Source organism: Serinus canaria, chromosome 4, assembly GCF_022539315.1.
Source record: "Serinus canaria isolate serCan28SL12 chromosome 4, serCan2020, whole genome shotgun sequence".
NCBI lineage: Eukaryota > Metazoa > Chordata > Aves > Passeriformes > Fringillidae > Serinus > Serinus canaria.
Genome location: NC_066317.1, coordinates 21,984,333 through 22,198,075, shown reverse-complemented (window position 1 = coordinate 22,198,075; position 213,743 = coordinate 21,984,333). Strand labels below are relative to the sequence as shown.

Sequence of the window (213,743 nt, the reverse complement as noted above, 5' to 3'; positions counted from 1 at the left end):
TGTGATAACTGATTAAAGTGAGTTTAGTCACTGGCAGTGAAGCTTCAGTTGCATCTGCCTGATGAAGGCACTGAAATATCTGTGTGCTGAAATAGACTTGAACACTTTTCTTGCACATTTGTTCAGAAATGTGTCATAAGGAGCATATCAGACTGTGCCAGAAATGTCTGGATCATTATTACGGTTGTTTAATAGAAACACTTTGAGTAGACATCTCTATCTAAAGATGCTATTCCTTCAGTATTGGTCATCAACCAGGATATCTGTGAACATGGAGAGAGCTGCCTATGCTGTTTGTGTGCTGGTTTCTGTGGATTCCCGTGTAACTGGTTGCCTGTCCTGATTCAGCAGGTGTGAGAACAAGTCAGGTTTGTTTAATAGGTCCATTGATGGTAGAATAGAGCAGTCCATGCCTGTTTCCCAGCTTCAGCTAATCATCAGGAATGCTTGCATGCATGGGAATGTGAAGATGAATCAGCCTCCCGAGTGCTGACTGTGTGCATGTAATTTGGGAGCATGGCAGCCAGGCTCCCTCAGAGGAGTGTCACTGGAAGCAGTGCTAGTGCTGCCCTTTTGTAAAGAGCATTGACATTAACCTGAGTGCTGTTTTGAGAACTACATAGTATTGGGTTTGTTCATTGCACTCCAAGACTGACCAGAGTATTATTTAGGGTAGCAGCATTTTGTTCACCTCGAAAAGCAATTGATAGGTTTTATTAGTATGGCCTCAGGTTTTTGAGCCTGACCCTATTGAAGCAGCCAGCTAACTTGCACTGTAGTATGAAAACTGCAGGCAGGTTGATTTGAGGCTCTTTGCTGCTCACATAACAATTGCAGTATTTTTAGAAGACTTGAGAGGAAATTAGGTGGCATGGTTGCTTTATCAAACATACAGCCTATGTCTTTAGTTCATTTTTAGAGGAAGCAAATGACCACAAAACTTGTTTTCTCCAGCTTGCAAATCACTTTGTGCTGCATACTAATGTTCTTCTTATTATAATGGTATGGTTTGTGTTTGTGTGCTGAGGGAAAAAGCTGAGAGCTCTCCATTCTGCATATTCCGGTAACAGCCACAGGCTCAGGAGAGGACAAAGAGTAAATGTTGAAGTATCTCCTATTGCTGCAGAATATTCTGTGTCATTAAACTCCCAGATAAAGGGGAGGCTTTTGTCAGTGTGTGGTTTTGGTAAGCCTGGGAAGACTACAGAGTAAATGTATAAAGCATCTTTTTGGAAGTGGGGTTATGTGGTACAAAACCAGAGCAAGGAAAGACAGCAGAAATTGCTGTGCTAGAAGAGGTGTAAGAATGTGCCAAAATTCAGCCTGTGAAGATGGGGCAGCAGATGGGAATATGTGTGAATTGTCAGCTTCTGGGTATAATGTTAAGTCTTGGACTGTGCAGTGCTTTTCATTGTCACTTCTGTTTGTCCTGCTGCACTCTTTTGTCTATCAAGTTGTCTCTAGCTCAGGAAACTTAACTTCAATGTTACCCAAATTCTGGAAACTTGGAGCAGTGGCTTTTAGCCAAGCTTGGAGTGAACTCAAAGCTTCCATCCTACCTAATGGAACCCTTTCTTACTAAATTGCTTGGAGAAAGTAGTCTGGACTCCATTCTGGGACTCTTACTAAATGCAAAAACAAAAAAAAACCCAAAAAAACTAAAACTTTGCATTTTAGTCTCCGGAGGTGTCATGGATCTTCCCTTTGATATGTGACCTCCCATGTTTCCAAGAAGCTTAATTTTTGAGTCTTGGCCTGATGGTTTTAAAACTAGATTTTAAGAACATCCTGTACTCAAGTACTCTGCCAGACAGTAAGGCTTGATAGTTAAAACTGTAGAGCTTTCAGGCTGCCTGGCACTTAACTTTTAGATGACTTTGCCCTCTTGAAAACAGTCAGTGGTTTCCGCAAAATTTGTTTGTGAATAGGTTTTACTTAGGTCTTAAAATAACTTTTTTTTACTGTAGACTTGGTGCCTTTTCCCATTGGGCAAGAAACAGATAAATGGAAATGACATGACCAGGAGGAAAATAGGTATAACTATTTCATTTTGAGGCATTTCATACCAGTCCATCTAAATTCTTTGGAGGGTGGAAGTGCAGAGTGCATTAGCAAGCAGTGTGGAACCAGCCCTGTGGAAGGCACCTGCTGCACTCTCCATCATCGCTGCAGAGCTCCAGGAGCTGTTCAGTCCCAAACGGTTGAACAAATGGCTTGGCCATTTTCAATGGCTTTGTGGGACACCCATTTGCTGCAACTGCTTGAATAGATTTTCTGTCTTTTAGCTCTTAGAAGTTTTGTGTTCTGCCAGAATTTGTTTTCAGGTGTCTGGCTCTGGCACTGCATCAAAGCCTTTAATAAGCACTTAAATTCCTTCCCCTGTGATAAGAACCACGGTCACTCTTCCTCTTGCCTGGTGGCTGTCTGGCACTTTCCCAAAAGACTATGGGATTCCCTTCTAGCCTTTCTGTTTTGAAATAAAGCAGGTTCTGATGTCCAGAGCTAAATGTGAATTATGGCTGTGCACATGATGGTTGTTATGCTTCCCAGCATTAACTTATTTTGTGTGATGCCTTAAATGTAAAAACATCCTAGCTGAAGTCTGCCTGTTGGTATCAGTTTGCCTGCTAACCAAACAACTCAGATTTTTTTTTTTTTTTAAATTCCCTGCTAGTACTGAGCGTGTGACAAGCTTAGCTGTGAATTTGTGGGGTTTATGACTGTGTGGGGTTTATGACTGCCTATGCTTTTCTTGTCTCCATTTTTCTAAATCCTGATGCTTTTCAAGCCTTACTAAAACATGTTTAATAAAGGGAAAAATTACACTGAGTCTAGTCACTGCTTTTTAGTCACTGTGATACCATGGAGAATTCCAGGTGTTGCTAAACCCAGATAAAGACCGTGTGTGACTTTGGCATAATAATCTGCTTATGGGATTTCATTTTTTTATCTCTAGCCATGTAAGTATGATAATAGTGAAAATGATACTTGAAAGTGTGTGTGAATATATCGTATATAAAGCAAAAATTACTCATCTATTTTTTCAAAGTAGAAAACTGTTTTGTTATTTCTAAAAGGTTTCTTTGACTTTCTGTAATGAATTATTGGATTTTGCTTACAATAGGTAGTTTAGATCAATCTTTTCTCCTATGTTGTGCCTATTATTGTTATCAAAGAGTTGGAGCCAGCCTCATAGGTCAGGTTTGGCATTCTTTGAAGTAAAGCTAGTTTTTGAGCCTTATCTTCCTCCATATGTACAGGGTAGTTTATCCTAGTGCATCTCACCCTGAGCCGTATAAATACGCAGAAAATATAATGGGAAATTGGAAGGTACTACTTTATTTCTGTAGTTTGAATGAAAATAAAGTTTCTGAGGAACTAATGTCTCAGCTTCTTGACTCTCTATGGGATGTAGAGAAATGCAGCTCAAACATACCTGAGTGTGGAACTACTTTGAAACCTGTGTTCTCTCTTCAGTTTGCGGCTTGTGTGTTGCTGGGGCTCTTCTGCTCACCCACACATCAGGCTGGTTCTAAACAGAGCTGGTGGTAGCAGCAGTGATTGCAACACTGTAACACTGTGATTGCAAAATCACTGCTCTTCCCTTGTTTACCAGAGTTTCTCCAGTAGGAAGGAATAGTGTAAATATGGTGTAGTGGATCAACCAGCCGGAAAGTGCAACTGAACGCTTCGTAGGAGCTCCTGTTGTGCCACTGCAGTGACATCAAAGAGCTGGAGACAGCACCAGGAAGTCGCAGGAGGGCTCTGGTCTGTCTGGGCTGTCCACTGGGGGCTTCAGTGCCAGAAAAAAACTGCACGTGTTACCACTGCACAGCTATGCATTTGAATGCCAGAGAGGTTTTCTGATACAAGAGTAGATGTTTGACTTGGCTGTAAATTGACCTCACTACATGTTCATTTCATGTGTTTGAAGTGGGAATGCTCCTGCACAGGGAGGAAATAGTGACTACCAAAGTCCAGAGGTGGAGATGCTACTTCAAAGTTTCCCTGGACCTGGAAATTTCATCCTTCAGTAGATTCCCTAAAAGTGAGGGAGAAATTTGCAGGCTGACATGTGGGGACAGATGCATCCCAGATTGTTTGGGTAAAAAAAGAAAAAAACTTAAAAATGTCCCTTAAATATTTATTGCTTCTTTGGTAGAGGTGTCTTCCCTGTACCCACCAGCTATAGGGGCAGGGGGAGGTGGGTATCAAGGGCAGAACTGAGGTTTGATTTTTTTTTTTTTTTTTTTCTGCCTCAGGCCATGAGGGTTTTTCAAAGGTCATTTGGGGAGAAAAAAATGGGCAACTACATTCAGGCACTGACAGTTTTATGGAATTTTAAGGTAAATTCTCCCTTCAAGGTTCTGGCATTCCTTTAATTATGGCTACAGTACCCCTAACCCTCAGTGTTATTTAAAGTTTGTGAGGGTGACAAGGCCACACGAATGTCTCTTTTTGCCTTCATTAAACTGCTGCTTTGCCAGAGTTTTGTGGGGGTTGTGGGGGTTGTTAACAGCAGTGCAGAGCAGTCATAAGCTGTAACAGCAGTAACTGAGCAATGTGCTGCAAAAAAACATTTTTTGGATATGAATGACTTCTTAAGCAATAGATGATTCTTTCACATTTGAGCAAAATGTAAAAATGATACTAAGGGAAGAATGAGGTTTTGTCATGGATTTGATGATTTTCCTTGGCCCTTGTTTCTCGGTAGAGGTGGTGCTGTCCAGCTGTCCCTGCACAGCTGTGCACAGCTGTCTGATGGCAGCAGGAGCAATGACATTGCTGAGGGGACACTGAGGCAGCCCTCAGCAGCTGGGAGCTGCTTCTCTTCTCTGAGCTTGTGCTGTGGGTGCTCTCAGTCATCTCCAGTAAGCTCCAGGACTGAGAGACGAGGTTTTCCCTTCTGCTCTGCGACATGATCTCCTCCAGCTGCACTCCTGCGGTGTACAAACGTGCTCCTGGTTCTGTTGTTGTACTAACCCTGCCCCTTGTGTGGCTTTCTACATGGGTATTCATGTGAAACTTTAGGTGTTCTGCCAGAACAGGATTAATTCTGGATTGAATACAACCCAACCAAGCTTTCCTCTTCAGTGCTCTTGAGGCTACAACTTAATTGCACTAGAAGTACTATGGCTTGGGGTCATCTCTAGTTAAATTACCTTGAGGCAACTCAATTCTACTCCTTGCCTTTAATTTTGGAACTTTTCTAGGTTTGAACAGCAGAGAATCAGCTTCTTGGAAATGCTGGAGTGTAGCTATGCCTTTGTTTTAATACAGATAAGTCTGAACTATGGCTTCGGTCTGCTTTTCTGTCCCCTAAAGGAGTTTGTAGCAGAATTGGCATGTGTCAGCAAGGGAATAAAATGCCTTGGCAGTGTGAGGTGTTTGCAGTGAGATCATTTGCTGGCTGTCCTGTTGCCAAGTGCTGTCTTGCAGCACTGGGTCCAGACTTTGTAAGGAGGTTTGTACAGGTCTTAACTACATTTGAGAATGCTTCTGTCTTAAAATCCTGGTTTCTTCCATGTGTTGTGTCAATTTTCAGAGGTTTTTACCATTTTAGAACAGTTTCTGAAGATTTCCCCAGCATTGCTGAGCTCTGCTCAGTGGTAACTGTTATTATACTATTAACTATTCTTTATATATATATAACTCTTATTGGAGTACTTACATTTTCCAGCAGTTCTGGAGCACCATGCTGGTTAATGCACCTGCATGCTGGCTGCAGATGGGTTGGATTGTTTGGAGTAGAAGAGAGAAGAGATTCCTAGCTGCCTCCTGCATTTATTGAGGGTTGGTTTGAGGAGTTTTTTCCCCAAGCTGAGCCATAACCTTAAAATGGAGACTGCAGATAGTAAAGGCATTCTTTCAGTTTATCAGTGGAGAGGGGGTGGCCAGCAGCAGATAGAGGAGCATCCTCACAGGAATGTGCTAGAGGACAGTGAAACAATTACTCAAAGGCAACTGAACTCCTGGGGCACTGAAACAACTTCTCCTTGATCTGAAGTGGTCAACCCAGAATGCTCTTCAAATCTGTAGGGTTTGTCCTAAACATTCTAATTCCTCCTTTGCAGCTGCTCTATGAGGTGACTGCTGTGCATGGATCAGTTCTCTTGGTTGCTTTTCTTAATGCAACGGTTTTGGTCTTCCCAGTTCACCCTGTGCTGCTCCCTTACTACAGCGGGCAGAAATCAGAGTTTCTAGAATGGTTCAGTTGGACAGGGCAGTTCCTATTTTCCAGTTTGTAGTCTGGAATTTGTTCCCTTGGGACAATTGACTGTAAAGGCTTTTTAACTGCAGAAGACAAAAAGGGGAAGAAAATAAGCTTGCAGCTCTGTGCAGCAAAGTCCCGGTGTAAACATCAACCAGACAAGAAAAGAAAGCCTTCTGCTCTCTGGATGGAGTTTGCTGTTCAGCTCAGGTGTTCTCAGAAGGCTCCAGGGTGGCATGAAAGGAAGAAAGGCAGAGAAAAGTTTCTGTCACTTCCGATAGTCTACCAAAATCCATCCTGGTCTCCATGTCTGTGTGGGGAGTGCTGGGGTAGAAAATGCAATTGCAGGTCTTCCCTACTTTTCTTCTCTCTCTGTGATATTTTACAGAAAAGTAATTCAATTGAGTTTGGGGCCTTCCTCAAACTTTCCTTTCCCTAGAAAGGAAAACAAGTCAGAGAAACTGCTACTTAAATATTTGGTTTTGGTAATCTGGTGAGACCTGGTCATCTAGGTTTTTTTTTTACAAATTTCAGTGAACACTGAGAACTGACTTCTTGTTTTCCAGTAACTTCAGCCCTGTGGCATTTTGTGCGTTCCATTCTTGCCACATTGTTACCCTTGGAGAAAACAGTCATTCACAACTTTAAAAACTTAGTTTGTTGGTTTGAGTTTTTTTCTCTTTCAGCAAAGTTTCTTTTTGCTTTATCATTAAGCAACGTGAGGACAATCTGTCATGGTCTAGATTTTGCTGCAGAGGCTTTAGGAAGAGTCAGGGAAAGCAATGTGTGGTTTAGGAATTTTGCCCTGGAAAAAGGAACTACTCAATAACACAGAACAGGCCAATATTAGGAAGATCCAGCAGAATGATGTGCTCATTTAGGGAGATGGTTTCCAGAGGCACAGGTAAGAACAGCTCCAGTCCACCCAGGCTGCACTCCCAGACTCCAGTGCCATTCCTGTCTTTTAGGCATTCTCTTTTCTCTGTTTTGTGCAAGGCTGTTCTTCTGAGGGCATGTGGCCACACATTTCCCTGCAGCAGGCTTCAGATCACACACACACAGTCTTTGGGAGCTTCACCAGGTGTGTGTTTTGTGTCCAGATAGGCTCTGGAAAGGTTTGACAGCTGGGCCTGTTCCCACTTCCTTCCTGGCTGAAATGATTGGATGTTGACTCAAATACTTGCACATTTTCCAGGTGCAGGCCTCCAGCTGCCATCTGCCCTCAAGCAGCAATAAGATGGTTCTATAAAAAACTTCAAGTGCTGAACACACATGGAAGGAGACATTTGGCAATACAGCAGTAGGCCGTGTATCCCAAATGGAGCTCCAGTAAAAAGAGACACACAAAGCAGCAGTGCCTTGCCATTCCTCAACAGCTGGGATTGTGTTTGCCATGTTTAGGATCACCTAAAAACACCTTCACTGTGTTTTCCTGTAAAGCTGTTCCTGTCTGCCCCAACAAGAAGGACTTGACACATGGAAAAATCAATGGGCTTCTGCTGCAGGGGCTTGTGGCATGGGCTGGCTTTTGCAGGGATCCCTTGAGAGAGCTTATTTCTTTTATCTAGTGGCATGAGATGTTCAAGAGGAAAATAAGTGTTGCAGAATTTATTCTTGTGCCTTGCCACAGTCCAAAGGTGGAAATGCCATAGCTAGAGCAGTTCTCTGTAGCTGCCTGGATTAGAAAGGTAACACATAAACCATGGTGGATGTTTTTGAAAATGCTGATAGTTTTTTCAGAGTGCAGTTTGATGTGACTGTTGTTCTCCCTTCAGTGTAGGAGGATGAAAATGTAACATATCTGTTAATTCTTATCTATTACTATGAGTTGTGGAACAAGTAGGAAGAATTAATTATCTGTAACTATAACACTAAACTGCGCTGATAGGAATTGTGGTCTGTAGACTCAAAATATCAGTAAAAGGGAATATGCTTTACTTGTCTCCATGTGGTAAAATCCAGGACTTGTTTATTCTCTGGAGGCAGTTTAAAACCCCCAAATTTCCCCCAAATGCAGGAGTTCTGTTATTGAATGATACCTTTTTACTTTGAGATGACTTATTACTTGGAGCATTCCATGCAGAAAACTATTTTCCCTGCTCACTTGGGAGCCAGGAGCTCTGCTGTTTGGCTTGCTTTGGCACATACTGTATTCTCAACCATGCTTATTTTAAACTTAAGGCTGACAGCAAAATTGTCCTACTGAGTTGGTTAAAATATTGACTGAACTTTGTGTCCTGTTTCCTGCAGTGGCCAGTGACAGATGATTAGGAAACAGCTTGAGGAATGAAAGATCCATAGTGTGGTTTTTCCTTTGGGACACATTGTGCACTTTTGGCAAAAAAACTGTGCACCTAAGGCTGCTGGGTTTAATAGCTCCTGATTGATCATTGATTTGGTGAGTCCCTTTCTGAATGAATTTTTAATTCTGATTTTTGAAGTTGACACAGCAGTTGAATTTGCAGCACAGCGATGCATTGTGAGAAGGCACTTCCATTTGTGTCATTGTAGCTTTCCACAAAACAATTCGGATTGAGCCTCCCCTTTCAATTCAGTCTGGTGCCAGACATGTCAGAACTACCACTTCACAAAAGAGGGTGGAGATACCTTCATTTTTTTTCCAAACTGTGGTCTCTACCAGTCCTGTTTGCAGTTTAGTTTGCATATTTTTTGTGGGTTTCCGTTGTTGAATACTGGAAGCCTGGTTAACAACTTAATATCTTCCACCTCGAGCCATGCAAACCAAAATGTAACAGCATGCAAATAAAAGTCTTGCAATTGACTCATAAGTGCCATAAAAAGAATGGAATTACAGAAGCAGAAAATCTGATTGCAAATAAAAAAAAGAGCAGCTCCTGATAATTAGCACAACTTTTCCAAAGTACTGCTGTGTGGCTCTCTCTGTGAACAAGAGGACTGATCAGGATTGTTTTAAATGCAAGCACCCTGATAACAGTTAAATCACTGAGTCCAGATGTCGCTTGGCAGAGCTGTCTGTAGGTACTGTGTGATTTTCACTTTGCCGGTGCTGTAAATCCCCTTTCAGTTGAAAGTAACCAAGTGCAAATGGTGCCTGTTCTCAAAGGAACCTTCTCTGCCCGCTCTGGCCTCGCGTGTTGCTGTTTTCAAACAGCCCCACGATGACTTCAGGACCCTCGTGACCTAATAAATGAAACAGCCATAACAAAGGCAGCCTAATCTCCTCGCTCGGGCATTTTGCCACGGAAAGTCACTGTTCGCTGGCTCAACACTGTCAAACGGGAGAGGCACTGAGAGGGAGGTGACTCATCATGGAAACTCATCCTCCTGCATTTCCCCTCCCTCTGGGCTCTGCAGAGCAGGACCCGCAGCAGCCGAGCAGCCGGCGGGACCCCAGCATTGGGGCAGAGCTGTATTTCCATGGGAGCATCTCCCCGGGGGAGTACACGCCTGTCTCTTCCTGCTCCCTTCTCCCAGAGTTCAAGCTCTCTCCTCCACTGAAAAAAAAAAAAAGAAAAAAAAAAAAGGTTTCACAGTCGTTTGAGGTAGCTACAGTAGCTCTTTCTTTCAAAGCTGACCTTCAAGGGGATAAATGCTGTCAGCCAGACCCTACTTCGTGCTGTTTGAAGAACGGCTGAAGTGAGAGAGATGTTTTGAGAAGATCTCGATTATTTTTTTCTTTATTTTCTATTCTGCTTGTTCTTTATGTCCCAATTTTAAAATCCTCTCTATCCTGGTGACAGAATGGCTGACCTGGAAATGTAAAAGTATGAATTAACAAGAGCAATACTGGGGTCTCCTTGAGAGGAAGGGTTTTGTGGGTTTTTTTCTTCCTTTGGTTATTCTAGAATGCTAAATTCATGATGAAGCTTGCAAAAAGGAAGGAACTACTGTAACTGATAAATACTAATATGTATAAAACCCTCACTCTCCTAGGTATTAACTTTACTTTTTAGGGAATTTGACCTGTTACTGCAGCCTGAATTTCAGGTTTCTAAATTTCTCAATTTTGGACTTTCCATGCTGAGAGAGTCTGTGTCTGCAAAGGAGTAAAAGCCTGACCTTGATGTAATTGCTACAACTGTTCTGTGTAGAGCTGTTGATTTTTCTCTGCCAAAGAAATGTCTTACCAGATTTGATGCATCATGTTGCCTCCTGAAAAACTTAACTCCTTTCTAGACAAATTTAGTTGAAGATAAAAATACTTTTAAAATTAATGGTGTGTTACTTGTTCACAAGTTCTAGGAGTAAAGGAAGTTTAATGAACTTCCATAAAATTAGCTTTCATGCATCTCTAATTTGCTAATTAAAAAAATCTTATTTATTAAGCTTACAAAAATATCAGCCAATCCACATAATAACTTCTTGAAGATACATTTTCTACAGTCCAAGAGTAAGGGGATACAAATCTTTCAAGAACTGATTGAAGATAAGCTCAAACAATAGAGAATTCCACCTATAACTTACTTTCCTTTGAAAAAATATGGAGGGGGAGGAGATTGTAAGATTTATAGCTACAAGAAGTTTGCATTTTTCTTCAGTCCTCAGATGTAATTGAGGTAACTGTTTTTGTTATGGACCTTGATGTGATGCATAGGCCGTGCTTGGTGCCTTTATCTCACACGAAGTTTCAGAGGAGATCTGTAATGCAGCTGTGACCTCTGCACAGGAGTGAGCAGCTCAGTGTGAGCACTGGGTACGGGTACGGTGCTGCTGCTGAGTCATGCTGACAGCTCAGCCTGGGCAGCTTTAATCAAGGTTCAAAGGGGAACAGGGCATCTCTGAGCATTGATGTAAGACCAAGGAAATCCTGCAGGCACTGCTGGTGCTCAGTTTGCTTCCTGCTGAACCTGCTGTGCCAGCCTCTGAGCTGAGAGTCAGGGAAAGAATGTGGCTGCTGATCCTCAGGTTTCTGGTACTGTAATTAGGGCTTTGGCTTTTTGACTCAGTGCAGAACATCTTCTTGAAGCAATCGGAACAGTTCCTTTGCTGTCAGATGTCACTAGGGGTGTAAAGAAATTTTCACTGACTTCAAGGATGGTGCTCAAAGTGTGACTTGATAATTTTCCTTAGATGTGATTAGGCACTCTTGCAGTGGAGGCTGCCACTGCTGCCAAGGGACTGGGAATATTTATGAAATCCTATTTACATGTGAGTTAACTGTGAATGGATGAACTTAGTTTCTTCTTCTAAACAGTAGGATTAAAACTCAGTCATGCACATGGAAAACCAATAGAAAAGGGACTTTTATCTTATGGAATCATAAGACAAAAGTGTTTTCTCCCCCAATCAGTCATTTGTGGTATCTGCCACAGGATGTCCTTTGGCAAACATATATCTGCCATAGAAAATGGCTGTATGGAAAAGTTGCATAATGACAGAAGTTCTTTGTCATCAGGTGGTTTATGCCAGGGGCAAGGATATGCTTCCTGTTCTCTGGCTTTATGGACATGCATTTGGTTGGGGGAAAAGGTGATGGTATTTGTATGTGATAGTTCATATCCTGTAATGGACAATTTGTCCTTTCAGTATGAGTCACACTGGTCTAAGCACTGCATGAGGCCAATCAGTTGTTTCATTTTGTTGGTTGTTGAAAATAAGGCTGGCTTGCTCCCTCACCTCCTTTGCACTAGTTATCACTTAGATAATATAAAGAGCACTCCTTTTCTCACAACCAAAGACAAAGCCCACTTTTAGTGACTCCTCCAGCTCTGCCAGCTCTGGTGTGCAGCTGCTGTCAGTTATTATTTTGTCAAAGTTCAGGTTTCAAACTCACCTATCTGCCTGACACTGGGAGGCTTCTCTCTGGATATATTCATTGGATCTGACTCTAGATTTATTTACCACTAGGCTTGTTTTACTGTTCCAAGTAAGGGCCTGCCTTTCCTAGAGCAGAATGTGTGGTATTTGTCAGAAGGAGACAGCTTTAAGGCTGCCAGATAACCTGACCAGCCTGCACCCCTGTAACAATTTTGTGGGCTCTGCTGATAAGGATAAAGCAACTGCACTGGAGATGATAGGAAGATGCTGGTATCTGTAGGGGAGCAGAGCAGTCCTGCTCCAGCATACTCATGAAGAAAAGCACTTTCAAGCTTATGAACATTTATAACCTCTTGTTACTGATGATGGCACCCACCTGCAGTTTTTCTGCTGTCAGTGTGTGTCATCAAGCCCCAGATGCTCATTGTTTTGTTCTCATCAAACTCCCAGGTTTACTTCACAGGCCCACAAGAAACTCTCTGTGGCTCTTTGCAGCAAACCAAACGGTTACAAACCCCTTCCAGCCCAGCCTAGGTGATGCATATCAAAGGGTTCCTCATATAGATCTTGCTTGTATAAGATGACTGCCCCTAGAATGAGACAGCTGGATCCAGGGAACTGCTGGTTAACTCTGTTCAGTCTGTATCTGAAACTGATTTTAAGCCTTGTGGGATTAATATAAACTTTTTCAGCTAGGGATTATAGACCTATGAGGACATGCAGGTGCCATTTTGCTAGTTATAAATTGTATTGTAAATTAAATTATAAGGGATTCACGTATTTTAAGAGTGCACTTATTCAGGTATTTCACTCCTGCACAGGTGAATTTATCTGGTATGCATTTGTGACGAAAACCCTAAGAAAGACGAGTGGGTTTGTTACAATGACAGCAATAGAAAAGTGATGGCTTTAGGTCAAACCTGTCAGGTTTCACCCCTGTGGGGAGGGTGGGGAGAGAAACACCTTTATCCTTCTTGTAAACCATACAAATAGAAAAGCAAAGACTATAAAGCAGAAGGTGGGGGGGAAGGGAGAATCCAGGTTTAAGGAGGAGGTGGTTCAAAAGGAAGCACTATGTCTCCTGCAAATATTTGCTGTGATGAAGCATGGGAAGGCATAAAAGCAGTCTGAAAATCAGAGTATTTGCATCTGCAGAAAGAGAGAAGGGGATTGAGAGTACAGATCTTGCTCTTTTTTCTCTGACTGTTGCCAGAGAGCCAAGACAGGTAATGGCTGCAGATGAAGCTGCTACTTTCCCCTGTCCCCAGGGCACGAGGGCAACCCAGCAGCCTTCCTGCATTGCTTTCATTTTGGTGCAGCTCTGCACCTTGCACCAAATTCTTTTAGAGATCTGTGGAGTGTTATTGCCTGCCCTTGCCTTTCCACGTGTAAATTTTGCAACAGAAATGGATCAGTTTTTCTTGATGTGACTTTGCTGTCTGCTGCCTTTAAATCAGCTTCAGCTGCTATGAGACTCAAGTGGTGGGAGCTGGGAGACAAGCTTAGCTGCAAGCATGGCTGGAGTTGCTCTGTGACCTGAAGGAAAAGGTGACTGCATTCTACACTCTGGGTGGCAAAATGCCATGCATTAAGTGTGATGGAAAATAGGTATGTGGGAGGAAGCCCTTACTCAGTTAATACACCTAAATGTGAAGAAAGAGGATTTGGTGTCAAAGTACATCTGTTGCCCGTGGTTTGATGCAGACAGCATGACATGTATTGCTAAACCTTTGTTCCAGCTGTCACAGGCACCTGAGTTTCCATGATTTTTCATTGGCTGCTGCTTGTGAAATTCGCTGCTTTTGAAGTTTACTGCTTTTGACATGGAGGAATATTTTTTTAAAAGTGTGAGTGAGCGTGCAGGATGAGGATGTTGATAGCACAGAGCTGACCACACTCTGCTGAAAGCATTAGTCCAGCAGAATTTCAACTCCTGGTTGCAATGGTAGTTAGAAAGGAAGAGAATAAAATTGGACAGCTTTCACCAAGTCCTCTGATTTGTAGTTTCTGAAGAGATTCTTGTCTTAGTCTATTCTTCTTTGCTATATAAAGGAAAACATATATTTTCCCTTTGTGTTTAGAGAGCAGGCATGGATTAGGCTTACCAAGCAATAATCAGCTTTCACTGGTTTAAAATTAACTAAAACAAAACTAGTCTTTTTTTCTTTCAGCTGATGACAGTAGGGGACAGAAGGTGTCTGGAGGAGGTGGCTCAGGCTTTTGTGGCACTGTGAAGAGAGATGTGACCTCCAGAAAGCTCTTTCTATTGCCAGGGGCATGGTGCCACGTCCACCCTGGATGGGTTTTCCTGGCCTATCTTCCCACCTGCCAGGGTGGCTGTATGGAAAGAGAGGTGAATTCTGCACTGTGGGGGGAGGAAGGGATAGGTGTTATCCTGGTGGTGATGGGACTGCATGTCCTAGGGCTGGTGGAGAGCCAGCAACAGCAGGTGTCCTATCCTACTGTCTACCACCCTCAACCTGCTCTCCTAAAGAGAATGTCCTCCCCTCCCCTATTTTGTGCTGACAGTGAAATGTTGGAGTTGTACCTAAAACAGGCATGTGGAGGATTTTAAAGCCCTGCCCCTTGCAGTGGGGAAGGACACCAAGAGGCCTTTGCTATCTTCTCTTTCTTTGCTCTCTCCGTCATGCTGAGAGCTTCAGTGTTTATGATGGAGATGCTCTACTGCAGCTACACTGAGTGTTCCTTGGTCTGTGGGCAGGGATGTCACCCACCACTTCAGGGTGGTCCCATCCAGCCTGGCCTTGAACAAGGCATTCACAGCTGTTCTGGGCAGCCTGTTCCAGTGCCTCAGCATGCCTTCAGCAAAGAACTTCTTCCTACCATCTAATTTAAATCTCTCATCCTTTAATTTAAAACTGTTCCCCATTTGCCATCATTATGTGCCTGTGTTCTTGTTACATGGCCAACCCTTTGTCGGGTGTCCTCCTAGCTCAGTGTAGCCATTTGTATCCCTGCCAAAGGGCTTCCTGTGCCAGCATAAGGAGGCTGGAGCCTCCATGTTCTCTAGCATGGCTGCTTTGTGGGGCTGGGGATGTTTGTTTTTTCTTTATCCTCTCTAATTAAGTTGCTTTATTTTGATTTTGTGTTTGGGTGTGGTTAACATGCCCACTCATCTGGAACCACACAGCGTATGTATTTTCAGTGTCTATCTTCAGGCTCACATCATGCTGGGTCATGATTTTTTTTTTGGCAGAACAGCAGCTAAAGTTTTCCCTTTCTCACTATTGAGCAATTGGGCCAATGACCTCCTCCTGCAATCACAGCTGTGACCCATTTTCTGTGCTAAAGCAGCAAAGGTGTAAGAGTTCACAGCATAGCACAGAGCTGTGCCTAGCAGGCAACAATTCCCATTTTCGGTTGTTTCTGCTGGCCAGTTCATGCTGGGAGATGTGACTTAAGGCTAAAAAAACCTCCACAGGGTGTGCAAGGCCTGTCTGTGTGTCAAGCATCTTTCCATCTCCTCTTAGACAGGACTGAATTGGAGAAGGCTGTTTTCATTCTCTAGCATTAGGGGGAGCATGGCTGTTGAGAGACAGGCTACATGGTTGGAAAAAAAAAGAAAAACTCACAAACTGAAAAAACAAGTTCTGAACCTTTTGAGTCCAGTTTAAACCCTGTCCCTACACAATGACCTGTTTATAATCTCTGTGCCACCAGTAACAAAGCTTTTGCAGGCACTGGAGATTGAAGGACCTTGCTCTCAGACATCAGGCAAAGAGGAGGAGTAGAAATGGACAGTCTGGTAATTTTGCAGTCCCCTAGGAAGAAGCAAACAAAACTGAGTGGGATTAACAATTGTTGAAACCTTGTTTGGCATTCCAGAGGCCTTGTTAACAACAGTGTTACAACAGCTATTCAGGAATGCTATTGTACCACCAGGGCTGCCTCTGAGAAGTTGCATTTTCTAAACTATAATTCCTTGGTTTAGCTTTCCAGGGGTGTCACTGCTGATTGTACATAGGACCTTGGATACAGGGGAGAATATTCTTCTCCTGTTTGAAGCCCCTGGCTCTGCAAATTAGTTTAGTTTTGCACTTTGGTAGAAATATTGCCCAATAAGCTGTGTGGTAAAACCTCTCCACCCCCAGCCAAAATCCCCAAACTCTTACTGATTTTCTAAGAGCTGGGATTTCACATGTGGGCTCAGTGTTCATAGACTTACCAAATTCCTCTGCTTCCACCTCTGCCAGCTTGTGCTTGTTTCCTCCACTCATGGAAAGGACCTTATTGATCAGTTCCCTTTAAACCCCTAAGGATACTTCCTGCCTACTCAGTGAGCAAGGCTGGCAGAATCAGTACCTGTGTGCACAAAAGGTACCAGAAAATGACATTTAGGCCGAATGTTCTATCAAGGGTATTTTACTTCATATGCTTTTCCACAATTTAGCACCTCCTTTAACCATGGCATCTCAAGCTAGTTCATTCTGCACACATTCCATTTGCTTCTTTAGGAAAAATACCAGTGTTAGTAATATTAAGAGAATCAAGGATAAAGTATTTAAGGAGAGTGATTCCTTCCAAGGGAGAAGTTTGGGATGCCCAAAGCAGGTGTGCCTGAGTGCCAGACAATGGTACTGGTAGCTGCAGGAAGACTGTGCAAGGAGGACAAAGTATAACTGGTACATGTGGATTTTTCCTCAGTAGTATTACCCAAGAGGAAGTTTTTGTGAGATCTGTGGTGTTTGCAGTGCATCCAGAAGTCAGAGAAAGAGAAGAGGGAAAGGGTTGGAAAGGGCCTAAAGAGAGAAGAATCTTTGGAAGGGCAAGGAAAAAGACCAGAAAGAAAAAAACCTTTGTAGGTTGTTCTATGAAGGGCACAAAGCAATTCACATGCCTCAGAGCGACAGTGCCAATAAAGTTACAACAGAAATCACCAATGGGAAAGGATACTCTTCTTTACCCCCTTTTTTTTTTTTCCTTCTTTAAAATTAAGTTCAAAAGGATGACAGAAGCATGAGGCAAAATGTTATTTGTGTAGCCCAAAAGAGACACATATGAGGACATCCGTTTTAAGGAGCTGCTTCAAAAATAACCACAGAGAGAAGAGTGTTTGCAGAGCACAGCAGGAGACCTGCAGAGCAGTGGAAAGTGAGAGAGCAGTGGAAAGTGAGAGAGCCGTGGTGCCCCGAGTGCAGAGAGCCCCAAATGCCTCCAGGATTGTGTACTCATTGCCAAACCACCCCAACCTGACCCCAGTGGGTGTTTTACAAATTGAAGGAGGTGCTGTTTCCATGTTTTCTGCCCAAAAACATTGATCCCTTTTCTGTTGCTCTCCTTCTTGACCCTTTTTCTTAAGTCAGCAGCTTTTAAATTCCACTTTCAAGTCTTAAAAAAAAAGAATAACCCTGTTTCAATGACTCTCCAAAATATAGGGCAGAGGAATGCAGATTTGGGTACTACACCATCCCAAAGATGAAGTCTTGTTCACCAGAAAAATAAAGGAAAAGCAGACTGTCAGATTTTGGAGCTGGATGCTCATGTCCAGTGTTGTGCCCTAGCCTATTTACTGCTGACTGCAGGAACAGACACCAAACTTGGCCACTGATTTACTGAGATGCTTTAAGAAAATCCATTTCACATTACCTCTTGCTTCAGCTTCCTGGTGGGTAAAACAGAGAAGTGAGAAGTACAACTTTTATCTTTGTTTTCTTTCTAAAGTCTGTGTTTTCAGACAGCTTTGAAAGCATTGTGGTGTAGGAGTCAATGCAAATATCAGGTGTGATCCATTAGTGAAATGGAAGTGGTAAAGCCAGATGGTGTGAGGCATCCCACTGGGGAACACAATGTTTCAGGCACCAGGCAGTTAATTTCTCCCGTTAGCCAGGTAAGAGAGCATGTTTGAAAAAGGCCAAATGAAAATTGAGCATAATTGCTCATTGGGAGATTCACCTTTTCCATGGCCAAGTACTCCTTAGAACAGAACTTTGTCAAAACATGTCTGATGAATTTGCATCTGTTTTCTAGTGTTACATTGGAAAATCAATGGCAAGAACCACTTCAAAGTAGCAACCAGATGTTTCCTCCCTGCTTTTTTTAGCTATCACTGTGAGTAACAGAAACCTTTCACAAAGAGAAGTGAGGCTTTGAGATGTAGTAGCTGATACCACTCTGGGACGACACAGCTGTATTTCTTTTCTACACTAGTGGCTGTCAGCTGACTTTGGCTATCCCCTACCTCAAGGGAAGCACTATCTTTTGTGGTCCCTCCAGTACTGTGTTCTGATAAAGAACAAATATTTCTGCTACAATCAGTTCATGTTGCAGTAACTACTTGGAACAAAGCTTTAGTTTCAGTTATAAAAATTCTCACAGCACAAAGTTAACTATTTGTAGTTTCACAGAGTTAATCCATATTCACCTGGCTATGCCTAGTATAACCATGACTGCACTTTGGCCAGTGTTTGGAAGCTTACTACAAGCTGCAATGCAGATTCATGTGTCTGCAAACCGAGAAAGAGTTGTGCTTTGGACAAAATTTGTTTCAAAAGTGTTGAGTAGCAGTCAAATGAGTTCACCAATGGCCATTTCATATCCAGACTGCTTACACCATCCCACTGGATACCTCTTTTCAGTGCCCAAGCAAGTTGCAAACTAGGCCCTGTAGGACTTGCATCTGACTGCTTTCAAGGAGGCTTGGTCTTCTAAGCATTGAGATCACTTCTGCAATGGGAGCTCTGGCATATTGGGCTGAATTCTGAGAGGCATCCAGGCATACAAATTGTTTGGTTTTAAAACTTTCCTTGAAGTATTTAATGGTTTACTGTTTTGATGTCTCTTCTGGCTTTGCCAAGGTTATGTTTTTTCTATTACTTTGTAACCACACAGAAGATATAAAACAGTTCACTCTCAGTAAATTAATGGATAAGTGTTTCATTCCAGCTCGGACTCAGCATATGGCCTTCTTCTTGTAGTTGTTTGATTGCATCATTCTCGTTTCAGATGTGAACAATTTGGTTTAAATCTTTCTTTTCCATGGGTGAAGTGGGATACTCGTGCATTGCATCATTTGGTTGTGCATATCCACTGGACATGTGTTCTCTGCTATGGGATTATGGAAAATTGCCCAAATTTTTCTCTGACTGCTGCTGTACAGATGCAGGCAGGGTAGTAAGTATAAGCTCATTAGGACAAAGATGTATTCTGAAAGAGAACAAGCACTGTAAGGAGGCACCTGTAAACAATGTTCTTTTATAGTGCAGAACTGACTGAGTGCAGGCTCTTCCTTGTCCACCCAGCCAAAGCTGCCATTGTGTTTGATGTGGTCACTGCTCCTGCCACCCTTTCTCCCAGTTTTGCTGCAGGGTCCTATGCACCTTGGCTTGCTCCCTAAATGTCTCACTGCTGCCGAGTCCTGAACTAATCAAAATCTGGACAATGTCCCTTTCTCCCTATCCAGAGCACACCAAGGCCCTGAGGTGCAGCATCCCCTGGAAGGCAGACAGCAGCAGGCTGCACAGTGGGGTCATTTACCACTAGATGGCTGGACCTCCTTTTTGTCCAGCTCTCTGTTTTGTTCCCAGCTCAGTGACCGAGCTTAGCCCACAACAGTGGACTCGTTGTAAGCTTTCTGCCCACCCACTTTGTAGCTTAATATTTTAAAAACAGCTGATGCTTTTAGCAGATTTACCTTCATGATAAATAGTTCAAACTTTTGAAACTTACTGAAAGAGCTGTGGTAGCTTTTTTGCAAGACAAAAAGGAAATGCTTACTAATCCTGTTTTTGGGTTTTTTCCATTCCATGTATGATACAATTTTTACCAAGTCTTATTTTGTAGGTCTGTGCCTAAGTGGGACACATTTAACAGTTAATCACTCAGACTGGAATACAGCATCATTGTGTCCTGAACAGTCACTACCACGTGCTTTGATCTGGTGAATTTGGTGGTATAAAATCTGTAAAACTTTTAGACACTGACATATATGTCACTGTGATTTGGGGCAGCAATGTCTTTAATTTAAGAAAATTATTTTGCCCACAGTCAACATCTTAAAAAAATTAATACCTCTGGATGAAAAATGTCAACTTTCCTGATGATTGCAGACTGATACATTATACAGAGAAAGAAGACCCACTTCAAAAGGAAGATTTCTCCTGCCTGAAAGCAGACAAGAGGAATGGGCAAAGAATCTGGTTTTTGAAGATACCACTTATCAGTCTCTTCACATTTTCAGCTCCGTTACTTGTATTTACTGGTTCACATTGTGTGTCTATAGATGTATTTGTATCCTGAGTTCAAAACAAGAGAGAGGTAGGTTTTTAAATTAAAATTATTTTAGCTGTTTTGGTGTCACAGCACTGGCATTTTACACTTGCCACTCGCAGAAACAAGGAGGAGTGAGTTATTGTCCCTGCTTTGTTATTGTCCCTGCTTCCAAGGTAATATAATCTAAAATATCAAACCTGGAAGTCTTAGGGCACTTTAACACCTTTGTGGGAGCCGGAAGATGTGCCTAAAGATGATGAGACATGAAATATAAGGTGAAGATGAATCTAGAAATAGCTTTGGGGTGGGTTTTCTTTTCTAAGTTACAGTCTCTCACAGTTCAATTTTCTTAAAGCACTATGACAGAAAAAAAAAAAAAAAAGATGGTTTAACTAGTGTGGTGGAAGAGCAGGAAATTCAGATGAACTCCACCCATCAAGACTCACAGAGAAACACAGGTACTGAAGCATACAGCAAAGGTGAGCCCCTGAATAAATAGACCTCAAAAGTAATTGTTCAACCCAACAAGAATATTAGTAGCTATTCTGTTCTCATCTGCAGAAAGGTTTCTGGTTCTGTTAATGCAACAGAAGAGAGTAAGAAAGGCTTGGAAATTTCCATTTAGTGGACTTGCAGACAAGTAAATTTTAAATTTTTTGAAGTGCTTCCTTTTTACAGTTGTCTGAAGTGTAACGCGTGCAGATTATTTATGAAGAGCAACCTCACATTTGGAAGTAGTCCAGAAACAAAGTCCTACTTGATCCTGTCACAAGCAGAATGTTGTTACTGAGCCCAGAATGTCAGATGTAGCATAATCACAGGTATTGTGTACTCCTCCTATGACACTGTGGGAAAGCAAAAGCCATGGTTTGTAATCATTCTAGCAGTGCTATTTTATGCCTTTTGGGAATGTTTAAATAAACTTATTTTATTTACCTTGTTCCTAAGCAGGTCCACTGATACAAGTTATACAGAATACTACTGTAAAATACCAGTTCACCAGTGCTGATACAAGTGCTACGTTTGCTATGGCAGCTCTGCATAACATCTGAGAAATCAGAAGTGTCAATACCAAAGGTAAAGGAAACTGGTATCTTTGATCCAGCTATGTGGTACCTGTCACTGGATGTGAATAGAGATGATGGGTTTGAAGAACCAGACACAAAACTGTGAAGAAATCAGCTTAAACGTATCACCAACCTTCCTTTGGGATTATCAGCACACTGGCACAGTCCTAATAAACTGTTAGAGGCCCTATTGTACAGTCTGACAGACAGGAGACACCAGTGTCACAGCAAAGATGACAGCATTTTGTCACTGCTCTTTCCATAGCTCAGATGAGCAAGCCTGCTCCAAACAGAGGGTGGGAGTTGGTTCCCTGCAGCCAGGCTGCACTGCATGTCTGGGCCCTCCTCCAGCAGGTGCTGACCCCCTTGTGCACCTCATTGCTCTCCCCAGAGGGTTTTGGATCAGCTCTCTGCTGTGAAGGCAAGGACATAGAGTCCCTTCAGATCACAGCATCTCTATAGCAATTTGAATCAAAAAGCTATGAAAAAAAATGTTACTTGTATTTGAAATGAGATTTTTTTTGCACAGTTGGCTTTTTCCACTCTGTTCTCAGCAAGACAATTTAAGCTCCTGCCTGCACAGAGGTCTGGGGGCTGAACTCCTGACCAAGCTGGCCAAACAGGTATTCCATGCCTTTTATTTCAATTATTGGCTAGGCCATGGTGGCAAACTCTTCTAGAAGCTGGGCTTTGAGATTAATTGCTCTTCTAGCCTCCCTTCCTACCACTCTGGCAGCAACTTGAAGCCTACAACAGCCAGATTTGCAGTCGTGCACTCTCTCATCCTACCACCTGCTTGCACTCCCTGACCTTCTGACAGGTTTGCAGATGTTCCTGGAAAGAGGTGCCAGAATGATTCCTGAGGGATTGTTCTTGCAGTAAACTCTGATCCAGGCTCCCAGGAGAAACAAAAATCTTCATGGGAGGATGGGAGAAGCTCAGGTGTTTTAGGCCTGCGCAAAGGAAACCCTTGAACGGAAACATTCTCAAAGATTACTGAAAATGGGGGATTTGCAGAAAATCTTATCACCATTAAAAACACACTCAGAGGAAATAGTCACTCTCATGAGTGGTATTACAGAGCAAACACTGTAAGTTAAACCTCTGAGTTGAGTGTGTCCTGTATTATATGATGAAGAATGACTGAAAGCATGACAGAGGGCCTTGAAAGACCTAATGGACCTAAAGAAGATCATCATCATATGGTGTTCTGTTACTGGATAAACAGGTTGTCCTTTCGGACAGAGTATCATCAAGAATTACATCTGAACCTTTAGGTATACACAAGCAATAGCCCATGCTTGGGAAATGAAAAGCTTCCAAATTTGCAGAGTTTGTCCAGTACTTTAAGCAGTACAAATGAAAAAGAAAAATTTGGCACTTACTGGAGTCTAAGTTTATATCCATTTTAACAACCATGGTCCAGTAGCACCAGTAATGGAAGGGGAGATGACTACCCACACTGATTGCAGTTATCCCTAATTTAGGGCTGCACATCTATGTCTCTTTTTGTAGAATAATGCATATGTTTTACCTCATTAAACCCTGTCACTGTCATGCCCATAAAATGGTTGTAATAACTACCTCATAATTAATGCCCTTTGAGCCATTTTGATTCTATGAATGCTTGGAACCACACCTGCAGCCACTGCATGGCAGTGAGCTATGGACCAGGTATGTCATACTATTCCTGCTTCACTGCTGTATAGACTTGTCAGGGCTTAATCCCTGATAAGAAAGGGCTGTATAAAAAGAGGGGCTTGCTGAGGCACAGCACCACTACAGAAACGGAGCTGTGTGCCAGGATTTCTGCCCCAAGCAGCACCACGTTGCTGCCGCAGCCCCGGGCGCTCCTTTGCCCCTGCCCCCCAGCCGTGGGCAGGAAGTGTGCCACCGCTCCCACCCCTTCCTCCCACAAGGAGCAGAGGCAGCAGCTCGAGGTTGACACAAAAAGAAAAAAGGGCTCAGATACACACTATCTTGAGAAAATAAAATCAGACACGATGCAACGTGCACGATGGTTATTGGTTGTTATTTGGTATGCCTTAGCTTCAGTTTCTGGCCTCTAACCCTGCAGATGTATAGACACGCTTCATGCTTTGTGAGTCATCCTAACAACATTGCTGTTATCACATTATAATGATGTTGGGTTGGTCCTGTGAGATGATATTATTATCCAGTTCTGAGAGCTAAGTTTCAGATGAAAAAGCAGCTCAATACTCACCAGTGTTACCCATAACAGTAATTAGTCAGTACTTGCACTTATTAGTCTTGAGGGAAGCTGAAATCATGTTCACATCTGGGGCAGAGCATGTACTTCCACCAAGGCCAATACAACTTGTATCACTACTTGAGTTTAGTTCTATGAAATTCTTATCTCAGAATTCCTTCTAAACCTAAACAATGTCCCCTCATCAGTGCTTGCACTTTTGCTAAGCAGAAAACAAAGGGGTTTTATGGTTGCAAAACTATAAAATGAACACAAATGGCATGATGAGCTAGGATGTTATTTAAAAATATTCTGAGGTAGATAATACCTCTGACTCTATAAATCTTGTCTGTCAGAAAGCTCTATGGTTTCCCCATGGAAAAAGACTGCTATCCTATGAATTCCCACTAAAATGGAGAATCTAGGAAGTAACTAGACTTACGGACACAGACACTGAACTTTTCTTAGACCACAGCTCTTTGTCTCAGTGCATGTGGCACGAGGTGAGATTGGCAATGGGATAACTCATGGAACTACAGCCTTCACTGTGCTGCTCTGCTATTTTTCTTCTAGAGTCGCTCCTGCTTGCATTTCTTTTTTTCCCGGAAAACGTCAAAGAATTCATAGATCAAAAAAAAACCAGGAGCTGGCACAAAGACAGAGGTACTGGATCTAAGGAATGATTGATTTCAGGAATTGGGTTGAGGACTCTTTACTTGGTGGGAAGTAAGAATTTCAGAGTCTGCAACTATACCTCTTTTAAGATATGAACTTCTCAAACTTGACACACTTCTTAACATTAGAGTTGGCCAGTCTTTAGTCAGAAGAAGTCCATTTATATCTGCATCTTAGAGATGGGAAATAGATTTAGTCATTCAGATGGGACTTTATCTCAATGTCAGTAGCAAATCAAAGCATTCCTGGTGTTATGAAGCACTGTGCTGCTAGAACCAGCTTTGTCATTGAAATACCGCCCATTAGTACTCCCTGTGCCTCAGCAGATGAATTATGAACTGATGGAATTTGAATAACTGTCTTGCCCTTCTGCAAGGAAAGGTAATATTGCTCCTGCCTAGTATCGCCTAGGGCTTTTGTGCCAAAACATCACAGCAGAATTCAGTGTTGACTGGGAACTAACAATGAATTTAAAGTGCTATCACAGCCATCCTGCTCAGCTTCCAGGCCTAGGTGGCCAAAGCATGTAAGAAGCAATCCAGAAGAGATGGCACAAAGCCGAAGGACGGGGAATTTTTTTAATCCCTGTTTGTTTAGGACAGGAGGCAAAATGTGTTTGCAGAGAGGCTGCTGCAGGTGCAGAAGGCTCTGCTACAGCTGGCATTCTGAAAGATCAATTACCTCCACCAAAGCTGTTCTGCTGCCTTTGCTATCTGCTTGCTTATTAGACACAAAGTGAATTAAAAAGAGCAGGGTTCTGTGTTCAATACCCTCTTCAAGTAAGCAATCTAACCCTTAAAACCAGAGATCCTTAAGCTGATCAGATGATGGGACAACATGAAATGCTTTTGGCTCTAAAAGGACACCTGGCAATCATAATACTATGCTCAATTGAGAAAGCAAATGAACTCATGTAAATAAGCTGCTATGAATGATGTAGGTTGCATTTCTTTTTGAGTTGTTGGGAATTAATGGATTTATAGGTAAAACATCTGATATTGTTACTGAATTTATCATAATAAATATTACTCTGCAATATTTTGCGCCTGCCTGTGAAGAATTAAAACGCTAAAGGGTGCAAACACGTGATGTTAGGAGCATGTTATGACAGTGATATTACAAATGTTTGTACAGTTTGTCACCAATATTTGAAGCCACTTGTAAAAACAGCACTTTAATATAATACATTATTACCATACCCTACTGTAAGTGGTGATGTGCCTTTATCCACTGGTACAGAAGATGTACATTTACTAATTATTCACCCTTTTCTACCCTCTTCCCATAGATGATCCTGCAAAGACAGTGTTAAAAATAGACACAGGGATAACACTCGTGATAAACTATCTCTTCGCTCTCAAAAAAGACTCACAAGGCCCCATAACTGATATGATGTGATCTTGAATTAAGACTATCTTCCGTAGTTCTATCAGTATCATGTTTCTGAAGTGTGTTACCTTGCAATCCTTTAGAGATGGGAAATGTATTTTATTATAAAGAAATCTTCCATCTATTGAATCAAAAGGTATATTTGCAGAATCACACAAACACAGAATCAATTAGGTTGGAAAAGACCTCCAAGACTGAGACCAACTTTCACCAATCCCAACCTTGTCAACCAGATCGTGGCACTGAGTGCCACATCCAGTCTTTCCTTAAACACCTCCGGGGGCGGGGCGGTGAGTCCGCCACCTCCCCGGGCAGCCCATTCCAATGTTAAACAACTCTTTTTGTGAAGGAATTCCTTCTGATGTCAAACCTAAACCTCCCCTGGCACAGCTTGAGGCCATTTCCTCTCATCCTGTCACACCTGGCGCAACCTGGTTTCTGGGAGCTGTAGAGAGTGATAAGGTCACCCCTGAGCCTCCTGCTCTCCAGCCTCTCTCTTGAGAAAGGAAACTTTGAAGGCTTGATCCATTGAATCAGGAAACTTTGAAGGCTTGATCCATTGAAAAGACGACATCCTTCAGCAAAGAAAACCTACTAATTATGCTGTAAATGCCAGACTATGTGCACTCTGAATCCCAAAGCTTATGAATACAACTAAGCCCCGTAACTTTGTGGCTGTCAGGTTCAGTATAAACTCAGGGGATGTTAAAATATAAACCCTAGCAATCATTGTAAAATGATTCTTCATGCATTCCTGCTCGTGTGGCGCATACGAGATCATGCAGGAGGCGATCTGACGGCGCCCATTGAGAACAACCTGCACGGTGCTATTACGGTTTTGCTCCTCCTCATTACCGCAGCCAGCCTCGAACCGGCACTGCCCTTCTGGCAGCTCCCCTTCTGCGGAGCGCTCTTCTCTGTGCCAGGCGAGGCCAGTACTTGTTGGCTTGGTATTCCCCAGCCTGTGATCACCGCGGGCGGCCGGACTGGAGGGCCGGGCGGCCGGAGGGACGGGAGACCAGAGGGACAGGGGGCTGGAGCCCCTCAGCCTGGCACGCCCGGCCCGGGCGGAGCCTCAGGGCCGCTCCCGCCCCGCCCCCAGCGCCGGGGGCCCTTGCGCGGTCGGATTGGCGGGGAGCGGTGCCAATCACGCCGCGGGGCGGGGCGGAACGCGCGCGGCGGCCCCTTGGCGCTGAGGGGGCGCGCGGCTCCGGCCTCTGCCCGGGCCGATCCTGCCCCGGCGGCCCCTTTCTCGGCGGCCGCCCCGCTCCTTGTCGCTCTCTCCTGCCTCCCGCCGCGAGCAGTCGGGGCCTCCTCCATGCGGGAGAAGAGGAGGAGGAGGAGGAGGTGGCAGCTGCTCGCCGGCCATCCCCGGCGCCCGGCAAGTCGGAGCCGACCCGCCGCCGCGCCGCTCCTGCAGCATCTCCCCGCGGCGCGGAGCCGGCCCTGAGCTCTGCTCGCCGCGCCGTCCCTGGACCCCTCCTCATAGTCTTGCCCCCACCCTCCTTCCAGTCTTCCCAGACCCCTCCTCCTAGTCTTTCTCCTTTTTGTTTGTTGTTCTGTTTTTTTTTTTTTTTTCAATTCTCCCCCTCCCCCTCTGGTTCTCACCCTGGCTGCGAGCAAAGCGTCTTCATGAGCGCAGAGGATGTCCGGAAAGCACTACAAGGGGCCTGAAGTCAGTTGTTGCATCAAATATTTCATCTTTGGCTTCAATGTCATTTTCTGGGTAAGTGGGGCCGGTTTCGTGTCTTCCTCTGCTTCTTCCTCCTCCTCCCCGGCCGCAGCCGCTCCCGGGCTGGGCACTGGGCACGGCCAGGAGCGGCAGGGACGTGTGACAGCCCGGCGTGAGGCCGCGGGGACATTTTAGATGAGGCGCGGGTGCAAGGCCAGGGGTGCCGCCGCCTCCGACCCGACCGCCCCGGTCAGCCCTTCCCCGGGCAAGTTGTGGTGCTGCATTCCTCCACCTCCCGAGGGTGCCGGTTCTCTTCCCTTCCGGCCCTCCTAATTGCTTTTGTTGTTAGTACGAAGCGGATTTCGTGCCTTTTTCCCACCTCCCCGTCTTTTCCTTTTTTCGTGTTCCCTCCTTCCTTCCCCCATCTCTGCTTTGTGGTGGGAGAGGAAGAGAGCAACCAGGCACCCAGGCCTGGAGAACGAATTGATCTGCATGTTTTCACGCTGCCATCCCTGTTCGATGCAAATAATAGAAAGAATCTCAGCTCAGGTTTTCTGCATAGTTCTGTTTAATGATTTCACAATGATGAAGTTGTGTATGGCTCAGGTTTATTATGATTAGCCATTAACACATAGTAGTAGCAGCAATAATAGGATGGAGGAGGGGGGAAAGGGTATTTCCACCCATACCTAAAGTGGAAGTCCGTAGGAGGCCTGTTTGGGCATTTGTTGGGATTCCTGGCTTCGCTGCTTGATCTGCCTGCACAGTATCTTGTTGCACCATTGCCCACCGGCTGTGGAGTAGGCAGAACTGCACAGTGAAATGTAACCTGCCTGTAACAGTACTTCTAGCATCTTCTCAATGTTTTGGATTTGAAAGAGAAGCAGCTGTTTATGGATGTTCATGCCAAATTTCATAACTACAGGGGGAAGGTGGGGTGAGGTGAGCATTCTCACACACGTGAGTGGTGAGATCTTCTCACTGCACAGAATGTTAAAGTCAGGTGAAGGCTCTTGCATGTACAATTCCCCCTGGAATGAGGTATTCCACAGAGCAATGAGAAACATGCACAAACCCACCTTGACAGATTCACAGAATATTCTGAATTGGAAGGACCTACCAGGATCATCGAGTCCAGCTCTGCATCAAACCCAGATAGTGTGGATGTGTTTTTGAGGGCTTTTGGAAGCAAGTTGAATGCATATTTGGTATAGTGCTTGTTTGGACTAGAAAGGAGAATTGGGTAAAAAAGCCCCAACACCACCTTGAAGGTTACAGATGAAGGTAGGGAAGAACAGAGGAGAGAAACCTTTTGGGCAGTGCTGGGCTTCTGTTTGTCCCCTTGGGGAGGGCAGAGGTCAGTGGTTGCACGGATAGCCGGTATCCATAGCTAGCCTCAGGTCTGTGTTCCCGGAAAATAAACATATCTGAAGAAGATGCTTTGAAAGGATGGGAATTTTGATTAAGTCCACTTTCATACTGTATTACTTAAACAAGGAGGTATGGTGCCAGAGTGAAGCTGACTGTGGCTTTATGTCAGTGTTTACTTGGCCCCAGACCGACCCCCGGGGATGAACGGTAGCGAGCTTTGTAGTATTTTTACCCTACAGAGCTGATGTGGTTGTACCTTGGCTCAGGTTTCGTTGGTTGAGTTTGCCATGGTTCTTTGCCCTTGTCTGTTTCTTTGGTTTGATTTTGCTGGGCATATGTTGCTGTGAACATAGATATTTTTCAGCAGGGAGCAAGTAGTGTGAGGAACATTTGTGTGCTGTGTCCTTGGATTGAGAGAGGGAGATTACGGTGGAATACATAGAACCATGTTAACTTGCTCTTTCAGACACTGTCAGTGTCTCAGAAAGTCTATATCCTGTAATTTCCTTCATTTTATTCTCTGAAGGTGAATGTGTGGATGGTGCAAGTTGGGGAAGTGGTTATGTTTGAGGTTTTTCTGTAACTAGTCTTTTTCTTGCTCTGCTGCGGCTTAGCTGCTGCATGATGGCAAGTGTGCCTGTGTTGTATACTGAATGGGCCAAAGGCTTTATACTGCTGGAATGCTGATCCGAAAGCCTGAAAAATATAACTGTATATCACCAGTCTGCCAGTTGCTTGATGTGAGACCCTTGCTTGCAGATTTCCTCTTTTGCAAAACGCTAATTATCTCATTTGTGTTCCTGGCTAAACTTCTTGAAATTCATGAAGACCAAGTACTTTGAGAATTTAGTAATTTCTTTAGAATATTGTAATCTCTTTATGAGAAAGCCTGCATTTATTACCACATCTCTCATGATTTAGAGTGAAAACATAGGCAGATATTGTTGGTGAATACGTGTTAATATTATTTTTACTGAAGTAATAGCAAGCTCTTCAATGACTGGGCCAGAAAAGCTGTAAATGAAAGTTGCAAATTCAGTTGGTTGTTTACAGAAAGTGATAATCAAAGAGAGCCACTAAGTCATTGTAGATAGACCGAAATGATGAAGAGGTCATCATCCTAACCCCATGACACTTTCCAGGATCTTGCAAACAGAGAGCACACCTTGTTAGGCTTTCTACCTGAGCATTATTATATAGTGGTTTTAACACAACCTTTTAAAATGTTGATGTAAACAAAGAAAATACCTCTATTCTGCATCATAAAAACAATGGACTAAAAATAAAGATAACTGAGTTGGAAGAGTAATGATTTTGACAAGAAAATTGTCAGTGCTTTGAATAGCAGAATATTACAGATCTGCTGAAATTATTCAGGGAATGATTGTACTTGCTACTTTACTTAAACTGAAGTTATTACAAAAATCTGAGGCTTTAAATACCACAGAATAGGGGCAAAACAAATGGCCAGACCCTTTTGTCTTTTTGATTTTCTGCTGGTCACGTATTTCAGGCCTTAAAAACCACATCAGAATTATGAGGATAATGAATGTGGAAAAATTGCACTCCAGTGCCGTGTGTGTAGTTGTGACTAAAGGTGACAGGAGGTAGTTCTCAGGCTTGCACCAGCCCAGGTAATGTATTCTTACCTAAATATGTGTTTCATACTGTTGTAGAAGACAATATTGTCTGCTGAGTCTATGCGTTATTGATGTTCTAGATATATTTGCAGGCTTAATTTCTTGTGGCAATTCAGTGTTAAAGTTGGTAAATACTCTGGAAATGTTCAGAAGAGCTTATTTTATGAGACTGCTATGCTGGTGAGGAAAAGGAAAGCTCATTGTGCAGTCACCGAAGTAATATTTAGGGACAAAGAGCTAATAGGCACAGATGCATCTCAGTCTGAAGCTGGAAGCCGGTGTAGTGTTTCCCTTTGCCGTGCTGCCGGTTGAGCACACACCTTGCTTTGGCTCCACTGCCGTTCTGCCGGTGCTAAAGCAGCACGTGCTCTGTGTGCCACCTTTCCCGGCTGGCAGCTGCTGCCATATACGCGGCTTCTTCATGAGCCTTTCTGCTCTTGCCTCCGTAAAGCATAAAGTGTAGTGTGAGGTTACAGAACACTTTCCTGTATTCAAAGCAAGCAAACAAACAATGCCTCCTTCCCCCTTCAGCTTCCACGCAGAATGATAACAAAGGTATGGTGCAAAAGGTCAAAGTAGGCCACCCGCTTCACAAAAGGCAAGAACTACTTCCCTCTCTTTCCCCCTTACTTTGGGAAGACAGTTTTAGGCTTACTTTTAGTTCCAGTAGATGTTTTTAATTGTTCTCTCTGCTTTTTTTTTATACTTGATGGAAACCGTGGATGTATACTACTGTTAAGTTCTAACTGTCAATCCACACTTGGTTCCACTGAACCTGGTCTAATTGTAAAGATATAAAAAGACTGACACCTCAGAAACTTTTACTTTAGCTGGTGATTCACTCTAAGTTATGAGCTATGCTGCAATTATGATACATCAGCATATTACGAATCATAACTTGTGTTTTAATTTGCTTGGCATCTGCTGTATTTGATGGCAACCATATGGGAATCTAGATAGTCTTCTGAATTACAGAAAGGTAGCAGAAAGAAAATAAGGTTATGTAAGTTTGCTACAGGAAAAATGTTGGACAAGTGCACTGACCTTTAAAGGACAACCAATAGATCGCTTATTAAATTCTGTACGTTGTTGGTAGTTTGTTTTTCAAAGGGGGAGAGGATAATTCTCTGATGTCAGCTGTTTTTCAGATATGCTCAAGGAAGTTTTGATTTTATAATTTTTCCCTTGCCACAGTGCTTAAAAAAAAACCCAAGCAAATCAATGTGAAGCTTGTTCTGTGCAATTTTAAAATGCATTCTGTAGCATTTGATCTTTAAAAATTTGCATTGGGAGGATGTTCTTGCAGTGGAAGTGGAAGCATTCTGTTCATTTCCCTCCCCTCCCCCTTTTATGATCAAATGACTTTTTTTATTTTACATTTCTTCATAGCACAGATGAAGCATAGATAAGCATTCCACCAGTGGTCTTGCCAGAAACAGAACAATTTTTGTTTTGGGCAAGTAAGTACTCCACTGGTTTGTAACAGTGAAAGGCGGGGGTGTATATATTGATGAAATAGATGCATTATTGTGAGGTTGGCATTCTTGAATTCCTCAGTGTCTCTTTCAGCAGATGTAGCCTCAGTCTTTCAAATGCATATAAAAATTTAGTAACTGCTGGCTTTGGGGACTTTCTTCAGATCTGTAGAGGTCATTCTTAGAATAAAAATTTTCCTTGCCATGTGTTCCCTCACAACTTGGTGGTAAGCTGTATCATTGGTAATATAAAAAGAAATAGCTGAGGAACTTGGGAGAAACAATTCTTTTCTCTTAAAGATTTGTTTTGCCAAAATTGGGTGTTTATAAATGTGCTACTGTTTCAAGTTACTTGATGTTTCTAGTTTCTAAAAGATTGAAGAAGTGTAAGGGAACTAGAACTAGAGAAAACCCATTGTGATTAATTGTGTGGCTTCTCTTGTTTGATGTCAATGTGCTTCAAGTGAATATTATGTGAACTATCGTGAAGCTTATATACTTTCCTTCTGTGTTAAAGATGAATTTGGTAAATATATTTGCCAGTCTTCCACCTTGATTGAATTGTCACAGTACATTTTCTGGTGGCGCATCTATCTCAAAGTATGAAGAGTCAATTTTGAATTTTCAATGTGTCAGTCAGAGAAGAGCCGATCCATGTGAATGGCACGCAGAGCACAGGCAGCCCCAACAGAATACTTGTGCCAGTGAAACATCTTACGGATATTTGTGTGTGTGAAAAGAAGTTAGCACTGCTCCTAATCCCACTGCCCTTGTTGCATGTGGATGATATTTCCGTAATAAAAGCAACAAATTAATGTTCTGCAACACTGAATTTGAAGGTGGATGTGCTACCTTAATTCTAATAAGGCAGCTTTTGCACTGTGAACTTTTTGGTGTATTTATTAGGTATAGACATATTCAGCTGCAGTGTAAGATGTAATAGGCATGTAGGGAAGGCATGAGCTGTTCCAGGGAAGAAAGGCTTTCTTTTTCCAGATAGGAACCCAGAAGATATGTTCTTGTAAACAAACAAACAGAAAAATTACATACTAGGTACAGTTGATGTAGGATAATTTTTAGATGGAAAATGTGGGAGAGAAAGTTTTATTTGGAGGGGGGTGGTGGAGTTCAGGTTTTTTTTTACTTGTTTGGTTTTTTTGGTTGTTGTTGTTTTTGTGTGGAGAGTAGTAAGAAGAAAAATGTGAGGAACTTCTCTATCCTCTGCAGTGGACAGGAGTTTGAAAGTATGTATGTAATTTGTTACTTAAGAATGCTTTCTTAAACCTAAATCTATAGATTACAATAATCCTGATGTACTTCTTAGTGAACTTTAATTTGTTCTTTATTCATCTAACTCTCTAAGATGCAAGTTAACGATTAGTAGAGGATGAGAAACTTGAGCTTACAGTTAGTGAAATTCATTTTTTCTTGAGTCCCATTCCAGAAACAGACATTTTGAAGTCTGTGATGAAAAAGAAATATAAACTGGTTTTGGCACCAGGGCTGCTACAAGTTATAAATTTGGAGCAAGAAGCTGATGTGTTGTTAAGTGCTCAGGCCGAATACTTCATCAGTTCATATTCCATTAACCAAAAGCAGTAACCTGTGAAGATTTGCTATGGGCATTTAGAATATAATGTTTTGCTTTCAGTTAAAACCAGAGGTGAGAGAAAATATTTTTGACCCAAAAAAAATCACTTGACCTAATTCTATCAGTTAGGAAATTCTGGTTTTTAACTATAGTTCTGTAGGGGAGCCTTGTTTTGCCCAAAATATGCAGTATGCTTCTCAAATGCATGGCTGGTAGCCTGTCAACAGGACTGTAATTGTTTTATTGATGTAGACAGGAGAGCAAGGAGCTGAACAGCTCATGAAGTAATCCAGCTCTGTTAGAGATGACCCAGAAGTCACTGTCAACATTAGCCATAAAAGTATCTTCCAGTATGGTGCTATTTTAAACTTTTTCATATTTGACTTTTCCATTAGCTTGAATTTTATAGTGACTTTGTACTCATGTACAATTTGTCTGTTCCTCATTAAAAATTAGAAAATATTGTTAAAAATGCAGTAAAGAATTAAAACAAAAAAAGCTTATCCAATTTTTAATGAATGTACTGAATTGTACTTCATGACAGTTTTACAGTGCAAAATCCAGCAATACATTAGGCCTTAAATGAGTAAAGAATGATCTGTTACTATTTCATTGTACTGTCAAATGAATTTGGAAAACATCCCTTTTTTTTTGATTGTGCTGCTGCTCCTGCCTCAGAATATTCTATCTTGTGATGCAGGGCTCCAAAGAACACTTGCTGGGTGAGACTCCTGAAAGGCTTTACAGTTTTTCACATACTTTGAGTTAGATGCACAGGAGAAATACTGACAAAATGTTGTCAAGAGGTCATAACAACAAAAATCTTCATTGGTAACTTCAGAGATATCGGAGAACTGTGGCAAAAGTTTAGAGCAGCATTCATTCAACATAAAACACTTCACGAAGCATTGACTTAGCCCATTCAACTTAGCAACTCCAAGCCATCTGATTTTAGGTTACTCAAAGCTCTGAGAAGAGAGAGTTAGAAAAAGAAAGAGGAAGAGAGAAAGACTGAAAAGATACAGAAAAGAACAAGTATGGCTCCCTCTCCTAGTTCCAGCAGTGTTCAGATGAGAGAAATTCCAAGAGAAGATAAGGTCAAGACCTGTGCTTGCCTCATGCTTCAGTTTAGTGCCCTTTGGCTTCCTGGGCCCTTCTCCCAGGTTGGACTTAAGGTCATCTGTCCCCTCTGGGGCTAGGCTGGGCTCCAGGGCTGGGGTGAGGAGCGTTGCCTGTGGTGTGGCAGGAAGTGGTGCCCACTGTGTGGCTGGGAAACAGGCCCAGAGGGGGATGTGTGTGTGCAGAGCAGGGCATCACCTCTCCAGAGCAAAGCCTGACCTACCTACTCTCCTACACGTGCACCCAAAATACTTTGAGCCAGAGTCCTTCCAGTCTCTCACATGTGGTTCTCAGTGAATACAGGTTTTCCCTGATTTCAGCAGTATTTTGTGCAGGTATAAGGGTTGGTGTGGGTGGATGTCCCTGTTGGCACAGTGCTCAGTGTAGCTGCTTCTGTAACATACACAGAGATCTAGAGCAGTTCAGCCTTCTCCGTATGCTGGCATTTAAAAATGTCACAAGCAAACTGAGGCTTGCAGTCAGGGGTGCTTGATTTGGTATCAAACTCTGACTCAGTGTGATCTCATATAACCTCCAGATGGCCTGACTTGCAGAGATGCTAAAACCAGTCAGATCCTACTTCTTTTAGCTTTATAAATGAAATGAGGCTGTAGCAGTATTTATCTTAATACACATCAGTCTCTACATCGGATTCTTCAGCTAATGTTTCAGCTTTCCAGTCACTTTCCTCTGGACAGCATTTAGAATAAGTATTTCATCACACACACAGGATCTTATGAATGAACTGTCAATTTTCCACAGAACTGGGTAAAATCAATATGCCTCTTCAAGGCCTTGAAAATCCCTCTGCTCCTAGTGAAGACTCTGTTACATCAAATCATATTGAAAACCATTTCAAGCAACGTTCCTGATGTGTGGTGACAGAAGAGCTTTTTTCCTTTTGCAGCAAAGCAAGAAAATATTATGAAAACACTTCATGTACCTATTCTGTTCCTGTTGCCTCCTGGTTTTCCCAACAGCAAAACTTCTTACAGGGAAAAACAACCAAAGAATTATAGGAACTTTTGCATAAATGGGTTCTCTTTCTCCTCAATAAGCAAGTAACATTATATCTAAAAGTGTTTAGTTCTTCTTTGTGGTATTGAATTTAAAAAAGAAGGCATTAAAAGAAGACTAGGTATCTTTAGATATGTACAATATTTTTGATTCGTAGAGGCTTCTGTTTTGCTCACTTCATCAACATGATATTGCTGAGTTATAACCTGAGTGTGTCTGCTGTCATTGCTTCTAGTAGGCTATTCTTATAGGGTACTGAGTATGAAATAAGTGATACTGCAAGGATGCTTGCAGGAACTTGGCCTGTGGGGTGTTTCCTAGTGTTAGTGGATTACCCTTGATGAGAGTCCAGCCTAATTTTTGTTGATTTAGGGGCTAATCTTACATGATGTGGAACATTAGTTTGTGTCAGGATTTTCTCTGTGTCAAGAGGGCAGGTTCTCTAGTTGAGCTCAGGTGCCCCAATCAAAGGTGCAGCAGCGCTGTGTGTGGGATGTCACCCCAAGCAGATCTACCTGGTGCCTGTCATTTTGTCCAGGCCTGCACCACAGGTTCTCCCTGTTGGATACCTTTGCTTTGCTTACGTGTGTAGGGCATATACTTACCCTTGTGAGGCTAAGTTCTGTGTGCTTCCCTCTGATTGAACTGCATCTCTTCTGCTACATTCTGTTTTGCAGTGTGCTGTGGTTTAAAAATCTTGGGATTTAAAAAGCTTGAAGGGAGTTCCCTCTATGTGCTGTAAGTGGTTTTTATGTAGGAGCAGAGACACTGAGGAAAAAGGTTCCCAGATAATGGCAACTGTTTTGTTGCTTTGTGCTGGGCTTCAGTCAACTGTGTCACCTTGTGGAAGATGTCTCTGCAATGCCATGTGATTTGAGTGTTTCAGACTGGAGCGCAGAATTTGGAAATGGTGGCATTTCAAAGCAGTGGGTCCTCCCAGGTCATAAAGAAGGGTTGCCAAGTAACCCCGGGCACCTCTCAGCTCGGAGAGGTGTTGTACTGTGCACAGAGAAAGAGTTTCAGATTTTTTAATTTTAATTTTTGACATTTAAATATAAAACCAGAAAGATTCCCTGTTCCATGTAGATATAGATAGCATTTTGTAGAAATTATCTTCGTGACTGCCAGTTCACATGGGTATATGTCTAAAGGAATATGTGTGAACTCAGTCAGTCCAACAATAATTAAATCTATAATTAAAATAATTAAAAACAAGAGGTAAGACTTGTAAAATTAAAATTCCTATTTTCCAAACAGTTATCCAATTAATTTCTAGATGGAAATTCATCCATCTGGCTTGTGAAGACTATAAAAATATAAATATAAAACATATAGGATTGCAGTTAAAAAATAACTATGGTCCAGTTTTTAATGAGTATTGCTTGATATCACAACCAATCTCTTGTTTCTTTTTTGTTCTGTGGCCATTAAGGAGGGATGTGAACTGCTGCCTAGCTCAATTTTTTTTTCATCTCTGAATGCTTAGGAGGACCTGTTTCTGTTGCAGGACCACTTCCCACTTTGGTTGTAGGAACTTTTCAGAATTGGTTTTCATCTGGGGCCTTGCAAATTCTGGTATCAAAATGAGAGCAGGAAAGAGCAGCCGGCTGAGGTTGGCACAAGGCTGCAGAGCCAAATGTATTAATGCAGCTTCAGTGGACCGACAGCAGTCAGTTACCAGATCTGGCTGAGAACTTTCACATCTGGGTCAATTTCTCTTGATTTGCTGTTTGCCTCCAAGAATGAAGTGTGGGAAGATGGTATGACCAGCTCCTCCTTTCTCTGCATAGATCAGCTTAAAGTGATTGTACAAGCGTGGCCTGTTTCAGTTCTAAGTAAAGTGGTTTTGGAGTATGGTGTGCACAGAGATGTAAGACATGGTGCTGAGGCAAGAGTTACCTCACTCCAGTGAGCACTGTTATGTAGGTGCTACCCCTCTGATGCTCTTTGATCTTCACTGTTTTTGGAAGAGTTATGGTGATTATGTGTTTACGCCTGCTTGCTCAGTGATGTCAGAAAAACAAAAAGCAGAGGTTGTCTTCCAAGGTTATTGCAATGTGAACTGAATTTGAACTTAAGTGGACGGCTGCATCATTTACCTCTGGTTTCTTTTCCTTCCCATAAATGTTATTCCAAGCACTGTGCCACTCCCTCTAATAGTGCTAAACCTTCGTTGGAGTGGCCTGCTAGATGGGAAATGAGATAGTTTGTCATGATTATCCATTCCCAAGTAGTGTCCTTTCTGGTGGCTTGTTATATACAAAAGGTTTGTATGCATTTATGCATTTATTTTATATATATATATATATATAACACTATGCATACATATATGTATATATACACACACTCATATAAATACACAATACGTACACAAAATAACACAGTACTTAAAAAATTAATTCTGATTTGCTAGAGCAGAAGTTTATTAATTTATGTACCTAAAAGCAGGACTTGAAGGGACTGGAAATCTGTCTAACTGCTGTTGCATGCAGAGAAGGACTTTTGCTTCCTCTGACTGTATTCTACTGCTCTTCTCCTGCTGGGAGCTCTGGCATGGTCACAAGTAGCATTCCCACTTCAGCTCTGTGGGGCTGGGTGTGGTTTGAAAACATTGCTTTCTTTTTGTATTCTTTGTTTTGAAGATAGACAAAACCACTGCCTGCGTAGTCCAAAGGTTTGTGGTGATATTTGAATCAATGTTTTATTCTGCAGAAACTTCTTTCATGCAGATAAGTGTGTATTTGACTCAGGAACGTGAGGCAATTAAATTTTTACATGGTTTATATCCTTGTTGGCTTCTGCTTTCCTACATTTTTCCTAAACCATGTTTATACCTGTGGGAGAAGAAGCAGCTCCTGAGTGGATGCAGCTAATAACTTTTAATATTAAAGAAAATCAGTCCAAATCCTGATGAGACTGACACTCAAGGGTTTGTGCCATGTAGCAGGTGAATGAGTTGTGACTCCCATTTGGCCATTTTAATTGCTTTGAATACTCTTCTCTGCCCCATAGATTCATGATCCTATCAGGTGTCCTGCAGTGGGGCTGACCTCTGACAGAGGGAAAAGGACGGCTGTGGGCTGCAGTAGCTTTCATCTTCAACTTCCCCATCCCAGAAATAGGGGTGTGTGTAGGATTTTTAGTGAACTCTCCATCATCCAGTATTTCATATATTGTTTTAGATGTCATGCCTTTTAAATGACCGTGGTGAAGTATTCCATTTGTGGTTTTTATGTCAATAGCAGCTCACTACTGCCTAGAGAAATCACCATGCCCTTTGTAAATATCCTATTCTTGTTGGTTTTGCCCTCCTTTCAGTTTGTGCTCTACTCCAGCTTGCAGAGGCTGTTTTCTCTGTTCCATTCTCTGAGGAAGCCCTTTCTGTGGCTCTCTGTGTATCTGTGTCTGTTCTTACCCCTGGAGTAGAAAGCTTACAGGAACCTCTGTGTAGTCACTGTGTCATGCTACGAGAGAGGCAGTTTGTGGACTCTGTTACTGGAGTCCAGCCAAATGACTGCAGGAAAGGGGGAAGAAGTAAAACCCCAACACTGGCTGGTTTTTGTACCATTTTATAAAGTACTTGTTCCTATTTGACCTTTGTTCCATAAACACGTGTGCCCCTTTCAGGGTAATGTGCAAGCATCTCCTTGTGAAACAGCAAGCCTCATGTTGGTGCAAGACCTCCCAAATAATGCTTGTGGGAGATAATCCTTCTTTAGTTAGTGTCAAACTCTTAAGTCTGGTGAATATCAAAGCTGAGCCACAGCCCTGCCTCTGATGTGAAGTATTTCACATTTCATAACAATTCATAAAAAAGTGCTGCAGGACCGAGTCATGTAGAATCAAGTGAGGTAGAATTGATGAGGCTATTTTAGAGAATGGCTTGATGATTAGAGATTTGAGGCATGTGCTGTGTCTCCTGTTTGCACCACATGGAAGGCCTGTTGCTGTTAAAGCACAGGATCTTGATGTTTTGAGACTGGAGTACAGGACTGAAATTTAAATAGGCTGGTCATGGTTGCTGCTGTATGATGAGTTAGGAACATACTGTAAAGTCCTAAGTACTTTATGCTGAGAGTTGATGGGAGTCCTTTTTTGTATCTTTGGTGATGTATCAGAAGTCCAGTGAGTATTGCTATTCAAATCTTCATAGTGTACTAGGGTCAGATTTTCACTTACGCTAAAAGGCTACCTTGTTGCTATCTGCCACTGTAACATGTCCTTAAAATGACTGTGGATGATATTTATGGAGCAGGGTGGAATACTTTTGGTGTAGCTGTGTTGTCAAAATTGTTCAAGTGAGCAGTATTAGACTCCTAGCTTGAGGAGTTTGAAGGACTTTATAATATGGAAGAACGGACTTTTGTGGGATGTGATTGGGCTTCCATATAAATGATGATGAGAAGAGAAACCTGTAATTTTTCCCAGAACAAGGAGGAATGAAATACACACATTTGTTCATAAAGCAGAAGGCGTTTAAGAATGTAAGCTTACAAAAGTGAGAGGGTCGTCATTTTTTGTCTGAAAAAATACCTGCCTTGGTTTTTTTTTCCATTTCTATCTTTCTGGGAAGATACTTTTCTGAAGTTGCTGTTATCAAAGGGCCGCTCTTGCCATTGTTTCACTTGGTTTTGTTAGTAGAACTTTAGTTCAAAAACTTTCTACCTTGGAAAAAAACAAACACGAAAGAAAACCAAAACAAACATCCATAAAGTTGTTTCAGAATTCACAGAAAACAAACTGTGGATCAATTATTCAGTGCCTTCCCTCTCCCTCCTCCACTTCCTGATGTGTTATTAATTTTGCATGAGCCCCCTGCTTAGCCCTTCATGCACTTAGAGTATAGAGCGTGAAGGCTTTCAGCGCTGTAAATGACTGGGCACTTACTACCACCCTTTGCATAAGAGCAGATCCTGTTGACTTCAGTGGGAATCACTTGTTGGCAGCTGCATAATTGTTTTTCAAACAATGTAGTTTTTTTTTTAAAAAAAAGCAAACAAAAAAAAGGAGGATGTGTGAGAAAGCCCAAAGAGGTTCCCCAAACAAAACACTGAAAAGTCATTCAAAGGAGTTGGAGCAATTACTTCAGTTGCCTAAGTAGTTAAGACCTGGCAAAAAGGGTGACAGAGTGATCTGACCAAAAACTCTGGCAGAGAACAGTGGAGCATACCAGGGAGTGTTCCTGCTCATTTGTGTTTCAGAGTAAGTGTCTTCCTGGCCGTCCATTACCTGATAACTTCCCTGCAGCAACAGGAGCTCTATGAGACTCTAATCCTTGGAGCACTGAGAGAATTGAGCTGATGAAGGATGCAGAGTTCATCCTCAGCAGGCAGTTGTGACGGTGTTCTCTCTAATTGCAGGGTAGTGGTGTGCTTGTATGAAATAGCTTTACATGTGCTAAAATATTGCAGAAAACAGTGGTTTCTGCAGGCTGTTTCTGCAGGCCTTGCTACCAATCTGGGCAACAAGTTGGTCACTACTGTCATTTTTTATAAGCAGTGATTCCCAGCACTTCATTGAGTATTGAGTCCTGCTTTTGCCAGGCATGTACATAGTAACAGCAACTTAATGATACATTGTGTCCCAGATTTATCATGTAGATTTGCTCATGCCCAGCTCTAAAGCACCACTACTGATGTGCTCTACCAGCAGCCACGTAAGAAATCTCCACATTTTATTAGTGGCATCTGAACTTTAACAACAGCTTAGGCTAAAGATAAGGACTTCTGTATTAAATATATTCTATTCCTGATAATGCTGTCTTATCAAGTAAGCTAGTGTGTTGGATAGAAGAATTTCTGTAAACAAAGCATTAAAGGTGTGTGTATATAAATCATGCCTGAAAATCAATTTACAGCTGAATGGGGTTGAACGTCTAGGTCTATTTTGTTTATGCTTTGGTGATTGATAGAGAAAAAGTAAAAACAGTGTAAGTGCAGAACTTGATGAATATTGCCTTTATTTCCTACTATTGGATTGTTTCAGCACTTTGTGGTAAAGCAATATGAGTAGGTAGTTTGTGCTAGCGCCAATGATTTCAGTACTGTTAAAAGTAAACAAGAGCCACCTTTTTTTTTTGCCCTTGAGGAGGAAGTCTTTAAAGTACTGTGAAACTGATTCTTACTGGTGGTTTAGGGACAAAAAATGGTCAAGGTTAACAATCCCTAATTTTAGATTCATCATACCACTGAGTGAGATGAAGAACTTTGAGCTATTGCACTGAACCTTTAGTCTGCTACATTGTCACATACCTTTATGTGAAACATTAACCTCCAAATTCAAAAATTGCTCCAAGGTTTTGGAAGAGAGTGCTGAGCATTCCCTTCTGACCAGATTCAGTGCAAGAGAGTGCAAGTTCCCTAGGGGAAAGAATCTTGCTGTTATTTTTCCCTGTGCTGTGTGAAGAAACAATATATCAATGCATCTACAGTTCTTATTAAACAAGTTGAAATGTTAATGATAATGAAGTGAAAAAAAAAAGTTTCTTTAAAGATCCTGTAATCTGGATTTCTGTTACCTTTATGTGGATTAACAGTTTACCTAGAGCAGGTTTGTTTGTTTGTTTGTTCGTTTGTTTGAAATTATGTTTGGCTGTGTTTTGTATGGTGTGGAAGATGCGATAAAAGGACATTTTTGAATAATCTTTAATTTCTCCCTGGGTGCCATACAATTCAAAGGTAGCTTGGAGTTTAGATGATTTTGTCCCAGAGGGCATTTGAGGATGGTGTCCTTGCCAGCTACCTCAGCTTAAAGTCTGTGTAAGGTATGGCTTCGTGGACTGACTGGGAGGCTGGTGAACAGTGATATGGAAGAGAACAAATTCCCTTGGGGAGGATGTGACTGGGACAACCATTTTGCTACTGAAACACCAGACTGGTTTCCTGCCTTGACTTAAAGCTGTTTAGGGTGTTTTTTTTTTTTTTTTTTTTTTTTTTTTTTTTTTTTTTTTTTTTTTTTTTTTGTGAATGGTGCCCCCGTCAAACACCAATTCCGCAATTAGTATTTAGCATAATTAGTAATTTCTATGGACAGACCCAATCTGAAGATCTGAAGAAAACCACCTACTGTATACACTGAGCAATGTCCCTTGGGAATATTTCATCTTAATTAGCTCAAGTTTATAGACACATTGTCATTTCCATATTGTTTTCAAAGGCTGGTACCTTTGATCAATGCCAGGCTGAGTTAGGAAAGCCTAAAGTGTGAAAGGAATGTGCAGAGCTACAGGAATGTGTTGAAATGTGCAGAGCTACAGTTACTACAAAAGTTAAGGAAACGAAACCATTAATACTGGCCTGGTATGACCCAGTAAGAGTTTGTCTGGAATGGTATTTCTACTGTACTTTGCTGAAGGGTAATAAAGGTGAGGTTTTTTTCTTGAACTTTTGGGATGAATCTGTCTAGTGAAAATTTTCTTTCTGGCTTAACCTGAGATAATGCCAGCAGTTTGTCATTCATGGTCTGTAAACTGTTACAAAATTTCAAAAGGAATTCTAGGTGTTCACAGTGAGAGTAGGGTGAGGTCTATGTGGTTGTTGTTTGTACAGTGTTCCTAACAAATTATAATCATCAGTGGAGTAACTGGAAGCAAAAGGAGTAAATCCTCCCAAGTTTCAAAGGTTAGTATTGGAAGTAATTTTGTGAGCTTATTAAAGGTAGCTCTGAAATTTTCAAGAAATTGTTACTTTCATGAAAATATATAGCATTAAAACATTGTTTTAAATCCAGACACATTCACTATTAATCAGTTCCCTTAATATAGGTATTTTGCATTTAAAATAAAAGGGAATGTTCTTGGATTTGGATAGGATTTAAGAATGAAAACTTGCACAGGGCTAGAGAAAAAGTTGTTTTGAAGCTTTTATGGGTGATACGCTGGGAGGTATTCCAGTCTTCTCTCTGACATCTAATATTATACTTGGTTGAAGAATTGCCTCATATAGAAAATAACTAAAATACTAAAAACTGCCAAGGAGGACTAAAGCTTTTTAGATATGCAACTAAGAGGCCATACCTGTGATCATGCTGGACTAGGCAATAGGTCTGTTGCAGGTAAATATCCTTAGAAAGTGGCCAGTGGTAGAGAGCTGGTGAGAAGTGTAAGAAACAAGGCAGGTGCATAGTGATAAATCTTAGGGAATATGCTATGAATCCCCAACCTTTCAAATCCAGAATTAGTATCTTTGTATTTGGTATCACTATATGATTTTTTTCTTTGTGAATTTATCCGGCTGATCATTGAATCTCTAATTTTTTGAAGTGAGTGACATCCAGTACCCTTTTTCTGTTAGTATTGGCTTACTTTGGGAGAGGTGGAGTTCCAACAGGCATCTAATAAAGCATTCTGCAGCTTGGAGTCAATTAACTTTCATGTTCATCTGCTTAGCTTCTGGGAAACCACAATGAAAATTCTGCATCTGAAGAATGTAGCTTAAAACACCTTTTATCTGCTCCCTGCTGTACCATGCCCCTGGCTTTTCCACATAATACCATTAAGAAACAAATTTTGGACACCTTCCTTTTCAGTGGTTCAGATGGTTGAATTACAAATGTAGGAGGCGTGTAAAGTCAAGTGAGTGTACCAGTCCAAGGCAACTACAGCTGGATGTCACAAATGAAAAAGCTTGCTGCTGGGAAGAGGAGATTTAAGTTTCCAGATGGTGACCTAGTTGGATCTCCTCGCAGTTCCTCCAGTAACAATGAAATAACCATTTTCAGCCCAGGCCATGTAAGACATACAGTTGGCAGTTTTTTGTGTAGGATTGCAATTCCTTGCAGTTCTGTCCTTTTTCACCCTCTCTTTCCTGTGCTTCACAAAAGGAAGAAGAATGCAAGCCTAAACTCCCAGAATCCTTGTTTAATTTTGGCATTGATTACAATGCATTCTTATTAAGTAACAAAATAGTGTAAAAAAATGAAAATTCTGACGTGGGCAGGTGAATCTGAGGGGTTCTCAGGCAGACACCAGATGATGCCTTCCTGTGATTGATATTTTTGGAAGATTCCAGTAATTGTAACATAAAAGGTCAAATGTAGCACTTACCTGTTATTTTGGAAGGAAAGGTGTAAGGTTCCTTTCTTGTCTGGGCCCCAAGAAAACTCCTAAGCAAATGTCTGGGTTATGGGCTGTGCTGCCTAGGCTGTCTGTGAAGCAGAGATCGGTGGTGTGCAGAGGGGCTGCAAAAGGTAAATCAGTGGCCAGGCAGGAGAGTGGAGTCATTGGTGCCGTATATGTGTGACATCTGGAAGGTTGTGTTGTAGCCCGAGAAAATTTGTTGATCAAGGCAAGTTTATAAGAGTCTTCTTACCTTATATGACAGCATTGGACATCTGATAAATCCAATATCTTTTCTTATTTATTTGCATAGTAGTCTTGGGAAGGAAGGAGGAATGTGTTGTGGATGACAGCTAGTATTGACTGGCTGATGAAGAGAGGCAACATAAACCCGACAGCAGGATCAGATCCTTTAAAGCAAGGTGACCATACAGAGACTGACTTCAGATTTAAAGCTAGTTTACTAGGCTTGAGAATAAGGAAAAAAAAAGCTTACAGAGTTCTAAGACTTTTTGTTTTACTTAAAAATAATAAATAAGTGCTTCTGAATGCCTTTTTAAGTTCTTTTTGCCCGGGCTTAGGTCCATGATCTGATCCCCTTAGGAACTGGATTTCCAAGTAAAGAACTTAGTCTAGTTGCTGTAGGAAAGCTAAAAAAAGAAAAAAGGAAAAGCCCTGAGAAAACAATTTGGTAGCTGTTCATCATGAGATCTGTTTTATTTGCTGCATGGGGATCTATTTTGGAAGTAGTTCAATTGAAAGTTGGACAATGGAACAAAACACTTCAAGGCTTAGCATTTAAACATGTACTACTTTGGTTGGTTGTTTTGGTTTTCTTAAGTTTTTAGGTATGTGGTTTTGTGTGGTTTTTTGGGGGGCTGGGTGGTTTTGGGGTTTTGTTTGGTTATATATATGTGAAGTACTTGGATAAATTCCTGTTCTTTTGGCAACAGCAAGGAGTTGCTCTCTCTCTGCCCCATCCTTGCTGGTCACTGTATAATGGTGTTCTGCATCGTGCCTTGATCTTGCATGTGGTAGATTCTACTGAATGAGAAATAAACCCATCTTGCAAATTGACTTTAATGCAATAGGGTAGCTCTACTTCCAAAAATGTAATTGCTAAAAAATTGTGGATTTTTCTAGCATTAATAAAATCGAGTGTGGGCAGTGTATTTCATATATATATATATATATATATATACACACACACACACACACACACACACACAGAGGTATGCTTATGTGTGTGTATATGTATATATTTTAACTCTTTTCCCTTGTTCTGTCTTTTCACTTCTGCTCCATACCAATACTGCTGAATCTCGTGTAAGAGGACAGCTTTTGCTCTTGCCAGCCAGAATCTGTTTTTGCAGTGAGGGGTCCCTGCTGGGGAAGCCTTTCTTTTCCTGCTCTTTCTTCTCTCCACAGGGTAGCAGGCATAAGGACTGCCCTCCCGTCTGCTCTGCTGACAGCCGCGCCTTCTCTGCTCCGACTGCAGCAGCTGCTGCTCCTCAGCCTGACTGAGAGAGCATAAATTAAAATACAAAGGTCTCCTGTGGCCACTCTTGGCTGGCAGTGCAATGGCAGATCAGACCTTCCTACATCATCTTCACTTGACTTTTTTCTTTTTCTCAAGAATTTCCTCTGCATTTGTCTCAGTCACAGTCTTTTGCTACTGAGCTGAATGGAAGCAGCAATCCAGTAACTCTAAATGTTTTATGTACTTGTGTCACTGGAGCAGTTCCCAGAGAAAAGAATCAGCGATGTGGGTTTCACCAAAAGCTCAAGTCTTTCTGCTTTTCATACTGCCTGGAAGAGATGGACAGTTTGTGTGCTTTTCATGGCTGCTGAAGATCCCAGGGCTAATTCCTGTTCTCATCGCCCCATGAACTCAGTGGGAGTGTTAGGAACAGCCGAACCATTGTGCTGCCATTGTGTGTGTGTGTGACTGAGGGCACAGCAGTGAGCATGAGTGTTTTCTCCAGTGGGCTTTTATTGTTTTGCAATCTGGTGTCATACAATGCTCATATTGGGGGTCTCAACCTCAGAGGGTGGAGAGGGGGCTACTTAGTGATGGGTTGGAATGCCATGCCACAAAACTGGCTATGTGGAATTCCTGACCCAACTGTGGGTTTTTTGGTTTTTTTGTGAGGAAGTTGTTTTGGGTTATTTTGTTTTTGCCCTGTGCTTGTCTGACATAGCAGATGTTTTTTGGCTCAGTGTGCTTTAATATGAGGGCCATTCCTTGTAGGTGGTAAGTGGTGAGGATGATGATTATTTTTCATTGTTTTATTAAAGTGACTTTGTCTGCTTCCCCTGCTTTTTCTTACCTTAGACCCTGCAGACTGGTTAGGTTTGTTGGGCATTTGGCTTATGCTAATGACATTGAATACTCTTTTTATAGTGCTTACATTTTTGCTAGTCCTCTTATCTCTCTTGTTTAAGTCAGAGTCTGAATTCCAGCACGTTTATGGGAAAAAAATTAAACTGCCTAATATTTTGAGTGTTTGTTTATTTTTTAACACTTCTTAAAATATCTTTTTTCTCCTTTTTTTTTTCCATTTCTTCCCTACCATGGAGTGCCATGTTAAACTTGCATCCTCTTGTGTCTTAGCTTCTGTCATGTTGGATTTGTCTACAGGGCATGTCAGGATTGGAAGGCAGCCCTAAGGAGAAGCATTTCAGTAAGTGGTTCATTTTCAGTCCCTGAAAATCATGTAGGAAATGAAAACCTGCTCTTTTTTGTTTCAATTTGTATAATTGTCAGCTAGTCCTCAATGCAAGTTTGTTAGGGTCCTCTGCTCATTTTATCCGCTGCTCTCTGGATTATGGATGTGGAGGTTCTCCATGATTTGTGCAATGACTCAGTTGTTTGGTTTTAATGTACATATGTTTTGGCTTTAAATGCAAGGCTCTGCAACAGTGAATGTTACAGCATGAATACTGTTTTGTCATATTTAGTAATATTCCACATTCTGAAGGCCTAATAACAAAACATGCCTAAGCTTAGAACCTTTTTATCTGTAGTTATGTTAAATATAAAATGTTTTTATTTCTGTAGTTGACTTTATGGGTTTGGAGGGAGGGAAGTATCAGGACTTTCTCATGCTGTTCCTTTTATCATGATGATTAGGCAAGTGAAAGCTACCATGGTGGTGGGACAAGGGGACAGCATTGTGCAAGTGAACTGTTAAATGAAAGCAAAATGCACAGGTGATGAAAAATGTATGTCCTTTTTCTTCAGGAAGTTCCATGCTAGTAGCAGGTGCAGATGAAGAGCTGGCATCCTGTATTTCTGTATTTTCATGTCACACAGAGCAGGATGTGTGGGACAGGGACAGCAAGTGGTTGTGCAACAGCCACGCAGGGGCAGAGCACTTTTGTAGCTGTTGGTAACTCTGCCCTGTAACTCCACCCCAGCTGGTACAAGCAATAGTGGGTCTGGGATGTGAACTTGCCAGCCAGGGCTTGCATTGAGTAAACTGGACTCTGTTAGCTGCTCTCCTGGAGAGCTCTGCTGTAACAGCAGACTCTTCCTTTCTTTTTTTTTTTTTTTTTCCTCCTTTTTATCTTAGGCAGTGAGCTTTTTACAGGGGGAGAATGAGAAGTACTCTGCATTGATTTGTTGTTTGTCTGTTTAATTCTGATCAGTTCAAGAGTTTGCTAAGGACCTGTGAAATTGATTGCAGGAATTTTACTGTTGCTGTCAGCTGATGGTGCTCACTTTTTTTTGGTTCTGAAATGGTGTCATCCTTGAATACGTTTTTGTGAATCACTGTCACTTGACTTGCTTGTGGGTTCAGATCAATCTTTGTGTAAAGCTCCTCCTGTCCTTTCCTGACTGATTAAATAAATAACATTTTTTCTGAACTTCTGGCATATCTTTGTGTTTGTGTTATCCTTTAAAGGGGAGGAAGAGAGCTGAGAAACATATCTACATCCTCTTCTTATTTAATCCCATAGCCAAAAAATGGACATGAAGAGTTCACAAGAGCACTTTTGATGTTAGTGCTGCTCTCTTCTGCAGGCAGGAAAATAAGCAAATGGGAGCAGTAGCTGAAGTACTAGTTAGACTGTAATTGTCTACTATTACACTGTGATTTGCAAAGATTGTAGAAGCAATATAAGTAGCATCAGTGGTGATTTCTTTTTTCAGGCATTGTTCTTTCCACCCTCAGTTATAACCAGTGCCCTTTAATTAGAGCTCCCTGTCTAATATGAGCTGAAGAAGGTCAGTGTCAGAGAGGGAGGGTGGAGCTACTGTGTGGAATTCATTGGCCTGGCACTGGTGTGATTCAGCAGACAGCTTTTATGCTTGCTGGCATGGCCCTTTCACAGCATAAGATACTTTGTTCATTTGTTAGTATTGCGCTGGTTGTTTGCAGTGCTTTCAGACAGGCTGATCGTGAGATTTTGAGTTTTTTGACACTTGGTTGGGGTTGACTGTCCTGGCCTATGTACTCCTGAGGGTGCTGTAATAGTATAAATAAGTGTGCTTCTTGTTCTGATCAAGTATATTATTGAAACGTCATTTTAAGTGTAACAGTGAAGAACACATTAGTAAGAAAGAATGAGGCATGCAGCTGTTGGGTTGTTTTCTTTTTTGACACTGACCTGCTTAATCTTCCCAGGACCTTCAATTTTTTCATGGCAGCTTGGGAAACAACTGCTGATAGATTGTTTACCTTGAGGACCTTGAAAAGTATTGTTCAAAAGGGTAGTTTGTTCTGTTCTGTTTCCTCTACTTCCTACAGCAGTGAGGCTTGGTTTGGTTTCTGTGTTAAGAAGCCAATTACTCTGAATGGGTCTCTCTTATAGGCTATAGACAAACACAGTGAAAACTCACCCAGGATTTGGTAAGGTTTAGGACTGAAGCAATAGGCTTTGGTTTGGTGTGGCTTGCTGCTGTCAGTGCTTTGGTCAGAATTGGCTAGGCTGTGCAGATAGCTGGCTAGTTACAATACACTCGCATTAAGAATATTTATTTTGGCATTAAAGCAATATGTATGTTCATGTTATAGGTAAAGTCCTTTCTTGCTAATCTTGCATTTGTTCCTAAAAATCACTGTACTTCAGCAGTGCCTGTGGAAAAAGAGATCATTCAGTTTGGAGCAGTTACTGAAAAACTAATCCTGTACTCCAGAGTATAATGAGTTGGATTCCTTGCTCCATTGAGTGAAATATGACTGGTGTGACCTACTTTATTTGCATATTTAACATACTGGATACTTTTTGTTAGTGAGGTTGGGGGTTTTTTTTTGCTTGTTTCCTAGGAAACAAATGCCCTGGTATATTAGAGAACAGCTATTGTGTGGAGACTGCTGCCTGTCTGAGCATTGTTCTCTTGTAGGTGGAAGGCTTTAAAGAGGAAAAAGCTGGAATTTTCAAAAACATCTTTATTAACCAAAATAGCACAAGGATGTGTTTCAGACTGCTGTGCAACTCTTAAATATATTTGTGTTTTTCTCAGTAGGAGTATCTGTGTTGTAATGGTTTATCTAGTAAAAGTGCAAGTGCTGTATATGTTCTTTTGCTATATGTATAGCAAAAGAAACTGAATGAGTAGCTAATAAATGGTTGTTCTTTTCATCCTTGCTGTAGATGCATATTTCTAAAAGTGTTTTATTTTGAATTATCTGGAATTGAAACAATAATGTAGAATTTGGCACAGAGTAGACTTCAGGAAGTAGTATTTTGTTACTGGAGTAGGTAAGAAGACTTAAGAAGACTTTTTAAATGTAAAAATTGTCTCAAGTTTGTTCTGCTGCTGACTATTTTTTAGCCCAGTGTTCATTGTTGCAATGTTAAAAAAATAGTTGTGGTTGTTGCAATCTTAAATTTGGAGCTTTGATGGTGGAATGGTGTTAGGTTTGGTAATACTGAATGTTACTAAGTGGTGAACAAAAATTGGCTCACTGCTTGAATTTTTTGATGAACTAACAAGTGGTTAGGAGAGTGTTGTTGAGTTTTGAGAATACTGAGCACATTGGAGGAGAAAGAATAAGGGGGCATCTGTGAGCTTTTGGTAGTGCGTGACAAATAAAGTCGAGTTCTTAGCTTTGAAAGTGCTGCACAGTTCCCCTTTGATCTTTCTATGCTGAGTTCAAAACTCAGGTAAGGACCAATGCTCAGTTGTGCAGGTAACTTAGAGCTGCATCTCTGGAACTCCGTGACTTATTCTGCTGCTTCCAGAGTGCTTGAACTGAGTGTGTAGCATGTGGTGCCAGTCTCTACACACAGCACTGGTGCCTGAGTTGTGTGCTGCAAGGGCTTGGTGCTTGTTATTCTGATGTTGAGAAGGGAATAGTGGCAGGATGCGAGAAATCCATGTAGCTCTGCAGTTCCTTGCCAGGGCTTTATTTTGGGCTGTCTTTATTCAGCCCCTTGCTGAGGAAGGACAGGTAGCTAACAGTAGCAGAGGATGATCATGAGCAATCTGGGAAGGGGAGCTTGTTTGTTTGTAAGTGCTCATGGGTTTGAGATTCAGCAGGTAATTTTGTCCAAGTTTGCGAGTAGTAGGAATATAATGCACACTTCTTGCATTATAGTAGCAGATGTAGTTCTCACCCTTCTCTAAGGATTAGAGCTTCCAAAAAGCTAAATATCCTTTAATAATGAACAGCAGTGAAGGTCCCTGCTTAAGTGTGATGGTTTGTTTGTTTTATAATTTAAAAAATTGAAGTTTTCAAAGTAAGACTTTGATGCAAGAACTGGGGTGAAAGGAGAGGGAAGCAGAGTGAAGCCATGTCCTAAGTGCCACATCTACCCTGTATTTTGTGGTTGAGTCCTACAATGGAGCATGTTTTGTAAAGAGGGAAAGAAATTATTTTTCTTACGAGAAAGCTCTTTTTGGGGTTAGGGGAAGGTTCAGATCGTGTGGTAAGTTCTGCAAATTCATCAGATGGTCATCTCCACAGGTGTTCCTCATGTAGCTTATCCAGTGGTTTTGCCTAGTGGAAAGAAGGTAGATGACTGACATCACTCTGAATGTTCAATACCAACATCAACTGCTTCATGAGTACCTGTTCCTACTTGTGCTTGATCAAAAAGATAACTGACTGCTAGTAATAAAAGATTTTACTGAGTTTTTTCAGATTTTTTTGTTACTTTTGAATGAAAGTTCAAGTCTTTGAACTCTACAAGTGCCACTTTTTCTGAGTTGAGAGTACATTATGGCACTGCACCGCTTCACTAATTACTAGTAAATTTGATCAAAGTGCACCCAAATCTGAAGACACAAGTATTGTTTATTAATCTCTCCAAGTACATTATTCATGTTCTTGTGAAAGCAGCTGTACGTGATGTGTTCTGGACCTCCTGCAAAAGCTGTGTGCCAGTGGAACTGCTGATTTTCTTATCTTTGTGTGTGTAAAATAGGACTTTATGAACAGATGGACTCAGTATTAGGCAAACAATTTCAGATTTCAACACAAAACATAAAAGAACCCTAGTTCTCACATAGTTAAGGCATCTAAAGTAAATTTTCACCTCCAAGGTCTAGAGAGAGGGAGACAAAAAAAGCAGATCTAGGTGTTGTAGACCTCTTGAAGTAGGAACTGAACTGTCCCTTTGTGTGATAAATACTCAGCATGTGAATGAGTAAATGATTTCATGAGAGGTTGCTGGTTAGCTTGCTCTGTTCCCCCAGTAATGGTGGGAGAGTCTTAGGGAGAACTCTGTGCCTGCCTATTCAGTTATTAACACTCATGGATGCAGCAACTAAAACTGCTCAAAATGAAGAGGCCAAGCTTCTAGGAGGGAAGATCTTGTAATTTCAGCTGGGATTAAAGCCTGTGAGCAGTGACCGTGGCAAATTTTGCAGCATGCCATGTTAATTTAACCGTAAGAGTCCCTGTTCTATGAGTGCATTAGTGAATGCTGTTACAAGCTATTTTCTTTGAAAATACTGGATGCCTTCCCCTCCCCAAACCCAGTGCTTACCTCTGTTGCCTTTTTCATGGTCACTTTTTGAGAGAAGGTGGAAGAAGGTTCTGGTGAACAAAGTGGCAATTGCAAATAGGACTGAAACTTCTGTCTCTGCATTAAGCATTCCCATCTGTTGGATCTTTAATACTTCTCTTGTTTCACTTAGTGTGATTTTTCTGGATAATACGTGTCATGCACATTTATTGCTGCTCTTAGAGCACTTACATGCAAGTATAAAAACTCTGAACAGTGTTGTATTTGAGATAGTTGTGTAAAGCAGTATTTGAGTGAACACAAATGCAAAGTCAAGGCACGCTCTGCTGTGGAACAATTAAATGTGCCACTTAGGCGAGATCTCAAGTGTTGTAGAAAATACATGTGGAAATGTTTTAAGAGTTCATTACATAACTAGGGCATCTGATTATTGTTATTCAAATATCTTCTCACAATAAAAGCCAAAAACTTTGTAGAGGAGTTGTCTTTGTATGTTAGCATCATCCCACTGTTCCACAGTGCAGTGTAAATTCAAAGCAACACTGATGCAGCATTAGGGTGCTTCACTCTTAGTGGAAAGATATTATTTAATTTAGTTTCACTATGCTTTTCATTTTATTTAATAATATGAGCATAGGAGGTTTTCCTTTTTTTTTTCTCCTCTTAGTAAAGAAATTCAGATTTGAAAATCTGGGGTATATGTGTAAATAAGGAAGCAGTCACTCCAAATATTCTGCCTTGTTGGTTATATTGCAGGATGATTTCCCTGGGCTTCCCCTTCTGTTTGTTACCTACTGTAGCTTGTAAGGAGAACCAAAATGGACTTCTGCAGGCTCCTTCCTTGAGCTCTGTTTGTACCCTGCAACCACAAGGACCATGAAGAAGCCAGCTGGACACTTAGAAATGTAGGAAAGGACAGTGGAACATAATCACACAGAGTTTCTTAAATCTGCTAAGATTACTCACCACTGCTAAAATTAGCTTTTGCCTAAGGTTTTGGAAACCAGGTGCTCTGAGGAAATGAAAGTGGTGACCAGCTAAAAGAGTTGTGTCAAGCAGGGGTTACAGCTGTCCCAGGTTGATGTCAGTTGGTGCTGGTGAAGTGGGAATGTATTCTCACAACAGCTGTAGTGTTACTGGGGTCCCTTGGTGTGGAGTGCGCTGCGTGTGGCAGTGCCTGCTGGGAAAGATAGCTTTCCTTACTGGGGTTCCTTCTATGGTGTTGGAGGACATAGTGATGATAGAAGAAGCCGAAGATAAAGAACTCTGCTCTTGTGTGCTGGTTCTTTTTGTTTTCTTCAGCAATGGTGACTCATATGTTGATCAAAACTTTAGTTCTGTTAAGTGCTGTGCGTGCAAAATTAATGCTTAAGGTTTACATCTGGATCATTGTCAAGTATGTTCTAGTGGCTGCAGAACAGATCAGCAAGAGAGCAGTGAGGTGCAAATGACACATCTGCTGTTTTAATTGAAAGTACTCAATCATTAGGACTCTTAAGTTCCAAATCTTTGTATAATAGTAATAATACTGCTTTTTTGTAAAGCTTCCAGTTACATTCAGTAACTTGCAGAACAAAATAGAAAATCCTGTCTGCGTTAATCATGCTTAGTTTGTTTTGAAGAGCATCCTTTCAGAAAAAATTTGGGGAGTTGTAGCTCTGTGTTATATGAAGTGACTGTCTTGGTGGCAGATTCTCCATCTGCTGGCACGCGACACTGAGAATTGTACCGGTGTCACTGTTGGTTTGACAGGTCTCTCAGCTGAAATGGTGAAATAATATAGGTTGAAAAGGTATTGTTATGTCTTATTTTGTTTCCTTTGAAAATGACATAATTCATGGTTCCAGTTTAGAGAGCAGCTAAAGAAGGTAGTGTCTTGAGGAGGAAGCAACCTCTGTGCCAGGGTGGAGGAGGAATGAGCATTGGAGGGAAGGTCTGATCGTTAAGAACTGTTGCCAATAAAAGGCTACTTGCATAGGCATAGACCAAACCCTGCCAGAAAGCACATCAGTATGTGCCCACATATTCCTGGAAAGGAAATCAGGATCAACTGTAAGAGGTTGTAGTGGAGGTTCTCTGCGATGTTGTTGGTTTTTTGATTGCAGGCTAAATGCAGTGGTGCAGTGAATTTGAAATGGGAGAACTTTAAAAGATTGCTTTTGTGTGCAGATGTCAAACATCAAGCAGTTATCACAAGTTTATTGAAGATTGTTTTTAATGGGAGTATTAAATCTGTTATGCTTTGGTTGCTTTTTAGTTACCTGTATTTCAGGCTTGTCTTCACTTTTTTTTTCCTCTCAATTTAATGCAAGTTGCTCAGTGCAGGACTAAATAATCATTTTTTACTCTCAAGTAAATTGCTGTATATTAGTAGTTATGTAGTGAGATTTATTTTATTCCTTACTTCATTCCACTGTATTATCAGTTCTTATGCCATGTAAACCCCTGCATTTCAGCATTGTTTTACAATCTGGTTTGACCTTTTTTTTTTTTGAATGCAACTAGCATTTTTAACTTGTACCTTAGAAACAGAGTTGAGTGATTAACCTGCAGAATAGCAAGTGCGGTTTGGGTCATTTAGACCCAAAATTTTTGGGGTATCTTTTTTAGGATTTCACTAGTGTGTGATTTTTCTTTTTTTTGCTTGCACAGTGGCTAGTGCATGCATACTTCATGGGATAGGATAGGAAGGTTCTCTTGCTTTTAGATCAGATTCTCCTCAGCAGAATTGCAGGCAAGAGGGAATTGGTGTTTTGAATTTGCTGCAGTGTGGATGACTTTGCTGACATGTAGCCATGATCATGAATTAAGTGCATGAGTATTTTCGAGAGAGAGCTTGTGTGGCTGTTATTTTGCCCTTTCACTTTTGTTGGCTCTTGGTGGCACCCCAGCCTACTGCTGGAGACAGGTGATCTTTGTGTTCTACCTGCACTTTTAACCCGGAGTGGTTGGTGTTCATCTGTGTTCACTCATTCTCTTCTAGTGCTTCCTTAATTAGCTGAGAACACTGCATTCCTGTCCTTCTGGGGATATGCTTTTCCTGCAAGGAAGTTAAATGAAATGTAACCCTATGCTCCTGAAGCAACAGGTGGAAAACTTTTTGTTGCAGAGGTTCTTTTGCTATTAGCTGATCCATGAATTTGAGTTTCACTTCAGATATAGTTAGGCGTACTCCTGTTGCCCTCATAAGCCACTCCTAGCTGATCATGCTTTCAGCAGAGCTCAAGGAAGGAGTCAGCACTGCTGAGAAGAGTGAAGTGTTGGAACTTGTTTTTAATATTCAAGAGCAGCAGAGTTACCTGCATATGAAAAGGGTTTTACAGTGAATGGGTTTTTCTCATCAGCTGGAGTGAGACTTTATCTTAAAATTTTCTCCCAGAAGCTCTACTTCTGAGTTTGCTAGAAGTTGCTTTATTTTGTGAGATGTATTGGCAATGATGCTATTGAAAGCCTATTTTACATGACAGTATAATAGTAAATTTAGGTGAATGCTTTTAAAACCTTTCACAAGAGCTGAGATTTAATGCTATATTTTTTTCTTGGGTTGTGTTTCAAAGTAATTATTTTCTACCTTCTTTATATAATCTGTGGGGAAACAAAGCAGTTGAAAGAACAACAAACAGGAGCTCATCAAAATACATCTGTAAGAGCTAGTGATAAATAATCTTTTTAACAATGGATTTGTTGCTGGATGTAAGTGTTGTTCCCTGGTATTCAATTACGTGAGCTGATTTTGTTCATATACTCGAAATATTGCTGTGCCCCAGTCCTGTGCTTATTGATCAAGTTGGAGTGTCTGTATCAGCCTGAGATGGAGCTTTTAATACAGAAGTCATGCAGCATCCATTTCCTTATTGTCTTGAGTGGAGTTGCCCCAAGCTGGCAGTCCTCAGACTTGCAGCTGCTTTGCTGTATTGTGCCAGCATTGGCTGGGGAGAGGCAGCAGGCAGGGAAATAGGCTTTCCCAAGGAATTTAAAATACTTCAGGAATTACACATTTCCAGAAAGGGATTAACATAGGGAAGCTTAGCAAAGGTGTTTGAAAAAAGGTGTGCCAGTTTGCAGATGATCCTGTCTCTGGGTTTTTGTGTGTGGAGTTTTTTTGCCTTGAAACTGAGCAGATCATGACAGATGGAATTATTTTAGCCCTTAGGTTACAGAACTGTAAAATATTTGAAATATCTGCTTAATAAAGTTCTTAAGATGTAACACTGTGGAGCAGTGCTGGATGTGCGGTTATTCCTGCTGTCCTGCCCCAGCTTCAATACTATTGATGGAATCATAAACACATATGATCAGTTTGGTTGATGAAACCTGCCTGGTTAATTTGCCATTAGGTATTTTAAAGAGCTCTAACCAGAGAATGCAGAAGGTTGAGGAGGACTTTAAAAACTTCTTCCACAACCTTTGCCTTTCACTTTTCTTGCTATTTGTGTGGTGAAGCCAAACACTTACAAGCTTATTTGGATCTGGAGGGACAGAAAGAATTGGAGATTTGCCAGAAACATCTTTTAACAGAGTAGATTTTCTGATAGGAAGCTGGTCAGAAAGTTGGTCCAGTCCATGCTGCCTAATGCTAGGAATAAATGGTCTCTTGGAGCCAAGTGTCCCAGCGCTGCAGCCAGGCTGGTTAAATTGGGCTGATTGTGGGGGATGGTCAACCTGCACAGCCTGGAGTCATAGAAGGGTAAAAGAGCCTCTCTGTTGGTCTGTTTGCTACCCAACTCTATATTTGGCCCTGCAGGACTTGCTGGAGTGAACAGTAAGTTTGGGGTGGGCACTGTGTGGCCTGTGCTCCAGTCACAGAATCTGTAGTGTGTTGAGTTGATCAGGCTTGGATGGAAAGCACCGCAGGTGGCTTGAGGGGGGCCTTGTTCACCCACCTGTGACAGGCTCAGGGCCCAGGCAGCTCCTGCTCTGGCCTTGGGCTGTGCCCTGCTAATTTCCTTTTGTTTCTGCTGGACAAAAATGGCCTAAGGGCTGTTGCTGCACACTGTCCTTCTTTCTCTTAGCCGGGTGGAGTGCTGCTTTTAAAAATACTTACCACCGAATTAGTGAGTTGGTAGGGACCCACAAGATTCATAGAGCCCTCCTCTCAAGTGGAGGGCCTGTGTGGGGATGGAACCCACGAGCTTATCAGCACCACCTGTGTGGCTGCACCAAGTGCTGTGTAGCTCTCAGACTTGAAGCTAGTGACTTGTGAGAGTAATTCTCCCCAGTGGTGGCTAGCATGTGTGGATCTATACAGAATACCTTTTGTAAATCTTACCTAAAAGGTCCAGTTGTTTCTGGACTGTTGTTTCTTCTAATTTTGATAATTTTGGTGCATTGCACATCTTTTGTTTAAAGCATTGTAGCCAATTTTCTGTAAGAGGCTTAAATTTGCAGGACTTGTTATCAGCTCTAACATGTAACTGGTTAGAGTATAGTGCCAAATCAACAGTTTGTTCAATTTTTAATTTTTAATTAGGATATTTTGTATGTGACAGTTTTTTTTGTAATTGCCAGTCATTCTACTGTTTTTTAAAAAGTAAAATCAGATTACTTTGGTTGTCCAGTTCCTGAGGTTATTGCTCCTTCTGTGAGCCCTTGGAAAGAGAGGCAGCCCGCTTCAGCTGATTGTGTTGTAACTGTCCTAGTGGCTATGACAAATTATATTAACCCTTCTGTACTAAAGGGAAAAAATGAAATGGAAGCATAGACTTGATGCAAAGGACTGCTTTATTTGGTAGAATGTGTTTTGGTTTAAACTTTCACTTGTTTTCAGCAGCACTGTTAGCTTGAGGTTTTGATGCAAAGTTGTTTCTGAGGGCTCTTGAGTTGAGAGCCTTTACAGGTACGGGTAAAGGATTCTGTTTCATGTTTTATATTGTATGTAATCTTGCTTCTGGAGAGCTCACCTGGCTCTTCCATGTAGTTTCTTGACTCAGCAGCTAATTTTGTTTCATCTTCTTTTGAGTTTGTTGGGTTTTATTTGTTTGGGGGTTTTTGGTATTTTTTGTTATACTGATATCTAAAAATAGCAAGGCTTATTTGTGACTAGCCAGCATAATTTGTGACTACTTGGAACTAGTTTTTGAGGGGGAGGAGGAATGGTTTGACTTTTGCAAAGTCTTGTTCCTGTAGGATGGCTTACAGTGGACTGAAAGCTGGCATTGCTATGTGACAATTCTTGTACCATCACTCTTTAAACTTTTGCTGACCTCTTGTCAAGAACACAGGGAAAATAAGGTGCTAAATGTGTTATCCCCTCCTCCTTCCTCTGTAATAATTCTAAAGCCCTTTGGCCCACATTGCAATATTTATTGGAAGGAAAATGAATATATAGCTTTGATCTTATCTATAAACCTTATGCAAAGAGATGGGGCAGGAACCTGCTGCAGAGGACCTTGTTTTATTGACAGGAGCTCTTTAAGCAGTTAAAGTTCTGAGCTGTCCTCTTCCTGAACTTGGAAGAGGAGTGAAAAATAAAAAAAAGCTAAGAATAACTGAAATATCCCTTAATATTCATGTCTTAGCTCTGTTGCCAAAGGAGAGGTGCAGCAAAGCAAGAGGCTAAGCTATGTACAATGAATTAATGCAACCCTTGAGTTACCCTCAAGTTATTAGCTGGGAGGAGGAGGCCTGGCTTTCTGAAGGAACTGCAGAGCACTACTTGATATTTGTCTCTGACATATTCCCAGTGATATGAATAGATTTCTTATGTTGCAGCACGTAAGCAGGATCAGAATGTGAGTCTACTACAGCAGTTGGTGAAAACAACATATGTTTAATTTTATGAAGACTTAAAGACAGATGGTGTCCCATAGAATAATTATATAACAGCCAAAATTCCCTTCACAAATCTTTTTATAATAGCTGTGATAATTACTCATAAATAGCCAGTCATTTAAATATTTTTCTGTTACATAAATAGTACCGGGATCTGGTTTAGCCCCTTTTAAACTCTTGGGTGAATTTGTTCTTCAGTCCAGGTTATTTTTTTTCACTTGCCATTTCTAGTCTTCCCTTGTTTGTGACAAAAGGCCCAAGTGATGTGCACTTCTGTCCAATCAAGTGAAATAAATCTGAAAATGTCACCTCTCCCTTACATCTGTCTCTTTTAGGCTTTTTTCTTTGCCTTCATGGACTCCCTGTGTTTTACTCCTTCCAGTCTGTATCCAAGGAGATTAAAGTTTCCATAAGAAATTGGTTTCTGCGTGTTCCCCTGTAGTCAGCCTTGAAGGAATGGAGTATAGAATTAAGATCTGTTTTCTGGGAACTGCTGGCTTTCATCCAAGATTTTATACCCTTTTCTTCAGCTGTTATCTTGCATGTTTCTTGCATGACTCTTGAGTAGACTGGGAAGTTGTGTAGATTGCTGGAAAAGAGTTGTTAGAAGTGGGTATGAGCTAGGCAACTTCTGAGGCATCAGCATAACAGCCTTTGGAGCACCAGTGGCCTTGATTGATCTGACATCAAGATGAACTGCCTGCTAGCAAAGGACAGTTGCCTTTTGATGGGGATTTTAAGGAACGGATTTAAAAAACAATGTCCTTTCTTACCTCTCTAAGTCTAAGCCTTTCAGTATCCAGTAGCTCATAACCCATCTGCTTTCTGCATCCAAAGGGCAATCTGCCAACTCCTTGGAAGCCACAGGTCACTCCTTGACTGGCATCATCTTTGGGGAAGGGACAGAGAAAAGCTCTTTTCTAGCTCATTGCCTGTATCGTGTTTGTGTTGATTTCTACTTTTTCTAGTGAAGCTAGTATGCAGGGCAGGGATTCAGATACAGGTCATGCTAAGTGGGCTGGCCAAGGCTAGGGAGATGTTAAACTTATGAGGGACAGAATTCTGCTGACACAACATTTTAAATAATGCCCACCAAAAGTAGAAGCATTTATTGAGCACTGGCCAGTTTGTGTGTGAAATGTGCTTCTTATTTAAAGGCCTCTTTGTGTGAAGCTATATCTCTGCTTTCCCCAAAGAAAGCCTTGCTAGCTTCCTTACTAGCCATGGGACTTTTAGCAATCAAAACAGATGAGGGTTTGAGGAAGTAATGATAGGAAATACAGCAGCAGCAGTACTTCAGTAAATGCCACCATAGTTTCTCAGCTGGGGAAGTACTAGCAGTGATTTCCTTTGGAACATCACACTTTATTCTCAGTGGTAGATGCAAGTCTGGCCCTTGGCAATTCTCCTTGAGCAAGTTACAAGAAGTTCCTCATAGCAAGAGCAATGCTGGACTGCAAAGCAGTAGAGGCTGCTTGTGTTAGCCAGGTCACTAGTGTGGAAATGTGTGTGCCTTATGCGACCCTATGCACAGCACTATTTACTGTCATGCTGTTTTACATTAGTGTCAGCCCTAAACAAATATCCTCTAGCAGTGACCTGGAAGCTGAGCAAAGGCTTCTTCTTGCTGAGGCTGTATCCAGGCAAGGATTCTGGAAACTGGGCATTCATCTGTGAAAGCACAGATGAGGGTAATATTTGGGAGTTTTGGGGTGCGGGGAAGAGGCTCTTTGCTAACCTTTGTATGTTACCAAATTAAACCATTTCCAATAATAATAAATTAAGGAAAATCTCCCTTTCTGAGGTCAACCAACTTCCTGAGAGTCTATAAATAAAGAAATACAAATTGATTAAAATATAACCAAGAGAATGTCTTAATATTTTGCTTTCATTTATTTTTAGGAGGAAGAATTTTCCTGAGTTTTTTGTTTCAATATGGACTTGTTTGTTTGGCTGGTAATGTGGTTATTTCATCCCTCTGTCTTCAGAAGATATTCAGATCGGATTCAGCCTATGGCTCAGACAAATCAAGAAATTAAATAGAACAATGTCTTTAGCAGACATTGTCTTATATTTGTCTTAAATAAACTTCCAAGCAACTAGACTCTTGATTACTCTTTGGTGATAACATTCTTGATTATCCGTCCAAGAAATCTGGTGATTTCTTGGTCTGGATGTTGTTAGAACTCTTGCAGGACAGTTAAATGTCTTATTTTCCAGGTCTAATAATGGTTTTTGCTTTAAAACTTTTAAAATGTTCTTTCACATTTTGTATTTGCGTTATACCGAACATGTCATTTGGTGTGGCATATCCCTTGGGTGAGTTGGGGTCAGCTGTCTCAGCTATTTCTTCTCCCAGCTCCTTGTGCACATCCCATGCTGGTGGGGTCAGTTGAGGAGTAAAAAAGGCCTTGACTGTGTAAGTGCTGCTCAGTGGGAATGAAGACATTGCTGTGTTATCAACACTGTTTCCAGCACAAATCCAAAATATAGTCCATACTAACTACTGTGAAGACAATTAACTCCATCCCAGCCAAAGCCATCATGCTGATGGAAATGGGACAGCATGAAAAGGAAGGGGGTTAGGGGATAAAGCAGTGAAATGTTGCAAATAAAGTTTATTGCTAATAGTGTTTCTAATGTGGTCCTTAAAAATGACTATATTCAGTTTATTCTTTTGGAGGGAATGGCTAAATAGAGTTAGAATTTGATGTTCATATTATGATGATGAATGTGACAGTTGCCAGCATTTTGCCATAGAACATTCTCTCAGATTTCTCCAATTGGTGCAGCTTCTTTGCCTCATTTTAGCAGTAGAAGTCAGATCTTTAAAAAAAAAAAAAATCTGTGCTGCTGTAAGGCAAACTGTGCCAACATTTTATCTGCTCTAGACCATGGTATTGTGTGGAAGGTACAAGGTTCATGAGAAAAAACATCTGAGCAGCAGTTGGTTTGTGTGTGATTTATGCACCATGAAACTCCATTTAACTATTTTAGGCCTTTTGTGCCCATGATTCTAAAGTGGATGTATTGTCTGTCACAGTCGGAGGACAGAGGCACTTACATGCTCAGCAAGATGCTAGTTTGGAGGAGTGAATTAGCTCCCTTTCCAACCTGGGTATAAAGAAAGGTAGGATTGTCAGATTGCTCCAAGTGATCATTTGCAGCATGTATGAAACCTTTTATAGTGACCTGTAATATATGACTTTAAACAATAACATTGAGTGTTGAGGTATAGAGGAATATTATCCTTAGTGTGTACTGCCAGATCTGGAGTCTACATTAGTCTCTTCAGTTTGCAATTTTTGTTTCACTCACAAAACCTTTCAATACGTTCAACATGTTCTTGTCCTAGAAGTAAAAGCTTTCAGCTCAAAAGCAAATAATGTATTCATTGAAGGTGTGGGACATGGCAACATATTTACAATGAGAGCTTGTAGGGAAGTCTGTACTAGCTTTAGTTACATCTTGCTTTTCCAAGTTTTTATTGTTTTTGCAGTTTTTGACTTTCTGGAAATTTTAACACAACCTTGTAACCTGTTTCTTGAATCTCAGATAAAGAAAAAGATTTGAAGCCAAATCAGCGTGTCTTACTGATACTTGACAACAGAAAACTGCTAATAGTTTGTTTTGATTGAGGTCTTTAAGGAAAGCTTATTGAGAGGTTGAGAAAAAAACATCCCAATATGCAGGGTGCCAAGAATGTCAGAAGAAGGGATGTTGAGCTAAGCAAGGAGTTTTAATGAATTCAAATGTAAAAAAAAAAGCATAGAAGAAACATGAGCAAGACAGGCAGGGGGTGTGTGCAGACATCCTTGGGCACTAGGGGTGCCACTCAGCAGGCCAAAGCCTGGTTGCAGTTCAGACTGTCTTGGGACATTACAAATTGCTAAGAAGGGCCTCTACAAGTACACCAATAGCAAAAGAAAGTTCTTTGAAAAGGCACATATGTTGTTGAATAGGGAGACAGCTTAATAATGGATTATACAGGGAAGGCTCAAATATTCAATGTTTTTGGCTCAAGAATGAAGCAGAATGGGGACTTAGGAGAGAAGCTGATGTCTTGTACTGTCCTCCTATTAGAGCTTTACTTGATATCTCATCTGACTCATCTTTGATTAAATATTAGCCTATTGCTGTTTCTGTTTTGAACAGAGTACAGGTTTCCTTTTTCCTTATGCAGTGATAAGAGTCTATTACCAGCTTGTCCTTTGTGTTGTAAATAAAGATTCTAAGCCTGTTGGGGTTTTTTAGGCTAACAGTTACTTCTTTGCTTTTTTAGGTACTATAAGCAATCTTTGTCTTTGTAAAAGTTAAGTGCCTAAAACTAGATGTAATATTCAGCTAAGCTTTACAGGGACTAAATAGAACATAAGGATTACTGTCTGTATTTTGCAGGATATATGGCTTCAATTTTAAGCTCCTATATGGAGTAGAGTTTTTGTGTAATGGCTTTTGGCTTTTTCTTGTTGACTCAATTTAGAATTTACCTTAGCTCTTTAAAACACTTACTATTTTTAATATTTAATTTTTTTAATGATGCCTACTAAATAAGGAAATAATGTGTGACTGGATTTGCCAGAGAAGCACATAGTTATTGTGGCTGAAATTACAGCAGTGCTTTGGTGTTGCTGTTGGAGAGAGGAAAAGGATGGCAAGTGGGGGATCATCCTGAGAAGTCTATATGCTATATGTTTATATGTATATATAGCTGGGATCTTGAAGTCTGGGCAGAATGTACTTGCACTGAGAGTCTTAACAAGCATCAGCCATTTGAATAATCCTGGATTGAAGGATCCTCACAGATCCTTTTCTGTGAGGAGCTGCCACACGCTGCTTTCTGCACTGCACTTCTGCACTTGGTTGTGTCAGCTTTTGGGTAGCTCATTGTGTGTTGCCTCTGATGCCTAGATCTCTGGACTTGGTTAAAATAAACATGAGGTCTCATTCTGACTGCTATAGGAAGACCTATTAAATGTGCTGTTTTCTTTTATCCTGTTGGTAAGAAAATTATTGAATGATAGAGGATAGGTACCTGGAAATTACTTGTTATGTCTTTCCATTTTGGTGGGGAGATACTGGTAATGATTTGCTTACTCAGTCTGTTCTCCCTATTCTTACTGTCTTGTCCTTGTAGACTCACTAGAACTATTTACCCAAACTTGATAATAAGAACCTTTTAATTAAAATTTCTTCAAAATGCTCAAGACTAGTTCATCCTGTTGAAGGTATTGGAGCCCAGAACAGGCACCAGAGAACTTGTGGGTGGATATTGCTGTTAAAATAAGGTTTTTACTTTGTATGTTGACATTAATCTAAATAAATTCAACAGCACAATGCATAGCTGCAGTGTCAGTGTCCCCTGGAAAACATTTTTGCTCTAAATGCAGTGGGTGTCATTAAGAGCACTTGAAGTGCACAGGGGGAAGTGCAGTCTTGTGGCATGAAATAATGATAGTCTTCCAAACACAGAATCACAGAATGGTTTGTGTTGGAAGGAACTTTAAAGATCATCTAGTTCCACACCCCTGCCATGGGCAGGGACACCATTTGTCAGGTTTTATTTTCTAAAGAATACAAAGACAATTGCCAGCCTATTTTTTTTTCTTTTGTAGCTGTTTGTCCTCCTCTGAATGGAGGAAAAGAAACTTCCATTCATTATTTGATTTGCTTCAGAGTCATTATTAATTTTGGAAATTAGTAAATATCTGAGTTAATGGTTACTCGATTGTTTTTCCAGTTGGAGCCAGGCTTGACAGAAGTTTGTCTTGGTACATGGCAAACATGACAAAGCTGGTCATAAGGAGCCTGTGTTTTCATTCTCTAAACTGTAAAGCAGCAACAGCAGCTTAAAATAATTTTCTCATAGATTCCTAAAAGTATTTTAAAGGACGCTCTCATGAGACTCTGCCTGGAGTACTGCATCCAGGTCTGGGGTCCTCAGCACAGGAAGGACATGGAGCTGTTGGAGTGACTCCAGAAGAGGCCATGAATGCGGATCAGAGGAATGGAGCTGCTGTGCAGACAGTCTGAGAATGGACTGCTCAGCCTGGGGAAGGGGCTGACTCTGGGGAGAACTTCCAGCACCTTCTGGTACCTAAACAGGGCCTAGAGGAGCAAACATTTTAGGAGGTCCTGTTGTGATAGAACAAAGGGTAAATTTTCAAACTGAAGAGGGTCAATTTGAATTAGATGTAAGGAAGAACACAGAAGAACTTTTATAAGGAAGAAGTTTTGCAAGAGTTGGGTAAAACACTTGAACTGGTTCTATGATTTAAGGAGATGCTACCTTGAGAAGCTTCCAAGCTGTTAAGAATTCTGTGTTAGTTCATGTCTCTTATATGCTGTTGTGGTTTAACCTCAGCCGCCAACTGAGCGCTGCTCACTGGCTTTCACTACTCTGCCAGTTTTGATGTGGAGTTTAGTTTGTCTTGTCATTGCTGACAGTCTGTGGGAAGAAATCAAAGTGTTTGAATGAACAGAGTCAACGTTTTGGATGAAAACATGAATCTCATAGAAATTCTTCTATTTGTAAGTGTAATTTATGTTTTTCTTACTAAATCAAACAAAAAACCCTATCCCAACAAAAACAAAAAAAAAAGCAAAAGCAGTTCAGCCTTCAACATTCTAATTTGAAATTATCCTTTAAACACCTTTGGGACTGCACAGCTAGTATTAAGTTTAAGTTGCATTAAATTAGTAGTAGTCCCTTAAAGTTGGTAATTCATATGGAAAACTAGATAGATCTGTTTTGCAGTCTTCATTGATAATAACATGGTCAGGGAACAATTAAGAATGAACATTTTGACACTGAACATTAAACTTATGTCATGTGTCAGCGCATGGGATGGGTATTATGTGGTTTGTTGTTTTTTGTTTCTCTGGAGGAGCTGATTAAAGCTGGTTGTTGCCTACAGGCATGTTGGAACAAGTTTCTGTTCTTGTTTCTTAGGGTTTCTGTTTGTTTTTAAAATAATCTAATGCGATGAATGCAATCTGCAGTGCAAATGAAATGGAAGAAATTTGCCTCGTTTCACAGGGCAATTTCTCCTCTTCTGAGAACTGGGTGGATATGCAGAACAGATGAGGAATTGTGGAACTGACAAAATAGCAGGTAGCTAGTACTGCCATAGAGAGAAATGTTACTGCAATTTTGGTTTCCTTTTCTTTTGTTTTCATGTTTTTGTTAGTATCTTTTCATTGACTTGCCTGGGATCCATCTGTGATTTTGGCCACTACCAGCTTGGTTTTTCCTGAATTCTATTTGTGATGTCCTGGAGTGGCAGAAAATATCACAAAGGACAGGTTTCAATCTGGTCAGCACTTCATATTTTTCTGGCAAGGGCAAGGACATGCAGCTTGTAGCAAACAAGCTTAGTGCCCTTGCCTCTTAGTATCCTCTGTGGCATTATTAGACTTAATTATGTTGATCCCAAATGCACTTTAATTAGGACAGGCAAGGAGAAAATGAAGTAGACAGCACAAGTTGCATGAACCCCCTCCATCCTGCTTTTTATGTTTTTTGCTTTATTTTTCTTTTCTTCCTTCTTGGCACTCAGGCTTTTAATGGAAAAAAAAAGTGTTTGGCTTTGTTGCACAAGGTAATTGCATCTTTTAAAGTATAGCTGCCTGCTGTGACTAAAAGGTACCAAAACAGCTTTTAATATCCTGGTACTGATGAAAGTTTGTCAGAACTTTCTGAATGATTGATAAAGCTGCTCTTACATTTATTTTCTACCAGCATTTAGGACAGGCCAGTAGAAAAAATGGGTCTCTGCATTTCTGTTCTGTCTCCTCAGGGATTTTCCTAGATATTTTTATCAAATGTCCATAGAGCCATTCCTTTACACCTACATTTATCTCCCTTTTCCCTCCCTTCCCTTTCTTTAGTCTTTAAATCTATCAAATAGTGGATTTGTTATCCACTGTAATAGTGTATGGCCAAAACCAGTGAGTGTTTGCAGTATTGCTAAAATGAAACCTTTGCTAAATGCTTTTTCACGTGCTGTCCTCTTTGTGTGTTCAGTATGTTAAAGTGGAAGTGAACCAGCAATAATCTGTCACAATCCCCCAGATTCAGTCTCGTTTAATTGAACAATGAGAAACCAATGTTTCATCAACACTTCACCCTTCTGAGCCTGAGAAACTAGTGGGGTTTTTTGCTTCTACAACAGGGATAGCATTGTACTCAATCGCCAACTTTGAGACAGGCCTTGTCCTGAAGAATTCAGTCTATTTGGACAAGACAAAAGATGATGGAGAAAACTGAGTCATGGAAGGGACGTGACCTGTGTAAGGTCGTGCTGCAGGTCAGTGGCAAAACCATGGTGAGAACTGGGTGCTGTAGCTGCTGTCTCATTGCTGGGTCAGCCCCTGCTCACTGTGGGCAGCCACTTCCCAGGCACTCCTGATAATCAACTTGTAACATGTGTACTGCAGGTCAAGCTGCTCATTAACTCTGGTGGTGGTGCTGTCATCTCTTCTTTCAGTTCATTGTCTGATTTATAGCTTCAGGTCTCTCACTCTGGTTTCTAAACTTCTTCATTCTAAATGTCTTCCAAGGCTAGTTTGGAATGAGAAAATGTTAATTTCTAGAAGTGTCTTATACCAGATTATAATAAGCAGGTCATTAAGCTGTCACGGTCTGTCGTGTCTGTGGGACTTGGGAGACCTTTAATCAGCAGATTATTGACACTACATGGCAAACAGTCTGGTATGTAAATACAAGTTCATGACCTTAGCAATTCCTAATAAAAGGTCCCCATTCTGGTTGCTGTTGCTAAAAAAGCAGAAAGGTCTATATATGTTCTTTAAGTCATTTTGGTTGTAAGGTTAGTGAAAGGTAAAGAGCGTAGTGCCTTGTAGAACAGGCCCAAGGCTTTTTATCAGCAACTGTAATGTTGCACTGCTGCTAATGTTCAATTTTGCTAAGCGTGCAACAGTTTCCATATGTTGTTTTGTAATCCTCTTTTTGGTGATTTTGTCTTCAAAGTTATTTCAAGTTCCTTTGGCATAATGAGGATTTAAGCAGCATGGGTGTAGTTTTAGGCATTTGTTTGTTTGTGGTAGTAAATGCTCATGTTTTTTTTAACGTACAGTATAAGTTCTGTACAGAAGTTCCCGTTTAACTCCATGTGTCTTTGCACATGTAAAACTGATTAGCTCTCAGTTTGTAATGTGCTAGATGGTCTTCAACAGAAAACAGAGAATCTTCTTCTGTACACCAAGACAAAATGAATTTTGCTTGTCAGTCCTCTCCCAATTAAAGGTGTGGGAGCTAAACCAGAGACATTTCAGAGCCCTTCTCTAAAAACAGCTGTGTGGTCACCCCTGCCCCAAGCTCAGTGCTCTAGGCCCAAGGTAGGCTGTGATAAGCCCACCAGAGCTGGAAGGAGCTTCTGGGTTCTGCGTGAAGTGTGGTAGCTTGGTGCAGAATGCAAGTACAGATGGCCACAGTTACTTTAGCTACCCTGGAATTTCCACTGCAATCTCTTGTCCTTGTACAGTTGCCCTTTTCTGTGTTTCATACCACAGTGCAAATTAAAACTAGTGTTAGAGAAAAACAGTTCTCAAAAACAAGCTGCAGCCTTAGTCCTGGGTGTCTGTAACTGACCATGTAAAGTGAATAAACCCAACAAAACTGACCATGCTCCTTTGTGCTAAATAATCTCTTACTGAGGATTTACACAAGAAATTGATAATCGCTGGAAGTTCATTCTTCTTGTATTGTTTAGACTTGCTGCAATTCCACTGCCTGTATTACTCTTATTTTGGAGGGAAATAAGTTTACAGTTAATTGGCCTAAGGCTCAGGTAGCTGAATTTGGTAGACAGATCAAATTTTAATAATGAAAAGCATTATCTATTAAAACAAATAGATAAAGCTATTGGATATTGCATAAAGCATTCTGAATATTAAATTGAACATGGGACTACAAAAAAAAGGCTTGCTTTTAGTTCGTCATTCATCCAAACATATCAATTAGATGCTATACTCTTTGTCATAGTGGTTTTGTCTTTCAAATAAGTTTTATCAGAATTTTTATTGAAAGTTTGTAAAAAGGCTTGTCAGAGTTGCCAATTTCAGTGATAGACTAAAACCTATGGTATAGAATGAAATATATATTAAAAATTAGGTGTTAGATTTCTCAGGAGAAATACTACACTTGTTAGGTGTTTTTCTATGACTTCTAAAATATGGTAGATCATAAAAGAGATCATTGCCCTAACTCAGGGCTGGTTTCTTTTTTCTTTATCTCTGCTGCAATGGTATCAGTCTCAATCTATTGCTCCCAATCATTCTTTGATTTTTAAAAAACATACTATACAATTTCACTGAAGTGTGCCCTATCTTTTGTAATTTGATATAAGAACATATAATACTCACTCAGTGATAATTCAGTGGAGAACTCACCTTGGTAATTGAATAAACACTTCTTGATCCTTTCATTGTCCAAGTTGCACCTTTGCTTTTGTGGAATAGAATTGAACAATTGATAGGAAAAGTCAATGGAAATGCAGTTATCTGTGCTGCAGCACACATGGCTTGTTCAAAGAGGACTCACTGAAAAGTAGATCAGATGTCTTGTGTAAAAACTGCTGTTCATATACATGCTTCTAGCAAAGCGCTTGCTCTTGGGTAGATGGAGAGGTGATGGGGACATGAGGTTGTTTCTGTGTAAACATTTTTTTGGCAACTCTTTTGCAGTAGAAGAATACAGGTGATGACAACTCTTAGGGTGAAAGAAATTTTACTTCCATAGGGATTTTTTTCCCTATGCAAAATCAGTAGCAATGGCCTTAAGCAATAGTGTTAAAAATAGGTGTCTGCCTACAAGTTAAAAGGATAAAAAGGATACATTTTAGATAGGGGCTCCTCAGTGCCTTTTTGTAAAGGCATAATAGGGATAGATGAAGGACTACTGGTTAGATTATATCACCTTTGATAAGATGTCAATCTTATGTTATCTTTTTACAGTGAATCAAAGAAGTTTCTAAGGTGCACATTCATGTTAAAAAATCGAAAGTGGAAGTTTTCATGTAAGGATACATTAAAAAAAAAATTCTAAATCATTAGATGGACTGTGCTGCATTGGTCACTCAGACTACTGAAGTGCACCATCTCTGAAAATGAAGCAAAGTCAAGATACTGCTTTGGGACTGGCAGATGTCATGCAGGACTCTGAGCACAGCTCACCTCCTCAGCTTTTACAAACAGATATTGTATTTTTCATGGTTTCTTTATTAAATTTTCAGTTTTGTTTTGTAAGCTATGACAGGGTGGTATGTTAATTTTCATTATGAAGTGAGGTTATGCAAATGAAGACTTACCTGGATGCTTACCATGCAGCTCAGCATACTGTGCATTGTACATGCTGAGAATAGCAGAAGTTTTGGTATAATTCCAAGGGGATTTCTTTAGATGGGCAATTTTCAGCATCATTGAACACAGGAATAAAAATCTCAGTTTGTAAGATTAACTGCAGAACAATTATTAGGAAGGACTCAGAGCCCCACACTCTAAAGAAAAGAAAGGAAAAAATGGGAAGGGTAGAAGAGTCTGAGATCCAGGTAGTACTTTTGTTAGTGTCTGATCATATTTTGTCTTTTAAAGCCAGAAAAATATTCTGATCAATATGAAAAATATTATTATTATAACCATGTATCTAAGTTCTGATTTTGCGTTTACTAGTATCTCTCATTGCCCTGGAAGACCGTGCATGGTGGCAGAGATCTTTTGTCCATAGCTCTAAGTGCTTGCATAGGGCCAGTATACATGTACATGTGTTTGGGGTGATTTTATCAGCTGTGTTGCTGCCTTCCTTGTGTGCACCTGCAGTCCTGGGGTGGCTGGATTTGTCAGAAAGCCCTCAGTGACAGATTTAGAAGAGTGAATTAAGTAGAAAGTATAAGTCGGGCTTAAGCTGAGCTCTTAATTGCACTGCTTCTGTCAGTGGAGATTGACCCACAGAGTAGCTGTCTCCTTACTTTGGTGCAAACCTCCAGGCTTTTCACTCCTGTCTTGTGGGAAGGCTGCATAGAAATATATGGGAAGTAGCCAAAGAAGTCTCTTGTGCATAGGACACAGTATCAGGCAGCTTAGGGTCTTTGGCTTTGCTCCCATTTATTGCTGATTTATGTGACAGAAATAGAAAGGATCTGTTTATGTTACATTGATTACTGAGATCTGTTGAGAAAGAAATTGATGTATTTTATAAACATGTATGAATATCGGGACTCAAACTGGATTATTTCATATTTAGTGGGAGCCAAGAATTGAGGGAATCCTTCAATTGATGCAAAGAATGGAGTCTGTATTTGTGGAACTTCTTTATTTTTTCTTCTCCAGGAAATCTGTGGTCCATATAATGCCCTAATTTTGCAAGGGGGATAACAATTTAAAAAAAAACAAACTGTGGGAGAATAGAAAAATACAGGTAGCGGTAGCTGTTCTTAAATGAAGAGGTAAATCAATTCCCTTAGTAACACTGATTGCATGCAATTTTAGGAACAGAAAGTCTGGTAAAGCAGGTGGACACTCATGAAATTTTTTCTAAAATAAAAATACATTTTAAGACGAGATGGAGCAGGTGGCTTTAAAGACAGTGATACTATTTTTAGCCTTCAAATTCTGTGATGTGAATTAATGTCAACAGAATTAAGGAGAGTTTACCGGTTTCCTATTATGCTTTTTTGGTCCACTTCTCAGTTTTAACAAGGTAATTGTAATAAATTGTTTCTCTTAAGTGAGGCACTGTGGACATTAGCAATTATTATGGAGAGGTTTTCAAAAGCTTCTAGTAGTTCTTGGCTACTGTTAAAGTCAAAAGGGAAATAGAGGGAATTGTGCCACAATTTGGTTTGTTTGTATATCCTGATTGTTGTGCATCTTTTGCCTGGAGAACTAAAACAGTGTAATTTTTTCAAACATTAAAAAAATTAGTCGTATTTCATGCCTTTAGATAGATAATAGATGCAGTGTCTTATGGGGACAGACAGTTCAGCCAACAGCCACATCTAATCTCTTTTAGTCACTGGAACGCTGTGGAGTGTGGGCTTTCTCCTTCTGCTGCTTCTTTCGCAGCTCCAGCCTCCACACAGTCTCGTGGCTGATTAAAAGCTCTTTGTGCAGAAATGTGATTATGTTGGTTGAGAGTGCAGGGGCTTGTACATGTTACAAATTAGGGCTGGTAAGTTCCTGAAGCACAGCCCCAAACATCCGTATCTTGTAGGAGTTGTGTAGGAGAGGCAGGAGTAGGAGCTCCAAGCAAGTTGGTGATAGACCAGACTGACAGCGTAGAAAACTATGGATGGATTTGTTGTCCTGCGTTGTTACATAAAAAAAATCATATATATTGACTGTAAAGGCAGGCAGGGAGGCAACCCCATTGCTTAATTTGGGATATATAATTTCAACTCATACAGGGTTTTTCCTTCTGCTCTGCCTGAGGCAAGAGCTGGTCGTGCTAATTACCGGATTAAGTGAAGGAGAGACAAAAAGCAATGCGTGGTGTCTCTCTGTCTTCACACACTCTGTTCCCCTAGCTCGCTCTTTTCAATGCCCTGAGGGTGCCTGCTGTAGAGTCTAATTGCTCGATTTGGTGCATCGAGAGAGAGGATGTGACACGCCACCCTGCACTTGTTTGTGCTCTGCCCATTTGGCAGTGACAGAAACCAAGCAGAGGTCATGTGAGGGCAGCCAGAAGAGCGCGGCCGTGCCGGGAACGCAGTTCCACTACACTGGGCTCCTTTCATGCCTTCCGTGTGAATAGGGGTCAGCGCTGTACCAAACGTCAAGGAATTAGGTGGTGATTTTATGCAGACACATCTAAATGGGGCGGACTGAGGAACCCCACCCCGCGCTGGAAACAATGTGTTGTGCTTTCAGGGGACGGGGCTAATCATGAGTGGTTGAATGAATGAGGGTGACTTTGGAGCAAAGCAATTACAGCCTGATCCTAGAAAACCCTCTCACTTGCTGTTTGTGTGACAGAAGCCTGGTGATTTACTAGGGAGACCAGGAGTTCAGCAGTCACAGATGGAGATGTTGAAAACATGTTCCTTAATAAAAAAACCCTGTCACTCTTAAGGAGTTAGGGGCTGTGATCTTGTATGCTTCTGTTTGTGTGTTTGCATTTAAGTCTACACTCTCTGGGTTGCCATATCTTCCTAGCATTGTTTAGGTTGAAGTGTAGTTAATGAAGGTGCAGTTTTATGCTGACATGCCCAACCACATATGAAGTGTTACAGGTCCACTTAAAAAAATCCTGAGAACCCAGTTTAATTGCTGGGTGTTGGTGGGGTCTGCTATGGGAGTTGTAATCCATGTGCTTTAACTTCTACAGCTGGACACTGCCAGTGGCCATGTGTCACTTGAAAGAAGAGCCCACAAACATTTAGGCTGCAGCTGTACTGGTGGTGGTTGGCCATTTTATGTTTTTGCAGAGATAGTGGAAGTGAGGGAAACCTTTAGAAAGCAGCTACATTCTTACTGAGAATGTTATATTAAATGTCAAGTATTTTCTCTTTCTGTATTCCATCAACTTGCTAGCTCACAGATTGATACATGCAATTTCAAGGCTGTCTTCTGTTGTGTTTCCAGTGAATAAATTTGCAGTTTATAGCAGTTATTTTCTTAGTCTTTAAGTATATGACACATGTTTAGATTGTTACATTTCATTCCATCTGTATGTCCCATATGTTCAGCCCTCCTGCTGTTCCATTTTGTTTGTGGTCACCTTTCTTCACTATGTGAGGGAAAGGACATGAGTAGCTGGAAAGGATTCTTGCTGATAGCTCCACAGTCATGGTTACAGCTGGTGCAGCTGTGTTGTTGAAGACGTCTTCTCTTACCCTGTCTCTGGGTAGCCCAGTGCAGGGTTAATTGCAGTGTTTGTGCAGCAGGGAAGGACCAGATTTAAGGGTCTTTGTGTTTCCTGATGTTTCAGCTCAAATAAAGAAATATCTAAATGTATATCTAAATGTATGCAAGTAGAGTTAAAGGAAAAGAATTCATGCTTTGAAAGGTTTCTAATGTCCTTGTAGTGGATGAACAACAGCACAGGTTAATGGGGAAATTTCCTAGGCTGAAGTGTTTGAAATGGAAGAGAAGCAGGCACTTTCCTGGGCGTGTTTGTTAATACACAAATAGTTTCAGTTGCTTCAAAGAGGATCAGTAAATGGAGTTATTGAAAAACAGGAAAAATGTGTTTGATACTGCTTTTTCATGCTCAGTTAAACTTTTTGTTTTGTTTGCATTTACTTCTCAAATTTAGAATCAGCTTCCTAATATACTTTCTCTTAAACAAAAGCAAGGCTGAAAACCAGGAGAAGCTTTCTTAAGAGTGGTTTCCTTTCCAAATGCTTCTCTGGGAAAACATGCCTTTCAAGTTGGATCCTTTCCTGTTGCTTGTGTTTGTAAGTTAGTGGCTGAAAAATGAAATTCTGACACTTAACTTTGGTTGAAACTTAGGCATTATTTTTCAGATAAGGGAAAAAGCCAAATAAGTTTTTTTCTGTGTAGTGTTGTGCTTGCACTTTTGTGTTGCAAAATTTTCTTTTCTCTTCTAGTATGGATTGAAGTTACAGTGTAGACAGAGAATTGCCAAGATTGGTTTGGCAGTTTGATGCAGTGCAGGTTCTCCTTTATGCTCAAGTTTTTACCTTTCCTCTACCAGGGTACCCTCTTGACATTGGTGTTTTTAGGAGGAATTCATTTTCTCCCGTTAGCAGCTGAGATACACCTTCTTTGCTGTATTAAATGCATCATTAGAATTATCTGTTAGCTAATATATAGGATTATCTGTAGTGTGGAGTTGTACTTCTTTAGAACATGAAGCCTTTTAAGCAAAGTTGAGGAAATGTCCTGGCTGGTGCTTTTGCCCTAGTTTCTATCTCAGCTTTGTTAAAACATACATTTCTTGATCTCTTTGTATCCCTGACTGTTTTATTGGTGCTGAGAAATCTTCTATCACGGTGGTCAGGAGGCTTTCTGAGCCCCTCAGTCTGACAGAGGTCTGCTTGCCTAACACATTGTTATTCCAACAAGATTCTGTGGAGTTCTTAAAGGCAGTGCTCTAGAAAATCTTATCTTCCAACTGATCAAGCCAAGTGTAATGGGTTTTGCCTGGAAGGCTGGAGTTGAGAGTGTGGATTGTGGATGTCCCTTCTGAGATCCTGTGCAGGGTGGCTGTTCCATGGGAAACAGCTGAAGTTTTAAAATGAGTTTTACTGCTAGCCCTCAATAGTAAAAAATAAATGCTTTCTTTTATTCACTTTTATAACAATGTCCATCTGGGCACAGAAACTTACCTAGTATTCATATTTTTATAGTTAAATTACTGCTTTGTGTTGCTTATGTACTTGGTGCCTTGAAACTCTTCTGGGGCTGAGCAGAAAGAAAGAAACTTTTCCTATGAGGAGTAGCAGTTCCTGGACTAGGTTGAAGCGATGGGTGAGTGCATGAAGTCAAACAAAATCCAGTCCTCTGTGCACAGTTGTTGGGGATTTTTTTGTTGGGGTGTTGTTTTGAAAAAGTGGTGTGCAAAGACTGACTGCAAGAGCACAGCTTTTGCAGCACAAGGGTCTTAGTCACTTGCTTTTTATAGCTTTTCTCTTAGGGAGCCATCTGCATGTGCTACAATTACATTTCCAGATCCCTTAAAGATGTTTTCTAGTCCTTGTTTTACTGCTAGGTGTCGGTGGAACAATCAGCTGTTAGTGTTTGTGCAAAGCAGAGAAGGTTTGTGCAAACAGTAAGTAAGCTGGTGGATTCATCAGGAGCTATAGTTTATGGAAATAATGTCATTCAAAGTGGCAATAAAATTGGGAATAAAAGTTTGCACTTGCAAGCAGATGAGCATTTTATATGATGTAGGTAATACTGCTCATACTGTTGGCTAAGCTGAAACTGTCAGAAGGAACTGGAAATCTTCCAGTGTAGTTCTGTTTTTTTCAATGCATTTATTCTTAAAGCAAGTTTAACCCTCAAATTAAAATTGAGGCCTAGTCTTCAGCACTAGTCCAGCAAAGGTGTCAGCAGCAAGGCCACCTCAGGCTGTTAAACAGTTGTGATCTGAAGGGGCATCTTAACAGAAGTGAAGACGATTTTGTCTGCTTGTTTAGTCAAGCCCCCAATACCTCGTTTGAGAATGACAAATAATAGAGATGCTTTTGGTGTTGTCTGCAAACCAGACAAAGGGTCAGCAGTCTGTTTCATTTATACAAGCAGCTGGTTTATAGCTGCCTTTTTTTTTTTTTTTTTTATTTTCTACTGCCAAACTGCAGAACTTTTGCCTGGGAACAAACCCCTCAGGTAAACAGCACTGTGACCATTTGTTGCCTCCTGTTTGTTCCATGTCATTTGTGTTTGAAAAGAAATTCAAGTCACAGTTTTGTTTACTTTACAAGGGCAAAGTGTGCTATTGCAGAAAGGCCAAATTGGTGTCAATCCCTGCATATTCTACTTTTACTGGAAATTGGAAAGATATAGTATAAATATAGATTCTAAAGCATGGGTTAATGTCAGCATAATTAAAAATATAGCTTAATTTGGTGGATAATCTTGTTTAATCTGTATTCCGTAACCTCTAGAATTAGTAAGAAGCAACACACTGCAAGACAAAATGCAGAGCTGAATTATCTTCTGGGAAAGAATTTCTGAAAGCTCTGGTCAGCAGACAACGAGTGTTTCTGGAAGCTGCACTCAGACGTTCATAGAACCATTTCTAATACATAATCTGAATTTTTTACTTCTGGGCAGTTAGTGTAACACGCAGGAAATGGCGATTTTGGCTAAAAATACTACTCTGTTTGAGACATTTCCCTCTCTTGCAATGGCTACCAAGGGCAAAGCGATGCAGAATTTGGGTCAGTATTTATGCAATATGTGTCTTGTAATTTGGCTTTGAGTCTGGATTGCTGATAGCAATTGTGCGTGGGTATTAGAAAATAATTTAGATACCTGCCTACTTAGCATTTGGCTTTATTTTTTCCCCCCTTCATCTCTCTGAAAAATGAAGTTGTGTGCGGGTTTGGCTTTTGAGGTTCTGCTTTTGTTTATGTTGACAAAGTACTGCTGGCCTCTGTACATCTTGCGGCACCTTTGTAAAGTGAAGTGTTAGTAGGCTGTCAACTCTTGATAAACCTACCACAGCCCTTCTGGTGATTGCTTCTCTCCTGCATCACCCCACACCTGGTGTAAGTTGATTTATTTCATGTATTAACATATGCCATACATTTGTGCATTTGCCATTAGAGAATTTGTAACTCTGAGTCAGATGAGAAGTGTGATAAGCTATACAAGCACATCATATCAGTGCCAGGATTTTGGACACCTGAACTCGGCTTTTGGCATGTTATTAAATTGCATTGACTCACTTTCTACCTTTTCAAGCTATGATTTCTTTATATACGTGGTACCAGGAACTTTCAAATGGTTTTGAAGATTTTATTGTGGGGGACTCTAGACAGAGAACCAGGAATGAGCATTTGGTGGAGGGAAGAGGCAATAAAGCTGTTGAGAGAGTTCCTAGGAAAAGTTGTGTGTGTATTTGCATTTTGGGTGTGTGTTCAGTGTTTGCTTGATGCTCATTCTTTCTGTGCTGGTTGTTTTTTTCTTTTTTGTAAAGTAGAAAGAGAGCAAAGTTAAATTGTTTGCCTTAAGTTTTTCTGTAAAGTTGATGGTGTTCCCTTGCCTCTCTGTCCAGACTGCTTCAGTCTTCTCATTCCTCCCTCATCCTCCACATGTGTTTGCTTCTCTGCAAAGCTAAGAGAATGAATCTCTGACATTTGAATCTCCAATGAAATCTCTGAGAAAGAATCTCCTATGAAACAACCTGGGATGTGGCAGCTTTTGTAGCTGGGATAGAAGATTTTGGGACTCCCTCTCTGCAGCCTACAAGCACAGCTAGGAGCTGAGACTGCCTTCCCAAAAGGAAATGCTGAGCATTCAGAGTATCCTGCTGTGTTGACTTGACAAGCCAACCTGTTTGTGTTTCCTGGCTCTGCACTCTTGATGTTCTCAGCTGTTCAATCAATTGTGCAGGCAGTGTAATTGCCCATTTGTTACTAGGGAAAAAGACTAGCTCAGATTGTTTCTGTTTGCTGTATCAAATGCCTGAAGTAGATGTTACAACTTTACTGCTTACAAGTGGAATAAGTGAGCACTTGTGTATTAGTTTCCTAATGATGCTGAATGTATTCTCTGGATTTTTGTGTGGTGTTACTTTTCAAAATTTTAATGGAACAGCAGCTTCAGGAAAAGAATGTGAAGACTTATGGTGGAGATGCACCTAAATAGTCTGAAGCTCAGTTTGAGGGGTTTGGGGTGAATAAAATTGGCACAGGAGCAGGAAGAAGACAGACAGAAGAGGCCTAGCTGCCCTTAGGTGCTGGAAGCTGCTAACCCTGGGTGGCAAAACAGACCTGGAAAATGACCCGTTTGCAGTTTTGCTTCCAGACCTTTTTCCTTCACCCTGGCTTGAAGCAAAACATTCTTTCTTTGCCCTTATACCTCTTCCTATACCTGACTTGTATGCCAGAATGAGAAAACTTTGCATTGTCAACCTGCCTAAAATAAATGATGGATGTAATGATAGAGGATGTCAAATTCAGGTTTAGGGTTTTTTCCCAATTATCCTTTTTTATTTTACACTTTTCTACTGTGTGTGTTTGTGTTTTAAGCCCGTACTGTTTATTTATGCTGCTACAGCACCATTTACATAATTTTTGGAAGGTTTTGCAAATAGAAAACTACTTCAGTCATGGATGTTGCAGTGGCAAGGACCGAGCTAGAGATGGGATGGTGTTGATGAGAACCAGGCTGGATAGGAAAAGCAGAAGGACATGTAGCACTTACTGTAGTTCAGAAGCAAAGGCAGGGAAGAGATCTTTGGAAAGGTGTGTACAGCAGAATTTCTCAGTCTTTCTGCAAAGTCTTTTGGGCTCAAGGAGAGCCCAAAGAGAGAGAGTGTGGTGAAACAAATTCCAGTAGAGAGTAGAAAGAAGAGAGAGGATGGAATATATGTGAGATGAGTGTACCAAAGTGACGGTGAATGGAGATGTCTTGTTACTTCAACTCTAGGCATTTTTAGTGTTTCTGTGAGGTAGTGGTGGGGTAGTTACTTCAATGGTCTTTGATTTTTGTGTGGGAAAAAAAGGCACTAGTTTTAGGAAATGAGCTAGATCTCACAGAAATGAAAATGTTAAACTCCCAAAAGCTTTTGTTGAAGAATTTTACAAAGTGACTGGTATGTTAAAATTTTTTATTCTTTAAAATAAATCTACTCCAAATGAAGTGTTTTCTTTAGGCATCAGGACCTGAGTTTGAAAAGTCTTAGTGTGCATTTGAAAAGAGTTACATTTATTTTGTCTAGGGTTGAGAGGAGTTGTTCAAAAGTTGGAGCAGGGGAAATAGGGCATAATTCATTCTCCTTTTTGTGTTTTCCAGAATATCAAATTCTGTAGACAAGAGGAGAGGGACTCTAGTCTTAAGGGAGTCTTGCTCCAAGCTGATTGGCAGTGCATACAATTGCACCACCAGAAAGCAATAAAATAAATACGTAGAGCAACAGTAACACTAAGCAGATATCTTGCTTTTACAATTCAGGAACTGGAAAAGACAGTAAGAAACTGATGGCAATTGGCTCTGCAGTGGGGGGAGTATATATATCTTGCTTTCTTGTCAGACAAAATGGAAAGCCCCATACTGGAGAAAACAAAACATACATTAACAGCCATAGTGTCTTGCTCTGAAAACTGGGGTCATGTGTGTTTAATTTTTCATTAGAAAACATCATGCAAAGGATCTTTGCAAGATGGAGCAGACAGCTTTTCTCATTGTGTTCTCAGGTCTGTTTTTCTCCTTTGGATAATCCTATAAAAATCAGTCAAGTCTCTGATCTAGCTGAGAAAAATGTGTGGAAACTGGGAAATCTTTTCTTTTTTTTTTTTTATTCCACATGTGTGGGTTTTGTGTCGGGAGGGAAAAGATTTTACCGGTGAAATATACTATAATGTTTTTTAGAGACTGCACATAAAATGGAAATAGATTTGACATGTTGTATTCTATGTCTGAATGTTGCCATGAACTAAAATGGTAATTAGTCACCTACGCAGCATCTTCATCAGCACCTTCATTCACTGACTGTAGTTCTTGGAGTTTTCTTGATGCTAATCTCAAGGCAAACAAGAAATGGGCTTTAGAAGAGAAAGCATTAGCATAGATGTGTAAATGTATAGGTGTGCTTTCAGCAGTTTGCCTCTCCTTTTTCATCAGCACGCTTTTAGCCACATGAAAATGAAATGCTTTAACAATATATGTTGAGAATAGAAAAGTCATTGAAACTGGGGCATATGGAAACAGAAATAAGAGCAGACTTCTGGTACTTCCCTTCCATGTGATAGTGGTCCAGGTGAAAGCTGTAGAGTTGAAAGGATGTCTTATCCAAGTTCTGCTTGAGAGAACGCTTAGTAACATATTTTAAGCAGAGTACTCATCAGTGACACGAAGGAGAGAAAACTATGTGCAACTTTGGTTTCTGCTTTGGTGCTCTTTCTCTGTCAGAGCTACTTAAAAGCAAACAAGGGACAAAACCAACAACTAAATCCTTTTTTGACACAGACAGAAACTGACACAGACATTAAGCTCATTTTTACCCTGGCTTAAAGCAAAAGGACTTATTTGGCATAAAATACTTCAGAGAAGCAGTGAGTATTGCAGCTAAAATAACTTTGATTGAGTCTGAGCACAGACTGCTGCAGAGGAAGTTCTGTGGGAAAAATGGTCCATTTGGGGTTTTAGAGTTCAGTTAGGAACTTGTCAGCGCTGCTTTATGTATGTGCAAAGCGCAGGAGCCGTGTGTTTTCCGGACTGTGTTTCAGGATGTGAACTGCTATACTTCATGTTGTCCTGATCACCACAGTGCTGTTGGTAAAATACTGTACCTTGTGCTCTGTGCTGTGCTGCTTGAATCACAGCAGGAAGCCTTGCTCAGTGAATAACCTACAGCATACTGGAATACTGAAGTGCCGTAGGAATCCTAGTTGTGGCACCTCAAAGGGAAGGGCAAGTGGCATTTTTTTCACACTGTCAAAATACAGGACTTAAACACCCCTCCCACTGCAATAATCCAGGAAAGTTCTGGTTCTGAACTCTGACAGCTTTGGCAGGCTTCGGCTGGTGTGTTTGTGTTGTCACAAGGAAGGTGAAATGAGGTGCCTGCACAAGGCTTCCACCTCTCACAACTAAGGTAACCACACTTAAATGTGCACTGGTTTATGCATGTGGCACATCAGCCAGTCTCTTGCTGCTTGGCCTGCTGCTGCCGTCCTTTTAGTTGAAAACTGGTGCCAAGTTATTTAAGAATGTCAGCTGAGGTGAAAAATTCCCTATGTTAAGTAATGGCTGGTCAGTCTACCTAAGTGCCTCTCAAAGGTTTTCTGGCCTTTTTGTTAGTGTTTGCCCCAATAGCCTTTAAATACAGAGCTGTGCTGTGTGGTGATGAATCCTTACCAAAAAAAGAATATTTTTCCTCCATGCAGGCAAGACTGAGAATAAAATATGTATAGCTTGAAATGGTGGTCAGTTCAGTTCAGAAAACAGCATGTGAATTTCACAAGCACACTAACAGTGCAAGTACTGCTACACCTTCTACTTTTAAATACATTTATTCTTTATAGAAAAGAAATATAAAAACATTTGGGTTTTGTTTGTGAATAGAAAACTTATGACTGGGAAAATAGTGCTATGCAAGAGTTTTTTGTAAGGCTAATGCTCCAGAGAAATTTTTTAATAGTCTCCTGAAAATTATTGTATAAAAAAGGAAAGAAAAAAAGGAAATCAAGATTTTAGATGCTCTGCAGCAGTGACCATTTATAGTTAGACCAGATGGTCTTATTTGATGTCTGTGGAGAATTGAGGCTTTTTCTCTGTAAAATGAATTGTTGATAATGAGGTAAACTTCCACCTTTATATTGCTCATTGGAATTTCTTCCTAATAATTTTAGGCTATGCAGGAGTTTTTCATAATTGTCAAGAGAATCCCAAGTTAATCCTGGTGAGAGGTGTGAGTCTTCTCATGAACATCTGTTTTCTGACAGTGGGGGTTACAGAGAGCATACCCGTGTGCTTCATCCCCATAGCAGGCTGTGTTTGTGCCAAGGTGGGCCCTTCCTAGGGCATGACTAGGGGCTTAGTTGAGTGGTCTGCCTCTGCCTCCGCCTCCCTCTGTATTTTGTCTCAAGTAGAGCAAGTAAAGTTTCTCCAAGGCAAGAGGCATTTAACCAACAAAACATGCATGCAGCAATCTTCCCCCGATTTCAATCTCCCAATGAGTGTCAGTGTAAAAACTTTCCGAGCCAGAAGGTGCATCAGAATCACATTTCAGTAGCTATGAGCCATCCATTAATTACCTATTTTTTTTTTCTGCATGCCATCAAGCTTTTGATTTCCACAGCATCCTCTGATAGAGTTCATGATTCCATTCTGAATCTTTTTTCTCCTAATGGATCTTGCTCGCTGTTCTTCATCTGCTCAGAAAAGCATTTCTGGGTTAGGATATGGAGAGGACAGAGCAGCATGTAATTCTCTATCCTTTTGAAAACTCTGAGAACTGAGTTTCCTGTGTTCTCTTGACAGAAGCTAGACAACTTTGGTTTTTAGGTGCTTCAGTTTAGCACAGTACGGTCTGATTGCCCAGTCTGTAACCGGGTATGAGCTCAGCCTGGCTTGAGACCTGTGTAGTTTACTCTAAGTCACCTTTTGCAACCCATGAGGTAATCTTACCCTTAGATCTCAAGTTCTGCTGAAGGATCAGGATACATGAGTGGATTAAATTTATATAAAGTCAGTGAAGCTGGGCCAGACCTACAGCTGATATGTAGGAATGTGAAAGTTACGTTCATATGCACTGATCAAATACTTCCATTCTAGTTTTCCGTGCTTGTTCTGTTCAAAACCATATTAACCTGTTCACAAACGTAATGTTTTGTGCCCCTTTACAAATAGCAATTTGACACTCCCAAATGTAATTAATGGGTTTTTAGAATATATAACTTCCCCCATACACCCCCTGGCCCTGTTCCTTCAGCTGTGGTGCCTTTGGCTGTGTAAGAAAGAAGGAAAGGAGCCTGTACTGCAATAAAAAGCTGCATTTGTCTGAGAGGGATTTGGAAACTTGAACAGCTTTATCTCAAGTTTCAAATAATCACTGCAGTCAGGAAGATTACACACAATCTTTTGGCAAGCTTTATAACCATAAAAAAAAAGCAGTTTTGATACAGGTACGATGACCTTTTTTAGCTTTTATGTGGTGTATTAGAAGAGGCTGTACTGACTTTCTCAAATCCATGTCTTGTACTTTATAAATAATTAAGGCTATTGAAATAAGACTTTCTTGACCAGCAGTTCTGCTTTCTATCTAAGAAAAAAATTACATTTATCTTTTGTTAAAATGCAGCCAAGCCTGCAACAGTTTCCTTTGCAGAATGCTGACTTTTAGTATTGTTCAAATTTACAGTCGTGACTCTTCAAGTCAAAAAGGAAAAGTTTTGTTCCCAGTATGCATGGTACTTTGGGTAGCTGGCACAGTACACTTGGAGGAGAAAGCTACAGAAATGCAGGGGGTGTTTGGGAACTTCAGGGTAGTGAATGTATTTCGCTTGCTAATGAGTTACAGATATCTTTGTAATACAAAGCTAAAATTGCCCCCTCAAAAAAGTGCTTGTAAGGAAGGAGTCTTTGTTTGAAACTGTTGAAATCACTTCTGGAAAAGTTTTTAAAGTTTATATTCCTCCCTCCTCCCACTTTTCAACAGAAAAGCACTTTTGTTCTGTTTGCAAAAGAGAAATCGCTAGGATTCTTCACTATTTAAACAGATCTTAAGAGAAAAGGTATTTATGTGCCAAAATAAGTCTGTACACTGCAGTGTGGAGAAATGACAAAATCAGTTTTATGTTTGAGCAACATTCTATTGCATGCCCTGAAACTACAGTGAAAATAGTTTCCTTTTTAGTTTGCACTTAAAAAATCAGATATGCAAGTTGGACAGATGGACATTTAGAGATGTGCTTATACGTCTGCTACATATTTTTTAAACATGTTACATGATTGATACTGTATTGTGCCAAATATGCACTAATGATGTTGGGAGATGGAGTGCTTATTCTGCCTGTTTTGCTTGTTTCACTGATCATTAGTGTAGCTTTTGTATGGAATCCCTGTAGATTTGGAGGGAAATGATGCATTTTAAATTATTCGGTGGAATGGAGAACATGGATTTAACAAAATCAAAGATGGTTGTTCCCTTTTTCATCATGGGGGAAAGAACATCTCTTGAGTTTGGTGCTGTTGAATCCCTTGAGGGAGAAAGGAAATGGATCTTAACTTTTCTGATACTGACTGTTTCATAAGTGATCAAATATCAGCTGCAGGGCTTTTAAAACTTCTTAGTCTTTCAGACCAGTATTATTATTTTTCCCCCCTCAGAAACAATGTTTTTTTTTTAATATGGACGACATTGCTAAAACTGATAATAAATTTAGGATTTCTTAACATCACTTTCTCACTGGGAGAGTGCTGAGAGGGCAATTACTTTGTGTAGGCAGTGGTGATGCAATAGTAAAATAGCAAACAAAAGTGTTGTTTGACTGTGGAGTATGCTTTGAGTCTTACAAGCTCAAAAAGAACCTTGTGTGCTCTGTACTGATGAAGTGACACCTATTGCACCTACTGTTCCTGTATGGGACATCCCCGAGTTCTGCAAGTTTTAAATTCTTCAACTGAAAGTAGTTGAATTGTAAAATAAACCAGATGCATATTGTAAAACTCTCACTGAGTCCCCCTCAGTTCTGATAAAATTATTATCCAACAGATAATCTTAAAAAAAAAAAAACAACAGACAAAACCCACCACTGATTTCTAATTCCTGCTCTTTTTTTTTTTTTCCATTTTCCTTTAGTTCCTTGGCATAGCATTTCTTGGGATTGGATTGTGGGCATGGAATGAAAAGGTAAGTTGAATATAGCACCAAAGTTTGTTTTTCCTCTTTATCTCTCTTTTTCTGATGAAATATTGAAACAGTAATATGCAGCATATTTTGTGTTCACACACAGTTTCTATGGGAACACAATCAAGCCTCTCTGTCAAATAAAAACCTTAGCTTGGGTCACTTAGAGGAACATAATTGCAGTATTTTCCCAGAATACCTTGGCAAGAAATGGTGGCTGACACTTGCCCATAAACTAATCATTTCAATCCTTGCACACTGACTGCAGCTCAGGTACCAGAACACCCTACTGGGACAGTATGGGCAGTGTGTTCCCAGGAAGGGAGGGGGAGCCTACATGTCTTAGAAGGCAGCTTCCTCAAAAATACCCAACTAGGCTTTGCCTTAACATAGCATCTTAATTGCTGTTCCTCTTAAAAAAACAAACCCCAAAAAATGGAAATCAAGATGAGCCCTGAAAACCAATGCAAAGCTGAGGCAGAATAACTGTTGTTTTTTCTTGTGCAAATGAAACTGGCCACTAGAACAACCTTTGTTGCAAGACTCTAAAATCAGCTTTGAAATGGGAAGTGTGTGTGTGTGTGTGTGTGTAGTGAACGGGCAGGGAAAGAGAAAACATTTCTGAACTGGAGCCTAATTTTTAGTTTGCTTGTTGCAGAAATTGGGAGAAGATAAAATGTCGAGGCATAATTTACGAAACTATTCAATATGTCTTGGGTTACTGGATGTAGAGTTTGGCTTGCTAAAAGACAAAGCTGAAATTAAAGCCTATATTTCCTTTTTTTCTTTGTTTAAGAGATTAAAAGTAATAAAACCTGGCTGTTAACAATGCTGTGTTATTCAGTTGCATAATATGTTTTTTTTCTTTTAATGGAAAACACTGAGTAGGTTATAAATTGATCTTCGCTTAAGGCATAATAACTGGTAATTGCAGTAGAACAAATAACAGATTTGGAAGCTCCAGAGTTCTGCCTCTAAAAAATTCAGGACAAATTTTGAGTTGTTAACTTGTGTGCCTTGGAAGGAGATCATCACAAACAGTATTGTGATATTAATTACTGCACACTATGTACACCTATATAGATGTATATGTACGTTTACATACACATATATATGTATATTTATATGTATGCCGTATGATACTGATGTTGGATAGCTCAGATAGGCTTAGAAAGAGGTACTGTGACTTCTTTTATTCAGCAAAGATGTAAAAACATGTTTTATTTAATACTCTAAACACACTCTCAGAGCTTGTACCTATGTCTAAGTTCCAGAGAGTGGCTTTACAGAGGAGATTTGAACATTTTTTGTATCATTTCATCAGGTAACACAAATGATTCCTCTTTAGAGTGAATGAGCAGGTAAAGGGAAAACAACTATAGTGTTTGAAATCTAAAGAATGCCAGTCTTAACAGCTAGAAGGTGTTCAGGTTTGTTAGGGTTTACATATTTTCTGTGTGGGAAAGTATGTACCCTTTCCTAGGGAAAATGCATTCATTTCTTAATTGCTAATAGCCAGAAGCCGAAGTTCTTGTTTTTATGTGAGATTTGGATATCTATTATCAAGTAATCTTAAACCATTTTTAATCAGATTCCGAAAGAGGGAGAAAATGCCGTGTTGTTTTAAGACAAGCAAATAAAACCATCACAGTTTAATATGCATTAACTCAGGTTCCATATGTGGTAGGTTTTTAAGGTTTTTTTCTAAACTAACAAGTAAAATAAAATACTGTTTATTGGTTTAAAGCATGGATTTTTCCTTTAAAAATGATCATGTTTCTCCAGCTTCTTTAACTGTTTTATTCTGAAGTGGTTGGTATGGAGTGTTTCAGTTCATAGTTGGTACAATCAAAATGCTGTATAGGTATAGCTGAACTGCAGAGCTCTTGAGCACAAATTTGAGTTTGGTAGAAGAACTATGAAAAAATTGACTTGTTTCAAACCAAATTGAGTCTTTTATTTCACTCAGCTCTTTAGAGGACAGGCAGTGGCCAAAAGCTGCTGTCAGCAGGATCAAGTTCCAGGTGTTCATAGGCCCTGTGTTATTTAGTGGGGGACAGATCAGTTAGATCCCAGAGTTTTCTTACTGCTGATGAGGAGATGAAGATGAAAGCCAAGGAGGTGAAGTCCAGGGCTTGAGAGATCTGTAACATAACTGAAAAGCATTTCTCTAGCTAGGCTGCTTGCCTGAGGCTAGGATGGATATCCCTTAAGCATTATGGGCTGTTGTAATGGTACACTGTATGACAACAAAGCAGCTTGTCAGAGAAGGACCTGGTGTACACAAAGTCAAACCGTGAGCCAGCACTGTGTCCTGGTGACAAAGAAGGTGAATGTGTCCTAGGCTGTACTAGGAATGTTGCCAACAAGTTGAGGAAGGGAATTCTTCCCCTCTATTCAGCACTGGTGAGGCTACACCTAGGCCAGTTCTGGGCTCCCCAGTCCAAGAGGGTTGCTGACACACTGGAGAACTCAGCAAAGGGCTGAATAAGTGATTAAAGTACAGGAGCTTCTCTCCTACAGGGAAAGGCTGAGAGAGCTAAGACTGTTTAGTCCAGTGAAGAGTAGGCTCGGGGAATCTTAATGTATGGAAGTACCTGAAGGAAGAATACAAAGAGACTGTTTTCAGTGGTGCCCAGTGACAAAGGCAATGGGTACAAAATAAAGCACAAGTGGTGTTTCCCTTGAACCTCAGGAGCACCTTTTTTTGTAATGTGAGGATGACCAAGTACTGGCACAGTTTGCCCAGAGAGGATTTGAATGAAGTCTCTGTCTTTGGAGATTTTTCCAAAGCAATCCGGACATGGTTCTATGCAGCCAGAGCTAGGTGGTCAGATGACTTCAGCCATTCTGTGAAGACTTGCTGCTGTCCCAATGAACTTGGCTTTATCAAACTTGAACTTGACACTGCTGTTGTGTAATGTGTAAATTTGTAAGGGGTTTTTGCAGGAGTAGGTCTTCTTCGTCTGTAGGACTCCTACTGTAAACTTCATTTGGTGGTGGGGAGGATTTTGATTAACTTCTGTTTTAAACTGTGTGGCTATATATTCATATAAATATAATATATATGTGGGTTTATAGCCTGGCCATCAACTTATATATACTTTTGTTGCTTCACAGATTCTTTTAAAGGTAAAAAGATAGTGTTCCAGGTCACATTAAAACTGCAGGGTGTAAAAAAATAATCCAGACTTCACAGGAGTCCTATTGGCTGCTGGTTAAAACAAATTTGGGACGGATTTGTGGACTTGGTGCCTAGTTTCTCTTTTTTTGCTAAGTTGGCTTGAATTCTTCTCTTTAAACTTTCTTGTGAAGAAGAAAAGCACAATATCCAGTCTTGTGGCCTTCCTTAAGGCCTTTGCAGGGAGGCAAAAGAGCTCATTTGTCAAGTAGGCAATAGAATTGGCTTGACAGCCAGTGAGCCAGCCCTAGACAAAAGCTGGGCAATTAGCATTCAGAGCCATGAACCTGAAAGAGAGCTCGGGGTGGGGTGGGGGCAATAAGCTCTGGGGATGAATAAAGGTATCTATACATGGTAGCACTGTATAGGTCACAGTCTCGCAGTGTTTTCGGGCATACCAGGCTTGGGCTTGTACCATAAAATAGTTCACCCATGGCAGCCGATTTCCACCCTCCTCCCCGCAGGAGTGACATGAACATTGTTAGCATACAGAGTCTGTGTGAAACCGCAGCAACTTACAGCACTTTTGCTCAGCAGTGGGGAAAAATGTTTATATTTAATTGTTTTTCTGAACCACTTCAAGTCATGTCTTCTGTTAAAATAAACTAGACTTGTATAAAATGTCGATTTCCCTCCTTGGTTGTATGTATTAGATCTGGCAGTCTTAAGGCTGTGGTGTGATACCAGTAGGTGCATGGGAAAGTTTCCTGGCTACCTGCAGGAGATTTGTGTTCAAGAGTAGTGAGCCTAAGTGATGAATTCCTCTTATGTCTTCTGAGACCTTATAAGATTGTCCATGGAGAGGGACTTTTTAGAAGGAAAGCACTGTGGTTTTGGGGCAAACTCTTAAGTAGGAGGTAACAAAAGTAAGATAAACTAAAAAAATCTTTGAAAAGAAAAGTAGGGAAAAAATCTTGGAAATTTTGTTGATTAAATTTCATTTGTGTGTGAAGCTGACTGAAATGAAGAGGAAGAAGTGAAGAAGCTGACAATGTACATGAGTTAGGCTTCTCAGGTTTTCCTGTTAAATCAGCTTAACAATAAGTTGCTTCAGCTCAGAAGTCAAGTTGTGTACAATTTGGAGTACCGGTATGGTATCTCTGGGTGCCAGCATAGTATTAGTGAGCAGGAGCTCTAAATCTAGGTCTGAAGTTTTAAGATAGACTTTTACTTGTCTAAGGTGATTTAGGTCTGCTGTGGTAGTCTTGGACAAGCTAAACTCTGTACATGGAAACAGTCACCATTTGTTAGATCAAACCTGTCTCTCCTTGCCCTGAAGTGAAAACTAAAGTTGTTTTCAAGAAAAAAAATCTCACTTCATATTGTCCCAGTGTGTGGCTGACAGCAGGAAGGAGTGATGCACTGGTCACTCCATAATTGTTGTGCATACATGTCTATCACACTGTTCTTCCAGAAATTATTGGCAACAAGGACGCTGCACATATCCTATGTTTCTTATAGGCTGAAGGATATCCAAAGCCTTGCCTCTGAGATAGGGCTGTATGTGGGTTTTATAGGACTGGAGACGAGAGGAGGGGATCCCCTATTACACTTCATTTAAATTTCAGTACGTAAAGATGAATAATCCAAACAGGCAGGCTCTTAGATGATTTACTAGTATTCCAACACTTTATAGTCATCAATCCTGAAAAGTCTAAAAATCTGTATCTTGTATGTATTTATGCCAGTTATTCACCTTTTGAACTCTGCTGTGTCAGCGCAAGAAACTTAGACTAGTTCTTTTCCTGCCTTAGACACTTGAAAAATAAAGTTCTGCTGCTATTACTGTTTGCTGTGGGAAATGCAAAACCAACAAAAATCAAAGAAATAAGATTTGTAAGCATTCCCCATCTATTTTCTTGCTTGCAGAGACAAAATTCTGCTGTAGAATTAATTTGACATGTTTCAATGAGTATTGTTCTGTTCCCTGTGTTCATTCAGATGTGCAGCATGGAGGAACTGCATGGAGTTTATGACTAAGCAGAGAGACATTTTTCTGTTTTAAAATTGTGCATTTGAAAATACTTTTATTTACTGTCACCTCCCAGATGTTACTGTTTGCCAGTGATAGGAAGTCCTGCAGACAAGCCTGTGAAAAGCTAAACCTCTGTTTGCAAAAATGGATGTTTCAGAAGATCTTGTATTGATGTATCTTTTTCTGATCTGCATATCTTGGTGGTTTTTCTGATCTGCATATCTTCATGTATGGTGTGGGTGTTTTTTTGTTTGTTGTTTGGTTGGTTTTGTTTGTTTTGTTTTTGTTTTGCCCTCCCAGTAATGAGATAGTGCAGCAGAGAAGGTTTTTTTTCCCCATCTTGAAGGAAATGGAAAATAAGAAATAGTGGATTTCTCCCATTCTCCTGTAGTGTTGAGTTTCCTTCTTTTACATGCATCCTGTGGGCCAAATTCCACATACACTCATTATATCACCTCTTTGGAGAATCATCAGCCTAAGAAACAAAGTTGTCTGTGACTCATTATGCCTTGAATTTTCATTATTGGGTCAGCTTTTCAAAATTGCTGCTGCCTGGAGTCCTTTCAGTTGGAGCCATTCTCCCTTGTCCTGCAGTTTGTGACTGTGCCTGTTACAGCAGTAGCTGTTCTGGAAATGTCACTGGCTTGTTAGCGCACTTGTGACTCCCTTAGGAACCCAGGAATGCATCAGATTGTGTAGGTGTGACAGCACTGCTGCAGCCAAGATGTGTGTCTGGCTTTGGGCTCAGCCTGTGAGGACTGTTACTGCTAAATGCAGGCAGTGGGGACCACTAGGAGAGGAAGTGATGCTGAAGATCCAGCTTGCACACTGCAGGTTTTGAAAAGTTTGAGTTCATTCTACCTAGTTCTAGTGTGATCTTGTGGACTGAATTCTTGCTAGTCCTTGGAGCATGAGCTGTGTTCCAGAGCCACATCCTCATTAACCCAGTCTGTGTGCTCTGAGATTGTTCCAGGTGTAAGCTGAAGCACAGCTTGTGTGTGATCACTTCAAAAGAACTGCTGGATTTGACCTGAAATATTAATATAGATGTGCCCCAAAGGCAGGAGCTGGAGTCAGGGGTCTGTCTCTGAAAAGTAATACAAGCTGTTCTGATGATTTTAAAGAGTACAAGATGGAGAAGGGATGAGGTATGCACCCTTATTGCTTTTGTATTGACCTATTGCTTCCTTATTCTTTACTGATGGGATAAAGGCAAACTATTGTGCAGCTATAACATCAGGAGGGGCATTTGCGAGCTCCTGTGTTCAAGACCAGCATTTTCCCTTTGCCTTGTTCTCCCTTGAGTATACACGAGATCCTGCTTGTAGTGTGGAGGGCTCTGGCCATGAGGAAAACATGACATGAGGACTTGTTAGGCATCTCTCAGGCTTTTTTCCTACCTGTGCTCACATACCAGGAGGAGAAGACTCCAGTTTTGCAGGAGTTTGTTCTGCCTGGCTTGGTTGTCTCACATTTCCTTGTGGGTGGAATGAACCCTAGTATTGAAGAAAAGAGCCAGGTCCTAACCATTTCATTTGATTTCTCCTGAATTGTATCCTAATGATTGAAGTACATTTCACAAATAAAGGAACTTTTCCACAACTTTACTGTTGCTTATTTTAGTTCACTATGGATGATGCTTTTGTTTCAGTACAACAAATAAATTTTGGCTTGCATTGGATTAAAATATTAAATAGCCACTCATGGACTGTAATGTACAACAGGCTATGGAGGGTGGAGGAACAGAGCAAACAGATGAACTGGAGATCAGCCAGGGAACGTGTCCTGCTGGCTCTCCTTGTGGGACTACAGCAGAGCCCTGGGTTGACACTATAGTGAGAAGTAAATTACTTGAGTATGTAGCTTTGTACAAACAAAGCATTTCCCGCCAATACAGATTACACACATGCTAAACTACCGAGGAAGTGATGTGTGTGTACCTCAGAAATAAATGTACTTCGAAACCAGAACACGCCTAGAGGAAAAAACTGCTCCTCCTTTTAGATGTTAAAGTATCAGAGTACTCGCAACAATTTAACAGTAGTGGTTGTAGTGGGCAACTGCAGCAATGTTGCTGAGGAAAAATACCTTGCATTTGTAGAAAGCCTTACTTTAAAGTATTTACACGTGGTTTGTTTAGGTCTTGCATTGATGCATGAGTGGACAGTCACCATATATTCCATGACTGACTGCTCAGCCTGAGGATTCAGAGCACGTTGTGGAGGGTGTAGTGTTAGAATATGAGGTTACTGATCCTCTGCTCAAGCACCTCTGGAAATCTTTCCTTCTACTAAAGATGGGTTGAAGACAGAATTGGTCACTACCAGATGTTTGTACATCTCTGTCAAACTTTTCCCAGGAGTAGCTGTTGCAGCCAAAACAAAAAGAAAGCTATTGTGGTAGTAGGTGTAGTAGGTATTATAGAAACTTGTAGTGGATAGGAAGAGTATGTGCTTAGAGGACTGTACATTTAGATCTTCTTAACAATGTAAAGTGAGATATTATTCCCCAGTTGTTGCCCTGCTGCTTGAAGCAAAATGTCCTTTTCTTCAGAGTATTGCACTACTGCATCTTCAGAGAGTTTATTTGTAAGAGTCCAGAGTACTAGACTGGAAAATTGTATTCAAAGCAGGAAGCAGTAATCTTCTATCAGACTACTTCTGTGTATCTTGAACTGTAATCACAGAGCATTGTCTGTGTTTCTCATTCCCACTGCTAGCTATTGTTTTATTGACAAAATCTCTCTGAAGATTGTGTATCCTGAGATGTCTCTACAGAATACTGATAACTTGAGGTTCATATGCAGAGAGCATATGGAGTAAAATGAGAATTAAGCAGTATGTGCTTTGCATTGTTAGGATGTGTTATTTGGGATATATCCAAGTTAGGCTTATGATTGCCATATGTGGACTAGCAACAGATGCACATAAAGGTGCTTTCCAAGGACAGCAAACAATGGCAGATAAAGCCTGTGTTGATCTATGCAGTTTGTGTTGGATCACAGCTACCCTGAGGAGTGGCCAGCCAACATGTGGCATTACAGGCGGCTAAGAGCCTGGCAGTTCAAGAAAAGTAAAGGGAAAAAGGGTAGGAGTGGAAAAACAGCATAAAACTCGCTCAATAAATTTTATTGCCGTTGAATTTAATGTGACTGTAACAAAATGCAAAGTGGTGTGTTTCTCACTACCACTTTTGTATTATGACTGTCTTCTCTAACAGTATTGTCCACAATTTCGAGCTGAATTTTACTTGGATTTCTTTTCGTTTGAATTTGACTACTTTCATATGGAAAGAAGTTGATTTAGCCTAGTAATTTGCTTTGAATTTTTTGGCAATTTATTTGATTCTGTTTACTTTGTTTTTAAGGAAAGACACAGTGTTTTATGAAGAGAGACTTAAATCTTCATCTTTTTTGGATTTTTAAAAAAGTAAATACAAGAAATAACAAAGGCAACATCCTTTCTGCAGTGACTAGTTTTTTCACTCTACTACACCACAGTCCATTAATTCAAAAATTGGCTAATGTTAAAAGAAAAGAGTAGTAGTGCTTCCTTTAGGGCAGAATTTATTATCATCTTATGGTAACTATGTAAGCACAGAGGAAAGGAATTGAAAACTTTGTGAAGAAATAATTTTAGCACTTGTTTTTCCCCTTGAGGCTCATGCTCATGCTTCTTGACTTGTGTAGGGACAAGGCCTTGATTTTTTCAAAGGTTTTGTGTTGTTGGATTGTCCTGTTTATATTGCTTGTCATTCTTAGCCAGAAAGGTGGCTTGGATTTCTTTTGTACAACAAATGTAATGAAACCAAAGTAGCGGAAAAGCTTTTGCACAAGTTGATGTAAGTGTTAATGTTAGGTAAGTGTTCATTGGTGTGTATAGTCTCTTCACTGAGATGGTACCAGAAAAAGGGACAGGCCAGCTGCTCCTCTTTGATAGCAGTGCTGACTCTGAGTTGTGTTGCCTTCTTCCTTACATGTTTTTTGCTTTTTTAATGAATGTCAGTAAGGCTAGTACTGTATGATGTAGGAGGAAAGTGATGAATGTGATTTTTTTTTTTTTCATCCCTATCCAGCAATAGCCTTCTTTAGTAGGAGGGAAAAGAATATACTTAGCAAATGTTATTCATGCTGTTGGATTAATGTTTGTATTTTAGAATTGGGTTGTAGTCAGATTTTTCTTTGGGTTTTGGCCTTTTCTAAGGCTCTTGATGTGTGCATTGGTGAAATTCACATGTATATTTTATTTACTCTGTCCTTTTCTGCAGAATTAAAAGCTTTGAGTACTGTCGATATTTACTGCTTGCTCAGGTTTTGCCTGGGGAACTCTATGAAAGTGGTTGCAGACTACATGAAGTAATGTGTTAGAGATATTGGTTACATGACAGTTGATATGTTTTGTGTGGTCCAAAATGAGTATGTGTGTTATATGTGTGTGTATATATATAAAATCACAGGTCTCAAGCCACAGCTGTGAACAGTCATCATTATCAATATTACTTTAAACTGCTGGAAATGAGGTTATGATAGCATCCTCTTGCTGTTTTGGGACTATTTCAAAGAAACAAAGGGGTATGAACAGGAATAAGCAAAAGGATGAATTGTGGAGTTTTGCAAATAAGGAACTGAAGATGTAGAGATCTCTGTTGCTGCTTCTCAAACCACAGCATTGTGCAGGAGTTAGAGGAAGCAATAGTCCAAAGCACTCAGCCTGAGTTCAGGCTTCTGTGAGGAAACACAGCAGTGTGCTTTTCATTGACCTACAGCACTGGGGAGGGGAATGAAGATATAGTGAAACTTCAGCATTTTTTTTAATGTTGAAAAGCCTTAGGAAACTGTAATTGTTCCTGTGCAAACTCACTGGAATAGGGTAAACTTTGTACTTGTTTCTTGATACAACCCATCTGTTCAACATCAGCCAAACTCTGCCTAAAATGTGTTCAAAAAATTTAAATAGTTCCTCAAGATTACTGGTGTTGCAACCCAAGCTTTGCTTCCAAGGCAGAAATGGCATTACAAGCAGACTGTGCTGACTGTCATATCTGAAACACAGCATATGTGGTCTAACATATGATAGGTCTATTCTAAGTTAATGTAAACCATGTCCCAAGACAAGTTCTTAAATTGTCTTTTATCCAACTAAGAGACTTTGATATTTTCAAATTCTTCCTGCTAGCTAATTAGTCAGTAGCCATACTTTATTTCTAGAATGAGGTTTTGGCACTGTAGATGACTGAAGTTGAATTGGCCAGATTATGTAGTTTGTCAAAATTTGTTGAAAAACTTTGTTGCAAGATACTGCAACCTAGGAGCTCACTTGTAATTTCTGGCTGTAAATTTGCTGTAAATACTGAGAATAAATGCTAAATTCAAGGTAAGCTTTATTGCATTTAACATTTTTTCTATATAACATGTAACTGTGTGTTTGCATAGATGGTGTATATGAAACACAAAATGTGTCTCAGCATGGGTAATAAGAGTGAGTTAAGTTTTGTTCAAATATTTGTTCTGAGTTTCTGGCAGACTACTTCTTATAGCTACATAAGCAGAAAACACCCTGTGGGTTTCTCACAGAGAATTCTTCAAGAACATTTTGGTACTCACTCACATATTGATTCAGAAATATTCCACATAATTGCACTTTTTATCTCCTTTGGGATACAAAGATTTTCTTAATTGTGTTTTCTTGCTGTACTGCAGAACATTTATTTTGCTGTAGTCTTCTTTCTTTTTAAGAAGAAAAATGCAGGCAGAATTTGTACAACAGAAAGCTGAACATACTTTTTATTCCTTGGCATTGTCTCTTTCTCAGGGAGTGCTGTCCAACATCTCCTCCATTACTGACCTGGGAGGCTTTGATCCTGTTTGGCTCTTCCTAGTGGTAGGAGGAGTTATGTTCATTTTGGGATTCGCAGGATGCATTGGAGCTTTACGAGAAAACACTTTTCTTCTCAAATTTGTAAGTAGCTTTTGCAACTTACGCTGACATTCCTCATTTATGTAGCATGCCATGTTGTCTGTTCTGTTTAACTGTGTTAAGCTTTTAAAATATATTTTGGAGAGGAAGGTGTTATCCAGTGTCAGAATACCAGGAAAGCACTTAGCTTTTAACACGTTACAGCTCTTTGGTCTCTGGTGCTTACTGTATGTGGTTTTTTTTAAGCTCAAAACTATTGGTGGTAAGAATCATAACATGGAAGTACTCAGTTTCATATGGATGTAGCCTAACATTTTGCTCCCCTGTCACAAAAAAAAGTGAAATTTCTTGTGAGAATCTCTGTGTTGGAGTCCTTAACAAGCTGCCTATGAAATATGAGGAATGTAGGTGCAGCAGCGAATGTGACCCATGTGGCTTGTGCTGTGCAAGGGCCCCTCAGGGTACAGAGGAGATAGGACTGTTAAAATATCCTCAGTCTGGCTGATACCCTCAGTCCCTGCCCTTCAGCTAACTGGAAGAGGTTTCATTGCTTTCAGTGCTGGAGCCTGAGAAAGAGAAGGGGAGGAGAATGTGTCCAGGATGCAGAAGAAAATGGAAGTTTTCTTGAATTCTGGGCTGGATTATTGTAGGGAAGGAGCTGCTGGTATACAAATGAACTTCTTCAAACAAGTAGCCAGGTCCTTTATTTTGAAAGATTTTCTCCTGTGACTTTTGAAAATGAGGGTAGCAGTATCATGTTCACTTTTAGATAAATTAAAAATTCATAATAAAGAAGATTCTTTCCTCCACTACTCTGCTTTCCAGAAGTGGGCACTGCCTGTGGACACAGTTGTGTCTTCATAACCATTAACTGTTAATATATACATGAAAAAGCTTCCAGTGAAATAACTACCTCCAAGTGACACATTTGGCTCCCACAGACATGTTGTATAAGGGGAGGAGGCAATTGAGAGTCACAGTTCTCAAGGCATTTATAAAGCAGCTTGTAACACTTTTTTTCCTTCTTTTTGCTTCTCTTAGCTTGCCTAAAATGAACCCATCTGCTGTACCAGAAATAGCTTCCCATACAGCAGCTGCAGGCGAAATTAAAAATGTATCTGAACACACATACAGAGCATATTAAAGTGAAACTCAAAGGTACAATTGCAAAGGGGATGGACTTCCAGTATACCTGGACCCCTGTGTGGTTTAAAACAGTGTAGACTCAGTGGAAATACTTAGGGAAAGCGGCAGATCATTAGTAATGCCTTTGGCATCCATTGCATTTGCATTAATCATAGCAGCCTCATTTAGTTTTAATGTGGATGTGAGTAATTTCATAGACATTCCGCTCCGACTTAGTCATTAATTAATTTCTGCTGTAACCAATTTCTGCTTTGTCTGCTTAGGTGAAGCTTTGCCAGTGAAAGGATCTAAAGCAAAAGTCACGTAGAAAGCATTTTACTGGAATATTTTATATTGGTTGTTTATGCCTTCTAAAATGTAAACGCCTATGTTAAAATTTAAGACCGGTTTTCAAGGGCCCTACATGTGGTGGTGACTAGCTGTGTCTTGAAATTTACAGTGAATTCTCTTGGATCTCTCTGAAAATCTCAGTGAAATGTCCAAGGTTTGGACATTTGTTAGTATTTTTATTATTTGTTGGAATAGAACTAAGATTTCTGTGCTGCAGCTCCAATAAAAATGGTGTGTTTTTAATTTAAAATCTCCTGCCTGCCAAAATGGCTTGAACTTGCCCTGAAACAGATAAAGCCTTATCACTAGATATAACTGTGGGCTTTGAGAAAGTTTTGGTTATAAAGGAAAATAATTTTAGCCTTTTTTATTTTCTTCATAGTTCTCTGTATTTCTTGGGATTATTTTCTTCTTGGAGCTCACTGCTGGTGTTCTAGCATTTGTTTTCAAAGACTGGATAAAGGACCAGCTGTATTTCTTTATAAACAACAACATCAGAGCGTACCGAGATGACATTGATTTACAAAACCTCATAGACTTCACACAGGAATATGTAAGTTGGACTGTTTATTTTTTTGTAAAGCTTACTTTTAAGAAATACCTGCTCTTATTTTTTACTTTCCTTCTGTTCTGTTTCTCCAAGGAGCAACAGAAATAGTCTAGCATATGCCTTTGAATATATTTATATTTGTTTTTACAGAACTGCAAACATACAGCACCTATGTAAAGTGGCTTTATTAATGTGTGACTGCATAAAACAAGATGGAGATTTGGGGTGATTTTTCTTGAAGACTTAGACATAGTGTGTCAAAGTTAAAATATTTTATTACAGAAGTTCTCACATCTGTTTAAGAAATTACTCATTTTCTAAGGTCCATTTGGTCCTAAGATAAATGTTGGTATAGTTTTAGCAACACTACAGAGTGGCAGTGGTATTTAGTTGGTCCAAATGAAACTACAATTTTATTTCTTCTGAATTAGACTTAATGGAATTAGCCTGACGAAGTGGATCACTTGTAGAGTTCTTGTAGGACACCTCTAAGTGATGCCACATCTACTCTTGGGAGAAAAGGGTGAAACCAGTGGTGCACCTGTTTGTGCAGGTTAAGCTCTGTAATTTGTCAGTGTGTGTAAAGAATTCCTGCGCTGACTTTTGCACACAAGGTCTGCCAGTACCTTCCCTCTCCAGTACCCAGTTCTGGCTGGTGTTGATGAAGTCCTCTTTCAATCTGGTACTGTGTGGCTAACATAGCTGAGTGTTGGTTGAATTAATGTTTACTAATTTTTGTACATTCTGCAATTAAGAGTTTGAATGCTTTATTTGCTTCTCTACACCTGGGGGGAAAATGGTAAGAGGATGTGGATCCTTGCACTGTTTTGAACCTTTTGCAAGAAGGTCAGAGGTCAGCACAAACTGAAAGTAGTGGTCCACTTGTACACAGCCAAAGACTACAGTCCAAATTTGCAGTCACTTCCCAAGGCTTTCTCTCCTAACTGCATTAGCACTCAGCAAGTAAGCCAGGGGCAGCATGAGATGTGAGAGCGAGTTACTTCTTCAGCCGATAGAGATAGTGCATGAAGACAACATGTCAGGTATTGCAAAGAGAACTGCTACATCTAGAAGGAGAGAATGGCTATTCCAATGCTTTTAAAAACGTGGTTGTGTTTTGTTTTGTTTTTTTCCTTTTAATTGACATAGATGGGTTCATTGGTCTAGCTCCTTATTTGCTGTACACCATCAGTATTTCACCGGTCTCCAGTCCATTCTTTTTATGTTCAGCAAAACATCAGTTCCTTATGTGTTCAACATGTTTTGCCAGACTAAGCCTGCCTTTGGCAGACTTACTCTCTGAAGGATTCACTAAAGGTGTTCATTGTGCAATGTGTGATGCTCAGGGAGCAGTGTGTTTGCACTGTCTGATGTACAGCCAGGCAAAGTTTCCCCAAACTAGCAGAAGGAGTAGCTGTACCACTGTAGCCCTTGATCTTGTTTTTTTTGAAATCCAGGGCTCATTAGACTGGACAGAATATTGTACTCTTGGCTCTGATGTCTCCTGGGCCCAAGCTTGTAGGCCTGTACAACTCTGTGGTATTGTGGTATTGAGCTTATCAGCTCACCCAGGGCTTTCTCTCCAGAGAGCAGTGTAGCAGGGTGTGAATGTAAATTTAATCACATGATAACTTTGGAACAACTTACCCATTTGGAGTGGTATTTTAAAAAAATTACAAAAATCCCCAACCAAACAAAAAAAAAAAGAGTTTCAATGAAAGCAGTGGGAGTCTCAGATTTTGTTTTGAAAGCTAGAGGGAAAACTGGCAGTAGCCATGCATGTTACTAATGCTGAGATTTTCATTCTGAAATTTAAGAAGCTCTTCTTTTTTTGTTCTAGTGGCAGTGCTGTGGGGCTTTTGGAGCTGATGACTGGAACCTTAATATTTACTTCAATTGTACAGATTCCAATGCGAGCCGAGAGCGCTGTGGCGTGCCATTCTCTTGCTGTACTAAAGACCCTGCTGTAAGTTATGGTCTAGGGTGTCAGATGGGTGTGCTGTTCCTGTCGTAAATAACGCTTCAAGATTTTCCTTTTTTGTTTCTGGAATTTTAGCCTAATAACTTCTCACCAACTTGTACTTTTTGTTCTTGTAGCTCAGCTTAATCACTAACTTTTCTGCAGTCAGCAAAACTCATAAGATAACTTAGGTCTTCATTGTTTAGAAGGAGAGAACCATGGGCTTGGCTGAACATACATATTAGTTTTAGCAAGTATAAAAAGGAGAAGCACTTACTGAGTTGAAGGATGTGAGCTTTCAATTGAAATTCATCAGAACAGTAACCCTTTAGATCAGACACTTTAAAGTAGGTATTATTCATTGTTTAATGCAGTGTCCCAAGGCTGCAGCCATTTTGACCCAGTTTGTGCCAGGTATGGTAATAAATTACAGTCTGTGCCCTGAGGAACTGACATGTTTGCATTGGAATCTTCAGTTGGGTATGGGTATCTTTACATACTCTTTTTTTGACTTTAAAATTACTGCCTGTCCTACAGTCACCTGAAATCAGACTTCAAAGGTCAGAAATTGTTTGTGGGAGCAGCTTTTAGGTAAATTTTCATGTCTTTTAAAATATTTATAGCACTGGATCATCAGGTGGAAAATGTTGGAGCCATGCGTTGCTAATATGGATATGATAAAGAAGAGTAAAGTGAAGGGAATCATTTCACTAACAGCAAAAGGCTTGTAACAGGGATGGGTGTGTGCATGGAAACTGTTACAAGCCTAGCACTGTATACATTTGACTTTATATAGCTTCAAAGAAGCTGGCTTTGAGTGCATGTATTATCTAGCAATTCAGCTGTGGCTTTGTCTTCACCTGGAATGACTTATAGTTCCTTGAATGTATTAGTCTAGCACAGACTGAAGTTAGGCAAGTTGCCAAAAGGCACCTCAGGTGCTTCCTGCCTTGCTAATAATGCAATGCAGTCGCTGGTCGTGGCATCCAGTTGCTGCTGCTCTCCCCCTCTCCTGATAAGGCACTGCCATTTGCACAAGCTGGTTCTGGTTCCTGTTCCTCTGCAGTCAATGTGACTTCACAGTAGCTTGAATTTTGCTCACAAACAGAGCTAAAAATGTTTTAATAGGATATTAAAACAAAATGTGGGTTAGGCTCAAACATTACCTTATGCTTAGGATTCCCTCTGCTGTTTGCCTATCTGCCCACCCACCCACACAGAGGTCATCACAACCCAGTTTTAAAAATATAGTTGTTATAAAACCAAACCAGTGGCAGCAGTACAAGGTAATCCTATAAATACATAATCCATCCTAAAGTTCTCTCTTTCTCTCAGTTGTGTAAATGGCTATGCAGTTTGTTAGGGTGTGATGCAGTGACCAGAAATTTAAAGATAAATCTCATTCACTGTAAGGAAACAACCTTAATGGCCTTTAAAAACTGGAAACATTAGAAGTCATGCATACAAGTAAAATAATTGCAACCAAGCTGTGATTGGTTCAATTGCAGTGATAAACACAGGTTTATTCTGTGGGAAAGCAAATTTGTCCCTTTTAGAATTAGGTCTCAGTGTTGGACGGATGCAGTTATGTGGATCCCTTATATTTTTGGTTTGACTGATGTGTTACAGTTTAGCTTGAATCAGGAAATGGTAAATTTAAGGCAGGCTAAAATAAGTTTCTTGAAAGAAATTTTGATTACCATAGTTTATTTTGATGTAGTTAAGGAGGTTGAAGTATTCCAAATTCTTGTACAGGCAAGTCTAGAAAACTTATTTCCATTGCATTTTTCAAACCTTCTTTTGGTTAACAAATTCCAAGGTTAAAGGCAGAAGACATTAGTCATGAAGCAAGTAGGCATTCAGTACAAGGAAGAAAACTTAAAATCCCTCTGTCAGAATCTTCGGTGATTTTACATCCTTGTAATCTGTGGCACTTTGGTCCTGAAACAGAAGCTTTCATCTTGTTAGGAGATGCTTGAATTTTGAAGATCCATTAAGGGAATCCAGTTTTGGCAGCTGACAGAATGCTACCTGTTGGACATCCTGCAAAGTGAGGAAACAGAGGAGCTTTCCATGCTGATAGGAGATACTTTTTTCCATATGGCTGCTTTTTAAAATCCATCCAAGACAGTGCTTGTCTTTTTCACTTCCCACAATTTGATTAAATTGTGGTGTTTGGTACACCTAGCTAAGATTGGCTGATTTTCTCACTTTCTTGAGTACTCCTCCTTCTACTCACTATCAGTATATGATAAGTCAATAACTTAATATTTTGATGCCAAAAGTTTCATGCTTCATTTTATTACCATGAAATAACGGTATACAAAGTAAAAATACAGCTTCAGCTGCCAATGGGACTCATTTGTTCACTAGGGAAAGTCTGCCAGAGCCTATTTTATTACCTGAGCTTTGGGAGTATGAAAGAAAAGGGAGTAGGAAAAACCCCTCCTTTCCCATTGGTATCAAGCTCCTATAAGAAAAACAAGGAGTAAGAACACATTACTCCATCTGTTATTTTTTCTTTCAGGTTTTTGGCAAGGAACTGTACATATTTCTAGAGACATTCTCAGAAAGAACTAGCAGCTTCTGCAACAGAACTGCCCCTTGTCACCTCTTCAGTTCTGCACAGACTGAACCCTGAAAATGACAGCAGTGCTCTCGGCATATTTTTTAGTACAGACAAAACCTTTTCAGGAGAAGGTTCTCTCACTTACCATATATGTTCCATAGTCCCTTTACCTTACTAAATGCTTGTATTTGGAACATGGAGTTCATCCAGGTGAGGGCTGGTTTTCCCAGCTTGCTGACTTGAGAGATAAATTTTTTAGACTGTATGCTCTTGTTTGCTGCAAATAATTAATAGCGCAGAGTGAAGGAGGAAGGTTTTTTTTTTAAACCAATATGCTAACCAAAATTTTGGTGATTGTCTTATTATGTACAGCACCAACTCCAGGGAGTTGGGAGAAGGTGTTTGGGAGACATCTTACTGATTGCCTCTCTTCTCTCTCTTTCTTTCTCTCTCCCCTCTAGGAAGATGTTATTAATACTCAGTGTGGCTACGATGCAAGGCAAAAACCAGTAAGCTTTTTGGTTTTTCTTCTTAATGTGGTATGTTAAGGAACTGAATCCCTATTGCAAGAGGAGATTGTTCTGCTGATGGTGTAGTTGAATGTAATTATCTCTTGTTTTCTCCCCTCTTCTCCTTGGCAGGAAGTTGATCAGCAGATTGTTATCTACACTAAAGGTTGTGTCCCTCAGTTTGAGAAATGGTTGCAGGACAACCTTACCATAGTTGCTGGTATATTCATTGGGATAGCATTGCTGCAGGTAAACATCGTGTTCCCTGGAATGAGTAGCTCAGAGGAATAATAGATAAAGTGAATATATGAGGGGGGAAGCTGTGTATGAGAATGGAAATGCAGTGCCAGTTGCCTGTTTGTGGGTTTTAGCAGTGGGAACTAAATGTATGAGGCTTTCTTTGTGTTAAGGAATATTTAATTTTTATCTACAGGGATGCATTTTTTTTCTTTTCAACTCTCAGCAGGTTGAAACTAACGCTCTGTTAGATAAATCTTATGTAGAGACTTTTTAGGCCTGTACAGACCTACTGTTTCCAGTGATGCTTAAATGAGCAGCAAAGAGCCTTTAGGGTTGCTTTGAAACAAGACTAGAGCTGTTAATTAACCAGAAACTGGTGCCACCATAAAAATACTGGGGTTACAGGAGTTCTGCAATATTCTTTCTTCTTCCAACACTTACTGTTAATTTAATTTCTACCTGTGTTGTTTCTTTCTTATCTAAGTTATGTATAACCTAAAGAGTTTGCCTCTGTAAAAAGTTGTCTAATGCTCCAAATGAATAAACTGTTGTCTCTTCCAGATATTTGGGATATGCTTAGCCCAGAATTTGGTTAGTGACATTGAGGCTGTCAGAGCCAGCTGGTAAAACTGCTGAAGTAACCACAACAAGACACTGGACAACTGAAACCCTCTGAAACCTCCAGTGTGTCACTCCGACACCAAGCTGTATGGACATGGGTGACAGGGAAGCCTTCTCTCCCAAGTAGTCTCAAGTTTAAGTTCCTGAAATTGCAGTGAACTTGTGTTTCTTTGGGGTGGGGGAGAGAAGAGTGGGCTATTGAAAATCTGCTGCTCACTGACAATTTTTTTTTTCTTTTAAACCACCACTTTGAAAGCTGTTGAGCCGTGAATCTCTACTGTATTCTTGATTTTGAGTAACAAGTGGACACTTTTTTAAATTGGTGTATTCAGTGAGACAGAGTTGCATTGTTGTAGTCTGTGGATATGCTGTTTATTCTTCATGTCATGAGCTCTTTGATAGCTGCCAAATATTCCTGAGATGGTCTATCTCCTCACCACTCTGTAAAGGAACAATCTTCTTGTTTTCACAGCTAAACATAGCTACAGGCCTAAACCCATGAAGCAGGAAGCAACTTTCTATGCATCTATTGTACAGTAAAAAAAATTGTTTTTAAAACAAGGGAAATTATTTTTATGCAAGCTTCCAACTATCTCCCTCTAGTACTTTGAGGTTGGAATCAGCAGAAGGGAGAATTGCTTAATTTTGTCAAGATCTTTCTTCCTTCTCCACTCTTGTATGAAGGGAAAGGAGTTTTTTATTTGACGAACAAGGGTTGCTGCCATACCTTTGGATATCAGTCTCTTAAGGCAAGGATGGGATATAACTGTATAAATGTATGAAAGCAGTGTGGATGTTGGGTCCAAGTGAAGAATAATATTCAAATAATGGATTATATATTAACTTAAAAAAATCAAAACTTATGTATCTGATATGGCAAAATCTTTTGTTTCTCTGAAATTTAGCGTAACCTAATGTATTTAGGGATCTCACTGATATTAATGCTTTGACATACTCATGCGAAGCTTGTTTCTATGGTCTGTTCCTAGTTGGGGCTTTGGTCTTTCTTTTTTTCTTTTTCTTTTCTTTAATTCTTTTTACTTGCATGAGCTGTGGAATAAGAATCTGTGACACTCCAGTGCTTTAAATATGTGCATATGTTTTAATACCATCTAATCCAAACTTATTTATTGATAAATGCATGTGATTATGGAAAGATCATTTCCCATTCTCTTGGAAGTTGGAGAGAACAGTTTTTGTCAGAGTAAATGCTTACCTCCAGTGAACAAATCCATACTGTGGAGATGTCTCCTCTTCTTGCTCTAAAGGCAACAAAGAGCTTTCTTGAAGCAACAAAATAAAAATCTTAAAATAGGAGCATTTATTAGGATCAGCTAAGGCAGACCCTTTTGGATTGGACACAAGAAAGCAGAATGTGGGAAAAAGCACAAACAGTGGAGAAGACTTAAATCAGGTACCATCCAGCTTAGGGTTTTTGATTTGTGCTTCTTCACTAATAATAGTGAACTTAAAGACCTGACCATGGCTTGGATAGTTTATTGCACTTTGTATAAATTTAGTGTGTTTTATGACCCTTCTCAGCATCTCCATACCAGTCCTGAAATTTGTGGTCCTGCTTTGGTCAGACAGTGGCAAAGGGTGTGTAGCACCTCCTTGTAAGGACATAACCTCTTTCTGAGTTGAGTTTCCTAAACCAGGATGTATATGGAGTAGGAGAGAGGAACACATTGCTTTCAAAGCTTCCCTGTTCTGGGGGATAGATAGAAGGCTGATCTGGTAACTTGTTAAGGCCCTTTTTGGTCCTGTGATGCTTAAACAAATGAGTATACGTACCCTTGCACATTTTGCCTTTCTGTGCTTTAGCTGGCCATGGTTTTTCTCCTTGCTGAAGGCTGGTGATGGGCATGCTGGTGCTTCACAGATGCCTCAGACAGACCCGTTGTCCTCCTGTCTTTGAGCATTACCTCATCCTCTTCTGGTTAACTCCCACTGACTGGCTCTGAATCAGGCAGCCTCCATATCCCTTGGTATCTGCTGTTAAAGGCCAGCCATGACTCAGAGTATTTTTGAAAGCCTTTCAAAACAATTATAATTAATTTTCCTTAATAAAGTTGGTTCCACCTCAGCGCAGCGTTATGTTTTTCTTAGCCACTTTTTGATTTGTGGAGTTACTGGTTGTTTTACCCTAGAGGAACATACCATTTTGCCTGATAATGGCAGGACAGAGCATTAGCACCAGTGTTGCTGCACTGAGACAAAATGATGCAGGGAGGAATCAGGGAAGTGGGGTTGAGGAAATAACCCCTCCACCAAAAAGCCTTGATTGTGATCCTGGGCTTTGGTTAGGAGGGAAGACAAAAAGCCTAATTACAGAAACATTCCTTGTTGCCACTGATCTTGAATACTACTGTTGCTGCTCTGAGTTTCTGAAGATAGCTTCATTCTTCTACTTGAATCTCTGCGGTTGTACTGTATTGGCCTTCTGTCTTGTCATGCTGTTCTCCGAGTTCCAGTCTGCTGGCTGTGCAGTTGGCAGTGTCAGACTAATAGGAGGGTAAATGCTCCAAGCTGAGCAATTCTTGTTCTTACAACTTGCATGTCCACACACAAATGTGCAGCACTTCTGCTGAATCCCAGAATGACTGACTGTTCATACAAAAACCACTAGGTAACTTACTTTTCTAGAGCTTGTCTTTATTGCTGTGGATGTTGATCCTTCTTGCTCCCTTGTTCCCAAGAGATACTTATTTACTCATTTTTGCATTGTTTGATGGATGTGCACTGTCTGTTACACATTTAAATCCCACATTTTTTTGTCTACAGATCAGGTAAGATGTCCTAGAAATGTCCCATCACCAGCTACGCAGCAGCTTAGGTGTCCAGTTGTGAAAGCTTGTGGGAGGCCTTGGAAATCAATGTATTATTGTCAGAGCCTGCCAAATACAAGCAAACTTTTTCCCAGTAAACTTTGAAAAGGTCATGTGAACTGCAACTAAAGCACAACTGCTGGCTACGTGAGCTAGGTGTCTAAAGCAATAAGATGTGGTAGACACTAGGACTCCATGGCAATTTCCTGCCTCCTATGGTGGTGGGGTCCATGTGAGTTCAGAGATCAGCCTAATTATCTTTAATGTGCAGTAGTTTTTCAGAAATTTGTTGTCAGGCTTATGGAGTGGGAAACAGCTCTGTTTGCTGAGTGATTCCTGTGGAGTAGTGGCATTGCTAACGAGGACTCTGGTAGTTCAGCAGCAGCGCTGGCTTTAAAGCTATTTCCATTTATCCCATTGAGCCCTGCCAGAGGCATCACAATCCTCTGCTTTCTAAATACCCTCTGTATTCACAGGCCTTTCTGTTGTTTGGGTTTGGGGTTTTTTTTGATTAACAGCCTAATGGACACGTTTGATTCATCTCTTTCTGTCTATTTTGGTAGCAGTAGGGTCTCTTTGCTTAAAATCCATAATTTTGATTGTGCCCCTTAGAGTTTGAAGCTGTGGGGGTGCTTGCTCAAGTGTACTCTGTCCTGAAAGCCTTCTTCTCTCCCCTTTGAGAGAGATGCTCATTGTAGTTCTGGTGTGTAAATAGTGTTTGGAATGTAAATAGTAGCATGCAGATTAAATGATTCTTGCACATGACTGCTTTTCACCTTGAAAGTGTTTATTATGGAGAGGAAAGGTGTCCACCAGGAGAGTCCCAAGTGGTTGTCTGGGCTGTCTCTCGTGCCGATGGAGCAGCAGGAGCATCTGAGCTGCCTGTGCTTGGTGGCTGCCCTGTGAGTGGGTGGTTGCCTGTGAAGAAGGTGAAATCCTGGCTAGCCCTTTGGGCCCTGGTTAGTGGCAGGGCCTCCCTTGCCTTTTCCCTTTGCTGCTTGGCATTAAACAGCATTTGGCTGTAAAGTGGAGAGTTGGTGGCAGCACCTCCTACCAGTTGTGGGAGGTTGCCATCACTTGTGGCAGGACTAAATATGGTGCTATAAGAACTGTCCTGGATGTCAATCTGTGTTTTTACTACTTTAGAGATGCCCTTGTTAAAATTGGTCTTGGTTAATATGGTTGGTGATGAGAGAAACTTTTGTCTGAATTTTTGATTCTGTTTCCCTTCTTGCTGTGTATGTCTTTTGGGTGCATTGAAATAGCAGTTCTGCAAATACCTATGTATTTGTTTTGGTTTAGGGTAAATTTGGGAGAGAACTTTTAAAGGATTTTTTTTTTAGAAAAGCAGATTTAATTGGCTTTTTAATTGGTTTGGGAGAAATTTTTTATTTTTGAGAAAAGTGGAAAAAGATTCTGCTTATTAAACAATAAAATTAAAATAACATTAAACAACAAAAGTTTTTGTTGCTTTAATAGAGGTGATAATATTTTGAAAAGGTCTTTTTTGGATTGTAGTTTGGCTTACTTAGTTTTTTATTAGTTTTTTAGGCAGAAGGAGATTAGACCTCAAAAGGTGTCAAGCACTGATGAATGTTCCTGTTCCTCCCATTTTTCTTTTTTCTTAGAATCTTTTCCAGATACATGTAAAAAGTGATGAAATTGTCTGAAACAAATGAAATAATACTACCTTGATCCATTAGCTACCAAATTTTTCCCCTTTATAAAAAAAAATAACAAATCTGTCTCCCTTAACATGCAGTATATGAAGAAGTACTACTAGTGTGCACGAGGCAGCACTGCTAGCTGTCTTTTGTGATTTGGCAATATAAGTGTGTTAATAAAAAGCTCCATCTGTATGTGCGTTCATGTTCACACTGTGTACATAGTAGAGATGGACCTTGAGCTCTGGGAAGACTGTGATGTGGTTTTTTAACTCAGATCTGTTTCTGATACATATATTCCAGATTAGTTCCAGCTGAATCTTTCTCTTGTTCATCTGAAGGTGTACAGCAAGGTGTCAGTATTTACCCTTTGTGTATCATTCCTTTTTATACGAATGTATTCTCTTGTGTTCCTTTTTTATCAGTTGTAAAATTGATTGTAAAAGCCAACTACACTTACCAATTGAAAGTATTGCTATAACAGAACTGCATGCCCAGTAGAGTTTGACTTGAGGTTTAGTTTTCTGATTTCAGACTGGTTCCCTTCAGTCTAGGAGAAAAGCATAGATCAGGTGCATAATGTATTACTTGTCATCTTTAGCATTAGACTGTGGTATTGTATCACATGCTGATCTCAATGGATGTAACTGGAGTCTACTTAGGAGGTTAATGCAACTTCCTGGTAATTCATTTTAAGCTATTGAAAATGGTCTTGGTCATGCTACTTGTGTTCTTGGGTTTTTTGTTTTTTAATAGAGGCATTTTTTAGGAATGTTTTAATACACTTATGATGGACAATACAATAGTTTTAATAGTCGTGCAGTATTCTGTATTTACTTGAAGTAAATCATTTTATATGCAATTTGTTAGATAATTACAATTTTATAAATAAAATTGTGTGAAATATGATGTTGTGAATGTGTATGCACTCTTGATGTAGCACTAAATATAAACAATAGAAAGATACATTCATGGAAAGTTCCTCCAGGAAAAGATCCCTGCCTCCTTTCCTCCAAACTAACAGGGGAAATACATCCCCATCTCTCATATGTGTTGTAGAATACTGTGTTCTGATTAAATCACAAAACATGCTCATGCCTCCAGTGGCTGCCCTAAGGTGAATAATAAGCTAAGACATGAACATGGCCCCACGTGAAGAGATCCCTTATTTGCTGTCAGCTGTTGTTGAAGTCTCTGCCTAATGAACATGCTCTGCTTCTTTCCAACAGGTTGCTGATGTTCCTCAGGCTGCAATGGCTGTGCTCTCCCCAGAATTATTCTGGTCACACTGGTGTGTTCAGAAGTTGATGCTTTGTGAGACTTAGACAAATGAAATTCCCACCTCCCTTCTCAAAAGTTTAAATAAGTGCAACATGTCCTTAAACAGAAGTAGTGAGAACTGGCTTACATTATTGTACAGGTAAAAATGGGTAATGATGTCTTGTGCTACTTTGGATAGAGGAGGAAGCAGACTTTTTTAAAAGTATTTCAAAACCTCTAGGTTTTGTACACAAATGGCACTGTGATCAATTTAAAAGCATGTCCAGATTGAAGTCTAATGGCTTTTGCAATATTTCAGGCATATGACAGTTATCTGAATGTATTGAAATGATTTGGCAAAATAAGCATCTAAATTGGGGACAGATTGACACACAAACACAGAAATTACCAAAAGTTAACAAAAAATAAGAAAAGCCAAAGACATTGCCTAATAGATGTGACAAACTTGGATAAGTGTTTTCATGATGGAGAGGGAGACTAGGAGTGGCCTAGTCCTACCTGCCATCTGTCAAACTCTTAGCTGACTTGTACACTGATTCTTGAAGTTGAGGCTGGTTACCATTTTAAAACAAATTACCTTTTCCAATGGGTGCTGTGGATGCAAGGCCAGTATTGTTGGGGTTTCTGCCTTACCCAGAGTGAAGCTTCTCCTTGTAATAAGGACACTGAAATGTAAAAACACGTGGATGTGTTCACCTTCCCAACAGTGAGAAGCTGGGCAAAAGTTTGTACAGATGCCGGCGAGCATGACACTCGAGGGAGGTGCTGCCTGCCCTGTGGTATGGCCACAGGGATTGTTCTGATTGTTCTGACTTGGCTGTGGTGGCACTAAGACAAAGACAAGGTCCCATGTCTGGCATTGCTGTCATAGAAACAGTCTGACCAGCAGATGTCAAGGTTTGCTTAGATGCCATCTAGCTAGTAAACATCCAATTGGAATTACTGGCAGCATTTTCACTTCACTTGACTTCAGTCCAGTTAGTAAAGAAATGCGTGTGTTAGTAACGTCCTTAGATCCCATTTGTTTTTTAAAGGTGCTCGGAGGATAAATTATTTACCAACTACATAAAAGTAACCTGCAGACTGCAGCATGCCTCAGGACAGCACAGCACTCGTGTGGCTAGATAGTCTCTTCAATTACCTCCTCCTACTGCGACATACACCCATCTTTGCCCTTATGTGGGCTTTCCTTCATAGGCTCAGCACAGATTTTATCTAGGAATGTAAGTCATTTGATATCCCATCCAGGGAAACTGAAAGTAGGGTATCACCATTGACCTGTGTTTATGCTTGCTGTGACAGTGGTATTCCTGATAAACATCTGGTCATGAGAATAGAGCTAATGCTTAATTACAGCTCCAGTTAGACAACCAAATGGGAAGTCTATCAACGTCACAACCAGTTTGTGTGAGCACTTACAGTTTTTATACCAATGTCAAAAGGAGTAGTCTCTTTCAAGAACCAGGTAGGTTGTTGATAACTGGCCTTTCAAATGTTATTTTGGATTCTGTTTAAGTCACTAGAGTTTCTGTGCCTGAGAGAACTTGGGCTTGTGAGGGCCTGTGAGCTGTGATTGTAAACATGCTGATTATGTTCAGCAGCAGTGCAGAGGTTCTGTGTTATTTGGAGCCTGATGTCATGAACTCCTGGTCTGCATTGACAATTTTGCACTCTGTCATGTCAGTGGCTTTATTGCACTAGTACTAGCAAATGCCTTTTTGAATGTGTTTTGTTGGTTTTTTTTGCTATTGTGCAGTTTGGTATTGGAGGATTTTTCTGCGTGTTTCTGGCCCTGGATAAATGGATGTGGAATCTCTGCAGTTTGAAAACTCCTGTAGCATCTGCTGTGTTTTGGTACAATCTGAGACCTTAAGCTGGCTATTGAAAGCAAGTTTTTCATACCCAGCTTGTGTAAAAAAATCTCTTTGCCCTCATGGCTGGCATCTTCCCATCACAGTGTCTGAGAGATAAGCAGTGTTTTCGTGGAGCTGGGAAGTGAATTTGTGAAGGTCAAAAGCAGTGGTTTGCAATTACCTGGCATGGGAACTCATAGATGCTTGGACTTAGGGTTTGCTGCCTCTGCTGGTAAGAAAAGGAACTCGAAACTTCTGAGGCTGGCACTTCAGCACTGGGAGTGCTGAATTCACTTCAAAATGTATAGAGCTTGTGACCTTCATGTATGGTGGGCTTGATCAAGCTAGGCAATGGTATCACACAATCCCAAATAACATCTGCTGGCTTGTTGGAAACTGCTATCCCAACTGGCTCCTTGTTTTGCCCAAGTGCTGTCTGCTGGTTTGCTCGCTGGCATGTTATAGACCTACAAAAGAGCAGCTGTGAGATAAGATTCTCAGACAGGCAGTTTTCCATCTCCCTTACCTAGAAAAGGAGAAAAAGGAAGTCTCTTGCATCTTCCATTTCTCACTCGATGGGCTTCTGTTGAACAGCTGCTGAAAGATATTCTTTTAAAAATCCATCTATAAAACCCCCCCAGTAAACAAAGCAGCAATCCCAAGCAAGCCCAGGAGCACTCGTATGCACATGGCTTTATAAGATAAGGATTGTATCATGCATTGCTGCTAAAATGCATGATTGTTATGCCACACAGTGCCTCTGTGTGAGCACACACAGTGAAAGTGGCTGGAATAGCTTCCTTTGTATCTGCTCAGCTGAAAGGCAGTGATCATATCGGGCCAGAGCCAGGAACAAAACGAACTCACCAGTGCATGGTGGTGCAGTCGCGGCTTCTGTGTGGGATTAGAAAAAAGGACAAACCACAGGGTAAAGTGAGAGCACTGAAATTTTTATTTGTTACCTCTAGGTACCACGAGTTTGACATTAATAGGCAAGACCAGTGAATGAGCAGCAGTACATTGCATTCAAACCTGAATCTCCAAAGCACCAAAAATTGAGCTAGATTTACTTCTTAATCCTATAGTCAGCACACTAGTCTGGAGCTGCTGCATCTCGTGTTGTCCCTAATTTAGTAGTACATTTTTATGCAGTTAGGGGGCATGAGGAAAGAGTCAGTTGTGTAGTACCACTTCTACATCATCATAGGACTACAACATGCACATTCTACTATGTGGCCCAAGCAACAAGAATACAAGTAGAACAGTTACGGGTGGAGACAGGTTCATGTTAACACCACCTATGAATTTGTAGAAACCTTTTTGGACAGGTACCTACAGCAGTTCATCAATTTGTGTGGGAACGTTACACGCATGCACAAGTGATACAGTGGAAAACATAGCAGGAGCAGCAGCAGGACGGAGGACAAAGGTGAAATCTGTGATGGGATGCATGGAAACAAGACCTTCCTCAGCTTTCTACAGCAAGTCTCTGCTCTGTTAGCGAGGCCTGCTGGGCAACAGTTTTGTTCTCATGGCTGCGGAGTTTTGATATGACTTCTAGAAACGCCATGCTCTGCACTTCCTTTTGAAGAGGTTCTGGAAAAGGAAATATTAAAAGAAACAGTGCTTTGTATGAGCTAGGCAGAAGAAAACGGTGAGAAACTTTTCTACTAAATCCTGTACACACAAGCACGCAGCTGGGAGTACGCATATGGTTATTGTTTACTTTTTTGAATTGCTTTTGATGATGGAGAGACAACTTTTCAGGACCTCCAGCACACAAACTCCATGGATTTCAGGTCATGATGAATGATGAAGCTGCTGCCTAGCAGTTAAGAATATCCACCTGGATTGCTTCCCAAAACAGATGCTTAGGAAGTATTTTAGTGAAAACACTTTTTTGGTTTATTCTTTAAACTAGCCTGACCCAGTGAGCTGGCTGTGACAGGCTCACTGCATCATTTATGTGTGTCAATTCTAACTGGTTGTGCAGGGGTGTGAGATTGGTTCTTAACGGATGTGTCACCACCTGGTCACTGCTGCCCCTTTACAGCTCAGCTCTGAAGTTAATGCAAACAACAACATGGAGAGCATGGCCCAGCGCTGTGCATATGGATGCAGTGTTTATGTTCTACTCAAAACTAGGGGACACTGTCTGATAATTCTGATTCTGGGTTGCATGTTACTAACTTTTTGTATTATTGAAGAAAGGTTGGCAGCAACTCATAAAATTGAGCAGAAATTGTAAGAAATTTGACAAGCTTTCTCAAAGCCCTGTACTCTGAACATCTCACAGTTTTGATCTAAAATGGTTGGTTTTGGTACATGCCTCTCTAGTGAAATCCCACTCAGCAACAAATACATATTATTTTGCTTTCCACATGTTGCTGGAGGCCTAATCTCTGAATTTCCCAGGAGAAAACCCAACCATCTGTTTGAGATAGCTATGCTTTATGTTGCGGTGTTTTTTTTTTTTTTAATGCAAGATTTGGCATTTGTTCCCACCCCTACCTACTTTCTTGTTCATATGTTTTTAGTTCTCATGCAGTTTAACCCCTACCATGTAAGAGCTGGCACCTCTCATGCTGCTGTGCCCCTGGGAACATGTATGTACACACTGATGTCAGTGAAGCTGTTGGGGTGTTCATGCTATGTATGCACTTCCTGCTTTCTGCTGAAATATCAACACATTTAAGCAGGTATTTCAAGCACTGTGCTTTACCATGGCTGCTAACATCCAGCTTCATGGAGACTCTTGTCTACAGAAGACTGTGCTAGCTAAGAATGCTCTGCTTTGCATGATCCATTTTCTATTGTTCTCATTTTTCTTCCTCTATCCATTCACTCAGTTGCAAGAGGAACTTCCAGATGGAAAGAATCATATAAAAATAGGTATCTGTTAACTGCTTTAACACCATCTGAAGTTCAACAAAGGCAAATGCAGAGTTCTTCACCTGGGGAAGAATAACCCCAGCACCAGCACAGGCTGGGGGCTGGTCTGGGGAAAGCATCTCTGTGGAGAAGGACATGGGTGTCCTGGTAGATGAAGAGCTGTCCATGAGCCAGCAGTGTCCTTGTGGCCAAGAAGGCCAATGGTATCCTGGGGTGCATTGGGAAGAGCATGAACAGCAGGCCAAGGGACCCTCTGCTCAGTCTTGATAAAGCACCGTCTGCAGTGCTTCTGTCCAGTTCTGGACTCCTGAGTAAAAGAGAGACATGGAGCTCCTGGAGTAGAGGGCGACAAAGATGATTAAGGGACTGAAGCACCTCTCAGAAGGAAAAGGCTGAGGGAGCTGGTTCTCTTCAGCCTTGAGAAGAGATGACAAAGAAGGAAACTTGTCAGTGTTTATGAGTATCTGAAGGGAGGGTTTGAAGAGGACAGAACTGGGCTCTGCTCAGTGATGCCAAGCAATAGGACAAGAGGCAACAGGCAGAAACTGATGCAGAGGAAGTTTCACCTGAACATGAGGAAGAACTGCTTCACTGTGCAGGTGACTGAACACCAGAACAGATTGCCCAGAGAGGTTCTGGAGTCTCCCTCACTGGAACTTTCTGTATGCAATCCTGTGCCATGTGCTCTAGGATGGCTCTGCTTGAGCAGGGAGGCTGAACCAATGTGGTCCCTTCCAACTTCATCTATTCTGTGAACACACAGATGTTGGCAACATCAGGTTAAATGTGATGCCAGATACCCCATAACAAAGCATAGTAACAACAGCAGTCACTGGAGAATAAAATGAAACCAATAATTAAACCAGTGGAACTGCTTCTGGCCTTTATTGAACTATATTGGGGTCAGTTAATTTAAAAATAACTACACAGGTCTATTCACAGTAGAATAAGGAAATGTGGCTCATGATGTGGAGATGGTAATGAAAAGAGTTTAGAGGCAACAGCTGTAAGCGATGCACGTTAGTATTTTCCCTTGTAAAGAGCAATCAGCTCCTTGATTCTCCTCTCCTTGCTTAAAATAGTAACACCCCCCACCCCCCCCACTTAGTTAATACTAGGGTTGCTCAGTTGTTATTCTTGTGTCGTCATTGTTTTCACACAGGTCAAATACTGGGCCTTAACTTCACAGCAGCATAATGCAGTGACATGCTGCTGTCTGTTGTCTGGGAGCAGGGTAAGGAGCCTTATGCCTAGGCAGAGCTTACAGTGCAGTGGCAGACTGAGCTCTGCCACTCAGATAACCCTAAAATACCCCCCCCTAAGTTAAGACTGCTGTGTACTCTGGTGGATAAGAGAGACAGGTATTAGACTTTAAATAACTCTGTCAGTCTTGCAGGTGACAAGATTCAGGAATGGAAAATGCAACTGTCAGGCAGATTTTCTGAAGATGTTATTTTGGTTGGAAGCAGTGGAAATAAAGATCAAGACAGTGAGGCTGACTGTGAACCTTTGGCAAAAGGCTTCTGCACTAAAATGTATGGATAGTCCCAAGCATGAAATGGCTCAAGAAGGTTGTGAGTTACAACTAAGTTTACATGTCTTAGCATTAAACTGAATGCCTACTGAGAGCTGAGGCTCGTTAGCAAATTTTGAGCACAATCTTTGCACACTGATATGTGTATGCTCTCTAAAACATAGTATTTGTTCCTATAAAATGGCAGGAATATAATATTTACTTGCATGGATGTACAGGTCTCCAAAATTACACTTGCAGTAGGCATGGTGAACTCCATTTAAATAAAAAAGCACCTTTGTTTACAGAGACAGCACATGTTTAACTGTGATAACTTTTAATCTATAAATTGAATTGCTGTAAACTAACCTCTAGAGAACCTTCATACGTTTCACACTTGGCAAGTTGTGCAGACAGGCTCTTGACTTTACCCCTTTCTGTAATTATTCCAGTTCTTTGTCATCTTAGTTGACTGTAAATACCTAGACCTTTATGGAATGAAATTTGTTCTCTCCCCACAGATTCAATCTTTCTTAAAGAACTGAAAGAAAGAAATGTAGCAACTGCTTGAAACCTTGAATGAAATTTCCCCATGACACCTTGCTCTTTTTTGTTTTGTGGTTTTTGTTTGTTTGCCCACACACAGATGGGTAGTTGCAATATCAAACCACAGCCTGCTCGAAGAGCCTGTAAACAGCCTGACCTTTAGCAGAGGGTGAGCTCAGAGAGATGAGAGTTTACAGTGTCCAGCACTGATGTGTGTTAGTGCACATTGTGCCTCGTGGGCTGAGCATGCGAGGGCTGTTGAGGGAAGGAGTCTTCCTAGTGACATAAATGTAAGGATCCTTCCTAAAGCACTATCACACATCAATTATAGGGAACTTGCAGCTAGAAATGAAAATGAAATTCTTGTGATCTGCATATTTGTACAGTTTTAAATGACTTAATTTCTTTCCTGTCAAAGTTTGAACTAGCTGCATCTTACAGAAGCCAGGGTCAAGTTTCTGCAGTTAATATCCAAAACTGAGTTAACAGCTTCATCCTTGACACTACAGATAGACACTACAGAGTCATAGTGAACTGAACCTTTGTGTTTATATCCATTGTGAACAGAGAACCAGTCACAGCGTGTTTGAACACATGATCTGTGTTCAGCTGTAGGAGAGAACTATATGGCATACATTAATCTTGGGAAGCAGCCTCTCCTGAATACTCACCAGATCCTATAAGAGCACAGATCAGCACCATGGAGTTATATTTTATTTCTGGAGCACTCCTGTCGTCTGAGAGCAGTCTGTGTAGAATCTGAACAAGCTGAGCATTTTCAAGATCCTTTTCAGCAGTGACTGAAATACAAGTGAAAATTTTTAAGTCTGGAAGTGCCACTTGCTTTGACACTTCCATGTGTCATCCCCTTATTGAAACATGATCTCTCACCAGAGTGAAAGGCTGTGGTGCATAACTCATTGGTATAAAACTCAAGCACATATTTGATGGTACGATGACAAGAATCACAGCTCTTGCTATAAAAATGTGAAATTGTCTAACTGCTTGAAAGGACAGTCACAGAGTTTAATGATGAAATTCAGTCTTAATGTTCAGTACGGTGATGAAAAAGCCATGAGGCTTTCTAGCCATTTAGGCCAACACCTGGAATATTTCAGCTTTCAACACTTCCATTGCCTGAATTTGCTTTTGGAAATTCTGAGTAAATAAAGATTGCGTAGTTCTCGATTCCATGGTAGAGGGAGCTCAGGGTCCATTATAAAAGCCTGTGGAAAACTTTTCATGATCTCCATTTGAGCTACTGCCTCTGTAGCTTTCTAAGATACATGTATTGAATTCGGGCTCAACCTTTAAATGCCTGAAGACAAGACAAAGAGATGATTCATGTGAATAGGAACGTCTTTCCTTTTATTTAAAACAATTCCTTGATGTATTGGCAGTGATTAAAAAGTTGAACAGAGCATTCCTGTAGTACACAATGGCAAGAGATGAAATCAAGAACAAAAATATGTAAGGTTGTTTGTTTAGTTCCTTAGTTAATAAGCAAGTAAACAGGATAAACAAAACCTCTGAGCATTTACTTTCCTGTTTCAAAAGCTGAGGTATTACAAACACAGGTCAAGACATGTAATCATGTCTGCCTACTTATGGCAATTCTTGCACTTAATCCTGGGTAATTTAATGAAGACACATTGGGGGTATTAACCACCTTCATGTATTCTCTATTTCTTACTTATTAGGTAAGCAGACTCTTCACTTTGAAACACTCTCTCAAAAGCAGATTAACGTTCCAGTGTAGGAATGTGGTCAGGTCATATAGTCTCTAGTCTAAGGTGTGTTTGCTTTCTGAGATTTACCCAAAATTGGAAAGTTAAGCTGGAAGGCTTTTCTAGATCACTCCCTCACCTACCAGCATGATGGAGTAGATCCTGTATAACCAGCGCTCTCCAGTTTCCTGCATAACATGATGGCTTACCCGTGTCTGCATGAACCACAATGGAAAAACTACAAGGCAGGTGGAAGGAGGAGGCTATTCTACACTGCATTCTCCCTCCATGGCTTCTCTTGGGCACAGACTGGAAAGAACACAGGTGGAGTGAACTCCTGGGATACTCACCTAACTCTAGAGCCGCTATCAATGCCAGTGCAACAAGAGCTTCGTTTTGCATTATTACGTGTTCGCTGGTTGCCATGGTTACTAAATGCTTGATGCCACCGCTCTGTACAATGGTCCTAATTACATCCTAAAATAAATAATGCAAAGATGACAAAATTCTGCATTGCATACAAACTGTATTAAATAAGGGAACTGTCAGGGATGCTGTGTTATCTTTGGGTAAGGGTACTCGTTGACTTTGTGCACATACAATCACTTTATACATCAATATACAGATGTGCAGGCCAACGTATTACCTGTTACTGCTCTGCAATTGTAAGGTACAGTGTGTTAAACCAAGGCAAGTAACCCCATAACTAAGTTAAGACACACATAATGAACTCTTTTCCAGGTTCTATGGTGGAACCCAAGTTCTCACACTGTGCCATCAATCATCAAACAATTAGGGGCTCAAAGTATCCAACAATATGTATACTTGGGGTAAGGAAACACACAAACATAGTTATAATAAAGTTACTAAATGCTTTATCTCTCTCCATGAATTTTCAGAGTTTCTTCAAAATGTTCAGAGAAGTCACAAATATGACACCTTACTATGTAACAGAAATGGTGTACTTGAAAAGCTGTTTAGACATAAGACAGGAAAAAAAGCAGTGGTATCTTATTATGAAATTTTTCTTCAAATACAAAGGAGATAAGGAAAAGGTATGTATGGGACACCAATGTGTTGGTTTCTGTTCTAAAGCCAGCTGTTAAAATGGACTGTTGTGCAGAACTGCTGCCCAGTATCTAGGAACTTAAAATGTCATTTAACTGTCTAAAGTAGATGAAAAATACACAGCTAGGATTCTGTTTCAAGTCCAAAATTTGTTCCAACTTATGTGACAAGAGATAAAGATTATAGTGGAATAATACTCTACAGGTATTAGTTATAATTTCACAAGTGGTTGTGCATCTCATGATTTCACCATCTTATATCCCAAAAATATTTGCAAATTGTTTGCTTGAAAAATCAGGTTACTTGGCATGCTGAAAGGAGACTGTTCAAGGAAATGTGGATTGGTTTTTTATTATTTTTTATTTGTCCTGTGAGTGCACAAAGTTTTGAAGTAGCATTATTTCTTGAAACTAGAATACGATTTAAATTTTTCATCTATATCTTAAATTTCCATTTAAAACACCATCTCCCTTTCTTACACCAGCCACAAGCCAAAATACTGAGATGTATAGTCTAACATCTAAACCTAAACACAAAATACCATCTCTGATACCTTCAATCCCAGCCTCCACAAAACCAAAAACCAACACTCCAAAGTAGTTTTCAGACTGAGATAATTTGGGAACTGCTAAGTTATATTTGATTTGGTGTGGAATTTTGGGTGTATAAGGCTTAAGAACCAATCAACATCTTTGACATCAAAATTTTTTATATTGTAGGTGAACCTCACCCTTTAAAAGGCAGTAGTACTGAAGAGATGACAGCCATCAGGTTTGGTGCTAATGAGGCTGAAATCACAGGTACCTACTCCAGTTTTGTAGAATGACTAAAACTGACTGTTGCCTTTGTAAATATTACCCCAAAGCATTTAAAATTAAAAGCCAAATTCAAACCTGATGTTAAGAGCCATACAGCTGTACTCATGTTCAAACCTAGAGGGCAGCAAAAGCTTAAAAAACCCCATCCTCTCAGCTCTGTTATCCTCTTCATGTCAAATTTCCTCTGTGAGTACATGCACCCAAAAAAAATTAATTCACCTGTGATAATGCTGTTAATTTCTGCCTTAATATCTATTTGATGTAATCAGTGTCTCCCTATTTAGAATTGAATTCTGTGTCCTATAGAGAATATTTATTAAGTCTCACATCTGTGATGGCGTTTGCCGTCCATGCATGTGTGTTGGGGACTTTGGGGAGGGGGGAAGAAGAAGTAAGAACCAGAAAAATGAACACTGATCAGTTTTAGAGGCTGAACATAAAATGGAGAAAGGGTATTAGACAGAGACAGTGAGATTAGCAATCAGCAAAGATTTAAATCCCTGTGAGGCCTGTTGATTTGTTCTTGGAGACACTCAGTACACATTGGGCCCCTGCTATATTTTTCACTTTATAAATGCCATGGATGAATGAAGAGGTCAGTGTTACAGTCCGAGCTCTCTAAATCACACTTGCTATTTAAATTCAGTAATGCAGTCTGTGTTCATATCAGTGAACATGCTAGAGGAAGTCTGAACCTGAAATAGCCTGTCTCCATAGGAGATGTGTTTGTCCTTTATAAGGCTCTTTGTCTATTACTCAGCTGAACAAGAATGATGGACTTAGACTGCTTAGGCAAAGATATTTGATTGATGTAAAGGTGATGGAAGGGGCAGATGAATTTTTCCTAATGTTATACCTTTTTCCATATACAAGCAAGCTTTTGTTAGAATAAATTATCATTTCCAATGATGCATCAGAATCTTGAAATTCTGAAATATGCTGTATGAAGAGTAGGGAGACAGATTATTTCTGGATCTCAGTTTTATATAAATATATAGCAAAATCACAACAACTGAGTTCACTGATTCTTCATATATAGCATCATTAAAACACAGAGAATACAGCATGCTGAACTTCTACAGGATACATTTAAAATAAAAATCAGTCAAGCCTTGAGCAGAGGAGATGTAACACATGAATACCCAAGCTGGCTCACTAGAAGGATTGCAAGGTGAAGGGTTGGTTACCAGCAGGAATGCACAGGTAACTCTTGGTTCTGACAAGCTGACCTTTTTCTCCACTAACTTACTTTTGATTTGCTGTGTCGTATAAGTGCAGAAAGTAGTCTGTTGGACTCTCCCATCACACCTGCATGATCCTTGGCTTCACACCACTCCACCAAGCGTTCCACCAGTTTTACGTTTTTGCCCAGCTGTTCAGCTGCTTCTGCTACATGATGCCGGAGCCAACAACACAACAAAAAGGTTGTCACTTTTTTAAAGCAAGTGCTAGAAAAACAAGCTGAAAGTTACTAACTTGAAGGAGTTAGAAGAACTTCACTAGCCTGCACTACCAGTGGGAAAAGTCTAGGTTGCATTTAAGCAAGTAAAGCCAGTCAAAATGAAACAAAATAAAAAATCCAGAAAAACATTCATAATCCAGTTTTTGAAAAAACTTAGCAGCCCAGTTAATGAAGCTTGTGCACTAATGAAGAGCAGAGAAAATACAGGTGATATCACACCCCCAGCTGAGCTGTGAGCCAGCTCATGAATTAAAAACCAGGAGGGACTGCTGCCAGAAGGGAGCACTGTGGTCAGTTAGATCAGGTTTGATAGACTGTAAGTCATGTAAGTTTCTTCAAAAAAAGTCTATTTCACATCCAATGGCTTTGCTAGAACTAGAATGGATCTTTTGAAAAAATCTCTAGGGCTGAGTCAAAAATAAATACACAGCTGATTTACCTCATGAACTATTTCTGGTTTTTAGCAGACTTCTGATTTTATGAATCCTCATTCTGGAACAAGTTGGTAACTAAAAGGTGCTTTTTCTTTTTGGAATTGCAGTCTATCAATTAATAGAGTGTTATCCTGTTCCAAGGACTGAGGTACAGCCAGGGAATACAGTAAGTGAACAGCAAAAAAGGAGTGGTAGCTCAAAACACTCACACCTCAATACACACTTGTAATGTGACAGTGTAAAGAAGTTCAAAAATAAATAAGCATTTGACACCTATTTCGAGGGTCCCTGGTAGTCAGTTTAGGAGTTCTGAAAAAAAAAAATCAACCATATTCCTCTCCTTTTGCATATGTACTAGATTGATTCTGTGACTTCAGGAATGAAAATTAGAAAAACTCTGCTTCTCTCTTTTAAGAATCTTGGCAGCGTATCACAGACTGAACCAAAGAGAATCACTTAACATAGAGAACAGTTTATTTTTACCTTGTGCATCTATTAACATTCTTAATGTTCCCAGCAGCTTGAACTGAACGGGGGGCATCTCCGATCTGAGAAATTTCAATACAGCTTCTGCAACGCCAGCTGATAGCATCTTAGCCTTATTTACAACTGCATGAATAAAGAACAGGGATTGATCTCAAAAACGTTTCTGGAAGATGCTGTTAATTTCAGAGCTGGACTGGAAGGAAATTTTCAGACGTGGCTTGAAAAAGAGGTTGTGAGCACAGACTTCAGGAATAGTGTGCGCTGGTGACACTGTGTTGTGGAAAAATGTCACGGTTCCTGTGAAATTAAGTGCTTTTTCCTAGCATGCACATCTAAATTTCTGTATTCAGCTTGAGCACTGCCAAAGGGGTAGACTCCTCCCTTTGGCGTAGGAAAGGTATCTTCTACAAAATGCATCAGGCAGGAGCCCAGGCTAATACTTGCACCCCTAAATAGGAGGAAACTTCTCTAAGTCCCAACCACACTCTTCTGTTTCTCACAGGAAAAGGAACTAAAGCATCCAATTAGCAGAATAACCTCTTACCCAGTTCCAATACTTCATACAAATAACACTCTAGCCTGACATGCCTGGAGTCTGTAGTCTTTTGTTGCCTTCTTCCCCTCTCCAACCTTTCCTTCATCCTTTCTACTAGTCCATGTTCTCCACTTTCACAGAGCTCTCTGAAATGCATTCAAGGTGCAAACCTTGCCCAGTAGCCTACTTGCAAAAAAATAGTTATTAGGTATTTGAAATAGTGTTTTGACACAGAGCTCATCACTGAGGTCAGTTATTACTTGCTCGTTTCTTTCTAACAATGTACAGGGATGGTTATGTAGGTCTCTGGCAGACACCCTTCAGCATAGGCTACAGGGAAGCTGACTGAGGGAAGTGAAAAGAATGGCTCACCTGAGAAAGTTAAGCAAATGCAATACTGCTAAACCTCAGTGGGTTTAGTTATGTATGCATGATCATTTCTAAAAGATAGGATTTGTCAAAACCAAAAATAGTAAAATAAGGTTATGTGGATGAAAGACTTATTTTTGGCTTGGCAGAAGAAACCATACACAAGTGTTACAGATTTGCTTTGTTGTTTTGTGTGCGTGCTCTACCTTATGCTTGGATAATCAAAACTCACACAAATTAAGTTATTAAAAATGACAAAATTAGCAATCAGCTTACTGCCAACAAACAGTAACTAACTGCAATAGGCTGGCTATTCTGTCGGTCTACCTCCAGCTCTAATTTGGCAACTTTCAGTGTCTTAAGTAAGATGCAGTGTTTTAAGAAAGTGGGCACTGTTCTCTGGTGGGGACCCTCAGCTGTGAGACAGATTGCAAATGAAGAAAGCAGAAAGAAAAATAAATATGCAGTGCTCTGGACAAAAAGGGTTGAGAAATCATATTTAAGGCCTCCTCAGCTCCTCACCAATTACAAGGCTGCCCTTTCTTTGGTGGGGGACACTGTGGGATCAAAGTGGCAAGGGACAGTCACTATGCCTATGATGTATTCAGAACTGCTTTTCTGAACTGCTGTGCAACAGACACAAAAGCAGTGATGGGCCAGAATGAAAAGCAGCAGTCTGACCTGCCTATAGGACTGTCAGTCAGTGCTCCCACCCACATTCCCTGGGGGGTACAGTGGGAAAAGAAAATTTCACCTTCGCGTGGTTAGCAATGCAAAGAGAGGCTTACCAGGAATAGCCAGGTTTCTGAGAGCACTCAGTGCAGCGTGCTGCACAGTTACATTTCCATCCTCCACATGTCTGTCTAGCAGATCCATCAGCTTTTGAACTATGCCATTATCCACCATATGGATGCAGTTTCCGTCTGTGCGAGATGTAACAAGTCATTTGTGAAAGGAAGATTATTACTAAGATTTTAACAATAGCTTCTTATGAATAGAAGGGTTGTTTCCTTGCTCCTTTTTAGGTTTCATTGTTGAGAACTGCAGTGCTCATGACAAACTTACAAGAGTGATAGAAGAAATCAAAAGGCAGAAATCCCCTTTACCCCACTACACATGCAAATAATATTTTTAAAGTAGGTTTAATGCTTCTGAGGATTGTAAAGTTTAAAACTAGTGATGTTGCTGTGTAACTCAACAGCAGCTTTACTGCAACATAATTCTTGTTTGCAACTCTACAGACAGAGCATGATAGAGGGGCACACATAAATTTACATAAGCTATTATGGCATGTTCTTACCATTTCTGGCAAAATTTGCAATAGCCAGTGCTCCTGCAAGCTGTAGCTGATGACTATTGGAAGGAATCCATGAAAGTACTCTTTGGAACACACTGCCTTTTCCTCCTTCAAATAACTTTTGCATGGATTCATCTGGGGTAAAAAGCACAGAGAGTCAGCCAGCCAAAGTGTTTGTTAGAGAAACCTCTCTTTATATTTGTGAGGCTCTGCTGGTTCCACTACAAATAATCCAATCCTGTAATGAGGGACAAAATCTGACCTGTTAAATGTTTGCCCGGTGTGCAGCAGGTCATCTAGGTTATTTAGAAAATTAATAAATAGTGAAATTCATCAGCCAAACAGCGTTACAAGTATCTGCTGTTGCTTTGTAGAACATAGTGACAGCCCATCCTTACCTCCAAGCAATAATAGAACCATAAGATCAGAAGCTGTTTTAAGCTCTGCAATATCATCCTCTTTGTCACTGTCCACAGTTTTCTGGACAATCTCAAGTAAGCACTCCACCAAACCAGCTTCAACCAGCTGCAGTTTAATGACATCTGGAAAATAGCATGGATAATAGGAGTCAGAATGAGGATTTTAAATGCATCTGTCCTACACACATATGCAGGACGGACTGTAAGAAACAGTGATGTCAGTGCTTTCACTGACAACTTGTGTACATAAAACCACAAGTTCTTTATTTGAAATTCTTATGGCCAACTTCTGTTATTATTCATCTAACAGGCTCTCCCTGGCTCTCTACTGTCTTTAGAGCACAGTCATAAGCTGAAGGTGTATGGAGCTCTTCACTTCTAAAAATGAGGATATTTCTCTGCAGTAAACTTCTGGCACCTCCCTCATGGCACAGCAGACTCATTGGGACTGTGCTGTGTTCATGCTTTCCAAAGACAGATAGTATATCTGCCATTTGTTGAAAGGGCTGTAGGAGGAGTGCAGAAGGTCAAATCCAAAAGGTTGGGTTGGCAGAGAAGTTTGTTCTGGAAACTGTTGAGGCAAACTAATTTTTTAGTTGTTATTCAAAACAAGGCTTGAGAAGATAATAATTTTTTTTTCAAGTGACATAGAATCTGGGAACAATATTTTTTCTCTTGTTTCTAAAATAACAAAATATTTATCAGATATTTCCCTTGGAATCTTCTTTACATGCCTAAACTCCCTTTCTGTTAAGAGGGAATGGCAGGCTGTCTTATGCTATGTTAGGTCTATTCATACATGGAAGTGATTCTGGTAGTTTTTGCAGGCCGATTTTGAAAAATAGTCACAAAGCTCTGCAGAAGTGTGCAAAAGAAGTGGATTTCTCTCAGTTTTCTACATGAAATGGTATTTTTACAAAAAGGTGTTTAACCCAAGTTAAAATATTTCTAGGCTGCAGCTTTGGAAACATTTTTTTCATACAGTTTACAAGCCACACTTGGGAGAGGAAGTGTGTTCTACCTCTGGTGAAGGATGTGTCTGACTGTCAGTTTCCTAGTGTCACTAGGCTTCTTGCCTCAGTGAAATTCATTGTTCCTTTAAGAGCAGCCGACTTTCTCATGAACTTTGTAAGGAAATGCACAATCTCCAGTTGGGATTTTTTTTAAAAAAATAGGCTCTTTTGCACTGAGGTGCTTTAAAAAATAGAGAATACCTTATCTGTAGAATACAGGGTTGCAGATGTCTTGTGATTTGAAGTTGAAATTGCTACACCAACATGATTAATCACAAGTAAATAAGAAAAAAACCTTAAAATACCCCAATCACCAAAATCCAGACTCTGCAACTACTTAATTGAGAGCTTTTTCCCTTCTGACCTATTGCTAATTATCTACAATGAAAACCACCTAAACAATACCAGCAAAGTGAACTCATTTATGTATGCCTTGAATCCACAGTGGAAATGTTTTTCTGACTATTTCTCAACATCTGAGCATCTGAGTTAGGGTCAGCAGCAGTGAATTTTTCAAATCATATTGCAACTAAAAGACATACGCTAAGAAAAATGAAGCATTTGACCTGACATATATCACACAAAAAGTTTAACCCTATTTTGTGTCATTCTGAGGATGGAACTATCTTAGAGCAGATTTTAAATTATATATAATAAATTATATATTTTGGAAAAGATGTGCATTTTTAGAGCTGAAAAAAGGAATTGATTTTCCATGCCACTTAAAATAAAAGTCAAAATACCTTTTTAAATTGAAGTGAAAGTTTATCCTGATTTATATTTTGTAAAACAGACACACACAGAGTGTGCATGCACAACAGAATAGGATGAAACATAAATCTGAGTTTGCAGTTCTATCTAACAATCTATTCAATTAAAAAAAGCTTTAATGCTGAAGTGGTTAAAACAGAGTTAGAGAACCATCAAATATTGTGATGTCTTCCCTTCACAGAACTGCTTCCCACATCAGTCCAGCTCCACCTGTTAACTCATTTCTTTATCTCCATTAAGGGCAGATGATACATTGTACAAGCAACCTTTGTCTGATCCTTTGTTCCTCTGGAGGAACATCCCGGAGGGGTGATCGGATGCACATCAATCCCTGCTCTGGCGTGAACAGTGAATCAAACTCCATGGGGCTGCCTGGGGCTATGTATGATACACCATCAAACTCCCAAATTAAATTCATATGATTTCTCAATGAACAGTAAGGGCGGAGTGTCCAGCCCTTAGCTCTGCAATTGACATGCCCCTAGCAAAAATAATGTTATAGGAAATGGAACTGCCAGTGGCTCTGCAATTCCAGGAAATGATGTCCTGGTGCTCCAATGGTCTATGAACACTTGAGCCAATGTTTGCAGACAGATGTTGTCAAGCTCTCTAAAAAGCAGCTTTTGATATTCCCACTGTGGACAAAGAGCAATAAAATATAACATATTTGTATACAGAGTAAATCAGTGATGAAATTAGCATTAACAATGTGCTGGCTCCTGTCATATGCTCAACAATTGAGACCCATTCACTTTTCATGACACTACAATCACAAGGATCAGCTGCGGTGGCTTTGGAAGGAGACAGCCCACTACTCTGCATTTAGTGCCTGAAAACCACACCAATATACTGAAATGAAAAATACACATAAGAGAATGAGTAAAAGATAGAGTAAGAAAAAGAAATTCTCACCATTTTCTGCCAGGGGGGCCAAAACTTCAAAAATCATTTCTTTTTTATCATGCTCTATTTGCTTCTTGAACAGTTTCACAAGCTCTTCAGCAATGTTTGTGTAGGCAAACTGCTCTTTACTTGACTCTGTGAAGCAAAAGGAGAAAATCAGTATAAAGTAAACAAACCACCTAAGGTAGAACTACTTTTTCTCTTTGTTACCAGGTTTATTCAGCAAGATACTTACTGCTCTTCACAGACAAGAGCAATAGACTCATGCTTGTCACGAAAAGATAAATGTCTGACACTTTAAATTTGCTGACCTGAATTACTTATGGTTAAGGCTGTTAAAAATATATAAATATATGATTCAAGCCTGTTTGGTCTGGTTTTGCCCACCAAAATATAAGCTAGCTATAGAAACAGTAATAGTACAAAAAGAAGTCTTTGATTTCCCTCATCTTAACAGAAAGAAGAGCACTAAAGAGTTATATACTTCATTTTCTATGGAAGAGATGAAGATTTGCACCAAATGCTTTAATATTTACATGGTCTCATGATGATTTCTTTTGAAATCTGTGTGTGTCTGTTGCTGGGCCATCTCATACTGCACAGATACAGCATAAAGCATTTTACAGATGGGCGAGGTTCCTACCAGATTAGCCAGCAGGTCTTCAAATGTACATTCAGCAAAAGCATCTCTTATCCCATTGCCTGTATCATATTCCTCCTCACTGGCAGTATTACAAGGGATGCAGGTGGTAGGGCTGGTGCTCTGCATTCTCCAGTTGCCACCTCCTGAGGGCCATCTGCAGCCAGAAAACCTTCCAGCACCTTTGCTATTGCTCTGACAGATGCTTAGGGATTACTTTACTGTAGAACTGACCCCAAGGACTTGGGAAAAGCATGAACTGCAGTCCTGGACACTTTTGTGCACAACTCATCATTTTCTCTCACTGTGCATGGTTGCACAGTATATTCTATGTGGATTTTTGATCTTTCCAGTATTTTAGGAGATCCATCACTGGTTTGTGCCCTGCTTTGACACAGAATTAGAGATGTATAATGCTTTTCAAGGGATTCGTGCCATGCTGTTGTCTCGTAAGTGATGAAAAATGATATCCTCACCAAAAAAATTCCCTGAAGTTACAAGGAAAATAAAATAATACAGTTACAAGGTGATTGACTATTGCTTAAGGGAGAATAAAGTATTACAAAGAAAATTAATTTTGTGCCAGTCTTAAAGAACGAGCACCTTTTCAATGTGTATGAACTGGAAGAGAAGCAGCTGCTGTAAAGCTTCTTTCCCATGGTTCTCATTACTCAACAAGAGAGAGCTGGATCTTTCCAAAGAGGGAAAGGAAATTCTCAGTGAGTCTACCGTTTATTATATTTAATATTGTTAGGATTTTGGTTGCATTTAAGCACTAGGACTTCCAGTGTATGACTCTTACACTTTCTTCTGTGAAGACACAGTACACAGTGCCCAACCTGCAGACCTTTGATTCATTAATTTCTTTAGTTCTACCTTGATGGCTTTTTCTGCTGTTGATTTGTTAAGAAGAATTGTCTTCTGTAAATAAATTTATTATGTGTATGATCAAACTTAACTAGGTAACACGATACATTCTCTGGCCTTGAAATCTATGAGCTCAGGCCACCAAGTACTGCAAACTCAGAGATATATTTTTTGAATTTTGAACTGCTGAATGTTCTTAGATTATATCGTAAGTGCTATGTATTATTTACTGCAGTGTAAAAAAATCCCAATTCATCAAACTAGAATTTCCCCAAATATGTTAGCAAAAGAACAATATAAACCACAAATGTTAATAAAACACAGGCCTTAACAACCCATTGATTTACACGTGGTTGAATTCCAATGAAAACTGATCTGCTTGGAAAGACATCAGATCAAAGCAGGGCCACAGACTTCAATTTAAATGAAGTTCTAACTAAAATTAACATCTATTCATGATTTATACATGGAGGTATTTAGATTAGAGTATATTAAAATTCTGCACCTAAAATAATACTGTATATGCAGATTAATGACTGTGCCTGCCTCAATTTCATTCAGAGATTTTCATGAGCCAAATTTAATCTCGATAAAACTTTGTGGAGCTACACCAGGATACAATATTTATATTAATAATAAATAATTCACATTTAGTAGCAGTGCTATGGAAATACTGTTTAGATGATTTAAAATGTGCTTAGTTGAACTGAAGCACAGTAACATAAAACATGAGGTTGAATTAAGTACCCAAATAAATTTCAGTTACTGAAAGGGGGAAAAAAAAGAGACAACTATATATTCTAGAGAAAATAAGCAAAAATTACTTATCTGTTTTTGCTGAATGTACCAAAAGGACTTGGATGAGCTTTTGTTAGTCTTTAACTAAGACTTAACATTATGAAAACTGTATGTAAATTTGAGATTAGTGGACTTACCGAGTTCTGCTAAATTGCCAAATGCAACAAGGCACATTTCTGTCAGAGCTGCATTTTGGCAATGAATGCCCAACAATTTCACTAACGTAGGAATAACACCCATATTGATAAGCTGTGACTGCAAGGTATCTACGTAAAAAGAGAGTACAACAGTGAATTAGCATTTCTCTTCATAGTACTGCTCTTTTAACCAAAAAAGCATTTTTCACACAAAGCAACTTCTAGGCTAAGCAGCATTAAAATGTCTGTCTCCTCTACTCTTCAGACTAGGATTTGCTTCAGATTTGAGATATGGACTCATAATTCTTGTCCCTGGCAATGGAATGTGCTTCCAGAAATACTCCTTCCTGATCTGTTCATAGGGTACAGTGAATTATGCAGCTACTGACAATTTTGTGGTTATCAGGTTCCTAATAAATGTCAGGTTTGATTCTGGGCTCACTGAGACTAGCTGACTGAAATTGATCTGAACTAGGTCAATGAAACAGTGGTTTATCTAAGAGCTTTTTCTATATACTCTTTCTAAAATTAAAGATCAAAACTGGAAAATTAAAATTAGAATGAATATAAACTGGCACTGAAATAAACATGAAAAGTTTCATAAACACAGGAAGTCACAATGTAGATTATGAAGAGCTTGAGAAAAAAGAAAGTTTAATAAAGACAAAAAATGGAAGGTTTAAGAAAAGTCCTTAGAAGCCATTCTGATAATTTCTTGCATAGGATGAAAGTTTATAGTATTTACAAGTAAGAAAAGTATTGCTCCTAGGTGTCTGCAAATAGAAAGATGCTCTGATGGTTAGGCAGAAACATGATTGGTTTAAAAGATTATTTATAACAGTATTTCCTCTTACACATTTTACCTATAACATAGCAAAGAAGAAAAACATTGTTTCACAGTTGAATAGAATGAAGCAGACATAAACACACCAGATGTTGTTTAGTAATTTTCCTAAGCATCTCTTTTTCCTTTGTTTCTAAAGCACTTCAACTATGTTTAAATGTTACAGACTCAAAAGACATGGATCCAAAGCCCAGTGACATCAAGAGAATTGTATTACTTAATTTAGCTTTTGATCAAGCCCTACTGGTGAGTTCTGGGGTGGGTTTTTTTTGTTGTTTGTTCGTTTGTTTTTTCATTTGTTTGGTTGTTGGGTTTTTTTAGTATTGTTTTCTTGTTAAGGAATTCATTCTAGGCAACTGAAATCAGTTGGAGTTCTTATATCAGTGGCATCAGAGCCATAAGAAATTGCAGATTTTTATAGGGAGATAAAAGCATATGACATCTGAAGTTTAGCAAATTTAGAATCATCTCATATTCTTGAAAAACTCCTTGAAATTTTCATATAATGAAAATTATGAAAGATTCCAGAATGTTTACCTCATTTGTATTCAGTATAAAAATACTTTGATAATAATTATGAATTTGGTATCCCAAGTAAGTAAATGGCATGGTTATTATAGGTTATTGGGGATGAGCAGGAATCCTTATGGCTTGACATCTTTATAAAACTGTATTACTTACCAGTAACTGAATTTCCTTTTTTGGGGGATGGGATTACCTCTTCCACAGATTCGTGGTCTTTAGTGAAATTTGTGAGAACACCATGTCAGACACCAAAGAGCTGTTGAAGTTGTCAAATTTCAGGTAAGTACAAATTGTACTAGCGCATGCATTGAATGCCATTTTACCTCTGGCAGATGTGTGAGTCACTACTACACCCTCCTACTTCATTCCAAACTGACTGGAAAAATCTGTCTTTCAATAGGAAACCTGGGGAGAGAGGGAGATGGAATGGTTCTACAGAGAAAATTGTTGTGTGGGAGAACTCAAGTTACTGGTAAATAATCTGTTTTTGTCCTTGGTTTGTGATTGTCCTCTGTAAACACTTAAAAATTCTGAAGGAAAACTGGTCGTCATGGAGAGTGGGAGAACAAAGACACAAACCACAAATGCCATAGAAAATGATTTGGAAAGAAATTGTTTTGTTACTAGACTATACCTTTAGTCACTCTAAAAATCTCTGTATCCAGATGTAATGGATAAAGAGACAATCTCTATGGACTTAATTCCAATATCAGAAGCATAAACTCTCCATTTTGAGCAAGCTTTTAGTTCTGCTGTCTCTTCCTTAATACAAAATATATAAAAAGCATGAGGGAAACCACATAATCTTTGAAAGGACATAGGAATCTTAAGAGTCAGATAGAAAGATATATCATTGTTCAAGAGAGCACTGACTAAAGGACCTCTAGAATTTCCAAACTAAAAAAAAAAAAGAAAAAAACCCATATCCTAAGAAAGAACAATTGTATTGGGTCAAAAGTCAATTATTATACCAGACTCCATACCAGTCTGATTTCCCCAGAGTAGAAGGATGGCACCTGAGTACAGGAAATATCTACAGTGATAAGAATGGCATTACAAGAATTGACAATAAGGTAAACATTGCCTTAACAGCAGTAAGTGTTAATTTAAAACTTATAAATTTTCTCCTTTGACAAAGACAGGGCAACCCTGTGAGTCACAAAGCTGCACAGGAAGCAAGACCTTTGAAAACAAAAGGCTGCCAGCAGCTATTTGCTATGTTTATACTTAAGCCTGGGCTTGCCATACAAATTCTGGACCTGACATTTACATTTGTCATTATCACCAAGAGGAGGCTCTTTCTCTAGCAAAGTCTATTAAGCATTTTAAGAGAAAAGTATCAGGCATCTCACTGGTATGGAGACCTACAGCACTTTTCAGTTCAGATAAATTAAAAAGATCTAAGTGGTTCAGTCTCAGCTGGAGGAACTGCCAGCAGTTCTCTCTCTGCCCTAGGAAAACCTCAGCCTGGGTAACTTGGACTAACTGTGAATCTTGGCCTTTCACTGAAGGAAGTGTAAATGCCCTACTAGAGCAGGAAACCCTTCTGGGGAAACATGCATCCATCCTACAATCAGTTGCCTGACACAGGACTAAAGTGAGCCGTGACGCCAGGCAACGTTGTGTTTCAGGATGAAACAGCACTCCTGTCCACTCCTAAGCAGAACTTTATGCACAGAGAGCAGGAGGCATGAAAAACTGAAAGCCTCTCCTGAATATATGACTTAAAACCACAGTTTACACTGCTATCATGTGCTGCACTATGTCTGTGTGTTCTTTTGGGGTGAAAAGCACTGACAGTGATGCTGTACAGATGCATATACAGGTAGATAAAAGGCAATCAATACATGCGCCAGCACAAAGAATTACCTACCTAAAACTTGAATTTCAATGGCTCCATGTCCTTCGGTGACACACATGGAAACTCCAAAGAGTAAGATCTGAGGAGAATATCCCAAATTGAGAACTTTACTGGGGGCATTTTAGTTAAAAATGCTGATTTAGGCTAATTCATGATTTTGAAAAGAATTTCAGAAAACAACTCGTCATTTGTGTCCCAACAATAACTGTGATTATAATACTGAAGGAAAACTAGTTTTGTACAAATTGATGGCAATAATTTCATACCCTAGAGAAACCTGCTTGCAATCCCCACAGCTATGTTAAATCATGACAGAACATAAAAGTGACTGTACTGATTATCTCAGTGTGGTAAGGAATATACTTTTTAGCTGCTTTTGCATACTTTAGTTACTTTGCAATTCAGTATATTTAGGTCTCGAACATGGTAGGCATCTCTAGCTGTGATGTAAATGAAACAAAATGACAAGCATGAAAATTAGCAAAGGTAAGTCTTAGAAGGAAGCATTACTGAAATATTGCTGTCAGACCATAACAATGGTGCCATAAATCTCCCTTTCATTTCTAATATATTTACATAGCTTCTGCAGATGGTCAACCGTGCACATCAGACACCAACATTCACTCCAGTTGCTAAGAGTTTTGTGAGAATAAGAAAGGCTCAGCAGTTGTATGATTTAACATCAGGATGTCACATTTTACGAAGGTGCTGAAGGAAAGACAATCTCGAGAGACTGAAGTTTGCTATGAAATGAAATGAGGCAGCAATCTATAAAGGTAATTATTTTTATCTACATATATACGCTCACATATATAAATGTACGTATACTTTCACACGTGCATACTGTATCCAGTTAACTCCTGATCTCCAATTTGACTATCTAATAAGCCAATTGGCCTAGTTCTTCCATAATTTCTGCATTTCTTTAAAAAGCCTTCCTGGTTTGTTTTAGAGATCTTGAGAGACAACTTGTTACCTTATGGACTGATCCTATTTACTTGCAAATAGTCTTGCCTCACAGGATTATGGGATCTGCAGAAAAACCATTCATATTTCTAACACTTTTTACATGAGTGTTTGCATATGATTGTTAGTTTTATTAGATTAGTTATTAGTTTTCCCCTCTTTATCCAAGCCTGCTTTGCTTCTTGCTCTCAAGCAGATTAATGGCTACACAGAAGCTAATAACTGAGAGCAGGGATGAGCTATTTGTGTCTGATTAAATTTGGGTAGTAAAATAAAATTATGACAAGAGGGTTGAGATAACCTGGGCTGAAGGCAAAGGGATGTTTTCCATCAGAAAAAAACCCCTCTAATTTCTAGCAGTGCAATTAAATATCAACACTCTTTTTTTTTAAGCTTAAAAGAACTGCAAGAAATGCCAAAGTTTGAGTTTGTTGTCTTAACAATCGTAGTCACTATTGAAATTATAAGATACCAAGGAAGCAAAGAAAGAATTGAGAGACAGTAAGCAAAAATAATTCCTGAACACAAGCAGATGACACAAGATCCTTGTAAAAGGAATCCTATTTTTAAAGCTTAGACAACACTTCTATGATTGGAGTTACAATTGCAAGCCGAGTGTCCAGAATCAGGATGAGATACAAGAATGCTCCAATAATTTGCTCTGTTTAGGAAAAGGAAGTCTTACTTGTAGCTGCTCCTTACTTGCCTTTTTTTGTAAAACTCATGTATGATAAATCCCTTAAAGTACTCCAGACTGAGTCTCTCATGTTTAAAAAATTAAGGCAGTTGATAGTTACTACTAATGAAGTAGTAGCTATTGGAAAAAGAGGGCAATTAGCTGACTGAGAATGACAAACTGTTTGGAATCAACTAAGACAATTTATATACTCTTTTGCTCATAAAATGCTGATGATTAGAAAATATTAGGGTGTTCACAGATAATTAGATGCAACTAAGAACCAACTGTGCTGTAATGGTTCTTATCTGGATAGCTAGTACAAAGTAAAAGAGTGCGAGTCATTAAGAGCAGTTAAAGAAATCTTCCAAGTCCCCACCTGTAACTTTTTAACACAGCATGCCAAGCTGGAAAATATTATAGAAACATGAAAAGAGAATGTAGAAGTGCTATTTCAAAGGCTGAAACACTTCCTCCTTACCTAATATTTTTTCTTTTATTTTTGTCCAATTGGTTTCCATAACTACGGACAAAGAAATCTGTGACTCTAGGCTGCAATCCCTTACTGCTCACCCTTCAGCAAAACCAATGCAGTGTTTTATCTTCTTTGTAAGTAGCTGGGATCAAACCTTTGCAATAAATCCAAAAAATTGTATTCACTAAGTTGTGAGTATAATTAACTGTCAGGACAATCTCAGTTTTGATGTTTAATAGGTCAGCAAAGAACTGCATTTAGTCAGAATATTATTCACCTGCTGCTGCAATGCATGGAAGTGTATAGTTGACCTAGGCTCCACAGTTGACACTGACTGTTGTCCTATCACAGTGGCCCACAGGTGATATTTTTAGACCAGCTCACAATTACGGTCCAATTGTACTCATGACTCTTCAAACTGGCAAGACAGGTCAACTACCCATTTCTCCATTCACATGCTACAGGTATGGTCACTAAATTTTCTTCCAAAAATTCAGTCCTCTAAATCACTTTCTTTTTTTTTTTTTAATAATTGATTTGTCATATTATTTGGGGTTTAATTTAATGGTTGTAAATTCACAATTGTGAGAATAAGAAAGGCTCAGCAGTTGTATGATTTAACATCAGGATGTCACATTTTATGAAGGTGCTGAAGGACACAAATCTAGAGGACACAAATCTTATGCAATCTACCCATGAATGCTGGGCCAAACATGAGCTGGGTTCCTACAAAAGGGACCCTTCCTCATGGAGACAACCAAGTGTGTGGGGTGAGGTGGAGGTTTGGTAAACTCCCAGCACTCCTCCCTGATGGTAGAACACAGGGCTGGTGAGCACCCTGATTGAAGAGCTTGGAATACTCCTGCATTTCTCACTTCTGACACTGCTTCAGTGGCTCCTGTGAATAGTGTGAGATGAAAGATATCCTTTAGCAGAGAGGAGAGCAGCTAGTGAATCCTCCTGGCTGTCACTGAACCACACAACTGCTTTATTGATTGCATCAGAATAAGCTCTCTTACTAGATGGAATGAGTCATTTATTTAATGTTCCTAACAGTTAAGCTGTTCAGAGGCTGCTTGTTTGGGAGATTTATCTCATAATTAGTTTTCCTAGAGAAGATCTGCTGGGAGCTTGGTCACTGAAGCAAAACTGATAACAGTATCTCTACACATTGCTTTTGGATTCATCTGTCTTGAACTACCAAGTCTACTGTATGCTCATTAGTCTTAATTAATACAAAGCATTCTGGTAGCTTAGAAGTGAGAATATATATTTGCTCCAAATATTGTAACAAAGAAAAGTACTGAGTTAACACGATGAAATATAATAAATGTGATACTCATGCAAAGTAGTCAAGCAAAACAGATCCTGGAAACTATATGAAATGAAGGAACTAGAAAGTTGCTATTTAGAGAAGATGGAAGAAGTACTGTAAACAAGAATTCTTAGGTAATACAAAAAAAAAAAAAAAAAGAGGAAAAAGCCCAATGTAAGAACAAGCGAAAAAGATGAGACACATACAACAGTTATATTTGGAGCTGGATGAATAACGCAAAGAGCTGAGATCTCCAGAGAGATGGCACAGAAAACACACATGGAAACTACGCTAGGAGAGATGATAAAGCAGATTAAAAATGTATACAATAAAGCCTATGGACCATCCGGAAAAGTAGAAAAGTTTTGGGGACGTAGGATTGGAAAGTGAGTTACAGCAAGTGCTATCTTTCAGGAAATGGTGAGTAACTAATAAAGAAGATACTTCTTCCTAAGATGAAACACTGCAATTTAGGAAATGTAAAACAATATAACTATTAACTGTATTTGTAATCTGTGCCATTGCAAGTCAGGACAACAGCCTCTCTGTAGCCTTCCTAATGTATTCCAATTTTCTTCGCATTTTGAAAAATTGAAAATGTATGAATGTTGTAAATATATTTTGGCACATGAAAACACTTGTCTGCAGAAGCAAGCTAGGTACTAGTTTGTACAACTAATGTAGAATGCTATTGTGTTACTCTCAATGGTCAAGGGTTTCTCATTTAATATACTCTCATGTTTTTGTCCCAGTCCCTAAACATCTCCACTTAATAGGATAATTAACATAAACTTTTAATTGTAGACATGAAACAGTGTTGAACATACCTATAAATGATTTCCCATTTATCTTAGAACAATGCAACATATGGTTTTACTTACATTTCACAAGGAGAACTGTTTGGTATACATACCCTTAAATAATTAACAACACTGAACATCTACAACAAATTAGTCTTATGATGTTGATATTATTTGACAGTGGATTTAATGTAGCCTTCTAATTAGCTCCTGTAAATCTGTGTGAAGCACCTTTATGCTTTGCTTTCAGTCAAAGAAGTAAATTCCAGACGCTGATCTTAAAACTTCACACAATTTATGTTATATAGAATTGTGTCAGAAATATATCTAGTATTTTTGAGAACATAATTTTACTGAAACGGAAAATTGCATATGTGAATTAGGTCCCTGATCTCTTCAGAATAACTTAGTGTTAGGCATCCACAATATAAACCTACAGATGATTTTAACTTTTTATCTTTTTTTGTTGGGGTTGTTTTCCTGGTAGACATAAAGCAAACTTTCGGTGTTGTTTACCATTCTCATTGCTATAGTTCATCAGCATGCCACAAAAGACAGTCAAGAGCTTCTCACTGGCTGGATCTGTTTTACTGCACAGTGACCTTAAATGGTCCACTACAATATGTGCACCACCTGCATGGTCAACTGCGTTCCTGCCCTCATCTGTAAAACAAAGAGTTACATTAAAAAAAAATGAAACCAATCCCCACCATCGAATCCCGAACGTAACAGTAATCATACAAAATGAAGCTTTTAAACAGAGTGAAGTCATTCCTCCAGTGCTGTGAAATTCATCTAGAGAGATGCCTGAGGACCAATTTTTAGTGCAACAGAGCTAGGAAAGTTAAAACACCTACAACAAAAAGGATTAACCACCTGGCACTAATACCTTTGTAGAGAAGTCCAGTGTTTGAAGCAGAGCTGGTGGAGCTGATAAATAATAGTCTAAAGATGCACTGAATTTTGCCAGAGGGAGTTTCTGAGCACTTGACACAGCTTAGTCCATATACAGGTAAATTACTCTTGCTGTTACACAGATCAAGAAATTGAAATACAGAAAATAAACTGCTTGGATTACTTAAAAACAAAAAGGGGAATAAAATGGACAAAGCAGACAGAGGTGCTAGTTCCCAGTGGCAACCTTCTGCACTAAGTCTGCCACATAGCATATTCTCTGCACTTGTGTAGTTAAAATTTAATACCACTATCAGATACTTTTTGTATGGCTAAAAGAAAAAAGTACTTTGCATCTATAAAAGACTACAATGTTCTGAAGGGTTGTAAATAACACATCATAATCTTTGTATGGAACTCTTCCTGTATAACAAATCAGATTTGACACAACAGTGTAGGAATAAAGGGAAAATAGGCCTTCTATTACAGTAATCATCAATACTGCTTCCTTCCCCAGCAGAAAGCAATAAGCAATAGACAACAGTCAATAATCTAAATTCCAGGGCTTCCAAAAGGAGAGATTTGCATGTGAGCTACCACTAGAATCAGCTGGAAAATCTGGATGAAAACAAAACCTTGGGGGGGGGGAGGAGGAGGGACTCTCTAAAGTTTTGCAATATAAAAAAAATAAAATGCCCTCTCCTCAATTTCTTCATGGCCCCAAAGCAAATCTCCTCTTCTCCTTGTTATTCACCACTCTACTATCCCTCCTCTCTCTCCCCATCATATGTGCAGGTCAAGCTACCAAGTTTTCAGCATTCTGCAACATATTCAGCATGAAACCCAAGGCTGTACACATTTATAATATGATCTTCCACTGTAAAGTGTTCCACAGCTCTGCAAAAAGAAACTTCTAAATCTTCCAGTTCTTGTTAATACCATTCATGAACTTTATATACCCCTTATACTAAATATAAAAACCAGAATTCTAAGTATTGCATATAGGGACTTCAGAAAATTTGCTGAATGGAGCTGAAGGAAGGGTAATTCTTGGCAGGTCTTAAATTACTAGCAAAGAAGTAAGAATTTTGCAGAATAAATTCGCTGCCATGACTGTTTCCACCTTGGACAGGATCAGGATGTCAAAAAACTGTGTTTTGTGGCTGGCATGTCTATTTCATTTTGAAAAAGGAGAAATTATAATCTATTAAACACTAGGAGAGAACAAAATTCAAGGTAGGACTCTGTGTCAAGGAACAACTATTTCAAAAAGGACAAACAGAAAAGAAATTTCTCAGATCCTTGATGCCATAACAAACACAGCTCTAATGCTGAAACAAAAGAAGTCCTACATCAAAATACAGTGAAACAATATAGTCAGGTGTTTAGACTCAGTGCTTACATGTACTGAATCAGCAGAGAAGAAAAAGTAATTTGGGTTGCCATATTCAAGCACTCTGCTTTATTTATCCTCTTCTGGTATTTTTTACTAGAAAATTTATGTAAATACATAATTTTGTATTTAACTCATCCGTTCTGTGAATCAAAACAGGTATGCAAAATGAAACCAAATCACTGGTTCTGGATCAGATGGACTGAACGTGGTCCTCAAATTACTATCATGCAACTTAAATCAACAAACAAAGATGATAAATTCAGGTAAGAATCACATGTCAAGCTCGACTCTGTGTCTTGATGTTGATGAACTACATGTAAAATATGTAAGCAAAGTATAATAGACAGGTAGAGTTTGGTGAGTGTTTGGAAACAAGTGTTAAAACACCAAAAAAATTAGTTACAAGCCAAGTTCCTTACCTGGGCAGAATTTGGCAGAGCACTACTGAAAATTACTGTGTGATAATATTTTACAAAAAATCTAAGTCATGTATCATTTAAATTCAAACATCTCTGGTTTGTTAAAAACTGCTGCATAGTCTCTCATTTCAAATACATGACAAAACTCTATCCACATGTTTTTGTTAAGTAAACAGATCACCAGCTTCCGCTGTACAGACAGCAAAATTAAAGCAGGAAGATTCAGAAAGAAATCTCACTCCAGGAAATGTCTGGCCTTATGGTATACACAAAAAGTTAGGTACAAATGAACCTCAGAAGGTGGCAGGCTGTAAGAGCCAGCCTTTGACAAGACTGCATATGCTGGCAGACTTGTAAAGGAGATGCCAGAATGAGTCTGTTGCTCTCCCTCTTTCCCATGCTGGAGCTCACCCTGCATGGCTGCTTCTCTGCCCCAGGCAGCTGAGTGAAGAACAGACCTGGGTGAGTGCTATAATTAGGATCTCCTGGTGCTGCCTTCTTTGCCCAAGAGGATTAACTCAGCTCATTAGTGCAGGGCCACAAAGAATCTTGTGCCAGATGTTGGAGGAAAACCCTGAAGGTCCTGCCTACCCACTGCCAGCACTGCTGTGACACTCCACTGCATCCCCAAGCAGAAAGTGTAGTCCTGACTCAGAATGCTTCGTGTGCATTTCACCAACTCACTTCTCACTACTTCTCTGTCGCTAAGGAACAGATTTTGCACACAAGAATACTCATCAAACTCCAGATCATTTACAGTCAAAACAAGCCCACAGCATGTTGCTGCATCTTGTTCTCAATCCAACTATTACCTTGCAGTTCAGCAGCTCTATGAACTCCCACATTTAATGTGCTTCCAAGCCTCCCAGAAGCTATGTTGATTTTTTTTTCCTGTGACCTTTTTAAATAAACATTTGCTGTTCCTAAGAGATCAGTGATTGAACAGTTTAATGACAGCATTCACATTTCTGCTTAAAATGCTTCTCTGCAGCTCAAAGGGCAATGCTGCTCTGTAGCTTTTTTTAAGTACATGTAAAACAGTCTAAAGATGCTTAAGAAACCACACAGATTCTTTTCCCTGTAAAATATACATTAAGATTTTTTACAGAGTGAGTTATTACTTCACAATGTTCTCTAGCCCAATTCAACACAACTGTCTCTCAGAATTAGTACAATCTCTTTTTCTATCCTGAGTTGCTCAAAGGAGTTTTATGCAAAAAAAGGGGTTTAAGTGGATTATCAAATTACTGTAACTGTTGACATTCCCTCTATGAATAGTCTAGTCAAATCTTTCTGTTGCTCAACTGTGCCCAAAGTCAACAACCAAACTTTTTTTAATGTACAGGATTGTTAAATCTTTCCAATGTAGCACTTAGAGCAGTTTCAATTTGTTTTTCCCAAGCCGTTTGCATCACTTTCCCTTGAGTTTTTTTCCCTAATTCACCAAGCCCTAAACCAAATCATTAAGTCACAAAATGTTAACAGGAAAAAAAAACCTAAGTCAGGAAAAAATAGAAAGAGATATCAGAAAATATTTAGGCTTAAAAACTACACCCATTTCTCAGATGATCAGCTAGAAAATAATTTGATGGCATTTCTTAAAAATAAGCTTTTGGGCTTTAAGAGTTATACTTTGAAATGTTCTAGTTTTGTCTTGCAACTGGATACCTGAATTATCCTTTCCCCAATTCATATTCTGCACAAGTTTATTGGTTTAAATAGTTGCATTGGTATTAATGGTGCAAATCAGGGAGGGAAAGGATCATTGGCATGATCAAGGTCCCTGATTTGCATAAACCAAATTGCCAAGACAGCAAATTTGGGTGACATGGGAAAAATATAGTATTTATATAATTTTTAAAAAATTCTTTTTACTTGTGTAATGATCAAATTCTTTAAGTGACATACTGCCATTTTACTTTGATTACTTCATCGTTACTGCTTTTGGCTACATTCCTGCATTTTTTTACCAAAATATTGCTTAGATTGGACAGTGCTTTACAGATAACTTTTCCTTGCTTTTCTTAATTAAAAAAAGACAAACTAATCTACATTAGCCCAAATTGGGGGGTGGGAGGGACTGCTCTTTCTACATGTTCTATTTCTACTTTCCCCTGTTTTTTAATTAGGTCCTCTGTGCAAGACTTTGAGGTGAGGCACTCATTTGCTCCTGCTGCTTATTCTTTCACCAGAACCCATAATGGTCTGTGATAGCAAACTGGCTGCTGCAAGGAAATTATGATGTGACAGAGTATTACGAACATGTGTAAGGAAAAAACTGCAGGAATATAACTCCAAAGGAAAAAAAAATCCTGGTCACATGAGGAAAATAAAGAAAATATTCAAAAAGTAATGGCAAACCCTGAGCTAGTGTAAATGACATTATCTATGTGGACACTAGAAAAATAATGCCACTTATATAAACTGGGACTTTACCTTTTCTTTCCCTGCCTGAACACTGTAAGATTAAAACTTTCCACACAATGCTGCCATTCAGTTTTAACACTTGACTCTACTTTTTATCCTTAGTCTGGTTTGTGTATGCTTTTTGGTCACTGCTCCTGTCAGGTCTCTGACTGCATGACTACAGACCATAACCCTGTTACACAGCACACAGAAGCATTTCATTTATTTTATTTTTCAAGGAAAGGAAGCTTTATGTGATTATACTGCATTACTGGTGTTTGCTGCTTTTTCCATGTCTTCTGTGCAATAATGTCTCCAAGGGACATTATACAGCAATACTGTATTTTGAGATTCATGTTTTAATAATTTGAAAGATAATTTTTGGGATTGCTCTGTATTGCACTGAAACTTCCCTTTCCTTTATTAATTCCTTTAGGAATTATAATGCTGATTACCAGAAGTACAGTTTTGTTTTATTTGCTTACTAGTTAAAATTAATCAATGTGGTCTTAAGTGTTTTGCTTTATAAAGAAAAAAACAATCTTGAATTAGTTATGCTTGCTTCAGATAACAGAATTGTCCTGTAGTCAGTTCATCTTAAAATGCTGGCAGCTATCCTTAGCCCTAAGGGTAAGCATTGAAGGTACTGTTTGATAAGTTATTATTTTAGAATAATTGCTAAAATAGTAAATATGTAAACAGTAAACTAGGAGAACATTATCTTTTAATACCGCCCCTTCAAGGACTGAAAACAGGCAGAGTTGATATTTTTGGATAAAACTGTTGCCAGCAATTTTTTTGGCTGATGACAACTGATGCAGCAGTGTATTGGCCCTCTTATGCAACTTGTTTGTACTAACAAACAAATACAAATTTTGAATGTATCCAAACAGAGATCTAGGGATATTTTTGGTAGCCTCTTTGATATGTTCAATGTGTGAACCACAGGATATCAATGCTCTCAAGCCCTAATCTCTTTCATGAGTTCTTTTGTCTACGGAGTCAGGAGCTTGGCAGAACATTTAAAGGGAAAGGTAAGTGTGCAGGTATTGAAATCTCCCTAATGCTCTGTTGAGGTAGCAGTCAAATGCAAGCTGGATTCAATTTAATTTCAGAATTTAATTTCAATAATATTTGCTTATTAGTCATATTCCTCTTATGCCATATTAATACAAGAAAAATAATGTGTTTCTCATTTCAGACAAAAGAACAGTGATGAATTTACTGCTCAAGACTACAATAGTTTACTTCCAGTCAAATGCAACTAGTGGATCTGATATTCTAATATAGCAGCAGAAATGTTTTTAGCAGCAACAAGCCATACAACACTACTAGACTCAGTATTGGCAAGTAATTTGTTCTGGATTCTGAAGATACTTCAGCATGTAATTAAAATGTAGTAATTACTGCTACTGAATTCTGTTTGAAATTAAAGTCAACTTAGAGAAGAAGAGAATGTTCCATGTAGATATACTAAAGGTATAGGTCCTCAAAGTTGAATGTAGCTTTGCCTGCCTTCTCATATACAATATGCTTACAGCAGACTCTTCAGTTGATTTTATAACTCTATGAAACTCCTTAGTAATTCTATTGCAGTCAAACAAATTATTCTAGGTTTATGAGAGTGTAAGTCAGACCTGAAGCCAGCTTAGTATTTCATACAGCACAAAATAAATCATGGAACCCAATTACACAGTAAAACAGCAGGCAGTTTCTCTACACTGGAAAACAGGCATTTATAGAATCTTGCTATTAACAGAATAGACCCACACACCACAATTAATTTAGAATTCCTACTCCCAGGCCTGCAGTGCAATGTTGTCTCTCAGCTTCAGACTCTCCAAGAGGAAGGGTGTGAAGTGAGCAGGGCATGGTCACAGTCTGGTGCAGAACAGGAGTGTGCTGCCGGCTGCTACTGAAAGGAGCCCAAATGAGCTGTGGGTCTCCACCAAAGCAGCCAGAGGAGCAATCCCAGAAAGTGTGAAACCCATGGGTATTTGGAATAGGTTGGGAGAAGCCCAAGAAAGGCTTTCCTTCTTTTCCAAGAAAGAAAAAGTAAAACAAAATCAAAAGAATCCACCATAAAGCATATGTGTGGATTCTACCAGGGTACTTTTCTTTCCTTGCTAGAAAAAGAAAGGCAATTATTCCAAGAATTGAAAAAGCAATAAGTGGACCTGGGATCTACAAACAGCTGAGGCAAGTCCTAGGTTTGGGGTCAGTGCTATTTGTCCAAAGTCATGAAGCCTAGGAGGAGCCTAGTCTGAGAACTCATCACCTCTTAAATGTCTTTTTTCTGATGGTCTAGAAAGATTTCCTCATCGTTCTGATTCCATTTAGGCCAGCTGTAAAATAAGAAGTTAGAATAATATTGTTTAACAGCTTCCTAAGAACATTCATGATTAACTGCAAGTAAGAACTTAGTATTACTGAGGAAGTATATGTTGGCATACATACACTCTAGTTTTTAGCTGATGCAACACTTGTGTGCAGAGCCTTGGACAAAAACCTGCACTATCAAGGACCTCTAAAGTAAAAATGCCTTGTTTTTTTAAGACTGAGGCATCTAAAGGTAAAGCACTATTACTGTACAGTCAAAACCTTGAATTTGAATTCTCTGCAAGCAAAACACTCAGTTTTCAAGCAACAATTTAAGGACTCTGGTCTTGATATCTTGGTATTTCTTGGGAAACATCTTAGTAGGTGGCATATGCATTTGGTAGGATTTAGTACAATGATAAGTGAAAAATTGTGCTAAGATGTTGCCTAGCTGCATGAATCAGGGTGACCTTCATAAAAATGATTAGCCAGTAGTGTACCATTATCTACATCAGTTGTGTTCTAGAATTCTGCTGGTTTTCCATACGGTAATGAAAAAGGTTATGCCATCTTTTGAAGAAAACTGAATTTGACTTCTTTCCAGTATGTTTTATTTTAAAGTGTCTGATTTTCTCCTGTAGACCTGAAATGAATTGTATCTCCTGAGAGAACACAACTGTACAATTGAGCTGTTTCTTATTTTTGTACTTAGCCTTTTGTACTAGATCCCCACAAGATATCTGTACATTCTTATAAAATAGGCAGCTGAGGTTACGGAATTTATAGCACATATAAGATCTTTTTAACAAGATGTGATAAAATGTTCATGTTCTGGAGTTGAGGCTGAGATGAAGAGGGATCTGGTTTTATGTGAAAGGCCACGTAGCTGAAATTCAGCTAGGAGGCTTGCCATCAATACAAGTAAGACTGCAAAGATAACAAAGAAATATACAGCTTGGGAAATGAGAAAAGGACCCAATAAATCTCCTGCTGAGAAAGGTAGATAAGCAGCTGTCAGAGGAGATATAGAACGAGCTGGCATTTTTAGCTTCTTTCCAACTCTGTAAGATGCTTACATACCAAGTATGGTTGCTAAGAGCATGTACCCAAGCTGGCGGTTTCATGAAGAAACAAGGCTGTGGTTCAAAAAGTAACTTCTGGATTACACAAGGTCTCTAAACACTACCATTAATATGTATATTATGGAAGGGCAGAATGGGAAATTTTTCATTTCCACTACAAGATATATGGAGAGCTTAATTCCCTTTGCTAGCTTTCAGAATATGTGAATGCTCTAAACAGCAAGAAGGAAATATTTTCTAATGGGTAAGAGCCTGATCTAATTGTAACTGAAGTCAATCAGAATGCCTCCCTCTAGTTTGTATGGCTTCTGAATCAGGCTCTAAATATACCAGCCTTTCACTTCCTCTCAGATTATCATTTTATAGTATAAGTATGGCAGTCTCTATCATGTGCACAGTGCTATATAAAAACAGAAAAATAGTTTGTCAATCACTTCAGAACTGAAGTACTTAACAAGTTACCTGTCCAAACATAACTGAGATTAGGATAGTATGTGCATTGCAAACTTCATGATAAAAAATATTGGGAGGCTATTATTTGCTACGAAAATACTACTAATTTAATACAGCATCATCATCCACTAAAATTCTTGATAAAATTTTTTTGATTGGTCTGATCTTTCACCTAGACAAACTGCACTGGTGTGGTGGATGTCAGAGTAGGAGAGAGACCTGGCTACAAACAGGTTTTGTCTTTCTCCCACATTGTCTTGTTGTTGGTCTTGCAAGAAAGTAGGCCCAAGTTGAAAACTGTAGTCTCAGTTTCCCTGTCCCCCTTGCACTTGATCAGCCACATGAGACCAGTCACCAGACTCTTCCCAGCCTACTGTGAAAAAAGCCACCAGAGAGAGCTGAAGAGTGTACTAATCACCGGTGTTCATTACGTGATCACAAAGTGCAATTTGGATAATGCTTTGCTTTAACTTAATACCCCAGTGGCCAGAGCTGATGGTAGCAAATAATTCTTAGGCTTTATCTAGAGCAGAATTAGCCATGCTGCACTGACCTAACACGTTGCTTTTTGCAGCAAGAACCATATTGAACATAACCTTTTCAAAAGATGGAGATGAGATCTTTACATTGCATGTGGAGCCAAGGTGCAGGGAGAACTTAGAAGAGTTTGGGAGGTATCCCTTATTTGTAACATCTGTACCTCTGTAATATACCTTAAAGGGCAAACTTCCTAAAGAAACAGCAACAGGAGGAACGACAGGAGGGGATGGAGAGACAGACACTAGAAAGGTACCTATAGTTTGACTCATGGATAAAGAGTGGTGAGGCAGCTAGGATAGGTGTTATGCTCTGACTGGACAATTCCTAAGAATTGAGCTTTGCTTATAAGCAAAACCACATAACTGATAATTAAAAGGAAAGAATGGGCTAGGAGCTTTGCACCTAATAATATAGGTCTGATAAAATTCTGCCCATGAATGAGGCCAAGGATTCTGTTGTCTGGGAATTTGGAAATACAAGCAGCTGTACTTGGTACAGGCTGTAGATATAATACGGGAGAAAGCAGGAGGGAGGAGAGATCATGTCTCCATTTCTTTACTTTGTACTTTCTCCTTTGATGAAAATTTGAGGGCTGAGGTGTATGTGGCATTTACTAGAGAAAGTGTGTAGAACAATTACAGGCTGTACAGGAACATGAAGTAATGTATCTGTTCTTAAACTGTAGGGCTGCACTGGACAATCTGCATACAGTTGCTTGTGACAGTCTGCAATTCATTATTTCTGACTTAAAATCTTTTTATCTGCCTCAATTGTTTCTTGTATCTCTGCACACATGAGGAAGGCTGGAAGACCAGAACCTCATCAGTACTAACAAAGCTTCCTTCTATCCTGCTTTGCAATTATATTTGCTTGTATTTTTGATGTTCAGAGATTCACACTACATAGATTTCTTCAAAACAAATACTTTAAAAGGGATGCTCTCAAGGCTGCTTGGTAAAAGTCTGACCTATTTTTTTCCTCTTTAACTGCTTATGTAATGCATTCAATTCTCTATATTTTCTTCCATGTTCAAGTAGGTAATTAAGTAGGGTTTTGAGGGCTAACACATGTGAGGACCAAGACAATAACAGGTCTACCCCAAACATAATAGACAAGAAAATCTATCAGTAAGTCAACAAATTTTCATATCATGTTTTCTGTGAGGAAATGAATCTTTTCAGTGAGGTCTTTGGCCAGGTGTAATTCCCCTTTAACTCATAGAAGGTACTAAATCTCTCTCAGCACTGGGACTTAGTCATGAATTACCTTTCCACAGTAGCTGTGTTCCAGGAGTAGCCACTCCTGAAATTAGGAAATAGTCTTGCCTTCATGCAGCAACTCTGGTATCTGTGAACATTGAGGAACTACTGCCATTTTCCTTTGGAAAAACAATTCAGGCAATCCTTGTCCTCTTCAAGGCCAGTTTTAAGTGGCTTTCCCTGCAGAAGGAGCTGTTTGTCCCACAACTTTAATCCTGCACCACGCCAACTTCTCTCAGAAATAGAGACCTGATTCACTCTGGCACAAGCTGTCACTAAACAAGGTGATGCATGCTTGCTGGGATGAAATACAGGACAACTGGGCTTTCAATATTAAGAAATACTGCTATGAGCCATCCAATATGGACTTTATTGCATAGGCTCAGCTTAACATTGATTTAGGACTTAGAGACATTCCTCATTGCTGCATGTTATAGTAACATGGCCAGCAGCACTGAAAAAAAAAAGTTCATGTAACTGGAAAAATCTAGTTTCTGATGTATTTCAAATTCTTCTACAAATCACAATTACCAGAAGGGTAACAGATGCTTTTGTCTCAATTGAAAAAAATTACTATCAATATGTTGCATTTTTAATTAGAACTACCATCTTCCACATCTTGTCTTTTTTATACTTTATATCTCCTTCTTAGGGAAAACCAAAAGTAAGAAAATGAGATATATTACATTTTCTAGTAATAGGTATACTGAAAGTATTTGTCCTAAAGAAGAATTTAGGATAGAGTGCATAACTATTTAATAATTACACATTAAGTTAACAGCAAATGTCAGATAGGATGGATGTGATAACTAAGCACTGTAAATAGTCTCCTCCACTGAAATCCAATATGCTAACCTTGATTTTTGTCACATTTTATTACACTTTACTCATTAATTTTATTCACATACACAGGGAAGGTAGTGACTGTCCTCCCACAGGAGCATGACAACACATGGCACACAGAACACATCACTGCCTACTGTAGATTTTATCAGTGCTAGCTTTGCTCCACAGAAGGACAACACAAGGTGAGTAATACAGTTTTCTGTATAGGATAAATTCTGCAATTCAAAAGCCAATAGCAGTCCACAAAACCTCACACTACAAATCCATTTCTAGGTGCCCTTATTGTATTTCATGAAAAAATGTGGGATGAACAATAATGACATGAACAGTTACATAGATTTTACTTATATGAAATAAACCAGTGCACCTGAGAGTGACCTTGATTTCATACATAATCCTGAAACAGAATAGAATAAATAAATTATGTTATAGGAAGCTTAACAGCTTCTTTGTGAAGTTTCCATTGGGAAGCAGCTGTTCACTTGATTGGTCACCTTAAAGAAAACCCTAAATGAAAGAATTATATACATTAACATCCTCAAGCAGTAGTTGTCTGTAACTGGAAATGCCAATATATGATTAACCTCCCTGAGGTCAAAGGCAAGGTAATTTAAAACAACATAAAATGTAAATTTTCAAACTCAGATGAAAAACATAGCAAGGAGAAAGGTTACAGCCAGTATTCATACAGCAGAACTTTTGGTAAACATCGTATGCAGAAAAATTCTCACCATATAAATTAAGTCACTAACTCTCAGGATAACAAAATGATTTTACAATTTCATCTCACTTCCCATCTGCAGACATCCATAATTCCTTCATGTGCAACATGTTCCTGGCGTCTCTGCTTCTGCACCATATTTATTGTGCACAGGCTTTTTTCAAAATTTTGAAGTAAGGGATAATGAGGCTGCATTTTCAAAACAATGCAACCGCTGGTTTGGTTTTGCAGATGACACACCCATGCATGTAATCAGCACATGCAGTCACACTTGCATTTCAAATCTCAATTGCTTCTCATCGTAAAAATTTATTGTGCCCATAAAAAGCTAAAAAGCCTAACCAATGTTCCCCCACCCCCCTTGACTACCAAAAATACAAACATGTAATCCTGGAGCAACTGATTGGCCACATAAGAATTTTGAGAATCAGCAACATAACTCAGGCATCATTTCAGCCACATATGCAGCTCTGCAGAGATTTGACTCTGCACAGATTTGAGACTAGAATATGAGTGTTCCATTCTGACTCTGTTCCATTTCAACACATTCGGTCTGAGGAAAAATTAACTGTTCAGTGTCTCTGCATATGTAGCATCTGCTTCTTAAAAACCTAGTTCATTATGTTTGAAAAAACAAAAAACCAAACCCAGGATCAGAAAACCTTTCTATTTTATATCCAGTTGTATTACAGTATTGAAAACATGTTTTAATCTTTCTGTCACAAAAGCATTATGAAGGTGCGATGTTCAATTTTCTCATCCAATCAGAAGAATCGTGGGGTAAATAATAACCAAGAAAAGAGGAAAATGACCCCGCAGCACAAAGGATACAGAACATCAAAACACTCCCCTCCCTTCCACAAGAGCAAGTACAAAATACAGCAGATTTCAACACTCACGGCTATCGTAGCATATATTGCCCAGGGCACGTCCTGTTTGAAGCAAAACTTCCTGGTCTTTGCAGTTTAAAAGCTGCACCAAGGGAGGGATCAGCCCAGCATCCACACAGGGGTTCCGCATGAATTCTGCAAATAAAGCAGAATTAATGCCAGGCCAGCTATTCCCAATCCCATCAATCCCAGCTACAATGGCCTGGCAACTGGGCCTTTTGTGTGCTCTAAACACATGCACAGACAAGCAATGTAAATTCTCATGCAAGTTTTTAGAGAATAAGCCCAAGTCAGGATTTGGGCTTAATTCTTTCAATTATTTACTAATTTAGAAGGAATTAAGGGCATTAATTGACTTCCATGGAAACTAATTTAACACAGATCAGACAATGCATATTTTTTGCATCACAAAGAAGTGCTGCAAAGAACAGTGAATTCACAACAAATTCAACATAAACTAGAATTTCTAAGTAACATAAAAGATGACTTTAAACTAGTATTCTAGAGCAGCATTTTTTACTCTCTATTGCCTTAATTAGAATTCCAGAAAAGCTTTTGCTTTAAGACAATTAAAAAAAAAAAAAAGAAAAAAGCTCAGTAACAGGCTTTTATTTAGAAGGTGAAGAAAAGAACAGAAAAAGAGGATGAGAAATACAAGACTTTACGTGAGCCCAAAGGCCTGTAGCTTTCTACAATCTAACTGATGCCCACCATGGGAGGAAAGGTAGAGGACCCATCTACTGGGAAGCTCTCTGCACTTCCTTCCTGCTATGCCACAGAGAACCAAAGAATTATTTTACATCTGTGCAAGTCATAGAGAACTATCCTGGTGTCAGAGACATAAAGGGCAGTTCTACAGAAGGAGATACAGGTAGACAGGCACTGTGCTGCACATTTTAAAAAGGTGGTTTATAGAAGGAACCACCTGATAACACCAGTGTTATTTCACAGTTTACTAAAGAGCAGCCTTTAAAGATGTAGTATTGTAAGGCAAATGGTCAATATATTTTTGATTTGTTCTGAACTGCAAATTATCACAGAATCATAGAGTGGGTAAGATTGGAAGGGACTTCAATGCCTCATCTGGTCCAACCTTCCTGCTCAAGCAGGGTCATCCCAGAGCAGAGGGCATAGGATTGCATCCAGATGGTTCTTGGATAACTGCAGTGAAAGAGACTCCACAACCCCTCTGGGCAATCTGTTGCAGTGCTTGGTCACCCATACAATAAAGAAGTTCTTCCTTGTACATTGGTAAGGTCCCCTCTCTGTCATCTCTTCTCAAGGCTGAACAGACGCAGCTCCCTCAGCCTTTCCTTGTAAGAGATGCTCCAGTTCCTTCTCACCCTTGTAGCCTCTGCTGGACCTGCTCCAGGAGCTCTACGTCTCTCTTGTACAGAGGAACCCAAAACTGGACACTAATCAGGATAAAGCCTCACCAGGGCTGAGCAGAGGGGCAAGTTATGTCTCTTCCTGATCCTAAACAATATTGGATCTTTCAGAATCAATTAATCTTTTTGTTACTGAATCATTTATGAGACAGAATGGACCAGGGTGTACAATCCCCCTAAAAACATAAGAGAAAATGTTTTTGAGTCTGGACCAACAGAATTCCTCATGCCAATAACATTGATTTCATACAATGCTTGAAGTACAAATACATCTTCTCAAATACTCCATTTGTTTCACCTATTACAATGTTCTCTGATGTTCTGGTAGCTACAAAATCTAGTCTCTTTTGTATTTAATCCTGCAATGTTATTTTAACATTGTTAGAGGTCAATGTTATTTTAAAGAATTGTTAGAGGTAAGTAATGATCATGTGATGATATGAGTCGGATACATCAACACACAGATTAAGAAGAATAAGCAACATCTGTACACTTGCACAGGTCCAAGAAAAGATAGATGTGAGCACAATTAACCCACCTTCCCAAGATACTGTAATGTTTTAGAACTGTGACTAGATGCTATAGTGTGATAAATGGTGATAGTATCCATTGTAATGAACAAAACAAATATCAGATACATCTGGTCTTTAAAATTGGTCTTGCCATGTCCTTGTAACATTTAGTAAATTTCTTTATTGCCCACTTTCAACTTCATTGCAATGTTTATTTATTAGAAGTATTTAATTTCTTCCCCTGTCTGCTCTGTCCCCTCAGCCTCTTCCTCTCAATTGCCTGCAAAAACTCTTCCCTGTTCCTCAGCTATCCCTGAATCACTTTCTTTTACACCCAGTAACTTATCATAGTCTCTACATCATCAAAGTCAGGTGCTTTTTTTTCTCCTAGTCTGTATCAGGAAATGAAACTTGCTCTCTCCTAAAAGACCTCTGTCTATTCTGCTGTTTGTTTAGGTTCTTCCTCATGCGCTGAAAAGGAATAAGAAACCCTTCCTCCACTCCCCCTCCATCTGGAGTGAGTGGTAGGTTTTACAGCAACAAAATCATCGGTCAATCGCTGAGCAAACTTGTGTTTATCAAGGTCATGTAAGAGCAAGAAGTAAAAGAAACGGTGCCATATGTATCAAAATAGATCTGTGAAACAAGAACAAAGATGTGGTAACTGCAACTACTTTTGCAGCTGATACTACACAGGAGTAATAGGAGAATGAGACAGTAATTGAGAACAGAGTCTTTAAAAGCTTTCCACTAAACTGGGAGAGAAGTGAAGCAGATCCTTTGAAGAAAACAGCAAAGAATCACTTAAGAAGTTAAGAGAAGAACCACTAAGGACAGAGTAACATAAACCAAAAGAAGGACAAGATTTTGGAAGTGAAATGTAATTGTGTTGTAGTATTACAGACTGTGAAGATGATGCTCTCTCATTGCTGCACCTGGCAAAGAAGACAAGACTAAAAACCTTGGAAGAGGGTTTAAAAGGTCTACAGTGGAGAGAGAAACTCCATGTAACAAGTTCATCTGAGCCTTCAGGATGCTCACAGTTGAAAGGCAAATAGCTGTAGCTGGAGAGATATGAGTGACTAAAGGGAGTTTTGTATGTTTGGGTGTTTAAAATAGAAGAAACAGATATGAGCTCAAGCTGGGAGGAGGAAGAGTCATGTGAGCAGAGGAGGTGAAACAGCAAGAGCATGAAGAGGTGAAGAGATGAAACACGACAAAGCTGCCAAGGCAAGTAGAGAGATTTGATGTGATCAGATGGGTGTGCATATGATCAGATGAGGGGAATGTAAGAGGAAAACAAGAAGTGGGGAAGAAAAAGATGCTGTTGTATCAGTAGCACCCAAAATTACTCCCAGTTCTGGCAGTAACTGCGTGGCATGACCACCCAAGAAATAGGTTTAATGCCTACTATACATTGAATGTTGATAACACAAATTTCTCAAAGTGCCCTAAAGTTTGTTGAAAACAGGTACAATATTTTTATGCAATAAAATGAAGAAAACAGCAGAAGTCAAATGAGGTATTCCCTCCTAACCTGCTTAAGCAACTATTTCAACAGAGTTAGAAACCAATGAGAAATACCCAGATGATCTCAGTCTTGAAAGCACTGGGACCTTAAATAATTTCTAAATATCTTCACTTTAATCTGGGCTGAGGTCCCAGTTACACCTGCTAATGACTCTCAGGAAAAGACAAAAGCTATTTTGTATGATGAACCAGGTTAAAATGCCAGCTTTTTTGAGAGTGTACATAATGCATCAGTTTAAAAGCTGTCAGGGAAAAGGACACATTAGAAACTATTCAGACATTTCACATGTGATTTCAGATACTGGTTAAAATGCTCTGCAAGGGAATCTCTGCAGAAACAATATATAGTAATCAGTTTAGCTATTGTGAACATTGATTTTATTCTTAACTTTTTCCTTCCTGGGTAGGAGCTAAAAGGACCAACTATGAGGACACATGGTTGACAGTGTTGTTCTAAAAAGACTAATTATGAATTCACTAAGTACAAAAAAAACTCCAGGATATATTTGCCTTAATATCATTCTGAAACATTTCTAAATTTAAATTTCTATGTATACATATTTTATTGCCTCTTCATCTAAATAATTTTAACACTTAAAAACTAAACATACCTCTTTTCTTTTCTCATTCATGTTTTTTCTGAATAACCATATATAACAGTCTTAAAACCAGTAAATTGGGTGGAGGTCACCATGGGGTATCAGTAAGAAGCTGTAGTCTGTGATTGGTCAGAAAAGGTGGAAATGGAATGTGAAAGTAGTCAACAAAAATGTAGCCCTTTCCCTGAAGAGGCATTGGCATGAGAGTTTACAAAGGGAGAGGGATAAAGCTTCCAGGACAGGAGTTAAGTAACATTCTACTTTTCTCTCTCTGGCCTGTGGGGAAGGAAAGTCCAAAATGGAATCTCTGCCTCTTCAGCTGTGACAACAGCAAGCCCAGGAGTGAGAAAAGTCAGCCACAAATGTCCTCTACCCTCATCACAGGGTCTGCCCATAGTATCTGCTTGCAGGTATGAGGCCACAATACGCAGGTATTGGGTGAACTTTAAGATAATTCTGTCTAAAGAAAAATTTAAATAGTTTTTTGATTCCCTCCAATGTTATATTATATAGTGTATGTATATAATACATACCAAAATGGAACTGATTCTTATTTGGGACTTTGGACTTCAACACATATAATGCTCTTTAGGTAGGACTAAATGGTTTCAATGTGGTATCAAAGACTCATAATGGTTATGAAAAATTTCAGATCAAAGAAATTACCTACTATCCCTTAACCACCTGTATAGATGCTACTGCTATAACTATGGGCCCTATGCATAACTGGCTGCACACATTGTGCATGTCTCTTTTTCTACATGCTTTTCATACAGAAATGCATTTCATCAGTGGTCAGCTATTTCTGTCCAATAAATTACATTACTGTCTCAAAAACTAAACAGAATGAAAGTAAGAGAAATTCCAGCAGCCAACTGCTATTCTGATTGTATTAAAAAGTACAGAAAAAAAATTAGACAAAATAAAAAGAGTGAAAGGGAGGGAGATGAAAGGTGTCTAATCTATAAAATGAAAACATAAATGAAGTAAAACATACTGACAAGTGAGGTGAAAAACTGAAGATGTTCCAGCAGAAAAGTTCTTGTAGAAAACCTCACCATTTCTGGCTACTTCTGCTATGATGTTAGCTACTTTTGCTGTGCAGGAAGATTGTGGCGTCAACAGACTCGCGAACACCTGAAGAACTCCACTTTTCTGGATTTTTTCACTTGTCTCCATATCTGAAAAACACATCACACAAAAATGACTTATGCATCAAATTGCTTTGGGGAAGAACAGAAAGAAAAGCAGAAGGGAAGTCTTCTCAAAAGTTATTATGATAGTCATTATTTCCCATATAAGAAGCCAACTGTTAGTTTAGTTTCCATACTTATTGTATCTGATGTACTCATAGAACATAATACTTTGCCATTTCTAATCAATTGACCTTTATAACATGACTGCTATGTAAGTATATACAGATACATGCTTACTTGGGGAAAAAACTGGAGAGACTGTAAGAGTAAAGGTCATAAAGAGAGATGCAACAGGTAAAGGTATTATGTAAAAGTCAAGGAATGACTCTTTGAAGAGATGAATTATTTGAAATGTTCAAAGAATGATGGGGAAAGTTCTTACAGTTTAGGGTACAGCTTAATGCAGTGTAGGAATCAGAAACTGGAGAAGAGGGAGAGCTAAGATGATCCTGGTTGTAGACTCCTCTTACTCTCACTAAAATATCTTCTATGTTACTCTGTTACTGAGTGGCTCCAGTATGGATTCAGTAGAAGGGAAAGGGAAAAACACTGATTTCCTGTAGTAGATATCAAAGATTTGTGACAAAAGCTTTCCCCTTTCTGTATGTAGTAAGAGGAATTGTGCAGCTACTCCCTAACAGGGCCCCACCTAACATTGCTGGCCAACAGCAATGCTCTGTAACAAACTGAAAACCAACTTTGATTCAACAGCAGTTAAAGAAAAGCTACTAGATGCCATGACATATTTTACTAATGCTTTTAGAAATGGCCTATTTGAGATGAATATTCGTGTGACACACAGTACAACTAGATGGCAGCTATCACTTTAGAAAGCAGCATGACTTCTTAAGCCATTTATAAGGGAAGTTATTTGCATTCTTCAGAGTTTACTTGAGATGCTCCAGTTCATGACTTTTACAAAGCAAAACAAATCCATCTGAATGCAGTTTGCAACCACTCTTTGGCTGTGCTTCACCTGTAAATCGATAATGACATACCGCCCTCTCTCTTCTCGTCTTCCTTCCTTTCCCCACTCTCAGGGCTGCAATTGAATTTGATTTGTGGCAGCCCCAGGACCACTCTGCTGCCTCCAAGAGTGGGAGAGATTCACTCAAGCTGCCCCTGAACAGAAGCCAGCACAAGCCTGGCAGAGGTGACTCCCATGGGTTTTGTGGCTCACACATGCTTCAGTGTCTGAGAGCTGGTTATGTCTACATGACAGAAAACAGACTGAAAACAGAGAACTTCAAGTCTGGACTGCAGTTGTGCCTCCCATTTCTGTATATAATTCTATTTTGGCCTGTTGGTGTTTGGCTACGACCACTCAGCTCCAGTATGTCAGTGATGACATCTGATACAAACAGATTAGGCATCAGTAAAGAGTAATCTCAGCATCTCATGCATAATGTAAGTGCTAGTTATTATTAACCTGCTTGCAATCTAGTTAACTGCAATTTTTGAAATACACTGAAAAAAACCTCTCAGAAGATAAAATGTAAAGGAGCTTATGGCTTATTTGAAAGCTTTTACAAACTGACATATAGCATATACTTAGTAGCAATATTTTCCAATGGATATTGGCATGCAAAATGAAAGTCTGAATTTAGAGAAAATCATATCAGGACTAAAGACTAGTCCAGACAGATGTCTGTTAAGGAAGAGCTTCTCTCTCCTTTAAGTTCGAAACTCAAAGTACAGAATTCAAGATGCAAAATATGGATATGTGTGAATGTGTATTGGTAGACAGGAGACATTAATGCATTTTCTCCTGTCACGCTGCTGAGATATACAGTATCCAGTCCTATTTTCTTGGTCTGTAGTTTGATGGACTCATTACTGTGCAAAGCATAAATTACATAAGTAGAACTAAATATATCCTGCAAGAAGTAGGAAAATAAAATTAAATGCTTCTCCAGGCAAGCTGTGTGTAGCAGATACACCCTGATTTATTTTATTAAGAAAAGCAAGTGAGCACCATAAAACCACAGCCTTAACAGCCCTCTCAGAAACTGGGAAATCAGTTACCTGGGATCACACAGATGAAAACTGACCAGGGACTTATTCCTACTCTGAAGCAGTAGAGGAGGCACACCTGCATATACTCACTCATCCCTTCAAACCAAAATCCTAATGTTTCTTGTTAGTCAGCTGGGTATCAATGTCAAACTTTTGCTAGTCATAAAAGAGGGAAGATGGATTAATTAGACCAGCAGTGAGTGCAGAACACCCCACCTCTACTCTACTTGGGTGAGTGCTCAAACATCATTATTTTGAGGAAAAGCACATTACTCTGGCATCAGGCAGAAGAATTACTACTATCAGCCCACAGTGCTCCCTGAGGCACTTTTGCCAGGAATTGTCTTAGGTGTAAAAAATGCCACAGGGTGCTTCAGCTTGTCTACTTCAGCAAGTCTAAGTAAGCACTGCTCTTCCTCTGCATAACACATGCAATTTACACTTGGTGTAATATACAAATTAATTCAGTTTCAAAATAGAGAGAGGACAGTATGACACTAAATCTTTGCAAGTAGTTTATAGTAGATCCTCCATATAAGGCATCTGAAGAGAATGTGCCAGGAAAATTACTCTTCCATCCTCATGTATATTACTCTGTTTAGTATCTGCAAAAAAAAAGTCCATTTTTTCCAGGGATTCTGTGTTCATCATATTAAAGTACTAATTAAGAAGCTGGGGAAAAAAAAGAATGTGCTGTAATATACAAATTAATTTTACAAGTCACGTGTTATTAGCAGGTATTTTTGTTACAGGAAACCAATCTTTCTGGAGTTTTGAAATGCTTAAACAAGGAAGGGTATTTTAATTGGAACAAGATGTCTTATTTATAAACCAAAAATTGCCTTGTTAAATATAGCAATTTTGCTCTGTATTTTTTATACTCTTTTAAAGGAGGAAGACTTGACAGGCAAATAATGCACAGGGCTGCCCTGTGAAGTCTAAACAAAGATCTTCAACCACCCTTTGCTTGTCTGCAGAATCAACTGTACACTCAGTTCAGGCCCTAAGTGTTAAAATGCATGTCTGTAGAAGAGAATACCAAGCTGGAGGTCTTGAAGATGATTTCAGCACAGCTGTAGGTATATAAGCATTTCTTATAGTGCCCAAATGGGACATTTGCTTCACTTAAAAACATGAGCGAACAGTCCTGTGCGTGACTCTCCTCTGTGCTCAACTTCACATAACGCCTGTCCCATATAAATACATAAAACATACAGAGACACAGGAACAAAAATGAAGGGAAGTCTGTGTGGTGTTATTCTTTGGAGGGGACAATAGATTGTCATGTTTATGTAGCAGTATTTTCAGATTGTAAAAACCAGTTGGTTTTGATTCTGCAGAACCTGAGAGTGGGAGACCACACATCAGTGCTGCCACAGGGCTGGTACCCCTACCACTGCCTGGCTCTAGAAGAAATAAGGTAGGTTTTTTTTGCTGAGAATTAGGAACTGCTAGTGGCTTTAGCATAGGCAACCCTCAACTCTTGCCTTTATTGCTTCTCTTCAGAGGCTGGAGAAAGCCTGCCTGGCTTCCTGTCTCTCTGTATATAACCACTAAAGAGGTATTATTTATTAAGGATATCCATCTTCTGCATGGTAATTTCATTCTGGGCTTCCTAGTAAATTATTAGAAGGTAAACTGTTTTGAAAACTTTTTTCAGCTGTCATCTTTTAAATTGCTATTTCAGTTGTAGTTGGAGCATGTAAGAATTCTACAGGAGCAAGAAAGACCTAGGCAAATCTCTACCACTTATTCTCCTCTTGTGTTTCTGTACTGGCCAAAAAGGAAATCACAGCCAATGCTCCTTTATCAGAACTGCAACCCCTTTAAAATCCATGAAATTTGTCTGGAAAAAACCTAGCAATGTAGATAGCCTGACTTTAGGGTCCCACACCTCATAATCCTTTTGCTATCTGTGATGTATCTGTGATTTCAAATGATTTTTTTAAAGACTGCTTTTCAGTCTGCTTACACCAGCCCACAGCTAGAGCTGTCCCCTCTTAAAGCAAAGGAACTGTAGGACTGTAATAATGCTGCATTAAAAGCAGCCCTTTTGCACACAGTCTAACACAGCATAATTGGAGGGGAAAGCCCTCTAAGGTTAAGCCTGCTGCTTTAGATGCCTCCTTGTATCATTTGATATCAAGACAAAGGGTATGTTAGATCACATAGTGTCAAAATCTTATTGATGTCACAGCTGAGTGATTAAAATGTCAATATGCTTGCTTTTTGTGGTTTTTGCAGTGCCTGAAGTCAGAATAGTTAAGGGTGTGGGCAGGAAAATCTTTAATGCCACAGATCAGAGCTGGAGAGCTGAGCACCATGGCTATCAGACTGGTTAATTAAGTAGCAGAAATCATAGGAAAAAAAATCTAATGTGTTTCAAATTAAAATTCTACACTCTTTTCCTTCTCGGCTCTTTCCTCTGAAATTTCACTTCCCTCTATTCACTCTTCTCTCCTCCCTGTATTATTTTGTATACCTTCAAATGAAATAAAAGGCAGAAAGGGAGAAGGGAAAGGCAAGGCATGTCTCTCAGCACTGCCTTGCTAGCAGAAGAAAGCTGTAGACTCACCATTCCTTATCCCCTATGAACAATGAGTCTAAGTTACACTATTAGTAACCCTACAGCTGTGGTGGGTAGCACTGCAATAATTCGGAATATGTGGAGCATCACACCACAGAATTATGAATAAACAGCTTTGTGAGAGTCCTCTTTAAGCAAACTGTGTTTGCCATGTACTCTTTTGAAAGTCTTTCTAGCTGCAAAGATGTTTTATAAACCTACTGGAACTACTGCAGAAATTTACCTTGGCTTCATAATGTTCCTCCTACATGTACTCTCATCAGAAAGAGAAAGATGAACACATGAATAAATAATGACGAACCACATGTATCATGAAAGGAACCTTCCATCTGGCTCTTTCAGTAGGCAGAAGGGAAGAAAATGAAGGGAACAAGGGATATCTTTTGATCTGACACATGCTCCTAACCACCACAGTAAGAAGGTTCATGTGACCATGTGTAAGCACTGATGCTCTCTCTCTACACAGCCTCCCTTAAGAAACATTGTCCCCCTCTCCACAGCCTCCTACTGTATTTTTCAAACCACTAAACGAAGATTTTAGTATGGCTACAAGAGCACAAAAAGTGAGTTGTAAAGAAGCTCAGAAAAACAAATTATATGCTCTCATGAAACAAAGAATACACCACTGATAAGGAGGTTTTGCTTAACAAAACTTAACCAAAGAGTCTGTTCCAACTATCAAGAGTTATTTAAATAGGGAAAAAGAAGTCCTTTAATAATAATAATAATAATTTATGTAAAAAAAATAACTGTAGACATTTGATTTCTTTTTGGCATGCTCCTCCTCACATGGAGAAATCCCCAAAATCTCCCTGTTCACTTTTCCTTGAAATTAGACACCTATTAGGCAAGGAGGGAGGATTCTCCCTTAGCTGTACAAATGTTTCCATCATGGTGTTTGCTCTGTTTTGTCTCTGTCAGCAGCTACAGGGCAACTTCACTTCCTATTTTTAACGAACAAAGAGACAGTACACAGATGTTTGTAATTAAAATCTCAGCTCTAACAAGGAAGGAAGGACAGATGGAGAGACAGATTTATCAATCAACTAGCTGCATGAGTCCCGATGATTAAATTCTTCAAAAGCTGCATCCAAAGGATAAAAGTGAATTTCAGGATGAGATTCTACCCACTGAATAGCCTATTGCAGGTACCAGTGAAGTAAAGATATGTGACATCTTTGCCTTCAATCAAGAGAAATGCACATATACTTCCATGAATAGGTCACAGCACAGGGCAGAATATTAAAGTTAGGCAGCTTGGCACCCCTGAGTTCCTGAACTGCATCCAGTAGCGAGCCCTGGCATGTTGCTGGTAGATTTATCCGAGCTGTTCCCCCTTTCTGACTCACCCTCTCCAGGATGTAACCACTTCAGTAGCAAGGTTGCTGAAAGAGTTTGATGTCAGTGCCTCAGGTGCCAGGTTTGTTGTCTGGCATCTTAGTACAAATGTCATACACTCACATCTTCGTGTTTTGTATTCGGCTTCCGTGGACATTTTCTTTTGCCTCCTCTCTTGCTTGTACTGACTGAACTTAGTTGAGGTTCCAGGGTAAAGGGTATTAACAAATTCTGGTTCTATCCAAATTTGATTTAGTTTCTTAACATCAAATCAAATTTGAAAGCTGATCATTTTATATGCAGGAAATGTTTCATGTTCCTTTTAAGCAATCTCTTAAGAGTGCTCTTAAGTGAGCTGAAATGCCTGCTGTGAAATTCCACCCTTTGCTTATTGAAAGAGTACGTCTACACATACAGGAATTTTTAAATCTGCTGGTATTTTTAGTGAGCTGTGCTATCAGAGTAGCTTAAAGAAAACCTAATCTTAAAAAGATCACATTTTTAAGTTATAAGGCACTGGAGCAAAGCTAAGAATGAAACTACAGACCTGAAATTGTGAATTACATGATCTCTAAATATCTTTTTTTTGTAAAAGGTAGGCGTTTTCCTTTGCATTTTTGAAATGCAATAGAGAAGCAAAAGAAAAGGCCTGCCTTTTGAAAATGCAATACAGAGGCAGTTTAAAAAAAAAAAAAGGTGAGTCAATTTTATTATCTGGAACTGCTATTCACTGATGCCTTCTGCAAAGAAAAAAAATAGAATAGTTAATCTTTATTTGGCACATTGTGTATTCAATGAATAGCACTTGGAATTTAACACTTGGATAAACATTTAACTATCTGGCACTAACTAAATACATCACTATTAAGGGGAATTTATGTAAAATATAATCCCACTAAGCAGCAGTGATTACCATTCAGTATCATTAGGGTAAGCCTGTTTACTGGGAGACAGTCCAATAAAAAGCAGTCACCTTGATTTAGTATAGTTATACTGTCAAAATATATTATATACAGCTCTTAATGAGGAAACATTTCTGGATTATGTGTCTACAATATCATGACAAAGCAACAATCCATGAGCTAAAATGCAACAAACATCCTTCTTCTGCAAAAAGAAGGAATACTTTATAACACAGTATTTGAGCCAAAACTCCCTCTTAAAAAATATTCATCAGGATCCCCAACTTTTAACAGGGCATTTGACTAGCAATCTTTGCAGGTAAGATTAATGGGTTGATTGGCTGAGCTGGCCCAATTAAATTTGAACCCCTGCCTCTATTAGAAGAAATTATCTGTGTCAGAAGCAGACTAGAAATTCTTCCTGGTCTGAGATGTGGGGTTTTGGTTTGACTGCTTCCTACCAGCCACTCAGGTACAAGCATTTAGCTTGTTGGTTTTTTTTCCCAAAATTTTATCTTTATATCTGTTTCTGCCTTCTTCCATTTCTCTTCTTCCACTAAAATAAAAATCTTATGTTCCACTGTATTCCCTGTTACTCATCCATTTAGTTTCATTTCTTCCTTTTTCATTTCTACTCCCTTTCCCTCCCTTGGTTTGAATAGATGTCAAATGCATTATGCCCACTCCACTGAATTCCAAAGATGCTGAATCAAGGTTTAGTAGTAGCTAAACAGACACTAGTTCATGTCTTCAATAAATAAAAAAACCAAGTCCTACAAGGTACTATGATGCCTTAGTACTGCTTTTAATATTTTTGTAGTTTCCAAGACAAAGCAGGAATAATAATAAAGTCCTAAAATCTTTGTCATAGGCTAAGGACACCATCTACCTAAAGAATACTTTAATCTCAGAAGAGAACTATAAATTTCAGGAGACAGTTAGCAATAATACTGTTTAGTTTTTATCTTATTGGAGGAGGATGTAGAAGCTTTCATCTGCATATTTCCTCTTCATGAATAACACCATAAATGTCTGTTGTTTGTTTGAATGTTCAAGCTGAGACATTTACATGTCAGGACTAACATGCCTGCTGGGTCTGAGTATACATCCATGGGTGTGATGCCTAGAGAGGCTGACCTAGAACAGAGGCTGGACAGAGTTAAAAAATAAAGTAGGTGTACATCAAAAGGCCTTAAAGGATACTCCTTGGGCAGTACAAGAGCCCAGCCAGGGCTGCACTCAAGATGGATCCAAAGTGATCCCAAAATGGACAAGCGATCACAAGGTCCCACACTTCTCTAAGTTTTGGTCCATTTGCATATTGGGGTTAATTGTCCAATTACAGCTTCAGGTCATGAAGTCCCATCCTCCCTGCTCGCTCTCTTCAATTCATTGTTGTTTATGCTTCTTGGGCTTGAGGCTTGCAATGGTTGTCCTTGGTTCTCAGGCTGGAAAAGGATTTTTTTATCTATCTACCCTGTGAAGACAACTTACCAACACTTAACATGAAGCTCAGAGTTATAAACCAAGGCAGCACAGAATCTGAAAAATATGGAAGCTAAAACTTAAGTCACCAGGCCTCCTTCTCCTTCCAAGATCTCAGCTGAGAGACATACACCAGAGATCACTGGAGGGCACACCCAAGGAGGATCAAAAATCCTCCTGGAAAGGAGACTGCTACTAAGAAGAAAGGGAGATGTTAAAGATCAAAGAGGAATAAGAAAGCAGGGGAATGCTGTTTCTCAGTGAACTTAATTCTACTAGTTATCAGTTGTTTTAAGGCCACTAATCCAGTTAGTACCACTGCCTACCCCCTTGGTTGTGCTAAGCTCTCTTAATGTGCTTATGCACTGCCTTGTCACAGCTTACATGTAAAGTGTGCTGAATCTGCAGGGATGCTGAAAGCTCTTTTTTTATTTATACAAAACAACTGTGGTCAGAATAGGGCCTATAGACAGTTATTGTTTTAAGCTTTAATGGTGTGCAAGCATTCACAATCAGGAAAGCATTGTTCATTGGTCATAATCTGCATGAAACAAGTCACATCATTTTACTCCTATTCTGTCCATACAATTTCTCCAAAACAGAGAAAGATTAGTGTGCTGATGTTTAAGAATATGTTTGCTTGAGCATGCTCTGAAATGTGGAGCTTTTTCTCCATGCTCTGTTCCACAAAAGGGAACAGAGAAAGCTAAAGATGTATAGCCAACAGGAAAAAATGAAAGTGATTTTACTTGTTTGTGCCTTTGAATAACTTTGCCATGACAAGAAGTTCTATAGCTTAATTTTTACCATGTTTGGGGCAGGAGGATAGATATTTTCATGCTAATGTGAGAGGGCTGTGGAAACAGAAGATGAAATGACTGTTTCTTAATCCTCTGTGTACGAAAGAGGTACAAGACTTCACTGAAATCAGATGGCACTTAGTGTTACAAGTTAAGCAGGCAGCTGCCTACCTCACTCTGCAATGAATAAATAAGAGTGTGTACACAGAACTATCAAGAAGGTACAAAAAAAAAGAGCTAAATAGATAAAAATAGGTACATCTTGCTTTTTTCTTTTACAAATCAAAGGTTATTAATTCATAATAATACTTATTAGTAGTATTAATATATGACATACTATTAATTTCTTAATGTATTATTATTAATACATAATAATGAATAACAATATTAACAATTTAATAGCAAGAATAATACATTTTAAAATCACAGGAGTTTTTTCAGTTGAGCCCTGAGTTACAGAATTACAAAAATCTCAATTTTTCATGATTTTTCCACTCCAATAGAGGAATTGTTCCATTTTCTATGGCCAGTGAAGATCAGAAAAACGAACATCAAGTATAGGAAGCACAAGTACTAACTAAATTCAACAACATATGGAAGCCACAGCTATGAAGAACAGAATAAAATGAATTTCAAACTGAAATATAACCTCTGTGTAAACATATGGTTGTGAGAACTGGAAATCCACCAAAATAATTAAAGAGAGAAAACTAGATGCCTGTTAGAGCAGGTGCCTACCCGAGTTTTAGGGCATTCAATGAGAAGTTTCACCACTGCCAAAGGAATGTAAGAAATCTGCTGTGTCTCCAGATATTCAAGATTTTCTTAAGCACTCCAGATGCCAACACATCCTCCTCTGGGATGCCATCAAATAGGAACAAACCCATTTCAGAAAACCCACTGGTGACTCCCAAGAGAAAACCTGAACAAGAAGCTTTAGGTAGGAGAGATAAGCCCTTGGTCCCTACAGGCTGGAACAGAAGGAAGTGATGGCAAAAGCTTACTAGAAATTGCTCAGGTAATTTGTAACAATGTTATTTTCCCTGATACAAAACAGCCAGTATATTCTAAACAATGCATGGCTCCAGCACCTACATTGTGGGGTAAAGAAAAATGCTATTATGAAACTGTGTGCATTATGGGAAGAAAAATGGCTTCTAAGCCATTAGAAGTAGCCTTTGAATAATGCTGAGATTTCCAGTTTCAAGCATGAATTAAAAATTTTCATGTGTCATGTGACTGTTCCTTGAGATACCAGGTATCAGCAAAGCTCAACAAGTAGAAAATAAGGCATCTTAGTCAGCCACATCTTTAAGATAAAGTGCATTATTTCAAATATTTCCAACATTTCTAAATCCTTTTCAAAACTGAGGCCTTGCCCTCTCATGTAAGCTTATCTTTATTGCTGTGACTTTGCTTAACCATTTTTTCACACAAACATGTAAACTCATCTTCTTAATCTTGTAAAAAGTGTATGTAAAAAAATGTTTCAAATGCATGTGCCAGCCTTTATACTTCAGCTGCATGTCAGACATTTTCAGAGCCAGGTGCTGAAAGCTGGGATTAGTGGGCATTTTCAGCCTCTTATGCTGAGTACAGCAGATCCAAAAATAACATTCTCAGCAGATTTTTCAGATTTCTCATTTATCCAAACTGGGTTATTTATGACTACTGTAACTTCTTGTATCTAAAACACAGCATGTCTGGACTAGCAGTAACTTTTTTTTTGTTGTTACTGCAATAATTATGTCCCAGAGAGCCTCCTGTTTAAAAGAAAACCTCTATTTCCTTTTTGCTTTCCTTCTCTCAGGCAGTCCTTTCTTGTGGACATTTATTTAGAGATCTTAAGATAAATGCACTTTTTTGATAGACATAGTATTTATGACATGGCTCTTAACAAGTATAAATTTGTTTATGCTGGCTGAATATAATGGCCAGCATTGTTTTCTGTTGCAATTCCTTATACAAGACAATTAACCAATTGTTCCCAATATCCAATATTAGTACATACTCATATTTTCCTTGGGTGCAAGATACAGAACAAAGCAATTACACTTCACTTACTTCATTCCAGAAATGTAAGCATATGATCTTCAAATAATTTTCTTCAGCACATCTTACTCATACTTTTGAGGAAGTTTGTGCCTTTTTTGCTTGTTATGATCATTCTACACTCCATGTCACTGTAAACAGTCTGCTTCCAGATCAGCAAAATTCTTTCTAGACAATAACACATCAATCCATGTCTGTATAGAACTAGTCCAGATTATATGGAGCAGACAATGGAGTGACTTGTTTTAATGCATAGTTGTTAAAAGAAAACACATGTAATACATGACTTTCACTTCTGGATTTAATATAAACCAGTAATTCATTTAATGCATGGCCAGCTCTGTTTTTTTGCTGCTAACAATGCTCAGGGATCACGTACCTCAGCCTTTCCTTAAAAATTTGAATTATGGCAAGTTTAGCAGATGGCGAGTGCTTGCAGGGGGACAGAGATCAAATATTTGTTTTTCTTTCAGAAGCAAGGTGGACAGAATCTCAGTTTGTGCAAATGAGGTAGATCCACGGTGGTGAAAGCAGCTCTCACCTTACCTGTGCATCTTGACTTATGTTACTGCAACTTTATGGCTGCCAAGACCCCAGAAATGCTAGTTAACTTCACTGGGAATGCTGAAGCAACTCCACAAAAAATGAGGTATGACATTATTCTAAAGCATTTCTAATGCATTTTATGTCTCATTCTTCTGTCATTGTTGCCTCTTTCACCTCCAAAAACCCCCCTCAGTTTTCTCTAGTGCCACAAGCTAGACCATATATGACTAGCCTCAGAAAGAAGTGCTGGTGACAGACAAGAACTAAAATATCTGCATAAATAGGAATATATATATTTCAAAACAATGTCTCCTGAGGAAACCATCTGTGCAGGATTTTCAGACCCAGGTCTCAGATTTGAAGAGCAATGCAAGTTTCCCAGAGACAAACTGTAGTTAAAACAATTTGAATTTGGCTTGGCAAATATTTACCAGCACTTATCACATTCAGCTGAGTATCACCGTTCTGTAGTATAGCATATGTGTGTGCATGCACCTTAATTTGACTGCTGTGACAAATGGCAGGATAGCTCCTAAAGTCAGGCAGGAGGTATCATGTTCCAGGGCATTACATCTGTCTAGGATTATCAACAGATCAGTTTTGGAAATGTCAGTGAAAAACAAAAGAAAACACAGCAGATTACATAGAAAGAAATGAAAAGTTATGATATTCGTCATAACTTTGTCTTCTCTTTCTATACAGTAGAAAATATGAGAAGAAAGTAATGTTTTAGCATAATGAAAACATAAAGATTGTATGCAAAGTAAATGAAACTATAATTTTCACTGTACTCTTAGAAATTAGGGAATTTAACACTCTGCAGCAGCCACAAACCTATGCTGCATGCAGATACCAATAGATAGTGGTGTAAAGGTCACTAAACATTCATGTGTACATGCACTAGGCAAAACTGAAGTTGCCCTTTACTGAAAATCTTAATTTGTTGTAGTATCATTTGGGTTAACTACTGATTTTGGCTGGCAGTAGGTAGAAGTGGGTTGCATTAGCATATTAGTAATGTACTAAATTTTATATAAGATGAAACAATATTTCTATCTCCAAGTTTTAAAGCAGTGGATAAAACTTTAACTTCTGTGATAAACAATACTACCATGAACTCCCAACAAAATCACAGTTCTATAAAATTATCTTAAAATAAACTATTCCTTGAATGGCTTGTTTATCTCACATTAATACGATGATTTACTGAACTATAATATAAATGTATACTTCATTAATTTAATCATACACATGGAAATATACTAAACAAGAGCAGAATAACTTTGCAAAATATTTAAATTATTTCGGCATAACAATTAACATGTACTTTTATATAAACAATTTGATCTCGCATTATTATTGTGTAATAATTTATACACAGACAAAGAGGTACAGTATGTCTCTCATAACTAGGTAATGCGTACATGATAATATAGACAATCATTAAAAATCAATCAATCAGCCAAATCCATATTAAGATGTTAACTGGATGGATGAGAGCTGTGAGAAAGCATTTAGAAAGCTGATTCTGTATCAATTTGTTGAATCAATCTATTATATGCAATTTACCTCAATCTCTGAAGTTATCTGAACGTACTGCTGTTCTCATAAAATTATCTCAAGCCAGAAGTCTGTTCCCCAAATCATCAGACAATCTTGATAACAAAAGCTCATTGTTTAATGAGACTTGGAAAAACTTAGGTATGGAAGTGTCCCGTTCCCTTGAAACAGAATTGATAAACTGGTTCCTAAATTACCAGCAAGCTGTTTAAAAAAACCTCTCCTATCTGACCCATATCTAATTTTCAGTGCATTATTTCAGTTGCCCTCAATCTTGGGCAAATGCAAATATATGGAGATGTGTATCATAGGGCAGCTCAGCAGGGCTATATCCATGTCACTGACTTAACACACTAAGAGCATGGGAAATTATAGAGAGAATAAATTTTCTAGAGTTACCCCAAAGAGAGAGGTCAAAATCCTAATAATCTGTTTTTCTGATCTGGCAGCTGCAAATCTAGAAGAGAAAATATTTTGGAAAGAAGAGCAAAACCCTAGACTGAGACAGAAGAGTCTCAGGTTGGTTGCAAGGAAGCATCAGTAAGTTTGCTGTACATTAGTAAAATTATTTTGCATTTGCCAGACTTGCTCTCTGACACAGCTATGTGACCTTCATAGGCAAAATAGCAAACTCTGTTATTTACATGAGGAAGTTGTCGCTTTTCATATGATCTTCTCTTTAGTACTTATTGTTTAAGTGTTAGGCTTAAAAGTAGTGGAAGTAAATCCAATTGGAAGTTGGATTAAAGTATTGGATATACCTTATAAATAAATCCAGAGCCTTCAAAAAATGATTGATCTAAACCTTAAAGATTTTATTACTTTCTGGCTGATAATCTCCTTCTAAAATAGTGAGAATTAAAAATGGACTACTATTAAATGCAGACGCTGTTATAATCCATTTTTGACTTGATCTGGATGGTGCTTATATTCAGTTGTGAAAATCCTCATCAAGTATTTTACACCAACTAATCCAAGAGGCCTTGATTTGTAGAATACCATCATGTGAAAAAAGCCAAGACTTATCAATAGTCTGTACTTTTGAGTGTATTGATATTTCCAGAGGACTCTTTTTTTTAAAAATAAAAAAGTTTTAATTGTGGATTGTACCTATCCTGAAAAGTTTTTCAACTTGAAATTCTACATATATTTTTCTATTGCCACAATCTGGAGCAGTAAGGAAGTTAAACTCAGAAAAGTCTTATAAACTGCCATCTTCATTACCTTACTTTTCTGTCTACTGGGAGTGGGGAGAAGCATTCTGAAGTTTTTGGTGAAAATGACCTCTTGTTCCATTCAGATGTTATTTTTGTTACATACTACATATCAAACTTGATTTTCTAGTTCTGCTAATTGAAACTCCTGGAATTAAGAAATCTGTGATCAGACGTGTGAGGAGAAATACATTACAAGTAGGAAACTATGCTCTTTCAACCAGAATTAGCAAGCAGCTCCCTTATCCTTTTCCCCATCTCATGAGGCTTATTTCTCCATCTCTGTTCTTTTCTTGAATGATCACTTAAAAAAGTAAGTATTCTAGTTCATTGTGGAGAAAGGAATGGTCTACAGCTATTCCAAATATTCAGGTATTTACCTGTCACTGTCTTTGTTGCTACAGGAATGTTACAGACATATGGGTTAAAAACCCCCAAAGCTCCACAGAGCCAATCTAGCAGCCTACTGCTTGAGTCAGTCTTTCTGCCACATTTTAATTCACTGATCTCATATGATTTAAAATTTGAAAGGCCCATACAACTTACTGTTTTGTGCCAGAGCCTGAAGCAGACAGTCCAAGCATCCCTCCAAGCTATCTGCTGCGCTGTCAGTGGATGTTATCTTCAGCTTTTTCAGGGCTTCACTTAAATTATCTGCTTGATTAAAGAAAAAAGGAAAAAAAAATTAATGTCCTCATCAATTTGGTAACAGCATTATAGTCTTGAATGTAAATAGTGTAAACAGTTCCTGCATCAATGAAGAAGATGTGCATGGTCTGTATTCTGATGATACAAAAAGCCAGGAGGCAAAGGTTATAGATGAAATGAAACTTTTCAAATTTATATATACATTTATCATTTTGCATCAGACAACAGGATCTCACAGCAGGTGACATGGCTTTATGAAATGCCACTGAACAGCAATTTATCTATCAGTATTTTCTCAGCCTTGCTGGTACAGAAAACCAGCAGCTGTTTCTTTGCTTCTCCCCCTGTGTGTGGGAATAAAATAGAATAGAAATAAGCATATCTTGATCTTCTTCATCAATAGAGGCAAAGCAATTGAAAATGCCAACTTCTGCATGCTGTGTAGGCTTCCATCTTGACTATCACAGATGCCTAGTGCTAAGCTTAGAGCCTTTTAATAACTATGTCACTTTCCACCGCAATGTTACAAGCATCATTGTTTATAGGAATTGTGTTAACTCTTTAAATTCAACTGATCCATTAAAACAGATGGCATCTTCTTGAAATAAGAAAGTTCTATTGTGGATTTCAGATAATTAACTCTTCCCTTTAAAAAAAACCCCACCACCACCCAAATGCAAATGAGATTACATCATTCTCAAAAGACACCTATTTGCCCAGTAAAGGCTGGGGTAGTATGACTGTTACCATTTTGAGGATTCTATCCTTTCATGAGCAAGGTTTAAGGCTGCAGCTGCAGCCTGAGCCTCTGGTAAGCCCACTGATGACTAACCTCTCTCTGAATGGACTATTCTTTGCAAAACGAGTGCTGATTCAGTTTCCATGCCAACTCTGACAGCAAGCAGAAAGTGTTACTCAAAACAAATAATGTTAAATAGTGTCTCACTGTCTCTTGGTCCCAGTGGCTGATCAAGAGCCTCGACCCAAGCCTGACACAGCCATAGGTGCAGTTTCTTTTCAGTGCATCACTGGCATCTTCTGAGCCTGACTAGCAGCCAGCGCTGCTTAGAGCTTCCCACCAGCGTAGGAAGCCTCCATGACAGGTGAGCTGGCACCTGCTGTGCTCTGCCTCCTCTTCACTTGCCTATGTATGGGATGGTGCAAAGGAAAAGAGTGAAGACACAGCAGGCATCCCATGAAAAGGGTGGAATCTCACTGATGGAGCTGCTTTGATTCTCAACCAAAGCTGTGGCTTTTGTTCTACATCCAATTTTTATTAGCATATGCTTTTGTAGTTCAATATTCCATACAGATAAAGTTGAGATACTTAACTTTCCAAAGTGCTCAGTATTTATATATGAAATTGCTTATATGTTTCTATCATCAGGCAGTTATTTTTTCTATTCATAATGAACACATTCTTAGAAACACTATAGCCAGGAGTGTCAGTACTCCTTAATGCAACCACACTTGGTTGTGGCTCCTCAAGACCTTAAAAACCTTCCTCCCTACCACCTCCTCACTATGCTGAACTGCCACCTTCTGGAACAAGCTAACTGGGGAAAAAAAACCCTAAATTTGATTTCCCCTCATACTCACATTACTCTCCAGCAGGGTTACCACAGCACTCTTCTTGGATAACCTTTAGTCAACAGTAAAGTTGAACACACACTGCAAAGTCTCATTGCTTAAATACATTATTCAGGATATACCCCTAGAATTTGTCAAAAGACACAACTAATCAATGACCAGCCCCAGCACTACAATTTTACATTGTGCACTCCACCTCCTCTCATACCTTCCTCACCTGCCTCCTTCTCATATTCTTCTCAGTTTTCTGCTAACATAGCACTAATTCTCTTCCTTCCTTACAGGCATCTCATCTCCTTGTATATTCACACACTTGACTTTGAAGCTATAGCAACATTTACAATAAGAAGACTCAATCTACGATTTATATATATGAAAAGCAAGGGTTCCTATAATCTAGGGAAGAAGAAAATGCAAAGATAAGAAATTCACTGTCACACCAGATTTTGTAGACTATTGTCAGAGAGCACACCCAGATTTTATTTCTCTCGTACAGCCTCTTCTACTTCACTTGTGCTCAATAAATCACAAGATCTCACTTATTATTTAATTTTTTCTGTGTAGAGATGAGTGCTTCATATAAAATACTTGCTATTTCTTTCACTTCATTCCACATCAGAACCTGCAATAGAGTTAGAAGTCTGCCCAGTCTATTTTCCTACCACTCCTTTCTGCTCAGTGCCATGTAAAGTTTTTTTTGGGGAAAGTCCACTACTTTAATATTACACAATTACAGATGATATGTAAAATTATGCATTTTGGGCAAAATTGTTCAAATGTGACTATCCAAATATTTCATTCCCTAGGATAAAGAAATCAATTTTTCCTGGTACCAAGCATGTGCACATTCCATTGACATACATGGACATTTAACAGCAACTTCAGACAAACTTCAAGTATCATTGGGCACTTGTGACAATGGTACCTGTGACCACACTACTTTTAAAATATCTTATGAAACAATGTTGCACTGTGTGCCAAATTACCCTTCCACTAGGTATACTTGGATGCTGTATTTTTAAAATAACGTAACATAACAGGAGAGATTAATTCAGAAACCATATGCACAAAGTGTGCTTCTAAAATAAATTACAATAATCCTTAATATTTTAATAAGCCTACAACTCTAAACTTCTTGCAGCTTGACCCTTAATCACTGTACTAAAGATGAAAATATAATAGGAGAACTGTAGAAACAACAGATCTCTTGACCCAGTGCCACAAGGCCAAGAGCACAGAGGGAAGAAACCATCCTTCAAGAAAGAATTTATTTGTTTCCTTTGGTTCTTTCGGTCCTAGTCCATCTCCTTTCTAAACTGAGTTGATACCTTGAAAGAGACAGTTACTTTTGAAACCCAAGAATCTTGGACATGTGGAAACAGGTCTTCAACAGATTCAGAGGTTTTGTTATCTTATATTTTTTTTTTCTTTTGTTGTCCTGAAAAGAACAAACCCTTATAGTCTGAAATGACACTGACATGGATATTCAGAGAGAAGTGCTGTAGTGTTCCAGAGGACTCTCACCATATTATCACATAAGGCTTCCCACTCCTGTTGTTTCACTGTTTCCCCAAACCCATTGCTTAGGGAAGAAGCTGCAAATGCTTCTTTTGCAAGTACAAAACCCCTGCTGTTTTCTTGTGACCATCTCCTGCTTACTTTTGTGTCCTCCTCTCCTTCCATAGAAGCTGTTTCCATTAGCCTTGTTGCTGCATAGACTGATCACATTGTCAGCAATAAAACCCCATCAAATAAAAGCAATATAAGGAATATTTTTGGCTGAATATCAGAGAAATGTGACTTGGTACATTGTGTCAAATGCAAGTGGTGTGAAGCTCACATTAGGAAGATCTAAGGGAGCAAGAGTATGGTATCATGTTGTGAATATGTGTGGCATGAAGCCTGACATTTAATACAAGTATCAACTATTTTGTTGATGACCCTAAGCACAGGAAGTCTCTCATATCTGGCACACTGTATTGCTTTCAGAAAATAAGTTATCTTATCTGGACAAGGAGCTCTGAATCCCACACACCTTAATCCTGTATATCCTAATGTTACAAACTGATAAGTTAGCAAGTGGAGTCTGCCAAGAGCTGTCAGACCTGTCTGGCCCATTCCACCTACGGTTACATTTTGTTTTCCCCAATAACTACTCCTGCACAAACACTCATAAAAAATGAGGCTGTTTAAATTCTTTGATTGCCCACATTGCTTTTTGGTAGCACAGTATTACTACTGTCTCTTGCAACCTTTTGCTATCTCTTGTGCAGGCATTTTTACAGAGAAAATTAGTCAGAAAGTAACATTAGTGAATGTTTTAATATTCCATTTCATTTCACAGTACTCTTTTTTCTAAAAGCTTTTCTGTGACTCACTCCTGTTTGCAGTCAGTGACTTGTTTTATACAAAAGAACTGTTCTTTCAGTTAAAAATATGGTAGTTCATCAACTTTGTTTAGGGTCAGGGCCTCAGGAGCGCTGGTTAGACTGCAAAAAGTTTGAAAAGGTACCCAATAATCTTTCTAGTAATGCAGATTCTGAGGGTAAGAACCAACTTCCAATTTTGCTCTGAGTCCATGGCATCTTCACCAAAAAACAGGAAAAACCCTATTCCAAGACTGATGCTAATAAAATATGTAGAATGTCTTAGCTGAGTACTTAGATGGTCAGCTTTTGTCTGGACTGTTTGTTTTTCATATAATTTATAACATTTTATCCAGCATAGATATTTTCTCTACAAAATAAGGATTTTGAACATATCATTAATATTGACTGTATCTTTTGACTGACACTTTGTGTATGTGAACGTGTTGTTATTAAACAGACTATTGCATTATACATGCAACTTAACAGATAAGGAATTCAAAATTAATAGATATTGAAATGGGACATACTGAAACATGCTGATCAGATAAAAAACCAAGTTCCAGCAGTTCTGCTGTTACAGGGATGGTGGCTGTATTAACATCAGAGCCTTCTGAGTCTGTTCCACTGCCTCTCAGAAAACAATGAGACATCAAAATTGAGCAGAAGAAATTGTGCCATTTTATGGGTGTCCTTGTGTTATAATGGCATAAATCTCTTAAAATTGTAAGTACATACATGCCCATGGGCTAAACTGCAGAAATAACTTCATTTTCTTGTATAGACTTGAACTTACTAGACTTTCAGTCCAAACTAATTAACTTACTAGACTGTCAGTCCAAACTAACCTATAGAGGAAATCCAACCCAGGCTCACCACAGTTTTTGATGAAAAGTGAGTGCATTCTGATGTGATATTATTTGAGAACCTGACACATAATCCGCTTGGGTGAGATTTATATATTTGGCCTGAATGACTTCTTGCAGCAGAAATCCTAGCAGTTGGTGAGATCTGTAGCACAACTTTGGTCTAATGACCCCAGATGCCACTTCCCCAAAGAAAATGGAAGACAGGTGCAAAATCATGAGAAACTTTTAGCTCCCAGGTCATTGAATGAGCTGGCAGAAATGTAGCATGGGTCCTTTTTGAACTAATATAAACTAAGCCACATCCTCGGAGTAATTTTTCAGAAGATACCTAGTCCCATACAAATGTTCACATCAACATGCAAAATATTTCAAATACAGAGTTTATTGAGGACAGAAGAATCTTTTTCTCACATTCAGCCCCTTGCCAAAAAATACTCTATCTCCTTCTTTCTTTGTAGCAGCTGCCCTCAAGCATTCCCAAGTGTACATTATTTTCTGCCAAACCACCCAAACCCATCATTAGGGACACCTCTTTGCTCCTAGCCCATCCACAAAATTTTTAAATCTGGCATCTAATCAGGAGGCACCTATATTCTGTCAGAGGGCAGCAGTGAAGAATTAGTTTATTAGAAATGCCAGAAGACCTGCACAGACATACAAGAGCAACATCTTAATCAGGAAAGAACTTTTTTTTTGAAAGCAGAAGCCCTGTTAGTTTCTGTCTTACCATGTTCATTGAGGTGGGTTAATGGTTTTTTCCCAACAAATTTTCTAGTTCCAGGAATATAATGATGGATCATTAACTGCAGGGTTCCTTCTGCAACCTGTTTTTTACTTAGGTACATTTGCTCTACTTTTCTAGCATAGTAACTAATTTTAATGAGTGTGTCTATTTTTGACAGTAGTTCAGCTGCTTCATTCTTAAACACTTTCTGAATCTTAGCTATATGCCATCTGGTCTTAGAAACTTGTTACTCTTTCATTTATCCTCTTGCTTCTGCATCTGTTCTTCTGACATGGGGTTTCATTTTTATTACCTGAAAATACTGACATGCCCTGACTCACTGCCACCTGAGCACTAAGCTACCTAATTAGTTTTTGTAATTATCAGGTCAGCCTATACACACTAATAGCTACTTAGTCAATCTGTGTTCAAAATTAGGATAGAAACCTAAAACAAGTGGCATCAGCCAGCAGTCAGCACACTTGGAATCTCTTGCCAATGCAAATTTTCTGTTTGCTTCCCCCCTACCCCCCATCCCTCAGAGGACATTTGGTATCTTTGGAAATAATTTCATGTATTGTTTTTACTGTAGCCACAGATAAACCACAGATTCTCATATAAAAAACAGTTACACTGTGCCAAACTATATGGATCTGTAATTGGTTTCTGCACACTAATTACCCTCTATTACTTAAATCATGACTTGCAAAGGCCATAAGAATGACATTTCAGAAGATTTTGCAGAAACTTGGAAATTTTTTTTCTCTTTCCTATGAAAATGTGGTACAGATTTAGGTAACTTTATATTTCATAATTAAACACTGCAGATCTGGAATTATCTTAAGGTCTAAAGAAACAGATCAAAATTCAGTGAAATCAACATAACTCTACTGCTTTACATAAAGTCTTGAAAGATTTTGCTTAAAACCAGTCCAAGAGGAATGAAATAGATTTTTTTTTTCATTTAATAGAAAACTGCTAGATAAAGGGAGTCTTTAGTGGTTAAATTTTATTTAAAAATCAGCTAATGATAGAAAAAGTAAATATTCCAAATAATTTGGTTCTCAGTTTATGGAAAGATCCTTTCTGATACTCTATTACTAGCCGTAATTGAAAAAACGATCAAGATGGCTACCAATTTGTAAAGAATTACAATTTAATTGAGAAGACAGCATTTGTATTTACATATTTTATTTTCATATAGTTTTTTTTCTCCACGTGCCTCATCTTCACTGAGTCATATTATCAAAATGGTTTTAAACACACAAAGTCCCAGAATTAAATCAACCCACATATATTTCACCACGTAAAATATTTACCATACAACACAGTGCATGCCAAGATGTACACACAAAGAATACTGTTTTTAATTCAAGGGACACCTCTTTCTTTCAGGACAAATGTTTTGTCAAAGAACAGCTGAATGTCTTTTCATATCCTCCTTCTTGGCAAGCGGTTCTCCTTTTATTTACCAGGTACTACTAAAAGATGAAGGATCATTTCCTTTCTCACTGGCAATTATAAAGTTACTATCACTACATTATGTCATCATGCTTCAAAGATATGAATGTGCTAGCTTTCAGAAGGTATTAATAAAGTATGAGGGAAGCAATGCACTGTGTAAGTGAATGGGAGAGCTGCAAATTCAGGGTTAAAAATATCTATGTGGGAAGTGGGGTTTTCAACAAGAGATTTTCAGGTTTCAGAATTCCTGCACACTCTGGATTCTGCAGGAGTCTTCAGATGCAGGTACAGATGACTCCCAGCACTTCTATAAAGCAGAGCACAACACATCCTGGGCAGGTATCAAGAGAGTGTCAGGTATCACATGGGGCAGAAGGGGACCCTGCTCTTTGTGGGAACGTTCAACTATGAATGCTTCTTCTACATGCCCACCCCTCCTTATTTTATGACATGGCTTCAAAGTACTGCAACATAAAAGGCAAGGGAAGGTCTCCTCCATCAGATTATTCCAGATTACTGCCCACCCTATGCACAGAATGAAAAAAATTTAGTGGGCCAAAAACAACAGGACCAAAATACTACCTTAAATGACTACTGTTACTTCAGACAGTAGTCCAAACCTGTTTCTTGCTCATGCAAGAACTCATCAAGCAAATTAAAATGGACAGCCTAAAGCAGACAGTTGGAACAGAATATAGCTCTTCCTGAAGAGTAAGTAAATGACTGAAACAGGATCTTGGAAAACAAGGAGTAACCTTAATGCTAATCAAATCTATCATTCCCTACAATGCTGTACTACAAATAATCATGTGGAGCAGTATAGAAGAGACAAGCTGCATGTCTGCATGTGTCTATGCACATGCACACATACAAGCAGCTAGCAGGGTTTGCATCTCTCTACTGGCTCTTTTTTATTTATTTTTAGTGGCTTATTCTGTTCTTTTGTTTTCTTTCTTTTCCTTTTCTGCTCCTCCAGATGATTTCTGCCTGAAGCACTTTTAATCTAGCAAGCAAGAGTCACTTTGTCAAGTCACGACAGCAAGAACAGGTGCTAGAAAACAAACAGAAGAAAATTAAACTACTGAAACAGCACAGTCTAGAAACAGCACATGTAAAACTAAGCATATCAAGCTTTTTCAGCTTTATCTTTTCTTTGAGATCTTTGCCTACACTTCTGTGTCCAACTTTTTCGGACTGTACCTGCTCTAAAAGTCTTGATCCTAATGTGACTCAAGTTAGCTGATTACAAATGCCAGCCTAGACATTACATAAACAAATAAGAGGAAAACACTTTCCTAAAGAGCTTTTAAATTTGTTGTTTAATTTATTTCCCTTGCTATATTAGAACACTGATTTCTTCGTGGCATAATTTAACGAGGCTGTCAATCCTCTGTTCTTTTTCCATGTTCTATACAAAATAAGGCTTATTAACCAACAAAATAACATACATGGAATGCTACAAGTTAGTCTGAGTGGACTTCTGTAGGATGCTATAATGCAGGACAACAATTTAGACTTCAAGTATACATTCCTAATCAATTTAACCAGCTTACTCTACTGTTAGCTTTTTAGATAAACAAGTTAAAATTACTTTTTCTTACTGAACCTAAAAACAAACCAACCAATCAACCAAATAAATAAAAACCAGGTCATACAAAGCTGAGGATACAAAATTCCAGAACTAAGAAAAATTCTCTTTGACTTCAACAAGCTCCAGTTCTGGTCTTTGGCCTACCCTCTGCAAGTAAGTCCGTATCAACTGTACAAGTACACGGTGCTGTCATAACCATACTTATACCAGCTTGAGTTACTGAACAAATACAGGATTTGATTCTGTATAAAGCCCTCAGGCACATCTTTCACCAGCAACAGTGAGAATTTTGTCTGGGTAAGATACTAGGTTCAAAATTGGTACTGCTAGCTGTAATTGTGTGTCACATCAGTGTTCTTCTGTCAAATGTTATGAAATACTAATCTCTGACTAGACAGCTGTTTTCTAGCTATCATAAGTCCCCTGAAAACCTTAAATATGGAAAGGAAGCACCTGAAAAGAACAGGGTGAACCATGAGTCCACAGAGTGTTACAGATTTTCTTTTCTTTTAGGCTGTCTGGTTTGGAGGTCCTAGAATCATGGGCTCTTTAAGGCTGGAAAAGACCTCCAAGATCATTGACTCTACCCTTTGACTAAACACCACTGTGCACACTAAAATATATTGAGAAGTGCCACATCCACCCATTTTTTGAACACGTCCAGGGATGGTGACTTCACCACTTTTCTGGGGAGCCTTTTCCTGCTTTCAGTGAAGAAATTTTTCCTTATATCTGACCTGAGCCTCCTCAGCACAACTTGAGGTCATTTCCTCTTGTCCCAGTTACCTGGGAGAAGAGACCAACATCCACCTTGCTCCAGCCTTCTTTAGGTTTTTGTAGAGAGTGATATGGTCACCTCTTACCATTCTTTTCTCCAGACTGAACAACCTCAGGTCCCTCAGCTGCTTCCTGGGCTAATCTCCATCCTGTCATTTACTGGAGACAATGGAGATTCTCAGTTTTCAGGTATTTCTTACTGATGACTTACTGACAATAAATAAATCCATGATGATGCCAGAAAAGGAGGAGTCACATAAATTTGCATGGTCTTAATGTTTACCAGAATCCTTAAATGGAAATCTGACATCACTATTACCAGTGGTTACTGATATCAGAAATCAAGTCTCTTTAATGTTTAAGTATTTTTTTTATCTTTTTATAAAATACATTATTTAGAAAGTCTGTTTCTAAGCTCTGTTTTTAATATGACCACAAATTGTGTATAAAAAACACCTTTCAGAAATTCACTAAAAAGTAGTGATACCTAAATTACCATACATCTCATAGCTTTCTTCTTATCTACCTTACAGAAATGACAACCTCTGAAGCAGTCTTCATCTTTGCATTAAGGGAAGGTATATGTGTAATTTTGCGTAGTATGAAAGTACATCAAGCTTTCTGACACATCCTCTACAAGCATTTCAAAAATAGTAAGCTAAGAAACAAAATCTCAGCCCTTGTCCTGTTGGCTGTTAATAAAATTCCATCTGGTCACTTAGGAAGTGTGCCAACATTACCACACAAAGAGCTTTTAAGCTCTTTGAATGTTCAAGAGTCGTTTGACAGCTTTTTTATTTACCTTTTTTTTTTTTTTTTTTTTTTTTGTCAAATATGCACCTAATACTATACAGATGGCTAGGTTCTAACAAGTTTACTTGTATGCAATCTTGAAACTAACCTTGAAAGTAAACTGCTGAGGTTTTGCTTTGGGGTGTTGCTTGGGTTATATATTTTTTCCTAGCATTTAGGATTGTTCAGTCTACTGCTGCTCCAAGTTCCTTATTAGGCAAATACAAAGCGAAAGTGAAAACTTGGTGCCTGGCTTTTCTAAAACTGCAAACATAGCAAGAATCTGCTCAACCTGCTCAAAGACAACAGAATGGGAGTAGGGGAAAGGGAGCTGAATTCTCAGTAGACAGCAAGTTAAAGAAATGTTCACTGACGAAAATCTTCAAAGGGAAAGAAATTCCAAGAACCACTCTGGGCAACAAGAGAGACTTCAGCAGCAGATGGAGACTATTCTCAGTGTATGTTATCTGTATATCTTTTAGTGCCAAAATCAGTTCTAAATTTATTCTCTTGACAGTGTGATAAAAGATGTGTATTTAATACAGAAAAATAATTTTCACACTGTAATTTATATTCAAATTTGTATCAGAAAATCAAAATTAGTTTGCCAAAAAAACCCCACCCCCCATTAAAAAAAAATAAAATTCTGAGTGGCCTGATCCAGCTTGAAAGTTACCCTGCTTGGCACAGGAGGCTGTAATAGGTGATGCCATCAATGACTTCATTTTTTGTGTGAAGCTGTTAGTCCATGTGATGAGGGTGTGTAAATCATTAACACGTGACAGTGAATTTGCTTGGCCTGGTCTATTGCCTTCAGCAATCATTATAATAGCCAAATTATCAGGAGGATTTAATATGTTACAAGTCTTGCAGGGGTAATGTTGATCGTCCACTTCTGCACAATACTCAGCCAAAAGGGGCACGTGAAACAGCATTGGTCCACCAGGCTCTCAGCTTGAGGATCAATTGTCTAGGATTCAAGGAATCCAGTCAGGCAAGAATGCTATTTCAGTTACTTGAAGGGTATAGTAATGCTTTCTCCTCATTCATATCCCTCAACTTCTTTTAACTGAATCAAGTATAAAATCTGTTAGTTAAGGGAATCAATTTGTATCTTAAATTTCTGTAGGATAAGCACTCACTATGCAGGTAAGGGTCTGATTCTGTCACTATTTATAGATGGATAACTGGGTAGTCTTACACTTCTGCTTAGGTCCTGACATACAATGAGATAATAAAGGGAATAAACCTGTAAAAACATAGAGTATTTTTACTGTTGTTTTGATTAAATTGTGGGCAATTCAACCAAATGAAGTTTTGGAAAGGATCTGAGTAGAAAGATCTTGGCTTTGATGTTCTCTTTCAATTCTTTACTTTGGATTAAATTAAAACTAGCTACTCCAATATTCAAAGCTATAGATTAGAAACAAAGAGCAATCCACTACAGAAAATAAAATGTATCTAAACAGTGGAAAATAGAGACTAACCTGGGAAAAGCTGTGAAGATTTAAGGAAGGACCATTATAGATCCAGTAACAGAACATAATGATCTTTCTACACATATTCTGTGTGCTATGTTTTTGTTTTGTTTTGTGCTATGTTTTTAAAGGTATCTTGGCACCTTAAATGAAGATGCAATTGAAATAAATAATTTATGGAATCTGCTTTTGTATTCTTGGTCTGAGATATTACATTTTTATAAATTAATAACTTAATTTCCCAGTCATTTTCCAGGCAAAGAAACTGTCTTGTTTATTGGGTCTTCAAGCAGCTCATTTTAAATTCAAGGAGGATCAGAACACTAGCAACCCATTTCCTCCTGGTCCAGCTATCAACTTGAGTTTCTCTGTGGCTGCTGCTACCACAGTGTCTGGCGCTGAAAGAGTCTCCTTTGCAAGTCAGCTCTGTGAGAAACATCTCTGTCATTCGACACAGAACAGATCCCAGATATTGAAAAGCCTGGGGGCTCACACAACAGTTCAATGAAATCTCAGCAAGGAAAATAAGTAAGTATTTACCCTGAGACAATTATAAAGGTCATTTTGTATTATATTCTTTTACATTTAACATAGAAATATAAATATTAAATAAAACAAATTTTAAAAGGTAGCAATTAAATTAGCTTAGCAGTTCCTAATGGAAAAGACATAAGGCATTCTGTTATGCAACAACACTCAGGCAAGTTCCATTTTCCTCCTTGGCAAGATACATATCCTAAACCAGCTGATCTACTACACTCATTCCCCGCAGCTATCTTTTTATGGAAACATACAGTTTTCCCCCAGTTCTCTATCCCAGCAGAAGGCTGAATTGCAGCCTCTGCATCTTGTCAGACTGGGGGACTTCACAATGATGTTCCAAAGGGTAAATATTCCTTAGATACAGAGTCTTAATGGTGATTTATGGTGTACTCAGAGGACTTCCAAATTTACATTTAATTTGGTTTTAAATTACCCCACAAGTCCTTACTTTTAATTACAAGCTGCATGATAATTACAAACCATGCATGAAAGCTTTTAACCCTGAAAATACACTGTTTGAATTTGATGAGTGTGTACAAGTAAGTTCCTAATGGAAGTGACCTGCCATTTTTGTTATTGTTAGGTTTTCAGGGAAAGTTTCTTAGAAACAGATTAGTTACAAATCTAATAAGTGCTTCTAAACCCTTTTATTTACAAATGTCTTACAATCAAACACTCTTATGGTTGTAAGTACTTGTTTGCCTATATTATCCTACCTAATGTTACTTTCATCAAAGCATTTTTGTCCCAAGGAGAAAATCTGAGAGAAAGACTAGCAAATAAAATGCACCTTTCCACCTAAACACACAACTGTTAAGACCTCTAATTAAAAAATTCCCTTTGACCACATAAGGGCCAATAGATGTGTGACAGACTTCTCATGCCTTGGAAAAAAGGCTTTTAGTATTCTCTAATGTTAGTGAAGGATACAGAGGAAATGAAGTCAGTTTTGGAAATCCCAGCTTCTTGGCTGGTAAAACGCCACTAATCGTCCAATTTAGCAGTTTAGTAAAAATTACTAAAATGGCCTGAAATCAACAATATGCACTTTGTAGGCAGACTGTGGTGCCCACATACCACACATTTAAGGCTACATTGTCAGCATCATTCATCTATAAGCTTTTAGGGCCAAAATATACTCCAGAGTTTTTAGTTTGCTTTTATATATATCATGCATGGCTTTAAACTTGGTATTATTAAGATTAGCAGACATCTGTGGTTAATCCCTCTAGTGATAAATAGCTCCCTATTAATGCAGTAATTTATTTTTACCTAGGAATGTATAGGATATAGAGCATCAATAAAAACACTGCAGTGATGGGATCAGCTCAGATCCTCTCTGAAGGAAAAGGATTCAACTGAGTCTTCATGTAAGCCTGACACAAAACTACAGAATCAGTTGGCAAAATTAAAATGGTGCACAAACTGCTCAATATAACCCTGTTTTAAACAAAAATTTTCACAAAAACCACTAGTATTATGCATGACTGTTGTAGTTACAAGTGATCATTAACCTCTGCCCAGCCTTTAGGAACTTTATTTAGTAAAATTCATACAAGACTGACAATGCAGTAAACATGATACTGATGTTCTGATGCAGCACATAACAGTACGTGAGCACAGCTGGATAAATCACAATCCAATTGTTACAGTCCTCAAGAATTGCTTCAAAAAACTGTGATGAATATTTGAACGAGTGAGATGATGCAATAGGTATGCACTGAAAATATGGTTTTGGAGAGAGAAAATCTGGCAGCACAAATCAGGGGGAAAAAATCTCAGAAGGAGAGGGCTACTTCCTATGTCTTAAATCTCAGGACTCTTAATTAAACTATTAATCCCCCATTCAATCAACTGTGTTTGGGCAACATCCCAAAAACAAGTGAAAAGCTCCCTAGAGATACATACTTACAGAAGCCTAATAAAAAAGGCAAGCAAGATTTCTTTTCAAAAAGAAATGTAACTTTTAAAGATGAAAAATTTCTGCAAAATGCCACTCACTAGATTAAATTGCAAGTCATTTACTTCCCCCACAAGCAGGATCTGACTGTGTGCAAAGTGGAGGAGTGCTTTACTTAATAACCAGCTCTCAGACTAGGTAAAGAATCACACTGACAGAAACTAAAAGGGGTCAGGTTCTGCATACAATCTGCAGGTCTCAAGGATGAAGGGCAGATGGGAAGTACAAACAAGTCCTTGGGATACATTTCACAAGGGGTGCAAGGATCTGTGTCAACTTGATAGAGTTGCACATGCTATGTCCCCAAATGAAGAATGCCCAGTGTACTCTCAGAGATGTTTATCCCTTTGATGACCATGAAGATCTTGACTGATCCTTAAATCACAGGGGAAGAAAAAAAAAAATCAAGTTTATATGCAGAGATGACTGAAGGAAGCCTGCCTCCCACGGACTCTTTTACCAGACACTGGAGAAATATTGCTTTTCCTTTTAAGTTCGACATGCATATGGCTTAAGCCCAAATCCAGAACTCTCTTAGTTCTCTAGGCAGCTGATTAACCAAATTCATAAATTACTCTTACTGGTATCTCTGAGGGTATGGGTCTTCTAGGCCCTGCTTCCAATGTGTCCTGTAAACACAGGCAACAGAGGAATTCTTGGGAGAAAGAATCCAATACAAAGCACATGGCAACAATTTGAAAGTACCTTTTGCACATTAGTGTGAACATGAAAATAAACCAAATGATATCCTCTACCTGAAGGGATTTAATAAAAATTGCTCCAAAACATACTCAAGTGAGATTTTTGTATTTTTCATATGAGGAGTGAAACACCTCTCATTTCTTCTGTTGAGACATATTTTATATTGGATGGGGCTTGAGCAACCTGTTCTAGTGAAAAGTGTCCCTGCCCATTGTAGAGGGCTTGGGACTAGATGACCTCTGATGTGCCTTCCAACCCAACCAATTCTATAATTGTATATTAAACAGTCATTGCATAAAACAAATGAGTAATCACAGGAAAAAGTGCTGGAACTAAACCCCTTCACCTTTAAAAAAATATGCCTTATCTAACACACCATGAACACACATCTCTATTGGGTCTTATATCCTAGCCAGTTTGAGGGTACAGCTTCAATTTCAGGCAGAGGAAAAGCTTTGACTTTTGGAGCTCTTTCCTGCATAAAGATGTGCCTGTCCCAAAGAAGGCAAAGTTGGTAACCCACTTGTGCTCTTCCTCCATTCGCATTTGAAAAGAAAAAGGCTTCAAACTTCCTTAGAAAACATGCAGGCATCCAGCTCTAAGAAATAATTTCAAGCCCTGGGCTTAAGGCAGAAATCATGCTGATCAGAAAATGGCATGCATATTAATTAAGGGTGAGTTCCTGCTGAGCTTGATAGTTCATCCTCTTCTGGACTCTCCAAGCACTTTTTATTTACACAGCCAGAACTCTTGGCTCAGGTTTCTGAATGCCACATTGGAAACCAGCACCTAAAATTCAGAGCATATGCCAAATGCAGTCTGCCCCTAACCAGGCATCTATGGAGAAACTGCCACTACAGTATTCCAGGATATTCATGGCATTTATTTTATACAGACTCTTAGGAGGACTGAGCTACTGATCAGCTGCCAGTCCTTTTGCCAATAGGAAGGAAAGAAGCAGCGATGCTTCAGAAGGAAGACAAACAACAGAAGTCAAAACCCAGCACGATTTTTGAGGCAATTCCTGACCAGCTCCAGCATGTAACAAGGATGTGGCAGCCTTTGGCATAACTGAGTGCACTTATTTATGGACCAGTAAATAGTCAAGAGGCACTAAAAATCTTTGCAATGGTCTGTCAGTAGTCTGAATAATTTCACCATTGTGCCATAGGCCATCCTCCACTTGCATCTTGCACCAACATAAAGAAACAGCACAGTCCTTTCTACACCCTCTGTTTAGAGTTTTTACACCAAGGAAATTCCTCTCGTTCAGCATCTATCACTCCCACAGATGCCAGCCACAAAGGGACCACAGTTGAGAAAAGAATCTCTCTTCTAGCAAGTTTTGTGGTTGTTTTCTTTCTCCTGCATCATTTGTTCACTATTATAATTCCTTTGAAAGTGGAAGAAAGGGGAAGTAGAAAAAACAATAGTTCAGAAGTTGTCACACTTAAGGGGGTACAGTTTAGAGAGATTTAATGGAGTAAATGCATGGAATATGCTCAAACCAAAAGCTGTTGTCAATTTTAACTACTGTAGATATGTTGATATTTTAATGAAATGAATAAAAGAAAAGGATGCTTCTGTATCAGCAGGCACAGAGCAAAGCAGCTTTGTTGCTGGCCATATCCTATTTACTCCCAGAAGCTGCATACAAGAATAAAAATTTTAAAGAACATTAGCAGGTGAAATATTCTTACTTTCCATTTTATTAACACATAAAAGCATCACATGGAATGTTATTGAATGTTATTAATACAGTAAGCAATTGATCCTTAAAGCAGCATTTATCAGGAAAGTTGATCATTCAGCTATAACAACAAGATATCAAGTCTTTCTCCTTCCTCAGGTCCCTTTGAGCCAAGCAGCTGGGCACAATGAACAGTAGTTTGGTTACTGCTGATAATTTCCAATCCGCTATAAATCCAGCACAAGGACACGCTTAGCTCCTTCTACATCTTACCTAGGTATCAGACCTTCTCAGACTAAGCACTTCCCCACTCTACATCAGCACTGTCACATGTAACCAAGGCCAGACTCATCCACAGAAAAGGGTACAGGAAAGCCCAGAAAGAGGGAACTAAAAACTACTAGCGCTGAAAAATCAAAAATATCCCAGGAAACACATCTGGTCACCACCACCCTTTTAGACTGAAGTTTGTCTTCTTGAAAAACAGTCCAGATATGTCCCACTAGAGAAGTATTAAATGCTTCTGTCAAAAGGAACTATCCTCTGATCTAGTTGAGCAGAACTTTTGATTGTCCTACAATCAACACCATAGGTGCTCTAGAAGGATAAAAACTGGAAGATGCTACCAAGTAAGCTTGCAAGGATAAATTCATCTATTTTGGAAAAGTTTTCTTTTCCTCCAGGTTGCCAAATATTTATTACCAAAGCTAAAAAAGTGAATTAGTAATATTACACAAGTAAAACCACAATGTGTTGGAATAAATGAACCTAATTGGTGTAGAGGATTTTACCTCTCTAATTAATACAGATGCAACCCACAACAGACAGAGTGTGGATATGACTGAAGTGTAGGACTTAAGAGAGCTTGAAGTACATGTTCTAGATCATCATATTCCATGTCAGAGAAGGCTCAAGGTATGCACTCTCCTCTGCTTAGCTGGAAAAGACCATGGTCATGTCATAGAATCATAGAAAAGCACTGAAAGCTGTACTAAAATCCAAAGAAATTACATCAATGACATGTAGACATGGTGGGAGCTCAGTAGGACTTTCATGAGAATGACTGGGAGATCTGAACCCATTGGTTTCCCATTAACTGCTGCTGCAAGTCAATCTGAATGCATTTCTCATCAGCTAAATAAGTAATGTCGCACAGAAAGAGCTGAATTCCTATTTAGGCCACACCTTTATATTCCATCTTTCATCCCCAGTGTGATTTTGCAGAATTAAGCCTGGTGGGTGTGCACAGACAAAGGTCTGCCGTCCTCTATCCACTTGCATTAACTTGTGTTTACTTGTAACTGTAGTCCAGTACAAGGCACAGTTACTTGTAGAAACTGACAAACACTCCTAGGCAATTTTTCAAGTATACAGACTTTAACTATTCTTAACAAATAAATAGGTTTTGTGTTTTATAGATAATAAAATAAACTTTAATTTTCCTGGAGTCACAGTTATGAAGGGCTCATCATTGCTTTACATACTATCAAGAAGTCAAACATAAATCTGCCAGCCCTATTCAGAGTGGCTGAACAGCAGATTTTGAGTATGCAGTTTGTGCTTGAAACCGCTGTTGCCTAAAGGCAGATACACATTTGTAATCTCTGCAAACAACACTGAATTTGGAGGAACAACTGGCACACCAAAGAGGAGTCCAGAGGCACTGTCCAGAAACCTGGGGACTGGATCAACAGAAGTCTCCTGAAGTTCAACAGGGGTAAGTGTCCAGTTCTGCAGCTATAGCAGAATAACCCCAAGCACCAGGGCAGGCTGGGAAAACATGCTGTAAAGACCCAGGGGTTACAGGAGACACCAAGTAAAACATGAGGCAGCAGCCTGTTCCCAAAGTAAACAAAGCAAACTGTACATTGGTTACATCAGGAGTAACATCAGACCAGCACATCGAGGCTCTGCTTGATGCCTACAAGGATTTGTGTCTCCCACAATTCTGTGTCTGGTTCTGGATGCCCCAGATCAAGGACACTGCAAAACTGGGCAGAACTATCACAATGGTCATGTTCCCACAACTCATGATGTGTAAGAGCTTGGGGGCCTCTGTAGTCCGGTAAAGAGGAGGCTAAGAGGGAAGCCTGGAACTACCTGAAGGGATGTTACAGAAACTACAAAGGTTTCAAGCAGTAGCTGCACAAAGTCATAGCTGACCTGGTTCAACTACCTCAAAATTCTCCCAAATTATGGTTCTGTATTTGTTCTATGATTCCATAAACCTGTTTCAAATTTCATCTTGAAACACTTTCACTGTTTCTACCGCAGTGTCTCCAAGTAGGACATGCAGGTATGCCTAAGTCTTGTCACAAATGTAACTGCTTGGTCCTTCTGAAAATTAGCAGAGCACAGATTGGAAAATTCCTCATCTGACTATTCCTGCTATCCAGCTTTCATTTAATAAATCTTTTCCTTTTCTTTCCAAACAGGCTAAGTACTATTTTGCTCTACAAAACAGGTAGCAGTTTCGGGCTCATGAAGAAAAGGTCTCAAACACAAGTAAGAAGTACTCATTTTACATCTAAAATTACTTCATTTCACTTGCAAACAATATGTTAATTTTAGTATGAGATTTATATCATGATTCATTTATTATGATATTTACTCAACAGTGTGTGCAGTTTTGGTATTGCTTGAACTCCCATATATATAAAGATAGACTGTGGCTGTGAAATACCATGCAAGCGAAGTCTTACTACTAGGAAAAAGCAACTTGGTGACTGGGATATAAAATTAGCTTGACTTGGTAAGTCCTTCATATTATTCCATGGTGTGACCATAACTTTGAAGAACAGGGAAGGCAGACTCCCTTTTACTGCAGTCTTCAGTTATAAAGGGAAAATAAAAGGAGTTTGAATGAGGCTTGATTTCTGTTACAATATTTCAATATTGAGGAAAGAGTATTAATTAACTATATCTTTGAAGAGAAAAAGAATGCATTAAAAATGTGAATTTGAGTTTTAAAAAATTCCCACAGAATTTGTGAGATGACAGTTTACATGACACAAATGGAACACAAGTATCACAGAGACTATTTTGTGAACTGTTTACTGGTATATTTACTCTCCACTTTCCTATTAAAGCAAGCAGTTACGAACCTCACAGCTTATTAACTGTGAGGAGGTGATGCATATATAATTAAATAATATCTAGAAACTTTATATTTAGAAGTGAATAAGGTTTTGGTCAGAACATAAACCTTTGAAAATGCTGAGTTAACCTCTAGCTGTCATTGTGGCAGATGTTGCACCTTGACATCTCTATTAATGATGGAATGTCCCATTAGAAAACCACATTTTAGGAACAAATGTTTTCACATGTATCAAACCAATATTTCCTTTGCCTTTCATTTGTTTTGTTACTTGTTTACTTTCACATTTCAGAGTTCAAGGTAAAAATCTAGTTTTCACCTAATTTCTATTTCCCCATCTGGGTCAATCACAACCTTATGCAATATGTTAACTTTAAATCCTGCACAAGAATGGGAGTAGAAAGGAAGACAACTTTTTACAGTTCACTCTCTTGGTCTTGTTGTTTCCCCTTTTTTAAAGGAACAGATGGGAGTGGGCTAAATTTAAGCTTGGTTTTATTTACCTGCTTCACTTTTTGCACAATTAAACACTCTTGCAATTAAAAGGTTATTTAGATGAATTAATGTTCATAGAGACCTCTTCAGAGTTTTTTTTTTTAAGACAGAGCTGAATTTCTCTTATCTTTTCAGCAACTGTTTGTCACCCTTGCTGGCATGTCTACATTTTCTCTCTAATACACGAGAAGTCAGATTTTCTCATCTTTATTTGACAACATGATACACTGAACTGTCTTGTCATTTGAGAATACAACTAATTCCCCTGTGCCACAAATTCTCCAGGATACTAAACATCTGCAACTTTTTCTGGCTTCCACAGATGTGAGTAACTGCCAAAAAAACCAAAAACCAACCAAAACCCTCTGTCTGTAGATCATAAAGTCATTAATTCTACTAAACCATGATGAATATTTCATCATGAAACTTTGACAAGTCATCTCAAATATGAAGGCACTATGGGCATAGTTTTATTATGCATCACTTAATTACCCATTATCCTATGGTCATACATGCTCAGGCAGAATATAAAAGCTACAATTTGGGCCCAAATACCATCTTAAATCAAATCTGCACTCTCTATGCAAATACAGGGCAATGGGGACTGAGGCTATAATCTGACTACACTGAGGTTTCAGCAGCAAAGCTGGTTTCAGCAGATTACCTTTCCTAAATGCTCTGCCACCAGGTCATTTAAGGCACTGCAATACAGCAACACTTAAGCCCATAACACACATGTAAACCTGTCATTTGATAGTTTTCTGTGTTCAATTTAAAGATGTCGTGTCTCAGCACTGAATATAAATTTTACTTTCATTAAATTAATGCCTCAATGCCTCTTGATAAGCTGTGTTGAGCATGCAGATCTCTGATGTCAAAGCAACCACACTTTTTTTGCCTGATGGTTTTGCATTACCCTTAGATTACATTAGATGAAGCAGCAGAAATATCCAGAATGAAAAGATTCAGATGATATACTGAATTCTGGGAACAAATTAGTTCCTAGACACCCAGCAGAATAGTATGCTCACCTAAACAAGCAGAACTGGCTTCTAAACTTGAACAGACCCTTGGAAAGTTAGAACTTAACCAAAGTCCAACACCAACACGTGCTACATGATCAAAGCCTGAGTGGTACAGAATCTGTTACATAAACACAACACCACAGTGGACATTAAAGCCCCATTCTGATTGTTCTTGGAGATGCTGACAAGCGAGTGTTGAAACAAATATTGTTAAAACATAAATATTTTCATTCCAAATTGTGACCCAGCTCAGAAGAGGCCTTTTTGTTATAAAGCTGCCTTTGTCAGAAGTCAGAGAGCTAAAAGAAATTTAAAAATCAGGGGCTTGCAAGAATTTCTGAGTTTTCAATTTTGATATCTACTCCTTGATCTCAGATTTACATCTCTGCCCAAAGACAGTCTAATCTTATTCTGGAAGCAGGCTCCTCAGCTTATTTTGGATTGTAAAAATGAAACTTTGGTAATGGGAAAAAACCAATAGGCTCATCTACATATTTAAAAAAAAAAAAAAATAAAGGGTCAAACAGAAAAGCCTTGTGTTTCAAAAATCCTGCCAAAACTAAGTAATTTTTTAAATGTGCCTATTGACCAGCTTTCAAAAATCCAGCAAGTTCTTTATGTACAGCCAAAGATGCTGTTTGTTGATAACAACTTCTGATTTTAGAAATAAAGTAGTTTAAGTAGTTGCTAGGTATGCTCACTTCCAAGAGATACCTCACTGTTGTGATCACTGAAGTACAGAAAACTGTTCAGAAGTGGAAGAGCTAAAAGTAGGCTAAAAACAATCCAGTAGTCCACAGCTGTTGCTTTTTAAAGCTTATTTAATATCAATTTAAAGGAAAAAAAGAAAACATAAAACAGGCCACGCCTTGCTTAACTGAAGTGCTGCATTATCTAGGGCATTTCTCTCTCCAGCCATCTGTTTTGAGCTGGGTGCATTCACTGAACTCAAATTTTATGTTCACAAGAGAACTCTACCAGTTTCTTTCAGAGACTGTGTGAGAAGTCTCAAATTCTACCTTGTTCTCAACAGCAGAAAAAAGAACTGTGATACCTTGTACAGGGAGAAGGTATGACCTTCATAAAGGGAAGCAGACACTTCAGATGATGTCTGGGATGAAGCTGCATTCCATAAAAATCTACTGAATTGCTTTTTGCTTGTTTCCACCATTCTTGCTTTTGGAGAAGTAAGTGTCCAGATTAATGTATGTGTGATTAGAAGCACAATGTGTAAAAGTCTTGCAAAGAGAAACTCCTAACATTTTCTGGGAATATCAGAAAACATCAAAAGCCATCACCTAATGGCTACAAAGTGAATTTCATTCTGAAAGTGCAGTATTTTCTCTATGCTGCTACAAGATAGAACAAAGGTCACTGTATGTAAATTAATAGCTTAGGGCACTGTGCTTACTGTTCCTTTTACAGGAGGATGTTCTAACATGATGATTTCCATGTTAAATTGGTTTCTTCTTTGATATAACAAATTATATAAATTACATAATTCCATCAATTTGAAAGAAATATCAAGTTTACCAAATTGTTTTCTCTATCATCAAATATAGCTCTTTCTTCATTTAGCAAGTTCCTTCAGAAACTATGTATTAGTATAGCACCATTCCTAGGAATTGAAAGATCCTAGAAAAAGTGCTTCTGATGGTCAAAATCAGCCCAATGTCTGCATTCCTCCCCCAGCTGCATCAACTGGGGAGCCAACATTACCATGCCATGAAAAGGTGGAGTGACCCATGCCATTTTACATACTTTCACCAAAACAGGACAGTTGAAGCTGTAGCACATCCAAGTGAAAAAAGCTGGAGCCCAATGACTTCAGTGGTGCTCAGTGTGGGCTTTGTGGGGGTACAAGAATGCTGTATAAATAGCACTTACACAAATAGGGCTCAATTGTGTACAATTTCTTTCCTACAAGATACATTCTTTTATATAATGTACCTATTGTACATTAGGCAGAACTGAAGCATGATTTTAAGCTGGTTGTAAATAACTTGATATTTAACCAAAGAAAAGAACATTTTAAAAAACAAACCCAAACCACTTTAAAACACTTGAAATTACAAAGCTGAGCACCAATTTTCAATTCTTTCCCTAACAAAGATGGTGAAAAGGGTATATGGTAAAAGAAGCTGTCATGTTTTTAACTAATAAAGAAAGAACCTGATGAGGAGAGAATGTGAGACGGAAGATGGAAAAGAATAGCTAACTGGAAGCAGACGATATAGAAAACTGGGCAATGAAATAAAGAAATCTGAAGGAACAGGAAAGCTATGAAAATAGAGTACAAAGAGGAACAAAAGAGTATTAGGCAAACTAGAAAAGAACTGAATAAATACATTGTAACATCAGATAGAGATATGTAGGCTTTGCCTGAAAAGTGTACACTCTATTTTGGGCACTACTGCAAATAAATTGATTACTATCTTTGATTTAACTGAGGCACCATTTTGCTGTAAATGGGTGACAGGATTTCCATTGCAAAAGCTTAAAGGAAAAAGCCAACCCTCTTGCCTCCAAAACCTTCTTGATTTCTGCCAGCATCTCCTTACATACACATTCCTCCTCTTTCTCTCAATCACCAATGCTTCCCTGCTTTTCCTGTAACTCCATATGGCAGGAGCCAGCATGTCTATATGTTCTCCCTGAGCTTTGCAGAGAAACGGGTAAGAAAGCCTGACAAGCTGTGCAGGATGAGGGCAAACTTGTATTTGTATAAAGTGTATTAATGGATTTCTAAATTCATTTGATTGTACCAGACATTTTTACAACAAATGTGTTCACAGACTGGTTTTCTGTTCTGGTTGTCCTTTTTATCCTCCCACAGAACAACACCCTGATCCTAAAATCGTTCAACACGAGCAAGGAAGACGAAGGAGGAAAAATTGTGGCTCGCAGTCACTTGAGGGAGAAGGAAAAAAAGAGAGAACAGCAAGTATGACAGTGCCTCATAACTGTTACACTGCTGCTGCCACTACTCTTGAGGGTCACACACTGAATTTCCTCTTAACTTGCTCAGGCAGTTCAGGCAGGGTGTCTCAGGTATTTAAACAACAGAGTTCTACCATGGCCAGCGATTCAGTGATGCTCAGAGTGCACCCAAAGGACTGCAGAAAGAAGTGGTCAGATACAGAAGATGCTATCACCAATACAGCAGGCTCAGAAGACTGACTTCAGTCAGTTCCTCCAAAGGCCCAGGAGGGGTAAGTTAAACATTCTGTGGACAGGGAAGATTTAGATAAGAAAGATGTGTACAATCCTACTTTGGTTTTAAAACCCTTTTCTCTTCCCATGCTTTGTTCCTGCTGTCAAGATAAAAGAGCATTTTGATTTAAGGAATCATTCCAAAGCCTTCATGTAGCAAAAGCAGCTATTTGGCAGTACTGAACTCAAGTTTGCCTGCAGGGTACTGGGTGCTATTGACAGTGAACATGATGGAATTTCTCCACAGGAAAGGGATATGGGAACAAACTTAGCAAGGCTAAAGCAAGGAGAAGGCAAGCTACTGGTCCTGTAAATAGTGGCATGTACTTGTAAGGTTACATTTAAGGCTAGGAAAGTTAAAATAGTCTAAATAAAGTCACTGGACTGTCATATCCAACATGAAACACAGGAAGCATTTCTAAATGTGCTCCCAAGAGGAGCTCCCAGCTGCTGGAGAAGCAGGCACCCTCAGCAATAGGCAGAGCTCCCTAGCCAAACATTTCACTCACCCTAGAGATTACCAAGACTTGCAGATGTTCACGTTTGTCTGATCCTGATATTTATGTAAAAGATCTAGGCTGGCAGCATTCACAGAATTAATCCATATGGTACAATTTTAGTTCCCAGCCTGGGTATAATGAAGGGCAAAAGGGGTAAAACAGAGATTGTCAAGTGCTGAGTATGAGAGCTCTCTTCCAAGTGTTATCCTCTAATGTACAGAAGAGAGGATGAAAGAAAGGTGAGTACTCTGTTGTACATGGTGTTCTTTCTGCACAGATGTATTCTAGAGGTAAAGACAATTACTGAAAGATAAAGAAGGCAATAAGGACAGGGTTTTCAACTGCAGGTTTTGTGCCTTGATGCTCCATGCTAGTGCATCATGAAGACCATAAATGTACAGGCAGCTGACAAAGGAAATAAGAACTCAAGACTACCACAAAATGCTGAGCTGTCACCTCCCCAGGTCTCCCAAGCTCAGGTCTGTTTCCCACAGGCTCACTGGCAGCCCTGACAAATTTCTAAAGGATTTTGTTCAATCTTCATCACATCACCCATCCTATAATGCTTAGCTGCTTTCCCCCTTCAATCCCAGTCTTCTCAGACTCCATCTCTCTGTCCAGTCTTACTCCCAAATACATTTGCAGAAGATAGACAGGAAAACTGAAAGAAAGGCTGTTGTTAACCATGTGAATTTAAGTACTTGGTTAACTGGATTTAATCCTGAAAAGACTTGTCAAACCTAAATCAACTGGTAGGAAGGGTCAACAAAAAATTTAAATTATACATAAATTTTGTATATGTCTTCAAAACCGTTGAGTCCATCAGACTGGGAAGTATCAGTGGATGGAACCGACTGATGAATTCAAACACTGATTAACTTCGGTGAACCTCCCTGAGTTATTGCTAACACAATGTTTTGATTGCTAACACAGTGTTTTGATAAAAGCTCAGAACTGACAAATGCCTCAGATGTTCCTATAATACAGAACTAGGAGGCAGTAAGTTCGTACGAGCTGTTAAATGTGAAGGAAATGGAACCTACTGTTGAAGTAGATCACTAAAAAATTTCCTTTGCAAGAGTGTGATTTTAAAAAAAAAATTATTTCCCCTGATTTTTAAAAGTGTAAGTGTAATTTTTATAATTCATTTGTCTGACCTAGAAATAGAAATCATGAAAGCGTTTAATTTATTTTAAACCGCAAAGTTTAACACAACTTTATACATTCATCCATGCTGTCAGTTTATGCATACTGTTAACTTCAACTGCTTCAGACATAGACACATTTTTTTCCCTGACATTTCTTATCATAATTTGTGGAGCTGTATCTGAAAGTGCTTCAGGTCAGAGATATTTCTCAGACACATGCCTTGCCTGTGCACACTTACACTTGTACAGTTAAGGCATGCTGTAATTATTTGCAAGTCCCAAAGCTTCATGCATTAAAGTCTGTCCTCTACCTGGAGATAAAATGAACAGCAGTTATCTGGTTTATAGATTTGACAAATTCTTCTGGGTATCTGCCAACTTTGTAATCTACTTGAACTATAGCTTAAGAACCATATGAGATCACCAGGGTTTCTGCACAACTTCAAAGCTCCCTAAGCCAGAGCTGTGCAGTTCTCAGGCTGAACGAACGTCGCCAGGTTCTGTGCACAGCTTTGAGGCTCCTTGAACCACAGCCACTTGTTCCAGAGGGTTTACAAATTCCATTAGGCATATCTGGAGCACACATAAATTCTAATACACATCAGCTATGCTTTTGCACTAAAAGGAACTTTTAGTTATTCAGAAATACATAGCTTTTAACTACCATTTTACTCTAGCAAAACAAATTTCATTTGGTTGCCATTATAATAAAATATGTAAATAGAAAAAAAATTCTATACCATATTTAACAAAAAGTGGCCCTGGGAGATTGTCCTTGCAGTGAAAGCTGCTACTTACAAAATTCCTTAGTAGGAAAAGCTGCTTGTCTAATTAAAATTCACACTGCCATTAGAAAAACTTCTCCATTAGCTAGAGAACACATATTAACATTTCAAGACACCTAATTTCCAGAAGCTTAGATGTAGTTCCTAATCTATTTTAATCTGGAAACAAGTTAGCATCTAAAACTTAATGCCTTTAACAGTATGAAGACAGCAGGAATTCTCATTTTCTCGAGCACAGCATGCGAACAGACCCAGGTGGACCAGTCAGCAGTGAAAAGTGGGTTTTCTCTTACATAAGGAACTAGGTCACCATCTAATGTCCCTTTGTTATCCTAAAACATGAACTTCATCCTGTGACAGAGTTAAGAACGGATAACAACCAACCTCCTTGACAGATGCCACAGAACAATCTCCATAGCCTTCTCTCCGGTCAAACAGTAATGACATTATTTTCCCTTTCTTTTGAACAAATAGTTGTTTATGCTGATAGCTTATTTTTGTTTTACATATTTATATATAATTAAATTCTGAGAACTTCCAGAAATAATTCAGCTTTACTTGAGAATGATAGAAGACTATAATGACTCTTTTCAAGCACTGTCAGCAGCATACAATTGGTACTATTTAAAAAAAAAAGGAAAGTAATAATGATCTGATTTTATTTACATTATCCTAGCTATTGTCTTTATTTTGTGGGGAAGGACATAGAGTAGACCTCCTTCTTTCTTCCTCCTATTTCTGTCCTCTGTTGCTCTATTCATCCATCTTTAGTTCTAGTATTTCTCTCCCTTCATGCATTTCCCTTAAGGGATTTCTGTTCTCTTCTATTCTTGTCTTGGTAGCTTTCTCATTTTCATTATTACGGCTTTTGTTTCCTTCAGGTTTCAGCTGTTCTTCTGCCCTTTCCTCTTTCAGTTTGATGCTACAGAAAGCCAGACGTTCCTCACAGGCTTCTGAAACTAACTCTGCATCTTCTGTTCTCAGGAAACATACTTGTGAATGAAGCCTTTAACCTAAAGCTAAAGACAAAATCGGTTGGTTTCAATCTCACATAGTAATAGAAGAACACAAATACTGGCCTGATCACAGGAACAGTTATTCATTGAGGAAGGTCAGTCAGAAGTAACCTAACCTTTCTGGCTGCTTTAAAAGCACACTTCAAGGAACATTACTAAAGCAAAGAGATGCAGTCTAAAAGCAGCTTCTTCTCTGTTTGTGTTTTAAAGAGAAGACTTTAACCAAAAGCAGCCTCATTTTTTTCAAAAATGCTAACAACCCTTTATACTGGCTTAATCTGGTGTATTCTGGCTGGCTAGAACTAATATGCTGCTGGTGGTGTTAGAAGTCTCATTGTTTTAGCAAAAACTTTAAAAGAATTACAAATTATCTTTTTGTGCAATTGACATAACTCTGGTCAGATTTGTATGTCATGAAAGAAAATTAGCAAAAGAGCCCAAATTGGAAGACTTTTTCCCATTAATTTTCATTTGTCTCATCTGAAGCTACTGATTACATTTTTTTGATCAAAAGCAGTTTGGTCTACTTTATTTTCCCAAAAGCTATCCTGGACACAGCCACACCTGAAGCTTTACATCCTCCTGCCTCCTCTATTTCATGAACCATTATCCTGAAGATAGGCAATGGTTTGTTACACCCTGCTCTGTGGCTCAGTTTCAATGTAGTGTTCCACAACCACGAGGCTGGTTGCACGTGCTAATTCTTCAGGGAAAGTGGGAGGGAAAAATGAGTGTATCTGGGAGGAGAGCAGTAATATAAATCTTTGTTCTGATAACTAAGTGGACAGTACTAAAACAAATCCATCTACACTATAGACTGGGAATCTTACATATTTTGTCACTGAGCCTTTAATGCTAGCTATTGTAAAGAAAGCCTAGCAGGCTGCATATGCAGTTTGTTGTCCAAGTGAACACCTATGTCTGAGCACAGGCTGCCTTCCATTTCCTGCTAACAAGACCAGGGCTCTCAAAATGGAAGAATATTTTTATGAGCTTTCACTATTACAGACTGTAATTGACACAAAGTGATAAGTGACATGAAACAACTGTATCCTGTACTTGTATTAAGCATACAAACTCTCATACGTGGTGTTTTTCAGTCTTCTGGGCTCAATGAATTACTGCTGAGTGGTTAAATTGTAATAGTTCCTAATTTTTATTTCAATAATTTACATCCAAGGAATAATTGCAGCCTGCTTACAATAACCACCATAGGTCACTGCTCTAAAATGGAAAGATTTTCTTGGATACAGTGTGATTGTACAAGTTTACCAGTTGTGTTTTTCGAGGTTAAAAAAAAGAATTGACAGAGGAAAGCGACCGTTCATGGTGAACTGCAGCATTACATTGGTAACTGAAAAGTAAAAGCCTTGTGTTTTTATAACAACAGAAATAAAGTAGTGGTGGTGCACATGTCACTTAAAAGTATTATAAGTTCTCTACTGCCAGCTCTAATTAAGGCCACCTACCTCTCAAAGTCAGAAGTTGAACAGTGTTCAAACTCTACTCAGAGGCAGCTTTACAAACTATAAATGCAAGCAACAGAAGTTACAATTTTGGAAAGAACCCGGGTTACTGAGAGGAAAGGGCAACCTCCAGAAGGGAACAACTGCCATGGTAATGTCTTCAGAGGAACACACACATGGAAACAGTGTAGCAGAAGACTTATTTCTATGCAGTAAAAGCAGATCCATGTATGCATAACAAGTATTTTTAGCGACAGAAATCTTTTGATTTGACTTAGAATATATCTGCTCGGGCTGTAGTTATATCTATAGTACAGAAACCAGTTAATACTATGCCAACCTGCATACATACTGGAAAGACTATATGTTTAAATGTAAGATATCACTGTGCTCTTTGCCACAAACACTTGTTTCTTGAGCATGATTTCTGGAAGGATATAAAAGCCATTGGAAGAACAAATTCATCCTTGATTTAATTCTAAGGATTTTCAGCTTTTATGCTACATGTTACCAAAAAGAAAGTTATAACCTGAAGGAGGGAATCTACTGCATTGACTGTGTAAGCTTAAACATAGATCTTAGACATTTAAAATCACTACAGTTGTCAGCCAAGGTGAAACTGATTTCAATCTTTGCTGCTCACAAGAGCTGCTGCAGAGGCTACTTACAGTTTGCTTTGATTTTAGAGACAGGGGAATCAGACCCTGATAAGTGAAGAATAGAAAAAGCCCCAAAAAACCCTTCCTTGGTGTTTTCACAAGCAATCTCTCTGGGCAGTTATGGACAGGTCCTGACAGAGTCTACAGGCAAGTTATTTCAGTCTTCCTGAAAATAATTATAACTACTCTTACTTTTGCAGCAAGATTTAGTAGATTTTCAAGCTGTTTACAAACTTGCCTGCAACTGAAGTGTAGTTTCCTCCAAAAAGGAGTGATGTGCTCATTCTGCACCAGCTTTTCTGAGCAGGTTTTAGCTGGTGCCCTGAAGTTACTATTTTTGGAAGCTGAAATAGCTAGACTTTGACCAGAATGATGAGACTAATAGTCTTATTTTGTGAATGGAGACCGGACGCATAGGCAAACTAAATTTTGGTGTTTTGCCTTTTCAACCCTCATGAAAAGGAGATCTCACTACATTGTTAGAGTTTAACCTAACTCTGATGAAATCTGACAGTTATTCCTCACATCTGACCCTGGCAGCTTTAGTTTGAGCAATTCTCCAAAGGTTTTCTACTGCTTTACAGGAGTTAAATAAGTATTTAACCTCATTTTGCAACCACAAAAACTGAGACACAGCAACAGCTTCCTTCCGTGGAAACTTCTAGTTAAAAGTGAAAGATGCATGTGATCTGCAAAGAAACTATTGATATACCTAAGGCCACAGGAAGTGCTGATATAAAAACCCCGAGTCGAGTTTAGGAGCTGCCACCTCCTTAGCCTGTTTGTAAACCATAGTTCCTTGCCCTCTGGACCTGCAACCTTGATCCCACCATCACGTTTGGCAGACTGGCTTGGTCTTTGGCAGCTCAACGTGGGCACCTCCTACCCATCCCTAGGATCTACATTACAGCCAGATTTCTGGAAAATCTGTTTTATGGAGGCTGTTTCATACCGGGAGAGCTGTAGCTTTGTGCAAGAGGATGAGGTGGAGAAGGCAAGAGAAATTCAACCAGCAGCTCTGTTACGAAAACCCAAATACCATGCTTCCTGGTCTCGTGTGGCATTTGTTGGGCACTCCATACAAGTGTCAATCAGCATGAAACTACTTAATTTATAATCTTAAGACAAAAAAGGGAGAGGTAACATGGCTGCATTTCTAGGCACGATTAACGCTCTAAAAGACGGAGAAATACGAGGACCCTTGTCTTCCTCAAACAATGAGCAGAGATTATAAAACAATCTAAACGTACTACCCCAACTTATCTCCATTACGCAAACAGTAACTGGGAAAGCGTCCTGGGGGTTCCTTACATAACTCCTTGCTCTGAGCCCCCCGTGGCACCAGAGGAGTTGATCTTTCCCCCTAACCCCGAACGCAGCCCCGGCTCCGCGGGTGCCGTGCGGGAGCTCCCCGGGCTGGGCGCAGCCGGCGGGCGGCGGCAGCGCAGCGGCAGCCACGGAAACTTTGCGCCGCAGGGGCCGAGCGGCGGCCGCGGCAGCGCCGAGGGAACCGGGGGGGCTCGGCAGAACCCCGAGCCTCCTCCCTGGCGCTGCGAGGGAGGCGGCCGATGGGAAAGTTACACCGGCCACCTCTTCCCGCCCGCCGGAGCCGAGAGGGCGGCGGCCTCCGAGGGCAGAGGGGCGGCGGCAGAGGCTGCACAGCGCGGGGCTGGGGCGACTTACCCATGGTGCCGCCGCGGCCTCCTCCGCCTCCTGCTGCTGCTGCTGCCGCTCCTGCAGCCGCCGCCTCTCGGCCGGCGCGGAGGGAGGCGCGGGAGGCGTGTGCGCGGAGCGAGGCGCGGCGCGGAGCGGAGCCTGCGTGCGGCGGGCTATGAGTCAGGGCAGCACATCCGGGCACGGCCGGGAGACACCCCGCCCGACAGCCCGGCCGCACCGAGCCGCCGCCGCCGCCGGGGAAGGGCGGGAGCCGCGCAGGGAGAGAGGAGGCGGCGCGGGGCCGGCGGCAGCGCCCCCGGCTGGGGAGGAGGCGGCGGCGGGGCGGGTCCGCTCCCAGCGGTGGCTGCCGCCCCTCGGGCCTCCTTTGTTACCGGGGCTGGGGTGGGGCCGCCCGCCGGGTCCCGGGGGCGGCTGCCGGGGACGGAGGGAGAGCGGGCGCGGCGTGGTGCGCCCAGCACATCCCCGCAGCAGCGGCGCTGTGCGCAGTGCCTCGGTCCGCGAGGAACGTGGGGTGGTTTAAACACGGCGCTCGCCGCTTTAAAGTTCAGATTTAATGGTATGGACTCAAAGGAGGAGCGTTTTCCAAGTAGGAGAGGTTACGTTGGATGGATTAGAGGAATTTTTTGAGGTGGTTTGTGTATGAGGAAAAGGATCAATAGAGGAAGCTGTAGGTGATGTCCAAGTGCTGCACGTTTTGCTGAACCAACATGACAGGTTTTACACCCGAAACTGAAAGGCACGAGGTAGATCAGTGTGGAAGGCATTTTTACCGAGAAAACGAATGTCTGTGTTCAGTGGTCCCAGTTCCTTTCTGCCCTCGAGTTCAGTATCTGTAAAATAAGAAACAACAAAAGGAACTGTTTGCTGTTACAGTTTTCATAGCATTTTCAGTGGGAAACATTTGAGGGGGAAGGAGATGTTGAATTCAGTAGCTTTTGTGGCATGTATTTGTTACTCAGGTTTTACCTGAATAAATCCTAAAGTATGGTTAAATAGAGTAGGACCACAGAGTGTGATAATAGGGGTTTGCTTGCTGTGTAGAAATAGATAGGCCAGGGACAATTTTGATGAGTGATGCAAAAAAAGTTTTAGTTGAATCACCCCCCACAGTGGCTTCACAAGTGACACCAGTAGTCCCTCTCACCAGCAGTCAGCAGTTGCCAGGGATTTCCTCTCTGGAACACATCCCAGGAGCTTTCATGCCTGTAAAAGGGCAGTGTGATGTGACAAGCAAAGAATAATTCATCAGTCTTTCTGCAGAGTCCAGACTGAACATGTTGGGGTTTATCCATTTACTTTACTGCAGCCCTATGATTCACCACCTCTTTTCTTAGGACATAGCGGAATTTTGTAGTTGACTTCAGCAGGGTTAACCACTGTCCCAGTATGCAGAACTTGATGCTGAAGTTACGTAAATTTATGATCAACTGATGCTGAAAATTAGTATGTTTTATAATGCTAGACAACACAACAAGTTTTGTTACTGTTTTCATTGCACTGAGACTGAAGGAGATTCAAACCAGAACATGCTGGGTTTTTAACTGCAGGGTTTATCTAATTCACTACTTTAAAAAACCACAGGTTTCTTAAATGAGTCCAAGTGGTGAAAAGCTGTATTTTTTTCTCTGCTTTCCACTATTTTCAAACCCTGTTTGAAATTCATCTTTGTCCAATGTTTTTTACCTCCTATTTCTTTCACTCAGCAATAAATTTTGCTTTGGTTTTATAACTGTGTCCCAAATGTCTCCTCTACTTGTCTGGGGGAAAAGGCAGTGAAATTCTCTTCTTAATGATCTGTCTTTGAGGGGTTATGGAAGACATATTCCACATATTTCATGTGGGATAAATCCCATGTAGGCTAAATTGGAGAAACACTAAAATGATCAGGTTTCTCTAATTTACTTATATGTCCTACCTGAAATGCACACATATACCTATGCAAGACCCAGAAAGGTAGCACTATTGCCTACTTCAAGAAAGGATTTTGAGGGCAGTGACTTCTAAAGAATTCTGCTTTCGAAAACTGCCAGAAAGAGACTATAGAATGTCTTTGGTTTTAATTAGTTTCAGTGGCTCGAAAAGAACCATGCAAAACTAGGGAGACCTTTTGTTCTTTTGACTGAATACTTATTAATTCTAGAACAGAAGGAGAAAGCTCCAAACAAGCTGATGACTCGATTTTTGTCAATCCCTTAATTAGGTACAAGATTACAACAGGAAAAAAGGGGTGTTGTTAAAAAAAACTCCAAGTCCTGCCATTCTTACAGTTGAATGCAAGATCCTGCATGTATGGTTACACATGGAATAGTTCAAAAGGGAGAGGAATCCTCATGAGAGGACTATCCATCCCCAAAAGACTATATAGAAGAGTTTTGGGCCCTTAGGCGTAGATAACCAATGCATAGAAGATAATACACAAAATCAGTGTTCTGATTTTTTTTAAAGTAATCAGCACCTGCAAAGTGTGGTCCAGTGATACCTGTGAGACTATCTCATAAAAAACAATAAAATTAGGATGCTTCTGATGTATTCATGAAGGAAAAAAATTGATTAAAACCCATGTTTTTGAGAAAAACCAAGCAACTAGAAACAATGTATTGTGTTACTGGTGAGGTTTGCAGTAGAAATTGAGAAGGAGCCTGTACAAATGTATTCTGTGGATTTCTGTTTAATTTCAGCAGTGGAGGAACAGACTGAAAAATTTGTTCATAAAAATATCCTTTAGAACAGCTTATCACTGCTTTTCTTTCTGTACTTCTAACGCAGCTGTGAAAATTGAGTTGTAGACTACAGAAATTAGGAAATTATTAGTAATGCTTTCTCTGCACTCCCAAACATTGACTGTGTCTGATGTCCTGCAAGGAAATAGAAAATTTTCTTTGACCAAGTGACCTTCCAGTGCTTACCACTTCATGAATGTTCTTTCTCAGATCTTGCATCAATTTCAAATTCTCAGCACATCTCCTTGAAAATCTTCTTGCATACGTTATACCATTTAACTTGGCACAAGGGTGCATGTAAGGAATATATTTTAAATTGCCTCTGGATGGATGCCAGAAGGCTACATTAACAACAGGAGCATGCTGGGATACTCAAATACATAAGGAACTATGTTATGCTGCTGTAGTTTAGTGGAAGTCCCATCATCTGATGGGAATGGGCTGTCACAGCTTGTTCAGTAATGAAGGGCAAAGAAAGCACAAGTGTGGGTAGCACTTTACCCCTGCTAGAGACACAGGCAACCTTTTGAATCCTGGCACCCTGAGAAATCTCAGTTTTTGTAAAACTAGAGGTCAAAATGGTGCAGGGCTATCTGTGAGCTTGCATATGGAAAATAGGACAAACTACTTCATGAGAGCTTCCTGTGGTATATGAATGGGGAGACAATAAAAGTGTGGAGAGGGAAGAGTACTCCCAAGGGATGACTGGCAAGTGGCTGGCAACCTTCTCCCTGAAGGCAAGCTGGCTCACATGGTCCATGGTATAAGAGCAGTTACTGATTGAGAAGTGAACACTGTAACTTTTTCTATGATAACTCGTTTATGTTCCCATATCTACTGTGTAAGTATTCATGATAAAGCCTTTCTGGTAAGTTGAAATTTGAAAAAGGTAGCTGTAGCTACACAGTTTGTGGTAACTGGAGTGGGGCTGTGTCCAGCCTCATCCCCAGTGAGCTGCAGCTGTGAGCAGCAGGTGAGCAGCACTGACAGCAGTGAGCCATGGAGTGCCCAGGGGCACTGACCAACACCAAAGGGAACAGGGGGCACACAGGTGTAAAGCATATAAGATGAAGAATATAAGAGATTGGGCTAAGGAACAAGAAGGGCAGATGCTTGTAGCCTCCTGCAGTGGTCTGATGTTGCTCTTTATGAGTTGAAGCTTTCTGAAGTTGTATGGTGATACTCTGTGTATTGTGGCTGTCTCCACTGCACCAGATGCTGTGATGTGTACCTTTTCTATCTCTGAGTGCCATTTAAATACAAGAGTGGCTGACCTTGGAAAATGAAATCTGAGAAATTGTTTTTTTGATCACAAACTTTTAAAAAACAGTGCTTAAGTCTGTCTGAAGAAAAAAAAAATCTGTATGTGAGTTGTTTTGCGTTGTGTGTTATTCTGCAAGACTGCAGCAACCCTTTCTGGCCTAAAAATTGGGGGCTTTTTTTCAATGACTTTGTTTCCATGTGTATTGGGGACAGTAAAAATGGCACGATGCCATTCATAACTTGTGAAGGTACAGTAGGTGTAGGTTTGAGTCACACTTTAGAGCTGAAAGAAATTTCCTGCATAGTCAAAAAGGGCTTTCTTCCTTCTTGCTCCTAAATTTAACTGGGCAGTTGTGTTTTGTTATCTTGTTAGGGTTTTGTATTTGTATTGTTATCTACAAACCTCAAGAAGAGTTAGGAGAGCAACTGGAGGGGAAAATAGTTCTAAGATTATTTTGTCTGTTTGAAGTCTCTTTCAATGACCCAGTCATAAGATCTGGGCTTGGGAAGGACTTTGCTTCCAGGTGAGATTGGTAGGGCCTTGCCAGTATTGGCCTTTCCCTTCACTATGGAAGTGACTTGCTAGCTGGACTTCTCTCTGTAAATCTTACCTAACTATCATCAGGTGTGCAGCTGTCTTGGGTGGGAGAATTTGGGTAGGTGATTGCTGTTCCTCAGTGATGGCACACAGCTGGGTCTGACTAAATCCCAGTGGGGTTCAGGTGAGTCAAGTCAGATTATGAAACATCCAGGTTAAATTGTTGGCCCAGTGGTCTCTGCTGGCATTGTGCTTATGGAAGTTATTCACAACAGCTGTGAGACAAAAAGTTGAAAAGGATTAAGGAGAGTTCTGGAGAGTTTATATTCCCTCTCAAGGTTGGTGAGAGCTCAACTTCCCTCAGCAAATTTAAACACCATAAAATGAGAGGGGTTAAAATATTCACCAAAAATCAAGTTTGTCTGCAGATATCTCCAGCTTTTCTGTAAGTATATTCTTCCCCATATGGGCTTACTATCATCTCCTAATTTTAATATTTTTCCTTATTTAATCAGAGGTGTGTGAGATACCTTGTAAAAATCCCTTTTGTTGATTCACAGTGCTCTTTATGAGTAAGTGCTAATACACAATCATGTTCTTGTGTAAAGGCTTGTTTGGGATTGTGAGATGTACAAAGCAATTATACAGTGCTCTTTATTTTTAATTGTATACCTTTAGTATTTCTGCATTTGCAGATAAATGTTTTTAGACTTAACATAGTGAAGGGAATACATCTGCAGCAAAGTTTGCTATGCTGGGTTTTATTTTAGTAGTATGAAGCATTTTATACTTAAATATTATTTAGTACAGCTCCTCTGTCAGGGTAATTATGCCTATTTGTTTCTCCGCTTCCATTCATTTCTCTAATTTAAGGCAATTAAAAGTAAGCTCTGTAAGTAACTTCTAATTTGTGAAAGGTACTTTAGACGTGATAATAGCAGTGGAAATAATTTGAAATCTACCTGAGCAATAATAATTATTATAGCAAAGCTGTTGTTAGGTAATGCCACTGTGTTCAACCCTTAGTGAGGCCTAAACCATGAGATTCCTTACCAATATAAGGAAAATCACATTTTAAAGTGGAGTTACAGAAATCTGGTTTGAAACATCACCTTTATACTTCCTAGGTGGTATAGGCAAGTTGCTTTGATCTGTGATTGTGTGGTCATGAGCATGCCCATTCAACAATTGATGGGTTACAAGTGATCTGTTTTTAACTGCCTGTATTTTGCTAGAACCAAAAAGCCAAAACCCCCAAAAGTCCAAGAAAAATCCTACTATCCCTCAGTGCCAGACAAAATACTGCAGGGCTTTAATAACATCACAAAGCTTTCAGACTTTAAATAAGGCAGATTTTTTTAATAGCCTTTTTTAATTTAAATCTTTCTGCCATTTTTCAGCACTGCAATTCAGTGAGCTTGGGCTTCCTTGGTGCTCTTTCTTTATTTTGGCTCCATTTGCTTTGTCCCTGTCAGGAAATAATTTTGCCCCATGTGATGACTGATTTAATTGTGATTGAAGTTAGGAAATGAATAGTGTATTTGTCAGATGAGTCTCTTCAGAGGAATTTGCAACTCTGAGGCAGTGACTTGCCTTGTTATTGCCCACAACATTATTGGTAGTGTTAATCTGGATTTTCCTTTTTGTCAATCTCCAGATTAACACTACCAATCTTCTTCTGCCTGGACTGTGTCCTTTTAAAGCCTCTCTTCTGTTGAGGCAGATGAAATACAAATTCTGTGGTTTATTTAATTTTTGGTTCCTTAGTATAGGAGTGCAGGCTGTATCTTAAGGTACCAAAAATTGTTTAGGATGTTTATGTGTGAAGGACCCTGTATGTTCAGTGGTTCCTAAACTGTAAAAATGGCTATAAATTTCATTGAATTTCATAAAACTAACTTGCAATATATGCACCTACCTACCTATCTTCACAAATATTTAATGTATATGTCTATCTACATACACACAAATATGTGTTCATATATAGTTATTTCTGGGATATCTTAAAAGTATGAATTGCATATGAAGGGAAAAAAAGTTTTTTTTTTCACTTGTGGGAGCCTGAAATAATAACTTTGAATACCACAGACAAAATCCTTAGGCTTACATTTTTCTATGCTACAGAATTAGTCATTTTCCCAAAGTAGTTACAGTCTTCACGTTCCTGTTGAAGACAGCATTTTGCTGCAGCTGCATGCCTTCCTCCTTTCTGGGTTTTGTGAGCTTTTTTTTGTCTTTCTGTGCCTTAAGCTGCTGCAAATCATATTGCTCTGACTGAATTCCAGAATGTAAATAATTAGTTACATCTTGTTTGTTCTGGGTCTTGGAGGTAGAGTCCCCTTTACCACCAGGCAACTGGGTACAACCTGGTGATGGAAGTAACTTTCTGAGCTGTCATTTTTCCTGGGAAAGCTCTCAAAAAATTCATAATGTATTTGAGATACTGCAAGAAACAGAGCCTGCAATAACATCTGTCATATCTCTCTAGCTGAAATTGTGCAGTTGGGCAAATCTGAGAAGACTGAATTTTCAGATAGATGTTGAGTTCTGGTCTGAGCTGCTTGCTCTCAAGTTTTTGGTGGTTTTTTTTTGTTGTTTTTTTTTTTTTTTTAATATATATTTTTATTTCCTTAGACCATACAGTTGAAGAATTTGGGGTGGGAAAGCACATTATGCTGTGAAAGTGATTAATGTGTATCAGCAAATGTGTCTGTGTGTGTGCAAAATGTGCATGATGGAGCTATGGCTGTAAAGTGCTGCATTAGGCAATGAAGATGCTGGTCTCCAGGAAGGGTGAAGGGTGGGGCAAGTGCCTCAGATTGCAAATTTTGAATTTGTTTTTTCATGTTGAAATCTAGGTACCAACAATATTACTGATAAACCCACAACCATTATAGCATTAAGAATAAACTAGCATTTCTAAAGAAAGACAGACAATGTTTTCCAAAACTAGAATTAGAGAAAATCTTCACCTAGGCACCAGCAGTGAGGCCATTATCTCCTCTGAATATTTTAGCAAGTGCTTAGCAAGCTTGCCTGCTCACTGAGGCTGAGAATTTCAGAAGGGCAATTCTGAGACACTCAAATGGCCACAAGAGCTACTCTCAAGATGTTAAAGCATTTCACTTTGCTGCTTGAAAAGTTAAATCTGGATATTTGGTTCTGTGGATTTCTTGGGATTTGCTTCCACAGAGGGCTTTATACCTCAAAATGTTGGTATCAGTTTCTCCTTCTTTAATGCCCTTAGCTTTCCCTCAAAAAGGACATTAATCTGCATATACATATATAGTAGTAGGACCTCTCAAAAGTTTTCAAATGTGCTAAACCAACTTTGCTGAGCCAGGTTTATCACTTCTTATCTGCCTTTCTAAAGTTTGATCCATGTTAAAAGCTAAAGCTAAACATAAGGGTATTCCAGTGTCAAAAAATATTCTTACTTTCCCCAGTGGAAGTAAAAATACAAAACCAGTATTATTAAAAGTTGTGCCTATGGGAACAGGTTCAGTTGCCTCTAAGTTCCTTGGGTTGTAGGTAAGATTTTTGTCTTAAGAAAGATGGAAATTTCAATACAGCAGCTGAAGAATAATACAGGGCATCAGGATTGCTGATGAGTGTGAAAGAGGTGTTGCTTAGTCTAGAATCTTTAGGATGATACTTGAAAGGGCTGTGAGGGTGGTTGGGCTTGATGGATGATGATTCCAAGTACATGACAGTGGCTTGACAGCTGATGCAGCAGTTGGACTATGAAGGGACTAGAGAGTAAGACATACCATGAAGAGTTCACAGTTGTAGTGTAAACTTAGACCTGAGATCAAGAAAAAAGATGATTATCTATTATACTTCAATTTGTGCAAGAAAGCTGATCTGGTGCATCAGGAGAAAAGAATGCAATAGAGAGACTAAGAGAATCTGACACAAAGCAAGATGGAAAAGGATTTGTGGTCAGCAGTAGTGTTCTGACTTGTAGGGAAAGCTGCTAATCTAGAAGACATCCAGGCTATAGCAGCTTTAAGAGAAGATCAGATTTTAGGCAGAAGTGGATGCCAGTGCAATTAGAAGTGCAGAGACTCTTCAATATTTCCATTCATTGTTGCATTGTCTCTTGGACAAGCTACCCAAACAAAATAGAAAAGAAATACTTTACAATTTAGTCAAATCCATACTGTTGAATCATTTAAATATTATTTTCATCAGTGTTGTAGACCAAAGTCTGGGTTACTCATGTGGAAGCCTTAAAATTGACATAAGAAGGTGCAAGAATAGAAAATTTCACTGTTCTTATTGTTACTGAGGAGAATATTGTGGGACTGTGACAGATTTGTATTCTGACTCCCTGTGAAGAAACTTGGACCTTGTTTTCCAGGAACAGTATGAGTGTGCTTGGGACCACTCCTAGGCAATGCTGAGCATGACCCTTTAACAGTGTTGTTGTAGGCTATAATGTAAAATTAAAAGTAAAAGTACATTTGTCTTCACAGTCACAGCTTTATTTCTGAAAACTGCCAGATAGATAATTTTCTTAATAACAGGTATTAATGTACTGGTTTTACTCATCAGGCTTTCTAATCTTGAAGCTTGGAGCTGATTTGAAGCTGCCCTATTTTAGTGCTGTGTATCTCTGATAGCATATTTTTCCCACCACCGGTGTTAATTTAGCTTGTCAGGCATTGTGACACACTGCAAGACCGTGCAGGTACTTGTCATGCCTGAAAACATTATCCTGAGCACTGCAGGTGGGGGTGGAAGTTGCAGCAAAGGTAATTACCACATATCTTCATTTTCAGGCAGTGGAGGTTGTGGTTAGGAGGGGTTTCCCTCGGGGAGAAGGGGGAGGTAGGAGTCAGCAGTGCTGACTCGGGGCACTCTCAGTGGTTTTTGGCATGGTGAGGAGAGCTGCAGCAGCACACGAGCTGCCATCTGTGAGAGGACAGAGCCTGTCAGCAACTGATGCTGCAGGGGAGGGGATGGGAGGGAGAGCCTATAAAGGAGATTTAAAAATGAAAGTTTTATAAGAGATGTGTTTTATTTTAGCCATACAAAGAAAAATTTTGATTTAAATGGCAGTTTCCCAGTACTATTTACTATTGCCTTTCTTAGCTCTGTGTTACAGCCCTGAGCTTCCAATCACCTCAAATGGTACTGTGGTTTGCCTGTTGGTTGTTACAGTATAAAAAAGTCCTTTTTGATCCTAGTCTGCATTCAGAGACAACCCTCTATGTACCTATATCTTAGTATTTTTAGTTATAAGGACCTCTGGAGTTGAAACAAAAACACTGTTGTCAACAACAAACTCAGAGGCCTTTGAAAAATTAGTTTTGAAGTCTTAAACTTCTTCCTGCAGGGCTGACTACAGCTGCACTTCTTGATGGCAAGAACTACAAGAATGTCTAAGTGAAAGAAGGGGTTTCAAGGAATGTTTTGTATCAGTATATCTGCTTTGGAATTTTTGATGTTATGTCGTTTTTCTTTGTATATGAAGCTGGTAACTACCCAAGCTTTAAATTTTAAATTAGCTTTAGGGACTCTTAATTAACAGCCCTTAAAACAATTTTTTTTCAACAGACCTAGATAATAAATGAAAAAATAGCAGGAAAAAACCCCCATGAACCAGTGTAGTTAAAATGGTTATTTGCTTCTCTGTTTATTTGGAGGCATTTGTCCTGTATGAGTCTTTCCTGACTTCTTTATTAGAGGAAGTTTTCTAAGCTCCTGCGAATGTTATCTTAAGTGGAGGCCCCAGTGAGACTGCTGCTTAGTGGAAGCATATTTCCCTCCTTTCTTGGGTTTGCATTAGTGATGATGAGTTTCTGGAGCTTTCAGAGCTCTTGCCAGACAGATAAGGCTATCATGTCTTTGCTGTTGTCATTCATTACAGTCACTGCTGCTTGCTGATGTGCCAGGAATAGTTCAGGGATTAGCTGGAGCTGGGCCTGTGGGTACACCTGTGTGTTATGGTAATGTTGTGAAAAGAGTGGACTTGGATGTACAAGTATGTTCAAGTTAAGTATGAGTAAATAAAATGTTCAAATCTCACCTGCAAATTAATGGCAAGGTAGGTCTGAA

At 39.4% G+C, this 213,743-nt stretch overlaps 2 protein-coding genes and 2 long non-coding RNA genes across 12 annotated transcripts; 3 read left to right on the top strand and 1 right to left on the bottom strand.

Annotated features, from left to right (window-relative positions):
* Positions 1–27,096: 27,096 nt before the first annotated feature.
* Positions 27,097–109,552, top strand: TSPAN5 (tetraspanin 5). 3 transcript variants are annotated; one of them, XR_007777519.1, is made up of 8 exons: positions 27,097–27,245; positions 85,108–85,158; positions 96,122–96,268; positions 98,085–98,255; positions 100,093–100,218; positions 102,740–102,991; positions 103,243–103,290; positions 103,423–103,487. XR_007777519.1 is itself a non-coding variant. In XM_009101293.4 (8 exons), the coding sequence occupies exons 1-8, from the start codon at positions 27,165–27,167 to the stop codon at positions 104,155–104,157; spliced, it is 807 nt and encodes a 268-aa protein (XP_009099541.1). In that variant the 5' UTR covers positions 27,097–27,164; the 3' UTR covers positions 104,158–109,552. The 3 variants fall into 3 exon arrangements, 2 of the variants coding, with proteins under 2 accessions (XP_009099541.1, XP_050830020.1); XM_009101293.4 differs by lacking the exon at positions 102,740–102,991 and adding an exon at positions 104,092–109,552 and having other exon boundaries at positions 103,423–103,539; XM_050974063.1 differs by lacking the exon at positions 102,740–102,991 and adding an exon at positions 104,092–109,552 and having other exon boundaries at positions 103,243–103,320; positions 103,423–103,539.
* A 3,154-nt stretch (positions 109,553–112,706) lies between these two features.
* Positions 112,707–203,390, bottom strand: RAP1GDS1 (Rap1 GTPase-GDP dissociation stimulator 1). Of its 6 annotated transcripts, none has more exons than XM_018926824.3 (15): positions 203,166–203,390; positions 171,431–171,541; positions 156,247–156,369; positions 151,169–151,294; positions 138,451–138,597; positions 130,473–130,601; positions 128,040–128,165; positions 125,323–125,466; positions 124,928–125,059; positions 124,416–124,550; positions 122,721–122,846; positions 121,591–121,730; positions 118,806–118,932; positions 117,400–117,528; positions 112,707–113,373 (listed from the first exon to the last, which is right to left on the bottom strand). In XM_018926824.3, exons 1-15 carry the CDS (start codon positions 203,167–203,169, stop codon positions 113,246–113,248), a joined length of 1,827 nt encoding a protein of 608 aa, XP_018782369.2. In that variant the 5' UTR covers positions 203,170–203,390; the 3' UTR covers positions 112,707–113,245. The 6 variants fall into 6 exon arrangements, with proteins under 6 accessions (XP_018782369.2, XP_018782370.2, XP_018782371.2 ...); XM_018926825.3 differs by having other exon boundaries at positions 171,431–171,538; XM_050974061.1 differs by lacking the exon at positions 112,707–113,373 and adding an exon at positions 115,399–115,418.
* On the top strand, positions 132,001–154,578 carry LOC127059572 (uncharacterized). Of its 2 annotated transcripts, XR_007777521.1 has the most exons (4): positions 132,001–132,313; positions 134,283–136,283; positions 140,381–149,730; positions 153,516–154,578. It is a non-coding gene; the product is annotated as an uncharacterized LOC127059572 (long non-coding RNA). The 2 variants fall into 2 exon arrangements; XR_007777520.1 differs by lacking the exon at positions 153,516–154,578 and having other exon boundaries at positions 140,381–151,162.
* On the top strand, positions 155,008–183,723 carry LOC127059573 (uncharacterized). The gene is made up of 5 exons (XR_007777522.1): positions 155,008–155,598; positions 159,741–159,820; positions 168,038–168,213; positions 170,120–170,210; positions 183,429–183,723. It is a non-coding gene; the product is annotated as an uncharacterized LOC127059573 (long non-coding RNA).
* Positions 203,391–213,743: the final 10,353 nt, after the last annotated feature.

Bases quoted from the DNA above. Each gene is read 5' to 3' on its own strand.
- RAP1GDS1 (XM_018926824.3), bottom strand. The intron at 118,933-121,590 runs GTAAGTTAGTGG...TATTTATTTTAG, and splicing joins TACGACACAGCAAATCAAAA to GATGTAATTAGGACCATTGT. The intron at 117,529-118,805 runs GTGAGTATCCCA...CTTGTATTTCAG, and splicing joins GATAGCGGCTCTAGAGTTAG to TCACTGCTGAAAAGGATCTT.
- TSPAN5 (XM_050974063.1), top strand. From the start codon at position 27,165: ATGTCCGGAAAGCACTACAAGGGGCCTGAAGTCAGTTGTTGCATCAAA. The intron at 96,269-98,084 runs GTAAGTAGCTTT...TTTTCTTCATAG, and splicing joins ACACTTTTCTTCTCAAATTT to TTCTCTGTATTTCTTGGGAT. The intron at 98,256-100,092 runs GTAAGTTGGACT...TTTTTGTTCTAG, and splicing joins TAGACTTCACACAGGAATAT to TGGCAGTGCTGTGGGGCTTT.